Source organism: Balaenoptera musculus, chromosome 15 (assembly GCF_009873245.2).
Source record: "Balaenoptera musculus isolate JJ_BM4_2016_0621 chromosome 15, mBalMus1.pri.v3, whole genome shotgun sequence".
NCBI classification, from domain to species: domain Eukaryota; kingdom Metazoa; phylum Chordata; class Mammalia; order Artiodactyla; family Balaenopteridae; genus Balaenoptera; species Balaenoptera musculus.
The window spans coordinates 22,981,211-23,208,001 of NC_045799.1; the positions used below are offsets into that span (position 1 = coordinate 22,981,211).

Below are 226,791 nucleotides of genomic sequence, written 5' to 3' on the forward strand. Positions count from 1 at the left end.
GAATTGTTGGCATGTATTATAGTTGTTAACAATATGGATAAATTCTTGGTCTTGGTTCATTAATTCTTCTTTGCCTCGGTGTTAGTCTTAGCTCCACCCTGGCACAGTTCTTTTTCAAGTGCTGTCTTCTTCATGGGAACAAGAGGAAAGCCTAGGGACTTGGGTGGTCTCCAGTCTTTGTCCCAAAGTTACCCTGACGCTTGGGATAAATGGTGGAGGCAAAAAAATCGCAGCCCAGAGACTTCCACCCCTCCCAGAATCCCCGTTCTGCTTTGGGCTGCTGTTTACCCTTCTTCTCTTACACATCCCCACCTCATCCATTGCGGCCCAACCATGGTCCCAGAGGACTCTTTGTTTTGGGGTGGTGTTGACAGTTAACCTCCCTCTGGCTTGCTTAGAGTCTCTGGGTTGGTGGTGAAGGGAGCCACAGCTTGGCTCTTTCTCCTTGTTCTGCGCTAGAGGCCCTTTAGCTGTGACCTCAGCCTTCTGCATCAGTGGTTTCCTCTGCCTGAGGGAACCTGGCCTGATTTATGCCTCACTGCTCACCTTCTCCTGGATCCTTGTTGCCTCCTTTCCCACCAGAGGGCATCCCTGTTCTGTGATCCTGTCACACTGAACTACTCAGTGCTCTCTGGTTTCTGGACAGTCTCCCCATGACCCTGTGAACTCCTTTAATATCAGAACTGTGATTTGTCCATTTTGAGAGCTCCAGTGCTTATTATGTGCCTGGCACATAGTAGGTGCTCTACATATATTAAAAACCTAATCAACACCCATGTTCATAGCAGCATCATTCACAATAGCCAGAAGGTGGAAACAACCCAAACATCCATGGGCAGGTGAATGGATAAGCAAGATGTGGTATATACACACAATGGAATATTATTCACCCTTAAAAAGGAAGGGCATTCTGACATGCTACTACGTGGATGAACCTTGAGGACATTATTATGCTAAGTGAAGTAAGCCAGGCACACAAGGACAGATACTCTATGATTCCACTTAAATGAGGTGCCTAGAGTAGTCAAAGTCATAGAGACAGGCAGTAGACTGGTGGTTGCCAGGACCTGAGGGGACGGGGAATGTGGACTCAGTGTTTAATGGGAATAGCGTGTCAGTTGGGGAAGATGAAAAAGTTCTGGAGATGGTGGTGATGGTTACACAATAATGTGAATATACTTGACATGTAAAAATGGCTGAGATGGCAAATTCTACATTGTGTGTATTTTATCACAATTAAAAACTTTTTTAATTAAGAAAAAACTAATAAAAAAAAAAGTAATACAATCATGTGAGTTGTCTGAGGTCACACAACTTTTTCCAGATAGAACTATTGTTCCTGGGAATATAATTGTCAAAACCCCAGGCACTTTCATCAAAGATCTAAGTATAAGAATTAAAACTAGAAAAAACTAGGAAAAATGAATATTTTTACAATTATATGATGGTATTGAACACTTAAAAAATGCTTATTTAAAAAAAAAAAAAGAAAAAAAGGGAGTTCCCTGGTGGCCTAGTGTTTAGGATTCTAGCCTTTCACTGCCATGGCCTGGGTTCAATCCCTGGTCAGGGAACTGAGATCCCACAAGCCGTGTGGCATGGCCAAAAAATAAAATAAATAAAATAAAATAAAACATGTTTATTAAGTGTTTGTATTTCTTCTGAGATTCTCTTTTCATATTATTTGCCCATTTTTTCCTACCATTGTCTTTTCTTTTTTGGCTGCCCTGACCAGGTCCTAACCACTGGACTGCCAGGGAACTCCCTGTCTTTTTCGTATTGAATGGTTGAAGCTCTTTTTATAGGATAGTGTCATTGACATTTTTTATTAATCACGCTACAAATATTTTCTCCCAATCTGTATTTGGTTTTAACTTTGCTTATGGTTTCTTTAGCCCTACAGAAGCATTTAGTCTTCATGCATTTAAATCTACTGGGGTGTGTGTGTGTGTGTGTGTGTGTGTGTGTGTGTGTGTGTGTGTCTGTCTGTCTGTCTGTCTGTCTGTCTGTCTGTCTTCTGAGTTTTGTGCCAGACTTTGAAAGTTCTGGGGGTGCTTCACTGTTACCTCTAAATGTTGCCTGTGAGAAATAAAACATTAGCTGCTGCTGCTTCTTTTCTAAAAAGCTGCTGTGAGATGTTAATAAATTAATGAGTGAAAAATTGCCTTCCCCCTGGCTCCTGAGTATGTACCACATGCACTCCTGCTCCCAGACTTTTGTTCAGGCCATTTCCATTCCCTGCAACACCCTTTCCCTCTTAGCGGCTCCTGCAGATTCCCCCTGGCCTGCTGGCCTGCCCTTCCACACAGAACACTTCCCTTTTCCCATCCCCTGGGTCCCGTGAGCCCCAGGCCAGCTCTGAAACCAGTGAGGCTGCACTGGTTCTGTCCCACCCACACCTGGGTGTGAAGCCTTCTCTCTCTGGGGTAGAGGGGGAGGGAGTAGGCTTGTGACAAAACTGGGGGTTGGGATCGAGGAGGTTTGTTCCTGACCGCATGTCCCTGCCTTCTTCCAGGAAGGCCTTTGGTGCCACAGTGGCTCCGCCGAGTGATCTTTGACCCTGGTGTCGGGCATGCGTGGCCAGTGCTCTGGGAGTCCTGGGACCTGGCTGCAGTGAGTGGGTGGCCAGGCTCAGCGTGGGGTTGGGGCGAGGGTCGCTCGGGGCCCACAGTCTGGGGTCAGGGTCAAGGGTGCAGTGTGGTTGGGACTGAGTCTGGGGAGTGTTTGGGCCTGGTTGGGACTCATTTGGGGCTGGCTCCATCTAAAGTTGCGATCAGGGACTTGTGGGGCTCAATTTGGAGGCAAGAGGAGGGGTTTCATGGGGCTCTGACCAGGGCTCGGCTGGAAGCGGCCTGGCGCCCCGATAGGGGCAGAGGCCTGTGGGAGGTTAGGCCTCCTGGGCCAGTGCAGGGTCCCCTTAGCGCTCAGTGCTCCCTTGGCTCTGATCTCAGACCTTTGTCGTGCACTGTGGCTGGCTGGCTCTGGGTGACCCTTAGGGAAGGCAGCAGGACCAAGCGGGGCCCAGCACCTGCTCCCTGCTGGGGTCAGGTGGGATGTGTCCAGCCCAGGCCTGAGCCCCATGGAAGGTCCAGAGGCCAAGGTCCAGCTCTCTTTCTGCCCCAGACCCACTGGGTGACCTCAGGCAGTCTCTGTCCCTATTGACTCTCTGTTCATTCAACCGTTAGTTCCCCTCCTCTTATGCTCCAGGCACCGTGGTCAGTGTCCCCATCGTTCAAATGTAACAGGGACCCCCGTCCTGCCTGTCTCTTGCACGTGTGGGATGTGAAAAGCTGTGGCTTGCTGTGCTGCTGGTCGTGGCTGAACTGACCCTCCAGCTGTGGCGGGTGCAGCTCAGAACACAGCTGGTAGCTGCCTGGAGCTGCCCACACAAGGAATCCATTCATTCTCATCTCCATCCCTAAGCTAATGGGATGAGCCCTTCTCACTGTTCCCAAAGCCTCCCTGTTCTTCCAGGACCACCTGACTTTCCAGGAGCATTGAGGTGACCCTGGAGATCCAGGCTGTAGTCCTGAAAGCTGTGACCTTGACCCCTGCCCCCTCAGAGGCCCAGACCCCCCACTGGGATTTGCTGTGGTGACTCCTGTGGGTCCTCCGCACTCTGCCCTCTCCCTCCCAGGAGGGCTTTTCACCTCTGTCTGCTCCCCACTGCTGGTCTGGTCTCAGCTGAGCCTTCCCTGGGCCAGGGGCCGGGTTGGAGAGGATCGGGGCAGCCCCAGGGGATGGAAGGAGAGGGTGGGAGGGTGTTTGGGGCATAGGGGCTCCTTTACTTCACCCCAGTCACAGACACACAGACCCAAGGCAGTGCTCAGCCTTCTATTAGACATTCTGCCTCGCCGAGACAAACACCCACCCGACATGCATCTCCTGGAGCGCGCTCCCGGCGGGTGGCGCGTGTTCTGGTGGCTGGGCAGGGTGTAGGGGACAGGACTGGCATCCTGTCCTCTGAGAGGGGGCCTGGGTGAGGCTCGTGTGCTTGTGGCGGTGGCTGGGGAAGGGCTTTCATGCCCTGCACAGGGTTGCACGTGAAGTGGTGCCCCAGACCAGGACGCAGGGCCCTGCCCGTGGGGAGCAGCCTGGGAGTGGGCGGGCAACAGCCGAGGCCTGGGCTCTCTTGAGGGGCCTTCCCCTGGGGCCTCCAGGTCCAGCCTCTGGCCCAGTTCCCAAGAAGATGGGGTTTCCTTGGAGGGTCACGGGGGGAACACCCGCCTCACGTTGGCTGTGCCCCTTGCCTGGCACTGCACTCTCTCAGCCCGTTTCCTCCACTGGGAGCTGGGACCCTAACCCCTCAGGGGGAGGATCCTCCGAGAGGGGCCTGTGGGCTCGCGGGTTTGTGGGCAGAGCCGGTGCGGACAGTGTCTGAGGGAGCAGGTGACCGGGACGCGGGCCTGGGCACGGGGGCGCTGCGCTGGCCTAGTCGTCTTTGTCCTTGGCGCCATGTTTGAGGATGCGGGTGAACTCCACGTAGTTGAAGTTGCCTTTCTTATCAATGGGCGCCTCGCGGTACATCTCATCCACTTCCTCATCTGTGAAGCGGTCGCCCATGGTGGTGAGCAGCTCCCGAAGGTGGTCCTCGTGGATGAAACCTGGGGGACAGGGCCAGGGCCATGAGACAGGGACTCGGGCCAGGACACACCTAACACCCTCTACCCCTGGGGCCCCCACCAGTCCTTTCAGACCCGGGAGGGGCCAGGAAAAGCCACAGCCCTGGTCTCTGTTCAGTTCAAGGTCGCTAGGGCCAGAGGGAAGAGTTCCGCCGTGGGACTGTCGGCGAGGTGTTTCTGCAGGGGACCTGGGGCTGGCGGCGGGGGGGTGGTGGTTGCTGGCTGTGTCCTGCTTTAAGAGCCTGAGCCCCAGAGTTCCACTGCCTGAGTTTGAATGCTGATCCCCCCCCTTCTTTCTAGCTGTGTGACCTTGGGCAAGTTACTTAACCTCTCTTTGCCTGTTTGATCTGGAAAATAGGGATGAAAATATGCCAGCCTGGTAGGGGCTGTGACGGCAGTCAGGAAAATGTTCGAACACGCTTAGGCCAGTGGTGTGCCTGTGGCCCCTGAGAAACTGCTGAAACAACTACTGCCAGCGTCGCTCTGGCCTGTCCCTGGGAGAAACCAGCGGTGAGATAGAAGCCCTTTGGAAGATTTGAGGATGGGGGCTGGTTTCTGTGCCTCGTTGGCCAGAGGGCCTGAAATGGTTTGGTGTCTGGAAGGGTAGAAAGCAGAGGCCTAGTGCGTTGGGCCAACAGGTGAACTAGGAAATGGGAAAGCTTGGTGGATGTGGGCTGTTTTAGTCTCGCATCTGGGGGAGAAAACAAGAAAGGAGCATAGCTTTTATAGTTGTGGCAACATAAATGGGTGATTTCTGTTCTGGCCTTTGGGAGCAAGGGGCCCTGAAGTCCCAGCGTGGCCAGGTCCCCCCGGCATACGCGGGGGTGCCCTCAGGGAGGTGTGCAGGCCTAGCCCTGTCCAGGCCTCCATCCAGAGGCTGCCGACCTGAGGCCTCCTCGTCGAAGCAGGCGAAGGCGTTGCGGATCACGTCCTCGGGGTCCGTGCCGTTCAGCTTCTCCCCAAACATAGTGAGGAACATCGTGAAGTTGATGGGCCCCGGGGCCTCGCTCATCATGCCCTCCAGGTACTCGTCCGTGGGGTTCTTCCCTGTGGTGGGAGGGCCATTCGTGCCTGCTGTCACCTCCCGTCCCCTCCCTCCTCCCTGTCCCCTCCCTTCATGGCCCCACAGACAGGAGACAGTACGTTTGTAAACTGTAAAGCATCTCTCTGGGACGGCCGGCTCTCTGACTGCTCCCTCCCCGCTCTCCTGGCAGGTGGCCTTGACCACTTTCCTCCTCAGGTCTGGGGTCTGGATGTCCGCCATGGGTAACGCTCACTGAAGTATAAGGGCCCCCCATCTGCTGACCGCTCACTGCATCCCGTGCTCCATGTGCCTTATCGCTTTAACTTTCACCACCTGTGAGGTCAGCATTCTTATCCCCCTTCACAGGTGTGGGACCTGAGGCCCAGAGGTTAGGACTTGTCCTTAGTCACACAGCGAGTAAGGAGTAGAGCCAGCATTTGAAGCCAGGCAGCCAGACCCCAGGTCCCAGGCACAGTTTCGAAAGTAGTTAAACCAGTGACCTTTGGTGCCACACAGGCTAGGGTTTGAATCCCAGCTCTATGCCTGTTTTCCCTGCCTCTGAGGAGAACTGTGAAGGTGAAGAAGGCAATGGTTGTAAAATGGGCAGAACAATGATTGGCATTGGCCCTATGGATTTGAATCAACTGCTGGTTCAAATCCCAACTCTACCACTTAGTAGCTGTGTGACCTTGGGCAGATTACTTAACTTCTCTGAGTCAGTGCACCCCCAGGGTGTCTGGTGGGAGGAGCAAGCAATGTAGAGGGAGCCGGAGGGCTGACATCACACACTGCCCCCACCCTCGGCACCACACCTCTCCCAGCTTCAGGCCAGACTCACCTGAAGCCTCCCTCCCTGAGGAGGTCACTGGCAGGAAGGAGGACTGAGGCCTGGCGAGGGGAGGAGCTGTGAGTCCCCATGTCACAGCTCTTCGGGCCTCAGCCATCCCATGGGGACACAGCGGAGTGTGTGAGGCTCAGCTGTTTCCTAGCTGTTTCCTCATTTATAAAGTGGGAATGATAATCACACCTACCTAATAGGATTGCTTTGAGATTTAAGATAATACCTGCAGAGCTGCTGCTTGTTATTATTTTATTATTTGCTGCTCTTGTTTTTTAACCTGAGGATGATGTTCCTTTTTTTTTGTTTTTGGGCATGCCAGTGCGGCATGCAGGATCTGAGTTCCCCGACCAGGGATCCAACCCATGCCCCCTGCAGTGGAATTGTGGAGTCCTAACCACTGGACCACCAGGGGATTCCCAGAGGATGATGTTCTTAACCAGAGGCCACGACTGATCTGTGGACTCACTGACACGAGCTACAAACAGGAGTGAGGATTTTTCTGGGTAGATGCCCAGGACTGTCATCACGTCTCTGGGGTTGAGGGCCCTGGCTGCAGGCGCTGCCTCATAAATGGGAAGGAGTCTTTGTGTCCCTGTCTCCTCTGAGCCTCACACACTCTGCTGTGTCCCCATGGGATGGCTGAGGCCCGAAGAGCTGTGACATGGGGACTCACAGCTCCTCCCCTCGCCAGGCCTCAGTCCTCCTTCCTGCCAGTGACCTCCTCAGGGAGGGAGGCTTCAGGTGAGTCTGGCCTGAAGCTGGGAGAGGTGTGGTGCCGAGGGTGGGGGCAGTGTGTGATGTCAGCCCTCCGGCTCCCTCTACATTGCTTGCTCCTCCCACCAGACACCCTGGGGGTGCACACAAGGGCCACGGTCACCATTGCACAGGAGGGGAGACAGGCACAGAGCGGGACTGCCCAGCCGTGAGGGGCAGTGCCAGGGACTGACTCAGGCCTATCTGGCCATAGGCTGCAGCCTCTACTGCCAGAGACCACCCCCTCCCCCAGCCAGTGTCTGGCCCAGATGCTCTCACCTGGATGAAGGGGGCACCAGGAACTTGGGTTGAGGGTGGTTGTCTGTGGCTAGCACATGGGGAGGGATGTGGAAGCAGAGCCACAGGCTGCGGGCTGGCGTCTGGAGGCCTGGCCTCTGGGCCTCAGTTTCCCCATCTGAGCAATGGTGAGATGCACTAGATTCCTGAGACCTTTCAGCTCTGATTCTGATTCTGGGGAAATCACTGGAGTCAGCCTCTCGGAGCCTGACACAGGTGACCTCTAAAGGAGGGGGGCAGATACCCTGGCCTCCCTTCTAAGGCCTCAGTTTCCCCATTGTACAATGGAAAGTCCATGCAGTTCAAACTTTCTTGTAGTTGCTGATCCCTTTCTTTAAATGAAATGGTACTGGGCAGCCCAATCCACAAATCTGCCTGAGGCAGTCCTGCCCTGGAGTGGGCCTGTCTGGGTTCAAGTCCAGTGGTGAACTGCTCTGTGCCTCAGTTTCCCTACCTGCTAAATGGAGAAAGTGATGGCAGCTACTCTCCAGGGTGGGTGCCTCATGTCAGTAAACAGGAAGTGTTCCGTAAGGGATGAGCAGCCCCGCTGCCTGCTCCAGCTGCAGCCCTTGCTGGGCCCACTTGGACTCCCACACCCCGCCCCTGCTCACCCAGCGAGGCCAGCATGTCATGCAAGTCCTCCTTGTCAATGAAGCCATCTCGGTTCTGGTCAATCATGTTGAAGGCCTCCTTAAACTCCTGGATCTGGGACTGGTCAAACATCGCAAAGACGTTGGATGTGGCCCGCTGTGGCCGCTTCTTGGTGGTCTTGGCCTTGGCCCGTTTACTGGACATCTTGGCTGCGGGCGTGTGGGGCTTTCCTGTAGGCAGTGGGTGTAAGTGGGAGAGCCTGTGACCCCAGGCCAGAGAATCTTCTGGCCTACCCCTGCTCGGCTGTCAGTGCCTGGGCCGGTCTTCGTGCTCCCATAGGCCTGGGGCTCCTGCCACCCAGCTCATCACAAAAGCATACAGCGTTGGCCCTGTGTGATCTAAAACAACTTCCTCTACCTCTCTGAGTGAGTATACTCATCTGGGAATGGGATAGGAGTGCCCAGCAGAAGGGATTAATTGACTTAGTGCCCAAGAAGCCCCTGGCATGGTGCCCGGCACAGAGGAAGCTATTTTTGCTGTGACTGTTTGGGTAAGACACTTAGGATTGGGTTCGGTGCCAACCATTTCCGTGCTTTATCTCCTTTAAGCCTTAATAGCATTTACACTGTCCATCTCTCTCTCCGGCTTACAAGGTGGGTTGCCTCGTAAGAGGCTCTGAGGCTCCCTGCCCCCACCAGCAGGAAGGAGCTGGGTCAGCGGCCCTGCATTCCTGACATTCCTCATCCTCTCCTCCTCCCCGTCTCTCTGCCCTCCCTCCTCTGGAGGTTCTGGAAGGCCAGTGCTCTGGGCAGTCTCCCTTCCCCCCACCTGCCCACACTTGACCAGCCCCTTGGGGTGGGAGATAGACCTGATTTGTGCCTTACTCCTTGTTCTCACTCCTCAGTGTTTATAGGAGCATAAAGCTCCCCCCGGCTCAGAACCCCAGCTTCCTGTCACCCTTGTTTAGACCTGGCCTCCGAGCCTCCAGCCTGTCTCACCCATTGCATACAGACCCAGACACTTCACCTTGAAACCCTTGAGGGTTCCTGCCATCCCCTCTCCTCCCCCAGCAAGTCTTGGCCCCTCAGCCTGGCATCAAAGGCCCTGTGTGAACCCCTCCTGCCCTGCTCTCTGACTGGCCGCGGCACCCCTCATGGCATCCCTCCTGCCATCTATGTCTGCTCCCCAGACACCTCCCCCCCACCCCCCGACTTTCCTTCTTGGTCCCTCCCCCTGGAATGCCCTTCCTTCTCCAGCCCAGTTCTTCCGACAGCCCTTGGGGAGCAGTTCCCCCACCCTGGCTTTGACAGTAAGCACTTAAAGGTCTCTCTCCTTCACAATCAATCAGGGCTGGTGTTAAGTCCCCCGATTTAAACCTAAGCCCACGGTGGTGCTCATAGATGCTTGTTTAATGACTGTGAAGGCAACTGCAGCCAGTCTGCTGGCCCCACTGTACAGATGGGGAAACTGAGGCCCAGCAAGGGGCTCTTTCCCTGAACGCTTGTCATGGCTAGTGGGGACTGTGCCCCTGAAGACCTAGGGCCATGTGCCCCTCAGCTGGGGCAGTTGTGGGCCTGGCCGAGGCCCCAGGACTGCTGCCCTCCCTCTTTCCTCTGCCCTGAGTCCCTTTGTCGAGGATCTGCAGGAAGCCTTAAGTGCTCCTCGATCTGTCGCCAGGCCTTTATCCCATGACCCTGTTCAAGCCATTTGCCGTCTTTGGCCTTTGAGATCTTAAACCCTGAGCTGGGACACTGGCCAGCCCCAGCCCTTCCCCAGAGCCACAGCTGCCTATAGTTATAGACTGTCCCACTGGGTCCCACTGGACTGACACACCTGGCCCTCAGAGTTTCTCCTGTGGTTCAGGGTGGGTAGACAAAAGCCTTTCCCACCCTTGACCTGGGTGGGAGTGGGATGGTGCTGTCGCGGCAGGGAGTGCCACTGTGTCCTGTGGTTAGCGCTTCGAGGGGCCCACTCCTTCCCTGAGCCAGGTGTTCTCTGGGAACTTTGACTCATGGCACCCACAGAAGGCAGCCGAGGAGAAGTCCACTGTGCCCAGCAGAGGCTGTGACGGTTATCATCACTGTCACTCCCCCCCCTCCAGCCCCCCGTAAAGTTCTAGGGCAGACATGGCAGGATGAGAGAGGAAGCCACGACCAGAGGCGGGAGTGGCCAAGAGCTCACCCACTGCTCTGAGACTAGCTGGGCTCCCCTGCCTCCCTGGCCACCCCATCCCCGCCCTCTTCTGTTGAGGCGCCATGACAGGGCTTGGAGCACTGAACTGTACAGTTTGTCCATCCCAGCAGTCTTGGGAAGCAGGGTGGGGAGAGTGGGGTGCCCCTTACTGTGCGATTAAAAGAACTGAGGCCCGAGAAGTGGTGTATCCACGAGAGGGGTAGAGTCCAACTGGAAGCCAGGACCCCTGGGCTAGGGTTGGGTCTGGGGGTGGCAAATGGCCTTTCATGGTGGGCGGATGGCTACTGAGGGGCTGAGGACTCTTTGTGACCAGAGGCAGTTTCCAGTCTTGGTTGAGGGACAGGGGTCAGAGACAGGCTGGCCTCTTAGCCCCTGGAGCCATCCCCTCCTCCTCCTGGGGACCCTAACCACGGGGGGTCCGATATAGCGGGTACTTGGCCTGCTGCAGCTAGGTGCCACCTCCCCCTTTCTGGTGCCTGAAATCCCACCGTAACAGCAAAGACAAGGCCTGTGTCCCCCATTACCTCATGGTCCCTATGGCTGGCAGTGCCAGATGCCTTGCTGGTAAAGTCACCTCATCTGAGGCAGAGTTATCTGACCCTTTCCTGAGAGTAGCCAGAGTAGCTGGAGGGCTGGGGAGGAGCGGGGACCAGGTCCTGAAGCCCAGGTCCTTATCCAGCCGGGGGGTGGGGTGAGCCCGCAGAGGGCCCCTGGCGCGCCTTCCCCACCCAGCAGGCCCAGGTGGGCAGATGGCTCAGGGTGGGCAAGCCCCGGGGCGCGGCACACAGCCTCCATGTGTGTGTGTGTGTGGGGGGGGGGTTACTCCGGTCTCCATCCCTCTCTCCTGCCCCAGCAGATGGGGGATGGGACACGGACGCCCTGGAGGACACACATGGGTCCCCTAGGGCAGGGAACACCGGCAGCCACGACGTCCTCCCGTCCTCCCGGGCATCCCGAGTCCTGGGCTTGGCACCTCTAACCGCACAGCGAAGGGGCAGGGCCCATACAGTCTTCCCTGGCCATAGGCCCACTGGTTTCCAGAGCCGGGAACGGTCTCCCTGCTGCCCAGACCCAGCCAGAATCCCCGTCAGACCGAGCAACCTCGCAGCCCCAGCCAGGCCCACGAGCTGTCCCTGCCCAGAGGCCCTCCGACACCTCCCTGCGTCCCCAAGTTCGGGCCGCGGCCGTCACACCGCCCACACTAGACCACCCGGGCCGCCGGGCTCCCACCTGGTGCGGAGAAGGCGCTGGCTCGGTGCGCGGAGCGGGTGCGGAGACGGGGCTGGCGGGCCGTCGGTGGGGTCCGGGCTGGGCGCGGCGGGGGCGCGGGGCGGGGCGCGGCGCCGGGCCTTACAAGGCAGAAGAATGTGCGGCTGCGGCGGCGGCGGCGGGACGGGGGCGGGGCCGCGGCAGCCCAGCCTTATTTGGCCTCGACCCACGGGCCCGGGAGGTGGGGTGTTCCCGGGTGAACCCCCAGGCTGCCAGGGCCTTCCCCATCGTGGACCGGGGAGGTGACAGGGCTGAGTAGGGGGCCTGGACTGCCCGGGGAAGCGGGTTTATCTGGGCCGGCCCTTAGTCTCCTGCGAGGCCGGCAGAACATCCAGGGGCCTCTAGTCCTCAGACCCTACCCCCATCTTTCCCCCAAAGGCCAGCTGCCTGGCCCATTCCCGGGCGAGGGCCTCCTTCCACCAGGCCAAGTATGGCTTTTTTCCAGTCCCAGAGAAGAGGCGTGTCAGAGAGAACCCACTATCCTCATACAGAGCCAGCAGTCAGGCTCCTGGGGTGTGGGGCGCACGTGAAAGTTCGGTTAGGACCGCACTGGGGACAGCCCACCTCAGCCAAGTCATTCTCTCTAGGTGCCCTCAGTTTCCTCACCTGTAAAATGGGAGTGTGGTGGTGAGAATTCAGTGAAAGAGTGGCCAGAAAGACCCACGTAGACCCTGGGGAGCCAGCGAGAGGAGCAGGGGCTAGGGGACCCCCGGAGCATCCTTGCCAAAGGGGCTGCACCCCCTATCCCCCTCTTGTTGGCCTGAGTTGAAGGATGGAGTCTGGAAGGACAGACCCATCCCCTGTGCCATCGGGCATCAGGTCCATCATTTTGACCCGTGAAGGAGCACCTTACCCATCAGCCCCTACCTGGACTCCCGCCCCGCTCTCTCTCCCCTTTGATCCAACACGGACGTTCCCAAGGGAACTTATCAACGCCCAGTTACTTACTCTGTAAATATTAACTGACACCTGCTACCTGCCAGGCACTGTGCTTGGGTGCTGGGGCAAATACTCAAGTAATTGCACTCAGGAAGCATTTGTTCTTGTGGAGGGAGATACCATGAACAAGTAGCTCCATGGCTTGGAGGGTAGAAATAAATGCCTTGAAGGAGAATAAAACTAGGTGAGGGGAGAGAGAGTAACAGGAGGTGGGGCTGCCTCCCAGGAAGTGACATTTGGGCAGCGCTGAAGGATGTGAGGGAGTGGGCCAGCCCAGTGAGCCACAGAGGAAGAAGCCCTGTAGGGGGAGCTTGCCCAGCTCACGGTCAAGGAGCAGCGGGAGGTCAGTGTGACTGAGGGGAGGGGGGTGGGGGAGAGGAGGTCTGAGAAGCAGTAGGGACCTAGCCCGGGGATCCTTGTGTTACCCAAAAACTGGGTTTGCCTCTTGGTGGGTGTCAAGCCAGTAGACACTAACAAGCCAAAGATCAGGAGACGGAAGGATTTATTATTACTTGCAGCCAGTAAGGAGAATCTTACTGGTGATCTTTCCCAAAGCAGTGTTTCCCTGAACGGCAAAACTGGGGAAGTTTTAAGCTAAGGGTACATGCATATTCATGAAGGGGCTTGAGCAGAGGAGAAATCCACATGGAAATGGGGCCAAGGTCCAAGCTTTAGCTGAAGTCAGGAAGGTCAGCAGCATCATTCTGTCCTCCACCTGGGGTGGGGGTCTTAGTCCCTGCAGAACTCAAAAGACAAGTTATGCCTATCCCTTGAGGAGGAACTAGGACTCTGCTTTATCACTGCACTACTGTTTGACTGCCTTTTCTCTGTTCCTGCATTCCTTTGTTCTCTTAAGATCATTAATTACTGAGACCTGTTCAAGGGCAAGCATCGTGGCCAGACTTAGATCACAAAATGACTTAGGCCAAAATGGCTTCTCTTATGTCAAGAAAGCCATTCCTGGTTCTCTTTCTCCAGGGACCCCTTAACTTACCTGCTTACACTCGTAGGCCGCTGTAAGACATCAGAGAGTTCTGAGCAGAAGGGTGGCATGCTCTGGCTTACGTTCTAACTGGATCCCTTTTGGGGTTGGGGAGGGGGAAGCAGGGAGACCAGTGAGGAGCTATTCAACAGGATGAGGTGTCCAGACTAGTGCGGTGGCAGTGGGAGAAGTGATGGGATTCTGGACATATTCTTTTGGCTCGGGGGGGAGGGTGGCCATGCAGTGCGGCTTGTAGGATCTTATTTCCCCGACCAGGGATCAAACCTGGGCCCTCGGCAGTGAAAGCGTGGAGTCTTAACCACTGGATCACCAGGGAATTCCCATCTGGACATATTTTGAAGTTGCATCCAGTAGGATTTTCGCATGGATTGGTATGTGTGTGAGAGTCAAGGAAGACTTGAAGACTCCAAGGGTTCTGGTCTGAGCAGCTGGAAAGAAAGAGCTGCCATTTTCTAAGATGAGTCTCTTATGGAAGGAGCAGGTTTGGTGAGAGATCAGAAGTTCTGTTTTGGACATAGCAAATTTTAAAAACTTTACTTTGAAATAGTTTCAAACTTACAGTAAAGTTATAAGAACTGTACAAAGAGCTCCTGTATACCTTCACCCAGATTCTCTAATTGTTAACATTTGGCTTTATTATACTCTCTCCCGTGTGTGTGTGTATCCTTCTCCCCAACCATTTGAGAGTAAGTTGCACACATCAAGCCCTTTTACCCCGAAATACTTCAGTATCTCCTAAAAAGGAGATTATATTACATACCCATAATACAGTGATTAAAATCAGGAAAAAATTTTTTTATTGAAATATAGTTGATGTACAGTATTATAAGTTACAGGTGTACAATATAGTGATTCACAATTTTTAAAGGTTATACTCCACTTATAGTTACTGTAAAATATTGGCTATGTTCCCCATGTTGTACAATATATCCTTGTAAACATCAGGAAAATTTTAACATTGATTTAATTCTATGTTTTTTTAAAGATTTAATTTAATTTTTTTTTTTGGCTGCATTGGGTCTTCGTTGCTGCACGCAGGCTTTCTCTAGTTGCGGCGAGCAGGGGCTACTCTTTGTTGCGTTGCGTGGACTTTTCACTGCGGTGGCTTCTCTTGTTGTGGAGCACGGGGCTCTAAGCATGTGGGCTTCAGTAGCTGTGGCACGTGGGCTCAGTAGTTGTGGCTCGCGGGCTCTAGAGCGCAGGCTCAGTAGTTGTGGCGCACAGGCTTAGTTGCTCCGCAGCATGTGGGATCTTCCTGGACCAGGGCTCGAACCCGTGTCCCCTGCATTGGCAGGCGGATTCTTATTCTTTTGCCACCAGGGAAGTCCCGATTTAATACTGTTATCTAATTTACAATCCATATTCAAGTTTTGCCAATTATCCCAATAATGTCCTTTATAAAAAATTTCTTTCTGGTCCAATAGCCAATCCAAGGTTATCATATTTCTTTGATCGCCTTCTGTGTGTGTGTTTGCGTGTGTGTATGGTAAAATAACAAAATTAATCATTTTAACCAATTTTAAGTGTACAGTTCAGTGGCATTAAGTACATTCACATTGTTGTACAACTATCACTACCATCCATCTCCAGAACTATTGATAAATTCTGTAAACATTAAATAGTAACTCCCTATTCTTTTCCCTGAGCTGCTGGGTACCCACCATTCTACTTTCTGTCTCTATGAATTTGACTACTCTGGGTCCCCCATATAAGTGGAATCAAACAGTATTTGTCCTTTTGTGACCGGCTTATTTCACTTAGCATAATTTCTTCAAGGTTCATCCATTTTTTAGCATATGTCAGAATTGTTTTCCTTTTTAAGGCTAAATAATATTCCATTGTGTGGAGAGACCACATTTTGCTTATCCATTCATCTGTCACCAGACATGTGCTTCTTTCCACCTTTTGGCTGTTGTGAATAATGCTGCTATTAACATGGGTGTAGTACAAATATCTTTTCATGTCCCTGCTTTTGATTCTTTGGGGTTATATATCCAGAACCAAAATTGCAGGATTATATGGTAATTCTGTTTTTAATTTTTTTGAGGAACCACCATACCGTTTTCCACAGAAGCTGTACCATTTTACATTCCCACCAACAGTGCGCAAGGGTTGTAATTTCTCTACATCCTCGCCAACACTTGTTATTTTCTGTTCTTCTTTCTTCCTTCCTCCCTTCCTTCCTTCCTTCCATCCTTCTTTCCTTCCTTCCTTCCTTTCTTTCTTTTTAATAATAGTCATCCTAATGGGTGTGAAGTGATATCTCATTGTGGTTTTGATTTGTATTTCCATAATAACTAATGTTAAGTATCTTTTCATGTGTTTATTGACCATTTGTGTATCTTCTTTGGAAAAATGTCTGTTCAAATTCTTTGCCCATTTAAAAAATCAGGTTGTTGGACTTCCCTGGTGGTCCAGTGGTTAAGACTCCATGCTTCCACTGCAGGGGGCACGGGTTTGATCCGTGGTCAGGGAACTAGGATCCCACATGCCACATGACATGACCGCCCCCCCCCAAAAAAAAATCAGGTTTTTTTTGTTGTTGAGTTGTAAGAGTTTTTTTAATATATTCTGGATATTAATCCCTTATCAGATAATATGATTTGCAAAAATTTTCTTCCATTCTGTGGACTTCTCTGTTTAAAATAATTTTTTTAATTTATATAATTTTTATATACCATAAAATTCACCCTTTTCAAGTGTACAATTCAGTGGTTTTAGAATACTCACAGAGTTATACAACCATCACCACCATGTAATTCCAGAACATTTCATCATCCCCCAAGAATCAACATACTCATTAGCAGTCACTCCCCACTTCCCCTTCCCCTCATCCCCTGGCAAACACTAATCTACCTTCTGTCTCTGGATTTGTTTACTCTGGCAATTTAATGTAAATGGAATCATATAATATGTGGCCTTTTGTGACTGCCTTCTTTCACTTAGCATAATGTTTTCAAGGTCCATCTATGTTATAACATGTATCAGTACTTCATTCTTTTTATTGCTGAATAGTATTCCATTCTATTGCTATACCACATTTTGTTTACATATTTATCAGTTGATTGATACTTGGGTTATTTCCACTTTTTGGCTATTATAAATAATGCTACTATGAATATTGGCGTATAAGTTTATGTGTGAATGTATATATTCACTTTTTTGGATATATATCTAAGAGTGGAATTGCTGGGTCATCTGTTAACTCTACGTTTAAACTTTTGAGGGACTTCCAAACTGTTTTCCTCAGTGCTGCATTGTTTTACATTACCATCAAAAATGTGTGAGGGTTCCAGTTTCTCCACATGCTCACCAACACTAGTCTTCTAGTCATCCTATTGGGTGTGAAGTGGTATCTCATTGTGGTTTTGATTAGCATTGCCCTAAAGACTTGTTATCTTGAACATCTCTTCACGTGCTGATTGGACATTTGTATATCTTTGAAGAAATGATTATTCAGATATTTTGCCCATTTTAAAATTTGATTCTTTTTTTGTTGTTGGGTTGCAAAGTTGCTGTGTATAGTCTAGCTATTACACCCTTACCAGGTATATGATTTTCAAATCTTCTCTCCCATTCTGTGGGTTATCTTTTCATTTTTTGGTTTGTTTAAAGATGCATAAATGTTTTTAACTTTGATGAAGTTTATTTTTTCTTTGGTTTCTTGTGCCTTTTTTTAATCATATCCATGAAACCATTGCCTAATCCAAGGTTGTAAATATTTATACCTATGTTTTATCCTAAGAGTTTTGTAGTTTTAGCTCTTCAATTTAGGTCTCTAGTCCACTTTAAGTTAATTTTGTCTATGGTGTGAGGTAAGGGTCTAACTTCCTTCTTTTGCATGTGGATATCCAGTTGTCGGCAGCACCATTTGCTGAAAAGACTATTCTTTCTCCATTGAATTTTCTTGGCTCTCTTGTTGAAAGTCAGTTGTCCATAAATGTATGGGTTATTTCTGGACTCTCAGTTCTGCTTCATTGATATATATGTCTACCCTTATGGCAGTACCACACAATCTTGATTACTTTAGTTTTGTAATCAGGAAGTGTTTCATCCAACTTTGTTCTTCTTTTTCACGATTGCTTGGCTATTCAGAGTCTCTTGCATTTCCATATCAATTAAGATCAGCTTGTCAATTTCTACAGAAAAGGCAGCTGGGATTTTGACAGAGATTGTGCTGAACCTGTAGGTTAATTTGGGGGAGATTGCCGTCTTAACAATATTAAGTCTTCTGATCCATGAACATGAAGTGCCTTTCCTTTTACTTAGATCTTTTAAAATTTCTCTTAATGATGTTTTGTAGTTTTCAGTTTACAAGTCTTGTACTTCTTTTGTTAAACGTATTCCTAAGTGTTTTAATCTTTTTGATGCTACTGTAAATGGAATTGTTTTCTTAAACTCATTTTCAGTGTGTTCACCGGTAGTTGAACTGTTTTTACTCACGATACTTCTGACACCAAATATGTGGGTATTTTCCTCACACCAGTCAATTCTCCAACTCTCTGGACACCAATTGGATGTCCTACTATTTGGTTCAATTCTAACCCTAATTACCTGGAGTTAGTGTCAGACTCCACAGGTTTAAGGGCTCAGTCCCACAAGATTTCCCTCACATCAGACCCAGGATACCCACACTTTTGTCCAACTTGACTACAAATTGCGGATTACTACACATCCCTCCCCGCCACTGTTAGGGAACTGTTGACCAAAACCACCAGTCTTAGCCAGGCTCGCTTGCCTGAGTTGTCTCACAACAGGAAGTCCCGATAAGGACTGGAATCCATCTTGGCTGAGAGATGAGCATGCCACCAGGAAGGATCCCGAGTGAGACTATGGGCCAAGCAAGATGATTGGCCAGAGACAACCCGGAAACTAATCCCATTACCATAAACTCTGAGACTTTGAGCCACGTGGCAGAGCAGTTCTCCTGGGTTCCCTTACCCTACCGCTCTCTGCCTGGGCGCCCCTTCCCGATAAATTCTTTTGCTTTGTCAGCACGTGTGTCTCCTCGGACAGTTCATCTCTGAGTGTTAGACAAGAGCCCACTCTTGGGCCCTGGAAGGGGTCCCCCTTCCTGCAACACCAGGATAAATAATTTCTTAGAACTGCTCATAGAACTCAGGAAAGCAGTTGAATTACTATTATCAGTTTACTATAAAGGATACAACTCAGGAACAGCCAAATGGAAGAGATGCACAGGACAAAGTGGGGGCAGGGGAAGGAGGGAGCTTCCATGCCCTGTCCAGGGATGCCATCTTCTTAGCACCTTGAAGTGTTCACCAGCCTGGAAGCACTCCAAACTCTGTTGTGTAGGGGTTTTTATGGAGGTTTCATTACAGAGGCATGAGTAAATCTTTGGCCATTAGGACTGACTTAATCTCCAGCCCCTCTTCCCTCCCTGGAAGTTGGGGAATGAGGCTGAAATTTCTAACCCTCTAACCATGCCTTGGTCTTTCTAGCAACCAGCCCCCATCCTGAAGCTATCTAGGGGCCCCCAGCCACCAGTCCTGCCGTTAGCATACAAAAGATTCTCATCACTTCAGAGAGTCCAAGGGTTTCAGGAGCTGGGTACCAGGAACTAGGGACGAAGACCAAATATTTATTATTTATTATATCACAGTAGAGATACTATTGGTTTTTGTATATTGATCTTGCTTCCAGGAACACTGCTGAACTAATTTATTAGCTCTGATAATTTTTTTGTGGATACCTTAGGGTTTTCTATATGAAAGATCATGTTATCTGCAAATAGAGGTAGTTTAACTTCTTTCTTTCCAATTTAGATGCCATCCATTCATTCATTTATTCATTCTTGCCTAAAGGCCCTGGCTGGAACCTACAGTACAATATTGAATAGAAGTGGCAAGAGTGAACCTCTTCGTCTTGTTCCTTATCTTGAGGGGAAGGCTTTCAGTCTTTCACCATTAAACACGTTAGCTGTGGATTTTTTTTTTTGGATGTCCATTATCAGCTTGAGGATGTTCTAATTTGTTGAGCATTTTTATCATGAAAGGGTGTTGGGTTTTATCAAATGTTTATTCTGCATCTATTGAAATGTCTTTAATCTCTGTCCCTTAGAACTGTCCTTTAGCTTTTCTATGTCTTTCATGCACTGACATTTTTGGAGAGTCCCGGCCAGTTACTTGGTGCTCCCTCATGATTAGCTTCAGGTTATGGATTTTTGACAGGAATATCACAGAAGTGATGCTGTACTCTTCCCAGTGCATCTTATCAGGAAACACGTATGATGTTATTATTACCAGTGATGGGAAAAATTAACTTTGGCCATCTAGTGTCTGCCAGATTTATTCATCAGAAAATTACTATTTTTCCCCTTTATAATTAATATGTTCATTAATAGGTAATTTGTGGGGTGCGCTCCTTTGAGACTAAATATTCTGTTCCTCATCAAACTTTTACCCATGGCTTTTAACACGTACTGATGATCCAGTTGTTACTCTGATGGTTGTCAAATGGTGATTTTTCTAACCCTTCTCACTTCCTTTTACTGGTTGGTGAATGTGTTAACTTTGAGATTACCTGTTAGACGTCTAAGTGGAGGTGGTGAGTGGGAAGTGCAAAGTTCAAGGAAAGGTACATGTTGTAGATTTAGATGTAGGAGTTGTCAGTCTGTAGAAGGTTAAAGCCATTAGCAGTTGAGGGTCTCCAAGGGCCCATGTCCCCTGTTGGTCACAGGGCTTCACCAGGCCTGGGGTCCGCTGACATGTTTTAGAGACAAACCCTGGTGCTGACTGGGTCACAGAGTACCATGGCTCCATGGAGGCTGGGACTGGGGGCTCCTGTCTTATGGGAAGCTGGGTTCTGTGGAAGGAAGTGTCCTTGCTCTGTTCAAAGCTGGTAAAGGCCCTTACTACTTAACCTGGCATTCTAGGCTTGTCCAGCACCACCCCTTCCCTGAGCAGCAGCACAGTCTTACACTTCTGCCTCTGCTTGCTGTGCCCTTCACTGCCACAGCTTGGGGAACTCCTGCTCATCCTTCAAAGCCCAGCTCAAATATTACCTTCTCTGTGAAGTCCCACCTCTACTCCCTGCAACAAGGTCATTCATTTAGAAAACAGTTCTTGAGGCTCTCCTCTGTGCTAGGCACTGAGACTAGTGAAAAAAACTCTATTCCTGCCCTCAGGGAGCCCATGTTTCCTGATGGAGACAGATATTCATAAGTAATCTCACAGATCTAAGGGTCAGTGACAGCAACAAAGCAAGATAAGTGAAGTGACTGTCCAGCTCCAATAGTTAGAGCAGGGGGTTTGCACCAACCTGGCCTGGCTGAGGTGCTTTGGGAAGGTTTCACTGCAGAAATGGCAGCTGGCCTGAGAGCTGAGGAAAGAATAGGTGCATTGGTGGGGGAGCCATGGCTCCCTGTGCAAGGCCTGAGGTGAGGCTGGAAGGCAGAGAGCAGGGGATGGGCTCCCATGGGAGATGTACCTAGAAAGGTGGGCATAGGCCTCCAAGGCCAAGGTGAGGAGGCTAGATTTTCTCTTGCTGGTACTGGGAAGGCTTCAAAGGGTCCTGAGCAGAGGGGGATTTTCGAGGAGTCCCTCTGGCTGCCATGAGGAAGAGACAGTGGGGACCACATTGGTTTTTCAGATCAGCCAGATTCATATCGGTAGGAGACACAACTTCATTTTTGTGTTTAGATTTATTTTTATTTATTTATTTAGTGCCAGGTCTTAGATGTGGCATGGCATCTCTTAGTTGTGGCATGCAGACTTCTTAGTTGCGACATGCGTGTGGCACCTAGTTCCCCAACCAGGGATCGAACCTGGGTCCCCTGCATTGGGAGTGCAGAGTCTTACCCACTGGACCACCAGAGAAGTCCTGATACAGCTTCATTTTAAGTTTCTTTTATAAACCCCATTCCAGTGCTGGTGGTAGGAACTTCATCTCAGTTGGTCTGGGGGTCCTCATGGTCTCTGGATCTCAGGCCACTGGTGACAATGGCTTTGTCCTGCTGGCCTGGCCACAAGGCCCCTGAGCCCTGTGCTGCTCCTGGCTACGGCCGAGCCTTCTTCCTCTGCTCTCAGGCTATGGGGTGGGGACTCTGAAAGGCTTGGGGACCCACAAACTTTGGGGGAGCAGGAGGTTTACAGGGGAACCTGGGCCTCCCTGCTCTCTGACCTGCAGCCTCTGGGTGGTTCTCAGGGACCCAGGGACGGTGAACAGTCTCCTGCTCTGCTCCCTTTCCTCTTCCCCAGCACCCTGCAGCCTTCAGGAGGGTGCTTTCTGTCTCTGTTTGGCCCTGTTCCCTCAAGGATTGTGCTTTGGAAATGCAGAAACCGAGGACTCACTCCCAGCTTCTCTGGGAAGCTGCTGTCGGCCTTTCCCTGAAATGACAAATGCCTCCCTGATAGAACAGAGTACAGGAGTTGGGACATCATCTAAGCCATGTTCTTGTTCAGACTGTTTAATCTGAGTCATGAGAAAACAGAAATCCAAATTATGTAACATTCTCTAAGATGCTTGGATACTTAAAAAATGTCAATGTCATGGAAAAAAAAAGTGGGGAAACTGTTTCTGATTCAACGAGACTAAAGAGACATGATAACTGAAAGCAGTGAATGATCCTTCACTGGATCCTGGATGGATACAAAGGAAAATCCATGGAGGACATTGCTGGGGCACTTCGAGTATGGCCCTGCTTTAGCTGGTATTAATGTCTGGGCACCAAGTGCCCTCCTGGGTAAGGGAGGTGCTCGAGGGTCACTCGTTTGTTAAATTAGAGAGTAAGAGTGGTATTGTGCTCACGTAGGAATGTCCTTATTCTTAGGTGTCGCCTGGTGTATTTGGGGTGAAGCAGCGTGGTATGTGCAGCTTATTAAATGGCTCAAGGTGAGGGGATGTTTGTGTACGTCCTTGAGAGGAACAATGCAAATATGGCAAAATCTTGAGTGGGTGATTCTGGGTAAAGGACATTAAACTATTCTTTCAACTTGGGGAGGGTGGGCCTCTCGTCTGCTGCACCAGCAGGGCTGGCAGAGGGGGCCCAGGTACTCTGATACAGGGAGTGCAGGACCCTCCCTGAGACCCTGATCTAACCCTCAAGGCCCCTCCCCTGCTGCTGCGGAAACACTCAGGCTCTGAAGGGGTAAGGGTCCACCCAGTTCCCCGAGGCCCGTCAGGAGTAGAGCTGGGTGCTCGCTGGTCAAGTGCAGCGTGACCGCCTCCTGTGTTCACTCACACCTCTGAGTATCTGGCTCAGTGCCCAGGCAACCTGAAACCCGTTCACTTACCTTCGAGTCACCCTCAGCCATGTCTCAGGGCAGGGGTAGGTCCAGGAAGGTGCCAGCCCCAGGAGTTAATCTGAGCCATCCATGGTCACTGGACACTCAGCCACCACTACCAGGATCTAGATGTGAGGGCACAGCACTCCTAGCGCAGGGGGTCTGACCCACAGGCTTCAGATGAGCTCACGAGCGGCCCCTCTGGGGAAGGCAGGGCAGCCCGAACAAAGTTCCTGGGAAGGTAGTTCCCCTGGGCTTGAGGTCAGCAGCATCTCCGCTGCTTTGGGCCAAGGGAGGAGACCAGGTGCCTGCAGCTCGGCCGGGCCCAAGAACTTTCTAAAACGCACGTTCTTACCACCAGACATGGGCACTACTGTTCCTCCTGCTCTGCCCTGCATCCCATCCCCCTCTCCCGAAGCTGGTTAATACCCACTGTCCTTCAGCCTTGACCCGGGTTTGGCGGAGCTGTCATGGGTTCCCACAGCCTCACTGTGCTGCATCTCCTTTCCTACCATCTGCTGTAGACTGGAACTCACCTATGGCATGTTCCGTGTCTCCCCCACCGGGGCTTGAGCTCTACGAGCAGGGCAGGTGCTCAGGAAGTGCATCCAACGCATGTAACTGTCAGGGTGCAGGCAGCTGCTGGGGTACCGAGTGCCCCGTCCCGGGTGAAGCGCACGCAGTCGGGGTCTACGGAGGGGGCGTGAGTTGTCAGAGTGGGCAGCCCATCTCAGCTCCCATATAGCAACGATAAAGCATTTATTTCTCTGGAGGAAGCTGGTCAGGCAGATGTTACACACTCATCTTTCAGAGAAGGGAACCGAGAGCTTAGTTTTCTTGCCCGGGATCACAGAGCTGGTGCATGAGAGAGCTGGCGTTACAGTTTGCACTCCGGTCAGCCTGTCTCCAAGGAGCTGCCGTTTGGAAGGGGTCTGGCTGTCTCCTGGGGCGTCCACTCCACCCACCTCATCCCAGCCTGGCCCGTCCCGCTGCAATAACACCATGAGCCCGTGGTACACGTTACCTCATTTATTCTCACAACATGCCTGTGAGGTAGGGAGGGGCGGGGACTGTCCCCATTTTACAGAGGAGGAAGTTGAGGCACACAGAGGTCAAGTGACTTGCCCAAGGTCACAGACGGCGGCCAAGCTGGAATGGGCCCTAGAGCAGGCCTGCAGTTCACCCGGGGCCCCTGTGGCAGGTGCTGGACACGAGGACGTCTCCAGTGCCGCAGCCGTGGCCACAGGAGAGCAGCCCTCGTGCACGGAGCTTGCTGCGGGCCTGGCCTCGCCCTCTCCCTCCCTGCCCCCCACCTCACCCTGCAGGCCTGGGCCATTGCAGCTCAGGGCTCATGACACCCTGGGAGTGGGGCTGGGGGGCAGGGGAGAGAGAAGGATGACTGGGGTAAAAAAATAGAAAACTCAGAGGCCGGGCAGATGGGCCCATGGCCGGGGAGTGGGGGGCAGGTGAGAGACAAAAAAAGGGGGGGCTGCTTACACACAAGGTATATATTTTTACACACACTTGTACACACACCTAGATATAGTACATGTAAAAATATATGCTATTCACACACCCGCCTCCTGCCAGGTGCCCCCGAGAGCCAGCGGTGGCGCTGGTGGGCATGGGTGAGCAGAGGGGCGTTTGTTAAATATACACTCTAAGGTCTATGTGCATATGTACACATACGTACAGACACAGCCGCCCGCCCCTCGGGTACTGTACACAGGCTCGGCCAGGGACACATGACCCCTGGAAAATGGGGTCCCTCTCTTGAGTGGCCCCTGCAAGTCACTCTGAGTCATACATTTTGCTGAAGGAAGAAGGGGCTGGAGAGAAGAAAAAGGCGGGAGTCTGGAGTGTGGTAAGCTGTGGTTTTTATCTCATTCCCCTCCCCCGCCCAAAGACTTCAGCCCTCCTCATGGTCTCAGAGAGGCGAGTCACCCGCCTGACGCTGCCTAGGGCTGGCAGATCACAGTGGGAGGGCTGCTTCTGCTGAGAGGAACCTACATCTGCGTGTGTGAGCACTTGGTGGGGGAGGGGACGCGCGTCCATCTCTCTGTCCTCTGGGCTCACCCACAAAAAGGGCTGAGAACCAGAAAGCCAATAGTCAGGATGGTGACCCCTGTGTGAGCTCTTAAGGGAAAAGAGAAAAATGTAAGAATGAAAACTCCAAGGTCAGAGCTGGGGTAGCCAGGAAAAGGAGGAAGGACATGGCAGGTGCCCAAAGCTGCCCTTGGGCTGTCGTCATCTTGTAAACAAGCTAGTTTAAGTTCTCATTAGATAGAGCAAGTAAAAAGACCGTAGTCTGGAGGCTGGGCTGGGGCGTTGCCGAAGTCCATCTATCTAGTCCACCACGGCCAGCAAGAGGAAAAAAAGTTTTATAGTTTTGTGTTTCTGTTGATTTTTTTGTGTGAAGTCTTCATAACCTAAAGCTGGGAGGGACCCAAAAAAGCCAAATTGTGAGCCCTTGTATGCGTCAATTTGAAAGTTGGCTCAGGGTCTCTAGACAGAATAACCATACTAAAGGTTGAGAAAATTTTGTTCCTTTTGCATTTAGTTTGTAGGTTTCTTTTTTTAATGACTTAAAATTGTTTGCTTCCTGCTTCCTGGTCTCAGAGCCGGGTCTGGGCCTCAGGGACATAAATCTCGATGCTGTCCGCGCTCTCCGTGGCTGAGTTCTGCCGCACGGAAGCCGCCCGCTTGGCCGCCAGGAGTCTCTTGCGGGCCTCCTGACGCTGCTTGTCTCCAGCGTCAGAGGCCTTGTCGCGGCTCACTGCCGGCTTGGATTTGGCTGGCTTCTTTGGGACCGGAGGGGGTGGTTTCTTCTCTTCCTTTAGTGAGACAGTGAGGAGAGAAGAAAAATAAAATAAAGGTGCCACCTTTTGTGTGGCGCTACCACCCACCGTATGCTGGCAGCTGGAGCCTCCACCCCAGCTTCCCCGCATCGGGCACAAGCAACACACATTTGGAAGCAGGAAGCCACAAGAAGCGATGATGGTGGGAATAGCACAAGGCATAGGAGCAAAAAGCAAGCTTACAATCCTAGAATGTTCTAGTAGGAAGGGACAGACAGATCACCTCTTCCCACCCCTGCTTTGAACCCCTGAGAGCCTGAAATTCACGCAGGAATCATAGGGCCAGAGTTGGGATTTAAGTTCAGGACCTCTGACTCCCAGGTCACATTTCACATGCTGTTCTAGGCGATCAAAACTCAAAAGGGCCACAGTCCAGTAACCAATAACCAAAGGGGTCATTGGGTGCCACTGTTTTACAGATGGAAGCCTGAGCCTCAGGGAAGAGGCTGGCCCAGGAGGCAGAATCGGGTCCAGACCCCTGTAACTCCTGGGCAGCGTGGTCCTAGCAGAAGGACCATTTTTCTACCTCCAGGGTTCCAACGGCTGTGTCTACGCTAGTGCTCTGGGCTGTGGGCACGTGTCTCCCACTTTCTGAACATGCAGGGCAGGAAGGCATGCTTCGGGGGGGGCAGCCTCAACTACACAGAGCGAGTGGCATGCTGGACGAGCGCCGAGCATGGATCCCCGCACCCACTGATGGACGTGAGCCCCCAGCTCAAAGACGACACACAGAGAAGGGAGCCAAGCAGCACTGACCGATTGTGGCCAGCGTTATTGCCGACCAGGAATTTGTCCCTGGACTTCCCCTCCGCCACCTGCTCCATGCTCACCTTCCTCTTCTCGGGGGTCTCCACCCAGCTGCCAGCTGTTGGCCTGGAGGGGGTAGAGTTCATCAAAACTTCATGCTGATGTCCTCGATGGACAGCTGCAGCAGGTCCCAGAACCCTGCCAGGTCCTGGGCTGTTGGACGTGGGTTGGCATCAGGGTTCTGTGGGACAGATGGGGTTCAGTGGGGCAAGCAGGGCAGAGGCTGGTCCTGCACCCCATCCCAAGTACTGTCTCCTAGCTCTGCCAGCCCTGGTTGGGTTCTCTTGCAGGGCCTGTGTCTTACTCTCCTGTTCCCTGGGTCGGTTCAGTATCTGTATGAGCGAATGAAACCCAGTTCCCGATTACTGCTGGCCCTGATGGTGGAGAGCTTTGGGAGGGAGAGAGACCAGTCCTATCATGAGAGTGGGTCCTGCACACACATGGGGACTGAGGCCTTCGCCCACCACCGTAGGGCTACAGTGAGGAAAGCCCTCATGGCCTCAGCGTATGCCAGGCAGGCAACTCGTCTCATTTCACAGGGAGGAGGCAGGATCACTCCCCGGTGGGTGTGATTACAGAATCCGTTGTGGTTTCTAGCCAATCATTCTGTCTCTGAGAGCCATTCCTTATAAGGACTTCCCCGGTGAACGCCCCAAACCCCTACCGGTCCTAGAGACAAACACTCGCCACTGTCCTCCACCCCCTGGGAGTCTACACACCCCTGCCAGATGGAAAGAGGCTTCCACAGAAAAGCTGCTGGCCTAGCGGCGAGGGTGAAGGAGAGGGAAACCCACCAAGCCTCACGGTGGTTATTTCTTAGTTCTTACCTTGACTGTCTTCTTAGATATAGAGTATGTTGTATATAAATAAATCAGTGCTAACTGATTTTTAACTTTCATGTGGCTGTTTTGACACAGAGTTCACTTTTCTATTTCAGAAGGTAGTAGAGATCTGAAGGACCATTCCTGGCCCTTTTCCCTGGCTAGGCCACTGACATGCACCACTGTCATCTTTCCAATGCCATGAGGAAGCAGCACCTTCTCCATGTTAGAGAGGAGGTCACAGAGGCTTAGAGGCTAATCCAGCTGGGGGCTCTGGCTAGAAGACCCACTGTGGAGGAAGAAGAATCACACTCACCAAGTTTTGCTCACAGAGGCCCCGGAACTGCTGGAATTTCTGTGACATCAGTAGCTGGGCACTGCCCACAGCGCTGAGGACTTTCCCTAAGACTGAGAAAGAGAAGGTGGAAAAAGACTGAGCAGTGCACAAGGTCTGCTGGGGTGGAAGGCAGGATCAGGGTCATGGCTTTCACCTCCCCTCCCCGCCTTAGGATGCCAATCATTATTTGGTGATGGCAGTCAGTCTTCATTTTATTTACACATTAACCCACTGTCACTGTGAAAAATGCAAACCACACATAATAAAGTGAGCCCCATCCCCTAGTTGCTAAGGACATTTTATGGCAATAAATTTGAAAACTAAGTTTAAATGGAAAAAATTTTCAGGAAAACATAAATTACTATCATAGACTCAAGAAGAAATAGAGAATCTGATTAGGCCAATAACTGTTTTAAAAAACTGAAGCAGGAGTTAAAAATCTTCCCCAGAAAAAGGAACCAGGCCTATGTCGTTTTACAGGTGAGGTTTTACAAAACCTTCCAGGAATAGATAATCCCTGTTTTATACATTCAAATTCTTCCTGAGAGTAAATAAACAGAAAATGACACCACTAATTTCAGGAGCCCTGAGAGAACATAGGACATGCCAAGAATAGGGCACTTTCATTATGAACATAAAAGTCTTAAAGCAAAGAGAATCCAACAGAAGAGTTCACCATGAAGTGTTTAGCCCAGGAATACAAGGTTGAAATCTTTTAGTGTGATTTCCAGTTTTAAAGTGGTGGCAGGAAGACGGTACTACCTCCTAACCCCCTTAGAAATCACTGAAAAGCAAAACAGAGTAAACAAGAAATCAAAATGCAAACTGTCTCCTGACAGAACTCTGGAATGTAGTATAGGAAGGCTGCCACATGCACTGATAGCCACACGAGGAGGATTCTTTGGGTTGAAAGGCTCAGATAAAGGTGGCAGTTCTGAGTTCTCAAAAGCAGCATAACTTGAGAGGAGAAGCCAATAATCTCTTACTTGAAATAAAAAGGGGGTGTGGACTGCAGCAGGAGCGTTCCTGAACCTGGTTCAGCACCAGAGGTGGGGGGCAGGGGGACGAGGACAACACTGTATGGTAACCGCCCTCTCATCGCCTGGGGAGAAGACCAGGCTGAAGAACGCACCCTGCACCCATCACCATGCCTGAGGAATTCCTGCCAGCCTGGGACACAGTCCTGGCTCCCACAGTGGTCTACTTAACAGCAGCTCATGAAGGAAGAATTTCACCTCATTCAGAAATTAGTTATTAAAAAGAAACCAACACAGGAGCTAAACATGTTATAGGAGCAGTAAATGGCAGATGAACATTCACCAGAAAGTTGTTGCCAGAGAACAGATGAAAAGTGTGACATTTAGCCACAAATATTTAAACAGTAGTTCAAAGCAGAGATAAGGTGCTCTGAAAAGAGATGCAAGACAATGGAAGGGGATAAAACATGAGCTCTGGAACTAGTGCAAGAGAAAAATCAGGCATCACAGAAACAAGGGCCATGATGGACACAGCACAAAGAATAAACCCTGATGAAAACCAATAAGGACAAGGAGGACAGGAGTGAAAAAGCTCCTCGCTCAAAACACTTACACTGCTAGATTAACAAGACAAGATGTCTTAAATGAATAGCTAAGCTGCTGGGGGTAAAATGACCACCCCCACCCCCAGAAGGTAGTGGGTATATGTGCCTGGCTTGGTCTAAAGTAGGATGGGAGGGCTTCCCTGGTGGCTCAGTGGTTAAGTATCCACCTGCCAATGCAGGGGACACGGGTTCGAGCCCTGGTCCGGGAAGATCCCACATGCCGCGGAGCAACTAGGCCCGTGCGCCACAACTACTGAGCCTGTGCTCTAGAGCCCGTGAGCCACAACTACTGAAGCCCGTGTGCCACAACTACTGGAACCTGTGCACCTAGAGGCTGTGCTCTGCAACAAGAGAAGCCACAGCAATGAGAAGCCTGCGCACGGCAATGAAGACTAGCCTCTGCTCGCTGCAATTAGAGAAAAGCCCGCACACAGCAACAAAGACCCAACGCAGCCAAAAATAAAATAATTAAAAGAAAAAAAAAAAAAAAGGATGGGAATAAAAGGAAAAGTTTCTCCTGAGAATTCCTAACCATAAGACTGCACTTAGGTACCTTATTTTTTAAGAAATAAAAGAAACAACTAGATGTATTAAAAAGATGAGACTATTTTTTTTTTTTTTTTGGAGACTATTTTTAAAAAAGTGACTGAGAGACATGGAGGAGACAGGGAGACTTAAAATACATCTATCAGAGTTCTAAAAGGACAGAGAGAATGGAAGAAAAGAAATTTATTCAGAGAGATGATTTAGAATATGAATAAAGGAACCATCCCAAACTCATTTTATGAAGCTAGATAACCTTGATACTAAAACAGGACAAGGATGAGAAAGGAAAATTACCAGCCAAGTAATGCTGCCTTTGAAGAAAGGCAAAATTATTAAATCAGATATTAACAAAAGTACAACAATGTACTAAAATAACTCAGCTGGGTTTATTCTGGTAATACAAGACTGATTCAACATTAGAAAATTCTAATGACTTCTGATTCTGGCTATGAAAAACCAGTTACTATCAGACAAACTGAACCCTCCCACCAAGAAAAATTAAAAAAAAAAACTAAATAAAATACCAAAAACAAACAAACAAAAATCTTTCAAGGCATTAAAAAATTACCAAAGCAACCAGAATTTGAGAGGCTAAGATGTCAGTGAGAACGGAAACTATATTCAGCCAAGTCTGATATTCTGTACTGCCTTCTACCCCAAGGCATCTCCCAGCTTATAAGCAGCACAAGGCTGAGGTGCTAAGAAGCCAAGCAGAAAGTGGTGGTTCAGAGTCTGAGAAGCTAAGCAGAACTTGTGGCAGTTCCATGGGGAAAGGGAGACCAAAACTGGAATTCGGAGCTACCAGAGCAGACAGGACTTGGGGGAAAGCGCATCAAGCTGAGCAAAGCTTCCAGCAGTCTTAAGATGGGGGAGAAACAAAAATTGGAGCTCAGTGTCTGCCAAGGAGGAAGGGCTTGGAAATACCCCAGGCTGTCACAAAACCCAGCTCTGAATCAGCTCAATCCCATATTAGATTAAGTTGGTCTGGCCCTACTCTAATTGTCTACAAGAAGCAAAAGTAAATTCGTTCTCAAAGAATAGAAAATCGTCTTGAAAAAAAAAAACAAGAAAAGAAAATCATCCTGAGCTTCAAGTTATCTCTGTAGTTTTCGTATACAGTTTCTGGCATTGAATAAAAATTACCAAGCATGCCACGAGGTAGGACCAAATGACTGCACACCAAAAGAGAAAAATCAGCAAAAAGTAAAAGAACTATAGGGGATGTAGGTACTAGAGGTATTGGACCAGGGCTTTAAAATGACTGTGAATATGTCCCAGAAAATATATGACATGATGAGGAATTTCAGCAAAGAACCAGAAATCTATCAAAAAGAATCAAATGGAAATTCTAGAACTAAAAAATAGGGTAACTGAAATTAAGACTGCAATAGATGGGTTTAATAGATTGGTTACAGCTGAACTATAAAATAATCCAGTAGAAAATATCCAGACTGAGGTCCAGAGGAAGAAAAAAAAAAAGGGAAAATACAGAAGAGAGAATGAAGAAACATAAGATGTGGCAGTCTAAAATATGTGTAATTGGAGTCCACAAGTAGAGAAGAAATAACATGGAGCAGAAATTTGAGGAAATGATGGCCAAGACTTTTCTGAAAGTGATGAGAGTTATTAAGGCCGCAGATTCAAGAAACCCTGTAAGCATCAAGCTGGAAAAGTACAAAGAAAACCATACCTAGGTATCACAGTAAGATGGATAAAACTCAAACACAGGAGAAAAAGTCTTAAAAGCAGACAAAGGGGAGAAAACAAATTATTCTTCAAAGAAGCAGCAGGAAGACTGACAGTTGACTTTTCAATAGAAAGGCTGGAAACCAGGACATAAAAACATATTTATAAAGTGTTGAAAGAAGATCAATACGTACCTATAATTCTATACTTAGCAAAAATACTGTTCAGGGACTTCCCTGGCAGTCCAGTGGTTAAAGACTCCACACTTCCACTGCAGGGGGCACACGGGTTTGATCCCTGGTCGGGGAACTAAGATCCCGCATGCCGCGTGGCGCGGCCAAAAGAATAAATAAAATAAATTAAAAAATAATAACAAACAGAAGCCTGCCTCCTGGAGGACAGTTTTAAAAAAATACTGTTCAAAAAAAGAGGGAAAAATACAGACATTTTGAGACAAATACTACATTAAAATAAATACTAAAGGGAGTTCTTCAGGCAGAAGGAAAATGATCCTAACTAGAAGCAGAGAAATAAAGGAGTGAAGAGTACGAGAAAGAGTAAATATGTGGGTAAGTAAATACTGATTGTATAAAACAAAAATAATGTCTTGTGGCATTTAGAACATATATATAGAACTGAAATACTTAACAGCAATAGTACACAGGTTAGGAGGGGGATAAAAGTGATCTAAGGTCCTTGCGTCATCTGTGAAGTGGTAAAGGTACTAATTTAGTCTTTACAAAGTCAGGGATGCAACTTCCTTATCGCAGTGGCAACGCCATCCTTTCCGTCACTCAGACTCCAAACCATTTTGGACTCCTTTCACTCTTACTCCATATCCAATCCATCAGGAAATCCTGCTCTGCCTTCCAAGTATACCCAGAATCTGACCCCTCCCTTAAATGCTCCATGGCCACCACCATCTCCTCTTCCCCAGATTATGTTACTTCCTCCTAACTCATTTCCCAGCTTCCACTTGTGCCCCTCCGCCCACTCTCTTCTGAACAGAGAAACTAGATTAATCCTGTAAAAAAGAATGTCACATTGCACTCTCCAACACATTCTCTTTTGGGAGTCAAAGCCAAGCCTCTGACACCTCTGAGGCCCCACCACACGGACTCCACCCCCCACCTCTCTCTGCTCACTCCTGCAGCTACACTGGCCGCCTTCCCCAGCCCTAGAACACGTCAAGCGCTTGCCCACCACTGGAGTTCTCTGATCTCCAGAGCTCTGAGACTTCTTCTCTCTTCCTTCCTTCAGCTTTCTGCTCCAAGGTCACCTTATCTGGGAGGCCTTCGCTGACCACACTATGTGGGACAGCAACACTGCCCCCAGCCAGGCAGCTCTCTTCATCCTGCTCTTACTGTGCTTTGTTTTCTCTGTTGCATGTCTAACCATCTTGCATATTATATGTTTAGTTGGTTATTTTCTGTCTCTCCCCATGAGAATGTAAGCTCCACGAGGGCAGGGACCTTGTGTTGTTCTGCTACATCCCCAGAAGCTAGAATAGTGCCTGTATATGGTAGGAACTCACTAAATACTCACTGAGTGAATGAAGGTCAGGACCAAGGGAGGGATGCTGCTTTCTTCCCACTATCGCACAATGTCCTGACACTCTTGCAGTTAGACAAGATATGCATGAGACACAGTAAGATTAGAAAGAGAAACACAGGGCTTCCCTGGTGGTGCAGTGTTAAGAATCCACCTGTTAATGCAGGGGACATGGGTTCGAGCCCTGGTCCGGGAAGATCCCACATGCTGCGGAGCAACTAAGCCTGTGTGTCACAACTACTGAGCCTGCGCTCTAAAGCCCGCAAGCCACAACTGCTGAGCCCACGCACCACAACTACTGAAGCCCGCGCGCCTAGAGCCCACGCTCTGCAACAAGAGAGGCCACCGCAATGAGAAGCCCACGCACCGCAATGAAGAGTAGCCCCCGCTCGCCGCAACTAGACAAAGCCCACGCGCAGCAGCAAAGACCCAATGCAGCCAAAAAGAAAAGAAATAAAAATAAATCTTTAAAGAAAGACATAAAATTGCCACTAGAGCAAATAATATGATCATTTATGATGCGAATCTAAGAGGACTGAGAGTTGTACAAGGTTGCTGGATACAAGATCAATGTAGAAGTCTCAACATAACTAATTAGAGTATGCAAATATAAAAATTCATTTTACTATCAAAACAAAAACTAGAAAGTACCAAGGAATAAATCTAATAAAAATACATAAGGCCTTCCTAGATATATTAATCAAACTTGAATAGAAGGATATAAAATGGAGATCTGAATAAATGGAGAGATAAACTTCATTCATAGCTAAGAAGACTCAATATTTCTCAGGTATCAGTTTTTCCCAAAGTAATCTATAAACTCTATTTCTAGTCAGCGACCCAGGAAAATTTTTCTGAGGAACTTGATATACTAATTCTAAAATTGGTATTGGAAGAATGAAGATATAAATAGACTTTTTCTTTCTGAACAAAAAGAATAAGGAAGGGGATTCACCCTATCAGATGCCAAGGCATGTTAAAAAGCTATGGCAATTAAAAGCTGTATTAACACAGAAATAGACAAAAGGGCAGCAGAACAGAATAGAACTGAGAAACACACCCCTGTGCGTGTAGCAATCTGGCAGGGGTTATGACTGACTGGCATCACTAATCAGTGAGGAAAGCAGAGACTTCAAAATGTCTCTCCAGTGAGCCCTGGTCCGGGAGGATCCCACATGCCGCGGAGCAACTAGGTCCGTGCGCCACAACTGCTGATTCTGCGCTCTAGAGCCCGCGAGCTACTACTACTGAGCCTGCGTGCCACAACTACTGAAGCCCACGTATCTAGAGCCTGTGCTCAACAAAGAGAAGCCACCGCAATGAGAAGCCCACACACCACAACAAAGAGTAGCCCCTGCTAGCTGTAACTAGAGAAAGCCCATGCACAGCAATGAAGACCCAATGCAGCAAAAACAAACAAAAAAAAATTCAGCACTATGTACCCTTAAAAAAAAACAACTTAGGAAAGATCTCAAATCAACAACCTAACTTTATAACCTAAGAAACTAGAAAAAGAACAAACTATCCCAAAGCCAGCAGAAGGAAGGAAATAATAAAGATTAGAACAGAGCTAAATGAAACAGAGAATAGGGAAACAACAGAGAAAAATCAAAAAACCAAAAGTTGGTTCTTCAAAAAGATCAACAAAACTGACAAAACTTTAACTAGATAGACTAAGAAAAAAAGAAAAGACTCAAATACTAAAATAAAAAATGAAAGTGGGGACATTACTACCAATTCTACAGAAATAAAAAAGATTATGAGAGTACTAGAAAAACTGTACACCAACAAATTGGATAACCTAGATGAAATGGACAAATTCATAGAAACACAAAACCTACCAAGACTAAATCATGAAAAGATAGAAAATCTGAATAGTTTTGAACCAGTAATCAAAAATTTCCCAACAAAGAAAAGCTCTGGACCCAGTGGTTTCACTGCTGAATTCTACCAAACATTTAAAGATGACTAACACCACTCCTTCTCAAATTTTTCCAAAAAACTGAAGAGGAGGAAACACTTCCTAACTCATTATATGAATCCAGCATTACCTTGATACCAAAGCCAGACAAAAACACTACAAGAAAACTAGAGACCATTATCCCTTATGTATACTGATGCAAAAATCCTCAACAAAATATTAGCAAACACGATTCAGCAGTATGTTAAAAGGATTATACATATGACCAAGTGGGATTTATTACAAGGATGGTTCAACATATGGAAGCTGATCAGTGTAATATGCCACATCAACAAAATGAAGGGGAAAAACCACACAATCATCTCAATTGATGCAGGAAAAGTCTGACAAAATTCAACACTCTTTCATGAGAAAAACACTCAACAAACTAGGAACAGAATGAAACTACCTCAACAAAATAAAAGCCATACATGAAAAACCCACAGTGAACATCATACTCCAGGGTGTTTTCTCTAAGATCAAGGATAAGGCAAGGATGCCCACATTCATCACTTCACCTCAACATAGGACTGGAAGTTCTAGCCAGAGCAGTTAGTCAAGAAAAAGAAATAAAAGGCATCCAAATTGGAAAGGAAGAAGTAAAATTATCTCTGTTTGCAGATGATACGATCTTATACATAGGAAACCCAGAAGATTCCACCAAAAAAACCCCGATAGAACTAATAAATGAATTCAGCAAAGTAGGCAGAATACAAAGTCAACACACAAAAATCAGTTGCATTTCTAATACTAACAATAAACAACCTGAAAAGGAAATTACAAAAACGATTCCATTTACAATAGCATCAGAAAGAATAAAATATTTAGGAATTAACTAATTAAGGTGACAGACTTACACAATGAAAATTACAAAACACTGCTGTTTTGTAGTTATTAAGAAGATATGATAAATGGAAACAAGTCCCATGTTCATGAACATGTAAGACTTAATACTGTTAAAAAGTCAATACTACCCAAAGCAATCTTCAGATTCAATACAATTCCTATCAAAATTCCAATAATGTTTTTTGCAGAAATAGAAAAATCCATCTTAAAATTCATATGGAATCTCAGGGCATCCCAAACATTAAAAACAATCTTAAAAAAGAATAAAACAGGAGGATTCACACATCCTGGTTTCAGAACTTACTACAAAGCCACAATAATCAAATCAGTGTGGTACTGGCCTAAAGACAGACATATAGATCAATGGAATAAAATAGCAGCCCTGAAATAAACCTTTGCAAACATGATCAAATGATTTTTGACAAGGGTACCAAGCCCATTCAATGGGGAAAGAACAATATTTTCAACAAATGGTGTGGAGAAAACTGGATATCCACATGCAAAAAAGTGAAGTTACATTGTTATGTGATACCATAACTCAAAATGGATCAAGAACCTAAATTTAAAACCTAAAACAACAAAATTCTTATAAGAAAACGTAGGACAAAAGCTTCAGGACATTGGATTTGGCAACGATTTCTTAGCTCTAACACCAAAGGCACAGGGAAACAACGAAAAAAATAGAAAAACTGGACCTCGTGAAAATTTTAAAATTTTGTTCATTTAAAGTCATTACGTACAGAGTAAAAGGGTAACTCACAGAACGGAAGAAAATATTTGCAAATCATGTATCTGGATGAGGGATTAATATTCAGAATATATAGAGAACTCCTAAAACTTAAACAACCAAAAAAACCCCAACCTGATTCAAAAATGGACAAATGACGTCAACACACATTTCTCCAAAAAAAAAATCAAATGGCCAACAAACATATGACAAGATGCTCAACATGACTAATTATTAGAGAAATGCAAATCAAAACTACAATGAGGTATCACCTCACACCGGTCAGAATGGCTATCATCAAAAAATGTACCAACAATAAACGCTGGAGAGGGTGTGGACAAAAGGCAACCCTCCTACACTGTTGGTGGGAATGTAAATTTTTTCCTTAAAAAACTATAAATAGAGTTGCCCTTTGATTCAGCAATCCCACTCCTTGGGCATATATCTGGAGAAAACCATAATGCAGAAAGATACATGCACCCCAATGTTCATTACAGTGCTATTTACTATAGTCAAGATATGGAAACAACATAAATGTCCATTGACAGAGGAGTGGATAAAGAAGATGTGGTACATATATACAATGGAATATTACTCAGCCATAAAAAAGAATGAAATAATGCCATTTGCAGCAACATGGATGGACCTAGAGATTGTCACACTGAGTGAAGTAACTCAGACAGAGAAAGACAAATATCATATGTTATCACTTATATGTGGAATCTAAAAAAATGGTACAAATGAACTTATTTACGAAACAGAAATAGAGTCACAGATGTAGAAAACAAACCTATGGTTACCAGGGGGGAAAGAGGGGAAGGGATAAATTGGGAGATTGGGATTGACATACACACACAACTGTATATAAAATAGATAACTAATAAGGACCTACTGTATAGCACAGGGAACTCTACCCAATACTCTGTAATGACCTATATGGGAAAAGAATCTAAAAAAAAGTGGATATATGTATATGTATAACTGATTCACATTGCTGTACACCTGAAACAACATTGTAAATCAACTATACTCCAATAAAAATTAAAAATAAAATAAAACTACAATGAGATACTACCTCATATGCATTAGGAAGGCCACTATCAAAAAAAAACAAAACAGCAAGTGTTGGCAGGGATGTGGAGAAACTGGAATTCTTGTGCACTGTTGGCAGGAATGTAAAATAGCACAGCTGCTGTGGAAAACAGTATGGTGGTTCCTCAAAAAACTAAGAATAGAATTACCATATGATCCAGCAATTCCACTTCTGGGTACATACCCAAAAGAATTAAAAGCAGGGACTCGAAGAGATATTTGTGGACCATGTTCATTATTCACAGTAGTAGCTGAAATGTGGAAGCAACCCAAATGCCCACTGAAGGATGAAGGATAAGCAAAATGTGGTATATACATGCAATGGAATATTATTCAGCCATAAAAAGGAATAAAGTTCTGATATATGGTATAACATGGAATAACCTTGAGGACATTATACCAAGTAAAATAAACCAATCACAAAAAGACAAATATACTATTTTTATAAGTCAAAATCATAAAGACAAAGTATAATGGTGGTTGCCGGGGGTGGAGGGGAGAATAGGGAGTTATAGTGTATATAGTGTAGTGGGTATAGAGTTTCAGTTTTACAAGATGAAAGGAGTTATGGAGATGGATGGTGGTGATGGCTGTACAACAATGTGAATGCACTTAATACCACTGAACTGGACACTTAAAAATGGTTAAGATGATAAATTTTACCACAATAAAAAAATCAAAGGTGCAGAAGATTAAAAGATATGAACTTAAAATTAAAAATAATAGTGATAAAAACATCATTAATTTTGGGAATTCCCTGGTGGTCCACTGCAGGGGGCCAGGTTTTGATCCCTGGTCAGGGAACTAAGATCCCGCAAGCTGCGTGGCATGGCCCAAAAAACAAGCAAAAAAAAGTGATAAAGACATCATTAATTTTAGGAATTCCCTGATGGTCCAGTGGTTAGGACTCAGTGCTTTCACTGCAGGGGGCCCAGGTTCAATCCACGGTTGGGGAACTAAGATTCCACAAGCATGCATGTGTGTGTGTGTGTGTGTGTGTGTATATATATATATATATATATATATATATATATATAAAATAAAATACAATATATATATGACATAGTATTAAGTATCCACATATATAAAGAACTACAAATCAATTTTAAAAACACTGACAATGCAATAGAAAAATGAACTATCTGAGCAATTCACAGGAGAAAAAGTTGAAAGAGCCAATAAATTAATGAAAATATGCATAGCTTCTCTAATAACAAAGTAAATACAAAATAAATCAACCAGATATACTTTTCCACTTACCAAATAATTAATTTAAAGTCTGACAGGATCAAGCATCAGTGAGGATATCAGAGAGATGGAAATTTTCCAACACTGTTGGTGTAAGGATACACTGGTATAACCTCTTTGGAGAGCAATCAGGCAGAACTGATTAAAATATAAAATGTGTTTCCATCCATCCAGCAATTCTGTCCAAGGTAAATATCCTAGAGAGATTCTCTCACATGTGATGCCAAGAAAGACGTGTGCCAAGATGCTGATAAAACCCTGAAAACACCTAAACACCCATCATCAGGAACGTGGGCAAAGAAAATGCAGTACTTCATGTATCTCACTGAACACTTCACAGAATTTAACCAAACTGAAGCAGATCTGTATGTGTCAAACTAGACAGAACTTCACAACATACTGTTCAGTAGTAAAAGCGCTCTTTGTAACTGCACCATATTAGACTGAACTGGTTCTGTGTTGTGGCAGACTACTTTCCAAAGATGACCCCAGCAGTATCTCCTGTCTCTCGAGTTCTTCTAGAACCCTGACACTCCCCTATCAAGAGGCGGGGTCTAATTCTCCCCGTCCTTGAATCTGGGTGGGCTTGTGACTTCTTGTAGCCAGTAAAATACAGTGGTAGAGATCCCAGGTGACTTCTGAGGCGAGGTCATCAAAGGCAAGGCAGCCTTGTTAGCCTGGAGCCCGGAGCCAACAGGTAAGAGGTCCGACTGCCCCGAGGCTGCCTGTGAGGAAGCAAAGTCACGTGGAGAAGACATACACAGGGGCCCCGGCAAGCAGTCCCGGTCTTTAGGTCATTCTGGTCTAGGCACCAGGCATGTGAGTGAACTACCTTCAGGTAATTCCTTCCCTCAGATATCAGGCCCTGAGTCATCCCAGCTGAGGCCCCGGACATCTAGGAGTAGAGATGAGATGTGCTTGCCATGCTCCTGCTGAATTGCTGACCTACTGTTAGAGCCGTAACCATAATAAAATGCTGGTTGTTTTATGTCACTAAGTTTGAGATCACTTTTTATGCAACAAAGGTAACTGAACACTTAGTGATAGGCAGTGAGGGGCCTGCTTTATTACAAATAATACAGCAAAGACATCCTTGTATACGCCTCTACACACAAACCAGTTCTTTAGGGGAGGTCCTAAAAAGGAGACCTGCACTCAGAACTGCCCACTGGTGAAAGTGGAGGAGGCTACACTGCCCGTTTCTAGTAATATTAATATCAACATTAACAACGACAATTGTAATAAATGCTACCACCTCTTGGGTTCTTGCCAAGGGCTTTGTGTTTCTAATCTTACATTAATACACAGCCCTGTGGGGTTGGTATTGGTCCACCCAATTCACAGGTGAGGAAGTGGAGGCCTGGAGAACTGAGGTGACTCGCCCAAGGTCTCTTAGTTTCCTTCCTCGCCAGAGCTGGGGAAATGGGATGGCAGGCCCCTTCCCTCAGGCTGCTAGCTCTGTGTCTACCCTTGTTCACCTCTCATCTCCCAGCACTGAGGCTAGAGGTGTGGCCTCCTTTTCAGCTCCTGGCCTGGGCTGCGTCTATCCACAAGTTAGGGTGCCGGTGACAGCAGCTGCAGCAGGCATGGCTGCTGCCATTCACCATCAAGCACTCCGCATACACAGGGTCTCATCTTACCCCCACCATAGGCTGAGGGTGGGGTCATTATCGCCACTGAACAATGGGGCGAAGCAGGCTCAGATGTGCCCAAGGTCACACAGCTGTTGAGTGGCAGAGCACTTCACCTCCATGTTTGTTTCTTCTTCAAGACACGATTTTAATAGCTCCAACCTCACTGGATAGCCGGGAGTAAACAAGATGATGAATGCCGAGTGCTGGCTCATGGTAGGCTGCCCAGCGTTCAAGGCTCTCTGATTCTCCACTCACTCTGGAACGATCCTGATCAACCCCCTGGCCACAGGAGTTCCCACAGACTACGTTGAAGCGTTCATTTCATCCGCATCTCCTTCAACAGCAAGAAAGACATCTGCACAACTTGACCTCTGTAATCTTGCTTCCCCAAGAGCCCCTCCTTATCCAGCCAAGCACGCCCTGCCTCCGACTCCCTCTTTCAAGTTAATGACCTCTTCATCCACCTGTGGCCCAAACCAGGGAAGCTGGAGGGATCCACCTGACTCCAACCCTGTGCCCCTTTAGTCGGTCCATTCAGAACGTTCAGAAAATTTCTTCTGTTTATCCATTCCTTCCTCTTCCACCCCACCGCCCTGGTCTCCCTGTTTCCAAAGCTCTATCCACACAGCAATCAAGGGTGATCTTTCTAAAAAGAAAATCTGACCGTCTCACTGTTGCTTCAGATCCCCCAGCTGCTCTCCCCTGCCTGGAGGGTAATGCCCAATACTTTGATCTGATATTTGAGGCCCTTCTCAGTCAGCTTCCTACTCTTGTGACCCACCATCCCCCTCTTCCCACCCCTTTCTTTTCAGTTGTGATTCCTGGACCTGCCCTGCCCTTCCTGCTTCTGTGCCTTTGCACGTGCTACTCCCTCCATCTGGAATCCCTGTCCTCTCCCCCTTCCTGTAAATACCCTCCAAGCTTCTGCACGATATGAAGGTATCATGGTTTCCTTGAGGCACCTCCTTGGTGAAGCTCTTCCACATATGTAAGAACAGTGACATTAAAACTTGTGGCCATAAGTCAGACAGGGCCTTGGGTGGACGTACACAATTTGATCAGAAAGCATGGTGGTGTCAACGAAGAATTGTGGTCCTAAGAGATAGGAAATGTCATTATTCACAACAGACAAAAGATGGAAGCAACCCAAGGATCCACGGACACATGAATGGATAAGCAAAACGGGGTCTCTCCATACAACAGAATATTACTCAGCCTTAAAAAGGAACGAAATTCTGATACAAGCTGTAACATGAATGAATCTTGAGGACATTATGCTAAGTGAAATAAGCCAGTCACAAAAGGACAAAGACCGTATGATTCCACTTATATGAGGTACCCAGAGTAGTCAAATTCAGAGACAGAAAGTAGAATGGTGGTTGCCAGGGGCTGGGAGAGGGAGAATGGGGAGTTAGCATTTAACAGGTACAGAGTGTCAGTTTGGGAAGTTGAAAAGTTCTGGAGATGGATGGTGGTATAACACAAAATCCACCCAAGAGAGGCAGCCACCTCCATGGGCATTACTGATTTACCTGAGCAGTCAGAATATTTATCTTGTATCTAAGGGACAGAGCAACGTGACTACATCTATCTTTAAGTTATAGTCACTGATGTAGGGCTGTGAAAAGGGCTCCATCCAGAGGTTGGGTTCAACAGCAGGGGTTGAGGGCTGCTTATTAAAAAATGTCATCATGTTGAAAAAGCACCCCTCCCCCCATAATATTACAGGAAGGTAACACCAATACTGTTTGGCGTGACATAGGCTTAGCAAGTAAGCATCTTCTCAATCCAGAAAGAATTAGAATTAAGTGCAGTACAGAAAAGTTCAACCTGCTGCACCAACACTGAGTCACTAAGGTATCCGCGCACGCCCACCTAGGCTTATTCTCCTCATCTGCGCCGTCCAATACAACGGCCCCCGGCCATTTGCAGCAAGCGAGCACCGGCAATGTGGTTTGTCTGGATTGAGATGTACGATAAAGTAAAATATGCACTGGATTTTAAGTACTTAGTATGAAAAGGAATGTAACACCTCAATAATTCTGTATGTTGAAACACTACTATTTTGGACATACTGTGTAAGATAACTTAACAAAAATTAATTTCACCTATTTCTTTTTGCTTTTTAAATGCAGCTCCTAGAACATTTAAAGCACATGGCTCACATTATATTTTTACCAAACAGCGCTGCTCTAGATGCTCTGACCCTAGGCCACCAGGCAGGGTCAATGGCAGATGGCATGGAGTGAGTGATAGTCTGCGAGCTCCCTCCCTCTACCCTGCACCTGGAATGCCAGCAACCAGACACATGCCCCCAAAGAAACTAGAGGATTCTTTTCTGAAGAAGATTCTGAAGGATTCTAGAGAAAAGATACTGACATTTCAAGATCTTCTAAGGCAAAGGCCAGTTTGTCACCCAATCACCCTAAAGCAGGATGCCCTTAAACTTAAATGGGCAACAAACCACTTTAGTTCAATGTCAGCAGAACCTGTCACATTGTCACCAATAGAAATCAAAGATAATTTCATATCACATTACAGTGGTCACAGTTATCTTGAAATAATGTTTACTGTCATCATTACTTTAAAATTATAGTAGTTTTAGACTGACTGCTAGACTATTAATGCCTTAACAAAGAAGTATATATAGTATTATCATATCACAAATTTATTCACTTTTAGAAACTGTATTTTAACGTAATTGGTTTCCTTTGTTATCTTGATATAATTTTTTTTAATTAATTAATTAATTTATTTTTGGCTGCGTTGGGTCTTTGTTGCGGTGCGCGGGCTTCTTATTGTGGTGGCTTCTCTTGTTGCGCAGCACAGGGCTCTAGGTGCGCGGGCTTCAGCAGTTGTGGCACGTAGGTTCTAGAGCTCAGGTTCAGTAGTTGTGGTACATGGGCTTAGTTGCTCCGTGGCATGTGGGATCCTCCTGCCCCAGGGCTCGAACCCATGTCCCCTGCATTGGCAGGCGGATTCTTAACCACTGCGCCACCAGGGAAGCCCTGATATAATTTTTTTAAATTAATTAATTTATTTTTATTTTTGGCTGTGTTGGGTCTTTGTTGCTGCACGCGGGCTTTTCTCTAGTTGCGGCGAGTGGGGGCTACTCTTCATTACAGTGCGCGGGCTTCTTGTTGGGTGGCTTCTCTTGTTGCAGAGCACAGGCTCTAGGTGCGCAGGCTTCAGTAATTGTGGTGCGTGGGCTCAGTAGTTGTGGCTTGTGGGCTCTAGAGCACAGGCTCAGTTGCTCCGTGGCATGTGGGATCTTCCCGGACCAGGGCTCGAACCTGTGTCCCCTGCATTGGCAGGCAGATTCTTAACCACTGTGCCACCAGAGAAGCCCTGGATATAATTTTTACTGTATGTTATTTAAAACCAGTATTCTGAGAAGGTGTCTACAGAAGCCTACCTTTCAACGGGCCCTGCCCACAGAGCTGCCAGTTAGTCTCTCATTGCTTCAATTGTTTTTTTGTCCTAATTTTAATTTTTATTAAATTAATATATACTCATAGTTTTAAAAATAAATGGAAGCACAGCAATAAATGAAAAACAGATAAATTGGACTTTATCGAAATTAAAGACTTGCACATCAAAGGACACTATGAAGAAAGTGAAAAGACAACCTACAGAATGGGAGAAAATATTTACAAATCATATATCTGACAAGGGCCTATTATCCAGAATATGTAAAGAACTCCTAAACTCTACAACAAAAAGACAAACAACCCAATTAAATAGACTGAATAGATATTTCTCCGAAGATATACAAATGACCAATAAGAACATGAAAAGAGGCTCAGCATCAGTCATTAGGGAAATGCAAATCAAAATGACAGTGGGGACTTCCCTGGTGGTCCAGTGGTTAAGAATCCACCTTCCAATGTAGGGGATGTGGGTTCAATCCCTGGTCGGGGAACTAAGATCCCACATGCTGCAGGGCAACTAATCCCGTGCCACAACTACTGAGCTCCAGCACCTCAACTAGAGCCCACGTGCCACAAACCACAGAGCCCACACATCACAACTAGAGAAGAGAAAACCCGCAAGCCACAACTAGAGAGAAGCCCGCGCACCGCAATGAAGAGCCCATGCGCTGCAATGAAAGATCTCGCATGCCACAACTAAGACCCGACGCAGCCATAAAAAAATAATAATAATTAAAAAATAAATAAATAAAATATTTTTTTAAAAGGACAATGAGATACCATTTTATACCTACTAGGATGGCTATAATTTTTTTAAAAGATGGAAAATAACAAGTGTTAGCAAAGATATAGAGAAATGGGAACCCTTATGCATTGCTGGTGGGAATGTAAAATGGTGCAACTGCTGTGGAAGACATTGGCGATTCCTCAAAAAGCTAGACACAGAATTAATTACCATGTGACCCAGCAATTCCACTCTTAGGTTTAAACCCAAAAGAACTGAAAATAGGACTGAAACAGATTCTCATATCGTGTTCACTGTAGTATTCACAGTAGCTGAAAGGTGGAAATAACCCAAGTGTCCATCAACAGATGAATGGACCAAACAAATGTGGTATTTACATACAACGGAATATTATTCAGCTATAAAAAGGAATAAAGCTCTGATGTGCTACAACATGGATGAACCTTGAAAACATGCCAGACACAAAAGGACAAACAAACACTGTATCTTCCCACTTACACGAAAGATCTAGAATAGGGAAATTCATAGAGACAGAAAGTAGATTCGAGCTTACCAGGGACTGGGTGGAGAAGGGAATGGGGAATTATTGCTTAACGGGTACAGAATCTCTATTTGGGGTGATAAAAAAGTTTTGGAAATAGATGTTGGTAATATACAACATTGTAAATATAAGTAATGCCACTGAATTATGCACTTAAAAGTGGTTAGAATGGCAAATTTTATGTTATATGTATTTTACCACAATAAAAAAATGGAAAAAAGTTAAACATAGAATTACCACATGATCCAGCAATTCCACTCCTACGTATATACTCAAAAGACTTGAACAGAGGTATTCAAACAAAATCTTGTACATTACGAGTTTTATTCTATTAAAGAGTTTTTTTTTTTAAATAATGCTGTTCTTTTTTTTTCCTTATAAATTTTATTTATTTATTTATTTATTTATTTATTTATTTTTGGCTGTGCTGGGTCTTCATTGCTGCCCGCGGGCTTCCTCTAGTTGCGGTGAGCGGGGGGCTGCTCTTCGTTGCGGTGCGTGGACTTCTCATTGTGGTGGCTTCTCTTGTTGCGGAGCACAGACTCTAGGCGTGTGGGCTTCAGTAGTTGTGGCTCACGGGCTCTACAGCGCAGGCTCAGTAGTTGTGGCGCATGGGCTTAGTTGCTCTGCGGCACGTGGGATCTTCCCGGACCAGGGCTCGAACCCGTGTCCCCTGCATTAGCAGGCGGATTCTTAACCACTGCGCCACCAGGGAAGTCCCAAAGAGTTTTTATCCTGATAGTTAAATAATTATTTCTTCATCTTTGATGTTATTACCATATATTATCAACATACCAGTATATTACCATGACTTTCGCTATTTTTATATTATATAGTTTGCTTTTGCTAACTCTAAAATTGTTTTATTTTATTATATTTAATTTTTTTTAAAGAACATAACATGCAATTTATAAATTTATTTATTTATTTTTGGCTGCTTTGGGTCTTTGTTGCTGCACGTGGACTTTCTCTAGTTGCAGTGAGTGGGGATTACTCTTCGTTGCGGTGCATGGGCTTCTCATTGCAGTGGCTTCTCTTGTTGCAGAGCACGGGCTCCAGTAGTTGCGGCGTGTGGGCTCAGTAGTTGTGGCGCACGGGCTTAGCTGCTCCACAGCATGTGGGATCTTCCCAGACTAAGGCTCGAACCCGTGTCCCCTGCATCGGCAGGCGGATTCTTAACCACTGCGCCACCAGGGAAGCCCTTTATTTAATTTTAATTTTAATTTTTTGGCTGCGCCGCATGGCTTGCGGGATCTTAGTTCCCCAACCAGGGATTGAACCTGGGCCACAGCAGCGAAAGGGCCGAGTCCTAACCACTGGACTGCCAGGGAATTCCGAAGTTTTATTTTAAATTAAATCATAAAATTAAAAAACAGCAAGTGGAACTACTAGGCTTGCAACAAAAACAGAAATCTTCTACTCCATCCCTTCCTACCCCTGAGTTAGTTCCTCACTTTTAATATGAATAAACAACTAAAGATCACTGGACATTCCAGGAAAGACTCCAACCCAAAAAGACACATAGAAAAAAGGAGCCTAAAGGAAATAGAGACAACACAGAGACATGAAAACTTAAATATATATGTAAATCTTAGAAAGGTAGGAAAAGATACTCTATCCATAAAACAAGGACAAAATATTATGAAAAAAGGAACAGAGTAAGAAAGAGCTCTTACACAAATGGCTGTAGTAAACATTTGATATACAGAGTTTAGAGATAAAGTCAAGAAAACCTCCCAAACTCAACAGATTTCGCCAAAAAAAGATACACAAAGAGCACTTGCAAAGATGCTATACTTTATTAGCCACCATGGAAACTCAAATCAAAACCACAGTGAGGTACTACTATACCCACCATGATGGCTATAATCAAAAAGAGCAATAATTACAAGTGTTGGTGAGGATGTGGAGAAATTAGGACCCTCGTGTGCGGCTGGTGGGAATGTTAAATGGTGCAGCCACTGTGGAAAAGTTTAGCAGGTTCCTCAGAAAGTTAAACACAGAATTATCATATGACCCAGCAATTCCACTCCTACTTATATACCCAAAGGAAATGAACACAGATCCACACAAAAACTTGTACACAAATGTGCACAGCAGCATTATTCATACTAGCCCAAAAGTGGAAACAATTCAAATGTCCATCAACAGATAAACGTATAAATAAAATGTAGTATTATCCATAAAATGGAGTATTATTCCACAATAAGGAATAAAGAACTGATACATGCTACAACATGGATGAACCTTAAAAACATGCAGCAAAAGAAGCCAGACACAAAAGACCTGTCATACAACCATACTATATGACTCCATTTACATAAGTGTCCAGAATAGGCAAATCCACAGAAACAGAATTAGTGGTTGCTAAGAGCTAGTGGGGAGGAGGGGATGAGGAGTGACTGCTTATGGTCATGGGGTTTCTTTTTGGAGTGATGAAAATGTTCTGAATTTAGATAACAGTGATGGTTGCACAACATTATGAGTGTACTAACTGCCACTGAACTGTACACTTTGAAAGGGTAAATTTTATGGCATGTGAATTATATCTCAATAAAGTTGTTATAGCGTGCAAAAAAAAAGAAAAGAAAAAAAAAAAAGAAAGCCTTCCAGAAAGAGAGACAACAAAAAGATAAGAGAAAGGAAAGATCAGAGACAGGATCAACTCAGCAGATCCAACATGTGAGTGACAGGAATTTCAGAGAGAGAAAACAGAACAAGTGGAAGTGAGGAAATTATTTTAAAAAATTAGTACAAGACTATTTCTGCAAGAGACAAAAGACCTGAGTCCCACATAAAAGTGGCCTATTAACTACTGGCACAAAGACCCATTCCAGGGCACATCATTGAGAAATTTCATAAGAGAGGTAAAGTGAAGATCCTAACAGATCCTAACAGCTTCCAGAGATAAAATAATACAAAGGACTGAGAACTGGAATGGCCTCACACTTTTCAGCACAAGTAATGGAAGCTAAACATAATACGGCCTCTTTAAGATTCTGAGGGAAAGTTACTTTCAACTTTATTTTAATATTTATATATAAATTATATCTACATTTATATACAAAAATAATTTGTATTTACTATTTTCAACTTTACACCCAGCCAAACTATATGAGGTCTGAATAAAGACATACAGTTTCCAAAAATTTATCTCCAACTGAAGGTGTGCTCCCGTAAAGTGAGGGGCTAAAACCAGGAAAGCGGAAGACCATGTTGTCCAAAAAAGCAGGGTGTCCTTCACAGTAAAGTAGCCAAGGGCAGTCCCAGGTGACGAAAAGGGAAGTCTCTGGACAGCAGCCTGGCAGCAGGCCCAGAAAGCAAGCTGGCCAGATCAGGGCAGAGGACAGAGGGCAGCAGGAAAAATAGGAGATCATGAGATTATCTGATACGTTTGCACACCTGGAAAATAATATTGATGAGGGGCTGGCCGATCTGGTGGAGCATGTGAAAAAAATGACAAATAAGAGCTTAGAAAATAAAGTGTATAAAAAAAATGAGGCAACCATTCATTCTAGGAAAAACAAAATGTATAAGAAAATGAAATCATAATATACCACAAGGCTCTGCAGTGAACATCATTTACATGCTCATAGCAAACAGAAATATTGGTTGTTTTTTAACCCCAAACTGATGTAATATATGGAGGGTGGGGCACAGGAAGTGGAGGTGACAGAGCTAAATACTGAGCTATTACAGTAGAGATCAATACATAATGACGATTAATTTGAGAGGAAATAAAAGGTAATCCCATTTAAAAAGAAATATGAAGGTAAATACCAGAATACACAGTTGACGAGAGCTGAAAGTGGGGAAGGCTGAGGAAGGGCAGAGGGCTGGATGGTTTCTGTTAGAAGCCATTTAGTGCTCTCTCTGATCCTTGCCTCTGTTCTGATTGTGTAAACACTAGTATTATAAAAGGTTATTAGGTATATACCTCACAACAGTTCCCTGCACACCAGTGGGTGTGACATCAAAGCTGGGGACTGGCCTAGACAGAGTGAAAACAGGGCCTCTGAGCCATCAAGGGGTGGTTTCCTCAGGCCCTGCCCCACCAGGGGTCGGTGGGATGCTGGCTCCATCCCTTCTGGATACTCCGGAGAGCTGTCCTTCCGGCACGGTCTGTGAAGGGGAGCCATCTAGGGGCCGGAGCTTCCCAGGGGCCTGCCTCCAAACCACCCCTCCCCTGTATCAAACACCTGTGAATCTAGGCTCCCTACATATTTCTAGCTCTTTCTAGAACTATTTTCTAATTTCTTGGGCGAATTTTTGGAAACAGGCATGGTATAGACAGAAGCCTAAGTGGGAAAGTAGATGACTTCTGTCTAACCCATTCATAGTTCTTCACACCCTGCTGAGGTTCACAGTTAGATCCCTGGTGCTGAGGTCCAGTTAGATCCCTGGTGCTTGGCACGCAGTAGGTGCTCAATAAGGAGCCACCAAAGGCATAATTATGGTGCCAACTTTCTGTGTCCGGCACTTCGTCGGGCCCTGAACATGCACTGCTGCATCAGAGGGTAGGATTATCTCCATGTTATAGGTAAGGAAACTGAGGCTCAAGGAACCTGCCCAAGGTCACTTCACTAGTAAGGGAAGAGCTGGGATTCAAACCCGGGGGCTGCTGACCCCACAGCCGGTGCAACTAGCAGCTGCTGCCGTAAATCCTTTCTGGAAAAAGGTTTGGTTAGGTCGGTGGATGGATGGAAGAAAGGAAAGAATGAGAGTAAGGGGTGGAATCACAACCGACCCAGGAAGAGAACCTAAGAACCCCCCAGCCCCACCTCGGAGGCTGGGGCTGGCACCCGCACCCCTCCCGCCCCGCCCCCCCGGGCCGGCCTCACAGCGCCCACCTTCTTCAGAGAGGCTGTTCTCTTTGGTCTCCTTGTCCATCTGGCAGCACCAGCCTTCCAGCCGCTCCGTTTCTGCCTGAAGCAGCTTCAAGAACCAGTAGCCGTCCCGGCGGCAGGCCCCTGGCTGTGCTGGCTCCGCGGGGGAGCTGGAGGACGTCTCCAGCCAGGGGTCGGGCGGGGGCAGCGAGGATGCCTCTAAGGCAGGGTCGCTGTCGTCTCCATAGGAGAGGTTGCGCTTGATCTGGGCAATCCTGGGGGTCTGCCTGGGGCCGGCATCGATGCTGATGGAGTCGGGGTGTGGGGTGCAGTCCGGGAGGCTCCTCTCAGATGACTTACAGCTCGAGTCGTTGGCATCCTGGGTATCCGAGTCGGTGTCCCGTCGGGAGGACATGCTGTGAGAGGGGGCGCTGCTTCTGTGGGTGCGGGGTGGAGTGGGGTGGGGACAGGAAGGGGTGAGTCACCCAGAGGGCCAGAGACCAGAGGTCACCCCGACCCGGACACACGGGAGACAGAGAAACGGATGCATCGTCTGCTCACCATGCGCCTGAAGCGGGTCCCACAGCCCCTGTCTCATTCTCTGCTCAGCCCCCGCCCTGCCCCGCCCACACGCACACGCACACGCAGACAAGGTCATAAGGTTGCCTGTTCACTGCACTGGGGCCAGGACGCCCACCAACGCCGGGGTGCCGGGCCACGTCTCCGCCCGGCCTCGGCCCCCGTGGCTGATTAATCTCACAGAGCAAGCGCTCGTTGAGCACACCCGCCCGCCCAGCCTCCCACACCTGGGCCACCGCCCGCACCCCAAACCCAGCTCGGTTACTAGAAATCCAGCAAGGAGAAGTGGGTTAGGGAGAGCAGGAGGAGAAGGCGCAGGAGAGGGGAGAGCAGAGGGAGGGAGAGGAGAGGGGAGAGGCAGCCAACACCTCGGTGCCACTTACCGCCAGTCGTCCTCTACCTGAACCCCGATGGACTGGAATTTGGTAGCGGGACTGGGCTCCTCTTTTGGCACTGGCTGAATGCAGTCAACCTTATTGAAGGACAACGACAGCAACGGCACGGAGACAAAGACAAAAATAAAGAACAAACACCACACTTGCTGCTGAAATTCACATTAGTGGGACGACGCAAACGGACGTGTGGACAGACAGACACGAGGCATGCGGACACTGCACGTGGGCCTGAGGCCGGACCAGGTTAAGCCGGGCACTGCTCATTCGCGCGGAGGCGGGCGGGCAGGTGGGTGGGAGGTGGGATGGGGTGGAGATGACTGGCTTTCCCTACTCTGAGGAGGGTGCCATCACATCGATCGCTTTGGGTCCGTTGTCCTCCGAGAGGTGGGAATCGTTCCTTCTAGTCCTCTCCTTCACACGCATCAGAGAGAAGAAAAAAAAAAAGGACAACGAAAGAGAAAGAAAACACACACACACAAAGCCACAGCCGTTATCTGGTGTAGTTGAAGCGGGGCTGTCTCGAGGCAAAGATCACTCCCCCAACCCTGCAGCTGAAGGGCAGGCTGGAGGCGCCTGCACTAGGGGCAAACCTTGGACAGCAGTTCTGGATTTGAAAGCTGCCACCAAGGCAAGAGCCGGCCAAGTCGCTAGGCCCTATGGGATGCCAGCCCTGGGCCTCGATCACACTTCGCTGAGGTTACCTTCAGCACTGGGTGGGCCAGGGGAGCCACGTGCAAAGCTGGCACTCTTTCTCTATACCAGTGATGCCCTGGGCCTACCTTTTTTTCCAGGACAGAGGTACATGGCCACGGAGCAGCCAGGTCAGCCCCTCCGCCACCACTCATGAGTGAAGGAGAACACACACTTGACCCAGGGCTCGAGGCGCCAAGGGGTGGGACGAGAGTTGTAGGGGTGTCCTTGGAAATTGGAGACTCTCGTCTCCTGGCTTCACAGAGGCCAGGGAGGCTTTCCCGGGCAGGGGCTGAGCACCAGGCTTCTCCTTGCCATGGGGGTGCAGCTGCACTTCTCCTTCAGCCAGAGCCAGCTCAGAGGATGCAGCATCACCGGGTCTCAAGAAGCTGCCTGGAGAGCATGGAGTTGGGGGGGAGGTGAGCCCGGGGGAGAAGCCTGGATGGGCCCAAGAGCCAGAATACTCAGCTCTGCGTGAACTTCTGAGTGAAAGGATCAGGGTGAGTCTAACTCTCTTTCAGGTCTTCTGGAAAGATAAGAACATCCGGTTTGGCCAAGGAGAGGGTGGGGCTGCCCAAACAAAGACCCTGAGACTAGACTATTTTCTGTATTCCTTAGAATCTCTCCTGAGAGCTGTACAGGACAGGGGCTGGACCCCTTATGAAGGAGCCCAGAAAACAGAATAGTCTCCTGGCTGACTTTCTTCTTGTATATGTGCCAAAATTTTTCCTCTCCAAGAGGCAAGTGCAAGAAATCGGCCAGTGAGCCGTCTCTGGTCCATTCTGCCCCCCTTTGAGTCCCATGTTCCTTCTGTAATTTTGGTGCTTTGTCATCTACTTGGCCATGCCCAACTGTGCAGGGGTGGCTGGGGAAACGGAGATCCTGTCCAATCTAAGCCACAATGCTCACCACCTGGACCTCCTTGATCGCCCTCTGGGTTCGGAGGGGCTCTGCCTCCCCCAAGCTCTTAGCTCACTGTAGCTGTCCTCCCTCCCTGCCCTGAATGTGCTCCACTGTAGTCTGGATTTAGAGCAACTCTTGAAAGCTGCAAGGCAGGGCCCAAGTTTCCCCCGCTCAGCTAACAGCAGACAGATTACTGATGTCAGGTGCATGCAGGAGGTGCAATGAAGCAGTGGAGGGGAAGCTGGCGCACCCTGCCCTGCTGTGTGCCCTGGCCATGGGCGCACAGTGAGCCTGGCTTCCTGAAGGGTCTGCTGGCTTTGGCCACTTGGTCCCAGGGAATTATCTGCCTGGATCCTTTCTCACAGAGGAATGCATTGGGACCGACATCCCACTTCTCAATCTGACATGGGCCTGGCACCTCAAGCAACCTACCTGTCCCCAAGGCCCGAGAGGGCTCTGGGCAAAGTTCCCCTTGAGCAACACCCAAGGCTCCAGGGCCCTGAGTCCTGGGCCCCTGGCCCTCGGCGTCTACGCTCCACGCTGCTCCCACCGCCAGGCGGGGCTGTGGCCTCCGCACCAGAGCTGACCTTGGATCAGAGAACTGTTAGGCCAGTCCCGCCTCCCACGCTCGGCTGCCAGGGCAAAGGGTGGAGTGAACAGACAGACAGTGGACAGGCAAACAGTGGACAGGAGATGGCTGGCTGAGTGTAACTACATTCACTGGGACAACCCATCGCTGGAGCAGGGACACCTGCCCACAGCTGCAGAGCCTGCAGCGTGTTTGGGCGAACGTGAGGAAGACGTGGCTATGGGTGGAATTTGGTCTGGCCACTTGGGGCCGACCCCCCAAAATAGACAAACCACCTTTGCCAGGAGACCTAGTGGGCCTCCACCAGATGTAATTACACGCAGGCAGGTGCACGGCGTGGGCCGAGGACAGAGTGCGAAAGGGGCCCCTACTTGTATTCCTATAGATGACAGTTTCCTTTTGGGAATGGCCTCAGGGTGGGATTCGGAGCTGGTCAGCGTCCCTTGTTCGCTCTTCAAAGCTGCATGTTTTGGGGGTGGCTCAGGGGCCTCGGGGGCTGGGGTGACTCCGCCCCGTGTCACACTGGGCGGTCGGGTACTGCTGTCCAGGCTGTCCGACGAGTTGCTCAGGCCGGACTGGCTCGTCACTTCGCTCTTGTGGTCCTGGCTGTCCAGGTAGGTGTCCTGGGCAGACTCGGTGCTGCTCTGGACCGTGACGGAGATGAACGGCTTCGATGTGGTGCGTGGAGGGACCGGTGGCGGGGTCTTCTTATACGCCACTAGGCATGATGAACCTGCAGATGGGTGAGAGGAGGGCAGGGGAGAAGGTGAGGCCCCAGCCCTCTCGAGCCCCTTTCGGGGCTGAGGCCCTACCTGACCCGACCCTAGCTCTGGCCTCGGTGAGGATTTCTGGAGCAGGAGAATGGGGGTCAGACACAGCATTGACCAAGACAGACAGACACAGGCCCTGCCCACCTTCATGCTGAGCCAAGGCCAAGTCTAGTGGGGGAGGCCCACATGGACCAAACACACCCTCCACCTGAGTCCCACACAAAGGTCTTATCCATCCGGGGCATGGGCTGGATGGTGACAGCAGAGTGACGGTCAGGACAGCTAAGGAATGGTTAATCTCACTTGTCCTCAAGCTCACCGAGAGACCTACCACTCCCCTGCCCAGGTCTTTTCCTCCTACCCTACCTTCCCTCCACCCCTGTTTCCTCTGCCTGGATGCCCTCTCCCTGTCTGGTCAGAGACCAACACATCTTTCAGGGCTCAGATGTCCTTCCCCACATCCTGCCATTCCCACCCCACCCCTCACCTTGTTATATGAAAACCCCACACACCAGTCTACCTCCCCTAAGACTCCATCACGCCCGGTCAGACTCTCTGTTCTCCACCAAGATTCAGGGAACCAGGACCCGCCACGGGTGGGAGTTGGTGTCTCAGAGTCCCGTTCTGAATCTGGCCCAGGGCTGGCCCACAGCTGGCTTCATAAATGCTGAACTTTTTGTTCTGAAACAGGAGGTGCTTTTCAAACAGCAGTAGCTACTTGCTGTGAGGGGCTGGGTCACATCCAGCGGCTTTTCTCAGCATCTTAACTCCAACTGCCCTTTCCCCAGTGAGGACTGAAACGAGCCTCTCCCCAGGTGAGGCCCGGGCCGGAAGGGGAGCCAGAGGAGTGGCTTTAAGCCTTGCCTTCAAGGGACTGCCAATCACGGTGATGGTGATGGCTTAATGGAAACCCTCAAAATGAGGCCCAGTGCCACAGGGGCAGTGACAAGGCACAGCAGAATCCATTCATCTGCTCCCGTGAGATGTCACTACACAAACATCAGAATGACCAAAATAAAAACTGGTGACAACACCAAATGTTGGCGAGGATATGGAAAAATGGAATCACTCATTCACAGCTGGTGGGAATATACAATGATACAACCATGGAAAACTAAACGTGCAATTACCATACAACCCAACAAGTGCACCTTGGGCATTTATCCCATAGAAATGATAACACATTCACAAAAAACTTATACAGGAATGTTCATGGCAGCTTTATTTGATATAGGCCAAGAGTGGAAACAAGCTCACCGAGAGACCTACCACTCAATGGGTGAATGGCTGTGGTGCACCCAGACCACGGAACCCCACTCAGAAACAAAAAGAAATGAACCACTGATACAAGCAACTACTTGGATGAATCTCAAGTGAATTACGCTGAGGGAAAAAGCAATCTCAAAAAGTTACAAACCACATGATTCTACTTATAAAGCATTCTTGAAATGACCTAATTATAGAGATGGGAACAGATTAGTGGTTGGTGGGGAGACCAGGGGGACAGAGTGATGGGGAGGCTGGAGGGACTTGGTTATACAAGGGCGACAGGGAGGACCCCAGTGTGTACAAAGTGATGGGAGTCCTATATCTTGACTGTGGTGGTGGATTCATGAACCTACACATGCAATGAAACTGCATCAAACTAAATACACCACAGGTGATACAAGTGAAAATAGTGAAATCTGAGTAAGATTGGTGGGTTGTACCTATGTCAATATTCGGGTTATGATAATTAAACTACAGTTTTGCAAGATTTTACCATTGAGGGAAACTGGATAAAGGGTACACAGGATCCCTCTGTATTATTTCCTACAACTGTATGTAAATTATATACAATTACCTAACAATAAAAAAATGTAATATAAAAAAGCCCATCCATCTGTCTGTTCACCTGATAGACGTGTATTAAGCCAGGCCCTGTACTGGGGTCCAGGAAAGCTGGAGCCCCCATCAGCAGAGAAACAGCCATGACACAAGTGCTTCAACAGCAATAGAGGCCACAGCAGAAAAGCCCAGGAGCTGGGAGCCGTGTCTTGTGCTTGACCTAGTCTAGGTGACTAAGTGCTCTGGGAGCTCAGAGCCAAGAGCACTGTTCCTCCTCTGTTCAAAATTTCCCAGTTCTGCTCAGGGATCCCCCCAGACAGACACACCCACAGTCTCTGACTCCCCAACCCAAGAAGGGTGGTGCAGGGGCAGGAGGGGGGGCTTCAGTCTGCGGGAACACCCTCCAGGGCCCTGCCCTGTGGAAGGGGACAGGCCTACTCTGGAAGATGAGCTCCTGTGTTCAGCTGGTTGTGAGGCACAGGCTGACAGCCGGAAGCTGGGCCGCTTACTGAGCTGTGCTCAGCAGCTTTATGACTTTGTAATTTACACCTCACGGTGACTCTGTGAGGTGGGGATATGATTATGCCCACTTTCCAGATGTGGCACACGAGGCTCAGAAAGTTAGATAACTTGCCCAGAGTTGCCAGCAGCAAGTGGCAACCACAGCTGCACAGCCCACCACACTCCACTCCCCAGGCCTCAGGCTCCCCCCGCTTGCTGGGCTGGGGCTGCAAGTGTCTGAGGCTTTCACTGACCACTGTGCCCCTCAGCATCCTGCTGGACTCTGGAGCCAGTGTGCAGGGGCACACCCAAGCTGAGACCTGACTGCTGGAGTAGGAGGGGCCTAGACTAAAGGCAGAGGCCTGGCTTCCGGGCCCCGACAATGCCTCACCGAAGTCCCTGTCCCCCAGTGAACTTTTTAGTACCTTTATCTGTTCAGTGGGGGTGGAGGAGTTCTAACAGCACACCGTATTCACATAGCTCTTGACTAACTCAAAGCATTTTCCCATTTATGCTCTCATTTAAGGGTAAGTATGGAGGCTGCCCTCACTGTGACTGAAAGGGAGACTCCTGCTAGGAATCCCTCCATCCCCATTGCCTGAAATTCTACCATTTGAGAGTCATTCCTTTGGTAGTGAGGATCCAAAAGCCAGAAGGCAGCAGAGAACCAGACAAGCCTGAGTTCAGACCCCAGCTCTGTCATATACCAGTTGTGTGCCCACAGGGAGTGATTACAAAGGCTACATCACAGAGGTCAAGGCTCAGACAGCCCAGTGCTGGCATGGCTCTGACTAGTTTCTGGTACAGAGGGAGACAGGCCTGGAGGACAGGGGGTGAGCCAAAATTTTACCACTCCCCAGCCACTGGTGGGGAGGCTGGACTGGTTCTCTGACCAGCCAGGGGCAGTCTCCCCCAAGAGCTGGACACATAGAGCAGCCCATTGAAGGCCATGACCACCAGAGCCCAGCAGAGACACAACTCATTGGGGATTTCAGGATTTGTTTGTTTGGTTGGCCTAAATATCCCAAGGAAGCTTCAGTGGAGTCTTCTGCCCCAGATTAGAAAAGTGAAGCCCTAATCTCAAAATGTTTAAGGGGGGGAATATGCCCCTAACGGGGGTGGCAGTGAGCATGAGGACCCGGAACTGGGCTCTAAGCCTGGCGGAGGCCGTGTGACCCCAGTCAGGGTCCTTGTTCCCACCTGTGGTGGGGCTAACCCTGGCCTGGAGGAGTCAGTCTGTGCAGGGACCTACCCCACCCAGGAGATAATGGGACTGTCCAAGGGCCTGGACAGAGGACTGACCCTCCAGCCTCTCTCTCAGGGTTGTGTAGGCCAGAGTCCTGCTGACGCAGCCACTCATTAGAGAGAAAGTGAACTAGAGGGAGGCCAGGCCAGATGGCCTGTGAAAGAAGAAAAAGTGAACTCATCTTGGATTCTCTATGTCTCCTGGGGCACAGGTGACAGCCAGACAAGTGGTGTGACTAATGGAGAGGATCTCAGGGCATCTCTCAGCTGTGAGCACTGTCCCCCCCAGGGCAGGGGGATGGGGCCCGACTCTACAGGACAGCTCTCATTTCACAGGCGTGAAATGCCAAGAAATATAGGCCAACCCCCCCGCCCCCAGCCCCTTCCAACACAGCGATCCAGCCAGTCTGTGTTCCTCACGCCCACCACACTTCCTCCCACCTCGGGGCCTTTACGTAAGCTGTTCTTTCTGCCTGGAAGGCTTCTCTCAGCACCTCACATGTTTCAAGTGTCACTTCCTCTAGGAGGCCTTCCCTGACTGCTCCCTACTCTCCCATCACCCAGGATCTCCATCAGAGCGCCCATCACATTTGTCATCAGCTCAGCGAGGCATTTACTTGCTGATGGTTACAGGCCTGAGGCGGCTGGGGGCTCTGTCTGTCTTGGCACAGCAGGTCGTGTCCCGGGCCCAGGGTAATATCTCAAGCATAGAAAGCTCTCCATAAATATTTGTTGAATAAGAAGAAGAACCTCATCATCGCTACAAAAACCCCTCGGTTGCCAAAAATCAAGATTTAGCCATAGTGAAGGCTCCCAGCACTTCAGAACCCAAGGTTCTAGTCCCATCTCAAATCTGGAGCCCTTCCTGCTTGGTCCCACCCACCCATCCCTACAGCCTCACCTCCCACCCTCCCACCCGCTCAGCATGCCCCTTCCAGCTTCACAGAACCCACACACCCTTCCCAAACACACCACACTCTTCAGGCGCCAAAGCCTTTGCACATGCACCGTTCCTGCCAGAACCCCTCTGCGCATCCTTCATGCCACCCGTCCTCCGGCCAGTCCCTCCACTCTCAGCCCTTCCTGGCCCAGGCAGAGTCTGACCCTCTCCTCTGGAGCACTCAGGGCTGTGGCCAGGTCTCCGACTGAGCATGTGTCCCATGCGGGTCAGCAGCCGGTCCCCAGTCCAGAGGGTGCACAACCATCATTTGCCAACTAAACCTTAGAAGGAAGCAAGTGCCCCCGAGACCCAAGATGTTGGCCCGGCCAGGATGTAACTGCGGTCCTCCCTGCCCTGGGGAGACATTCTATGTGCCACAATTTACACCAAAATGGCATATGGGTCCAACTCTTTGTCCATTCACTCTTGGAAAACTTTCAGATTTGCCCAGGAAGCTTGGGGGTGAACATCACTCCAGGGTGACTGTCTCCTCCAGCTGGTCCTCGTGCATATTTTTAAAGATCCTGAGTGAAACATCGCTGAGACACAGCATCGTCTGCACACTGCACAGCTGTGCCCGGGGGCCGCGTGCTTCCCTGCCCTCACCTTGGCCATGCCGGCCCCTCACGCCAAGGCTCAGACAGAAGCTGGCTGTGTGATGCCACCTGCCCCCGGCCCCAGACATCCAGCCCAGCCTCCCTGCCCCACTGTGCACAAGTCCTTGCTTCTTCTAAGTAGAAGCTCCCTTTGTCTCATTTCCGCCTTCTGCCCTAGATTTTATCCTGCAAACTCTATTTTTCAGGTCAGAATGAATTTGTTTCCACATCTTGTTTTTTTAATGTCAAGGTGTACAAGATGGCCAATCAGAGCTTCAAGTGCTCAGAGTACTGGCTGTGGCTCCATTTCCGCAGCAGCCCCAGCATGCTAGCCTCCTGCAAGTGCCTTGGAGGCCCAGCCCAGTCCTCACGTCTGCTGGCTCCCAAGGGCCCGAGCTTGGCAGGGGTGCTGAAGGAGAAGTGGCCTAAACAGTGTAGGAGCCATGGCCGTAGTAGGCTTTACATAAGAGGCAGCGGACCCATGCAAGACCCCACGTGAATGGAGCTGGCCTCAGAGCCAGAGTCCTCTGCTGGCTCTGCCCGGCTTGTCGGAGGAAGGGCTGAGAGCCTATAAGATTCCTCCTTCTCTCACCCGACAAGTAACCTGTCAAACCACGCAGCTAAATTGGGGAGCTAACTTGTGTGCTACGGTTAAAGCAGAACTCACGGCTCCCGCCCACCTAGCCTCAAATTCCTCCCTCCTTCCCTGTTTCTTCCCCCAAAGCAGGGGAAGCTGGGAGAGAATTCTAAGCAGCTAAGTCAGGATCGGGGACAGACTGACCTCTTAGAGCCACTTTCCTGCTGACGGCCCATGTGCCCTCTACTTTCCCCCTATGCCAGCCTGGAAGCCACCTCCCTCACTGTACCTTAAGAGTAACAACATCAAACTTCAATTTCAAATGCCAGCAAGACAGACTGGCAGCACCTCTTACCCCAGCATCCTCCTGGGGCTCCTCCCCACTGCCCACAACCAGGGGCTCCCTACCTGCCTCCCCATCCTTCCCTTCTCCCCCCACCTTGAGCCAGCCTCCCCTAGACGCCGCACACCGCTGCTCCCTGGCCCCTCACCCTCCCATTTTGCCTTTCCTGTCCCTCTTCCACCCTGGCCAATGGGCCACTTGAGGAATCCAATCACGCCACTGCTTTGAAACCTTCCAATGGTGCCACCACCCACCCAGTGGAAGTAGAACAAGCCCTTCAGTGGGGGCACTCAGGGCTTCCAGAATCTGTACCTGCCTCGGACCCCAAAGTCCATAGGAGCCAAGAGGTTACAAAGATGTCTGGGAAAGACAAAGCCACAAAGCTCAGGGAGTCCGGCCACACCCTTGGAGCCCTGCCCAGAAGGGGTGCACTCAGGATGCCCTCCTGTTGGTATCAGTGCCAAAGTTAACAGTGCTACTGAGCAAGCACTCCATCTACACTCAGTCCTCATTCTTCATGATTCTGTATCTGCGAATTTGCCTACTTGCTAAGACTCATACTCGTGGGGCTTTTTTTGCGGCCACTTGCAGACATGAGCAGAACCTGAAAATCTGAGTTTCCCAACACACAGGTTCCCAGCTGAGGCTGAACAAAGCAACACTGCCTTCTTGTTTCAGCTCATACTGTAAACAAGCACCCTTTTCCTGGTCTATTTAGTGCTGTGCTTTCACATTTTTGTGTGTTTTTTTGTTGGTGGTGCTTTCTCTGCTTGAAATGGCCCCCAAGTATAGTGCTGAAGTGTTGTCCAGTGTTCCTAAGTGCAAGAAGGTTGTGATGTGCCTTATGGAGAAAACACGTGTGTCAGATAAGCTTTGCTCAGGCTTGAGTTACGGTGCTGTCGGCCTAGATCAGTGTTAATAAATCAACAATATTAAATAAGGTATCTTTAACAGAAACCTTGGTGGTTTGTGCTGGTAGCGGGTGGAAACGCAGGGACTCTGCATTTCCCATAGGAGCAATGGTTCAGTATTCGATAATTCAGTGTTTGTGAGACATTATGGATGTAAGCACCGTGAATAACGAGAATGGATTGTACTTTGGCCAAATGAACCCTCAGAACAGATATGTGAGGTAGGTTTGTCATTGCCCTGTTTTCCAGGTGAGACTCAGAGAGGTGGGGAGACTCGCCCAAGCTCACCTTCTAGCCAGGCAGTGTTGGGGCCAGGGCTTGAACCCAGGCTGCCTGAAGCCTGACCCCTACCCTATGCCCCGCCCACTGTGCCAACTCCGTAAGGGTCATGTAGAGGCAACAGCCTTGAACATGTCAACTGTTTCACCCAGAAAATGGGGTGTGACTCCCAATGTGCTCTGAGTAGAATTCAAAGACATGGCAGACATGAAGACGTTTGTAATCCTGGGGTGGCCCCTATGATTCCAGTTACCACGGTTTCTCGATGAAGGAGAGAGTGATCACCTTCTGGGGGACAGCTGGGGACCTTTCTGGAAGACATGAAGGTTGACTGGGTCTGGAAGGATGGGCCCGAGTCACTGAGGGGCAAGGAAATGCAGGGCTTTCAGGTGGAGGGATGCTCCGAGCAAAGGAGCGGGGCAGCACAGCCCAAGGCATGGGAAGACACATTTGAGCAGGGCATGGCTCGGCAAAGTGGCATTTAGGTAATTTAGCTGGTGAAGGGAAGCCAGGGAGGCCTGAGAGAGAGCTGCCTCCTCTCGGACAGGGTCCGTGGCTTCCTGGGGCTGCTTGGACACTGGGAACGGTGGTATCTTCTTCCTGCCCACAGCATCCCTCACAAAGTCCCTCCAAACTGGCCTGCAGTCAGAGGATTTACAGCACGCAGATCTGACTGCAGCTGGAAGGGCATATCGCCTCCTATCTCAATAGCCCGGCACACCAGGCAGCTCTGCGTGAGATGCCAAGGCCATCTCAAGCTGAGTGTGTCCAGAATGAATCTGAGCCTCTCCTCCCCGCCGTCGGCCTTGCTCTCCTAGAGAGGGGACCCCCATGCACTCCATTACACACTCCAGAAGCCTGGGGAGTCCTGCCCCCTGCTTCCCAGGCCTCCCCCATCTATAAGGCTTTGCCCCTCCCCCACAAAAGCGCATGTCACAGAGCTGGGCTTCTCTCTACCCCACCACCCTGGTCTAGGTTTCCACTTTCTACCCTCTGGCCTCCCTGCTTTGTCGGTGACCCAACTCACCCACAATCACTCTCCAGAAAGCAGCCTGAGGAGTTTTTTAAAAGTACAAATTGGATTAATGCTTCCCTTTTCTAAAGCTTTTCAAAGGCTCCCCACTCCATGAAGTTGCCCACCTTGGCCTACTACAGGCACTGTCCCCTTCTCCAGCCTCAGTTCCTGCACTTTCCCCTTGTTGATTCCATTCCAGTCACACTGCTATTCCTCAAACACTCCAAGCATGCGCCGACCTCAGGGCCTGTGAACCTGCTGTTCCCTGTCTGAGATGATCCCCACCCCCACCTCTGCACACCTACTCCTTCCCATCCTGCTCTCATCTCCGCTTCCCACGCAGGTCTCGGCTCAGGGGTCATGTCCTCAATGAGGGCCTCCCAGACCACCCTGTCTAAAGTTGCTGTTCTTCCTTTGACGATCCTGTTTATTTCATCGAGCACTGATCAACTTACTGGTTCACTTGTCTTTTGTCTCTCTCCCCTACCAGACAGAGATCCTGAGTATCTAATATAGATTCCTGAGGGTGGGGACCCTGAATACCTTATAGAATTAAGATGCTTTCCCAGCACCAGGCCTGATACATGGCTGGGCTCAGTAAGTATTTATTGAATGAATGAACAACCCCCTATTTGACAGTTGGGTAGACTGAAGCTCAGGGAAGACTGATTTACTCCTGACTCTGAGTCGGAATCTAACGGCCAGTGCGAGTGCTTTGAAAAGCTCCCTTCAGGTCAGCCCCCAACACACACACACACACACACACACACACACATACACACACACTATAGGAGCACAATCTGGTGGGAGGTAAAGCTTGGAGCAGCTCTGCTTGAAGTTCGGCAATGAAGCTGTGGGAACGAGAGCTCAATAAACCCTAAGCACTGGGCATCAGAAACAGTTTGAAAAATAACCATTTCTGAAAGGTGGCAGAGAAAGAAAGTAAGCAGTGCTTCCGGCAACATCTTCCAGGCAAGGCATATCATATGTACAGATTTAAAAGAATCATGACTGAGTGAGTCCTGGGCCAGGTACTACTTTATTCCAGACACAGGCCTGGGAGGGGAGATAATCATCACTGATGTTTTATAGATGAGAGAACAGGCTTTTAGCTTTTAACAGTGGCCGCGCTCTGTGAGGCTGTGGTCGACTGTGTACCTTGCACAGGGTCTAATCCTTTCTGGGCCTTAGTTTCCCCAGCTAAGTGGGTTGGCCTTGAATGGGCGTCACGAGTTTAAACGTCTACAGGAGACCATGCATTTAACCCCTCTGGCCCACAGCTGTCATGTGGAGACCTGGGTGAGAGAAGCCAGAAATCTGGACTTAAAAATAAGTAAATAAAACCTCTAAATTTAAAAGTGGAGTTAGTTAATTCTTTTAAAAATGGAGTTAGTTAATTCTAAGTTTTAAAGAACACTGGGCAGGTACATGCCTGCCTGCTAACGTGGCCCATGGCACACAGGTTTGTGACTGCTGGAACAGCTGTCCTCAGACCTCCTTGCTCCTTCTGGAGCTCCAGCCCCTCTCCCCCTGCTCCCCAGGAAGCCGGTCCACAAGAACCTCCCCCTTGGAAAGGCAGGAGACCCTTGGGAACCTTGAAATCGAGGCAGCAGGAGGCCCTTCTGGGGGTGTCTCAGGTCTGTTGGGCAAAAGCAGAGAAGCCCCTTCTGGTCGGCAGGGCAGTTCTGCTTGCAGGCTCTTGGCACCAGGGCGCAGGTGGCAGGAGAGCCCCATCCAGAGCACAGATGGCCGCCCCCCTTCATGGGCCTGGAGCAGAGCTGCCTGAGAGGGACCAGCTTGGTTGCTGGGACAACACCCTTCGCCCCCTCCAGAGAAAGCTGCTCCTTAGAAGCCCTGTCCACACACCAGTTGGGGTCAAAGGTATGAGGTGGTTCTGTCCTGACACGTTCCGGCCAGAGGTGCTGGAGGATGGGGTTAAGCAATGCCCTCCAGATGGACCCACAGTTCAGGTCAGCTGATTCTCTGAGGACGGGAAGCTGCCGGTCAGGAGACTTCACAAGCTCCCGGGCATCTCCCCTGACTGAGGGCTGGCCGTGAACTGGCCTAGCATGAAAAGCTCTAACTGTATTGGCTCATCAACTCTTCACCAGGCCTATCGCTCCCACTTCAAAGAGGAAAAAAGTGAGGCCCAGAGAGAAGTAAACAGCCCCAGGTCACACAGCCAGGATTTGAGCCCAGGCTTTCTGATTCCAGAGCCAGCACTTGTAGCTGCTGCTTCACCACGCTGACCAGGGCTGGAGTTAGGTGCACTTAGCAGGGCCTGGCTGAGATTCTGGCCAGGCCAGTTGCCCAGTCAGGACCCTAATCTTGGGTCCTCACACAGGGCTTGGCGATGGCGACATCCTCTGAGGGGGTTAGACGGTGGCTGCCTCTGGCTCTGCTGGCCATGGGGTCAGAGGCCTGGTGCCCCTGGACCAGAACCCCAGCACGTGGAAGAAAAAGGCGGCCCGCCCTGCCTGTGATCACTGCCACCCACCGCCCTCCCTCAGGCCCCTTCTCTTCTGGATGTGCAGTCCTGGACACTCTGACCCTCCACCAGAAACACCAGAACCCCTGACGTGGTTTCCCAGTCACTCAGGACTTCCCCAGCTTGGCTAAATCTCACTACAGCCTCAAGGCAGAGCCCAAAGAGGTGAGGCCACTTGTCCCAGGTCACACAGCTGGCTGATGGGGTACTGGGACTCGAATGAGGATGTGAAACCTCCAAATTCTAGGGTCCGAGGAGATAGTAATTCCAGTGACTTTCAAACCAGGTTCTGGGGGCCCTCAAGAGGGCCTGGGGAGGCTTTTGGACTCCCACCCCCTGCCAGGGCCCTCAGAGCACCTCCATTTTCTTTTTTTCCTCCATATGGTATTTTGGGATCCACCAGACTAATTCAACCTCCTCATAGTACAAATGAGGAAACTGAGGATCAGAAAGGCAAATGTACTCCCTGAGGATCAGGTGGCAGAGCAGGGACCTTGCCTGGGGCTCTGAGTGTGGGTGTGTTCCCTCTGCCCCCCTGACTCCCAGCCTGAAGACCACCAGCTCCAGGCATTCAGGGAGGCACCCACCTGTGGCTGAGCCCCACCTCCTCCAGCCCCTGACCAGGGGACCCCAGACGGCATGCTGTTTCTCAAAAAACATTTCCACGAATACTGTGACCGTATCCAGTAAGCAACCTGTCAGGCAACATTCACCCCTCGCCGCCCGTTCTGTGCTGGAATCTGCTGCAAATGTCCTTTTATTTATCCCCAGAGACCTGCTGGCAGAGTTGACTCTGCCGGCAGCTCTGCTGAGGCCCCTGCCCCACCCCTCAGGATACCTGATTACCACCACCTCTGGGAGTCCAAGCTTGAAAGAGACGCCAGCTTCCAAGCAGCAGTTACTGAATCATGATTTTCTCGTACATTAAAGCTATAAACACTAGTAGGGAGTGCTGACGAGGAGAAGATGGCCAGAGTTACAGGGCTGCTATGGTGGTTCCAATCCAACACAAAAACTTGACGTGTACAGCCCCTGTCTGGCCTGGTGGAGGAGTCGGGGGGTGGAGAATCCAAGATTTGGCTTTTCAAATACTATTTGACTTTTCAAATACTGGCTCTAGCACGTGGACCTTGTTGTGGTCTTTCCAAAGCCCTAAGGTCCCAGGAGCCCAGCCTGGGAAGTACTACTTAGAAGAGCGAGCCTCAAAAACCACCCTCACTTCTGGAGGACTGATGTCAAACCCTAGTAATGGGTCACAAAAGCCTGGCTTTTTACAAGCTGTCACAGGGGCCCACATCCAGTGTGCAAAGCCAGACACTGCCAGGCCCCGTGCACCTCGATTGCTGGCCTCTTTCATTGTTCTGAATGACCAAGCGGATCCCAGAATAGAAAGACGGTGTTAACAGGCTCATTCACTGTGCCTGCAGTGACAGGTGGCATATCGGGTGTCAGAACCCGGAGCCAAGAACCCTGGGCGGCCAAGAGATGGTTTGAAATGAACAGAGCAGAAGTGAATGGGGAAAACCGTGAGTTCAGCTCAGGTCAGCCCAGGCCAGGCCGCCTTCCCTAGTGCCAGGCCTGGGGACAGGGACAAGGGCCCAGTCCTCAGAGCTTATGTTAAGATTTTGAGTTCAGGATCCCAACTTGGACAATTACACAAGAAAACAGACATGTGGGAAAATGTCTTAGCGACTCTAGTTGATCACAGACACGGTCTGAGGCTATGCTGACAGAGGAGGTGCAGGACCAGGGAGGGGGCAGCCCCACTGAACTCTGGATAATGTTGTGGGTACTGTTGGCGATTCTGGACAAGGGACACTGCCAAACTGGAGCCCGATGAGAAGGGGGCAATGGCACAGGGAGAAGTCTCTAATCCATCCTCCCATTATGACAAGTAGGCCACGCACTGGGCTCTGGGTGGGCACTAGGGACCCAGTGTTAGTAGTCCTCAGACCTCAAGAAACTCACAATAAAGTAAAACTCCACCGCCTGGGCGTAGCCGCACGGACTACTGCAGGAGAAAGCCTGGGGCTGACTGAACAAGAGTGCTGTGACTGATTGGTGACGTCTGTCACAGATTTGCCACAGAAGGGGTGTGACACACGTGCGCCACGAGCCGTGCCTAGTCTAACACAAGGGAGGAGGTGCTTAGAGAGACTGGAGTAGTAGCCTGGAGAAGAGGGGATTCAGAAGGGCGTGGCTACTGTCTTCAAATACCTACGAGACTGTCACATACATTGTCCATGTGGTCCAGGTCATTACAGCACAACCAGAGGGGGGACAGGAAGGTGGCGGTTAAGGGGGAGGTTTTGCCTCATTATAAGGAGGCAGTTTCTAAGGGGCAGAGCTGCCTAGGAGGCGATCAGCCAGGCTAGACACGGGCACGATGGATGCAGGGAGGGACTCAAGCCCCCGCAGGGGACCTTTAAGATTCCTTCTAGGCCTGAGATGTTTGCTCTTTTTTTGCCTTCCTACTTCACGCTCAGTAATGGAGGTGACATCAGACATCATTTATGTGTGTGTGACATTCACAGTTCAATTTCTTTTTTTTTTTGCCTCCAGAGAATTGTTACCAACTAGCAGAGGAGAGGGAGGAGAAGGTTCAGACAGCCTAGCTACAGGGGAAACGACGGGGGGACTAACTCTAAGGTCTAAGGCAGCACAGTCAGGGCTTAACACACCTTCCTCTGGACAGTCGGGCAGCACAGAGCTCCTACCTGAGATGATAAACCCATCCTCCGAACAAAAGGCCAGCCGACACTGGCTGGCTACCCTTGCCCCCCCCCCGCCCCCGCCATACCTGCTGCTGAGTTACAGAAGTGGCCTGTAGGTCAGGAGGCCCTGAGTGTGAGCACTGTTCCTGCACTCACTCACTGTATGACTAAGGCTCCCCGGGCCTCACTCTCACCCATCTGTAAGATGGGAACAATACTGGCTCGCCCTGTTCACTGCCCTAGGGCTGCTGTGAGACTCTCTTGGGAAGACAGGCGGGAAAGGGCTTGGCAGGTGAGGAACTATCATTACAATCACTTGAGGGGCCCAAATATCTGAGCAACGGGTCCACAGAGCGGCTGCCTGATTCTAGGCCTTCCAAGGACTCCACGTGCCAGAATCTGGGGGTTTCTGGCCTGGGGCAGGTCAGGAAAGTTCAGTGCCCTGAGGACCGCAGCCGACCCCCACCCCATGCCACATCTGTATCACTATTCTAATATTTTAGGGTAGTGACCTCTGGTGTCCCTGCCTTGCCAAGCACCCTTCTAACTTCTCTCTGCCACCCTCTTCACGCCAACGCCCCATGTTCCCAGCGTCCGGGGTCTTTGCAAGGCTGCTCCCTGCCTGCAAAGCCCCTCCTCCTCCCTAATCCCACCGCCTCTTCCGGGTCTCCGTTCCAGCATCACTCCCTCCAAGCCTTCCCTGACTGTCCTTCCGCACCCGCCAGGCACCCCTCACTGGGTCACGCCCCAGGTTTAGAGGTGCCACAGGCCCCTGCCGTCACACTGTTTTACAGGCCTGTTTACTTTTCTCCTTCTCCGTTTAGACCCTGAGTCCCCTGAAGGCAGGGACTGCAAGGTTCCCATGCCTGTGGCACCCAGAAGGGGTGCCCAGGCAAATGCCTGCTGCCACTTACGAGGTGGGATCCTGTCTCTGACTTCACCCCAAAAGTGAGACAGGCCTGCAGGGCCTTCCCCCGGAAGACTTGAGAATGCAGCAGTAGGGAAGTCTATGAGTGGCGACTTGGCGAGCAAAAGACAGAGGTGCTGGGACAAGCTGGGACTGCAGGCCTCCCCCTCACGCCTCCATACCCTCCGTACTCGAGTTTTCTACCAACCACCTCTAAAAGCACAACATGGTGACATTTGGGAAGATCTTTTTAAATGAAGACCTCCCCAAGGGAAAGTCACCAGCACCCCGCAACTGTAAGGACTCGCTGAGTATTAGCGACTAATCGTCATAGTTACCGGCGTTTATTGCCTGCTCAGGCATCGCTGGCTACTGCCCTGGCCCAGTCACTGTCTGAGGTCCTTATATTTGATCCCCACAAGGAGATGTTTTCACCATCGCCCCTTGTGCTGCTGAGGAAATGGAGGCTCAGAGAGTTTGAGGCATTTGTTCAGCGTCACACGGTAAGTGTTCTATCTGCTAAGTGAGTGCAAACCTTCCAGGTTTCAGTCTCCAGAACCCAACCTGCACAGCATCTGGTCTCACAACAAAAATACAAGTTGGCTGACAAGGAGGCTGACACACACATTCCTACAAAGCTTAGAAATCACTGTAGAAAGACAAATTTGGTATCTCCCTTCTGCTGGCAGACTCTGACTAGAATACACTTTTACAAAGACCTCAAGCCCAAGCCAGCATCCCAAAGAGCATCTGAAGAAAGCGGACTTTACCTTGACAACTTCTAACCCTCTGGGAGCTGCTCTGCCCTGATGTTTTTACAAGCATACTAATCACTTCCCCAGGCTTCGGGCTGTCCTACCAGGCCCTTTTCCTCTCTCACAAAGAGACCTGTGACATCACTTGCCCCTCAAATGGTCCCTTCCCCTCCTAGGACTGACACCCATCTGTAAAAGTTGGGCACTGCACTAGGTTGTGGATGGCACAGGTTCCAACAGGTGTGCTACTTCTGGTTAATTGGTAGTACCTGCCTGTGTTAAGAAGGATCCTGAAGCTGTGTCCAGGCTCCACGCAGCCACCACGGGCACTGGAACCAATGCTGCCTCTGTGGGAAAAGCCCTCCTGGGAGATGAGCAGCCTTTTAAAAACTCTGCTGGAACACAGCCACATAAAGCTGAGAGTTGCAGTGTGCATTAACTTGGAGAGTTAACCAAGAGTTCATTATTTACAGATGAAACCTACTCTCCCTTTCAAATATACCTCCTTAAAATGGACTAATGAATGAGTTACCTGGAGTAGTGAAATTCATATAGACAGAAAGTAGAAGGGTGGTTTCCAGGGGGTGGGGGAGGAGGGAATGGGAAGTTGTTTAGTAGGTACAGAGTTTCAGTTTTGCAAGATGAAAAGAGTTCTGGAGATGGAGGGTGGTGATAGTTGTAAAACAATGCGAGTGTACTTAATACCACTGAACTGCACACTTAAAAATAGTATAAGTGGTGATTTTTTTTTGGCCGTGCCATGCAACACACGGGATCTTACTTCCCCAACCAGGGATCGAACCCTGCAGTGGAAAGCGGATTCTTTACTACTGGACAACCAGGGAAGTCCATGTGGTAAATTTTTATGTGCACTTTAACACAGTTTTTTAAAAAATGGGCTAGTGCGGAGTCTACTGCGGAACTCTCTACAAACGAGCCCCAGCTATCAAACCGATTTTTCACCCCAAATCCAGGAGTCACAAAATAAAATACTGAAAGCTACTTTAAGCATGAATTTTTTGATTTCTGGTTTGACTTAAATCTATTTGTGAGCAGGGGCTGATTTATAATCTGCTACAATCTCTTTCCTGAGATTCAGGGAATAGAAATAAAAGAAAAAGAAAGAATTCAAATAGAAAATCAAAAAGACTGGAGGTCTACAAGAGTAGAAATAGATGTGTTAGTATCAGAACCTTGGAAAGGAGTTGGATGGGAGATTGTGTGGAGGTTAAAAAAATTACAACTTAAAAAAGAACTATAAATATATCGTATAACATTATAGAAAACAGTTAAAAAGTGATTTTAATCCCACTGCCCTAACACAATTACTGTTACATCATTCTATACCCAAACTTTTAAACTGTGATCATTTTGGAATGGCAATTTGACTAAAAAGAAATAGCAACTTCTGCTTTGGCCTTCTTAAACAAAAGCAGTTGGTAGAACAGAAAGAGTAGTGAATCAGGACTTCAAATCTTGATTAAGCTGTGTGACCCTGGACAAGTCACTTTACCTCTCTGTTTCATCATTTCTAAAAACAGCAATAATAACTGCAACCCGCCTCCCTCAGCAACAGAAGCAACAGGGCTTTGTGAATTGTGAAGTAGTATGTGAAAGGGCATTAGCAATAAGTAGGGAGTGCTGAAGAAGCCTTTTCTTGATGACTAATGATCAGTATGAAAACCTGATAATGACGATGATAATAACAATAATGATGACGATGTAAGTATTCAGAAGCTCTGATGTTAATTTTAAAACAAAAATCACTTGTAATACTTTCGTCATCACACCTCTGGGTGAGCAAAGCTGTTGGCCTCAGACCTACCCAGGCTCGCCAAGCCCAGCCAGGCCCTGCCTGACCTTGCAGACCCTTCCAGACATAACCCAAACCTCTCCCAGTTCCCTAAATACACCAAACACTTCATACCCCAGGGTCTTGCCCCCTGCTGTTCCCAGTCTGCCTTAACTGCCTCCTTCCCATCCCCCACCCCACCTTCCCTGAGATGCCTTCCCCATCTTCTCTGAATAAGTCCCTCTCGGCAACTATGTTTCCTTCAGGACTCATCCCAATTAGACAGTATGCTGTGTGTCTGTACCTACTTGAATGGGGTCTCCAAGCTGGATGAGGTCTCCAAGCTCCATGAGGAAAGAGACCAGGTTTGTCTTGTTCCCTCTCCTCCCCTGGCTCAGCACCTGGGATGAATGGCTGATTGTTTGGGAAGAGAAGTGGAGGTGGGGTGGGGAGGAGCTGGCTGGGATGAACCCAAGTCCTCTTCCCCTGGACCGTTCCCACACACTGCTGCGTGCACCCCCTTTGAGAAGACTGCTGGGGCAGCAGCAGCAGTGGCAGCCCTGCCTTTATAGGTGCTGTCAGACAAGCCCCGCTCCCCCTACCCCACAGGCAAACACCTCCTGACTGCTACCATGCTCTGTGCAGGGCCAACAGGCACGTCATGAAGCGTGGGAAGCTTGGGAAGGCAAGAAAGTTCCAGGAGAGCCTTGAACTATTACTGTATTCACAACACACTCAAGAGCGGACCCTTCATTGCAGTCCCCAGAAGGATACTGCCCAACGGAGTGATGACCCTGCCGAGATAAACCCTGACTCTGAGTGCCTGGTGGACTCTGACGGCCCTGGGCAGGCTTCTCTAGCCTGATCTCAGCTCCCCAGGCCCCGGGACAACCAGCCCCTGCCTCCCCTCCCCTCCCCAGGGAAGCCTCCCCTAAAAACCTCCATCTACTTGGAGCCTACCCAGCTTTTGAGGTCCTGAAGGTCACCTCATCTCTAAAGCCTGCCTTGATTCGCTGCATCTTCCCCATCAGAGCCCCACACTCAACAAAGAGCCATCGAATGATTAACTCCTCTCCAAATACCAAGTGCACCTGCACCTTTCCAGACATGGGACATGCACAGTCTTTAAATATTTCAAGTCTTCTGTCTCCCCTTGGATATCAAGAAGAGCAGGGGCGAACATTTCTTAAGTGCTTCCTCTGTGCCCGGCACTGTCCTAAGTGCTTTACACACACACATTCTCTCTCTTGTCCTCGCGCAGTGACTCAGGTAATATCATCACCTCTATTTTGCAGGTGAAGAAACGGAGGCCCAGAGAGGTTAAGCAACTTGCCAAAGCCTCACAGCTCCAGGTGGCAGCTCAGGATCTGAACCCCAGCAGCATGACTCCAGGGCTATGCTCTTAACTACAGGGCTGCCCGACCATTGGTGTGTGGGCTTCCGTACACAGTCGGGCTTTCTAAGTGCCAGGTTCTGCCACCCAGGGGAGCAGCGTGGCTAGGTGTGGGTCATCAGTGCAGTCACTCAGCCACAACTTCCAGATCACCTACTGTGTGTTCAGCGTGTGCCGTCAGGGAGTGGACTTGAAAGAACACAGCTCTGTGCCTGGGGACCTTGGGATTATGCAGAGCAGAGGAGAGGAAGACGAAAATCCTATTCGTTGAAGCAACAAAATTGCTACCATTATCTGCTTTGGCAAGGCTGAGAATTTCCTTAGAAAAAGCACAGAGAATCAGGAACTTGAGACCCCAGCTAGTTAGGCAACGGCTAATCTTTGAAGTACAAAGGCGAACCAAACGTGTGTTATGATTTTGGTCTCACCGGGGGACCAAAATCTATTTGGCTGAACAGCAGAGCTAGAAGGAGCTAGAGCTCCTGCCAAGAAACAAATAGGGATTGAGATCCAGAGCCAGGAAGGGGCTTGTCGGAGGCCACCTATCAACTGGAGAAGCACGGCTCCGGTTCCCCTACGCCCTGTGCTCTCCAAGTCCCTGGGACTGCAACCAGGACAGAAGGCTTTCAGGCCATCTGCGTCCTTAAGAAGAAACCGCCGGGGGTGAGGTAAGTACCTACATGACCGAAAGTTTAAAAGTTTTCTCAGTGGAGACAGGACATTAGCTCTTACCTTCAGGGACAGTGGAACTGTTCTGTGAAAGCTGGATTCGGGAAGCCAGGGTTGATGTCCCAGGCCAACACAGGCCCACCTCCAGCCCAGCCCTGCCCCAGAAGGACGGGAGTTTCAAAGGCAGTAGCTCCCCACCTGGGGCCACACCCAGGTGAGGCTGACTTTACCGGGGAACCCGTGGAACTGGCCGTCTCCCACACAGGGGCAGGCCGGGCCAGAAGGCCACCGCCTGTCTGCAGCCTGGCGCCTCTCCCCGCGGGATCCCACCTGGCCCCCACCCCAGCCAGGCCTCCAGAACAAGGGTGGGAGCCGGTGGGGAAGAGGCCTCCTCCTCTCCTAGTGAGGCCTAGTGAGGTCCCCTGGGGCCCACCCCAGCCTGGGCTGGGTCTGAAGCGGCTGCTTCCTGCTTTACCTTTTTCTTTCACTTTGGTTTTTAACCCCAAAGTGAAACTAAAGACTGGGACGATGTGGGAAAGATGGTGAGAGTTAAGGCCTGAACCCCTGGCTTCTCATCCCAGTGAGGCTGCTGACTCGCTGGGAAACGTGGGAGGAGGCCCTCAACCCCCTGCCTCGGTCTCTCCGTTGATAAAACAGGAGGGAGGAACTCAGCTAGTGCTTTAAAGTGTCATTTTAAATTAGAAAAATGACGGAACGTCCCCTTCCTCATCCCTGCCACCACTGAGGACTAAAAAGGAGCCGCAGAAATGACCAGAGGGGGACCCAAAAGGGCCTTCCTGTTGGCTTGGAGGAGGAGGCAAACTCTGGCCGCTGTGTGGAGACCTTCCTGGTCTCTCTGACTACCTTTCCCCAACCTGTCAACAACTCCTTTATCCTGAGCAGCCCCTGGGGCAGAGCAAATTCAGGAAGACCCCAGGGACGAGCTTGACCTGGTCTTAGCACAGCAAGAGGAGCCACCAACAGCTGCCTGAAAACTCCCCGCCTGAGGGCCGACCAGGCCATCTGCTAAGACCCAGGACTAAGACAGCATCCCACCCGGGACTGGTCCAAACTTCACTCTCTGCTGACCCCAGGGTGCCTGGCACAGTCTAGCTAAGACCACTGTAATCTGTTTTACGGTGTTTTCCCACTGGCTGGTTTACCAAATCTCCCCTCTAGGCTGGTGACATGAGAGAGGCAGGGATGAGCCTCCCCACCTCTCAGATGAGGAAAACTGAGGCTCGGAAAGGCACAGGGACATTGTGGCCAAGCCAGCACTGGATTCAGGAGCTCAGTAAATATTTGCTGGATGAATGAGCTCAATGGCCCAGCCGTTGCCAAGCAGGTGCGGCACACACCAAAGAAGCACAGGAAGGAGGACACAGTGTATGTGTGTGTGTGGGGGGAGGCATCCCTCCCTGGAGACCAAGTCACAAACAGGTCCCCAGGTACCTGTAACAGAATCCCCTCCCCCCAGTCCTGGCTCCACTCCTGATGTCCCTCCAGCCCATTTCTTCCCTTCATTCCTCACTTCCTCCCATCTGCACCCTACTCTAGAGTGATCTCATTGGCTGAGGGCTTCTGAGCGAAGACTGGCCAGCCTCCTTCCCCTCTCTCAGCTGGATTAGAACTGTCAGTACTTAACCAAGGAAAGGAACTTGAATCCAGGGGTGGGGGCAAGGTGCTTTTAAAAATATATACACCTTGGGCTTCCCTGGTGGCACAGTGGTTAAGAATCTGCCTGCCGGGCTTCCCTGGTGGCGCAGTGGTTGAGAGTCTGCCTGCCAGTGCACGGGACGCGGGTTCGAGCCCTGGTCTGGGAGGATCCCACATGCCGCGGAGCAACTAGGCCTGTGTGCCACAATTACTGAGCCTGCGTGTCTGGAGCCTGTGCTCCGCAACAGGAGAGGCCGCGATAGTGAGAGGCCCACGCACCAGGATGAAGAGTGGCCCCCGCTTGCCGCAACTAGAGAAAGCCCTCGCACAGAAACGGAGACCCAACACAGCCATAAATAAATAAATAAATAAATAAAATTAAAATACCTTTACCTTAAAAAAAAGAATCCGCCTGCCAATACAGGGGACACGGGTTCGAGCCCTGGCCCGGGGAAGATCCCACATGCCACGGAGCAACTAAGCCCGTGCGCCACAACTACTGAGCCTGCGCTCTAGAGCTCGTGAGCCAAAACTACTGAGCCCGTGTGCCACAACTACTAAAGCCCGTACGCCTAGAGCCTGTGCTCTGCAACAAGAGAAGCCACTGCAATGAGAAGCCCACGCACTGCAACGAAGAGTAGTCCCCGCTCGCCACAACTAGAGAAAAGCCCTTGTGCAGCAATGAAGACCCAATGCAGCCAAAAATAAATAAATAAATACAATTTTTTAAAAATTAAAAAAAAAAATTCAGTAGCCCTGAAAAAAAAAATATACACCTTATTTTTGACAAAGGAGGCAAGAATATACAATGGAGAAAACACAGCCTCTTCAATAAGTGGTGCTGGGAAAACTGGACAGCTACATGTAAAAGAATGAAATTAGAACACTCCCTAACACCATACACAAAAATAAACTCAAAATGGATTAAAGACCTAAATGTAAGGCCAGACACTATTAAATTCTTAGAGGAAAACATAGGCAGAACACTCCATGACATAAATCACAGCAAGATCCTTTTTGACCCACCTCCTAGAGAAATGGAAATAAAAACAAAAATAAACAAATGGGACCTAATGAAACATAAAAGCTTTTGCACAGCAAAGGAAACCACAAACAAGACAAAACGACAGCCCTCAGAATGGGAGAAAATATTTGCAAATGAAGCAACTGACAAAGGATTAATCTCCAAAATTTACAAGCAGCTCATGCAGCTCAATATCAAAAGACCAACCCAATCCAAAAATGGGCAGAAGACCTAAATAGACATTTCTCCAAAGAAGATATACAGATTGCCAAGAAACACATGAAAGGATGCTCAATGTCACTAATCATTAGAGAAATGCAAATCAAAACTACAATGAGGTATCACCTCACACCAGTCAGAATGGCCATCATCAAAAAATCTACAAACAATAAATGCTGGAGAGGGTGTGGAGAAAAGGGAACCCTCTTGCACTGTTGGTGGGAATGTAAACTGATACAGCCACTATGGAGAACAGTATGGAGGTTCCTTAAAAAACTAAAAATACAACTACCATATGACCCAGCAATCCCACTACTGGGCATATACCCTGAGAAAACCATAATTCAAAAAGAGTCATGTACCACAATGTTCACTGCAGCTCTATTTACAATAGCCAGGACATGGAAGCAACCTAAGTGTCCATTGACACATGAATGGATAAAGAAGATGTGGCACATATATACAATGGAATATTACTCAGCCATAAAAAGAAACGAAATTGAGTTATTTGTAGTGAGGTGGATGGATCTAAAGTCTGTCATACAGAGTGAAGTAAGTCAGAAAGAGAAAAACAAATACCGTATGCTAACACATATATATGGAATCTAAAAAAAAAAAAAAAATGGTTCTTCAGAACCTAGGGGCAGGACAGGAATAAAGACGCAGACGTAGAGAATGGACTTGAGGACACAGGGAGGGGGAAGGGTAAGCTGGGACAAAGTGAGAGAGTGGCGTGGACACATATACACTACCAAATGTAAAATAGCTAGCTAGTGGGAAGCAGCTGCATAGCACAGGGAGATCAGCTCCGTGCTTTGTGACCACCTAGAGGGGTGGGATAGGGAGGGTGGGAGGGAGGGAGATGCAAGAGGGAAGAGATATGGGGATATATGTATATGTATAGCTGATTCACTTTGTTATAAAGCAGAAACTAACACACCATTGTAAAGCAATTATACTCCAATAAAGATGTTAAAAAAATATATATAGATTTTCAGAATGCAAAAGAAGGTAACAAACTTTTAGGTGCACAGATTCTTCAAAAGAGCAATTTCACTTGCAGGAAGGAATGGCTCCCACAGTGATGCTTGCCCACATGTATACAGCCAGGTGGGGAAGGGTGCTGGCTGCAGCGCTGCTCGTAGCAGCAAGGCTGGGAACGACCTAAATATCCCTGAGCAGAGGACTGGACAAACAACGGGTGGTCCATCCGTCAATGGACTGCCACACAGCCATGCGTGCGCCCATAGGGAATACCGACAACAGAGACAGCCTTGTGTGAAGAAGACAAGTACAGAACAGCAGGCAGTAGGTAATAAAAAGGGATGTACTGACACAGCTGCCTGTGTATGCAGAGTATTTCTGGAAGGAAACATCAAGACTGTTCACAGTCATTATCTAGGAGCCTAGGTGGGAGAGAGACTAATTTTTCACTGGACCCTTTTTTTCCCTACAAAGTTTGAAATGTTTAACCACATACATGTATTGCTTTCTCAATAAAAGCATAATTTTTGCACATAAAAAATAACTCCAGCAAAATGTACCCAAAGAAGCTTCCCTCTAGGTCTCAGGCATTGGACTCCCTGGGGACAGGGCCCAGACACCTGGATTTTGAAGTCTCCTCAAGGGCTGCTGGTCTAGCCTTGCAGAACAGGTGGTCAGCCTCTGACAGTAGATGGAGGCAGCCTGGACACCACAGGCCTCTGGGTAGGGCAGAAAGTAGCAGGGAAGACTCAGGAAAACCTGGCCTTACGGCATAAGAAGGATTTCAAGAGGGCTTTGAATGCTCAGTAGGTACAGCTGAGAGGAGAGGGTTCCTACAGGAAGGACTGGGGAAATTAAGTCAGGCTGGTAAGACAGGGGAAGGGGAAGAATAATGTCTCTCTCAATATGGGATCCTGTCCCCCCCAATACTTGGTTCCCACTCATGGGAATTGAGGGGGCTGGGAGAGTCCTTTCCAGACTGATAACCTAAGATATGCCTTTATTTCATCTCATTTAATATTAAAGGAGGCAAGGAGGGTCCCCAGCTTAGCACATGCCCACAGGGCTCCACACCTGTGCAGACTGTAATCAAATATTTGGAGGCTGCAGAAAATTCAGGCCAGGATCTTAGGTACAGCAGCCCTTGGGCGACTTCCTCCCCCCTGGGGAGGAGCAGATGGCCTTCTGTAGAGATGCCCTTCCTCACCTTCTCGTTAATAATTAAGTCATTACCGAAGACCTCTTCTGCCACTTCTGAAGTTCAGTTTGCAGAGACTTGTTGCCTTGGCTTGCTTTACCATGATGCTCCAGGCTGAAGGCTCACAGGCTACAACAGTCTAGATCTAAGCCTCAGGCCCAAACTCCAGGGGTCTGCAGTGGAAAGAGCCCGGGGTGGGGGGTGGGGTGTCAGGAGCGCTAGGGTGGATCCTGGCTAGACCCTGATGATTCTGTGGACTCTGGGAGGTCAGAAGCTAAGTCTCTAAGACGGCTCCGCTTGCCACTGTATCCTCAGGGCCAGCTCATCGCCTGGCACACAGCAGGCACTTAATAAATATTTGTTGAATAAGTGAACAACAGCTCAGCCAGTGAAGCCCAGAGTGACCGTGGGCAAGTCACTTTCTGGAAAATGACGATGACAAGAATAGCAATGACCTCTTAGGGTTGTATAAGAACCTACCAAGATAAAGTAGATGTAAGTGCTTTGAAATTAAAAAACAGGCTACACAAACATTAAGGATCCAGAAACAATGTGCTAAAAACGAAATGAAAAGCATGAATACATATAAGAATGATCACATTTACAAGAAAGCACCTGGCAAATGGTAACGCATTAATCAAGTGAATAACTACAATTGAAAGGGACAGCACAGGTCAGTCTAGTTCACTGTTCCAATATCTGAACATTTCTCAGGCTGTGTCTGTTACAAAGGAGCACAAAAATCCCCATCAAAACCTTTGTCCTGATTTTGGTATGAATTTGCCAAAGCAGACTGGCAGAAGGATCCTGGGGGTGTTTATTGGAGACAAGGGAGGAGTGGGGTGAGTGGAACACAGAGGCTGTGCCTGCCATGTGGCCTCATGACCCCAGGACAAGGCCCTGCTCAGGGCGGCACACGGAGAATGACTGGCCACCAGTTTCCTAGCTGCACACCGCCGCCAACCATTGCTGCCTCCCCTGCTAGCCGCTCTTAAGCACCAGTCCCCTTCCCCTTCCCTCTGCCCAGTGGCCATCCCTGGCTGCAGCCTGGGAAATGGGCTTCATCACCTTCATCACCTGGCTCTCCTGTGCGGAGAGCACCTCGGACAAGTCCCTCCCTGCCTCTGCGGCTGGGCCAGGGCCCACCCTCTCCGGTGGGGGCTGGCTGAGAATCCCAGTGGGCCCCGTCATGGACATGCCCACTGTTGCACCAGACACATACGAGGCCCAGCTCTGGAGGCTGCTCACAGCCTGGCGAGTAAAACTGCTGATGTGAAGGCCCCTCAATTCCCTGACTCCCCCACCTTGAAGAAATTCTGAGCTGGTACCCAGCCCCAATCTTCCAGGTCTTTAGAAAGTAGGGGGTTCTGGCCTTTAGCGGATGTATTAGGTGCCCCCAATTCAAGGGGCAAGAAGGCTCAGATTCCTGGGATCCTAACAGTAGGAGGTTCCTTTCCAAGAAGCAGAGCTGAACTGTGGGAAGAGCCAGCATTTGCAGTCAGCTTTGGGTCTGAGCCACATGTTCCTTATCTGTAAAATGGGGATGGTAAGTCCGCCTGCCTTGAGCTTGCTGTAAGGATTTCATGAGAGCATCTGTGGAGGCCCTGGCACAGAGCCTGGCATAGAGCAGGTGTGCGAGCAACGTGCTCACACTGTTACTTCCTGCTCCAAGTAGCAACACCCAACATCTTTCCTGCTGGCCCATCAGGCCCCCCAGTCAGGCTCTCCTCAGGGAACACAACATCCTCTGCTACCCCAACTTGCCCTTCCCACTCGCACGGGCTCCACCCGAACCCTGCCCTCTCCCTTCTCCGAGTTGCCTGCAAAGCTCCTCCCTGTTGTCACTTTCATTCATTCCAATTCACCCAGCCTGACTCATCCTGAAAAAATCCTCCAGCTGTGCCATCCCGGCTCTAAAACCTTCCATGGCTCTCCAAAGCCTCTGCTCTTCAGCTCATGTTCAATGCTGCCTACAATCTCCTGGCGCCTCCCAGAGCCCTGATGCATCAGCAAAACTAGTCTACTCACTGTTTCCATAATACGCACTTACCCTGTCTAGCCCCCACACCTGTGCCTCTGCAGAAATCATTCCCAGGAACGTCAGCCCCAATGTCGGTCTCTGCGAATCCAGCCCCCTTCATGAGGGCTCTTGCTTCCTCTGGCTCATGCTCACTTCTTCCTTCTCAGACGATGCTTTCCTTCAGCAGATGCTTAATTACAGACTGTCACACAGTCTCCCATAATTGTAGGCCTTGTCTCCCTTGTCAGATCCTAAGTTCCCAGGGGCAGAGGCCCTGTCTGTCTGGTCTCTCCCATCCTCTCGGAGCCTGGCCCAGGGCTGGGAGGGCAGGCCCCTGGTCAGAAAGTGTTTTCCAAGCCCAATTCAGCTCCAGGCTGAGCCAAGTCCAGCTCCAACCACTTGGGACCACTTTTCTTGCTTTTGTCCTATTCACTGGCCAAACCAGACCTCCATGCACCAGCTCTCCCCAGGGTGACCCAGGCCAGGGACAGAGAAATGAGGGAGACCTGGGTGGGGAGACAGTGCTATGGCTCTCACCTGGCCCTGACATGGTCTCGTTCTGGGATCCGAGGCACATTCCTGTCCCTTTTCCTCCCTTAGCACGCTTCTTATAGTGAGACAAGAAGCAATAATCTTTTAGCTCTAGAATATGGATTTCATTTGTCTTTAAGGTAGCCCTGGTTCCCAAGAGTGGGTGGGTGAGGAACCAGCTGATTCCAACACAGGCTGAGGGAGGCGAGGCAGCCACAGCCAGGACTGGGAAACCTGGGAACCTGAGAGGCACTCACACCGCACACCTCGATAACCTCATTAAATTCCTGCTGACGACTGGATTGCATTCCTGCCCAGATGTTCAATTCCACAGTCCTCACCCTGGCCAGGTCTGACAGTGTCTGCTGCCGGGACTGAGCAGGGGAAGGGTAATCTGCTTCTGGAAACAACCAATCCTGCCTGAAACAAAGACCATAATGAGGGGCCAGTCTCCTCACCTGGAAAATGGGGATAATATTGGGACCTGTATCACAGGATTGTTGCAATAATGCACTGGGATAATGCCAGAAAGTGCTTAGCACAGTCCCCGACACCCTGTGAACGGCAGTGTAGCCGACAAGTTCCCATTTCTTGAGGGGCCTTTACGACACGAGTTTGCACCCTCAGAGCAACCTGTGAGGAAGGCATTTCCATCCCAGTCTGACACGGAAGAAAACAGGCGCAGAAAGTCAATCAATCCAAGGTCACACAGTAGGGACAAGCCAAACTGTGACACCAACCCGAGAAACTCTCAGTTCAGCTTTACCCAGAGTGCGGCCCACAGGCTTTCAGCATCAGACTCCTCCAGAGGGCTGGTTTAAAAAGCTGATTCCTGCCCCCAGACCTGCCAAATGAGAATCTTTGGGGATAGAGCTCAGGAACCTTAACTTTGTAAAGATGAGGAGCCTAATTTTTATATATGAGGAAACTGAGGCACAGAGAGGTAAAGTGATCTCCAAGGTCACACTTTCAGCAAGTATGGACCTGGGACCGAATTCACAGTCTGACTCCAGAGGCAGCAATCAGAGACTTCCTGGAAGAGGTGGCATTTGACAATGTGGGCCTCAAAGGGAAGAGACAGCACCACGGGGGAGGGCACAGCACAAATAAAGGCTTGGCACAGGAGAGGCCAGGCAACAACAGCTCAGTGTGGCTTGTGCTTTCAGATCCCTGAGGTGAAGAAATACATATGGAGCCACCACTGCCGCCTTCCCCTGAGAGCCCAGAGAGAGACATTCCTGAGCCACCCGAGCTTCTGGGAGGAGAGCCTGCTGTGCGCAGGGTCTACAACCAGCAGGTCTACGGCAGTAGCCCCCTGGGTGTGTCTGGCTGCTGCTCAGGACGAGAAAGCCAGGGAAGGTGGTGACTCAGTCCCCACCCAACCTCAAGCTAGTCCCATTTAAATCTGAGATGAGCTCAGAGGCTGGGGAAATGCCAAACAAACCCTCCTTGCAGAACAGACGCCAGATCCAGAGAAGGCAGCCCGAGCGGTAGGCTACCGGGCAGCAGCAATAAATTTGGAGCAACGCTGTGGGTTGCAGGGGGGAGACAAGTCAAGCAAGCCCTCCCTGGGCCCCTCTTCTTCATTCACCCGTGAAACAGGGAGAACTCCACTGGCTTCTGACTTCCTCCCAGGACTGTTGTGAGGAACAATGGAAAGGAAAGAGCCTGGCAGATTACACAACGTCCCACACAGCAAGCGAGAGGTTAGAGGATCACTGCGGTTACATATTAGAACAGCCAGGAGGTGCTTTCCTTGCTACCTGAACCCCAGCCACTGTGGGTAGAGGGAGAGGCTGGGCCTCTGTCTTGTTCCCACAAAGCAAAAAGGGATCCAGATATTATCTGGAGGTGAAAGTTCACATTTATTAAACGCCTACTGTGTACTAGGTATTTTTTAATGTAGAATCTCACTTAATCCTCACCACAACCCTGCAGTGTAAATATGATTACCTTGCGTGCAGAGGAGGAAACTGAAGCTCAAAGAAAGTAACTAGCCCAAGATTACACAGGCAGCGAGTGATGCAGACCAACTAAGACCAGGTGTCTGCCGCCCGAAAACCCGCACTCTTTCTCTGGAACGGTTTGTATAAGAGGCAGAACATGTCTGGTATAGGGGCCCAGCTCAAGCACTGCCTCCTTCCGGAAGCCTTTTTGATCCCTTTGCCTAGACAAGATCTCTCTCCAATGAAACCCCACAGCACATTATCAGCACACATCTGGCAGCACTCAACACATTCTGCCTCTTATTTTGTGATCAAGCCACTTTTAACAGGTAAAATGAGATGTAGGTGCAAATAGGTGGCGTTTCAGTTACCTTAAAATCCTCAAATGTCAGGGCTGGAAGCACCTAAGAGAGCACAACAACCAGCTTCCTCACTTTTTCAAAGGAAAAATACAGACAGAGGAAGACACTTGTCTGAAGCCACACAGCATCTTAGCATCAGAGCCGAGAATAGAACCTTGGCATTCTGCCTCACAGAATTTCTTTAGGGATTCCATGATTTCAGAATCAGCCTTAGGACAAAGATTATCATTCCCACTTTACAGATAAGGAAGCTGAAGCCCAGGCGAAAGCAGCCTCCCTGAGAGGTGAGATGTGGGGACCACAACCCTGATTCCCTCCACTTTCAGGCCAGAGACCAAGCCCTTTCTCCTCCCTGCTGCAAGTAGTCTGTGTAGCGTGTCAAGCTCAGGGCCCACAGTAAAAGGTCAACGGATGTTGGAAATTGTCATTATACACCAGTGGGCAGGTGACACCAGCCAGACAGCGACCTCCTCAGAGGCAGTGCTATGGCAGAGGACACAGGAGTCCTGGCTGAAATCCTCTGTGGGTCCCTGGTCTCTCTGGACCCCGTCTGTAAGACGAGGGGGCTACAATAGCTGATCTTATCTCCTGCTCCAAAGTTCTGGGACATCGGAGGCTCCTTGACAGCAGACCCCAGCTGTCTGTGGAGCATCTCTCAGCTGGGGCCTTTGTTCCCCCACTCTACGGGAAGCTGGAAAAGCAGGTGGGGCTCACAGCCACAAACTGACAGACTTTATTCCTAAGTGCCACTGGCCAAGCAGGGCCCACCCTTAAACAACAATGGGATGGAACATGGAAAATCCAACTGTCTCCAGCACAGACATCCAGCTGGGCACACCCACCTATCTTTACTACCTGGCAAAGAGCAACCAGGAATGGGGGCATAAAAAGGGGCAGCCTGCCCCCTGCCCTATTGGAAGGGCAGGTGCATTTCTGAACAACCAGGTGGCAATGGAGTGGGAGGGGGGGTAAAGAACTCTGGGCTGGGGAGTCCCAGGCCTGGATCCCTGTCCCAACTCTGCCATGAACTAGCCTGTGTGCCCCGGGCAAGCTGCTTTCCCTCTGTGGGGCTCAGTTTAAAGACAGGCTGACAGTTCCCGAAGTGTCTTTACAGATGTTTCATTTGATTGTCATGACAACCCTGTGAGGCTGGCATAATTATTCCCTTTTTACAGATGGAGAAACTGAGACTTGGAAAGGTTGAAGGTCTCATTCAAGGTCACACAGCTTGAGGCTGGCCGCAGAGGTCTTAGACCACCAAACCTAATCCTCAAGGGTGGTCAGGTTAAGAACAACCCCTCTCTCCCCTCACCCTGATTGACAGTCTCAGCAAGACCAAGGCAGCACAGACCCTGGTTCTTGCAAAGTTCTGGCCACACACCACACAGCCCAGCTGCCTAGGAGGCCGCACCCCCCCCTGCAAAATTTGATTACTCAAGTTGGCAAGAACGCAGTCCCCACCCCCAATCGCGTCTAAATAAACGCCCAAGTGATATCACATCCTGCTGGCTCCAAAATAGCCCAGGCCTGCCCACAAGCAATCACAAAATGCCAGGCCATGCAGGGCCAAGCGGGCAGGGATGCCCAGCCCGTGGCACCGTCCACACACACAAGCAACTAAAGCAGAAGCCTCAGAGCAGGAAGGCTCCCCACTCCCACCTCTGCCAGACAGTCTGGCCCCTCCCTCCTTGCCCCCTTTGTGGGGAGGCCCCAGAGCCTCCTGCCCCAGCGCCAGCCCTCGCCCCAGCGCCAACCCCATGGAGCCTCGGCCGCGGCCAGCCTGCGGGCGGACTCCAGCCAGACCCGGACACCCCACCACTCACATTGCTTCAAGAGCTCCAGACACAAAGCCATGAGGGCCGGATGGGGGTCAGAGACCCAGAGACCGGCAAAGACAGAAAAGGGGAGAGGGAGAGACACAGGAGCAGAGAGAAGGGGAGACAGGGGACCGGGGCAGAGAAAGCAAGGGGGCGCGGCAAGAGCCCTGGCAAAGGAGTAGCCTTAAAAGGGGGTCTGCAGCGCAAGAGACATCGAGTGGTGACACCAGCAAGACAGATGCGGGGGCAGAGAGAGGCAGGGAGAGCAAAGCAGGGGGCCCCGACCCAGAGGAATGAGGAGCGCGGAGGCCCGAGAGAGAACAAGGAGAGACAGCGACAGCGGACAAACCAAGGGAAGGCAGGGAGGGGCGCTGAAGTCTGGGAGCTGGGGAGCTTTGGGGGTCCCAAGGAGAGACCCCAAGGGATCTAGAAGGTATCCGCGTATACGGGGGACATCAAAAGAGGGAAAACCCTGAAGAAATGAGGGCTAAGAGGAGGCAAGACCCCCGGGATTTGGGGGGACAGATGGAAGGGAGGACCCTCAAGGGATGTGCGGGAAGCTCAGAGGAGAGCCTTGGGGGAGTGTGGAAGGTGTTCTGAAAAAAGGACCCCCAAAGATGAGGGGCGCTCAGAGGGGGGAGGCTCTGAGGGATGAGACGAGCGCCTTGAGGGGGACCCGAGATCGGGGAGCGAGGGAGGGGCTGGGAGGCAGCGCGAGGGCAGAGACAAAGAGACAGCGAGCCAGGGAGAGACAAAGCAGGCGGAGCGGGGCTACGGGCCCGAGGGCTGGTGGCCGGACAGAAGGACGGAAGCGCGAGCGGGCGGGGTGACGGACGGACGGACGGACAGAAGGGGAGGAGGGCGGGGGCAGGGCAGGGCCGGGCGGGGGCGGCGCCCGTCTCCTCGCGGGGCCGCGGCTGCTCCGGGCGGCGCTGGGCGGGCCCCAGGCGTCCGGGCTGAGGAGGCGGCGACGACGACGTGGACCGGACAGACCGACGAAGTGACGGACGGGCTGGCGGCAGCTACGGCCAGCGGCGGGCACTCACCCTCCTCCCTCACGCGGCCCGGCCCGAGGCTCCGGTTTTGTACGCCCGAGAGGCGGGGCCTCTGGGTTAAAGCCCCGCGCCGGCCCCGCCCCGCCCCGCCCCCCGCGTCACGCGCGCGCGCGTCGCTCCGGACTCCCGGGATGGGCGGGGGCGCGCGCAGCCCTCTCGGCACGTGGCCGTAGCGCGCGCGCGGAGGGGCGGGTGCGCAAGCGCGCAGGACGCTCAGTCCAGCCCACGCCCAGGCCGTCCGACCCCGAGAGGGAGCGCGCGCCCACGTCAGCACGCGCATGCCTAAGCACGGGGGACTCCGCCCCTCCAGCCGCCCCCACCAAACCGGTTCCAGCTGGAACCAGACGCATGCTCCCTGACGAGAGAGGGGCCAGGAGACTCTGCACTAGTTTATCGTGGCGACACCTCGCTGTTCCCGGGGGAAACTGAGGCTCAGAGCAAGCAATCTGAGGTGGTCTTCTCATATCTGTGTGGTCAAATTAGCCCCCCAGGTGCTATCGACTGTACGTCCTAAGTGTTTCTAGTTGTCCCCTCTACTCCATCCTCGCTTTGCTATGCTCATCTGAGGTCCTCCAGGTTGGGTTAGAATCCCTGCTCAGCCTCCGGAGGGCTGTGTGACCTTGGACAAGATACTCATTCAACCTCCTAAGCCTTCGTTTCCTCCAGTAAAAACCATCACATCCAGGATGGCTTGGAGAGCCAAGTGCAGTAGGAGCTGCCCAAATTCATAAGTCACTCCCTTGACGGCTCATGGCCTTCCCAGTTCCCCACTTCTCCCCTGCGAGTCCCCCTACTCACAGTCCTGGTCCTTGGGGTCTCATCCCTCATCCGCACCTACCTGCAGATCCAGCTTCTGCTCCCCCACCTGCCTTGCTGGGTGACCCAGGCAAGTCCCTTCCCTTCTCTGTGCATCTCTTTTCCAAATGTAAAGTGGAGAAAAGAATCTCACTCAAGGGACTTCCCCAGTGGCGCAGTGGTTAACGATCTGCCTGCCAATGCAGGGGACACAGGTTCAATCCCTGGTTGGGGAAGATCCCACATGCCGCGGAGCAACTACGCCCATGTGCAACAACTACTGAGCCTGCGTGCCACATCTACTGAAGCCCATGCTCCTAGAGCCCGTGCTCCACAACAAGAGAAGCCACCACAATGAGAAGCCCGCACACCGCAACAAAGAGTAGCCCCCGCTCCCCACAACTGGTTTCTCTAGCCCACGCGCGGCAACGAAGACGAACGCAACCAAAAATATAAATTAATTAATTAATTTTTTTAAAAAAGCATCTTATTCAAGAAGATGATACAGTCTTTCCAATACCACTGTCTTGCATAAAGGTATAATAGTAACAAAAGCAACTGAGGGCTATTGAGCCTTTTTTGATGCCAGGCACTGTACTAAGCACTGCGAAAATATTAGCTTACTTTGCCCTTCTCACAGTCACTATGCTACACCTATACCATTCACTTAGTCTTATCTTTAGATTGATTACTTAGGAAAATTCAGGAAGCCCCAAAGCACATGCCTGACTCTATCTTGCTCCATCCCAACCACACCAGTCCTGCTCCTCCTCCAATGCACTAGGCACCCTCCTGCCTCAGGGCCTTTGTACCACTCTTCTCCCTGCCTGGAGTACCTCCCCAGCACTACTCCTTCCCTCACTTCCTTCAAGTGCTTGCTCAAACATCTGTCTCAATGAGTTCTATCCTGGTACCCTGTTTATGCTGCAATACCCCTCCCCTCCTGCTGCCGGCACTCCCAGTACTCCTTGCCCTACACTACTTGCCAATAAACCATATACTTATTTGAGTTATTTATGCTTATTGTTGTGTCTGCCTCCCCCTATCTGCCCCCCCCCAAAGTATGTAGTCTCTATGAAGGCAGAGGTTTCCCTTTTGTTCACTGATGTGTCCCTGGTGCCTAGAGCAGAGCCTGGCCCATTGAGGTGATCAGTAAGCATCTATTCAATGAAAGGGCTGCCTCATTGCAAGGCTCTTGCCCTTAACCATGGCCTCAGGGCCTCCGAGGTTCAACTTAAGCCTTTTAGTCTCTCCTCCTTTGGCCTGACCTCTCTACCCCTGAGGGAGTAAGGAATTATTCTTGTTCAAGAATCTCAAAGCTGGGACTTCCCTGGTGGCGCAGTGGTTAAGAATCCGCTTGACAATGCAGGAGACATGGGTTCAATCCCTGGTCCGGGAAGATCCCACATGCGGAGCAACTAAGCCCGTGCGCCACAACTACTGAAGCCTGTGCGCCTATAGCCTGTGCTCCACAACAAGAGAAGCCACTGCAATGAGAAGCCTGTGCACCACAACGAAGAGTAACCCCCACTCGCCGCAACTAGAGAAAGCCTGTGTGCAGCAACGAAGACCCAACGCAGCCAAAAATAAAAAAATAAAAAATAAAAATAATCCACAAAAATAAAAAAAAAGTTTGTTAAAAAAAAAAGAATCTCAAAGCTGTGGTTCCCAGCCTGCCCACCAGTCCTTAAGCCCAATCACTATTTCCCCCAGAAGGCTCAATGGATCTGTCTAAAAATGGAACTTAGGAGAGTGACTCAGTTAACCAGGAACTTCCTGGTCCAAGGCTGGGTGGGACTGTGGGAGGAAGCCCACCTTCTGCCCAGTGCCCTCTGTGGAGAGGTGCCTATTTCGGGAGGTGGGAATTCTGGCTCCTCATCACTCACTCTAGGAAGGCCTCCTGGACCCTCCCGTTACTCTCTGACTCTATGGCCCCTGCCCAGGCCTCACTGTGCCTTGCCTGGACCACTGCACAGCTTCCAATCCATCCTGCCCATGTGGCCAGATAATTCTCCCTGAAACTCCTGTGACCACACTGCATCTCTTTACCAGGACCTCGGATGGCCCCCCCAACACAGGATAATGGGGAACTCAAGTCAGGCAGACCGAGGTGGGAAACAGCTCCTTGACCTTCTAACTGGGTGACCCTGACTTGACACTCACCTCCTCTAGGCTACAGTTTCTTTGTAAAATATCTGTAAACGGGCTTCCCTGGTGGTGCAGTGGTTGAGAGTCCGCCTGCCAATGCAGGGGACACGGGTTCGAGCCCTGGTCTGGGAAGATCCCCCATGCCACGGAGCAACTGGGCCCGTGAGCCACAACTACTGAGCCTGCGTGCCTGGAGCCTGTGCTCTGCAACAGGAGAGGCCGCGATAGTGAGAGGCCCACGCACCACGATGAAGAGTGGCCCCCGCTTGCCACAACTAGAGAAAGCCCTTGCACAGAAACGAAGACCCAACACAGCCAAAAATAAATAAATAAATTAATTAATTAAAAAAAAATCTGTAAACGTGTATGTGCGTGTGTGTGTGTGTGTGTGTGTGTGTGTGTGTGTGTGTGTGTGGTTAACTGGGCTAAACAAGGAATTTCAGATAAATGCAACATTCCTGGACAAAGCAGCCATCACTAATCGATGGTGGCACATTTCTCTGCTTAACCCAATCTCAGTCCTGAGCTCCAGGGATCAGAGATGACATGTTGAAGTCTATTTGCATCTCTGGACATGATGGTCTTTCAGGTTCCTCTCAGCCCTGATATTCTGGGGATTGGAGTGTCCAACCTGATAGGAGCCTGTAGTGTAATAACCGGAGACTGTTAGGGTTAGGCCTGGGAGAGGGCTTGGGGGACAAGGCTGCCTGGAAGGTTGGCTGCTTACTGGAATTTTGTCAGCCTCCCTTCCTGTGTCTATGGAGGAGAGAGTAAATCAGAGAAGAAACTGGGAGAGTTCTGGGGGAGGGGAGAGGGGACAAAGAAGGGAGGACAGAGCATTCTGTGACTCAGATAGGAGGTGTTTGTGGGTCCCCAAACCCAAACCTCACAACATAGATGGAGAACTTGAAGGCACAGGGAGGGGTCAGGACTCACCCAGAGTGACACAGCACAGCTGAAACTAGAACTCAGGTCCCCTGAGCAAGGAGCAAGGGTGTTTCCCAGTCCAGGAACCTATCACAAGCACTGTCAGAGAGTGACTCCATGTGTGTGCACATGTGTACGTGTACACACGTGTACCCAGGTGCAGGTGCGGGGAATGCGGTAGGTGCGGGGCAGGGGCAGGTGGCAGGTACCACCCAGCAGCCACCGCTCCTAGGTGTTATCACAGCCTCCCTTGTGATTCAGAGGGAGTGGGAGAGACACAGAAAGGGAGGCTGGGGAGGGAGAAGGGCCAGAAATTGAGAAGAAAGAAAGGGAGAAAGGCTGGTGGGGAGAAACAGGGCTGAGGGAGACAGGCAGACAGAAGGCGAAGATGATGGAGGGGAGGGGAAGCTGGAAGAAAGGGATGGAGGAAGGGAGGGAGAAGAGGAGAATGAGCGCTAATGGGGGATGGGCAGCGTCAGGGAAGGGAGGAGTGGCACAGAGCGCGTTCTCTGTTCTTTCTTTTCTTTCTCAGAAGTGGAGAGAGAGGGGGCAGGATGGGGCAGACTGAGGGGGTAATGGCACACCCGTGGGCCCTCCCAGGTAGGTCCTTTGGCTGGGGAGGGGCATGTGTATGTAGCGAAGCTTCTGTTTCCCCCACCATCCCGGCTGGGGCCGACCCTGCCTGCCAGTCACCTGCCAGAGCTATTTCTGGAATGTGGAATCTGGGTCAGAGAAGGGGAGGGACAGAGGGGGTGCCGGCAGCTGGGAAGCTGGCCAGCCCCCAGCCAGCAGGTGGGGGGTGGTGGGCAGCTCCATGCCCTGCCCAGGGCCACTCCGGAGGGGCCCACCCCTCCCAGGCTCTCACCATCTCAGTAAGTGGCCTCCCCATCCACCCACCTGCCGGCATATGGCCTGAGAGCATATGTGCCCATGTGAGGGTGACAAAGAGCTTTCATGCCCCTCAGCGACTGGGGGCTCAGAACAGCCCTAGGTGGGGGACAGGCCCCGGACTGCTCACTTCTTGGAGACATATGCTGAGGACAGGGGGCAGCCTTCTGAGTAGGGGTGACCCCTGCAGGGAGACAGTGTCTGAGGGAGGGTGTACCTGTGGGTGGTGGGGTGTGTCTGTGAGGAGGGAGGTGGTTACGGGCCAGAATGCCATGGATGGTGGTGCAAGTTTTACACTGATGAAGGGTGCCACGTATAAGGGGGGTGCTGTTCACAACACAGACATAATCGAATTATATATTTATTATGACACATCTGCGGCAGATGGCAGTAAAGGACCTTATTCTAATAAAAATTGTGCATCATGATAATTTTCCAATAGATGACAGTTAAGTGTCTTTCTTAACCCAGCACTAAGCTACTGTAGGGACCAACTGCAGCTCTGGGCACAGGTCTGAAAAATCTGGTGGCTTTGGTTTTCCCTGCAAGGCAGGTGAGTTTACCTGCCGAGCATGAGGGGATCAGGGGTTGGAGGAGAGAGAAGCAAGTATGTAGTGGTCACTATGGAGACCTGGAGGGAGGGCTGAGTGGGGAAACACGGGGTAGGGGGGATTTTTTTGGTGGCTCCAATCTGTTAGGGGCATGATCTCCTCACAGGTGTGGAGGTGGCATGAGCCTTGAAGGAGACACACACATATGTGAGAGCATGTGCAACTGTATGTAGAGATTAGGTGTATGTTTGTGCATGTGAGAATATCAGTGTGCATGTGTTTTTATATGTTTCAGAGAGAGAGGTCTAAGGGTACAGAACCTTATATATATCCATAAGTAGGTATATATGTGCACACATGTCTGGGTAGGTGTCAGATGTTGCTACCAGTACTTTCTTGAGTATCTTGGTTTGGGCTTAAGCCCCCAAACTGAGAATAATTGGAGCCCCACATCCCTACATTTAAAGCCAGAAATGCTGGATTATTCATACGGGATGTGCTGAAGGGGCCGTGATTGAATTTTTGGCCTCAATTCTCAACCCTTCGCTGTGTTCATGCCCTTTGCAATGTAACTGCAGTTTCTCCCACAAAAGGTTGAGTGTATTTCCCTGGACCTTGGCTTTGGGCTCATGTGACTTGCTTTGACCAACCAGATGTTCATAGGTGTGACACAGAGACTTGAAATGAGCTTGTACCGTGGGATTTGCCCTCTTATACTTCTGCCACCACCATGAGAAGTACATGCCTTGGCTAGGGCACTGATTCCAGGAGTGCGCTTTGGTTCCAGGAGGAGAATATAGGACACGCAGAGCAGAACCAGCCAACCAAAAAACTCATGAATGAGAACAAATGCGCATTATTGTGTGCCTCTGAAATTAGATGTGCTTGTTTGTTACACGGCATTATTGTGATAATAGTTGATAGATACAGAAATTGGTACCAAGAGTGGGGTGTATAAGCAACAAAAACAAAAATATGTAGCATTGGCTCTGGGACCAAGTGGTGAGCAGTGAGCAAACTGTTAGAGGAGGCTTGAAAAAAGGTTACCCATACTCTGCAGAGACAAAATGCTTGGTAAAACTGTCAATCTACAGTAACTTGAAGAGAACCAATGGATTTGGGCAAGAGAGTTTCCAGGTAAAATGTTGAAAGCAAGAGCTGGCTCCTTTGGGCTGAATTTGGTAAGGACTTAGAAGAAAGAGGAATTCATAAAAGAAACAGGGAGTGTCACAGGGAGTGTTTAGAGGGAATACAGAGAGCCCAGAACTTGCTGAGTTGGACAAGAGATCAGTCAACTCCAGCTTCTCCAGCCAGTAAATCAGTTTCAAATTAATATACAGCCTGGGGACAAAGATCAGACCAAGGTCATGGCCTTAAGATACAGCATGTGGGCCAGATCAAATCGAGGATGTGGTTACAACATCTTTTATTAATACTCTAAAATAATAAGGTACCATTCAGTAGATGCTCTTAGCTGCTCAAAAGAGCTTCTAGAAAGCTTAAGAGCATGGCCCCACAGAAGCCTGATGCACCCAAAGTCATCATAATTGAGTTGAGAGAGACTGACATGACTCAAAAATAATTGTGGGTGTGCTTTTTGGTACATGGGGTTAAGTGGAATCAAATACATAGAAAACCCATAAAGTGTTTGAGGGAGGTGTGTGGCCAAAACTATGATCAGCTTAGTATATGTGCTGCCGAAGCGAGCACCTATGATCAGCTTAGGCTCAAAGGACTGAGACCACTCAAGATGTAAAAAGACATCTGGGTCCCTAACGTTCTTCAGGCAGGAAGCAGACAAAGAAGGCTCTTTGGTTGCCCAAAGGCCTATTCTCCAATGCTTTCTTTAGACATGGCCAACAAGGCTAATGGAAAAGGAAGGGCTTTCAGAGAGCAGAGCCAAGAGCTACGGAAAACCATGGCTTAGGGAATCAACCCCAGGGCATAGAGCTTGGGCCTAGTCAAGAGACATTCCCTTTCTCAGAGTATTTGCCCAACATCTGCCCAGAAGGACTTCAGAATGGCCATGGATCAGTAAGTCTCTGAACCCCTTCTCCCTCTTTCTGAACAGGAGTGTAGACTGCAGTCATCCTGCCCCTATTTTACCAATGTATGCTGGGTGTGTGTGGGGGGGGGGTTGGGAGGTAGGAGGTAGATATCTTTTTTTTTTTTAATTTTAGATTTTAGGTTGCTTGATCAAGAGGAGCCACATCCAGATCTGACACAGATCATGAGATGTTTTTTCCTTTTTAAAAAATTTATGTATGTATGTATGCATGTATTTATGTATTTATTTATTACTCAAGGAGAGTTGATTTACAATATTATATTAGTTTCAGGTGTACCATGAGATCCTGATGTTATGATTGGATGAGACTTCTCAGGATCTTTGGGATAAGGGTATTTTCTGTGAGAGGGACACAAATAAATGTGGCCAAGAAAGTGGGCCACAGTAAATTGAATTACTGACCCTGGTTCTTCACCCCTTCCTCTGTCCACACGGTGGGAGGATAGTTCTCCATCCCTTGTTTTTGAGCTATGACTTCCTCTAACTAATAAGATTTTAGCAGATATTATGCAAGCAGGGACCTTGAAATGTGCCTGTGTAGTTAGGCTTGCTCTCTGTGCTTCTGCCATCAACATGAGAACATGCCCTGCTAAAGCCACTGTTCCCAGGAGGACCCTTTGGTCCCAGGAAGAGAGTGAGAAACATGTGGAGCAGAGCCATTCCAGCTGACCCACAAACTTGGGAGCAAGAAATAAATGTTACTTGTTGTATTACACTGATTTTGTAGTTGTTTGCTTTGCAGCACTATTGTAGCAATAGCTGACCAATACAGGGACCCAGACAGCTCTGGGACATGTAGCCCATCACCCATCTTCAGTCCATTCATGAGTGATTGGGGTCGGGGGAGATTGGTGAGTGAAGGTTTATTTGAAGAAAATTGTTGACATGCTATCTGATTCCCCAGGCCCACCTCCTGCTTAGAGAACTTTCCTTGGGCCTGATGATGTGGGGAATCTGATCCTTTACCTGAGACTCCTATAAGACTGTAACAGAGTGCCTGGGAGAGCCTGGCAGGGATACCCTGGATTTGGAGGCCAAAGAAACTGGACCCCGACACCTGCTTTGGAGACTTCTAACGTGGAGAGGCTGGCAGGCTTAGCTGTGACAGCAGGTCTAGAAGGAAGGCTGTAGCAGACAAGCCTATACTTTCAGAGTTCTGCAAGGCACAGGCCTCATTTTCACATGGGTTAAGTGGGAGCTGAGGGAGACAGTAGGGCTGGAGTTGTCATCAGAGGAGTCTGCCCAAGATGCCTGCCTGGCAGGGCCAGGTCCCTTGGCAAAAAGAGGCTGAGTATGGAGGAGGGGGACCACTGGTTGGAGAAACTGAGGCAGAATAAGCAGCAGTGGCCTGGAGGGGGATTGCCCATGCTAGGAAAGAAGACACCACAAGGGCCCTGCAGGATAGGAGAAACTCTGAAAGCACCACCTAAGAGAAAGAGCTAGCAAGTGGCATCTGTCACACAGATACTCCTGATGCCAGACAACATCTGCACTAGCGACCTTCCCCTCCCACTGGAGGAACCAGAAATTGCCACTGATGAACAAGGAACAGAGAAGACACTGACCACCACGCCCAGCTCCCCACTGTGGGCTTCTGAGCCCAGTCAGGCCCTAGTTGCAGGTGCATGAGGTCTGAAGTAGATGAGACTGATGTTTTGAAATGAGACCAGACTCTCAATACCTGAAAATGAGACTGTTCCTTAAGGTCTAAAAATGACTGGAAAAGCTCGGGGATCTGCCCAGATATCAGCCCCGATTTGAAAGGCAATAGTGAAACAAAGTGATTTCTTGCTCTGCCCCCTGCCTTTGCAGTTCATTCAGTCAATAAGCTGGTTTCTTGTGTATAGAATATCCATAAGATTCAGGCTCATTTATTTATATCAAACACCAACTGAGCGCTTGAAACATGTGTCTTTTCCTACAATAATCCAACCCCAATGCCTTTGATTGTCAGGAGGCTCAGAGTCAAGTCTGAGAACCAGTAATAAGAGCTACACTTGTCAGCTCCTACCATGTGCAAGGGCCCACCTAAACCTCTCCAGGCACAGCCTTATTTCATCTCCCCCGAGAGCTCTCTGGGGTCTGGCTTATGCCTCAGTTTATACCTGGGGAAACTGAGGCTCAGGGAGGAAAACTCTCTAGTCAGAGTGAGATCAAAGTTCTCTCTACTAAGCCAGAAATTGTGGTATGATCTTGCTGGGTCTTGATGGTCATGGCTTGCTCTGGGACACAGGGTCCCCGTTTTCTCTGATCGTGCCTGGGTTATTGTCAGAGAACTTAGAACAAATATCAGGAAGGATAGGTTGTCTCTGACTGTGAATATGAGAGAAACCTGCAAACCCACCCCTTTGAGAAGGCTCAATGCAGATCCCATCCTCTTCCCTGCAGGGGCCCACCCTCCCCACAGGTTTGCCTACCTGAACTAATCCAAACAGGTAAGTAGGGCTTCAGTAAGAGCCAGGGTCTAGAGAGCCAGGGGCAACCAAGTATCTCACAATCTCCAGCCCTCACGACCCCCTCACCCCACCCCCAGTGTTGACATCTGCCTCTGTGACAGCACCCCCCGCGCCCCCCACCCCGCCCCGCTGCTGCCATTTGAGCTCCAGTTCACCAGTCGGTGGGAAGTTCGGCCCCAAGGTCTCCTGCTTTTGCTAGCCATCCCTCCAATCCTGGCTCACCAAGCATGGATTCCTCCCCACCTCCGGTCCACCAGGAACGGTCCCAGGGGTCCCCCGTCTCGGTACTCACTCGGAAGCGTGCGACTATTGCTGAGGCTGCCGGTGCTGGGAGGGGGGGGAAAGGGACTGCAGGGAAACACTGTCCTCCTCCTGCGAGCAGCCCGCCTGGATGGCGCGCAGGTAGCTGTGGCTGCGGGAGCGGAAGTAGCTGGGCAGCGGCAAGTCTAGAGCCTCCGCCGTGGTCGACTCTGCTTCACTGCAGGCCGACTCGCAGGCTGCCTCATACTGGTCGCTCAGATCTGCCTCCCGTACCTGTCAGGGCAAAAGCAGGCATCAGGGGCCGGCTGTGCCCACTGGGGAGGGATGGGGTGCTTGGCGGTCGGCTCAGCTGCAGAGCTGGAGTCTGTGGGGCCTCAGCTCGGCCCACCCTCCTGCTCCCGTCTCACTCAGGACACGGGATGGGCAGATGGAGCCCTTAAGAAATATACAGACTCTCTCACCTCTTTGGGCCTCAATTTTCCCATCTCTACAATGGAGGAGAAACTATTAAACATACTTTCTAGGATGTTAGCTAGGTTATATCTTGTGTGTCCAGACTGATTAATTAATAGATTTTGAGGTCATATCTGAATTCAGCCAGAAGGAAGGCTATAATCAGTAATGTCTGCCCTGAATGTTGGAATGGGGAGGTGGCAGTAGGTGTGCTAGATAATTACCATCTTATGGTCCAATTCCTTCATTTTTATAAGCAAAGAAACTGAGGGCTACTGAGGGGAAGATACTTGCCAGTTGTACCCAGTGAGGAAGTAGCAGAATCAATACTCCAAATGTATATTTAAGGAAGATTAATCTAGCCCTGTTGTACAGAATGGATGTTGGATATAGGGTCTGGAATGGAGGCAGAGGCCAGAGATGAAGCTGATGCAATAGTCTGGTGAGAGAAAATAATACTGGAATGAGGGTAGTGGCAGTGAGGATTGATTAGTCACATCTGCCATGGGCAGTATGGCGAATGGAGGTATATATGCTATTTGCCAACTCACATCTAGTTCAACCTCACCTGGATGGTTTCTAAGTGTCCCTCTAGAGACAAGATCCTACAAATCTGCAGCTGGGGGTGTGAGCATAGAGGGGGGCTCACCATACATACACTCTCCAAGGGTTCTGGAAGGGTCTGTCTGACCCATGTCTCAGGCCATCTTGGTACCTGGGGATCACAGAATATAAGCTGAGGAGTCGGCTGGCTAAAGATGGACACTGGGTGGGGGTCTGGGAAGACACCTGGGCTACACGGGAGGGGGCAAAAGTTGACTGAGCACCATGTGGAGGAAAAGATGAAGCTGGATATGGGGCCGCTGTGCCCGGGACCTGGCTGTGTGACCTCAGGCAGGCCAGCACTATCCTCTGGATCAGTTTTTCCCTATCTAAATGGAATAGAATGCCCGTGGACTCGTCTGGCACTGCAGCAGGTAAAACGACTGGATGGATCATCACCCAATTTTTTTTTTTTTTTTTTCTGGCTGCACCGAGCGGCTTGTGGTATCTCAGTTCCCCGACCAGGGATTGAACCCGGGCCCTCGGCAGTGAGAGCGCGGAGTCCTAAACACTGGACTGCCAGGGAATTCCTGATCATCACCCAGTTTGGAGTATATGTTTGGAAAGGTCTACATTTGCTCTGTTCAATATGGTAGCAACTAACCATGCGTGGCTATTTAGGTTTAAATTAATTAAAATAAACAAAATTCAGTTCCTTAGTCACACTAGCCACATTTCACTTGCTCATGTTACCTTACTGGACAGCATGGATTATAGAACACTTCCAATCATCACAGAAAATTCTATCAGACAGCACTGATAAATTAAAATGTAGGCCATGTGACACACCCAAAATTCACTTGGAGAGGATATTAAAGAGATAGGTGTTTATCCTCCAAAGCTGCAACCTGAGGTATACTGAGAGGCCCCTGTGATTGCCAAGGGTGATGAGGTCTTGATTAGGGATTGCATGGTAATGGCCCACCTCTGGAGCTAGACTGCCAGAGTTTCATTCCCGGCTCCATCATTTTCTCACAAGAGGAATATGGGCAAGTCACTTAACTGCTCTGTGCCTCAGTTTCCCCATCTATAAAATGGGGGCTAATTAGAGACCAGATTTCACAGGATTGTGGTCAAGATGAAATGAGATCATTCATAATCACATGCTTCGAATAGAGTTGGGAAAACTAAGCACCTGATAACCTGTACCTGTTATTACAGGCAACTTTGTGGGGCGAGGGCAAAGATTTGTCAGTGTCGGTTAAGATGCTCCCAAGCTCCCAGGGAGAGGCCAGCTGGTTAGTGCTGTTGGTATGTATATCACTGAGGACGTACTATGTGCAGGGAACTGCCCTGGGGCTTTTATATGTGAACACATCACACCCTTATCATGAGGCTGTTGAAGGAAGGAAGAGTTCACCTGGCCCACTGTGGGCTCCCCAAAGACCCTCTGCAACAATGTGCTCAAGAAGAATTATGATATGAAGGTGGGAGGCACATGAGGCATTCGTGGCTGGAATGAGGAGATGTGGGGCCAGTCACAGTTCTGCCCTGTAGGCCGTGTGGCCTTGGATCAGTCCCTTGCCACTCCTGGCCGCGATGAGGACTTGGGCCCAGAGCACCTTCCCTGCCTCTCTATCTGACCTTGGGGCTGAGGCCTGGGAGGGAGGAGAGGACCACCTCCAGGGGCAGGATGGGTGTGCGTGGGATGGGGCACCCTTAGGACAGGCAGACAGTGCCAGGACTGGCGTCGTCTTCACCACCTTTGGTAAGCTTGAAAAGTCTCTGCATTCATTTCAGAACCTTAACATCCTGAAAGGTCTTGTTGGAACCCAAGAAAGGAGATAAGTCAGGGGATCTGCGGCTGGGATGTGAAGGCCAATGCCCCCAGCCCCTGATCTGTCCAAATGGAACAGTCTCCCCAGGCCTTTCCCAGGCTTTGGGGGATGAGAGGAAGGAGGGAGCTAGAAGCTCTCAGGGTACACCTTCCTTTATCTTGGGGTTACTATTTAAAAAAAACATTTTTTTAATTCAAGTATAGTTGATTTACAATGTTATGCCAATATCCTGGGGTTATTCTTGCCCCATCCATAGATCCTAGCCCATTCTTTTCCATTTTTGAGAAGAGGAAACTGAGGCACAGAGAAGTGAAGCGATAGGGCCAAAGAGTGGAAGGTCCAGGCACCAACGTGATCCCTGACACCACCTTCACTGGAGGGGGCTTTCCTGGTTCTGGCTCTGCTTGCACCTGCCCGGCTCAGGGGCCAGGACCACTGAGGTGCCTGAGACCCAGCCCTGGCCTCTGGGATTGGGGGACGAGAGAATGGCAAACATACTGACCTGCTGCTCGTGGCCAAACAACTGGGGGATCAGGGAGGCCTGTCCAAAAATCTGCAGGAAAGAGACGGGGAGGGTTATGGGGAGACCGAGGCTGGGGGCTAGGGTGGGGTATTCAGGCCCGGCTGCAAGAGAACTTGTGGCTGGCTGGTCTAACCTCCCCAGACTGGCTGAGGTGCAGCTGCTGGGAGGTCTTGGCTTCCTCCAGGGATGGGAGGCTCACTCCTTCTGGGGCTGGGTGTTGTTGAAGACTTGTAATCTGCTGTTTATAAGTCTTTCTCCTGGGTTGGCTTCTGGGACCATGGATGTCCTGTCTGCTGTCTCTCACCTGGGCAGGCAGCCCCCAGGATGTACAGATTAGGGACAGAGCCCAGAGACTTCTCTTCCCTGGTCAGGGCTTACACAGTCCAGTGCCTGGTGGGAGCGGGGCTTCTTCTGGCAGGAGTTGAGGCCTCAGAGACACAGACAGAACTGGACATCTCTGACTTTGGGGCGACATATGTGGCTCAGGTCACTCAAGCTTCACGGGATGAGGGTTTGGGGGTTCAGAGGACCCTGGGCTAGGGGAGAGCTGGAGCTGGGCAGGGGGTAGTGGGAGAGACCTGCTGGGGTCCCCAGCCTGGCTGATTCTGTGTACCTTTTCGTGTAGCCAAAGGACAAAATTGTTCCAGGTGCCAGGGCCAGGCAGGGGATGGAGACGGTGGGTGTGAGAGAGACAGACAGACCCAGAGAGAAACATGGAAATGAGACACACTGGAGAGAATCAGAGAAAAATGTGAATGAGGGGAGAGAAAAACAGAGGGAGACAGACACAGACCGACAGGGAGACTGAGGGATGAGAGAACAGGCAGGATGGGAGAGACAAGGAGGGATGCCGTCCATTCAGCAGACCTACGTGCCCTGTGCCATGTGCTGGGGACTCTGTGGGGACAAGACAGCAAGGTCCCCGTCTGTAGGGAACTCCCAGTCTTAAGAGTGAGACAGACATCAACTAACAAGTATAATTCCAGATAGTGAGAAGTGCTGTCAAGAAAATTAAGCAGAGTAAGGAAACAGGGCCTCGGGGACCCCCTGAGGCAAGTGATAGGGCAGGTCCCTCTTGAGGTGATATTTGAGCCAAGACCTGGGACACGGAGAAGAACCAGCTGTGCAAAGATCTGAGAGAAGATGCTCTTGGGAGAGGGATGAGTGAATGCAGGGGGCCTGGGGCAGGAATGGGGTGTGTGAGGAGCAAAAGGAGGCCAGAATGGCTGGAGCAGAGTGAGTGACAGAGCAAGTCGGGGATCACATCTGAGAGGGAGGCCGGGCTTCACAGGTCTGGCTTTCACTAGGGTGAGGCGGGAGCCATGGGAGGCTTCGGGGCAGGTGACGTGATTTGACTTCTGTCTTTTACAAGCTCCCTCTGGCCGCTGAGAATAGATTGGGGGTGGCAGGCACAGAGGCCAGGACAACGGTGCAGGTGAGACTTGGTGGCGCCTGGATGAGGATGGTGGGGCGGAGGGTCCCCTGGCCGGCGGTGGGGGGCTCTCCCTCTCCGCACATCTGATGTCAGTCTCCTTGGAGCGTGGGAACGACAGTGCTGAGGATGGGGGCTGGGGCGGGCTTGGCCGGGCCAGGAATATGGGGTGGTGAGGAGCTGGGATCCGAAAGTTTTAAGCAGTCCGTTAGCCCAGGCCGTGGGGCTGCACACCGTGGGACCTGGGGCCTGTTCCTGCCCAGAGAGGTGGCTGGGTCTGCACCTGGCTGCCTCCACTGCCTCACTGTGCTACTACTGGCAGATGTCTGCCCTCTCTGGGCCTCGTCTCCCCATCCACACCATGGGGGGAGCCCTCAAGCCTTGACTGGTCGTCCCTTTGCAAACTGTAAAGTACTGTGCACAACACGGTAGGGGCTGAGGTCCAGGTCTGGGTCTGACAGCCCTAGATCTCTGCCCAGCTTTGCCTCTTCCTAGCTGTTGTGATCCCACCTATCTGGGCCTCAGTTTCCTCATCTATGAAATGGGGATATGGATGATAAGGCCCCCTCTGGGGGTGGCTGTGAGGGATCAAGGAGCTAGCTGATGGTTGAGAGAATTAATAGTATAGCACAGCATGTTTACCACTGTTAGTGGCAGAGCTGGCTGGACCCTGGAAGTCCAACTATCCACTGATCAGGTGGGACATGGAGGTCCAGAGTGGAGAAGCAACTTGCCCGAAGTCACACAGCAAGATGAAAACGCTAACCATCAAGGGAGCCACCCTTTGCTGAGCACATTATGTTTGTTATCTCATTGATTCCTCACAACCCTTTGAAATAGGAATTATCACCCTCTGGTGGTAAATCAGGAAACTGAGGATCAGGGAGGGAGTGCTTTGTCCTGGGTTCATACTGTCAGTGACAAGACTGGGACTCAAACCCAGGTCTCCAGTCCCCTATCCTCGGGGCTCCTGGGTCTAAGGCAGTGGTATGGCCCCTTCCTCTGGGCCCACAGCTTAGGCCATCAATGTGAGGCCCTGTGACTGCTCTCCAGCCACAGGACAGTCAGTGGGGAAGAGACACACACAGGCAGCTTCAGGCACAGAGACCGAACAGAAGCACGGGGCAGACATTCAGGGACCACTCAGCAGAGGCTGGACCTGGACGTCTGTCCTTTTGCTGGGTGGGAGTTGGGGCTCTCCCAAGCCCACTGACCTTCTGGCTGCCTGCCACCCTCACCTGGCTGATGCAACTGGAGTCGTTGAGGCTGTCGCTGACGGCATTGTAGTCCTCCTCCCAGCTCGGACACTTGGAGGGCAGCAGCATGTCCACTGAATCCAGGCGGTCCAGACTCCTGGTGGGGATGGGGAGCAGATGGGGCTCAGCCCACCCTTTGTTCAGCATGGGAAACTGAGGCCCAGAGGGGGAAAAATGGGCCAAGGTTATCCAGTGGCAGAGGGTAAAATGGAAGTCACTGCCATCTCGGGTAGTATGGGGGATGATGAGCAAGGGGAGAGCTGCTCCCAGCTTTTGGAGGCCTTGTGAGTCTGGAGGGTGCAGGTGGCCCTCACCTGTTATGTCCACTGCAACCGCGAGGTGGCAGCACAAGCTTGCTCTTGACTGTTTCAAACCAGGGGTGGGCCACACCAGCTCAATTCTACAGCCCCCTCCTCTGCAGGCCTGGGGCAATTCCAGGGGCTGGACAGAGGAGATGGGTCAAGGCCCACAGCCTTGACCTCTGGCCAGGACTGCCCAAAGGTCATCAGTTTTGACACAATGTCCAGGTAGCCTCCACCAGGCCCCTGAAGACTCACCACTTCTCCCCATAGCCCTGGCTCTTCAATCTTTCTCACATCTACCTGACTCTGGGCCTCCCCCTCCCCAACTCCCCCACTCTGGAAATAAGGTCCAAGCTGCCAACAGCTCAGGGCCTTGACATAGACAAACTTGGATTGGAATCCAGCTTCCTCACTGGGTGACCCTGGGCAAGTCATCACCCCTTAAGTCTCAGTTTCCTCACCTATAAAGTGGGGGATGTCATTGTGCCTGCCTGCTGGGGCTGTAAGGAGGTTTCAGTGATGCAGATTAAAGGGCACTGGGGCAGGCATAGAGCCCAGAGCGCAGCAAGTGCTAACAGATGGCCCCCGTTACTGTTACTACAGGAATACTCCTTTTATTGCACTTCACTTTACTGCCTTCTGCAGATATTCCTTTTTTTGTGTTTTTCTTTTCTCTTCTTTTCTTTTTAACAAATTGAAGGTTTGTGGCAACCCTGAGTTGTCAGGTGATGGTTAGCATTTTTCAGCAATAAAGCATTTTAAAATTAAGGTATGTACTTTTTAAAAGACATCATGTTATTGCACACTTAGACTATAGTGTAAACATAACTTTTACATGCACTGGAAAACAAAAAAATTTCGTGTGACTCACTTTATTGCCATATCCACTTTATTGCGGTGGTCTGAGGTATGCCTGTACTACTATTATCAATTCCCTCTCATTCAAGGCCTGGGCCCTGGTCCTGCCCACCTCTCCCACCTCCATGCCCACAGGTCATTCAAGGAATTGCAGGATCTCAGGAGTACAAGGGGTCTTAGAGATCATCTAGCTCAGCCCCGTTCACTTAAAGCTAGGGAAACTGAGGCTCAGAGAGGGTGAGACCTAGGAATGGCTGGTGGTGTCCATTCCCTGCCTCTGGAGGCCATTCCCTGCCTCTGTCCCAGCCAATGAGACTCCCTGCCTCAGTCTACTGTCACCTGCCCTGCTCTATTCCCTCTGCTGCAGTCCTCCCAGGCTACCTCCTCCAGTGAAGCTTTGGCTCTTGCCCCCAGGAGTAGAAGAACTAGGACTAAGCTTGTTTCCTTTAACTCTTCCAAGTCCTTTGTCTGTTTCTGACTTGCTTTTGTTTCTCTTCCTCAGTGGGTTCTGAATCACCTATACCGACTTTCACCTGTTTTGCACTCATTCTTTTCTGTTCTAATCCCCACGGTGACTTCTGCATGTGAAAGGCTCACTCTCTCTCTAACATGTTAATTGTTGCTTCCTGTGTGCACGTGTTTCATTTTCCACACTTTCACTAACTCTTCCCAGTCTTAAAGCAACAGGATGGGGCTCCATTGGTGGAATGCCAGGCCGGGTGATGGGACAGGTGAAGGCTGTCTATCTCCCTTTGACTTCTGGATCCTCCCTCATCCCCAGTCTCGGAGCTCAACTCAGGGGTCAATTACAGGGGCACTGACAGAGGGGGCTCTGGCCTTCCCTGGTCAGTGCTGGCACAAGGGGTGGGCTCACTAAGGGCAGGGTTCTCTAACCTGAAGAAGAGGGTCTCCTGGGGCAGTTCCCCTGTACGAGTGGAAATCATCTGGGGATGTAGCTCCCGTGGGCAGGGTTTACCTGGGCCAATCACTCTGGAGAGACTCCCCTTAAGATTTACCAAAGGATAAAGCTCACCTGTGGCCAGGACTTAACTGTGGGGGGCTTATGGGGTGGTTCACCAAATGGCGGGGCTCTCCGGAGTCAACTCATCAAAGTGCAGGGGCCAAGCTAAGGACCAAGATCTCAGGAAGGGGGCTAACCGGAAGGAGGGTTCACCTAGGGGGCCTGGCTCATTGGGGGCGGGGCTTCACCTGGGTCTGAGGCTGGAGGGCAGGATTCATCTGTGGGGCTGGGATCTCCGGGCGGGGCGGCTGAAGAGGAGGAAGGCGAGGTTCCCAGGGGTGGGGCATACCTGTGAGGGGCTCACCTAGAGGGCAAAGCTTGCCTGTGAGCCAGGGTTGTACGAGTGTAAAGAGGCTTTCCCAGAGGAGCGCTCACAAGTGGGCGGGGCCCCAGTGGAGCAGGGTAAGCCTGCGGGCGTGGCTCGCTTTAAGGGCGTGGTCCCCTTAGGGAGCAGAACTCACAGGTGGCCAGGGCTTCTGGTGCGGGGTTCCCAGGGGGCCGGACTCGCTGGTGAGCAGAGGCTTCCTGGGGCGGGACTTGGACTTGGGAGAGGCTCTCCCAGGGTGGGGCTTCTGGGGGCAGGGCTGGCCTGCGGGCGCGACCCTAGGGGGCGGGACTGTGCGCTCACCTGCGGGGATTGCTCTGCTCTCCCAGCGACTGCTGCGTGGCCCTCAGGTAGCTCTGGCGCCGCGCCGCCGTCTTGGGGGAGGGCTTGGGGCTGCCGCCGGACTCGTCACTGTCCTCGTCGCCCATGGCCTTGATGTAGCTGCCGCTGCGCATTCGCCGGCACGGGATGGGGCCCTCGCCCGTGGAGTCCGCCTCGCGCGGGGACAGCAGCGAGGTGGTCCATTCGCCGCCGCCTCCGGGCACCTGGGGATGGGCGGGCAGCCCTCAGCAAGGGTGGCTGGTGGGGGGGGGGGCGGGCAGCGCACACCCCCAGCGCGCCGCCGGCCACCCAGCCTCGGGCTCATCACCTGGGGAGTGAGCTGCACGCTAGAACCCCCATCTCCAGGACCTTGAAGCTCCCTCGCTGCCCACCTCGGGGAATTCGGCCTTCGGTGCTGGGTACTGCCACTAAAGGCACCCATGAGCAGGGCAGAGCCGGGGCTCGGAAGGGTACCTGGGTTCCAGAGCCAGTTCTGCCGCAGCTTCACTATGTGGCCTTCTCCAGCCCCAGATCTCCGTGGATCCCAGGCTGAGTGTGCCCCAGCAAAACCGCCCAGACAGAATGATCACGATGGCTTCCACTGCAGCCACCCTTCTGAGCAACCCCTGTGTTCCCATTACTTCCCCTGCTATCTCAGTGGATGGCTTATGATTCCACTGCCCAGATAAGAACAGCAGGCTTGAGAGAGGTCCCTGCACCCTAGGATGGTGGGGGAGGATGAGTCAGGGGACCCTAGCACATCAGTACAGGGGTGAGGTCTTTGGGGCCAAACAACATTCCTCATCCTATAGGTGGGTAAACTGAGGTACAGAGAGCACAAGGGCTTTGTGGGGTCTGGCAGCCATGTGGTGAGCTGGAAAAAGGGCCCAGTGTTCCCATCTGAACTCCAGGGACCCCATCTGTGGAAGGGGGCTGTGATAAGGGTAAGTAAGGTCACAGCTGTGAGGGCAGCCCTGGTCCTCAGTGGTTACAGTGGCAGAAACCAACTGAGGGGACCTCCCATGCCCTTCTGAGGCCAGGCTCTGCCAGCTGCTCTGGGGCAGCACACACTGTCTACACCCTTGTTCACTTGATACCCACCGATGTGTCCACACAGTGGACGTTCACCTCGTTATGGAGTACGCTCATCTCAGCACTCACACGTACCTCAGCCCGAGCACAGGGTGAGCACGCCGTGCCATGTACATGCACCTCAGAGAGCAAGCATGCCCCTTCCCCGCACACCCCTCTCCCCAAGGACGCACCCTTCTCCCCAAGGACACACCCCTCTCCCCGAGGACGCACCCCTCTCCCCAAGGACGCACCCCAGCCACTTCATCATGTGCCCGCCCCTCAGTGAGCGCACGATGTGGACACAGAGAGCACACACCTCCTCACGTGCACACCAGCCACCACTGCGCCGCAGACACATCTCAACTTGCCCCTCCTCACCGTGTCCCCGCCTCAACACATACAGAGCACACACCTTCCCTGGGTCTATACGTCACCACGGACACCCAGGCACACATGTTTCTCAGTGTGCACAGCACACCCATTCTTCGCCATGCCCACAAGTGCACACCACACTCCCCACATCACCATGCCTGCACAGAGACCACGTTCTTCTCAGTTCCCACATTGCCAGTGGCTGATTCTTGGCTGAGGGAGGGTCCCTGCCTGGGATTGCCATCCCAGGTCCCCCCCACCCTGCAGCTTTCCCATTAACACCTTCCTCCCCAACTGACTGCCCAGCCAGTCACCAGGACCTGCACATTCTACCCCAAACCATTTGCTAGTCCATCCTTCCTACCTCCACCTGTCCCCTGGGAAGGTGGCTTTGTATATCCCTGCTCCACACCTGTGGCTTCCCCAGCCCTTACCCACCTACTTCCTGTTGAGCAAGCAGGCAGCACCACTCCAGGGCCTGCAGGGCCACCGTTTCACGGTGTTTCTGAAGCATTTTCACGTGATCAGACCAAACCATATCATTTGAGAGGGAGCTAGGTCACACACCACCCCCTCTGATGTTTCTAAGCTAAGGAAGTAGATTGAGAGCCACAAAAGCCTTAAATATATAAAATATTGCCTAGATTTCATTTCCCTCCTATTGAAAAAAATAGCCTCCTCCCCCCACAGTCTCACTGTCTTTGGAATTTTATATGGAATGACAAGAACTCAGGTCAGACTTGATGTTCATCCGGTTCAAAATGCATCTAATGTGTTCCCAAAGGCTGGCCAGGCCTGTGCTGACACGCCCTCCAGGATGAGGTACTCACTACCTACTGAAGCAGCCCCTTCCATCTGCAGGTGAACCGAAATCTACTTCCTGTAACTTTCACCCACAGCTTGGGCTCCGGTCCCGGGAGTCAGCCAGTTCTCAGCCACTCACGCTGCCCTTGAGAGACCCAGCACGAGTGTAGCAGCAGAGATGTCTCTGAGCCTTCTGCCACTTTCCAGGAGTGCAGCCTTGGTGCATAATAAGTGCCTCAATAAACATTAGTGTTTGAAAGAAAAAAGCTAGTCCCCCAAACTGATTTAGGGCCTCGGGGCTCCTGCAGTCGCCCTGCTCATCTCCATCACATTCTGCTCATGCTGACAGGAATGTCTGTTCATGTGTCTTTCTCTCCCAGCATCCTGATAATCGGGACTATGTCTTATTTATTTCTCACTCTATTCATTCAAGTGTCCATCTGTTCATCTACCCCTCTCTCCTCTCATGTTTCTTGAGCACTTCCTGTATGACAGACCCTGTCTTGGGCCCTGGGGACACAGAGCTGCACCAGATCTGGTCCCTGTCCTCAAGGAGCCCCCAGTCTGGGGGCAGTACCAGGCAGGAGGCTGGCAAGCAGAATGCCATGCAATTGGTCCTAGGAGGGGATAGAAGGCACAGCTTCCATATTTTTCTTCTAAAGGGAAGGGACATGTTTTGGTCCCTACTCAGGGCCGGTCTCAAAAGGGTCCTAATCAATGTCTGCTGAGGGCATGACCAGTGGAAGGAGTCCTCTTACTAGCAAGATACCACCAGCCACCCATTTCCTAGGCGAGTCAACAGAGGCCTGAGTGAAACAACTTTCCAAGTCAATCTGTGACAGAGCTGGGCCTCAAACTGGTGCCTTCCCCACAATCCTTCACCCTACCCTGACCCTGGCAGGGACCCACCTGCAGGTAATGGTAGGCAAGACCTTGGTGGCAGGATTTGGACTTTAGCAGGCTCTTATCCAAGGTGGCTGAGGTCTTCTGGCAGACCTCATGGGCGTGGCTGAGGGTCAGGGTGGACCAGGAGCCCCGCTTGACATAGTTGGTGTCAGCGCCCACCCCAAGGCTGGGGCAGGTGGCCGGGGGTGCCGGCGGAGGTGGCGGGGCGGTCAGCTCGGCGGTGTTGTTCTTGGAGGCTCGGAGCATGTGCCCACTGATGGTGTTGTAGGCGTGCGTGAAGTAGCGTGGCTGGCTGCGTTCTGCCTGGCGGCCTAGTGTCATCAGTCCAGAGGCTGGGCCACCGCTGCGGAAGGCGCCAGCCTCACCATCCAAGTTGTCGTCGGAGCTCCACCAGCCCGAGATGTTGGAACGGCTGCGCCGCTTGGGCTCCCCAGCCTTGGCCCGCTCCTTGCTCTTGGCCCTCCGGCCCTTGCCGTCCTCCAGGCCACCTTTCTTGCCGCCATTGCCGCCGACCTTGCCTGCCGTGCCCTCCAGGGAGGGCGCCTTGGTGAAGAAGAGCCGCTGGACTGAGTGGACCAGGTGGCGGATGCGGCCAGGACTCTCGCCCCGGGCCTTGGCCTCCCCGCGGGGGAATTGGAGAGTGCTGAAGCCATCGCGGTGGATAGGCAGCTGCTTCTCAAACTGGTCCAGGAGGTTGGCGGGCAGCCGGTTGATCTTGGTGGCCTGGGCGTGGCTGGGGAAGGGGCTCTCCTCTGGCACCTCGAAGTGGGAGTTGTAGTGGATGCGGGGGAAGGTGCTGCTCGGTGGTGGCAGCTGGTTGTTGAGCGGGAAGAGCCCGTCCCCCGGCAGAGCATTCTGCCCGGGGAAGCGCGCCTCGCGGGCAAAGGCCTCCGTGGGCGACAGCAGGTAGGGGTTGCGATCAGGCCCTGCGAACAGGGGCTCGTGTGGTGGGTCCAGGCTGTCGGACAGGTGGCGGGGGCGGCTGTCACCGAGGCCTTTCATGATCCCGGCCCTCGGGGCAGGGGCCGTCGCCCTAGCGGGTTGCCCGGGTCTTCTCTCCCGGGCAGCAGCTAATCTGGGGAGAGAAGACAGACAGGTGTCAGCTGGATTTGGAGGGGATACGATGCAGGGAAGGTCAGCCAGACCCCTGCAGATCTCAAGGTTGGAAGGATTTCTGAAGACTCCTGGCCTGCCCTTAACATTGTGGGTCGGGAATCACAAGTACAAATGGAGACCCACATACCATACGGATAAATAAAAGCGACATCTCAGGCTAGCAAAACGTTAAACAATATATGTTCTACTCTCCTACCTTGACGAACATATTTTCACAATAACTTGGAAAGCCAGGTTCGAACTCAGACTTCTTGGTCTTCTCTGAATTCCATGGCAGCATGTGGTCAGGAGGAAGCTGCCTGCCCTCCATTTTCCTCCTGTCTCTGACTCTGTTCCTCACCACGAGGAGCCCCCCACATGCGTGCACCCCCAGCTCACTCCACATGCCCCCCAAACAGCCACCACTCAGCCCTAGGGCTGGTCCCACAGGCAGAGTAGGCCACCATGGGAGGATCTGTGCTGGCCTTGGAAGCAGGCCTGGGGTCTTTGGGGCAGGGAATTCCAGGCTGGGGTCTGCCCAGGGTGCAGAGTGTGGTCGAAAGGGGGATGTAGGCTCTGGGTGGGCATGTTCCCTTGGCCTCTGAACATTCCTTGCCTCGTGGGGAACAACAAGGTTGAGAGAGGGCCAGAGAGGCCTTCTAAAGAGTGGGGCCTGGGGCCGGGGCCCCTCTTACCCAGGTCTGAGGGCAGTACTGTCCAACTCTATTTTAGCAGAAGAATCCTTATGTCAAATGTAAACCCTCTGTAAAAACCCACTCTGTCCTCAACAAAAGTCTACTGAGTGTGACCCCTGGGCTAGAGGCTGGGGGCTGCAGCCATCAGAGAGGCCAACAAGCCCATCAGCCCACCCTTTCCTACTGGGATGAATCAATGACACTTGGCCTGGGACAGAGTTCCCAGCAAGTCAATAGCAGGAGCATATCCTCAGGGTGGCGTGTAGGTGGAGCCATTGTGCCTCAGTTTCTCTATTGTAAAATGGGCCTTCCAGCCAGAATCATCCTGGAAATGCCAGTCTCAAACTTAGGCAAGTCCCTTTCCTTTCTGGGCCTCAGTCTTCCCATCTGTACCATGGGGCGGGGGTGGGGGTGGTCAGCAAGCTTTCTTAGCCCTGGACCCCACTAGCCATGCTTGGAGGAATCCCAAGGCTTGGTCTGGCCTGTGTGCCCGGTGTGCTGAGGATCTGCAAGGAGTTGGTACGGCTGGAACAGAGCAAGTGAAGCCAAGGGCACTGGGGACAGAGGATATCTCAGAGGGGCTGGGCCAGAGTGGACAGGCTCTGGCTGAAGCCAGGTACGGGAGGCAGAATGATGGTTCCCAAGATGCCCAGTCCTAATCCTCAGAACCTGTGATTATGATACTTTACATGTTAAACGGGACACTGCAGATATGGTTAAGGATCTTGAGATGGGGAGATTTCCTGGATTATCTGGAGGGGTACAACCTAATCACATGGGTCCTCGTCAGAGGGAGGCATGAGGGTCAGAGTCAAAGAGGGAGATGTGATGACGGAAGCAGAGGTCAGAGTGATGTGGGGTCATGAGCCGAGGAATGCGGGCAGCCTTTAGAAGCTGGAAGAGGCAAGGAGTCAGATTCTCCCCTAGAGCCTCCAGAAAGAATGCAGCCCTGCGACCCATTTCAGACTTCTGATCTCTAGAACTGTAAGATAATAAATCTGTGCGTTTTAAGCCACTAAGTTTGTGGTAATTTGTTACAGTAGCAATAGGAAACTCATACACCAAGCATAAGTTTAGGTGTCCGAGACACCCTCCCACCCCGCAGGGCAGCTCTTAAGGCAAAGCCCAGACCCCACCAAACACTGCATGAAAAACACTGGCCTAGGTGAAACCCCCATCTTATAGATGGGGAAACTGAGGCCCTCTGAGGGGAAGAACTTACCCAAGATCACATAGTGGGTTCAGTAGCTGAGGCAGGGCTGAGACCCACAGCTCTTCCTATCCCTCTGCACAGCTGCCTTGCAACTGTCACCTGGAGCTTGCTGGCCCTAAGACCCTCAGGGATCTGAGAATTACTTCCTGGAACCTAGCCATTTTCATGACCAAACGTGCCCCAAGGCTTCCTAAGCCCTGAGACTTCTGCAGAGTCCACTGGCTGGAATTCTACCCCTTCTCTGCCAGAGCCTCTCCCTGCCCCTGGGAGCCTGATGGACCCCACTCCTGAAGTCCAGAGCATTTTAGCAATGGTCCTTGTGGCTAAACAGCCACCTCGGAAGCATCTCTGCTTCCACCAGGCGACTTGTCAGAGCATTTATCCCCAGCCTGGAGAGGGAGTCTGCCGACTCACATTTTTATCCTCATTACAACAGCCACACGTGGTGGGGGACCATTATCTCCATTTTACAGATGGGGAAACTGAGGCTGAGAGAAGCAGTTCTAGCCAAGGTGAAATAGGTAACTCAGACTGCAGCCACCCCGTCAGTGTCCCAGACTGTCAAGTATCCTCCTCCACTCCAGCCCGCAGCAGCTCCCTCTGGGCAAACCTCTTCTTGAAGACAATTTCAGGCAAATGCAAAACCACCCTCATATCCCCCTTGCTCCTGGCCTTTTCTTGGCCTCCTTGCATCCCCTCAGGGCTGCAGTGTCCCTGGACTCAGAGGCCAGCCTCCTTGGCTCTCCAGCTGGAGAACTGTGTGTGCAGCAATATGTCCTTGATGCTCACTCAAGTAAGGCCAATGATACTGAAAACTCAGAAGTTTGCAAACACAGCCCTCTGGCTCGCTGGCTTGGCAGGGGACTGACTCCCTAGAAATACCAGAGATGGAGAGGGCTGGTCGCCAGGAGCAGAAGATAGCTGCAGAGCCCTGCCCCAGAAGTGCACACAACACTTCTCCTCCAAGTCCAGGGCACCTTCTCCAGCCCTCCCAGGGAGAAGCTGGCTTCAATTTCATATGCCAGGCACTCCCGACCCCAGGAATCCAGAGTTGCCCCAGGAGGACCATGGGAACCTGGGCCCTGAGCCTCAGACTATGCATCTGCCAACTGGGGCCAAAGGAGGAAGCGAGGGAGGGTGTAGGAAAGTGCTTGGTGAACTGTGAAGTGCTGGCACATCCTCATTCCCTGGGGGACAAACCCTGCCCTCAGTCCTGGTGGTCTTGATGATGAGGTCCCTTGCCTGGCTTGTGGGGGGAGGAGTTAGACAGGTCCCTGCCTTGGAGGTGCCTCTGGGATTAAAGGAGGGTGAGTGGGGACTGCCAGCCTCAGGGAGACCTCTAGATACCAGCTAGAAACTTTAATGACCACAAGTGACCTCCCAACTGCTTTTCTTCCTGGGACTGGATCCTCATTGTTAAAATAGTCTCTGACTTCTGGGGCCCTGCGTGTCTATCCTTCTACCCCACCTTAAATGCCGGTGCATCCCAGGGCTCTGGGAAGGCCAATAGTATTCCTCCTATCAGTAAAATGCTTCAATGTCACCCAGTAGGGGCTCAAGCCAGACACCTTGGCACCTCCATGAATTCTTCCCTCTCCTGACCTTCCTTGTCTTTCCCCTTGTAACAGCTCCCACTGTGCCTGGAAAATGATTCAGGCTCAGTTCCTGTGGTCCAGGTGGAGCCAGTCCTATGCCAGAGCCCCAGGGGTAGACATATGACCCAGGCCTGGCCAATCAGAGCCCTGCATCCCTGAGTACTGACTGGCTCAGAGATGGGAAGAAGATCCTTGTTAGCCAATGAGAGTCGGCCCTGGGATTATGGCTGAACTCTTGGGAAAGAAGTGCCCTCCTTCCTGTTAGGGCTGCTACCTTTGTCCGAGTATCAGCCTTGAGTCCTTTGTCAAGATCTTGCCTGACATCTCCGACATGAGAGTTAAGAGACTTTTTGCTTAAGTCTGAGTTCGGTTTCTGTGTCTTTCAACAAGAGCCTGATACAGACCTCATGTCCAATTAGTCACTACAGCAGTGGCTGTGGGTACCCCACCCATATCTCCTGTGGCCTCATCACTGCTGTGCCCAACAGGCTGACTTCCAACTGTCAGCATCTGCATCCCTGCTGGAGGGAGGGGGTGCTTTCTGTAGCAGGTGGAGTGTGCTCTGCTCACACGTGGCTGGCAGGAACCGCCAGAGAATTACCCACCCTACCCACCTGCCCCATGCCATCAGGCTGCAGCTCTCAGCCGCTGACTGTTGGGGAGTTTGTGTATAAATACCCCAGGTCTTCCCCCCTTGGGTGGAACAACTGAGGAATGGGCTCCACAGTCCTCAGTGGGATGGAGCTCCAGTTGTGCACAGAGATCACTTGCCTGATAATGTTCCCTTCATTGGCCGCCTCCCTTCTCTGCCTTATCTCCCCCCTCCCACACTGTGCTGCCTGGTCCCAAATAAAGTACTTGCACTTGAATCTTTATCTTGGTCATGCTTCTGAGGAACCCCAACTATGACAGCCACAGCGATTCTGCCTCAGTTAATATTTTCTGATGCCATCCCCTCTCTGTATCCTCTGCCTATGTCACTCCCACCGCTCACCTGGAAAATCACACCAGCCTTCTCCCTGGTCTCTCTGCATCCACTCTAAGACCCTTACAATCCAGGTTGCAAATTGCAGCTGGAGTGATATTTCTAAAATGCCAAAGCAATAGTGTTCTTTCCCTTCAGTGGCTTTCCATGGCTCTTGGGACGAACGCTCGACACTGAGCCTGGCATTCAAGGCCATTGGGGAGCTAGTCTCTGCAGACCTCTAAACTTCAGCTCCAGCCACGTGGCCTACTGGAGCTAAAGGAACTGCGAGACAAAGAGTGTCATCCTGGGGAAGGGACAGCATGAGGCCTCACAGCAAGGTCGCTCCAGCCTGGAACCCAGGGCTCTTTACTCTGAACCCCACTGGCCCTCCTGAACTAGAGGGTGTGCAAAGGAAGGGGACCGTGTTGGGGCTGCATTGCAGCTGAGGAGTAGAGGGTGAGGAGGGTGGGGCAGCATGAGGAGGTGCCTCAGTGAAGAGTGGAGGTCCAAAAGACGCAGCGTGCTCTGGTTTCTGCCAGCTTCTCCAGCCTCAGCCTCGCTTCAGGCCTGAGACACTCACGTCTCCAGCTGCCAAGGGCACTGGCTGCTGACAGTTCACAGCTGGGTACCTGTTAAGACTTGCTCTCAGCCAAAGGGAGATGCCTCACCCAAGGTGACGCTTCTTCCCAGGGGCAGCCTGTGTCTAGGAATTGATTGATGTGCAGCCCCAAGGTCTGGCCTCCTTGTCCAATTCAGAACAAATGGGCCATCCCAGCTCCAGAGCTTCCCCTGGGATAAACTGAGGCCTTTGTTGTAACTGCATCTCCGTTCAGCTCCTCCCCCTGCCCGATCCTGCGCTCCTCACCTGTCACAGGTGTTCCCAAGAGACTTCCCATGCAAACCTCAGAGTCTGTTTCCTGGGGAATCTGACCCTAAGACAGGGTGTAACTGGGTTCTACTTCTTTCTCTCCTTACTGCGGGACATTCAGTGATTTAATTACTCCTCCTAAGCCTCAGTTTCTTCTTCTATAACATGGGTATGAGGATCTTTACTTTTCAAGATTATGATGAGGATTAATTGTGACGTCATACAGAAAGCCTCTAGGTGCTTGATAAATATCAGTCCTGCTCCAGTCCTCACCTCACTGTGCTTCTTGGGGGCAGGCCAAGGTGTCCAGTGTAGGATGCTGCACAGCTTAGTGGAAAGTGCATGCAACTGCACCCGGATTCAAACTCTGGCTCTGCTCTGTACTTGCTGTGACCTTGGACTGGTCCCTCTCTCTGGTCCCTCTCAGTTTCCACCTCTAGGTGGTAGAGGGTCTGCATGAGGGTGGTCTGGGCATCTGGCTACACAGATTCCCTCTGAGGTCTCTTGGTCAGGATTCCTGGAACCCTGGGTGCCAACCCCTCAGTCACCCGACACCCAGCGGTGGCAGGAGCCTCACCTTGGGGAAGTCTTAAAATAGGCAGGCCTCAGCCTTGCAGGGGAAGCAGCTGGCTGCCTTGCACTGCCTTTGTCTCTGAGCTATACTTAGGCCCATCCGGGTGCCCATAATTACCTCTCATTAATATAAGCCTCATTGCCCTCATGGAAACGTGGAGGAACCAGCAGAGCAGCTGCCTCCCCAGGAGCCCTCCCAGCTCCACGGAGCCTCTGTGTCTGCAGCCGCTACCCCCATCTGCACAGAGCGGGGCCTCCCTGCCCTACGCCAGCTCACCCTGGAGCCAGAGTTGGCCAGTGAGCATGGGAGAGCTAATCAGGGACAAGGTCAAGAACACAACCCAGCATGGCCCTTCCTGAAGCAAAACTCACTTGATTGAGCCATTTCCCTAATCTAGAACTTTCTCTGGATCCTCTTCCCTCCTCAGTCCAAACTCCTTGGTGTGGCAATCAAGACCCTTGCTGATCTAACCCGAAACCCCTTTTCAGACGTGACCAATCCCATTTCCCTTCTTCACAGCCCCTCCCTTTAACCAGCCCAGATCTCTTACTATTTCCTACCTATATCTGAATTTGGTGCTACCCAAAAGGCTGGTTTTGTCTAAGGTCGCATTAACAGAGAAAGAGTCTAAATGAAGGGAGGGGATAGTCCTGTTCAATGCTGAGCCCTGCTGTTAAGAGAGAGGGAGACAGCTAGAGTGGGACATGGGAGAGTGAGTGGAGTGATGAAAGGCTGGCAATGATGTGGGTGGTATGGCCGAACATTCTGGCCAAACAGAAGTCCATGGAGGATAGAGGCACTGCCTTAGGTCTCTGAAGGGATGACGTGTGGAAGGGAAGGATGGGCTCTGTGGGGCCTCCAGGACCTTGATGCTACCTGGGGTAGGGGTGGAGGTAGAGAGAGGCAGGCTGTGTTACACTGTGACTTCATCTCTGGGTACCCCTCCCATTCTCCTCCCACCTCTCTTGCCACACATGCTCTATCTCTTGCTGGCTTCCCTTCCTCTGACCTCTAAATGCTAGAGGAGCTGGGTGCTCCTTGCTTCTCTCTACACACCCTCTCCTGCTGATCGCATCCAGACTCGTGGCTTTAAACACCACCTATATCTGACAACTCCAAAATTTACATCTTCTGCCCAATCTCTCTCTCAAACACCAGACTCATATCTCTAACTGCCTCCTTGACATCTCGCCCTGGATGTCTGATGGGTCCAAAATCGAATGTCTAATCTCCCACCCACGCTGATCCGTTCCTCTGACAGTCTGGCCCACTTCAGCTTGTGACAACTCCATCCTCCTGCTTGCTCAGGTCAGAAACCTTGGAATCGGGACTTCCCTGGTGGTCCAGTGGTTGAGACCCCGCGCTTCCACTGCAGGGGGTACAGGTCTGATCCCAGGTCGGGGACCTAGGATCCCACATGCTGTGTGGCACGGCCAAAAAAAAAAAAAAAAAGAGAGAAACCTTGGAATCATACTTGACTCCTCTTTCTCTCACCCCACCCCCTCATCCCATTCAACAGCAAATCCTTCAAAAACAACTCCACCTTCAAGATATCCCGCAATCTCACCACTTCTCCCCACCTCCACTGCCCTGCCCGGGGCCAGGCCCCCATTGGATCTCACCTAGATGATTTAAACTCCCATGGCCCTTAGACTCAAAGCCAATCTTTTTACGCTTCTTACTTCTTGCTTTCCCGACCTCATTTCCTGCCCCTACTCCCTTGGGCCTCCCTTCTGTTCCTTGAACACGGATCATTAACTCCCATCTTGGGGCTTTTGCCCTTACTGGTGCATCTGCCTGAAATGTTCTGCCCGCCTCTGACCGTGTGTCTCCTCCTTCACTTCATCCAGATCTCAGCAACACAGGCTGCCTCCGCAGAGAAGCCGGCCCTGACCACCGTCCAAAACAGCCCCTTACCTGCCAGCCCTTTCTTCTGTATCACCCAGATTTATGTCCAGTGGAACCTGGGATAGCAGGGACAGGATCTGTCATTGTCACTGCTGTGTCAGTAGCACCCAGCAGAGGGCCTGGACTCAGTAGAGACTCATCAAGCTTTTGCTAAATGAAAGAGTGGCAGAAGGTCTTGGGGATGCCCAGAAACGATGAAGAAAGTGAGGCAGCGACGGGGTGGTTAGTTTTCAGCTCACCCTAATCCAAGTGACCCTTTCTTGAGTGCTTACTGGATACCAGGCACTTCCCATTTGTGAGCTCATTTAATCCTCACTGCAGCTCTTCCTGGTGGAGATGATGAGCCCACTGTGGTAGTCAGCCTCCAACATACACCCCAGTGATCCCACCTCCTGATATTCATGTTCTTATGTAGAGCCACCCCAGCATGAACAGGGTTGACTGTATAACCAACAGGATATTGTGGAAATGACCGAGTATAACTTGAGGTAGGTCAGAACAGACGCTGCAGCTTCCTTCTTGCTCTCTTGGATCATCGGCCCTGGGGGCAGTCAGCCGCCATGTTGTGAGGACACTCAAGCAGCCGTAAGGAGAGGTCCATGTGGGGAGGAACTGAGGCAGTCTGCTGACAGCCAGCATTCATTTACCAGCTGCATGAGTGAGCCACTTGGAAGTGGATCCTCCAGCCCCAGTTAGGACTTCAGATGGCTGCAGCCCCAGCTGACAACTTGACTGCAACCTCATGAGAGCCCCTGGGCCAGAACCACACACTGCGGCTGTTCCTGGGTTCCCGACTCTCAGAAACTGTGTGAGATAATACATGTTTGTTGTTTTAAGCCACTGCTAAGTTTCGGTATAATTTTTTTTATGCAGAAATAGGTAACGGATACATCCATGTTAGAGAGAAGCTCAAATGGCTAAAGTCACACGCTCTAGGCCTCACAGCTGGTAGGGGTCAGAGCCTGGTGCAAATCAATCTGACTCCTGAGCCCACACTCCAGGCTGAGGTTCCGGGATCCTTCCCATCTATGACACCTCCATTATCCTGATGGATTCAGGGTCTGAATTGTCTCCAGCCTAAGTCTGTGTCCATAGCAACTGTTTGAAAAGCACGACATTCAATCAACTGGTTGTTTGGTCAACAAGAGAGCAGGCAAGGGCTCCAGCAGACACCCCTGGATCAGGCTGCTCAGGACACGTGGCTGACACTGTCCCTACCTTGGGCCCCCTCCTCTGCTCAACGCCGAATTCCTGGGCTGCCCATGCTGTTGGTGAACTCTGGACACGGGGCCCAGGGTGCGGGTGCTGCAGCTCCTCTGGGGTAAGGGGCCCAGATTTCGGGCTGAGGGGCTCTGTGCGGACCGGGCTGCTTACCGGGCCTCTCTGAGACCACACCCCATTTAAACTGCCCGTCCTCAGCAGGGGCTTCGGAGGTCACAGGCACACCCTCCACTCAGCACGCACCTTTGTGTGGCAGACACAGAAAAGGTAGAAGGAAACAGACCCAGACCCTCAGAACAAAGGGACTACAGGGGCAGAATCACAGAGTCATCCTTTCAAAAACCCAGCTAGAATAGAATCACTTCACCCAGTTCCCTTAAACCCCTTCAAGGTCTCCCCTCGCCCTCAGGCAAAACCCCAGCCTCTCACCCTGACTCAGCCACACTGGCCCCCTCATTCATCTTTTCTCCGGCACCCCCAGCTCTTTCTTGCCACAGGGCATGACACATGCTGTTCCCTCTGACTGAACATGTTTCCTTTCAATTTTTCACATATCTGCCTACTTCTGTTGATTCGAATCTCTGCTCAGACATCACCTCCTCAGAGGCCTTCCCTGACCCCTGTGTCCAAGACGGTTCCTCTGTCCCACCCTCCTCTCTCTTGACCCTCTTCTTGATTTCCTTCAAAGCACTCACAGGGTTTCCGGTTATCCTGCTTGATTCCTTGTGCACTTGATTCATATCTGTCTCTCCATTCTCTCTGGGCTCTGAGACGTGGGTGGGCGACCACGCTTGTTTCATTTTCAACTGTATCCCCAGTACTAAGGGCAGAGTCATCACATAGCAGGTGCACAATAAGCAGTTGCTAAACGAATGAGGTAGCCGGACAGACAGAGCCTCAGAGGGAGAGCAGCTGGAGAGAGCTGGAGCTGCCCAATGGGAGAGAAGGGAGTTGATTATTGGGCTAACTCATTCCCCTTTCTTGCTTCTTCTCCATGTCTGGGTCCCAGATGGGCTGGTTTATTTCTATTCCCTAGAACCTTCCTGAAAAATGCTCTGTCCCTAGCCTCCTTCCCTAGTTAATATCCTCAAAGCTCAGAAGAGACACCTCCTCCTCCAGGAAGTCCTCCCTGACCTTGCAGGTGGGAGGTAAGGCCTCCTCTGGGTTCCCCAGTGATGGGAGCCACCACCCGAAGGAATCACAGGCCGTCCTGAGTGTTCCTCTGTACCAGAAGCAGGACCCCGCACAGAGCTGCCACTCATAAATGTTCATGCATGAACAGGGTGACATACAACGTGGTTTACTCGGATTCTAGCTGTTATTCTAAATCCCTGATGGCCAGTCCCTGTTTCATTCTCATAAGTGTCACGGTTTAAAGGATGAATCATATGCTTACCCCATGCAAGAGGGAACATGGGGACACAGGCGAAGGAAGAGGTGTCTGTGGCTGAGATGGAGTAAATGAGGTCTGATCTGAGCTTCTGCCCCAAATTTCCAAGCCAGGACCCCCTCAATCCTAGGGGAATTAATAGGTCAGCCCACCCTCACCTAGGAAAATCCTGAGTTGGGGAGAGGAGAGGGTGATGATCATGACTATCCCCTCCCCTCCACCTCCAGGCCTCACCGGGGGCTGCCACTTGGCACTCCAAGCCTCATTGCCTTGCTCCAGCCACTCCCTGCAGTGGCCCTAGGGAGGACTGAGTACAGCCCTCCCCCTGCATGCAGTGCAACATGGAGGCTGAGAATGTGGGCTCTGGAGGCAAGCTCCTTAAGTTTGAATCTTGGTGCTGTGTGACCTTGAGCTGGTTCCTGAACCTCCCTGAGTCCAGCATCCTAAAAGCGTTGTTGGGAGAGATAAGTGAGTTAATATAGTCAGATGGCTTGGCACTTCACCTGGCATGGTGAGTGTCCTACATGTATTCACTATTGCTATCCTTATCAACAGGACATACCCACAGGCAGACGGGCTGGACACCATCCATGTTTAGCTACTTAGAAGCTCAGAGAGGGAATGAGATTTGGCCTGGATCACACAGCATGTTGGTGGCAGCTGTGATATGAACCCAGGCCTCTGGACTCCTAGGCCAGTGCACTCTGGAGGTCGAGAACCAACAAGGGCTGGGTGTGTTCTGGGCTGTGGGCACTTTCTGAGTGGCCCTCTCCCTTCCTCGTGTCCCCAGAGCCCAACTGTCTAGACCAGCTCTAGTCATTTAATTAAACTTAAATAGAATTAAATAAAAACGAAAGCTCAGCTTCTCAGTCTCACTAGCTGCATTTCCACTGCTCAATGGCCACATTTCGCTAGTGGCTACCATATGCACAGTGCAGACAGAGACCATTTCCAGCAGCACAGACAGCTGGGACAGCACTGCCTGGAACTGGATCACTGCATGTGGTTGTTGCCCATGATGCTTACATGGGACGGGAGGGGGATAGGGATGGGGTCCCGCCCTCTGCAGTGCCCATGGAAGCCTCTCTAAAGCCTACTAGTCGTGGGAGGTTCAGCACTGAATCTGTCATATCTCGTCCAACCTCATCATGATACACTTTGCTGACTGGGTTCAGGCAGGGGCTGGGACTCACCCCAGGTCACACAGCAGGTGGAAGCTTCGAGGGGCTCAGGTCTCCTGACTCTGTACTTGCTGTGCCCCAGCACCCTGTTGCTCAGGCTGGACAGTCAGCAGTCTGACTGAGGTGCTGGTCAACAGAAATGATTTTTTTGCTGATGAACAAAAGCCGAAAAACCACTCAGGGATGGATGGCGGGGGACAGCTGGCCACAGCTGCAGAGAGGGTGCCCATCAGCACCACGGACAGCCCCCAAGGTCACACTGGGATGTCTATAGGGCTAAGAAGGGGGCAAAGGCAGGACTTCTCCCCTTCCCATTCCATCAGAGTCTGGAGGGACCTCAATAACCCCCTCAGCTGTCATGTCAAAGCATTACTTGTGCTCGTGGGGGCCAGGACCCTCAGTCCTGGCTGACTCACTGTGTGACCTCAGGCAAGTCACCTTCCTTCCCCACCTCGGTTTTCTCCTTTGGAAAATGGAGAGGATTATCCCAACTGTGTGGGGCCCTTGTGAAGGGCCAAATGCGACTAGTTGGATAGGAGAGCGTTTGTCCACCAGGAGGTGCTAAGAGAGGAAGAAAGCAAGTGTCGGATCCCATCTGACTTGAGTTTGAATCTGGCTCCACCTCTTCCCAGCAGTGTGACCTTATGCAGGTCAGCTGGCCTCTCCAAGCTTCAGTTTCTTCAGCTGGGAAGCATGGATAAGATACCTCACTTGCGGGACTTCCCTGGTGGTCCAGTGGTAAAGAATCCGCCTTCCAATGCAGGGGATGCGGGTTCAATCCCTGGTCAGGGAACTAAGATCCCACATGCCGCGGGGCAACATGCCACAACGTGCCCACGTGCCACAACTACTGAGCTCATGCACCTCAACTAGAGCCTGCGTGCTGCAAACTACAGAGCCCATGCACTCTGGAACCTGCGCGCCACAACTACAGAGCCCACGCGTCCTGGAGCCTGCAAGCCACAACTAGAGAAGAGAAAACCCGCCGCCACAACTAGAGAGAGGCCTGTGCACAACAACAAAGAGCCCACACGCCACAATGAAAGATCCCACATGCCTCAACGAAGATCCTGCGTGCCACAACTAAGACGTGACGCAGCCAAAAATAAATTAAATAAATAAATAAATAATTTTAAAAAAAAAGATACTTCACTTGCTATCCAATGGAATATTATTCAGCCACAAAAAGAACAAAGTACTGATACACGTTCCAGCACGGATGAACCTTGAAAACATTACACCAGATGAAAGGAGCAAGACACAAAAGCCCACATACTGTATGAATCCATTTATATGAAATATCCAGAATAGGTAAATTAATAGAGACAGAAAGTAGACTAGTGGTTGTCAGTGGCTAGGAAGAGGGGGGAGTGAGGAGTGACTGTTAAATGGTTGCAAGATGTTTCTTAGAGGTGATGAAAGAGTTTTAGAAATAGATAGTGGTGATGGCTGTACAACATGGTGGATGTACTTAATGTCACTGAATTGCACACTCTTAAATGGTTAAAATGGTAAATTTTATGTATATCCTACCACAATTCAAAATATTAAGATACTTCACTTGTAGGGTATGCGTGAGCTTCAGCAAGAGCGTGCCGCAGAGCACCCAGGAAAGTTTTTGGTAGGTGCTTGTTACAGGGAACCCCCCCAACCCCGCCCTGCCAAAGCCTTTCAAAACCTTTCTGAAGCTTATTTATCAAGTGCTTCCTACATATGTATAAGCACTTTATATGAATTTTCTCATTGGATCCTCAAGTAAGCCCTAGGAAGGGCATCCCATTGTTAGTCCCACTTCACAGAGGGCACGGAAAGAAGTGACTTGTCCAAGGTCACATAGGTAGGATGTGATGGAGCTGGGATCTGAACCCAGGCAGTTTAGCTCCAGAGCCTGTGCCTCCAGTCACCTCCCTGGGCTACCTCTCAGCTTTCAGGTGACAACGTCCTGTCTGCCACCAGCTCACAGAGCCCCAAGCTTGGATCAGGGGACACAACCTCTAATTGCCTGCTCACCATGGCCCTCCTGGGAGAGGTCTATCAGGGGAAGGTCATCCAAGGGACACACTGCCCTGTTCTCCAGCCTCAGAGGTCTGACTGTGGGCAGGTGGGCCCCAGAGATCACCTGCCTCAGCCTGTTTCATTTTGGGCCCTGCTGAGCGACCTTCCTTCAACATTTATGAAGCCTGCTCTGTGACTCAGACGGTTCCAGCCCTTACAGAGCATGTGGCCAAGTGCAGGAGGCATAAATCACACGGCAATCAGACAACACAAAAATAAATTCCAAGAAGCGTCAAAGCCAGAGTGTGCGGCCCAGTCAAAGGAGGGATTCATACTCACCGGGGCACCAGACGGCTCCCTGGAAGAGGTGGCATTTCAGCCAGATCTCTGAGGACCAGAAAGATTTCAACAGATGAAAGTGTAGGAAAGAGCATTTCATAGAAGGGAAAAGCATAGGCAAATCTTGGAGACAGCAAGTTGTCCGTGTGGTGGTGAGGCAGATGCCTGGAGCCAGATCATGGGGGGCCTTGGTGAACTGTAGACCATCCGCCATCAAAACAGAGCAGGTGTGGCCCATATATACAATGGAATATTATTCAGCCATAAAAAGGAACGAAACTGAGCTATTTGTAGTGATGTGGATGGACCTAGAGACTGTCATACAGAGTGAAGTAAGTCAGAAAGAGAAAAACAAATACCGTATGCTAACACATATATATGGAATCTAAAAAGAAAAGAAAAAAAAAGAAAAAAAAATGGTCAGAAGAACCTAGGGGCAAGACAGGAATAAAGATGCAGACCTACTAGAGAATGGACTTGAGGATACGGAGAGGGGGAAGGGTAAGCTGTGACAAAGTGAGAGAGTGGCATGGACATATATACACTACCAAACGTAAAATCGATAGCTAGTGGGAAGCAGCCGCATAGCACAGGGAGATCAGCTCGGTGCTTTGTGACCACCTAGAGGGGTGGGATAGGGAGGGTGGGAGGGAGGGAGATGCAAGAGGGAAGAGATATGGGGACATATGTATATGTATAACTGATTCACTTTGTTATAAAGCAGAAACTAACACACCATTGTAAAGCAATTATACTCCAATAAAGATGTTAAATAATAATTAAATTAAATTAAATTAAATTAAAAACAAACAAACAGAGCAGGGCCCCAAAGGCCACTGCCACCAGCAATTCCACTTCTAGGAATTATCCAGCAGCCTAGCCTTAGGCACAGGAAATGAGGGTGGTGCACAGGGTTCTTCTTCTTTTATTTTTTTGGTCACACCATGCGGCTTGCAGGATCTTAGTTCCCTGACCCGGGATTAAACCCAGGTCCTCGGCAGTGAAAGAGCAGAGCCCTAACCACTGGACCAACAGGGAATTCCCCACAGGGTTCTTCTTGAAACGTTGTTTGTACTAGCAAAAGCCTGAAAACAACTCAAATGTCCATTAGGAGACTGGATAAGCAAATTATGATCTAGCACACTATGTAATACTATGCAGAATGAGGCAGCTCTAAGTACTGACATGAAAATCTCTCTGAAATGCACCAGTAAGTGGAAACAGCAAGGGCCTGTCTCAGTTTGAGTTCTCTCAGAAGAAGACCCCTAGCCAAGGATTTGGGTCTATTTGGGAGGTGATTCTAGGAAGCACAGTGAAGGAGTGGGAAGCAAGGAAAGGCAATAAAGGATGCGTTCCTGAGCTGTGGGCAACTGAGCTCAGGCCCACGGGGGAACTCTGCGCGGCAGGGAGAACTCACATCTCAGAGTCTTCCCTCCAAGGGCCAAGGGAGCAGGGGTGTTTACTTTCCACCTCCTCCTGCACAGGCTGAGGGCTGCCTGGGGGCATGAACTCTCAGCACCTCCGCCCTCCCTGTGCAAGCTGAAAGAAATCCCTCAGCTGGAGAGGTGCAGGTGTTTCCAGGAGGAAGCAGTTGACGTGAACAAGACAGTGAGGTGAGGGAAGGGCCCCTATGGCACCTGCCACAGAAGGGTACCAATCATCTGAAAAAGGGGCAAAAGAATATTATTCATCTTTGCTTATCTGTGGAAGGGTAACCAAAACTCTAGGAATGAGGTGGATGGAAGAAAGTGTAGGAGGGGGACCTTTCTACTATGTTTTTTTAGAATTAAGAAAAAATAAGCCTGTTATTTTGGAATAATTTTAGATTATTCCAGGTTGCAAAGAGAGTACAGAGAGTTCCTGTATAACCTTCACCCAGTTTTCCCTAACGTTAGCATTTTACATAACAATAGTACATTTGTCAAAACTAAGAAATCAGCGTAGGTACATTACTAGTAATGAAACTCCAGACTTCTTTATTTGTAGTTCACCAACTCCATTAATGTCCTTTCTCTGTTTCAGGATCCAATCCAGGATATCACATTGCATTTAGTCTTTAGAATTTTGATCCAGGCGAGTATATTATCTATTCCAAAATTTTATAAAACAATAATAAACTGCAGCTCCTAGGAGTCATCTGAAAGCTTCTGAGCTGGCATGACCTGACCCGGGGTAAGCGGACAGAGCCTCAGCACCGGATGCCTGCGGGAAGGTGAGCTGGGGCTGTACAAGCAGCACACAGGGGCTGGGTTTCCCAGCACAGGGATCTGCTGGTCCCTTTTCCACAAAAGACAACGGAAGGATGAAACCTGTAGCAGATGCTGGCAGAGCCCTGCCCATATCCCCTGGACACTCACCTCCACCCACCAAAGGCTGCCTCCTGCAAAGACTGTGACTCTGTCTATAGGAGCAAGCTCAGCCCGGGCGCAAGGCAAGCAGGAAATATCTGGGAGCTGATGCCCCCAGAAGTAGCCCTCAACCCATGATGGACGGGGAGCTAGTGGATAACCCCGCCAGCCTCCTTAGCCCTTGGGTGCTGGTAACTGTGACTTGTGTGTTCTACTCCGTCTCCCAGGCTCCCCCGTTGTCCACAGCGGTACCTGCCTAGATAGCAATCCTTTACCTACTCCCTTTTCTTCCCTTCTCCACTCCCCAGTGAGGCTTTCCGGGGATCACCCCCCAAAAGATCTCCCTGCAATCCCTGTCTCTAGATCTCCAGGAAAACACCAACTGAGATAAAACCCAAGCCCCTCGGCCTGATTCCTAGGCTGTCCGTGCCCCAATCCGTGCCTCCTGCCCGGAAGCCACACACAAAGGGTCCTTTGGGGCTCCCCGAAGACGAGAGGTTCAGATGTCCATGACTTTGCACCTGCTGTTTCCTCTGCCTGGAGTGTCCCTCCGCTGCCCCTCATTGCCCAGGAAACTCCTGCTCATGCTAATGGCCCAGCCCGAATGCCATCTCCTCTGGGAGTATTTCTCTGACCCTCAGGGGGCACATGCTTTAGTCACCCCTCCAGCAAACCTGGACTCCTCTCTCCTACACCCTGTGAGCTCCTTGAGGGCAAAGATGCTCTTGAGTCTGACCTACCTCCCAGAGCCTGGTATACAGCAGGTGCGTAATAAACTGATAAATTCAGGAAGAAGTGCACAACCATTTAGGACCACATGTTAAGGGGTAACAGCGCTCACTGGGGGCCTGCTGTGCACCAGCCTCTTTAAAAAATTTTTTTTAAATATATGTATTTTTTATTGAAGTATAGTTGATTTACAATGTTGTGTTAGTTTCTGGTGTACAGCAGACTGATTCAGTTACGTGTGTGTGTGTGTGTGTGTGTGTGTGTGTATTCTTTTTCATATTCTTTGCCACTATAGTTTATTATAAGATATTGAATATAGTTCCATGTGCTATACTGTAGGACCTTGCTGTTATCACCAGCCTCTTTAAGACATGGTATCCTTGGGCCTCCCACAACCCTAAGGCTGAAGCATCATTAATTCTGATTGAAAGAGGACGACACTGGGGCTCAGAGGTGAGGGGCTTGTCTGGCATGTAGCAGAGCTGGGATTCGAACTGGGGTCTACTTGACTCCTGAAGGCTTTCCACTGTCCCCCCCTGCACTCCCCCCACCCCCCAACTCCAGCAAGCTGGAGCACGGAGCCTGCCACCTGGTCCTGGCTGGGCCCTTAACCCACGATGTGAGCTCAGGCTGGTCCCTGCTGGCCTCTGGGCCTCAGTTTTTCCATCTGCACAACACGGGGGTTGGCTGGAATAGGAAGTCTTCAAGGTCTCTACAGCTCACAGTCTGAGATTCTAGTGTCTGCCAGCTGACTGCCCTGGGTGAAGGGGACTCAGCCCTGTTCCCTCCTCTTGGAGGGATGGGAAGGGAGGGTCAGGTACAGGACTTGGTAATTACAAAGCTGTGTTCCAGGGTCAAGAACCATATGGGGTATCCAAACATCCTGCAATGAGCCATACTCCCCCCATAGGTGCCCCGTCACCCCTTCCAGCTCTGAGACCAAGACAAACAGGGCATGTGCACCCTGTAGAGCAGAGGTGACTCATCCAACATGACTTCAGTGGTGAACCTTTCACCCCCACCCAGCCCCTCGCCAAGGTGAGGGGCTGAACAGGTAGGACGAGGGGTGAGCTTCTCACTGTGGTTCCAGCTCCCAGCAGTGACCTCCGTGACCTGGGCCAGCGGCCCCAGCCTCCCCGTGGACACCCATAATTTGCTTTGGTCATTTTCTCAGCACCTTCGAGGAAGCATCCCTGGGCCCCATGGACTGTTCTTACCTTGGGCCCTTCTCTCAGGGACCAGCCTGGCATGGTTTCTTGGTCTCCCCTCCATGGAGGCCCCTGGTCTGGTGTCCATTTGGGTCTGGATGTTCCAACATGGCTGTGCCAACTTTGGGGTGCCCTCACTCTACCCTCTCCCTGTCTTCCACGTTTAACAGGTCATCAGGCCGTGCTAGGGTGGCAGCATCCAACACCCTAGTCTAGCCCTTGCATCCCTCCTCACATCCTCGGCATGACTAGACACTCATCAGCTCTGGTCCAACAAGTCCCCAGCCCCCTCCAGCCTCCCTGGCCCATCCACCATCACTATTAAAATAGCACATGCCCAGGATGTGTTCAAAAGTTAGGAAGTCTCCCTCCCACCTGAGCCCCCAAGGAATTTCTCATGCGGTCTTTCAGAAGTGGCCTGCGTCTCTCTCCCATGTGTATACAACACTTACAGTAACGAGCCCTTAAACAGCCCCACCATGTGTCAAGACTCTGTTTCAAGCACTTTAAGCACATATACTAACTCATTTTTACCTCTGACAGCCCCACGTGGCACTTAAGCTCTATAAGCATCTCTACTTTACAGATGAGAAGTTGCCCAAGGTCACAGAGCCTGTCTGTGGTAGGGCTGGGATTTGAACCCAGGCCATCTAAGTCCAGAATCCTTGCTCTTAATGACTCTACATGTCTTCCTGACTCCAATCACATCCTCCTTTACCAAAGAAAGACCCTTCCCTGCCTGCTCCCCTGGCATTCAAGGCCCTCTGCAATCCTGTCCCTGCCCACTTTTGCGGCAGTATCTCCATCCCACGCCATCCACACTTCCCAAGACACACTCCTTCCAGGCTGTTGTGTGTGCTGTTCCCTCAGCCTTGAATGCCCTTCCCTTCCCCTGGACCCGGAGCAAGGCCTGGCTCACACATCACCTCCTCCAGAGGCACTCCCTGATCTGCTCACCCACCGCTCCTCTCGCCTGCAGCCTGGTCAGCTGTCTCTCCCTCCAGGACCTCCTGCTCCAGGCTGCTGGAGCATCTTGCATGTGCTGGAATGAGCTGTCAGGGTCCTCACTGGACCAGGGGCTCCCCACAAGTTGGGGTGGCAGCGTACTCATTTTTGTATCTCATTCGTTCATTCAACAAACATTTGTAAACACCTCCTATGAGCTAGGCCAGTGCTTACCAGCAGAGCTGTCTCGTGGGGAGGCCAACGTCACACACAGAGCTCCATCTGTGTATGTCCATCCCCTCTGCATCCCTCACTCCACTCCACCCCCTCATATACCATCTCTCTGGAGAAGCTTTCAGAAAAAGAGCACTGGAAGAGGAGACGGATGATATAGGATCTGATCTATGAGGGATTTTTGGGGGAGCAGAGGGGTGCGCCAGTTGCAGCTTACCTGTCCCTAGGACTCCCGCTATGCCTCATAAGATGTGGCCTGATGCTTAGGGATGACGCCTTCTGGGGGAACATCTTGCAGCCTACCTTGGTGCCCCTCGGGGACTCTGGGGTAACCATGGGTCAGTAGGAGCAGTATGTGAATTAATGTAATGATGATGACAGCATAATAGCACCAACTATTTCATTCACTGGGCACATATGATCCACCAGACCCTTGACACATATTAGCCCATTTAACAGTCCTGCAGGGGAGGTGAGATCATGCCTCCTTTTTCAGAGGAAACTAAGCCCAGAGAAGTGAAGTAACTTGCCCAGATGGTAAGTGGTGGAGCTGAGATTTGAACCCCAAACAACTGCCCAGGTCGAGAGATATCCTGGGTAAGGGACAGTTTCTTTCTGCCAGCCTGTTCTCATCAGCAGAGCTCCAGCAGGGAACCTGGAACCCGAACCGCACTGACTCAGAGCTCTTCCCACTGGGGTGATGCGTGTCTTCCTGGCCCTGCTCATTCACAGTTGTGAACGGTTTCACAGTTCATCTGTTGAACAGAGATGTAGCATGACCCTGATACCTCTCTCTCCATTGCTCACTTGGCTCCAGCCACACTGGTTTTCCTGATCCTCAAACTCACCAAGGAGAGTTTCCCACCTCAGGGCCTTTGCACTTGCGGAGCCCTCTGTTGGGAATACTTTTCCCAATTCAGATCTTGGCCTCCAGGAGACCTGCCCTGACCCTTCAGTCTACAGTATGTGCTCCCTGTTTTTCTCCGACATAGCAGCCTATGTTCTTTGCAAAACTCATCTCCTTCAGAAGCGGTCTTTGTTTACATGTTGATTTCCTCCCTGATCATGAGCTCTGCAAAGGGTGAGGACTCGCCTGTCTTGTGTGTCCCTATACCAACCACGATGCTGGCCACAGCAGCTACTTAGTGACTATTTGATGATGAACATGAACTTCCAGTGTGCCTAGCACCTTGGTCAGCACTGCGTGGAGAGGAGAGAAGCAGGACAGGAGTTTTTGCAAACCCATTTTGCAAGTGAGGCTGTGCAATTCCCAGGAAGGAAAAGCAACCTGCTCAAGGTCACTTGAGGGCTAAAGCAGCAGCACACAGCACAGACTGAGGGCTCCGTCTCTCTGCTCAGAACCACCTCCTTGGCCAGGACTGTCTGGACCCACCAGGGAGGTGGCTAGATGCTGCTTGATATTCTGCCTGGGACCGCTTGGAATGGAATAAAATATTTATCTGTGGCTGGAGGTTTGCAGAGGCCATTTGAGATGGATCGCGTTTTCATGTGCCTGTGAAATCTAATTGAATTCACTGTAGGATATTTTATTTCTTGGAACAGACATCATTTTCCCAGGGAACGGAAGCCTCTGCCACCCAGGATTGGGTGCGAGCTGGTTTGGCCTCAGGATGCCTGACTGGCTGGACCCAGTTTGAGTCTCAGGTTGTTGTGGGCGTGGATGGCAGGAGATCTGTCTTGCCTCTCTGTGGGGTGGCCTGATTTCCTCTGATGTTCCCAGCCAGAGATGGCCAGCTTTTCCAGCAAAGGGAGGAATTCCTCAAGAAAGAACTAAAGGCACATGCCTCCTCCACCCCCCCACCCCCGCCCCCGCCCAGTGCCCTATGTCATAGGGCCTATGACACATGCCTGCCTGGCCTCCAAATCATCTCCCAACTCTGCACCGTCTTTTCATCCCCACTGCCCTAGCCAACCCCTCCTCTCACCCCCATTCTTCTGCCTCAGGCACTTCACTGATTTCCTGCCTCCATGCTCCCCCCATCGTAAAATGAGACAAATCTTCCTAAAACATAAGCTTCAAGTTCTGCCTCCCACTTGCCATATGAACAAAGGTGAGCCTTTTCCCTCCCTGGACCTCAGTTTCCCCATGAAAGGAAGGGGTTGGGCTCCAGCAGTAGTTCTCAACCCCGTCCAAACCCATCAGACCCCAATTCCCATTTTTTTGGCCACACCACGCGGCTGGTGGGATCTTAGTTCCCCGACCAGGGATTGAACCTGCGCCCTCAGCAGTGAATGCCCCGAGTCCTAGCCACTGGACCGCCAGGGAATTCCCTCCAATTCCCATTTTTATAGCAAATATTTAGTAATGTCCCGTTTTACTATCCCGAAATGAAATTCATAGATAATATTACCTACCTACACATAATTCTAAAAAAATACAATGCCCTAACTGAAATATAATGGAGAAGTGAAAGGCAAGTAATTTATAATAGAGTATATTATAAAGCATAAATGCTGGGCCACAGCTCCACTAGAAAGCATAATGAAGGAATCGGATGCTGGCCCCTACACACACATAGTCAGTGCCAGCTATGAATGCAGACAGCGATGTGCTGTTGAATCAGTTACTCAAATACCACAAGAAGCAAAAGTTAGAAGAGGGTGCGATTTTTCCAAAACGGCAACCAACACTTGGTAAAGTTCTGAACGAACGAGCAAAACATATCATTTCCTTTGTATATGTGATAGATATGCTCCTGGACAATTCAGGGTATGTTACAACTGTGCAGAAAATACTTCATGCATGTATATGAAATATACTGAGGGGACAGGCTCAGGGAGTTAGAAACAGATTTTTTTGTCTGCTGGAATGACTGGTAGGACATTTGAAAGTCATGTGGGAAGCACGTGGGACAATTCTTCACTGTGAGGGGCTCGCCACAGCATTCCCAGTTCTTTGCCCTCTATGTGCTTAGTAGTGTCTGCCCAATTACTGTGGTAACAAAAAAATGGTCCCTGAAGGGCAGTGCCATCCCGTTGAGAACCTCTGGACTACAGCCTGAATGGCAGATATAAAGCTTTGCCACCACTGCTGTTTCTCGCACCCGTGGCAGACGTGGCTAATCAAAAGCTCACTTCCTCACCGAAACCTCAGATTGGCACTCTGTGCAACCCACTGGAACTTGCTCATGAGCTGAAACTTGGCTCAGCGTAGAAATACCTTCAGCTCTTACAAATATTTACTGAATTGACAGAGCCGGATAGAGGATCTGAGAGGTTCTTTTCAGCTTCAGGCTCAGGATTCCCTGCCCAGCCCCAGCTCCAAGCCCACCCAAGGCTTCCCACCACTGACAGAAGACAGCCCTGCTCCCTTGGCCTGACATTCCAAGCTCTCCCTGAGTTGGTTCAACAATGACACCCATGTGCAGAGCACTTTAGAGATTACAAAGCACACAGGATCTTATTTGATCCTTACACATCACTGTGAGGCAGGCAGGGCAGGAGGGTAGGCCCATTTTATAGATAAGGAAACCAAGGCTCCTTGAGTGGAAGTGACTTGCCCAAGATCACAGAGCTGGGAAGTAGTCAGCAATGGAACCCCATTCTCACGAGTGTAAAACCCTCACCTTGTCCAGCCTGTGCTTTTCTCTCCGTCCTGTCTCAGGTAATCCAAGCCCAGTGACAGTGGGCCACAGGTCATTCCGCAACAGCCCCATCATACCTGGGAAACAGCAGTGTAGTGGCTAACAGCATGGGAGCTAGAGTCAGACTGTATCTGGCTGGCTTCAAATCCTGGCTCTACCACTTGGAGCTGAGTGACCTGGGGCAAGTTACTTAACCTCTCTGGCCTCTGTTTTCTAATCTGTAAAATGGAGATGATAATGGTGTCTATTTCACAGAGCTATTGAGAGGATTAAATGAGTGAATTTATATAGAACTTTTAGCATGGTGCTGGGCAAGTAGTAAGAGCTCAACAGATGTCAACTGGAATTAGTATTATTACTCTCACAGTTCCTGCCACCGGACATGCCCTTCTGCATGTCTCTGTTAGTTAAAACTGGACTCATCCCACCATTCTAGGATAAATATGTCCTCCAATAAACATCACTCCCTGACCCTGCCACCTCAACCAGATTCATCTTATCTCCCCTGGATTCCTAGCAAGTTCTATCAGTGTTTCCATGTTTTTCTGCAGGTTACTCCCTACCTCCATTCCTTTGCCCACACTGTTCCCTCTAGGTGGAATGCTCTTCCTGTCTTGCTTACCAGGCTAACACATCTTTACGTAGCATCTCCTCCAGGAGGCTTTCACTGAGACACACAGGCTGTGTCAGGAGTTTCCTCTTGGCTCCCACAACCCCCAGTTCTTCTCTCTAATGCATCAGAACTACTACTGAACCTTTAGAACACATGGAAAACTCTGACCCGAATAATTAGAAAATACATGTTCTTTTCAAACATGTATGAAACATTTACAAAAACTGGCCACGTTTTAGGCCATAAAGCAAGTCTCAACAAGTACCAAAGAAACAGTATCATACATACATTTTTTAAAAACCATAAAGCAATAACAAAAGATAACTTAAAATCACCCGTATGTTTGAAAATTTTTAAATACATACTTCTAAATAACTCGTGGGTTGAGGAAGAAACCAAAAGGGAAATGAGAAAATATTTAGAACCGAATGATAATGAAAATACAATATACCAAATTTGTGGGAGACAGCTAAAGCAGTACCTAGAGAGACGTGTATAGGCTTAAGTGCTTATATTAGAAAAGGAAAAAAAGACTGAAAAATAGTATGATGAACATCCAACTCGAGAAGTTGAGAAAGAACACCAGAATAAATCCAAAGAAGGTGGAAGTGAGGGAATGCTTGCTAGTGTCCACATCTGTGCCCCTGATCACACGGGGGGCACCTCTGGGTCCTCAGCACAGGCTGGCCCAGGGCTCAGTGTTGGAGGATTGTATTCAGTGTCAGTTGAATGCATGCTGTGGGTACAACAGTTTTAGTTTCTAACTATTCCATTTTCCGTGTCAGTATTTTTCAGGTTGGGTTCCCAACGTGAAAACTGCATCAGATCACCTGGGCCCACCCAAGTCTAAATGAGCTGAGACCCTAGAACCTGCATTTCCTAACAAGCTTTTGGGCAATCCCATGTGTATCGACCTTGAGCCCCAAGGTGAGGGAGAGCAGGGCAGCCTCAGGAAAAAGTGTGAGGTCCGGTGTGTCTGTCAAGGGGACCTGCTCTTCCCTTAAGGACCCTCCACCCAGTGATGTTTTCATAACCTGCTCTATACCACTTTAGAGAAAGCATGCCCCAAATCCAAGCCTTAGTTTACTTGTCTATAATAAGGGAATACGGATGGTTACTTCCCTACACTTCCAGAGCCTCAGGATTTTTCTTCCAAGCAAATCTTCCCTGGGGCACAGGTCAGCTTCCAAATACAGGGCAGTGGGGCAGGGATGGGCGTGGTTACTGCTGGTAAGTTGTCATTCTTCAAAAGGGCTCACAAAGGTCGTCCTCATCCCTCTGAATCATTTGAATACAACAGCCTGGGGAGGGCAGGCAGTGCTTATTAGGGTCCCTATTTTACAGATGAAGAAACCGAGGCTGATTAAGGCTGGCTTTGAGGTGCGTGGTCTTCAATGGGTCCCTGGAATTACCCCCAAAGGAGGTCAAACCTCCTCGTCCCTATTGCTCGTGGGGTCCTGGGGTGAGTGTGAGTGTGTGTGTGTGTGTGTGCGCGTGCACGTGTGTGTGCTGGAGGAGGGGATTAGGGCTGGGAGGCTCCTGGCCCCAGGCTTTCTGGTCATTCTCTTAGACTTGAAAGAGGTCTCGAGCTGGCCGAGTGACCTCCCGGGGTGCCGAGGGGCAGATGCTGGCCCAAGGTCACCTGGCAATGAGGAAGTCAACCTGGGATGGGAACTCGGGGTTCCCGTTTCTGGGGCCCACCTTTCTCCCCGACACGGAGCCGCTTCCTTCCTCAGTGGGCTGGAGTGCCCGCTGCCAGGATACTGTATCAGTGGGGCTCCCAAGATTTCTGCATTTGCAGGTGGTGATCTTGAAGCTGGCAGGAAGCACTGGCTTGGAGCTGGGACTAGGCAGGCCTGGGCTCCAACTCCATCAGCCTGGCCAGCCTCAGGGACCCCTGGCAACTCACGAAGCCTCATAGCCTCCTCTAGAAAGTGGGGATAATCATATCTGTGCCTGCCTCCCGGGACCGACTGTGAGGCTCACAGGCAGTAAGGTGTGTGGAAGTGCCCAGCACGGAGCTGACTAACATTCGCTCAGAGTGAAGAATGGCAGCAACCGTGAGAACTACAGTACCAATCACCAGGGGCCGGGCTCTGGCCTATGGGCTGTAGGTTCACTCATTCGTTCCCTTAACAGATATTGACTGAGCGCCTTCTGTGTGCCAGGCAATCAAGGCTCTGGGGTACAGAAGCACAGACCAAGTTCCTGTCCTCATAGAGCTTACATTCTGGGCGGGGGATAGGGAGCAGACAACAGAGAAATGTACATAATGTAACGTCAGGTAACGATACCTTCTTGGAAGCAGATTAGAGCAGGTGAAGAAGAACGGGTGTGATGGGTGGTCAGGACAGGCTTTCTGGAAAAGCAATGTTTGGGCAGCAGTGAGGGGTGAGCCCTGTGGATACTTGGGGAAAGAATATTCCAGGTAGAGGAATGGCAGGTGCCTAAGTGGGTATGCAGCTGGTGCTGTGAGTGTGAGAGAGCGTGTGAGCGTGTGCGAGACCATGAGTACTTGGGAGCGTGTCAGAACGTGAGTGTGTAAGAGAGTGGGTGTCAGAGCGCGTGAGTGCGTATTGGGTGAGGGGCTTACTGTGAGGCAGCCAGCGTGGCTGGAGCAGGAGCGAGGCGGAGTGTGCAAAGGAGGGCAGAGCCTGCAGGGTCCCGTGACTGGATCCCCCAGATGAGCCGTCATTATCTTCCAGCCGCACACCAGGGTGGAGGAAGCAGGTTCCGGCCCAGGCAGTCACAGGCCAGCGCCCACTCTCCACGTGGCCTCCACGAGCGTGGCTGGTCCTGAATGAGAGGCGTGTCTGGGGAAAGGTCCCTGAACCCCAAGCTCTCAGAAGCCAGAGCCCTGCGGATGTGGGAGGGTCGAATCTGGGTCATGGAGAAGCCAGGAGGGGAGCCGGCAGGGGTGGAGAGGCAACCCACCCTGGGCTGGGGTGGTGGCGGCGGCCTGTCCATGGAGACAGCATTTGGAAGCACCACTGGAATTACTCACGGAGGCCCGTGTGCACACGTATGTGCACCCAGGGCCACGTGCACACACGCGTACCACGGAACCCACGCAATCCCAGCACATCTCAGAAGCAATTAATGATTGACGTCACGCCCCAGAGGAGATGGGGGCCTGGAGTCTGTCTTAGGAGGAGGATGGGGGACAGGTGTCCAGGAGGACCAGCAGGGCCAGGGCTCCTCTGTATCCCTGCAGCCCCACACCCGCACAGGGCAGATGTGCTGGGCAACTCCCCCAGTCAGAGCTCCGGTGGCCCTGTTCTGCATTAGGCTCCGTGGAAACCAGGAGAAGCGTGGTCCCTACCCTTAGGGACAACCAGTCTTTCAGGGAAGAGAGGTCATAAACATAACTACACAGATGGATGAAAGTGACGGCAGTGACCAGAGCTTGGGAGAAGGGGCAGGTGGGTCAAGGAGAGCATTTAAAGAGAGAAAGTGAGACAAAGCTTTCTGGAGAAAGTGAGGTTTGATCTGAGGTCTGAAGGGTGAGTAAGAATTGACAGGATAAGGGGTGTGTGTGTGTGTGTGTGTGTGTGTGTGTGTGTGCGTGTGTGTGTGTGAGGCAGGGGACAGTGTGTGCAGAGGCCCTGGGGCTGGAAAAAGATTCACAGGTTTAGGGAAATAGAGAGAAGGCCAGTGTGGCATAGGGGACAGGGGTGTATGCCACCGAAGTCAACCTTCCCTGTGTGTGCAGTAGGGCCCAGGGCTGGCAGTCTAGGGTTGAAATGCACTACATTCACTGTGTAACTTTGGGCAGGTCACCTCCCTCTCTGAGCCTTGAACAGAGCCTCTAAGCCTCATCCGAACAATGGAGACTCCAAACTGTGCCGAAATTCAAGACAGCAGGTTTAAAGTGCCCCGAAGGACGCAGGCACGTGGTATTACTGGATCCATTATGGGATAAATGGAGCCTCCCTCCTGTTTCCTTCTCTCTCCTGGGCTGGCTTCCACCTTGGTCTCTCACTTTGTTCTCCAGATCCTTAAAGGGACTGGGGTCCTGTCTGAGGCTGGGGCTGGGACACGCTTAGCCTGGTCAGTGCCCACAGTGCCGGCCCACCCAGACTTGCCCCACCAGTCACACCAAGCTCGGCTCTCTCCCCAGTGCTCTCTGGGGTCGCCACCTCTGGAGACCTGGGAGTGCGGGGACAAGCCTAGAAATCCAGGCTAGCTCCGCCCTCCCCAGCCCAGCCGGAGGGGCTGGACTTCCAGGTCACCACAGCGTCTCCTAAATGCACAGCCCTTCACAGCTCAGCAGCCCCTTTCTCTGGGGACAGGGTTCAGTGCTACCACTTAACAGATAAGGAAGCTCAGCAAAGGGGAGACCCGTCGAGGCCAGGGGTCGGCGTTATAACTCCGGCCTCTCTGACCCCAGGGCCTGGGGGCACTTCCAGGCCTCCTCGGGCTGTCAGCCAGGCCAGCGTTCCCCATTCAACCCCCTCTCTCTGGTGCACCTGGTCCCCCTTGGGATTTTAATCACCCATTCTGCCCTGACGACTCCCAGCTCCCCAGTCCCACCGGACCCACGCCCCTGAGTTCCTGACTCCTCGGGGAGGCAGCACAACTCCTTCCTGCCCATCCCTGCCCCCAGCCCTCTGTACCCTCCATTCCTTCACCAGGAGTGCTCTCACGTGGCTGCTCCCTCCCTTCATTCGGGGCTCAGCCCAAATGTCACCTCCCTGCCTCCCTCCTCCCACTCCCATGTCACCCAGGTTTATTTTCTTCAGAGCATTTGTTCATTTATTTTGCATATTGTCTGTTTCTTCCACTATAGACAACCCCAGGAAAGCTGGGGCTGGGTCCCGTCCAGTGCAATATCCTGGGCCTCATACAGTGCTTAGTAAGTGATAGGAGGTGCTTAAAAAGTGTACGTTGAGTGGATGAATGCATAAATGAATCAGTGAATGAATGAATGAATGACCAGTAACCGTAGGATCCATCACCCCCTGGCCACCTCCCCTTACATGTCAGCGAGGCATCTGAGACTCAACACATTTGAACTGAATCCCGGATCTCCTCTGGCAAACCTGTTCCTTCCGTGTCCCCATCCTAGTGCCAGCCTCCAGCACCTGGGCTGGATGCTGCGGTGTCCCTGCTCCCCCTCTCTAACTCCAATAGCCTCCCTTCCCTGTAGCCCACTGGCCAGGTCTGGTGGTTCCATCTCTGAGCCAACTATCAAATTTGCCTGTTTCTTTCCACCCCTGCTGTCTCAGCCCTGGACCTGGCCACCATCACCTGTCAGGAGGGTCACAGCAGCCCGGCCCCTTCAATCCATGCCTCCCTGGCCAGGCCTCCTAACCACCCCACCGCCTCCATGGTGGCCACAGGGTGCAGCCCAAACTCTGTGGCCCAATAACAACACATGACATGTGCTACACGTGACATGACTCAGGCAGTTTCTCCAGCATCAACTGCCACTACACACCCAGGCTTCTGACACCATGACAGCCTGTGGGCGTCAAGCGTCCAGACCTGTACTCAGCAGTGCCCACTGCCAGGAGAGCCTTCCCCTCTGCCTGCCTGGCTGATCACATCCTGGCTTTGCCCCACCTTCTCAGAGCAGTTCTCCTGACCAAGAGTGGTCTGATTCTCCCTTCCCTGGGCCATGCTGCCCTCAGCCTGCTTCCTCCCACCCAACCATTCATCATTTTCCAAACACACGTCAGGCCCTGTCCTCAGAGCCTCACATGTATCGCCTCTTATCATCTGCACGGCAACCCATTTTACAGATGAGGACACAGGTTAAGTGACCTGCCCAAGATCACACAGCAAGTAACAAGTGGAGTTGGGATTAGGATACAAGTCCATCTGGCTCTAAAAGTGGATTGTGAAGACAGCAGAGATCATGTTAGGCTTTCTTCCTCTGGGTCTTTAGAGCCCAGCACACAGGACTGGGCTCAACAATCAATGTTCCAAGTGGAAGCATTGGGATAGGAGGGCAGAAGTTACAAGGAGAAAGATTTGGGCGCAATCTAAGAAAAATCCCAACAGTGCAAGGAGCTGCCCAAGAGATGGTGAACTTGAACGCAAGCAGAGGCCAGAGGAATGCTGGCAGAACTTAAGGAGGGGGTTCTGCCCCAGGAAGAGGTGGCCTGGGAGACCTCTGAGGTCTCTGACCTACTGGCGAAGGTGGTGTTAGTACAGGGGACCGTTCAGGGATATGATCCCAAGTCACTCCCTGCCTATCACCCAGGCCCTAAAGCCCACCATGGAGCCTTTGCAACTCATCGGAAGGACAGCCTTAAGCTGCCTCCTTCCCGGGGTGATCTGTATTGTAACTGAGATTTCTAGACAACCCAAATGGTGCACCTTCAGGCCCTGTGACAGGCTGTGGGAAAGGGATAGCAGGGCCTGCCCACTTGCTCACGTGCCACTGGTTATGGTGGGAACAGTTCTAACACCGAGAAGACCCCCTCTGTCAGGCCTGTGCCGAGCACTTTGCCCCTCACTGAATCGCACTCCCACACTGTGGGCTCACAGACTCAGGGGCCACTGTTCTATTTGCAAGACAAAGAGACCTGCGCTTAGAGATGGGTAGTGACTCACTGGCAGGTGCACCCGGGCCGAAGGGGAGTTGCTGCCTGCCTGCCTCCCGCGCCGCCCGGCCCCTTCTGCTCTACCAGGGTTGGCTGCTGCTGGGAATGGTCTTCTAAGCCTGGTAGGGCCCTAGAGAGGGGGCAGCTCCGAAATGCAGGAGCTCTGGCTTCAGGTGGACTGGATGAGGGCCCTCGCGGTGCATGTGGTTTGGAGTTTTGGGGGCTTCAGAGAATGAATAGAGTGGCTCTGGCCTTGGTCCCCGGGGCTGGCTTTGTCATGAAGGACACAGATTTTATAAATATCTCAGCCCTCACCATGGATCACATGGCATGGGGAATTAGCTTGGAGGCAAATTGGGGTGAGGGGGAGAGAGGGTTTCAGCTGTGCTGGCAGCGCATTTGGGGGTGCAGAGTTCACAGTCAGAGCAGGCGGGACTGCATGGCTTGTCCATTACCCATGGATACTGGTGCCCACGCCGCTGAGGCCAAGGCCAGGGAGTGGGAGCCAGGCCTCTGAGACAGAACCCGTAGGGCACAGTCTGAGTCAGGAACCACTAGCCTTCATTGGCGGGGGGTATCCTCAGCTGAGTTTCTGGCAGTTTCGGGGGGAAGGGCCAACCCCAGCTATTGATGGGCTCAGTCTGGAGAAGGGATCGGGATTCGTCTTGGAGTGAGGTCAGGGCCCAGCGTGGGGCTAGGGTCAGGATACAGACTGGGATCAAAGTTGGGGCTCAGTGTGTACCCAGGACTCCCCAGGTGGGTACTTCACCTCTGATACCTGAGTCTTACTTAGGGACAAGTCAGTTCTCCTGCAATGACACAGAGGCCCAGGAGCCAGGACTCTGCTCTGTCTTAGGGAAGGAGCTGTGACTGTGAGTAATTCAGTTAGACTAGAGGGGAGGGCAGCGGAGGTAGCCTCCCCTCTCTTGGGGCTGCTATTCCAGGCCTCTGTAAGTCACAGCGTGGGAGTTAAGTATAAGGGGACACCACGTGACAGGCAGTAGGTGGTTAATGACCCTGTAGGAGGTGAGCCAGAATCCAGAGAAGGCGCCATGGTGGGTAAGGGTGTGGGGAGGGGGAGAACTAGCCCTGGGCAGGGAGGCAGGACGCTCGGGTTTGAGGCCTGCGATGTCCCTGCCTCTTTGTGTGACTTCAGGCTCATCCCTGCCTTCTCTGGGCCTCAGGTTTCCCTTCGCGGAGAAGACAGTTGAACTCAGGTCTCTAAGTTCCCTTTATCTGTGAAATGCCATGAATAGATGCTCCTTCCCCAGGCAGGACCTGGTGGGGATCTCATGACCTCCACCTTCATCTCCAGTGGTCAAAGTCTGACCTGGCCTCTGAGGCCCCAGGGCAAATACCACTTCCTCCATGAAGTCTTCCCCCACTGAAATTCGCTGCCCCTTGGTCCAGTTTGCACACTTCTGAGCCCCCATTTCAGCCTGGAGCCCACTCTGCCATGCAGTAGGGTCGGAGTGGTCCCAGCTCTCTCCCCCACCAGACTGGGAGGCCAAGAGCTCAGGCTCCACCACCCATCCCTTGGTATCCTGACCTTCAGGGTCCCACAGTCACAGGCCTCACCCTCGGATCCTTCGGAGACTAAAGCTGTAGCAGCTCCCACTGTTACTGTACTTACTGTATGAATGGCACTGCAGACTTGGTGATTCTGCACACACCTGAGCAATTAATTGCCTTCTTTCCCTTTCAAGGGCACTGTGAGTCATGCTACTTCTTGTATTTCTCTTTTTTGTCTATTAAGAAGCTCAGAGGCAAATTTATAGTTTTGCTATAAAAATTATCCAAAATTATACTTTGGATATTTCCAAAGTATAACCTGGAATTATCTCATTTCTGTCTCTATTTACTCTTCATCTGATTTCTTATTTATTTCTTTTTCTTACTTATACAAGGGAATTTAAAAAAAAAAGAAGAGAGGAAGAAACAGCTTCCCTGTGAAAGGGAAAACAGCTCTTTTTTACAGCTTGACCCTGTGAAATGGAGGACCTATTATCACAAAGGAACAAAGGAATGAATCGGGGAAATCACGGCTTAGACTCATAGCTGTAAATAATAAATATTGAGTTCATACAGTAAGAGTGCTTTGCCCGTGACAGGCCTTAGTGAAGCCCATGACCTGGCATTCATTATCTCCTGCAATCCCCACTACTGCCATAAGGAAGGGGTAAAACCAGTCTGCTTAACCACTGTCTGCTTTCTTATCTCCCCAGCCACAGAACACTGGGATCTCTATGTTGGAGGGGTCCTCAGGTGTGTCCACAGCTGTGAATTCAGGCCCAGTTCAAGGCCTGACTCAATAAACATTTGCTTTCAAACTTTCCAAACTTTAAAAATAAACCGTTGGGGAGTGGCCAAATATTAAAAATGGGTAACCCTGGAGCTGCCATCAGCAGCTCCACAGCCCCGAGGCCAGCCAGAGCAATTCCACCCTTCCTGCACAAAGAGACCTCTGTGAGGCTGCTCACAGTACAGTGAGTGAGAAAAGAAGGCAGAAACACCCAGTGTCCAACAGTAGGAGACTGGGAACATAATTTCCATCGAGCCCTACTGTGGAATATTATGCAGCCATGAAAAAGGATAAGGTCCATTTCTATGTACTGACCTGAGAAGAAATCTCCAAACCATAGGATACCTGAGAAAAGCTGGCTGTAGATCAATTAAAGCATGGTTCCATTTATGAGAAAAGCACACAAAATAAAACATCTATGCAACTGCAGTGAAAAAGACCTAGGAAGGTCTTTTTACATCTCTAGCTTGGATCCCTCCCCTGAACTCTGGACTCATGTATCCAACTGTCCACTCAGCATCTCCACTTGGATGTCTAACTGGCATCTTTAACTTGACATGTCCAAACCTGCACTCCTGACCCCGCAAACCTGCTCTCCCCACAGTCTCCCTATCCCAGTTGCTGGTAGCTCCACCCTCCTAACTGATCAGACCCAAACCTTGGATTCAGCCTTGACTCCGCTTTGTTATCCTCACAATGAGCCCAGCAGCAAATCCTGCCATACCATTTCCCAGATAGAGGAAGCAATGGTGTTCTTTGCCCTGGCCAGAGCCCAGCTAGGTACTCCTTTCAGCTCTGGGCACCTCTCCTGATGGATGGGCATGAGACAGTGACTATCACGAGAGTCACAGAGAAGGAATAATCACAGGAACAATGTTAACAGTTATCACTTCTTGAGCAATCCCACCAGGCCCAGGACCTGTCATGCTTCTAATCATTTATATCTCTCTTGACCCTGTGAAATGGAGGACCTATTATCACCATTTAACAAATGGGGCACAGAGAGGTTAACTGACTTTCCCAGAGTCACACAGCTAATAGGTAGGAGGGCAGGAATTCTAACCCAGTGTGTCCAACAAAAATCCAGAGGTGCCTGACAGAATGTCATGTTATGGATTCCATTCTTGACAGCGAAGCAGAGTGGAAAGAGATCATGAAAAAGAAGAATCAAGAAGTGGGGGAGGGGCTTGTCCTATCAGATATCAAACCACATTAGACAGCTATTTGTGGTGGTTCTCAACAGCGGGTGGAACTGCCCTCTTAGGGCATATTTGGAAACGATCGGGGAATTTTCGGTTGTAACAATGACTGAGGGGGACGAGGGGAAGGTTTCTACTGGCATTGAGTACTGAGGATTGGATCAGGGATCCTAAAGAACCTATAATGAGCAGGATAGTCCAGCCCCCAAAAAGAATCGTTCTACCCCCAAATACCAACAAGTCCCTGTTGAAAAACAATGAGATACAGTAATTAGTGTAGAATTAAAATAGACAAAGGGGTAGACAAGGAGATCAATGGGACACAGCAGAGCTCCCAGAAATAGATCCATAAATACACGGGCACTTAAACATTAAACAGAGATGGTATTTCAAGTTAGCAAGAAAAGGATGGAGTATTTCACTAATGCTGCTGGGACAAGCTATCCATATAAACATGAAATTAGATTCTCTACCTCCTACCACATGCAAAGATAAAATTCCAGATAGATGAAAGACCTCAATGTGAAACATGAAAAGAAACCAACTTTAAAATTATTAGAAGGAAATATAGCATATCTTTATGACCTTCGGTGGGGAAGTTGTAAACAAAAGCAAATAAAGGGGAAAATGATGCTTTACTACATCAAAATTTTAAACTTCTGAATGAAAGACACAAAATTAAAAGAAAAGCAACACACTGGGAGAAAATATTTGCAACAAACATAACAAGGACTGAGATTCATATACATAAACCTCTTTAACAAATTAATGAGAAAAAGATAAGTGACGCGTAAAAAACTGGGCAAAGTATATGAAGAGGCATTTTGCAGAAGAGGAAATTCAGATGACCGTTAAACATATAATGAAGCTCAGCCTCTCTGATAGTCGGGTGATGCTAATGAAGATGAGATGTTTCCTCCCAGCAGATTGGCAAAATTGAAGAGTGATAAATCAACTGATGGGGAGGTGCTGAGGAAATGAGAACTCAGATACATCACTAGCAGGAGTGCAAAGTGGCATAACCACCTCGGAGGGCAATTTGCAGTGTTTGTTAAAACAGAAAATCCTGCTTCCAGAGAAACATTAACACACATCTACAAGGAAGTTCATGGCAACACTGCTTAAGGTGAAGAACTGGAAACATCGAAATGTCCACCAGAAGGAGGATGGACAAAATGTGGTATCAACATATAATGGAACACTGCTCAGCAGAAGAATGAATGAACTACAGATACACTTGAACTTGGATAGAGGTCAAAAACACGGACAGTGAAAAAAGCAAAATGCAAAGATAATTCACTTATTATGACATAATTTATATAAGAAAATCATTCAAATAACACCCATGAGTTTGGGTCCGTGAAAGTTCCCTCTAGTACCTGGAAAGACTTTCAGCATTTTCTCCCTCCCTCCCTCCCTTCCTTCCTTCCTCCTTCCTTCCTTCGCTCCCTCCCTCCCTCCCTTCTTCCCTTCCTTCCTTCCTTCCCTCCTTCTTTCCTTCTTTTATCCCTCCCTCCCTCCCTTCCCTTGACATGCTTGCCCTGTGCTGACAGGTGCTGGAGATGAGGACAAGGCCCCAGGTTGTATCCTTGCCATGATAAGCATCCCACCATGACCCCTGAGCCTGGCCCCAGACTAAACCCTCATCTCAGACCCCATGTCACATCATCTCTCGGGGGCTGTGACATGGACATGATCCTGCGTCTTGCTGGTTTCCCAGGCTGTTGAGAGCTTCACAGGAGCGTGTGGATGAGGCGGGCTTGTGTCTCATAAAGTGCACCAGCTGACACCAGAGTCACCGAGGAGAGTGGCTGGTGGTGCTAAGTTTCTTGCCTCCCTTCCTCCACCACCTCATCCTCCTCTGTTATCCCTGCATCTTTCCCTTCTTTCCTTCTTCATTTGCTTTAATGCCTTGAAGCCAGGGTAGGGTGTAGTGGGAGGGTGCAGCCAAATCTCTGGGCCCAGGAGCTAATGCCTCTTTGTCTGGGCTGGGGAATTAGATCCCTAAGGCCGTAGGCGGCCATAAGAGCAGGTGGGCACCTCTTCCCAAAAGCCAAACAGGTGCCAAGGACAGCAGCCATGGTCACATCCAGGGCCTCAGATGGCCACAATAGGGCCCTGGAGAGAGGGTGGTGGAGGACGGACTAATTGGGCATGACGGCAGCCCTGTGGGCGTATTAAGCTTGGAGCTGTTAGGGTGGCTGGTGGAGGAACAGCCAGAGCTGGCCCAGCCACGGATCCCCCCCAGGGACACTTGGCTCTGGGGCTCGAGTCTGCTTGCCTGAAGGAATGTCCATCAGCTGGGGCTGCCAGGTGCTGCCCCAGCCTGGCTGCCTGTCCCGCTGGGTAGTAGCACTGGTGGTTCAGGGTGGCAGTTCTAGGCCCTTCTCTGTGAGTATCTTCTGATACTTGCTGTGCTGCCTGGAGGGGGGGAGCTTCTCTCCTTTCTCTGGGTCTAATTTCTACTAACAACTAACCTGTCAGCCCTTTCCTACCCACTGTCTCTTCTGATTCTCAAAACCACCCTGTAGGGCAGTGATTACAGCACTGTTTTGCTCTGCTAAAAATGGAGAAACAGGCCCAGAGAGGGTAAATGACTTATCTGAAGCCACACAGCTCACAGATGGCAGATCCAGGACTTGAGTTCTGGGCCTCTTTGACATCTAGTCCCTGTTTGTGACACAATGCCCTCCCTGGAGCCTAGGCCAGTGGTGAGGGGAGGGTGGTGGTGCCATAGTCCTGGGAAAGGAAAGACACTAAAGGAAGCCAAATATCGTCTGAGTCCTGCTGCCGACCCTATGCCCCCAGCGGGTCACGTCCCTTCTCTGGGCTGGACCAGATGACACCCAGAATCCTTTCCAGCTTTGATGTTCAAGTGTGTGGTTTCTAGTCTTCAAGGCTTTTTTCAGCTCTTATCACTTTCTAGCTAAGTAACCTTGGGAAGTCTCTCCTCTCTGCTTATATAGCTGTAAAATAGAACCGGTGTGCTTGTGGGGGTTTGTTAAGTGCCCAGCACAGGGCCTGGCACGTAGTAGGTGCTCAGTAAATGGGCATCCCCTTCTTTTCCATACAATCCCTGAGCCTCACACCCTCTTTCAGATCTGGCTCAAATCTCACACCTTTAAGGAAACCCCATAAGATTCTAAAAGCATATACTTAACAATCCCTTCTTGCCTTCCTCTGTGTGTAAGACTAAGGTCACCCCATCCACTCATCAGTTTACAAAGCCCAACTCCACCCATTAGCTTGTGCAGTGCTACCGACAACCTTCCTATTATGACTGCGGAAACAGAGGCTGGAGACAGACAGAGTCCTCAGTTCACTTAAATTCTCTGGGATTCAGTTAGCTCACATCTAAAATGGGGATACATATTAGTACCTTTCCTGCAGTTTGATGTTTAGAAATAAAACAGCGTAATACATTTAAGTCCTTAAAAGAGCGCTTGGTAGACAGTAACATGGTCCCGAATCCTACCTCAGATATTGCTTGGATTTTATCAATGCCAAGGCCAAAGCCTCTGATGTCCCAACTGGGTTCCCAGAAAACCAGTCCTGGAAATGACTCATGAGAACTCTGTGAAGACAGAACCACGGACAGCATCCCCAAACACTGGGACAGGGCCAAACCCTCTGTCAGCACCACGGACAACACCCTGCCATCCACACCAGGGACAAGGCGACCGTATCGCATGCGCTCCAAACAGCCCAGTGCCAAGGTCAGTGACAAAATCCCCACCACCCATGCTGGGGTGGCAATGAAAGCCTCTGTTTTCCAGCTAGTTATCTGCTCCGGAATTTGTAAGGCCCAGAACAGGCTACTTCTTTTTCTATTTCCATTTGTAGTCATTTATGCCAATGGCCTGTTTTCCTGTTTCTCACCCAGTGATTGGGGTACCTCAGGAAGGCTTTCTAGAGGTATTCGACTGGGAAAATCCATCTCCCTAGGCCAGGAGAGCCTCCCAAGCCTTTCCTTTTTTTCACTCCTGGCCTCATTTCAGACACAAGTAGTGATGGCCACCAGGCAGAGTGTCATGGCCAAGGGTGGCAGCAAGGCCCAGGCCCATTGCCACCTCATCTCAAGGGCTGGGCTCGTTGCTCTGTTCTCAAGATACTGAATAAAGAGAAAAAGCACTTCTGAGTGGAATGGATCCCACTCCATCACTCATCTCTGAGGCCACCTTCTATTGGCTCCTTGTCCATTTGATGAGGGCTAGATTCCTGCCCTACCCGCCTCCATCTCTGACCTCACAGGCCACCTGCATGGTCTCAGAGCAAGCATCGTGAGCTGCCTTGGGCCCTTCTTCAAAGATCTGCAGGGTTTCAGTTCAGCAGGGACCCAAGAAAAGCCAGAAACTCAGTCCTTCTGAGAAAGCAGAAGGGGAAGATGAGGCCACAAAAGAATACCAGTGCCCTCCTCTGATAAACGGGAAGAAGGCCACCTTCTCAGAGTTGTGATAAAATGACGTGGTGTGTCCAACACTGAGCCTGGCGTACAATAGGGGCTTAGTAAATGTCCATTCCCCCTTCCCAAGAAGGAAAATATAATGATGGTAATGATGATCACTACCAATATTGAGTGCCTACTACATGCCGGGTGCTGGGTCAAGGTCATCAGAGGCAGGAAAGGCAAGGATTATTATATCTATTTTGTTGATAAGGAAACCAAGGCTCAAAGCAGTCAAGAAATCTGCCGAAGATCACATAACCAACCAAATGACAGAACCAGATCTCTACCCTCAAACTCCAGGCTGCTTCCCCCTACCTCCATGAGATCTCTGATAACTACAGTCATACTTCTCACCTGGGGGACCCAGCACAGCCCATTTGCTACTTGCCCACATACAATGTTGGAAGCTCCATGCCCAGCTACTTGGCTGTTGTCAAGCTGCTGGGCCCAGATACTGGAGCAGGTGAGGATGGAAGCAGAACCCGAACCCCTTGCCCTCTCAGGCCCCCAGGAGATTTCAAGGGGCTCAGATGCAGTCCCCTCCCCACCCTCTCCTAACATGGCAAGCTGGCACTAGCCCACCTGCCTATGTATTGCCTACATACCCAGCATCACTGAGATCCCACATAGGGCCCCTCACACTTGTCATACAGATGAGGACACTGAGGCCCAAGGAGGGGACGGGGCTTAACTCCAGGATACATGAACAGATGTGATCTCAGGACTCCAGACTCCTTCTCCAGTGCTCTTGACCCTAGACTGTGGGCTCAATGGGGGCAGGAGCCACAACACTCTTGTTCACTGCTAGGTCCCCAGCACCCACCTCAAGGCCTGGCCTGCAGCAATTTTCTTTCCCCACTTCTTCTGTGGGGAGGGGCAATGTGTCACCCACTTTCTCTATCCAACCCAAAGAACCTTGCACACAGTAGGCCCATAATGAGTATTTCTTAAATTATTTCATTCATTCAGCACTCTTTATTAAGTGCTTAATGTGTGTCAGGCACTGCTCTAGGTGGTGGGACCACAGCAGTAAGAAAAAACAGACGTAAGTAAATGGACATTCCAATCCTCCTGTGACACTGATTGGACTGGAGTGAATCTGCCTGTTTCCTTGCCTGTTTTCCCTACTCTTTGTGGAAAGGGCAGACACTGTCCCTGTCATGCCTCCAGGACTGTATACGGTGCCCAGAATACGATATATGCTTGCTGAATCAATGAATGAGTGAATGAATACAGTAGAGCAGTATAGTAAAGGAAGCCACCATATACTGAGAGGGTGCTCTATTCCAGGTGCTAAATATTTTATGCACATTATTAATCTCACAGAATCTTCCCAACAGCCTCTGTGAGGTGGGCACATTAAAGCGGATCCTGCTAGCTATCTTGCTAGCTGTTGTTTCTTTTTGCCTAATTAGCAGAAGTGTCCAGTTAGAAATACTCACTTCGGGCTTCCCTGGTGGCGCAGTGGTTGAGAGTCTGCCTGCCAATGCAAGGGACACGGGTTCGAGCCCTGGTCTGGGAAGATCCCACATGCCACGGAGCAACTAGGCCCATGAGCCACAATTACTGAGCCTGCGCATCTGGAGCTTGTGCTCCGCAACAAGAGAGGCCGTGATAGTGAGAGGCCGGCGCACTGCGATGAAGAGTGGTCCCCACTTGCCATAACTGGAGAGAGCCCTCGCACAGAAACGAAGACCCAACACAGCCATAAATAAATAAATAAATAAATAAATGGATTATCACGTTTAAAAAAAAAAGAAAAAAAAAAAAAAGAAATACTCACTTCACCAGCTGCCCTTGCAGCAAGGACGGCCATGTGACCACATCTGATAAATGAGATGTAGTCAAAAGTCCACTGAGTGGGGCTTCTAGGAAATCTATTGTTTTCCAGATTTTAAGAAGGGCAGATTCAGAAAGCATGCAGTCTTTATTTCCTTTGTTCCACCTGGAATTCAGATGCATCTGGAGATGGAGCAGCCACGAGAACAAAAGACACACACTAAGGATGACAGAGGCCTGGGCCCTTGATCACTTGCTTGACGTGCTGCACTGGCCCTGGCCTGCCTCTGGGATCCTTGTTACATGAGAATAATCTCCTGGGTGTTTGTATCACTGTTATTTTCTTTTTTTCTTCTGTTAAATGCAGCCAAATTCAATTCCAATTGATTCAGTATTATAACAAGTGAGGCTCAGAGAAGTCAAGTGATTTTCCTAAAGTCACACAGCAGGTAAACAGATCTGGAATTGGCCTCTAGGTCTAGTGCAGGTAAGTGCCTCAGCCTGTGCCCACTCCCTCACCTGTATGCTGTCAGTCCCAGGCCTGATACCCCACACCCAGCACTTGGCTCTCCTCTAAGATTCTTCCCCCATGTCTCCTCTCTCACCTGACTTCACCTCCCAAGTACACCCAGGTGCAGATCCTCCCTTGCAAACGTTCCTGTCTCAAGTCCCAGGATTCTGCTCATCTCCTGACCCCAGTGAAGTGCTCTCTCCCTCCTATCTGCTCACCCACCTCTACCTGGCCCAGAACAGTGTGCACAGCGGGCTGTCAATCAATCTTTGCAGACGTGTGTCCTGGTTCCCATCTCTTCCCCACCGGGCTCCTGCACCCGCCACCAGAATGACCGTCCACAAGAGCAGTTCTGACTGGACCTGGTATCCAAGGCCTCCAGGATCTAGCTCCTGCCTCCCTCCCAACATTCCCTCTGCCCCCTGTCTTTTTACCCTGACCAGCATTTGCAGGGTCAGCTCCAACTTCAGATCACAGAGAAGCCCCCTCTGCCCACCCTGCCTCGAGTAGGTACCCACCACCACCAGCCCATGCCACCTCCTCTCTCAGCCCCTTGGTCAATTTGAGCACAACCTACAATCTTGTTAGTTTGCTGTTTGCCATCTACAACCTCCCCCCATCCCCACGAGAACCAGAGCTTCTTGAGGGCAGGAAGCAGGCCCATCTTTTCCACCCGTTTCCCCATGTCTGGCATGAGGCCCAGTATTCAGGCTCAGTCAGGAGGTGCTGAATGGAGCTCAGACTTGCTTCCCACGCCTTCCCGCCTCCCCCCCTTCTACTCCAGCCGAACAGCACTACTCAGGCTTCCTGAACCCTCCTATTGCTGTCAATGCCCAGAGCTTCCCCCCAACTCCGCCTCCACCCAGGACTTCCTCTCCCTTCCGTCCATCAAAACCAAGCTGTTCTGTGTCTCATGTCCTCAGGATGTTGCTTGTATCTCAGCACCAACAGAATTCAAGCAGATGGGCATTCCAGACTCCAGCGGGGGTGAATGAAACTTTGGGACAGAGAGCGTGTGTGCGTGCGTGTGTGTTTGTGTGTGTATGTGCATACGTGCTGGAGTGTCTGGCCACCTACACTCTACCCTGGATGTGGCAGCCTCTGTATGTTCCTTTTCTTGCATTTCTGCCTCTGGTCACCACTATTGGAGCTCATTTTGAAATGCTCCGATATTCCCTAGGTAGCTGCCACTGTAAGAAAGAAGAAGAGAAAAATAGCAATATTTACTAAGCCTTTACTATGTGCCAGGCGTTGTTCTAGGCCAAATAATAATGATGACGACGATGATGATGATAACGATGATGATGATAGCAGTTAGTGTTTGTTGAGCGCTTAGCACGAGTCTGACCCCATCCTAAGGGCATTTACTCAGACAGATGCTATTATTATCCGCATTTTACAGATGAAGAAAAAGAGGTTCAGAGAGGTGGAGCCACCTGTCCAAGGTCACAGACACATAAGTAGTCTTCTTTTTCTTTCTTTCTTTCTTTTTTTTTTGGCCACGCCGCAAGGCATGCGGATCTTAGTTCCCCGATCAGGGATCAAACCCGTGCCCCCTGCAGCAGAAGCACAGAGTCTTAACCACTGGACCGCCAGGGAAGCCCCTAAGTAGTCTTGAGTTCGGTTCCCTCTAAACCAAAACCTGCTCCTCTGCGAGGCTGATCTGCCAACACCCAGGGGCCTTGGCGTAGGGGAGGACGTACTGCTTCCACTTGCAAACTATTGCTGCCTCTGAATGCAAAGCTGGAAGCCACCCTTCCTGACCTGGGGCTCTCCGGGGGGGAGAGCTGGGCTGGTAAGACTTACCCTAATCTGCAAAGCTGTAGAACAGTGCTCTAGCCCCCGCCAAGGGCCAGGCCTGAGGAGACGTGGGGTGGACGGAAGTCAGTGAGCCTGGGCTCCACCTCCCCGGTTAAGGCTGAAGATTCTCCCAACAGCCAGGGCCAAATTTATCTGCCAGTCCCCTGAAGAGCTGATTCCAGCGTCTGTCTGGAAATGTCAGCCCGTGTGGTTGCAGGAACGTGGGGAGCGTTTTCCTCTAAATAGCAGGAAGCATATGGGAGGCGGATGGCGCCCGCCGCCCCAACCTGCCAACTCTCGCTCAAGCAGGAACTAAAAGGGGCCCAGAAGGGTCTGGAATTCCTACCACCTCCAGGGGGGTGGGGGGAGGGGAGGAGCTGGAGACAGACAGTGGCAAGGAGAAGGCCAGAGACTGGGTCCTGAAGGGTGGGCGGGCGGGAGCATCTGACCCACATACAGCAAGTTGAGGTCCTCAGAGGGAAGTGACACACCCAGGAATTTAGTAAAACATCAACAACGATGAAAACCACTCACAGAGCACTTGCTCTGCCAAATCTGGGTTAGGCACTCTATTTGGATGATTTCACTTAAACTTTACAATCAACTCGAAGACAGGGGCTGCTATTTTCCCTATATTACAGATGAGAAAACTGAGGCTCAGAGAAGAAAAAACATGATGTCAAAGACTCTCTGGACTAGAAAGGACCTTCCAGATTCTCAGCAGAATTACAAATACTCTATAGACATTTTGGTCAAGTTGTGATGCAGCTGATGCTTGAATACTCCCAGTGATGGGGAGTTCATTATCACCAAGTTAGCCCATCTGCAGAGAATTCTTTGTATCCAAATGGTTTTCCTAACCTTAGCTGGAATCTCCTTCCCCGGAGCTTTTCCCCTGGGTCTGATTGCCAGACCCTGACCCTGCCTTCCCCCACAGAGAGAGAAAGGCAGGGAGCAAGGCCCCCTCAAGGTCTCTGGTTTCCCCTCTGCAGGTGACACACCCCAGTTCCCTTGCCCACCTCTGCACCCGTGACCGTGATAACCAGAGGAGCCCCCAGTCACCAGCACTTAATGTGTGCCAGGTTCTGTGCAAAGCCTGCCCCTCCCACATCCTCCTCTGACCCTTCCCACAATTCCTGGGGAGGTACTATCATCACCCCATTTTATGGAGAAGCAAAATGAGGCTCCATGGGGGGAAGGGACTTACCTCAGTCATTCAGCGGGGACATGGGGACCCTGGAGGCCTCACTGGGCTGCTGCTCTAAGTCTCATGAAAGCGGAAGAGGTCCCTGCTGGCCCCACCTGGGGACCCTCTCACTGACACTGAGCCAGCCTTTGCCAGGATTTCCCTCAAAACTGGTCCACAGGGCCCCCAAGCCCACACCACCCCTCTCTCAGGATCAAACTCAACCTTCCCTCTCCCCTTCTGCAGCACCCACTAAGTCCCCAAGTCCTGTTAAGCCTCCTTGCTAAGCACCCTTCTGAGCCATTCCCATGGTCCTGCCCTGCCTCTTGTCACCCCCAACTGTCACCAGCCCAATGTGCCGGTTTTTCTAACACCCAAACCTGCCCTGCCCTTGGCTCCCTTCTACTCCAAGGATCAAATGCAAACTCCCTGGCCCAACAGTTGAGGCCTTCTAAGCTTTGGCCTGGGCTGACCTCTCCAGCCCTTTCTCCCCCCAACCCCTCATGCCCGGTGGCCTAAACGCTTAGCAGGAAGCAGGCGAGATCTTTGTGTAGCCCAGTTCCTCTACCTGGTGTAACCTTCCCAGTTGTTTCTCATGAAGAACCCCTATTCATCCTTCAAGACTCTGCTCAGAGGGACAGAATCAATTGCTCTGGCCCCAGAGATCCCCAAGTGATCAGCACCTCCCTCTGATCTGCCATGTGTCACCTGCCATCTGTGATGGAGGCGCCTCTCTCCTCGGCTGAACTGTGAACTCCCCCCAGGCAGGGCTGCTCTAATGCATCTTTGTAGCCTGGTGTCTAGGACAGCGCCTGGCACATGGCAGGTGCTAATAAATATCTGTGGAGTGTGAGAATGAATGATTAAATGGGGACTGTGGGACGCAATGAAGTATTAGAGACGACCCATAAAACATGGCTCATGTGTATCACAGCTTTGATGTATCAGGAACAAAAAATGCTGCTGTCAAAATAAACAGACACAAAAATTTTGGTAAATGAAGACTTTGCTGGCTGCCTCCGAATTTAGAAGGGTATCAGGGGACGATCTGAGGTAGCTGGAGCTTCCAAGAAAAAAGCTGTCCAAGTAGATGAAGTAACCAGGGCTCACCTGAAGGATGGTAGGAGGGCCCTGGAGGGGGCAGGGGTGGAAGAGACTAGGTCCATGTCCCAGACCTGCCTCTAACTTGCTCTGTGTTTTTGTATAAGTGGCTTGGCCTCTCTGAGCTGAGTTTCTTGTTTGTAAAATGCAAAGGGCATTTGGAGAACTGCTGAGGCAGATGTGTGTCCAAAGGCCTAAACACTACTCTGCTGTCGGGCTGATGTGACACTTTCTGCCTGTCCCTCTTCAAGCTCCCAGCAGGCTGTGCAGACACTCAGGGCTCCATGGCTTTGGAACCCTCTGGCCTGAAAATGCAGGCCCCTGGCAGCCCTCCCAGCAGGTCATTCGGGAGAAAGACCTCAGTGGCAGGTGGGTGGGCAGTGTTCCGGGTGTGCCTCAGGCAATGGCAGGATTGTGGACTTCATCCTGTGCAGGGGTTTTCTAACTAGAGGTGGAGGGAACAGAGAGTGAGCTCCCCATCTCTGGGGGTATGCAAGCAGTGGCTGGATACATCGGGACAGGAATTCTGACCCAGGGTGGGTAGGAATTTAGACCGGTAGATATCTAAGGCCCCCTCTTAAGGGGCCACTGGGTCTCTTCTCTCCTTCCCTACATGGAGCCTCAACCTGATCCCTCCATGGTTGTACTCTCAGCACCAGCCATATTGAGCTTGCTGACACTTCCCTCCTTCCACAACATCCTTCAAAGACTCCCCACTGCCTTCAGGATCAAGGCCAAGCTCTTATCCTGGCACTCAAAGCCCCTGTGATCAAGGCCTGCTGCTGCTCATCCACTGGTTGTTCTCCCACCACATGTGCCTCTATGTGCCTCATTGTTTCTTCCACCTACAATGTTCTTCCTGTATTCTTGGCTACTCAGCTTAGGTGTCACCTCCTCCAGGAAGCCTTCTTTGCTCCCATGCTAGCCCTTGTGTTCCCTCAGCCCCGGTATGCACACCCACATTCCAGATGAATCATCCGTGGGCTCCTCCCACTCCTCCAAAGACTACAGGACCTTTGGAGGCCAGGAGGGCTCCCCTCTCCTGCCCCCCACTGGGCCCAGAGTAGACTCTGACACAGAGAGAGCCAATGTCTCCTGAGCTGAACTGGCACTTCAGAGATTCTGACATTCTGATTCCAAGAGAGTCTAAAGCTGCCTCAGGGAGCTTCTGATTGTAAGGTCTGGGATCAGGACTCCTTTCAATAGTTGTATTGTTTTTTTCTGATTATGAAAGTTACACATCTTGGGAAATTCAGATAAGTACAGGAGGGGGAATTTGCTGTGTTTGGCTATTGTTGGGTCTACTTTAGGCCACAGCCCTATATTTTCTCTGGGGAAGCTACTCTTCCCCACTCTCCACTGGTAAAGTTCTGGGTGTCAACTCCACCTCCAGCTGTGGGGTGGTACATAGGCCCAGGCTGCCAATCAGAGCACTTGATTAAGGAACGGGCGTGTCCATAAATTTGACCAATCAATGCCAAGACTCTGTTCTGGGACTTGTGTCTGAGCTATCTGGGAAGAAGTCTTGCATAGTCCTCTGGACAGGCATCTTATCACCTGTATGAGAAAGCCCTATGAGAACATAGGAACAACCCAGAGAAAGCAGAGTTGAGAAATGGTGACTAAAAATCAGGTCCTGGGGGGACTTCCCTGGTGGTCCGGTGGTTAAGAATCCTCCTTCCAATGCAGGGGACTCGGGTTCGATTCCTGGTCCGGGAACTAAGATCCCACATGCCATGCGTGGGGCAACTAAGCCCGTGCACCACAGTTACTGAGCCCGTGCGCCACAGCTACTGAGCCCGCATGCCTCAACTAGAGAGCCCGTGTGCCGCAAACTACAGAGCCCATGCGCCCTGGAGCCTGCACACCGCAATGAAAGATCCCGCGTGCCGCAACTAAGACCCGATGCAGCCAAAAATAAAATAAAATAAATAAATAAAAATAGAAAAAAAATAAAGTGTGTTTAAAAAAAATAGTAAAAATCAGGTCCTGGGGACTTCCCTGGCGGTCCAGTGGTTAACACTCCGTGCTTCCACTGCAGGGGGCATGGGTTTGATCCCTGGTCGGGGAACTAAGATCCTGCATGCCACATGGTGAGGCCAAAATAATACTAATACTAATACTAATACTACTACTAATAAATTTTTTAACAAAACAGTGGTAGAAAAAAAATCAGGTCCTGGTGACAAGGTCTGAGCCCCTGGACCCAGCTGAGCCTAAAGCTGGACTTGCCTCTGGATTTTACATTCACAAGCCAATAAATTCCATTTTTGTTTAAACGAGTCTGGGTTGGGTTTTCTGTCACTTGTACCTGAAAAGTACCTGAATGATACAAGCAAAAATAAAAATAGAGCTTGTCCATATCTCACCATCCAGAAGAAAATGCTACGAACAGTATAATGGGCAGGAGCATGCATGTATTTATATATACATTTCCTAACAAAAATGAGATCATACAACATACACCATTTTATAACCTCCTGTTTTTCCCTCAACAATGCACCACGGACATGTTTCCATGTCAACAAGAATAGATCTACAGCACTGTCTCCACTGCCGCTGAGAACACCATTGTCTGGCTGGACCGTAATTTATTTAACCATCTCTTGCTGATAGATAATTGGGTAGTTTCTAATTTATCACTGTCTTCAGGAAAGGTGCAGTGAACTTACTTGTAAAACGCGTATGTTTGCTCTTGCTGGATTATTTATGACTAAGATTCCGTGATTGCAAGAGTTTGACTTCACCAGTATAAGTTTCTCTGCTTGAGATTTAAGATTCTCTGAGTGTCTGTAAGGTAGCATCTGTCTTCCCAGGCAGGGTAAATGGTTATCAAAAAAAAGCAAATCCAGGGCTTCCCTGGTGGCGCAGTGGTTGAGAATCTGCCTGCCAATGCAGGGGACATGGGTTCGAGCCCTGGTCTGGGAAGATCCCACATGCCGCGGAGCAACTAGGCCCGTGAGCCACAACTACTGAGCCTGCGCGTCTGGAGCCTGTGCTCCGCAACAAGAGAGGCCGCGATAGTGAGAGTCCCGCACACCGCGATGAAGAGTGGCCCCCACTTGCCACAACTAGAGAAAGCCCTCACACAGAAACGAAGACCCAACACAGCCATAAATAAATAAATAAAAGGTTAAAAAAAAAAAAAAAAAAAAGCAAATCCAGGGTGTCTCCATAACAGTGTCTCTGGCGAGAGTGCTTATTGGAAGATGCAAGTGAGTTGGTGGGAATGTAGCTGGGGCTTGGGGACGGGGGCAGGGGGTGGTGCTGACCTGGGGTCCAGCCAGCCATGTGCACCCCATTAAGCTGCCCACCTCCCTGGGCCTCATCCCTGCTGGGTCTGACTCTCAGTAACGAGGGAAAGGCGAGTCGGGGGACCAGTTGGCACTGAGGGTCCTGGCAGGACGTGACAAGAGCACAGCAGGTAGGTGTCACCTCTGGAGGTCACAGTGGTGAAAGCAGCCGCCACCAGTGATGCAACAATGGGACTGTTCCAGCCCTCTACGTGTTTTAACTCAGTAAAGCACCACAACCACCCTCTGATGCTGTTCTGTGTCACTCAGGCCCCCTTCCCCCTTCATCTTTATCACGTCACCATTAATTTCCTTCGAAGCACTGATGAAGTCGCTGCGTATTCAGTTTATTTGCTGGGGTGTTTGTATAATATCTGTCCCTCCCTAAGGCTGTGTGCTCTGCAAGGGGCACAGACTAGCAGGGACTAGCACTCAATAAATGTCCCGGGAATGCAGGAATGCCTCTGGGGCTGGTGCCGTCTGCAGAGCAGGCGCCTCTGCTTTGGGGCTTGGAGATACCCTCTGCCGTGTCACCCTCCAGGCCATGTTCCCAGCACCAGTTTGGGGACCCACAGGTCTGCCTTAGAACTTGACTCCAGTCATGGGCTGCTTGGAGCTTCCGTGCCAGGTGTCTGCCGGGCTGGGACCCCAGCCCCGAGCAGTGCTTGCTGCACACACAGGACACAGGGCCCTGGAGACAGCAGAGCTGGTGGAGCAGCTCCACTCCTCACTGGCTGTGTGGACTTGGGCCAGTCATCTCCTCTCTGGAGGCCTCAGTCCCCTCATCTATAAAATGGGGCCAATACCATTGACCTCTCGGGGTTGTTCTAAAGACTAAGGAAGATAATGGACGTACTTAGCACACAGTGGGTCCTCAGGAAATGGCAGTTCGGCCCCACGTGCAGTTAATTCAGAGGTTGGGCCTGACCCTCTCTCACCTGGATGATCTCTTTTTACCTTGAGTGATCCCTGGCCTCCTCCCCTGGCCTGTCCCTAGGGAGGTCCCATTCCTATCCGTCAACACATTAGATGGCTAAATGCTCTGCTCTGACCCCTTGCCACACTCTCAGATGCTTCATGTATTGCCTACGGCCACAGATACCTGCCTGGCCTCCCAAGCCTTAAGAACGCAATGGCAGCGACACACATCGGAGGGACAAATGGAGGATCCCCTGCCCTTTGGGGGGAACTTCCTGGCCCCCAATCTCGAACATGGGACAGTGATGCCGGCCTGAGTCAGTCTGTCCTATTTCTCATCCCATCTCTCCCACCTGAGCACTCTTCGACAACATGATAAATAACTCTACCCCTCTAAGCCTCACTTTCCCCCTCTGTAAAATGGGTAGAATAATAGACTGTGAGAATTCAATGAAATAAGGTAAAATGTTTTGCAAAGAGCCTGGCATTTAGTAAGTGCTCAAGAAGTATTAACTATTACTGTTATCATTGCTCTTTAGCCTTTCTACTGTGAAACCTAATTCATAGAGAAAAGTAGACAAAACAAAAATGTTTACTGCAATAAATGATCACAAAACCACCTGGGTCAATGAATAGAACACCGCTTACCCCTCAGAAATCCCTCCTGCCCCACTCTCAATCCTTATATCCTCTTTTCTTCACAAAGGTAATCCTTTTCCAGACTTTTATGGTGCTGTTACCATTATTAATAATAAAAAGCAAATGAAAAGAAAGAATGTGTGGCTACTCTGTCCCTACCCAGCCAGGCTCCCGGACCCCTGGCTGCCTCTGCCCTGGGCACGGAGACTCCCCATCCAATTTCCCAACTTCGACTTTGGCTGTTCTTTAAATAACCAGCTCGTTAGCAAAATACCAGCAGTAACACCTCTCTCGCTGACGCCCGGTCCTCCATCTTTCGGCGCAGTGCTGACGGCTGTGCTCCCAGCTTGTGCCAAGGAATCCCGTTCTCCGTCACTGGGCCACACATGCCAGGGGCTGCCAGCTACGCTGTGTTCTTGGAGGCCACGATCCTGTCCCTCCGGCCAGGCCTGGCTGGTGCGGGGCGGGGCAGGGAGGTGGGCAGAGAGTGGCGGTAATTTTCTGGAAGGACTAGAGTGTTGCCGGGTGAGCCCTCTCCCCCAGGTCCATGCCTCGGTCTCCCCATCGACCTCCCACAGGGTCACTAGGAGCTTAACTGAGATGATGAAGAAAATGAAGCATTAGCACAGTGCCAGGCACATAGTAACTGCTCACGAAATGGCCACTGTCATTCAGGTTGCTCCTGTCACATACTTAGTCCCTAGGGAGGGCATGCAGGGCCTAGGGCACCACCAGGAGTATCTGCATATGATTAAATCCCACAGACACAGCTCTCAGACCAGGTGGCCTTATCACGTCTTTTCCTGCGACATCTCTTCCGCCAAATGTAACAGCTGTGTGTAGCCACTACAACAGCCCAGGCCAGATCGGGGGAGCTGGCCTGGGGGCATCTAATTAATAGGGCCCCTTTCACAGTTATTAGTACTAAGAAGGGGGCACCGGACGAGTATGCAGCTCTTGCTCCTGAAGAAGCACTTCTATATACATTATCTACAGCGAACTTCCCAGGTTTTTTATTATCCTATGACATTGGTATACTATCCATATTTACGAGTCTTTTCCCTTCTCATAACCATCCCATTAGGGAGTTGATCAGTTGTTGTCAAGACGAGGGAGAATGGGGACCAGAGGGGCTGGCCGCCTTGCTGAAGGCTTGAGTGGACTGCCAGCTCTCTGGGGTCAGCAGGGACCAGCGGCTGGCCCATAGGCCAGTGGGCTCTTGGGTCCTGCTAGTGTCTGGGTGGAGGGAGGTGAGAGTGCCTTCCTCCTCTCCCTTTCTCCTTCCTCCCACGTAGATTTACTGTATACCAACTACGTGCCAGGCACAGCTGCTGGCTGTCCGGTAGGGAACGAAGCAGTGTTTCCCGACCCTTGGGTTGCTGAGGCCAGACTAGGAGGTAGATCTTAAACCAACAACCCCATGTAGTGCTGAGTGGTGGTTGGGTGACCTTGGGCGAGCCCCTTGAACTCCTTTTTTTTTTTTTTTTGGCTGTGTCGGGTCCTAGTTGTGGCATGTGGGAACTTCGTTGGCGGCGCGTGGGCTTCTCTCTAGTTGTGATGTGTGGGTTCCAGAGCGCATGGGTTTTGTAGTTTGCAGCACGTGGGCTCTCTAGTTGAGGCATGACAGCTCAGTAGTTGTGGTGCGCAGGCTCAGTTGTCCCGCGGCATGTGGGATCTTACTTAGTTCCCCGACCAGGAACCTGCATCCCCTGCATTGGAAGGTGGATTCTTTACCACTGGACCACCAGGGAAGTCCTCCCATGAGCTCCTTTGAGCCTCGGTTTCCTCATCTGTGAACTAGTCACACCTGCACAACCTGGGGAGGTGGTAGGAGAATAAGATGCAGGAAAGTGGTGCCTGGTGCTGTGGCTGGAGCTGAGTGGGGGCACCCTGTTGGGATCATTGTTGTGGGAAGGATGATCAGGGATGCTGCAGGGCCGGGCCCCTCATCCATGTTGGGGTCAGGCATGGAGGGGACAGGAGGGTTGCCAGTGGAACAAGCTGGAGGGGTAGGAACAACAGGGCTCCCCAAGATTCAGGAACTCTGATGGCCTCACCTCAGCCCCCGCCCCCGGGGTCTCATAAGCTCCATGGCTTCCGGCCTGGCCCGACGTTCCCCTTCCCTTCCTGAGCCCGTGTCACCAACCCCCCAGCCCCTTGGGTGTGGTAAGAGCTGGCCTTTGAGATGGATAGAGCTGGGCTTTCTGTGCATCCTCAGGCAGGTGGTTTCTCCTCTCTGAGGCTCTTTCCTCTGTAAAATGGGCGCAGTCATTGTGCCCAACTTCTGGGTTGTCAGGAGGACTGGATGAGACACGTGGTTAAACTATAAATTGAGCCCAGACGTATAAAAGCTCTCACTGAGGTCCCTTCACCAGCATGTGGGTGCAGCTGGGTGGAAGGCTGGACATTTCCCACTGGGCCGAGCACGGGTCTGCGGATGAGCAGCCCCTGATTCCGTGTGCCCAGGCTGCAGACACAGTTACTTACCAACCCTGGAGCTATGTGCGGAGGGGAAATGGGAACCAGTCGGGAAGCAGCAGGCGTCACCCCTCGGGAGCGGGTGCTGGACCGAGGGCTGGCACACACATCCTCCGGGCGCTTGATCAGAGGTGCTGGAGGAAGCAACGTGGGACGGGGCCCTCCAGTACCTGGAATGACCAGGTTCTGGCCACCAGGCCCCTGGCAGTGGGGAGGCACGGGTGCCTGCAAGAATGAAGGAAAACGTCAATTAGGAGGTGGCCGGGGATAATCCCTCCACCCTGAGACCCCTGGACTGGCCCTGGGGACGCTGGGGAGGGGGACACCACGGAGCAATCATCATAGAAACCCAAGTGTTCGTACAACACTACATTTTCCAAAGCACTCTGGCATCCCGGCTCACGAGGGCCCCTACATTGTTTTTCAGAGGGGTATTTGCATGTCATGCATATTTACAATGATTTCCCCACCACCCACAGAATCCCCACAGCAGCTGGGAAGCTGGGGTTCCAAGGGCTCAGATCCTACCCATCTTGCTTCTCCCTCTTTTTCCCTGGATGGGGGCAGTCAGGAAAGGGGCCAGAGTCACATAGTCCCGAGTTCGAACCCCAGTTGAGCCCTCACTCTCCCGGCGACACTGGGCAGGCAGCTGCCCCTTTCTGAGCCTTAGTTTCCCTGCTTGTCAAATGGAAATAAGAGTACCACCTCTGAGGTCTCCTGTGAGAATTAAGAAGATAATGCAGGTAGAATACCTGGCACAGAGTATGTGCCTGAAAAAGACCCTTCAAAGAGGCTCGGTCCCTGTCCCCTGCACTCAGAGCAGGAGGCACTGCACATCACCACCCCCCGACCTCCTACATCACAGGGTCTCGTCTCGTCCGAGAGGCACAGGGAAGCCAGGTGTCCCTCTCCACCACCTCTGCTGAACAGGTGCTGCTGCTCCTGCTTGGATCTTTAAATCAGCAGGAACCAGGCCCTCCTGGGAGAAGAAAAAGGCCCCCCCATTCCACACCCCCACTCCCAGGAGCCTCTTGGTTGCTTTGGAGGCCTCAGTGGAAGCCCCCACCCTTGCTCTCTCATTCTACAGGTGGAGAAACGGAGACACAGGGGTCATCTAGCTGATTTGGGGACACACAATCCAAGTGGTTGGGCTGGGATCTGAACTCAGGCTTTCCCCCTCAGCCCCGGGAGAAGAAGTCCAGGGGTCAGTTCACAGTAGGAATACGGAGAAAGGGGCAGTGGATGATGGGGGAGGTTCATCTTTTTCTCCTGGTTACACCAGGGCCCTGGAAAGCCCTCATAATCTCTAACTTCTCTATATCTGCACCTCCTTTGACCTCATTGTCTCCTCACAGCGCTACAGTGTTATCTGTATTTTTCAAAAGGAGAAACTGAGGCTCAGAGAACTTCAGTAATTACCCACACCGAGGAAGAGTCAGGGCATCTGATTCCAAGACCTGGTACTTAACCCCAGTGTGGCCCTGCTTCCCCAGGTGGGGAAATCTTCAACCCAGAAAAACAGGCATAACCGTCTGGATGAAAAGTGTTTAAATAGAAGGAAAAGAAAACACTGACTTCCAAAACATTCTGAATTAGCAGACACAAATTCTTAAAAGATTCCAAGATGCACCATGGGGCGTGAAAATTGCCAGTACATGAAAATTCAGTGCTTGGGAGGATGCGTGCCTGACCAAGTTGTCACTTTTAGCCAAAATCAGTGGGAGCCCAAAGCGGAAGGAAGAGAGGTGACGGCAGAGGGAGGCATCCTGGGCAGGGCAGTGGGGCAAGGGGTCCCAAGACCTGCCCTGGAGTCTGCCCAACTTCCTTGTTGAGGGACCAGAGCAAGTCTCCTCCTGACTGCCCACTTTACAACAGGTGGGAGAAGCCTGCAAGACAGTCTCTTAGGTTCTTGTCAGCTCTGATGGTGATTAAGATTCGGGGACTTCCAACAGGGATGAGCCTCGAGAACATTATGTTAAGTGAAAGAAGCCAGTCACAAAGGACCACATAGGGTATGATTTCACTCATATGAAATGTCCAGAACAGGGAACTCTGTGGGGACAGGAAGTAGACGAGTGGTTGCCGGTGGGGGTTTGGGAGCGGGTGAAAGCTAAGGGGTTCGTGGTTTCTTTTTGGGATAATGAAAATATTCTAAAATGGATTGCAGTGATGGATGCACAGTTTTGTGAATATACTAAAAGCCATTGAATGGTACACTTTAAATGGGTACAGTATATGTACAGTATATGAATTCTATCTAGATTTGTACAGTCTATGAATTCTATCTCAATAAAGCTGTTAGAATAATCCAACACTAAAAGAAAGATTCTGCAACTTCCCAATGGACAGCTGTCCTCTGGGAGCCTGTGATTCCCTTGGGGTTCTTCCACTATGGCCTGGGAAATCAGGGAGTATTTTCGCAAGAATCCCCCAACACCCCTACAGACCCTCTGTCCCAGAGGCCTTTGCATTTGACATTTGCCTCCTCCAGGAAGCCCTCCCTGACCTTCCAGCTAGTCCAAGTCCCCAGTTACTGGCTCCTAGGGCTCCCTCAGTTTCTCGCCACTTATCATGCTGATGTGAGGAAATCATTTCCATGACCATTGGATGACACTGCCTTCTCCATCAGACTGGGAGCTCCATGAGGGCAGGGCCATCATCATTGGTCATCATTGTCAATGCTCAGCGCAGTGCCTACCACACAGAAGGTGCTCCAGAGATGTTTGCTGATTGAATGAATGGACCAAAATTCCAAACCCTATAATGCAACTTGGCTTCCCGTCCTGGCTTCACCTCATTCTGGCTGAGCGATCCTGAGCAAATCACATAACCTCCGAGAGTTTCAACACCTACTGCAGAGAGTAGCCAGGGCATTAAAAGGGATAACGGACACGGAAAGTACTTTATGAAGTGGCTTCCCCACAGCTGCCCCCATCGCAGTCAATGGAACCCCCTCCTACCAGCCACTCAGGCTCAAGCCCTGCAGTCATCCTTGATGCCTCTCTTTCCCTCACCCTCTACAGCCAAGCCATCAGCAGCTCCTACTGAAGCCACCTTCACGACGTATCAAGAAGCTGGTGCACCACCTGCATGTTACCACTGCTGTGGACTGAGCCATCATCACCTCTTGCCTGGATTAGTCACGTCCTCTCTTGTCTCCTGCTTCTGCCCTTGCTCCGGACACAGAAGCCAGAAGAATCGGACTAGAACACAAGTCAGAGCCTGCCCCTCCTCTGCTCTAAACCCTCCATGGCCTCACTTCACCTCAAGTAAAAGCTGACAGCCCTACAGATGCCATGGGTGGTCCCTCCACCACGTCCGATTCTCCCCTTTACTCTCTGCTCACTCCCTTTGCCCCAGCTACCCTGGCCTCTGCGTTGTTCCCCAAATATACCAGGTATGCTCCTGCCTCAGGGCCTTTCCACTTGCTCTTTCTCTGCCTGGAATGTCAGTCGCCCAGATGTCAGTGAGCCTTACCCCCTTGACCTTGTCAATGAGAGGCATTTCAGCACAATAGTTAAGACTCTTAACAGAAGAGCATGGGCTTGAGGTAGAAATCCAGGCTCTGCCAGTTACATAGCCGAGTGACTGTGGGCAAGTCTCTTAACCTCTCTGGGACTCAGCTGCTCATTTCTAAAATGGGAATATTTACAGCACCTTCCTCGTAAGGTTGTAAGGCTTAAATGCATTCAGTGAGCACACCCTTGTGCCTGCTCAGCCACTCCACCTGACATTCCCAGTGCCCGTCCCCCACCCCACCTTATTGTTCTCCTAGGCACGTACCACTTTATAAGAGGATATGCAAATGAGCGATTTATCCTGATTACACCCTGCCCCTCCCACTAAAATGTTGGCCCCACGAGGCTGAGAGTTTGTCTACTTGGTTTATTGCCAGGTCCCCAGTGCCCACCACAACACCTGGCACGCGGAGGTGCTCAGGGAAGGCGTTGCTCAACAAATGTTTTCAATGCTGAATAAATATTTATTGGCTAATTGTCACAAGCTCTGGGTTTTCTCTTCTTCCCTATCACAGACATTTATTTTTCTCTCCAGACCAGCCTGCCCCTTGGAGGGCCAGGTCCGCAAAGCCAAATTCCCACGGGCAGCTCTGCCCGCCACCCTGTGGACACCTCACACGCCACGTGTCCAGGGTCTCTTCTCCAGAGATCTTGTCTCTTACGGCATCATCTAACCAGGTACCTGGAACCAGCTCACGCTCTTCGGTAACCAAGATGCCAGGGGCTCCCATGCACCTTCCTCCTCTCTCAACATCTCTCAAATCCCCTTCTCTTTATCCCCAGAGTCACCCCCTGTCCAGGCCACCATGATCTCTCATTCAGACCACTGCACCAGCCCCCTCCCTGGGCGCTCTGCTGTCTCCCTCGGTCCCTCTTCTTACTGCAGCTGAGAGGAGCTTTTCAAAACACACAAGGAACAAATGAAAGCCTCCCTCTGCGAGCCTGAAAAGTCGAAACTCCAAAAACAAACCGACTGGGGCTTTTCAAAAGAATTCGACTCAGGGCTCTTCAAACAATGCACGGCCTCACCAACCTTGCCACCCCAGGTAAAATGGTATTTGTTGTACGAAAATTTAATTTACAAAATGGATTTACACCGAACCTTAGTTCCACAAATATTTGTGGAATTGAAATGAAAAAACAGTTTTTAAAAATAGCATTTATGGAGTTTCCTCATGCAACTAGGGGCTTCTCACACTCCCACATCTCATTCACTCCTCTCAGCAAACCAGGCAGGTGGCATTGATTCCAGTTTCCAAATGAGGCCCAGAGAGGGGAAGTGACTTGTCCCAAGTAGCACAGCACCCAGATTACCCCAGGGTCCTCCCGGACCCTGGAGGCTGTGGTCACAGGGTGCCAGATGGGGCAGAGAAAAGGTGTGGAGCCTCCTGTTTTTCAGTTGACTGGCTGCCTAGGCTCTGAGGCCCTCAGAGCACGTGGACATAACTTGCCTATTTCTGCTCCCTGCCTTGGCCTGTGCAGCTTCCCTGCTCAGGGTAACCCCTCCTGGGGCTGGTCAAAACCTCGCCACCCTTCACGGCCCATTTCCAGCACTGAGTCTCCTGCCCGCACCTCCCTTGGCACTGGCTGCCCACAGCACACCATCTGCAATGATTTATGGATGTTTGTGACATGGCAGTGCCCTCCCGCCTTGTGCTGTGTCCCTCCTGGCTCTTCTACCTCAGGGACCGTGGTTCCTCCGCCTTCCCTGATGCCTTGTGCTCTAGCCCTCGGTCCTGAAGCCACATGACCTTCCAAGTCTCTGTGAGGTCTGGCCTTGCCCCTGAACCTATCCAAGGCTCATCTCCCCAGCTGCTTCCCAGACCTTCCCTCCATGGGCCCCTCACGCTCCCACACGTGAAATGGACCTTATCACCATCTCCCCCAAGCCTGCTCCTCCCTGAAAATACCATGATCCTCCTAAGTCTCCGAGCTAGAAACTTGGCCATCGCTCTGGACCCCTCCCCGCCCCTCAGCCCCCTGTAAGCCCTGCTGATTCTGCCCCGAAATGTCTTCAAACTGCCGCTGCTCTCCACACCACTGCCCTGTGCTCAGCTCAGGCCCCATCTCCCCCTTGGCATTTGAGCATAGGCCACTGGTCCACCCATCCAGTTTCCCATCATCCACCAACTTTTACTCTCCCCTTGACTCACCATCCATCTACTCCATCCATCCTTCCACCCACTCACTCATCCCCCTCCAATCCACCACCCATAATTTACCAAGACCGCCAATGCGCCAAGCCATGTGCTGGACATTGTGACACAGAAATGACTTAGGCCCAGTCCTTGGCCTCAAGATGCTCACACTAGAACTGGGTCCTGAAGGATGAACAGGACTCTGTGGAGGGTTAAGGGGAAGAGGGGAGGATATCTAGGTCAAGGAATAAACAATGGCACAGGCATAGGAAGGAGACACCTGGGGTGTCTGAGGAACTTGACCAGACAGGTGGGGAGCGACCCGAGATGAAGGTGGAAGGGTGACCAAGCCCGTCTTTGCAGGGCTCTGCAGGGCCCTTCAAGACCAGGTAAGGAGTCTGTACTTTATCCAAAGCATAGACTCTGGAGCCTGGGGTCAGACCCCTGCTCCACCACCTCATAACTGTGTGACTTAGAACAAATGTCCTCAGTGTTCCCCATCTGTAAAATGGTAAGAACAATATACCTATTACACAGGCCTGTTGTGAGGAGGAGATGAGCTAATGCATATGTGTATTATGACTCCTAGCACAGTGCCTGGTAAATAGAAAATGCTCAGTAAATATTGTTGCTATTATGTTCATATTATTATTAATTACTATCCTCTAGCCAGCTGGTGGACAGCGGAGAGTTTTACACAGAGGAAGTGCATGCTAACGCGGACTGCAAAGCGTCCTCCTCCGCAGCTATGGGCTCAGGAGTGAGCTTCATTGCCCCTGCCCAGCCTCAGCCCCACCAGCTCCAGCCTCGCCCTCTCCTACCGACTGCCCCCAGCCAGGCACGCCCACCAGCCACTGCCCCAGACTGGCCCTCAGTGCCCGGAGGAGCTCCAGCCTGCCTTGCCCCTGGGCAGTTGAGCTCCAAGCTCCAGGACCCTGGAGGCCCCCTCTGAGAGCTGCCGTGTAGCTGGTTCACTCGCTCCTGCACAGGACACCGAGAAGCCCTTTACAAGCTTTCTTCTCTAACTGTCACGGCTCTGTGCAGGCATACGGTCACCCATTCTGCAGATGAGGACACTGAGCCTCAGGGAGGAGGCGGAAGTCCCTTTGCTTCAGGCTGCACAAGTCAATGGCTGAGCAGGGATCCAAACCCAGGTTGGTCAGGCTCCAGAGCCCCCAGTTCTCTCCCAGGAATCTTGGAGGCAAGCCCCCAAGATGATCAGGGCCTGAGATATCGCACGGACATGAATTTTCCTGGCACTGAGGAGTGCTGTCCAAGACAACTCTCTGCAGTAATGGAAATGCTCTCATCTGCACTGTCCTGTAGTGGCCAAGAGCCACGTGCAGCTACTGATCACCCAAAACGTGACGAGTACAACTAAGGAACGGAATTTTAAATTAAATTGAAATTGAAATAGCCACACGTGCTTTGTGGCTACCCTACTGGACAGCACAGGACCAGACAGCTTTTAGCATTCTCAACCCTGAGACTGCATTTCCAGACACTCACACTGCTTGAGCCACAACTTACGAAACATTTTGTCATTTTATTAGAAAGATCTCCACCACGTACCACCTGGTCCCTGTTTTTACAAACTGAGGCTACCCAGCACCCTCAATTTAACTGCTTCTCTACAACTCAAGGTCATTCATGAACTAGCTGCCAAACTCCTGCTCTGGGCCAGGCACCGAGCCAGATGTGGAAGAATGATGTGCTTGTCCCCGTCCTCAAGGATCTCAGTCTGGTGCGGGGACACGTCCTACCTTAGGGTCTGTGACGGAGGGGATAGGTGCAAGAGTGAGGTTTATACACAGTCTGGGGAGAACAGGGTGACTCGGTCAGCTGGGGGAGTCTCTGGGAAGGCTGTATCAAGGAGAGACACTGCCAGGGTGTGACAGCACTTTACAGTTTGCAAGGCACATTCACATCCATTGTCTCACCTGCTCCTCACTCTAGTCCCGTGAGGGAGTTCAGGCCTGGTCTGGTTTCTGGTGTTCTGTATACTGGATTCACATCAGCACCCGCTTCTGGAAGGAGCACTGAATGGGGCCACAGCCCTAAGCCCTGGCATGTGGAAGCCAAGACCTCCACAGTGGGTGAAGGCAGTGCTCCCCTGAATCCTCCACAGAAGCTTCTTGGGAAGGTTCACCCAGGACCCAGCCAGCTGGTGGCCAAATGTGTTTTTAGTCAAGGACTTAGAAATCAGATGTTCCCTAAATCCTCCAAAGGGCCAGTCTTGTAAATCCCTAAACTTTCCGGCAGCTCTGACGGGACCCGGTGGTCCCCTCACTGGCCATTTGGCCTCCTCTTGGCGCCCCGACTTTCAGAGGCCAGGGAAGATCTTTATTTTAATGACATTTCCTCGTAATCCCTTCATTTCTCTTACGCACTCTTAAGGGGCCGCCACAGTGGCCCGCTCTCTCCTGCCCTACTTTTCCTTCCTCTGAATCCTGGGAGGCATTTCTCTGCACTTCCTGGAGGCGCTCTTGCCTGGGAGGCCCAGGCAGTTCCAATCCTTCCATCACCTCTGTTAACACTGAGCCCAGATGGTCCCTCCTTCAAAGCCTCGTCCAGCCAGGAGACCCCTGATTCCTCACGGTGGCTTTGGAGCACAGGGCAGGGAACATTGTGTCCCACGAACATTTCTTGAGCCCTTAGTCTGTGTATGGCCCCGAGCTGGACCAAGCTAAGCGAGAAGACGAATTAGTCAGTGGGGGTAGCGAATGTGTGAACAGACATGAGAGTCCGATATGACTGCGCTGCCGTGGAAGGAAGCCCGGGTGTGGCCCACGGGAGCCCTGATCAGCCTGGGGGAATCAGAGGAATATCAAAAAACAGGTGAGGCTCTGGCTAGGCCTTGGAGGATGCACAGGAGTCCAGAGGTGGACAAAGTGGGGAAGAGTGTAAGGAAGAGGGACACAGCATGCCATGTTTGGGGAACTGGGAGGAATTATGCACAGGTGGGGAGCTGGTCTGTGTGCTCTGGGGAAGAGTGGGTGGAGGGGGAGGGGAGATAGGGCTGGAACTGCAGGTGGGGACTTGATCATGAGGGTCCTGCAGTGTCAATCAGGGAGTGTGGCCTTCACCCTGGGAGCAGTGGGGAGCCCAAGGGCTCATCAAGTTTGGGTGGGAGAAGGATCACCCAGCAGTTCTGTGGGGCCACCTGGAGGTGGGCGCTGTGACCCACGTGATTGCTGACAGTGGTCTACCTAGGGCAGGGGTACTGGGGCTGGGGGACAGCAGACAGATTCAGGAGATATTTAGACTATAAAATCCATCAGACTTGGGGCTGATTAGATGTAGAGGATGAAGTACAGAGAGGAGTCAGGGATGACTCCTAGGTTTCTATCCTGAGTAATTGGGGTACATATTGAATACTAAGCTTTGGGTTATAACAGGGGTTGACAAACTTTTTCTTAAAAGGTCAACGGTAAATATTTGAGGCTTGTGGACCATTCGGTGCTCCAAAGCTGCCATAGACAATATATAAATGAATGGGCATGGCTGTGTTCTAGCAAAATTTTTTTACAAGAACAGGCTGGCCATGGCCATACTTTGCCAACCCGAGCTATAAACAACAACAACAGCAAAACCCATTTTAGGCTGGCTTTAACATAAAGTGGAAAAACCCATATAATTGAAAAAGTCCAGAATTGGTGGACTTCAGGCACAGTTCAGTCAGAGTTCCAGTTCTGTCTCATTGATATTTTCTCAACCCAGTACTTCTCCATGTGTCAGCTCCATCCTAAGGCTGGCTTCCCATTTGAGTGCAAGACAGCCGCAGCTGTTCCAGACAAATCACATCATCAGGAGCATGAGGAGGGATTAATCTTCCAGCCAAGTCCTAAGTGTCACTCTTTTTTTTCTTTTAATATCTTTATTGGAGTATAATTGCTTTACAATGGTGTGTTAGTCTCTGCTTTATAACAAAGTGAATCAGCTATACATATACATATAGCCTCATATCCCCTCCCTCTTGCGTCTCCCTCCCACCCTCCCTATCCCACCCCTCTAGGTGGTCACAAAGCACCGAGCTGATCTCCCTGTGCTATGCGGCTGCTTCCCACTAGCTATCTGTTTTACATTTGGTAGTGTATATATGTCCATGCTACTCTCTCACTTCGTCCCAGCTTACCCTTCCCCCTCCCTGTGTCCTCAAGTCCATTCTCTACGTCTGCATCTTTATTCCTGTCCTGCTCCTAGGTTCTTCAGAACCTTTTTTTTTTTTTTTTTTAGATTCCATATATATGTGTTAGCATACGGTATTTGCTTTTCTCTTTCTGACTTACTTCACTCTGACAGACTAGGTCCATCCACCTCACTACAAATAACTCAATTTCGTTTCTTTTTATGGCTGAGTAATTTGTATTTAATTTTTGATAGTTTGATTAATACGTGTCTTGGAGTGTTTCTCCTTGGATTTATCCTGTATAGGACTCTCTGTGCTTCCTGGACTTGACTATTTCCTTTCCCATATTAGGGAAGTTTTCAACTATAATCTCTTCAAATATTTTCTCAGTCCCTTTCTTTTTCTCTTCTTCTTCTGGGACCCCTATAATTTGAATGTTGGTGCATTTAATGTTGTCCCAGAGGTCTCCGAGACTGTCCTCAGTTCTTTTCATTCTTTTTTCTTTATTCTGCTCTGCAGTAGTTATTTCCACTATTTTATCTTCCAGGTCACTTATCCATTCTTCTGTCTCAGTTATTCTGCTATTGATCCCTTCTAGAGAATTTTAAATTTCATTTATTGTGTTGTTCATCTCTGTTTGTTTGCTCTTTAGTTCTTCTAGGTCCTTGTTAAACGTTTCTTGTATTTTCTCCATTCTATTTACAAGATTTTGGATCACCTTTACTATCATTACTCTGAATTCTTTTTCAGGTAGACTGCCTATTTCCTCTTCATTTGTTTGGTCTGGTGGGTTTTTACCTTGCTCCTTCATCTGCTGTGTGTTTCTCTGTCTTCTCATTTTGCTTAACTTACTGTGTTTGGGGTCTCCTTTTCGCAGGCTGCAGGTTCGTAGTTCCCATTGTTTTTGGTGTCTGCCCCCCAGTGGCTAAGGATGGTTCAGTGGGTTGTGTAGGCTTCCTGGTGGAGGGGACTGGTGCCTGTGTTCTGGTGGGTGAGGCTGGATATCTTGTCTTTCTGGTGGGCAGGACACCCGACGCCGTCTGGGTGGTGTGTTTTGGGGTGTCTGTGACCTTATTATGATTTTAGGTAGCCTCTATGCTAATGGGTGCGGTTGTGTTCCTGTCTTGCTAGTTGTTTGGCATAGGGTGTCCATCACTATAGCTTGCTGGTCGTTGAGTGGAGCTGGGTCTTAGCGTTGAGATGGAGATCTCTGGGAGAGCTCTCGCCGATTGGTATTATGTGGAGCCGGGAGGTCTCTGGTGGACCAATGTCCTGAACTCGGCTCTCCCACCTCAGAGGCTCAGGCCTGACACCCGGCCGGAGCACCAAGACCCTGTCAGTCACATGGCTTTTTACTCCCTTTAACACAATGCTGACTTGACTCAGACTCAGATCCCCTCCTGGGGCCACACGCGCCTCTGGGCGACGCCAGGCGGCAGAGCTCCTGGTCTCCACGCTTCCTTCACAGTGGTCCTTCCGGATGCAGGCCAGCGAGGGTTGCCGTCAGCTCCTTTGTCCGAGGGAAACCGTTCATGCCAGAAGCTTACCGACTCTCGGGCCCTGTGTTTAGTGCGGGCAGCTGTTCCCGGAGGCCCATCTCGGGCTCGGAGGCACCGGGGTCCTAAGTGTCACTCTGATTGGACTTGCTTATGTCATATGTCCATCCAGGAACCAGTCATTGTGCCTGGGGGATGGGACACACTGATTGGCTTAGCCTGGGTCATGTGCTCTATCCCTGAGTGGGGGAGGTAGAGTCAGTTTCCGGGGAACCACGTGGCTTCCCAGTGAAAATCTGGGTCTGGCAGGATGGTGGAAAAAAGGGAGGAATGCAAGAAAAGCAAAAGTATATGCCCCTCCAAAGACTTGTACGTGAATATACATAGCAGCGTTATTCATAATAGCCCCAAATCCAAATTCCCATCAAGCAGTGAACAGATAAACAAAATGTCATATATCCATAAGATGGAATACCACTCAGCAGTAAAAGGGAAAGAAGTACTGATATGTGCAACAACATAGATGAACATAAAAAACAATACGCTGAGTGGAGGAAGTTAGACACAAAGACTACATGTTATATGTTTCCATTTATAGGAACTTTCTAGAAAAGGTAAAACTAGAAAGCAGATCAGTGGTTGCCTGGGGCCTGGGATGGGAGTGGGGATTGACTGCAAATGTGCACAAGGGGATTTGGGATTGTGGTTAACTGTTGCACACTATAAATTTATTAAATCTCATCCAAATGAATAAAATAAGTAAACCTAGGGTATGTAAATTATACCCCAATACAGCTGTTTTTAAAAAAGGCTGATGGGGGCAAAGAGGATGCTATGGTTATTAGGGTCCACGCAGAGAACGATGGTGCCACTCACGAATCAGGGGACAGAGAGGCAAGGGCAGGCTTGAGGGCAAATGCTGAGGTCCCTCTGGACAGGCTGAGCAGGAGGTGCTTCTGGGACATCGGGAGTGCCATCCAGCAGAGCTCCGGGTAAAGGCCAGGGATGGAGCTGGGGGTGTGGGGATGGTGGGTGCTCCGAAGGACACTGAAGCGGTGGCAGTGGATGAGTCCCCCCGAGAGGGTGTGGTCTGAGAAGAGAAGGCTGCCATGATAGAGCCCTGAGAAGCAGAAACGTCTAGTGGACCAACAGAGGAAGGGAAACCGGCCAAAGCATGAGATACTTTGATAGCCAGAGAAGCTAGCAGAGGTCCCAGTCAGGGCACGTGCCAATGCCCAGAGCCTGGGGCGCTGTGGACTGAGGTGTGGCCACCAGGTGAACCACAGGAGGTCCCGGTGGCCTTGGCGAGAACAGTGACCATGGAAGGGTGAGATGTGATCCAGGCTGCAGTGGGTGAGGAATACAAGGGGTCGGTGAGCATAGTCAACACCGCTGAGAAGCTCAGCTGGCGAGGGAAGGAGGAAGCGGGGTAGCTGGGGGCAGGGCGGAAACCAAAGGCAGAAGCAGTGGGCGTGGTCCACACTCTTGATAGGTGTGGCTGGGAAGAGGAGGAGACAGGCGGTGTGGGGCAGCTGCAGCCACTCCAAGCTCCATGACACTCCTGGAACCGGGCCACCTGCCCGTCGCCCATGCCGCCACGCCCCATCAAGCCACCCCAGCTACTCACACTGGGGAGACACGGCTCTTGCTGGGGCTGGCTCCCAACCTGCCCTGGCCACTGTCCGCTGACCAACACAGTCTGGTTGCATCTCAAGTGTGGCCAGGCTGGGCATGGAGGTGGCGGCATTTAATGGAGCATAGGACGGCTCTCGGGCATTGTTCTGACCTTTTCTCCAGACCCCACCCACAGGGTCCTGCCCCTCGGAGACAAATTCTGGGAGTGCTTTGTGTGACAGCTTTGTGTGAAATGTCAAGTGGGAGGGAATTCCCTGGCGGTCCAGTGGTTAGGACTCGGAGCTTCCACTGCCGTGGCCCGGGTTCAGTCCCTGGTCAGGGAACTAAGATTCCCACAAGCCGTGCTACAGCCAAATAAATAAATAAATAAATAAAAAGAGGGTTAAAAAAAAAAAAGAAATGTCAAGTGGGAGAACCTTCTCAGCACTACCTTCACTTTAGGTCTGGGCATCACCCCCCCCACCGGATAACCCAGATGCCCATCAGCCCGGGGGGCATGAGACTGGTACCGGTCAGCCTATTTTTCCAATTCTACACACAGCTATCAGTTGGCTCCTCCCCACAGCCCTGACAGGTTGTCATCATTACATCCATCTGGCTGACAAGGAGAATGAGACTCAGAGAGGTTGAGTGGCTCAGCTAAGGTCACACAGCAAGTGAGTAGCACAAGTGGGTTTGGCACCCAGGTCAACCTGCCTCAAGAGCCTGCTCCCTTTCCCCCACTGACCCTTGACAAAGGGTGTGGAAAACAAAAGAGGAGGGCAGGAGGAGTGGGGGAGGGGAGGACGGAGTTCTGAATGGCAAAGTGGTGAACCAGGTTGGAGCCCCAGTTCTGCCCCAGCTCCTGGGGCCAGGGTGAGTCACTCTCCCACACAAGGCCTCAGTTTCCCTAGCTGTACAATGAGCTCTTAGGTCCCTTGTGGCTGCCACATGCTGAGTTCTGTGACCAGGTGCTTATCGGAGACACTTCTGCCCTTTATGGTAGAAACAAAAAAACGTCCCTGGGAAGGTTAGCAGCAGGAAAAGGCCATGGTGGGGGGAAAAGGGTCTCCTCTACCAGGCCGGGCCCTGGAGGAGCTGCACCCAGGGAATATGGCCAAGCCCAGCCTATATGCTGGCTCAGCACTTCGCTGGGACAAAGGCCCAGCCTGATATCATTGTGCCTCTGCAGGAGCTGCCCCCCAGTCATCCCAGCAGGACCTGCCACGGCTTTGCATGAGTCTCTCCTCTTTCTCAGCTGTGGCCTCCCTGTCTGCAACCCTCCAGCGAAGGAGCTCTCCAGGCCAGCTTTCTCCCCACCCTCAGCTCCCCTGGCCACCCCTCCTCCCTGCTTCCACAACTGCAGGCCCTCTGGAGCCTCACGGCTGCCCTAGTGTCTCCATGGGAGATGCCTGAAGGCTGACCCATTAGGCAGAGAGTCAAGACCTTCCAAAAGGAATCAGAGTCCCAGAGAGGGTAGGTGCCTAAGCAAGGCCACACAGCAGACACGGGGGGCCAGCATGGAACCTGGGCCTCCTGACCACTCAGCTCATTTCTGTGGCCCCTTCCAATGGTTTTTATGACAGAAAATATTTTATTCTTCTTTATGTCTTTGTGTTATGTTTATAACTCAGACCCACATCCTAATTTTCAGTTCACCAGACATATTCACAGTCACTCAAATGTTGCTCCCTGAAGTGACCATGGCTCAGTCCCCTTTCTGCCCACACAGGTGACTCACGGCAGCCTTGTGGCTTTTAACACCCTCTCTCTCTCTGCCCCTCCCTCCTCCTCTTCCCTCCTCCTATTCCCTCTCTCCCCACATTCAATCCATCAGGAAATCGTGTTGTCCCTACCTCCAAAACATCTCCAGAATCCAACCACCCCTTGCCACCTCCACCTCTGCCACCTGGTCCCAGCCACCATCGTCTCTCTCCTGGATTAGAGCTGTAGCCTCCCCATGGCCTCCCTGCCTCCACTCTTGATCCCTTCAGCCTGGTCTCCACACAGTAGCCAGAGGATCCTGTTAAGATGCAAGTCTCGGAGATTAACCAAGATGGCGGAGTAGAAGGACGTGCTCTCACTCCCTCTTGCGAGAGCACCAGAATCACAACTGGCTGCTGGACAATCATCGACAGGAAGACACTGGACTTCACCAAGGAGGATACCCCACGTCCAAGGACAGAGGAGAAGCCACAGTGAGACAGCAGGAGGGGTGCAATCAGAGTAAAATCAAATCCCATAACTGCTGGGTGGGTGACTCACAGACTGGTGAACACTTATATCACAGAAGTCCACCCACTGGAGTGAAGGTTCTGAGCCCCACGTCAGGCTTCCCAACCTGGGGGTCCGGCAATGGGAGGAGGAATTCATAATCAGACTTTGAAGCCTAGTGGGAATTGATTGCAGGACTTCGACAGGACTGGGGGAAACAGAGACCCCACTCTTGGAGGGCGCACACGGAATAGTGTGCGCATTGGACCCGGGGGAAGGAGCAGTGACCCTGGGGGAGACTGAACCAGACCTACCTGCTAGTGTTGGAGGGTCTCCTGCAGAGGCGGGGGCTGGCTCTGTTTCACCGTGGGGACAAGGACACTGGCAGCGGAGGTTCTGGGAAGTACTCCTTGGCGTGAGCCCTCCCAGAGTCTGCCATTAGCCCCACCAAAGAGCCCAGGTAGGCTCCAGTGTTGGGTTGCCTCTGGCAAAACAACCAACAGGGAGGGAACCCAGCCCCACCCATCAACAGTCAAGGGGATTAAAGTTTTACGGAGCTCTGACCGCCACAGCAACAGTCAGATATCTACCCACCACCAGAGCTTCCCATCAAGCCTCTTAGATAGCCTCAACCACCAGAGGGCAGACAGCAGAAGCAAGAAAAACTACAATCCTGCAGCCTGTGGAACAAAAACCACATTTACAGAAAGATAGACAAGATGAAAAGGCAGAGGGCTATATACCAGATGAAGGAACAAGATAAAACCCCAGAAAAACAACTAAATGAAGTGGAGATAGGCAACCTTCCAGAAAAAGAATTCAGAATAATGATAGTGAAGATGATCCAGGACCTCGGAATAAGAATGGAGGCAAAGATTGAGAAGATGCAAGAAATGATTAACAAAGACCTAGAAGAATTAAAGAACAAACAAACAGAGATGACCAATACAATAACTGAAATGAAAACTACACTAGAAGGAATCAATAGCAGAATAACTGAGGCAGAAGAACGGATAAGTGACCTGGAAGACAGAATGGTAGAATTCACTGCTGCAGAACAGACTAAAGAAAAAAGAATGAAAAGAAATGAAGACAGCCTAGGAGACCTCTGGGACAACATTAAATGCAATAACATTCGCATTATAGGGGTCCCAGAAGGAGAACAGAGAGAGAAAGGACCAGAGAAAATATTTGAAGAGATTATAGTCGAAAACTTCCCTAACATGGGAAAGGAAATAGCCACCCAAGTCCAGGAAGCGCAGAGAGTCCCATACAGGATAAACCCAAGGAGAAACACACCGAGACACATAGTAATCAAAGTGGCAAAAATTAAAGGCAAAGCAAAAATTGAAAGCAGCAAGGGAAAAACGACAAATAACATACAAGGGAACTCCCATAACATTAACAACTGATTTCTCAGCAGAAACTCTACAAGCCAGAAGGGAGTGGCATGATATACTTAAAGTGATGAAAGGGAAGAACCTACAACCAAGATTACTCTACCCGGCAAGGATCTCATTTAGATTTGATGGAGAAATCAAAAGCTTTACAGACAAGCAAAAGCTAAGAGAATTCAGCACCACCAAACCAGCTCTACAACATATGCTAAAGGAACTTCTCTAAGTGGGAAACACAAGAGAAGGAAAGGACCTACAAAAACAAACCCAAAACAATTAAGAAAATGGTCATAGGAACATATATATCGATAATTACCTTAAACATGAATGGATTAAATGCTCCAACCAAAAGACACAGGCTTGCTGAATGGATACAAAAACAAGACCCATATATATGCTGTCTACAAGAGACCCACTTCAGACCTAGGGACACATACAGACTGAAAGTGACAGGGTGGAAAAAGATATTCCATGTAAATGGAAATCAAAAGAAAGCTGGAGTAGCTATACTCATATCAGATAAAATAGACTTTAAAATAAAGAATGTTACAAGAGACAAGGAAGGACACTACATAATGATCAAGGGATCAATCCAAGAAGAAGATATAACAATTATAAATATATATGCACCCAACATAGGAGCACCTCAATACATAAGGCAACTGCTAACAGCTATAAAAGAGGAAATCGACAGTAACACAATAATAGTGGGGGACTTTAACACGTCACTTACACCAATGGACAGATCATCCAAAATGAAAATAAATAAGGAAACAGAAGCTTTAAATGACACAATAGACCAGATAGATTTAATTGATATTTATAGGATATTCCATCCAAAAACAGCAGATTACACTTTCTTCTCAAGTGCGCACGGAACATTCTCCAGGATAGATCACATCTTGGGTCACAAATCAAGCCTCAGTAAATTTAAGAAAATTGAAATCATATCAAGCATCTTTTCTGACCACAACGCTATGAGATTAGAAATCAATTACAGGGAAAAAAACGTAAAAAACATAAACACATGGAGGCTAAACAATACGTTACTAAATAACCAAGAGATCACTAAAGAAATCAAAGAGGAAATCAAAAAATACCTAGAGACAAATGATAATGAAAACACGACGACCCAAAACCTATGGGATGCAGCAAAAGCAGTTCTAAGAGGGAAGTTTATAGCTATACAAGCCTACCTAAAGAAACAAGAAAAATCTCAAGTAAACAATCTAACCTTACACCTAAAGAAACTAGAGAAAGAAGAACAAACAAAACCCAAAGTTAGCAGAAGGAAAGAAATCATAAAGATCAGAGTGGAAATAAATGAAATAGAAACAAAGAAACCATAGCAAAGATCAATAAAACTAAAAGCTGGTTCTTTGAGAAGATAAACAAAATTGATAAGCCATTAGCCAGACTCATCAAGAAAAAGAGGGAGAGGACTCAAATCAATAAAATCAGAAATGAAAAAGGAGAAGTTATAACAGACACCGCAGAAATACAAAGCATCCTAAGAGACTACTACAAGCAACTCTATGTCAATAAAATGGACAACCTGGAAGAAATGGACAAATTCTTAGAAAGGTATAACCTTCCAAGACTGAACCAGGAAGAAATAGAAAATATGAACAGACCAATCACAAGTAATGAAATTGAAACTGTGATTAAAAATCTTCCAACAAACAAAAGTCCAGGACCAGATGGCTTCACAGGTGAAATCCATCAAACATTTAGAGAAGAGCTAACACCTATCCTTCTCAAACTCTTCCAAAAAATTGCAGAGGAAGGAACACTCCCAAACTCATTCTATGAGGCCACCATCACCCTGATACCAAAACCAGACAAAGACACTACAAAAAAAGAAAATTACAGACCAATATCACTGATGAATATAGATGTAAAAATCCTCAACAAAATACTAGCAAACAGAATCCAACAACACATTAAAAGGATCATACACCACGATCAAGTGGGATTTATCCCAGGGATGCAAGGATTCTTCAATATACGCAAATCAATCAATGTGATACACCATATTAACAAATTGAAGAATAAAAACCATATGATCATCTCAATAGATGCAGAAAAAGCTTTTGACAAAATTCAACACCCATTTATGATAAAAACTCTCCAGAAAGTGGGCAGAGAGGGAACCTACCTCAACATAATAAAGGCCATATATGACAAACCCACAGCAAACATCATTCTCAACGGTGAAAAACTGAAAGCATTTCCTCTAAGATCAGGAACGAGACAAGGATGTCCACTCTCACCACTGTTATTCAACATAGTTCTGGAAGTCCTAGCCACGGCAATCAGAGAAGAAAAAGAAATAAAAGGAATACAAATTGGAAAAGAAGAAGTAAAACTGTCACTGTTTGCAGATGACATGATACTATACATAGAGAATCCTAAAAATGCCACCAGAAAACTGCTAGAGCTAATTAATGAATTTGGTAAAGTTGCAGGATACAAAATTAATGCACAGACATCTCTTGCATTCCTATACACTAATGATGAAAAATCTGAAAGAGAAATTATGGAAACACTCCCATTTACCATTGCAACAAAAAGAATAAAATACCTAGGAATAAACCTACCTAGGGAGACAAAAGACCTGTATGCAGAAAACTATAAGACACTGATGAAAGAAATTAAAGATGATACCAACAGATGGAGAGATATACCATGTTCTTGGATTGGAAGAATCAACATTGTGAAAATGACTATACTACCCAAAGCAATCTACAGATTCAATGCAATCCCTATCAAATTACCAATGGCATTTTTTACGGAACTAGAATAAATCATCTTAAAATTTGTATGGAGACACAAAAGACCCCGAATAGCCAAAGCAGTCCTGAGGGAAAAAAACGGAGCTGGAGGAATCAGACTCCCTGACTTCAGACTATACTACAAAGCTACAGTAATCAAGACAATATGGTACTGGCACAAAAACAGAAACATAGATCAATGGAACAAGATAGAAAGCCCAGAGATAAACCCACACACCTATGGCCAACTAATCTATGACAAAGGAGGCAAAGATATACAGTGGAGAAAAGACAGTCTCTTCAATAAGTGGTGCTGGGAAAACTGGACAACTACATGTAAAAGAATGAAATTAGAACACTCCCTAACACCATACACAAAAATAAACTCAAAATGGTTTAGAGACCTAAATGTAAGACCGGACACTATAAAACTCTTAGAGGAAAACATAGGAAGAACACTCTTTGACATAAATCACAGCAAGACCTTTTTTGATCCACCTCCTACAGTAATGGAAATAAAAACAAAAATAAACAAATGGGACCTAATGAAACTTCAAAGCTTTTGCACAGCAAAGGAAACCATAAACAAGACGAAAAGACAACCCTCAGAATGGGAGAAAATATTTGCAAACGAATTAATGGACAAAGGATTAATCTCCAAAATATATAAACAGCTCATTCAGCCCAATATTAAAGAAACAAACAACCCAATCCAAAAATGGGCAGAAGACCTAAATAGACATTTCTCCAAAGAAGACATACAGACGGCCATGAAGCACATGAAAAGATGCTCAACATCACTAATTATTAGAGGAATGCAAATCAAAACTACAATGAGGTATCACCTCACACCAGTTAGAATGGGCATCATCAGAAAATCTACCAACAACAAATGCTGGAGAGGGTGTGGAGAAAAGGGAACCCTCTTGCACTGTTGGTGGGAATGTAAATTGATACAGCCACTATGGAGAAGAGTATGGAGGTTCCTTAAAAAACTAAAATAGAATACCATATGACCAGCAATCCCAGTACTGGGCATATACCCAGAGAAAACCATAATTCAAAAGACACATGCACCGAATGTTCATTGCAGCACTATTTACAATAAGCCAGGTCATGGAAGCACCTAAATGCCCATCAACAGACAAATGGATAAAGAAGTTGTGGTACATAATACAATGGAATATTACACAGCCATAAAAAGAAACGAAATTGAGTCATTTGTTGAGACATGGATGGATCTAGAGACTGTCATACAGAGTGAAGTAAGTCAGAAAGAGAAAAACAAATATCGTATATTAACGCATGTATGTGGAACCTAGAAAAATGGTACAGATGAACTGGGTTGCAGGGCAGAAGTTGAGACACAGATGTAGAGAACAAACGTATGGACACCAAAGGGGGAAAACTGCGGTGGGGTGGGGATGGTGGTGTGCTGAATTGGGCGTTTGGGATTGACATGTATAAAATGATGTGTATAAAATTGATGACTGATTAAAAAAACAAAAAAAGATGCAAGTCTCTGCTCAAAGCCCTCAGGGCTCTCACCTCACCAGTAGTGAAAAGACAAAGACCATGCCCCGGCTTATAGGGCCAAACACATCTGGCCTCCACGTGCCCTCTGACCTCACCTCCTACCACTCTCCCCATCAAGTACCCCCTGTTCCCCCTATACTGGCCTCCCAGCTGTTCTTCCGTCACAGTCCACTCCCACCCCAGGCCCTTTGCACTTGCTGTTTCCACCACCTGGAGCGCTCCTCCTTGGATATCCACATGACTCCCACCCTCCCTCATTTCTTTGAAGTCTCTGCCAAAAGTCACCTCCTCAGAGAGGCCATCCCAGACCTGGACCCCCCTGTCTAACCGTGCTCTCACTCTCTGTCCCTTTGCCCTGCTTTATAGTGTGCATCACCACCCAGATTCTAGTACATCGTACCTACTGGTTGGTTGGATGAGTCCCATCCCGAAAGTAAGCCCAGGAGGGAAGACACTATCTCTTTTCCTTACTGATGTATCTGGAGCCCCCAGCCCAGTGGCTGGGACATAGATGATGCTCAATAAATACTTATTGAGCAAATGACAGGATGAGCCCTAGCTCCTGCCCTAATGTCTTGTAGGGCATCTGCCATTTACAGCATCATTACAATGACATGCCAGGTCCTGCCAACTGGTAGAGCTGACATGAAGATAAGGGTAAACCCAGCAGCAGCAGGTGTTACTCGCTCCTCTGTGCCATGAAATCGGGTCCCCCTAACTCTGTGAACCCTCTTCCGTTATCCCCATTTTACAGAGGGAACTGTAGGCTCTGAGAGGCGAAATGACTTGCCTGAGGTCAGAGAGGCAGCATGCATTAGAGCTGGCATTAAAATCTAGATCTGTTGGGCCCACAGACACCCCACCACAACTCTAGCTTCCGTGGCCTGGCATCTGACGCCTCAGGTCTTCAGGGTTCCTGAGTTAGGGGCGCATGGTGGTGCCAGGTGACAGGCAGGGTGAAGTCACCCTGATGGGAAGAACAGTGTCCCCCGTCCCCCCGCCAGACCAGCCTCTGGGGGCAGCAGAGGTCTCACACCCAAAGTAGGAGGGGCCAGGCATCAGTGACTACATCCCTCCCTGGCCTCTCCAAAGGGGAGACAGAGCCCTCAGCACACGTCACCTCCCTGCCATCTGCTGCTGGGACGCACTGAGTAATCACCTACTGTGTGCAGAGGTCTGTGCTGACACCGTGGGAACAAAAGGTATCATCACCCACTCCCTCCCCACCTGCTGGTACTGTGGGCAAGCAAGCCCTTGTCAGCCAGCATGTCATCTGATCTCCCCATAGAAATAACAGCTGAGTAATATCAGGCCCATTTTACAGGCCAAGAAAGTGAGGCCCACATTTTTGTCAAGCACCTGCCAATCCAGGTATCTAAAGAAGCTGAATTCTGAGTCTCAGAAGGGTCAGGACGGGGCAGGTGCTGGCATGAGGAGAGAATGTCCCCAGGGCCAGGATGATGGATGAGATCACAGGAGGCCACCCCCACTGCCCTGCCCAGGAGGGACCGTCTTCACCACAACCCAGGCACTTGCTCAAGTCCCACAGCCCTGAGAAACTCATCCATTACCTCGTCTCTGCCCCCACATCCACAGGGGAACTGCCTCTCCAGCACATAAGAAACTGGTGCCAAGGGTGGGATGGAGCCAGCCAGGCCCAAGGTCAAATTGAGCAAGGGGGACAAACCAGGCTGGGCACATGCCAACCTCCTGCCTCCCTGTGCAGGTCACTTTCCTGTCCCCAGCCACCTCCTTCAGAGACACAGCTGGGGAAATCACGCAGCCACCCAGGACTCCCATGCTGAAAATGTGGCAACTGTGAGATGCTGCCACTCTTGTTCGCTTGGGGATGGGGGGCCGGCATGATCACCACTGTGCCCGCTGGGGCTGCTCCAGGGGCAGGAAGTGGGCAAGGTGGGAGGATGTCGGTATGAGGAAGGTGGCCATCTCCTGGGGATACCGGAGATGCTGGGGATGCTGCTCTCCCAGAAGCACCTTAGGGAATTAAGCTTCCCAAGAAATAGCGATTATTTAGATGCAATGACTGTATAATTTATCTTCCAAACCAGGAGCTTATAAATTGAAAGGAGGCCTGTTAATAATTACTCCAGAACTGACCTGGGAAAATCGTGACATGGGCACGTTAATTACTGAACACCTACTATGTGCCAGCATGAACGCTGGATACTTTGCGGGCATCATCAGTTTTTATCCTCATAATGACCCATGAAAAGGCACTGTAGCCACGCTGGCCTCCTCCCTGTTCCTCTGTCATGTCTGAGTTCCCACCACTAGAGCCCTTGTCTTGGGCTAAGGTACTGAAAGGTCCTGTTACAAGACACACCCCCTCACTGCCAGGACCCCATTCCCACCATAATCAACCCATTTTCAGCCATTGTGACCTCCCATTTCATGGGGAACAGATTTCAAGGTCAGGGTATGGATGAGAAAGAGGAGAAAGTGAATGGGGAAGACGTGGGGCTGGGAAGGAGGATAATTGGGGTCAGGGGGTGAATAAATGGGTCCTAAGACCTTGTAGTGATGGAAGGAAGACAGAGAAAGGAAGTGAAAGGACTTGTATAAGGTGTAGCATTCGAGGTCCTTGGTGAGCCACATAAACCCCACCCACTTCTCTGAATATATCATGTACTAGCTCATCCCACACCACACCAGGCACAACCTGTTTTTCCTGTCTCCACCACTTTGTGTGTGCTGCTCCCCCATCCACGATTCCATCTGCCAGTCTCAGCTGGGCAACATCCTCCCCACTCTTCAAGGCCTGCTTGAAACACCACTGCCTCCAGGAGGCCTTCCCTGATGGCTCCTCTTTAGGGTTTACCCCTCCCTCCCCTGGGCTCAGCACCTTGTTCAGGCTTCCAGTGTTTGTGGAGCGGGGCCCGAGGTCCCGCTAAGGGTGAACAGGGCTGCCTTAGCAGCCCGCCAGCCCGTGCTTGCAGGGCAGTTCATCACTGAACCCCTCTAGGCAGCCACAACAGTCTCCCACCAATGATGACAAGCGTGGGGTGCTCATAATGATGCAGACCCTGGACTCTGCCCACAGAGGTTCATATCCCAGGAATCTCGATGAGGCCAGGAATCTGAAGTGTCAAGTCTCTCCAAGGGATTTCAGTACGTGCTAAATTTCAAGGCCCTCTAACAAGGCAGGTGAGGAGTAAATATCTGCTGGAATGAAAAACGTCATAGAATCAGGAGGCGGCTGCCCCTGATGTCCTGAAGGAAAGCCCTCATGACGGGGCTCGCTCATTCATTCACCGTTTATCAAGTGCCCACAAACTAGTAACAAAGACAACAGCTGACATTGGCTGGCGCTTGCCACCCACAAGGCTCAGTGCTCCTACCAACTGAGCAAACATGCAAAGCAACCCCATGAGGCAGGTGCCATCATTCTCCCCATCTCACAGATGAGGAAACTGAGGCTCACAGAGAAGTGACCTGCCTGAGGTCTCAAACCTGGTAAGTGGCAGAGCTAGGATCTGAACCCAGGCCAACTGGCCCCAGAGTCTACACCACGGTGACCACTGTGGTGTGCACTGGCCCTGGGATATGGCCACGAACAAATGACCCTGGCCCCAGTTGGTCTGCCAGCAGGGAAGAAACACCAAACACACAAAAACACATACTTTTAAATTATGGCACATATGAGGAAGGAAAAGAATCAATGCTTCCAGGAGACAACTGCAAGAGGACTTATTGCAGATCTCCCTGATGATTGTCCCTTTGCCTCAATTTTCTCATCCATATAATGGAGCAGTGGGGCCAGCTGATCCCTGGAAACTTTCCAGCTAGCACATCCCAGGAATCCAGCTTTCCTTCCTCTGGGCCTTGGTTTCCCCATCTATACAGTGGGCTGGAGGGAGAGCTGAGTCAGTGGCAACCCCTTCAAACTCAGCTCCTGGGTTTCCCAAGGCCAAGTCAGCCTGAGTTTCCTAGAGCCAGGTCTTCAGGTGTGCAACCGCCGCCTGTTGCCATGGTAACGCTAGAGCCTAGGATGGGCATGTGGTGATGCTGGGACCTGGAAGTGGTGCCCTGGCTCTTACCCTTCTAGGAAGGCGAGCCTCTGTATCCAGTGGACTCATTGAGCCAGGGGAAGGGGTGGACCCTTGGCTTTGCTGGCTCACCCAGAGCCCTGCTATCTCCATATGGTGAGGATGAGGTGGAGGGTCCCACCGCCCTGAAGACGACCTGCCATCCAGGGCCCCAGCCACAGCTGAGAGCCATCTCGTTCTCCTCAGGGCCCGGTGGTCACTGGGCTCTATCCATGGTGCTGAAACCCCAGCAGCTCTCCTAAGACAGGGTTCCCGTTGGCAAACACTTGCAGGAGCTGACTCTGCTGGGGTTTGGGAATTCAAGAAGGAAGATTAGTACTTGGGGACAGGCAGGGAGCCATGGCCAGTCAGCCTCCACACTTCCCAGCAGTGTGATCTCAGGATGGCCCTTTGCCTCTCTGTGCCTCAGTTCCCTCAGTGTAACCTGGGGACAACAAGCATTCTGACCTCATGGGTCTGCAGTGAAGAGTGAATGCACAGGAAGTATGTGGTGCATGGAGGGGCCCAATGAATGCTAGCTATTATTGTTAGATTGTGTGCGTGTTATTATTCGTGAGGCTAACTATGATTGGGTGCCTGTTGTGTGCCTGGCCTTCCAAGAATTTTACCTGCGTCTACTCACATAAGTCCTGCAAAGTAAGTACTAAAATGAGGATAAGAATACAGACATTCTGGGACTTCCCTGGTGGCCTAGTGGTTAGGATTCCGGGCTTTCACCACCGTGGCCCGGGTTCTATCCCTGGTCAGGGAACTGAGAACCCTGTAAGACACTCAGTGCAGCCAAAAAAAAAAAAAAAAGACATTCTGAAGCTCAGAAGAGGTGAAGTTAGCTGCTCAAGATCACACAGCTAGTGAAGTGGGGAGCAGAGATTCAGACGAATGGGCCTTTAAAATCACCAAATCTATCCCACTCCACTTCAGCTGTTCAGATGGGAAAACTGTGGACCAGAACCAGAGAGGGACCTGACTTACCACAAGTCCCCAGGAAACCCAGTGCAGATCTCTTCCCACTGCTCCAAACCAAGGTCCCCGTGGCAAGGTGAACAGGACTCCCCCACGCCCACAGCAGCCAGAACTGCAGTCAGGCAGCTCCCTCCACGGTGATTCCCTTTGTTCTGCTGGAGGGTCCTCTGTTAAAAGCAGAGACGCGAAGTGGCCCAGAGACAACATGTGTCAGCTGCAGCCATGGGCCAGCGGCCACTCACTGCCCGCCAGTGCCCTTGCCAGCAGGCATCTAAGTGCCAGGAAAAGGGCGGGCCAGGGCAACACTGCTGGGGCCCCTCCAGCTCTGGCCTGGTTTTCCAGCAAAGAGGAGGTCCAGACATGCACCCAAGCTGCTCCCGTCCCAAATTTCCCGCTGAGTGTAGTGTGCGCACGCACATATGCACATGCAGATACAGTTCAAATCCACCCAATAGAGGGCTCCTGGCAGCCTCAAAACCCCAATTTTTTTCCTTTGAGGAGGCCCAGGCTTGACCTCTGGTGGGGGATGAGGGGCAGGGGAGGCATTAAAGAGTGGGGGGACCCAGAAACCTGGCTTCCTGTCCCAGCTCTGCTCCTTCCAAGCTGGGTGACCTTGAGCAAGTCAAAAAGTTGTCTGATGTGGTACTGCCTGTACAAAAGGGGGTTCCTTGGCCCTAGAGTAGGGCATCAAGGGGATCATGGATTGGAATGGGTTTTGAGACATTAGAAGTGGTTGCTGCCCACACAGTGGTGAGAGGCTTAAAGGAGAATCCCAGGGACAAATCCCAGCTCCACGGTTGGGTCCTCCTTGGTCGCCTTTGCCCCAAAGTCGGCAGCAGCCACCATCCCAGGCTCCCCATTTCCCCGTGTGCCCCTCCAATTCACTTTTCACATAGAGGCAGGAGGGGTCTTTGGAAAATGTAAAGCAGAGCTGTTCACATACCTCCAGAGCCTTCCCAGTGCACTTAGGAGGAGGCCTGAATGCCTGGCTGGGACTTGGAAGACCCCTGGGGGGTCTAATCAGCCCCCGCTCTTCTCACCAGCATCACTAACCCTGCCCCTCCCCCTCAGCCCCCGTGGCCACCCTGCCCTCCTCACTCTTCCCTGAACATACCAGCCTCTGTCTCACCTCTGAGCTCATGCCTGTGCTGGTCCCCTCACCCGGCTCACTCTCTTCCTACCTTCACACAACTGGCTCCCTCTCATCCCACAGGGCTTAGCCAAAATGTCACCTCCTCTGAGCGGCCTTCCCTGACGTCTAAAGTACCTCCCAGCACCGCACACCAGCTCTGGCTTTTGGTTTCTGCTGCCACTTAGAGGGAGAAGCCTCTTTGCTGGCAAACGACAAGGGTACAAAATGGGTGCGCCAGGCAGCTTGGGGCGTACAAGTGGCAGAGTAACAAGTCCTGACATTGAGGAATCCCTCTGCTGAGTGGCCCTGGGCATGTCACCTGCCCTCCGTGGGCCTCAGTTTCCCCACCAGGACCATGGGTCAGAGGAGTCGGTCTCTGAGCCCCTTCTAGTTGTCTGTGGTTGCCTCTATCCAGGCCCCACCCTGCTTGACCCATTTTTCTGAGGCTTCTCTGAGCTCATACAGTTGCTCCCTGAGGGGCCCAAACCCATAAATCACAGCTAATTCCACCAAGTGCAGCGGCTGCTGGCGCCCAGGCATCTCGTGGCCATTAATCAACATTGGCGGGACTGAGGCTATTGCAAGGCGGCTTTGGCCTTCAAGGTTAGGGTACTTGCCAAGCTAAGACTTCAGCCCCTAACAGACTCCCCTTGTCGTGACAGGTCCCCCGCCCAGCCGAACCCACATGCCCACCCTGCCTATCCCCTCCGCATTCAGTCAACAAATGTTCCCATGACTCCCTCTGGAGGCGCCCCCTCAGCTTCCCAGGTCCTCACAGTGAGCGGAGACTGGAGCCATCCTGCACCTGCCATTTATCAAAAAGAAGTCTGAGGCCCAGAGAGGAAGAGTGACTTGCCCAAGGTCACACAGCAAGTGTGTAAAGGCCCCTGGCCATAAAACTTCTGTTTTTGCCCCTTTCACCAGGGAGACCCCAGCCCAGGGAGAAGGCATGCAGGGCCACCGCCCAGCTCCATTCAACCCTGGGAAGGCCCCAACTGGCTGTTTTGCCTGTGTTCACAGCCCCCTCTCCGACCTCAGGGGTCTGCTCCAGCTGCCAGGGGCTCCTGGGAAATTAAACCTCTTGTCCCGACATCCGGATCCAACAGGCTGTCTCTGTTCCCACTCTTCAATCTGCTCAAAGTAATGAGGAGAAAGCCTAATGAGGTGTCCCTGGGGAGCTGAGCCTGTACTGCCAGGAGGCAGGAAGCAGGGAAACTGTCGTGGTGCCCACTGGGTGCTGAGGATGATGCCCCAGTAGCATCCGAAAACACTGGGAGGCGGAAGCTGGGGTGACAGGCTGGCTCTTCCCTCAAAGTCTGGGTGGCCCTGGGAGAAGACTGTCTTCCCATCCATTCACACAGCCAATATCTATCAAGCGCCTACTGTGTGCATTAGAGCAGAGGGAGTGACGGGGGAGAGCCCAGTGGCCTATATGGAAGTGCAGGCTCTGGGCAGACTGCCCAAGACCAAATCCCGTCTCCTTCCTGCAGGAGCGTTCCTCATCTCTAAAACGGGAGTGATGGAAATTGTGCCTCTCTCAAAGGGTTACTGAGGGATCAAGGCCTCTGGAGGGGTTTGCATTGTGCCTGGCATGGAGTACGAGCTCAGTAAATGCCGGGTATTTCTATTGTCATTGTTGTTCTACGGCAGGTGCTGGGTTAGAGCCCTGAACGAGGTGGATGTGGACTTGGAGCTCACAGAGCTTACCTTTTAGCAAAGGGGAGAGACAAAACTGGTAAAAAAAAAAACTGTTATAAATCGTGGTAAGTGTCCCAAAGGCATGGGACAGAGAAAACCAGGGGGCCAAGACAGGGTTACAGAAGGCCCCTCTGAAAAGGACAGCAAGCTGAGAATCTTGATGGATAAGAAGGAAAAGGGAAGGGTTTCAGGGACAGGAAAGAGCCAAGCAAGAGCCCTGGGGCAGGGAGTAGCTCGGTGTAGCGTTCAAGGACCTGAAAAGAGAGCTGTGTAGGCAGAGAGGACTGAGCAACGGGGCGTGTGTCCCCTCTCTGGGTCTCAGTTTCCCTCTCTACGCAAAGAGGGTGACGGAAATGCCCCAGGTTCTCCTCAGAGCTACCAAGGAGCAGAGGAATTGCTCCAGGAGGAGCCTGGGGGAGCAGTGGGAGGAGCTTGGGGAAGTCTGGCCCGAACTGCTCTCATGTGACCTTGACCGGTCCCCTTCCCCTTCACCCTCTGGGGCTGACTCAAAGCTGGGAGGGGTGCCTGACTCACTACTTCGGTGACAGCTAATAATGCCACCCCCTCCACCCACTGAATCGCAGCACCTGCATCAAAGCACTTTGGATCCTGACCCTCTCACCCATCTAGCCTCCTGACCGCCCCCCTGAGGGGCCAGACCTAGCCGCGAGGACCGCCTGGGGTCTCACGGGAGGCTGGAGGGGGGCGCTGTCTGGGAAGCAGCTTCTCCTCTCTCTTCTCACTTTTCTCAGCCCTGCCACCTGGGGACTCACAGTCAGGGGCCCGGGTGGGTGTGGCCACGGGGACCGAAGTGCCTCAAGACCAGCGGAAACCCCTCGCCTCAGCTGGGTGCACGTGTCCAAGGCACTGGGCCTGGGGCTGGTGACGTAGGGAGCCCTGGCTTCCTCCCTGAGCTCCCCCACCCCACCACGTGCCCCACGGAGCGTGAGTCACTGAAGTGAAGCCGGCCACGTGCAGGCGAGTCACAAGATGGGGCCTGGCCCTCAGCGTGTGTGCGGGTTGGTCCCAGGGACACCCCTCTCCCGTACCATCCCCGCTTCCTGAATAGCCGGGATTTCCTGAGAGAGGGAGCGTGTGCAGGGACTGGCGGGCCGCCAGAAGGGAGGAGCTGACCCTGGGGACGTGGGGAACCCCCACCCCTACTTGGGGCTCCATTTCCAGAAGGAGAGGGGGTTGGGATCTTAGGCCTCCCTCTACCACAGAGAGGAGAACCACCTCCCACCTTCCCCTCCCCGGAGTGATTAGCATATTCATGAGGGTTGGCGTGTTCATGAATATGCTAATAAGACACCACTGGCTACTCCCCATTCCTTGCCTTCCCTGCTCCTGCCTCCAGCTCTGCTGCGGCCACAGGCTCCCCCCTCAGCCTCATCCTTCTCGCTCTCACTCCCCTGGCTCACTGCGCGCCAGCCTCGTAGGCTTTTCCCGGGTTCAGATTTGGCCTGCCTGCTCCTGCCTCAGCACCTGTGACATACTGTTCCCCTTGCCCTTCCCTCCGTCTCCACGTGGGTAGCTGTCACTCATCAGAGCTTAGCTCAACTTCCCAACCCCCGACTAGGTTGGGACCCTCCACTTTATTGCACAGTTGCATTTATTTATTTTTGTGGTAATTTGATGACTGTCTCCCCCACTGGACTGGCTCCCTGAGGGCAGAGGCCAGTCTGCACAGGGCCTTGCACACAGGCGGTGCTCAATAAATGTTGACTAAATTGGTGATTTTTACTATTGCTCCAGCAGACTCCAGATGGGCCTCCCTGCCTCCCCCTTGCACTCGTGGCTGATTCTCCGCCAGCACCCAGCTCTGAGCAGACAATGCTTCCCACGGCACACACAGTCTAAGAAGTGGCCGCCTCACTCCTCTGACCCTCCCGCTTCCTGGACAGCTGAGGCCCCTGAGGCTCAGAGGCATAAACCACTGGCCTACACGATGCGGGCTGTGGAGCCCAGGGCAGGAACTCAGGCCTGCCAGGCCCCCAGTTCCTGGGCGCAGTAAGGGCCTCTGGGTGCCACACGGCGTCACCGGCTCCCCTCACCCCCTCACGCCTGAGCCCAGGTGGAAGGCAACACCAGCCTGGGCCTTCTTCCCCTGGGAGAGGCGCAGAGGGTAGAGGAGTGGGCCTACCTGTGGGCCCTCACGGGACACAGGGGGGAAGGGAAGGCTGGGCTTAAACATCCCTGCGTGGAAGCTCCTCCTTCAGAGGGGAGGGGTTATCACTACAACTCCTACCTCTGCCGCAGCAACCAACCCTTAGGATCCCAGAGCCAGGAAATGCCAGAGGAGCCCAAACCCCACCCTCCAGCTCCCAGTAGCCCCGAAACAGAAGGGGCTGCTGACCCACCTTCCCCTCAGGCGTCTCTGCTCACCGCTGAAAGGCTCAAGCCTCCCCTCTACCTGGACTTCCCTTCCCTGCTTCCTCAACTGCTAGGGGATGCCTGAGCATCCTTCAAGCCCCAAATCTGGACTTTCTCAGAGCCCACCCCTAGCAGTCCCAGCGGCCTCCACTGCACCTACAACTGCCCTCTGATCCCTCCCCACAGCATGGCGCTGGACCCAATAATGTCATTTGAATGAATTCTTGGGTGACTGGGCAGTTAACTCCTAAAACACTCCATGGGTTCTAGCTTTGCCCTCAGGCCTGGAACACGTCTGACCTCCCATGGGCGTGTGAATAATGTGGGGCTTGAATCTGGGCTCTGTCCATTGGGCAAGTAACTTAACCTTTCTGGGCCTTACTTTCTAATTTGCAAAATGGGTTTAGTCATCCTGATTGAGAATGTGGGTAACGCTGAAGCTACTGAGTCCTACCCACCTTCTCTCCCCCGTTTTCCCAGCTCCCCTTTTTTCCCCCAAGTCCAAAAGCTTCCAATGGATTAGCTATTAGGGGGAGGCAGGGGTGTGGGCACAGCAGGGAGAGGGCAGAGACAGAGACTAGGTGCTGGTGGGGTGTCTGTGTGGGGTCTGCCGGGCTCCAGCAGCCCCAGAAGGTCCAGCAGGTAGGAGCAAAGCTGGACCATTGTCCACTCTGGTTGGATTCAGGGCCACAGTCAGGTCAGGACACATGGAGGTAGCAAAGGAAACCAGTGCAGGGAGGAGATGCTGATGGTGCGGCCTCCTCTGGGGCACAGCTGGGCCTTCCAGTTCCCCTGCCCCTGGGATTGCGAACCCCAATGCCCGCCCCCCACCCCAGTCCCACTCACATGGAGAGTCTGCAAACCAGGAAAGTCACTCAGCCACAAACCTATTGGTACTGTATGCCAGCCACCATTCGGGGGATTGGAGATAAGAGGTGAGCAAAATGAACGTGGCTAGTGACCTTGAAGTCCACTGGGAGAGATGGAAATTAAACAAACAACTCTATAATATTTCAGGGTGTGACCTCTGTCATGAGGCCAAATAAAGCAGGATAAAAGGTGGAACAGGGCTCTTTGAGGAGGTGACATTTCAACTCAGGCCTGAATGAAGTGAGGGGTGGGGGGGAAGCTCTGCAGGTGTCTTGCAGGCAGAAAGTTCCAGGCAGAAGGAACAGCAAGTGCAAGGGCCCTGGGGCAGAAATTTGATTTTGATGCAGTTGCCAACATTGGTCGAGGGAGTGAGCACCAGATGGAGCATCAACAGTTGTCAATTGGGTGACCTTGGTGGTGAAAAACTTCAGCTCTGTAGCTTTTGTCTCCTTATCCATCAAATGAGCACAGAAAGATGTCTTAGGTGGTTACAAGGATGAAAATGGAGGAAGTCAGTGGAGGAAGTACCCTGTAGCTCAGGGCAACACAAAAATAGATGTTCAATAAGTGTGGACTGGATTGGCAAATGTAACTGGGGAGGTGGGCGGATGGCCACAGGATGGGAGCAGCCCTTAGAAACAAGAGTCTTACAAAAGGGCTGTAGTCCTTCCCTCCATAACATTCCTCTTGACCTGATCTGCTAGGTCATGCAGGCACCTGAGATTGCAACTCTTGGGAATAAACCAGCAATTAAAGGTAGAAGACCAGGCCCCTAAGAGGGGGCAGCTCTGAGAACCCAGGTCCCAGGGAGGGGGTGGGGAAGGCTTCCCAGGAAGGATAGGCAAGGGCGGAGGGAGGCACCAAAGATGGGGAAACAGCATGTGCAAAGGTAAAGGGCAGGTCCAGTCTCCTGCGTGTTCCGGGACAAGAGGAGGAAAAGAAAGAAAAGAGAAGAGTGACAACATCAGTGATAAAGGGCAGCTCATGTTTATAGAGCACATGCTGTGTGATCCTCACAGTCTTGACAATCACAACCACATAACCCTGAGCACTCACTGAGTGCTCAGTATGGGCCAGATGCTTGGATCTTCTCTGTTCTTCTTAACAATCTTACGTATGAGGCAAGAACTTGGCATTCCCATTTTACAGATGAGCAAACTGAGGCTGCGGGCCGTTAAGCAATTTGCCCAAGGGCCTGCAGCCAGTACGTGGCAAAGACAAGACTCAAACCCAGATGTGTCCCACAAGCTCTCCACCACCAGGCCCACAGCCTCCTGCAGGAGAGGGCACTGGGGAGCCACAGAAGGTTCTGAACAGTAAACGAAAGTCATGTGACCCGTCCTGGGACAATCTTCTGGTGGCATCACAGGAGGGCTGAAGCCCCACAGTGGCTGCTGCCATGGTCTCAATGGCAGGGCCTCCTGCCTTAGTATTCCTGCGGAAGGGACCCCAGAGCCCAGCACAGAAGCCCCCAGCTCTGTAAGGCAGGGAGCAAGTACTTAGCAAGGCCTCCTCCCACCCACCCCAGGGGCTTGGGCACCAGCTCCAACCTGTAGCTTTAATTAAAAGGCTTTTTCAAACCATTAGCAGCAATAATAATAAAACCCCAAATAGGAACAATAAAACAGTACGACAGTCGGAGAATTAAAATGGGCACCTGGCGTTCTGCCACCCCCAGGGGGCAATTTGGGGCGCAGGCGGGAGGCACAATTTTCACCTCCAATAGACACGTCAGTTCCAGACACAGGCTGGGAGGGGATGGATTCAGAGAAAGGGACCCCCCTGTGCCAGGGACTCAGCTGCCCCCGGGCCACTTTGGGGACCCTCACAAGGAGGGCTTCGGCTGCGTGTCCCAGCCCCCGTCTTGGGAGCCAGTGTCCCCTTCCTGTCCCCCTACACAACCCAACACAAAGCCAACACGCCCTGCCACTAAAATCTAATTGGCCCCTCACCTCCACATCCACAGCCCCTGTCCTGATTTGGTCCACTTTTATCTCCCCTGAAAAACACACCAGCCTCCTACCCGGGGTCTCCATGTTCATCTGGGTCCCTGCAACTAAGCTCAATCCAAATGCTGCCTCTACTGTCACCCCCTCAGATCTCGCCAGTGGCTCCCTACCTCCTCTGGCACCCCCGCCCCTGCCCTCAGGGACACCCCCCTCTCATTTGTCCCTGAGTGAGTGCAGACTTCCTCCACCGCAGAGCCTTTGCACAGTCCACCTGGGAGACCCTGCAGCCCATACCTCCCTGACAGGCTCCCTCACCTGGTAGAGCTCAGCCTCAACACCACCTCTTGAAAGCCTCTGATACTTGCCCCACTCCCCAGACCCCTCCCATCATTCTTTCCAGTGTTGTAGCATTTCTGTCAATTTCTTGACTGGCTACCCTCCGCCTCACATATGAGATCCCTGTGAGGGTACGGACTGGGTCCGGCTTGTTTGCAGCTTTGCCCCAGTGCCTAGCACTGTGCCTGGCACACAGTAAGTGCTCAATCAATGCTTGCTGAACGATCCAGCAACCACGACCTCCCTGCTGTCTACTAAACCCTGCCCTCCCTCCCTCCCTGCAGTCCAAGGAGCCACTGCTCCCCAAATATCTGGTCATCCTTGTGGGTAGCTGGGGGCGGTGGCTTTCTAGCCTCCCTGGGTTTCTTGCTCCTGAGGCCTCTACAGGTGGTTCCATGAAACTTCCAAGCCTTTGCTTTCACTCCATAATGGCCAGGACCAGGGAAAATGGTCTCCAAGATTTCGGATCTAGGTTTTCACCCATTTCGGATTTAGGTTTTCACTGGCCTCCCCGGTGCCAGCACTGAGCTGTGTACACAGGGTCCAGGGCCTGGGACCCACCCTTGGGCGGCTTACAGGCCAGCAGGGGCGATCAAGCCAGAAAGACCTGTGCTACAAAGTGCCATGGTGTGATACGCAGGGGGGAGTGGGGAGTGGTTTGGGGGCTGAGCCACGTAGCCACACATTCATTTGGATCCTCACCCCACTGCTCCCTTGCTGTGTGACTTTGGGCAAGTGACCTCACCTCTCTGAGCCTTAAGTTTCCTCATGAACATGTGGGACCACTGCATGAGGAATCAAAGCCATAGCCTGGGTAAAGAACAGAGCATAGTGCCTAAAGCACTGTTCGTGCACCGGTGGGGGCTGCTGGTGAGGGAAGATGAACAAGGGGCTCTGAGAGAGGCAGGTGTGACTGCCTGAAGGAATCAGGGAAGGCTTCAGAGAGGAGGTGACATGGGAAATATCTTGAAAAATGAACAGGAGTTCGTGAGGCCTGAGGGGAAAGCACGTGCAAAGGGTGGAGTGAAGAGGGAGTGTCAGGGAGCAGACCCTCGTTGTAGCCCCAGCACTAGAGAAGCCTGACTATGAAAGCCTGGGCTGCCACGCCCAGAAGGGGTGGCCCTCCCCCCAAAGGACATCCGCCTACAGAGTTGGGTTGTTTGTTTGTTTGGCTTTTGCTTTTAGTGTTTTTTTAAAAACTCCTTTATTAACTTCTTATGAAAACTTTCAAACATACACAAAGGCAGGGAGAAGAGCCACATTTATGTGGTGCATTTTAAGCTGGGTGAGTTGGTAACCCTGGCATGCGAGACCCCTCGGCACTCTGACCTCTGCTCTCTGTCACTCCAAAGAGAGACCAGATGGCCTTGGAGAGAGGACAGAGGATGCTACTCAGCCAGCAGCTCTGATGCCCTCCCAACTTCTAGAACCAACCAGGCAAAGTCTGAACCAACCATGTTCAGACGTCAGAGCTGGAGGTAGCAGTTTTCTTTTACCAACTCTGGTGAAAAAGGAAAAAGAAATAAAGTCTTTTCCCAGCCAGACTACATTTCCTGCATCTGAGAGGGTGAGAATTTGCTCTTGGAAGGAAAGAATAGAGCCTCCTGTCTGGAGCTTCCTCTTTGAACCTCCATGAATATACATGGCGGCAGGCAGAAGGTTCTTTGAGATGCTAACAAGATGCTTTACCTTGGGAAATTGAGGTCATTGGCTTTGAGGGGACCTTGACTGGTGGGGGGGGGCTGGGATGAGATAGCAGGTGCTGGAGAGACTGGAGACCCGGGTGGCCAGCTCTGACCTTGGACAACTCCTTTCCCTACTGAGCCTCCATTTTCTCACCTGTGAAATGGGGGCACTCCCTCCTGGGGCTGGCAGGGACAGAAGATGATGCTAAGTGACACACCCAACACGGCACCTGGTACACAGTAGGCGCCCAACACTTGCCAGTGCTTATTTCACTGAACCCAGAGCTGGGAGGGACCACTGGAACAGTTAATAATGGAGAAGGATGGGTTTGGCAATCCATCCGACCTGAGTTCAAATCCTTGCTCTGTTTGCCACTAGCTCTGTGCCCTTGGGCAAGAAACATCACCTCTTTGCACCTCAGTTTCCTCATCCGTAAAATGGGAAGACTTCTGTTTACCTACCATGGGTGCTGTGGGGATGAAAGGAGCTAAGATATATGCAAACTCTGGTCAACACTAACATACAAAGCCAATCTTATAGTCCTTGAGGTTCATGATCATGGCTTTGGCTCCTCGCTGTAGCCGAGGCCTGGGATGGGTGGGACAAGGCATGGGCCAGGCAGGGGAAAGGCTGCAGGCTGACAGAAGAGGGGCCTTGTAGATCAGCGCACTTCTCGGTGAAGAAGATGAGGCGCAGAGACTAGGAAGGACTCATTGGAAGGACATGAACCCTTTGCCCTGCCCAGCTCCTTGATCTGTCCTTCATCCCCATGGTAACCGCACTCCTCAACCCTCAACGCCTCCCTGGTCAGTCTCCACACTGCTGGGATGACTGGCCCAGCCAGCCTCCTCATGGCACCCCTTCTCCAGATGAAAAGTCTCATGAAATGCAAATCTGATCACGTCGCCTCCTTGCCCCAAGCTCTCCAATGACTCTGGCTTGACTCAGGGAAAAGGCCAAGTCCTTCCTACAGCTACATGCCCCCTTATTTCTATGACCTCATCTCCCGCTACTTGCCCCCCATTCTTCCCAGCCACATGGGAAGTATACGGAAGGTTCCGTCTCCTTGGCACACAGTAGGTGCTCTAGAAACAGCCTTTGAATGACTGTGAGTCAGTAAGTGAACAGAAGTCAAGGCTTCCATTTCTGCCTCCGTCTTTAGTGACGTAAGGAACTCGGCTGCTAGAGAAACCCCCTCCTCTAGCCCCTCTCCCTGGGGAGAGAGCAAGTACTGGGCAGAGGTTGGGCAGGCAGTGGGTCAGCAGTCTGGGTGACCCCTGCCCGGCTCCGACTGCCGCTCCGACTGCATGCAGGGCTAATAGCTACAACTCCAGAGCAAAGCGAGTTAATGAGGAAGATTAATGTTTCCATGTTGCTCCCGTTCCCTCCACGGCCATCAGGGAGCTGGAGGAGGGACATCTGGGGCTTTGGGGCACCGGCCTCTAGGTGGCTGGGGTGCCTGACCCCACCCAGCCTGGCCACATGGCCTCTCCTACTCTTCTCCCTGACACAGGTGTCATCCACGAAGGGAAGGGAACCAACAGTAGGTGCCGTTGGTGTGTAGCCATTGGACATGGGGGCCCGTTTATTATTCACATGTGGAAACAAGTGCCCCCACTGGTCAGAGGGGGAACCAGAGGCCCAGAGAGAAGGCCCAGAGAGATGGGGTGGCCTGCCCAAGGGTCTCCAGCTGGGTTGAGCTGTCTCTCTCACATCTCTCATCTTGTGAGGGAGATGGAGCCCCACTTTGGACTGACCAGTCCCCGCCCCTCACCACCTGCACTAGAGGCAATGGTGAATGACTATAATAAGAATAGTAATAATAACAATGACAACAGCTGACACTTACTGTTCACCGGGCACTGTGCTAAAAACTAAACAGTCACTAAAGTCTCAACAACCCTATGAGACAGAGCCTCTTATATGCCCATTTTACAGATGAGGAAACTGAGGCACAGAGCAGCAAAAATGCTTGACTGAGGCACACCGTAAGTGGACCTTGAATTCTATATGCTCCAGCACCTCCCTCCACAGCCTCCTTTCAGATTCCAACCCAGGCTCTGGCCTTGGAGGTGGAGGACTGGTCACCTGGCCCTTCTCCAGCCCTGCCGCTCCCACCTTTAGCCTGGCCCATTGGGTTTCTCACTCCTTTCAAAAGAAGTTTTGGAAGAATGACACACATTGTGTTTTAACTGCCATCTTTTTTTTCCTCCTCATTATAAAAGCAATATTTGTTCACTGTAGAAAACTAGAAGAAAACAGAAAAGCATTTAGAAAATAAAATGATTCCTCTCCCAGAGCTGACCATTTTTGATATTTTGGGCATGTTGTTCTAGTCTTTTTATTTTCCATATATAATCATTATCAAAACATTGCCCAGAAGCACAAGATTTGTTCTGTACTTGGCCCTATGCTGAGTATCTGGTACACATTACCTCATTTAACCCTCACATGATCTCATTTCATCCTCACTACAGCAAGATAATACAATGATTAAAATCTCTATCTTATAGATAAGCAAATGTAGGTTCAGAGAGGTAAAGTAATATGTCCAAGGTCACAAAGCTAATCACTGATCCAGCCACGTTCAAACTCACATCTTTTGGTTCTAATAATCTGAACTGTTTTCTTACGATAACTTCCTGGTGCTGGAACTGCCAGGTCAAGCATATGTAAAATTCTAAGCTTTTTAAATCCTAATTTAAAAAAATTCTATACCAACTTGTCCTAAAAAAAAGGGGGTCTCAATTTCTCAATTTGCACCCTTGTGGATCTGGGGCATGACTGGCCAGGGCCTAATGTCCTCCCAGCTGGAAGCCCCATGTCTCAACACAGAAGGAACCAGAAGAGACACTGAGTCAACAAGTTAAGGGTTGTACCCAGTTACCTGACACCTTAGCCATTCTGTCACTGTGTACTTTGATCTTAGAAGCAAGTCCTATAAGGAAAACAGAATGCCCCCAAATGCAGGTATCCCTCAGCCTACCTGACAGGGAAACTAAGTCAGAAGTGGCTTTCCCCAAGTTTTTCGGCTTGGTACTTCCTCTCTGTTCCTGAGTGTCACTCTATCATGTGAAAAATTGTAAACCTTCAGATCCAGTAAATTCAATAAATCCAAGGACAAGAAGTATGAAGAAAACTATACCAAGGTAAATCATAATTAAACTGTTCAAAACCAGTGACAAAGAGGAAATGTTAAAAGCAATCAGGTTAAGGGACTTCCCTGGTGGTCCAGGGTTAAGACTCCACGCTCCTAATGCAAGGGACCTGGTTCAATCCCTGGTCAGGGAACTAGATCCCGCATGCCGAAACGAAGAGCCCACATGCCGCAACTAAAGATCCTCCATGTCACAACAAAGATCCCGTGTGCTGCAACTAATACCTGGTGCAGCCAAATAAATAAATAAATAAATATTAAAAAAAAAAAAAAGCCATCGGGTTAAAAAGAAAAGTTACATACCGAGGAAAAAAGATGAGAATGACAGCAGATTTCTTGCCAAAGACAATGCAAGTGAGAAGGCAGGGAACAACGTCTTTAAAGTATTGAAAGAAATAAATCTGTCACCTTAGAATTCTATGCCTAGCAAAGATAACTTTCAAAAATGAAGGTTAAAAATAAAGACTTTTTCAGACAGAGAAGCTGAAAGAATTCATCACCAGCAGACCCACACTAAAAGAAAAGTCAACGTCCCTCAGGCTGAAGGAAAATGATACCAGAGAAAAATATGGATCTACATAAAGGAATGAAGAGCACTGGAAATGGTAACTACATAAATAATACATAGGATTATTTTTCTCATTATTTACATCTCTTTAGAAGATAACTTACTGTTTAGATAAAAATAATAATGTCATGTTGTATTTAAAATATATAAAAGTAAAATGCATAATATAATAGAATAAGAATGTAACAGTCTTATATTATACATGAAGTGATATAATATCACTTGAAAGTAGATGGTGATAAGTTAAAGATGTATACTATAAACCATACAGGAATAACTAAAATAACAAAGCAAAGAGTTATAGCTAATAATCAACAAGAGATAAATAGAATCATAAAAACATTTAATTAATCCTAAAAAAAAGGGCAGAAGAAGAGGAAAGGGGGAACAAAGAACAGACAGGACAAGTAGAAAACAAATAGCAAGATAAAAGATTTAAACCTAACCATATTAACAACCACATCAAATGTAAATGGTCTAAACACTCCAACTAAAAGGCAGAGATTTTCAGATTGGATAAAGAAATAGACCCAACTATATGCTGCTTATAAGAAATGCACTTCAAATATTAAAAAAACCAAGTGGGTTAAAAGTAAAAGGATGGAAAAATGTAGACCATTTTAACACTAATCAAAAGAAAATAGGAGGGGGACTTCTCTGGTGGTCCAGTGATTAAGAACCCATCTTGCAATGCAGGGATGCCAGTTCGATCCCTGGTCGGGGAACTAAGATCCCACATGCCGCGGGGCAACTAAGCCTGGGCACCACAACGAGAGAGAAGCCCATGTGCTGCAACGAAGAGCCCATGCACCGCAACGAAAGATCCCACGTGCCGCAACTAAGACCTCAGGCAGCAAATAAATAAATAAATAAATATTTTTTAAAAAATTAAAAGAAAGAAGAAAACTGGAGGGCTATATTTACATTAGAAAAAGTATGTTTAGAGGATAAAGAAAGTCATCTTATAATCATTAAGAGGTCAATCCATCAAGAGGAACAATAATCCTAAATATTTGTGTATTTAATAACAAAAGTGCAAAATACATGAAGCAAAAAGTGATAGAAATGCAGGGAAAAACAGACAATCCCCAGTTATAGTCAGGGATTTCAATATCACTCTCTCAATAATTGATAGAACAAGTAAACAGAAAATAAATAAGGATACAGAAGACTTGAATAACACCATCAACCAACTTGACCTGACATTTATAGAACACTCCACCCAATAACAGCAGAATACATATTCTTTTCATGGAACACTTACCAAAATAGACCATATTCTGGGCCATTAAAAAAGTCTCAATACATTTTAAAAGATTCAAGTCATCCAAAATACATTCTATGATCACAGTGGAATTAAAATAAAAACCAGTAACAGAAAAATCCCTGGAAAATCCCCAAATATTGGGAAACAGAATAATACACTTCTAAATAACCCATGGGTCAAAGGGATATCAACACGGAAATTAGAAAATTTTGAACTGAATGAAAATGAAAACAAAAACATCACATATCAGGCTTCCCTGGTGGTGCAGTGGTTGAGAATCTGCCTGCCAATGCGGGGGACACGGGTTCGAGCCCTGGTCTGGGAAGATCCCACATGCCGCGGAGCAACTAGGCCTGTGAGCCACAATTACTGAGCCTGCGCGTCTGGAGCCTGTGCTCCGCAACAAGAGAGGCCGCGATAATGAGAGGCCTGCGTACCGCGATGAAGAGTGGCCCCCACTTGCCGCAACTAGAGAGAGCCCTCGCACAAAAACCCAACTCGCACAGAAGACCCAACACAGCCAAAAATAAATAAATAAATATATTTTTTAAAAAAATCACATATCAAAATTTCTGGGATGCTACTAAAGCAGTACTTCGGGGAAACTTTACAGCACTAAAGGCCTATATTAGTGAAGAAGAAAGGTTTCAAACCAATGACTTCTGCTTTGACCTTAAGAAACTAGAAGAACAAATTAAACCAAACTAAGTAAGAACAAGGAAATAATAAAGATTAGATGGGAAATCAATAAAAAAGAAAACAGAAAAGTAATAGAGAAACATCAGATACACCAAAAGCTGGTTCTTTGAAAAGGTCAATAAAATTCAAAAATCTCTAACCAGATGGATCAAAGAAAGAATATATAAAACGAGAGGGAGAGAAGACACAAATTACCAATATCAGGAATGAAAGAGGTGACATCACTACAGATTACACAGATATTAAAAGGATAATAAGGTTCAAAACTCATTACAAAGCTATAGTAATAAAGTCAGGGTGGTACTGTCATAAGGATAGATCAGTGGAACAGAATTAGGAGTCCAGAAAAAAAATAACCCTCACATTTATGGTTAGCTGATTTCCAACAAGGGTGCCAAGACCATTCAATGGGGGAAAGAACAGCCTTTTCAACAAATGGAGATGGCACAACTGAATATCCACATGCAAAAAAAAAAAAAAACGAAGTTGGACTACCTCACACCATGTACAAAAAATTAACTCAAAATGGATCAAAGACCTAAATGTAAGAGCTAAAACTATAAGGCTCTTAGAAGAGAACACAAGTGTAAATCTTTACAACCTTGAACTAGGCAATGGTTTCTTATATATGACACCAAAAGCACATGCATCAGAAGAAAAAATAGATAAGTTGGACTTCAACAAAATTAAAAAGGACTACAAAGGACACTACCAAGAATGTGAAAAGACAACTCATAGAATGGGATAAATATGTGAAAATCGGGGACTTCCCTGGTGGTCCAGTGGGTAAGACTCCGCGCTCCCAATGCAGGGGGCCCGAGTTTGATCCCTGGTCAGAGAACTAGATCCCACATACAGGCCGCAACTAAGACCCGGCAGAGCCAAAATAAATAAGTATTTTTTAAAATGTGAAAATCATATATCTGATAGCAGACTTATATTCCAAAGTATATAAAGAACACTCACAGCTTAATAATATAGAGATAAGCAGCCCAATTTTAACATGGACAAAGGATTTGAATGGACATATCTCAAAAGAAGACACAAGTGGTCAATAAACACATGCTCAACATCCGTAGCCATCAAAGTAATGCAAATCAAAACCACAATGAGACACCACTTCACATCCACTAGGATGGCTATAATTAAAAAGACAGACAGTTACAAATGTTGGTGAAAATCTGGAAAAATTGGAACCCTCATACACTGCCGTGGAAATGAAAAATGGTGTAGTCACTTTGGAAAACATCCTGGAAGTTGCTCAAAAGCTTAAACGCAGATCATATGAATCAGTGATTCCACTCCTAGATATATAACCCCAATATGAAAACATATGTCCACACAAAAACCTATATACAGGGCTTCCTTTGTGGTGCAGTGGTTAAGACTCTGCCTGCCAATGCAAGGGACACAGGTTTGAGCCCTGGTCCAGGAAGATCGCACATGCCGCGGAGCAACTAAGCCCGTGTGCCATAACTACTGAGCCTGCGCTCTAGAGCCCGTGAGCCACAACTACTGAAGCCCGCGCGCCTGGAGCCTGTGCTCCGCAACAAGAGAAGCCACTGCAATGAGAAGCCTACGCATCACAACGAAGAGTAGCCCCTGCTCTCCGCAACTAGAGAAAAGCCTAGAGAAAAGCCCACACATAGCAACGAAGACCCAGCGCAGCCAAAAATAAATAAATTATTTTTTAAAAACCTATATGCAATGTTCATAGCACCATTATCTGTAATGGCTAAAAAGTGGATACAACATAAATGTCCATAAGTTGAAGAATGGATAGATAAAATGTAGTGTATCCATACAATAGAATACCATTCAGCAATAAAAATGAATGAGGTACTGTTACATGCTACAACTTGTATGAACCTTGAAAACATTATGGTAAATGAAAAAAGACAGTCACAAAAGGCCATATATTGTATGATTCCATTTACATGAAGTGTCCCAAGTAAGCAAATCAATAGAGATGGAAAGTAGGTTAGTGGTTTCCCAGGACTGAGGGTAGGGGAGTGGGTAGTGGGAAAAGGGTAGTGGCTGCTCATAAGGATACAGTTACTTTTGGGGGTGATGAAATGTTCTAAACTTGATGTGATGAACAGTGTACAACTGTGTACAATGGTATTAAAGCCACTGATTTTTACAATAAATGCTGGAGAGGGTGTGGAGAAAAGGGAACCCTCCTACACAGATGGTGGGAATGTAAACTGGTACAGCCACTATGGAGAACAGTATGGAGGTTCTTTAAAAAACTAAAAATAGAGCTACCATATGACCTAGCAATCCCACTTGTAGGCATATATCCAGAGAAAAACATGGTCCAAAAGGATACATGCACCCCAATGTTCATTGCAGCATTATCTACAATAGCCAGGACATGGAAGCAACCTAAATGTTCATCGACAGAGGAACAGATAAAGAAGATGCGGTACAATGGAATATTACTCAGCCATAAAAAGGAACAAAATAGTGACATCTGCAGAGAGATACGTGGCTGGACCTAGAGACAGAGTGAAGTAAGTCAAAGAGAAAAACAAATATCATATAATATCGCTTACATATGGAATCTAGAAAAATGGTAGAAATGAACTTATTTGCAAAGCAGAAATAGAGTCACAGAGGTAGAGAACAAACTTATGGTTACCAAGAGGGGAGGGGGGTGGGATGAACTGGGAGATTGGGACTGACATATGTACACTACTATGTATGAAATACACAAACTAATGAGAACCTACTGTATAGCACAGGGAACTCTACTCCATGCTCTGTGGCAACCTAAATGGGAAGGAAACCTAAAAAAGAGTGGATATATGTATATGAATGACTGATTCATTTTGCTGTACAGCAAGAAACTAACACAACATTGTAAAGCAATTTTACTCCAACAAAAATTTTCTAAAAACACTGATTTTTATACTTTAAATAGGTAAATTGTATGGTATATAAATTATATCTCAATAAAGCTGTTATTTTTTAAAAGGGATAACAAAGGAATATGATGAACAACTTTATGCCAATAAATTTGACAACTTAGATGAATGGACACATTTCACTGAAGATACAAATTACCAAAGCCCATGGAAGAAGCTATAGGTAAACTGAATAGCCCTATATTTATTAAAGAAGTTGAATTTTTAGATAAAACTTTCCCACCAAGAAAACTCACGGCTCAGATGGCTTCACTGGTGATTCTAAACAAACACTTGTATGCTAATTCTATACAAACTCTTGTAAAAGACTGAAGAGAGGGAAATACTTTCCACTGCACTTTATGGGGCCCTGATACCAAAACCAGACAAACTCAATACAATAAATGAAAACTACAGACCAATAGCCTTCATGAATATAGATGTCAAAATCCTAAACAGGGACTTTCCTGGTGGTCCAGTGGTAAAGAATCCGCCTTCCAATGAAGGGGGCTCGGGTTCCATCCCTGGTCAGGGAACTAAGATCCCACATGCTGTGGGGCAACTAAGCCTGGGCGCCACAACTACTGAGCTTGCATGCCTCAACTAGAGAGCCCGGGTGCCGCAAACTACAGAGCCCATGCACTCTGGAACCCACGTGCCACAACTACAGAGCCCACGCACCCTGGAGCCTGTGCACCACAACTAGAGAGAAGCCCGCGCGCCGCAAAGAAAGATCCCGCATGCCTCAACGAAGATCCCGTGTGCCGCAACTAAGACCCGATGCAGCCAAAAATAAATAAGATAAATAAATAAATAATAAATCTTTAAAAAAAAAACCAAAAAACCCCTCTGCTTTACAGTACTAAAATGCTGTGCAATGAATATGATGTATTTTTTTAAAAAGATCCTGGTACTTCCCTGGTGGCACAGTGGTTAAGAATCCGCCTGCCAGTGCAGGGGACACAGGTTCAATCCCTAGTCCAGGAAGATCCCACATGCCGTGGAGCAACCAAGCCCAAGCGCCACAACTACTGAGCCTGCGCTCTAGAACCCACGAGCCACAACTACTGAGCCCATGCACCACAACTATTGAAGCCTGCACGCTCTAGGGCCCGTGTGCCGCAACTACTGAGCCCGCATGCTGCAACTACTGAAGCCCACTCACCTAGAGCCCATGCTCCACAACCACAGAAGCCACCGCAATGAGAAGCCCACTCACCGCAACGAAGAGTAGCCCCACTCGCCACAACTAGAGAAAGCCCGCACGCAGCAATGAAGACCCAACGCAGCCAAAAAAAAAAAAAAAAAAATCCTAAACAAAATTTCAGCAAATCTAATTCAACAATATGTTAAAAGGCCAAGTGGGTCTCATCTTAGGAGTGTAGAGTTGGCTCAACATTTGAAAATTAATCAATCTACTTCATAACAGAGTAAAAGAGAAAAACCATGGAATCATCTCAAAAGACACAGAAAAAGCATTTCACAAAATCCAGTATCCATTCCTGGTTTTAAAATTCTCAGCAAACTGGGAATAGAAGGAAAATTCCTCAACCTGAAAAAGGCATCTACAAAAACCCCACAGCTAATATGATATTTAATGGTTAAAGACTGAAAGCTTCCTTCTAAGCTCAGGAACAAGACAAGGATGTCCACTCTCACCACTCCTATTCAACATTGCCCTGGAGTTTCCAGACAGGGCAATAAGGCAAGAAAATGAAACAAAAGGCATCCAGATGAGAAAGAAAGAAATAAAACTATCTTTATTTGCAGATAACATGCTCACCTATAAAGAAAATCCAATAGAAGCCACACACAAAAAAGCTATTATAACTAATAAGTCAGCTTACCAAGGTGCAGGATATAAGATCAATATACAAAAATCAATTTTTTCTATATACTAGCTACAAACAACCAGAAATTTAAAATTTTAAATACCATATACAATAGCATCAAAAATATGAAATAGGAATAAATATGGCAATAGATGTGAAAGACCTGGATACAGGAAACTAAATTATTGCTGAGATAAGTTTTTAAAAAACACCTAAATAAACTGAGATACCTTGCTCATGGATTAGGAGATTCAATATTGTTAAGATGTTCATTCTCAAATTGACTTTTGACAAAGGAGCAGAGATAATCAGCAGAGCCATAGAGTTTTTTCAACAAATGGTGCTGGAATGATAGAACATTTATGAGTAAAATGTGAAATTTAATCCATATCTCACACTATATAAATTAACTCAAAATGGATCATAGTTATAAACATAAAACTATAAAACTTCCAGAAGAAAACATAGACTAAACCTTTATGATCTTGGACGAGCTAAAGATTTCTTAGATATGACAACAACAAACACAGTCCATAAAAGAACAAATTGTTAAACTGGACTTCATCAAAAATTTTACATGCCTGTGCTTTGAAAAGACAATCCATAGACTGGAGGAAAATATTTGCAAAACATATATCCTTTATAGGACTTGTATCCAGAACACAAAAAGAACCCACAAAACTCACGAATAAGAAAACAGACAACCCCGTTTAAAAATGGGCAAGGAGGCTTCCCTGGTGGCGCAGTGGGTAAGACTCTATGCTCCCAATGCAGGGGGCCCGGGTTCAATCCCTGGTCGGGGAACTAGATCCCACATGCATGCCACAACTAAGACCTGGCACAGCCAAAATAAATAATAAATAAATATTAAAAATAAATAAATAAAAATGGGCAAAGATGTTGTACAAAGAGACACTTCACAAAGAAGATATACAGGTGGCAAAATAAGGATGTGAGAAGTTGCTCAACATCACTGGTCATTAAGGAATTGCAAATTAACACCACAATGAGATACTACAACTATTAGAATACTTAAAATTGGAAAGATTGACTCTGCAAAGTGTTGGTGAGGATGTGGAAGAACTGGAACTTCCACATGCTGCTAGTGTGAATTTTAAATGGTGCACCCATTTTGGAAAACACCTTGATAGGTTTCTTAAAAAATTAAACATACACCTACCATATCGTCCAGTCATTCCTCTCCTCGGTATCTAATCAAGAGGAATGAAAGCATAGGTTCATACAAAGATCTGTACACACAAATTCATAGAAGCTTTATTTCTAATAGCCCCAAACTGGAAAGAAGCCCAAATTTCCATCAACAAGTAAATGAATAAATAAACCGTGGCATATCCACACCATGGAATACTACTCAATACAATAAAAAAGAACAAACTACTGATATATGCTACAACATGGATGAATATCCAAATAATTATGCTGAGTGAAAGAAGCCAGACAAAAAGAGTATGTATGAGTGCATTTATATAGAATTCTAGGGAACACAAATGAATACTTGCCTGGGGATGGGGAGGGGCAAGAGTAGAGTGGGAGGGGGAAGGGGGGAAGAGATGCAAGAGGTAGGCTTACCTAGGGCCATGAGGAGACTTTTGGGAGGGATGGATATGTTCATTATTTTGATTATGGTGATGGTTTCAGGGTGTATACATCTGTCAAAACCTATCAATTTGAACACTTTAACTATGTGTGATTTATTGTATATCAGTTATACCTCAATAAAAGCTGATTTTTAAAAAGGAAAATAAAGTTACGGGGGGAAACGGGGGGAAAGGATTAAACTAGAATACTTTGACTGGTTTTTTTCAACTTAGAGGTTCTAACATTTTTTGAGTCTTGAAATGTTAAGTCTCATCCGTTCAAGGATTCATAATCATTTATTCCCATAGTATAAACATACCTCATTCTGTCATTTGAAGATAACTATACTGAGGTTCTGAGATGCACTGGTACCAAGTAAGAGGCTGTGATGCTAAATCATTTCTCCTAAAATGTAACACCCATAACCTGAGATCCCATGATTCCATTGCTTTCTCCATCTCCATTCTTTTCCTCAAACACGAATGGAGGAATAGAATGGCTCCTACTCCATCATTAGAATTTAAATCACCTCTCGCTTTAGGGAGCCACTGAACATGATGTTTAGGAAGAGTTTTAAGTAATACGGGGATGTGCTTCCACCACAGGCATGAGCAAGGAGAGGGAACAGAAGTGAAACACAGAGGTATTCTGGAGTGTCAGCCCACATGGAGCAGAAAAACGTCCCCGGACAGAACCACCAATGGGACATAGCTCCAAAGCTACTGCAGACACCACTAGTGATTTTTGTTTTCATCTTTTTCTTTTAAAAATTTTTTACATTTTAATTTAATTTTTCATTTTTAAATGAATAGGCTTTTTTAGAGCAATTTTAGGTTTACAGAAAAATTGAGCAGCAAGTACAGAGTTCCCATATATCCTTTCTCCTTCCCCCTTGTAGTTCCCCATGATGAATACCTTGCATCAGTGTGGTACCTTTGTTACAATGGATGAACCAATATTGATACATTATTATTAACTAAAGTCCATTGTTTAAACTAGGGTTCACTCTTTGTATTGTAAAGTTCTATGGGTTTTGACCAACGTATAGTGTCATGTATCCACCATCTCAGTATCATACAGAAGAGTTTCACTGTCCTAAAATCCTCTGTTCTCCACCTACTCATCCCTCCCTTCCTCCCCTCGAATCCTTGGCAACCACTGATCTTTTTACTTTCTCTACAGTTTTACCTTCTCCAGAATGTCATACAGTTGGAATCAGACAGTATGTAACCTTTTCGGACTAGATTCTTTCACTTAGTAATTGTGTTTAAAGCTCCTCCATGTCTTTTTGTGGCTTGATAGCTCATTTCTTGTTATTGCTAAATAATATTCCATTCAATGGATGTACCACAATTTGTTTATCCAGTCATCCATTGAAGGACATCTTGGTTACTTCAATTATTTTCCATTATATATACATATACACATGAATCAAGCCATACTATATATACATTAAGGTTAGTGTACTCTACCACACATATGTTACACCTCAATACAAAACTTTTAAATATAATAATACTCTGTAGTCATTGACTCAGAAAGATGGCCAGCATCAAGGGGAAAGGTAGCTATAGATAAGCAGGACTCATATGACCCTATTTATGCAAAATCGTCTACACATATGCATTTCACTGCAGATGACTTCAAAACTATATGAACTAAAATTTATGAGAGTACTTTGTGTACACCAAGCATTGGCCTAAGCACTTTTTCACATCATTTCATCCTCACAACCGTCTTATGAGGTTGGGACCATTACTGGCCCCACTTTACAGATGAGAAGACCGAGGCACAGAGAGATTAGGTAACTTGCTTGAAGTCAACTAACTAAGTGGCAGGGTGGGATTTGAACTTAGGCCTTATGGCACCAGCGCCCACGCTCTTACGTAAACCCTGACCACAGTCCCTGAGGCTGCACACGGTCTGGTCCCTGTCACCCCCCTCATGCTTTAACTCATCCTCCCTCCTCATCCCAACATTCCAGGATTCTCCTCTTCCTTTCTCTTCCCTGAAAACACCACTGCCCTCACACTGCAGGCTTTGCACATTTGCCGTTCTCTCCACCAGGAATGTCTTCTCATCCCTCCGGTCTCAGCCCAAGTGTCACCTCCTCCAGGCAGCCTTCCGGACCCCCAGCCTGGGCTGGGACCTCTCATTTGCATCCATCGTTCCCATGACTCTCCCCTGCGGACCTCATCACTGTTCTACCTGCTTTTTGAGTCCCCTGAGAATGAGGAAGTGTCTGTTTCACTCAGAGCCAGGTCCCCTCTGCCCACTGTAGGGCCTGGCGTGGATTGGGCACTCAACAAATATTTGCTGAAGGAATGAATAAGTGAATGAATGAATCCACCTGCCAGGTCAGATCGACTTGGAGGGGCCTCTGGACGGCTGACATCGAAATGTCGACGATGGTCACCACAGGGAGGTGGATTCCGGGGAATTTTTACTCTCATTTTTGTACTTTGGGGTTTATCTGGCTGGATAGTGTTCCTGGGGGCAGATATCATCTTCCAACCCCTCAGCACTTCTCCTGTCTGGGGGACCCCAGTCTGCCACCCTCCCTGCCCCCTACAAAGTTCTCCCAGCTCTGCCTGCAGCCCCAGTGGGCAGTGTATTAATAAACGGAGGGAGAAGGTCACCCAGCTTGCAAGCACCAGCTGAGCCGTCCTTGACCCAGGTGCAGATGAAATGCGCTGGGGGCGGGGGAGGTGGGGGGGTGGGTGGAGCCGCTTCACCGAGCGCTGAGCACGGGTGAGCTATTTCTGATTCTCACCTGGCCGGGCACAGCGCATCTGCCGCAGGAAGCCGCAGGAAACGGAGCCAGCCCGGCAGGTAGAACCGCTGGCCAGCTCCCCCCGCACGCTCATCACACCAGACCTGGCCACTGACCTGCTGAAAACCCTCCCTCAGCTCTCCAGCACCCAGGGTCGGGGTGGGGGGAGAAAGGGAAGGGCAAGCCCCTCCAACTGGCATTTGAGGCTCAGCAAGGTCCCCGCCCACCTTCCTGCTCTCCACTCTCCCAAGTGCAGCCAGGTCCTCACTCAACTCCTGGCCTTTGCACGTGCTGTTCCCCCTGCCAGGAATGCCTGCTCGGCCCCAGTAGTTGGCTCGCTCCCACTTAACCTGTGGGTCTCAGCTTGGAAAACTCCTCCAAGAAACCTTTGCTGATCATCCCCCCAGCCCTTGTCCCAGGGCTGCCTGCTATCACAACACAGATCCTGATGACCTGGTGGCCTGTGATCCCTCTCCCAGCCTGTGATGTGCCCACCTTGTGGGCCCTCATAGTCATCTCCGTGTCCCAGCGTCCAGCAAGGGAGTGGCCCATAGCAGACACGAATCCACGTTTGCCGACTGACTACAAGAGGGAGAAGGTGCTCCTGGTGCTGAGAGGGACAGAGGAAGTGGGGGGCAGGGGAGCGGAAGGGGAGCCAGTGATTGAGTGTGGCTGTGACCTGGAGGCCGAGGGTAGAGAGATGTGGTCCTGGGGGGTGGGGCAGCGTCCACAGTCAGCTGCAACCCTGTCTGATGGGCTTGCCCTCCTCTAGCCAGCCGGCCCCAGAGCTCCAGGTCCCAGGTGTGGCTGCCTGCAGGCCCTGCCGCCCCAGCCCCGACAGGCGCAGTGGACGTGGAATCTGTACAGCACAGAGCGTTCTGTCTAAATATATCTGCTCCCAACACAGGACACACAGGGAGGGAGTGGGGGGCACGGTGGGCCTGAGTGCTGGGAGAGCCTCTCAGGAGCACTCGCCCGGCTCACGGCCCCTGCCCTGGCAGGGGGAAATCCACCCTGCGGCCCAGGGTCAGGGGCGGGCCTGGGTGGGCTTTTCCAAGCAGGGTTCCCAATGCCTGACCTCCTACCCAAAAGCAGCTGCCTTGAATGTGGGCCACACACAAACCAGGCCAGCAGAGGAGGGAGGGGACACAGAGGTGGAACCTGGGGGAGGGGGACACGGAGCTGGGGGAAGAGGCCTTGGTCCTAGGCAGTCCAGACTCTCCCCACCACCTTGTAACAAAGGCACAGAGAGGGAGGCAACTCCAACAGTGTCACATGGGGGTCTGGGGGCAGTGAGGGGTGGAGAACCCAAGTGTCTTGGCTCCCAGCCACCCTGAGGGCTTCTAGAATTCTCTTCAGCCTCTCCCAAGGATCTCTCAGAGTGGGAGAGCAGAAAGCACTAGGTTCAGAGCCAAGAGGCTGTGGTTTGGGACTTCCCTGGCGGTCCAGTGGTTTAGGACTCCATGCTTCCACCGCAGGGAGCATGGGTTTGATCCCTGGTCGGGGAACTAAGATCCCGCATGCTGCATGGCACGGCCAAAAAATAAATAAATAAATAAATAAAAATTTTTTAAAAAGAGGCTGTGGTTCAGCCCCATCTCCACCACTGAGGCCCTCAGGCAAGTCCTCTCTGGGCCCCTGTTTCCTCATCTGTAAAATGGTCATAAGCACGCGTCCCTGTGTGTGCAGGCACTCTGCACGTAGGAGTGTCCACTTCTTGGCCCTCCCTTCCAAGCTGGTCTCATTGGGAGCCCGGGCCAACCTTCTGTGAGCTGGTCTGCACTGGGGTGTGGGGAAGGGACGCCAGAAGCCTCCAGGGTGTGTGTGTGCGTAGGGGTCAGGGAGTCATAAGAGAACACAACATCAGCTGCTTTTTCTTGAGCACCTGCTATGTGCCAGGCCCTGTCCTAGGTACTGGGTTGGCCAAAAAGTTTGTTTGGGTTTTTCCATAACATCTTGCGTCACCTCAACGTCACACCAAGCCTCCAAGGCAGGCAGTGACGTGTTATCCCATGGGGAAGAGATGGGGAAACTGAGGCTCAAAGAGGTTTCTGTGACCTGCTGAAGGTCACACAGCTGGTGAGGAGAGCCAGACTCGAACTCGAGCCAACCCTCAGAGTCGGCTCACTTCCTCCTGCGGGTGGACGAGCTCACTGGTGGCCACCCAGGGAGGTCCGCCCGTGGCTCCAAAAAGCCTCCCAGGGTCCTCAGGGCTGAGGCAGTGCCACCTTTCCACTCAGTTTTGCTCTTTCAATTAAAAACAAAAGCAGAAAAAAAAAAAAAAACCCCTGTTTACTGAAACAGCTGGACATAAACACTCGCTGCTTCATTTTTAAACAGGCACTAAGGCCCCATACAGCCGAGCCTACCTCCCGGCCCTCATCCACTCTCACCCTAGGCAGGATGGTGCAGAGCCTGGATGCTGAGGACAGCTGGTCTGGGTTCAAATCCTGGCTCTACCAGCTGCTGGCTGGGTGACCTTCGGATTGTCACCCTCCCTCTCTGTGCGTCATCTCCCCACCTGTGAGAGAACAGTGGGTCCCTTCACCCAGTGTCACTGGGTGTACTGGAGAGACGGCTGAGGCCAAGTTCTGGCCCACGTCCCACAGGAAGCAGCGAGCATCACTCTGGTTTAACCTATCACTGATGACAGGGTAAGATTCCCTAAAAATAGATGCCCAGATTCCCTCAGAGTGGCTCCTGGAGACAGAATGTGTGTGTGTATGTATGAGAGAGAAAGAGAGAGAGATCATAAATGTTTATTATCATTTTAAGTCATTAAGTTTTGGGATAATTTGTTATGCAGCACCAGATAACTTAACACAGAGGGTCAGCCTTGAGAGGGGGTAGAGGAAAGGGCAGAGAGCAACTGGGGGCTGGCTCCAGAGGGCGCAATTTATGTCTCCCAGGCTGGGCATGCGGGGGTGTCTTCCTCTCATGCCTCCCCCTGACCTCAGCCTTCCCTCTATGGCTGCTTCCTATGACTGTTTATAGACACAAGAACAGATCAGAAAGAACTCCTCTAACCCACAGAGACTACCATGCGCCAGCTCAATGCTAAAGGCTTTTGGACTTCCCTGGTGGCACAGTGGTTAAGAATCCCCTGCATTGGCAGGCAGGGTTTGAGCCCTGGTCCGGGAAGATCCCACATGCTGCGGAGCAACTAAGCTTGTGTGCCACAACTACTGAGCCTGCGCTCTAGAGCCCGCAAGCCACAACTACTGAGCCCACACTCCGCAACGAAGAGTAGCCCCCACTCGCCACAACTAGAGAAAGCCTGCGCACAGCAACGAAGACCCAACGCAGCCAAAAATAAAAATTAATTAATTAATTAATTAAATAAAATTTTAAAAGATAAAGGCTTTCACATATTAGTTTTCATTAAATTCTTTACTATGCCCAGTGCCTAGAATAATGCCTGGCACATAATAGGTGTTTGTATTACTCTGTATGGACTGGGCAGCAGTGATAAATAGACCCCAAATTTCAGGGGCTTAAAGAACAAGAACTGTACTCCTTTCAAACAGTTGGGCTTCTCCCCAGGTTGGCAAAAAACAGCCCTGGTGGGTCCCCAAGCTAAAAGAGGGAGACCAATCAGCCAGCTTCCCACTTGCTCAGCCCCTGGGCACCCCCATGGCGTCCCAGATGGGCTCATGCAGCCATCGTCCCCGCTCCTGGTTGGGGAGGAGAGGCGCGGGGGGCCACAGTGGGATATACGGGCTGGGCTCTGGTCTGAGGCACTTGCCATATGACCTGGGCTTGACCCAGACATCTCTGTGGGACAGGAGCCTGATGGGGCACAGTCTGCACCTGGTCACTGGGGCGCAACAGTGCTTGGCTGACACCTATGAGCTGTGCACCTACTGTGTGCCAGGCCTCAGGCTGGGCACGGCTAGGGGAACCAAGAGGCGCCAGCCTGGCTCCTGCCTGGAGGGCAGGAGTGACCCACGTGGGACGAGGGGGCCCGTCTCCTGGAAGGATGAGGCCTAAGCCGAGTGGTAAATAACGAATAGGAGTTCCTGAGCAAAGACTCTGGGGAAGGGTTTTCCAGGCAGAGGGAGGCTGGGGGCCAGGGGACATGGTGTGCTCTGGGAGTCCCAGGTCATTCAGCTGATCCGTAGGTGAGGGTGTGACAGGGGCAGGTGACAGAGGCGTGGACTGCTCAGGGCTCTGGACCATGACAGGGTGTAAGGGGCCGGGTGTGGTTCTGGATCCATCTCTTTGCCTGTGTGTGGAGGGTATATGGGCAGGAGACCTAGGAGAGGGCCGGGACAGTCATCTTGACGAGAGGCCATGACGTGCTGAAGTCAAAAGATGCTTGAGAAGGGGACATGGGGCAGGGAAGGGGCCCAACTTCTGCTTCGTAGCCGAACCCCTAGTCCCACCCCAAGGGCTCCATGCCTAAGGCTGCCTCCCCTCCCCCAGCCTCCAGGAATGGCCTTGTCATTTATCAAACCCAGCCTGGCAAATGGTTCCTGGAAGCCTCGGGGCTGCTGGCTGTGCGGTGGTGCCCCTGCCCAGCCCCGCACCCCAAAACAGGCTGCCGGCTGCCTCTGCCCCTGCCCCGTCCAGTGTCAGCAGAGGGTGGGGACACTCCGGGTCAGCAGAGTCAGTCGGCTTTGGCCTCAGCCTCAGCAGGCAGGCAGATGGCCAGCACTCCGTGCCAGTGCCGGGAAGGCCTGAGGCGTGGCCGGCCAGGAGAACACTGTGGGTCTGCCCTGCTCCGGAACCTTCTGTGGCTCCCCAGTTTCTCTCAGTGGGAAGCACCCTTGCAAGGGGAGCCCGAGAGGCTGGGAGGAGGGGCCCAGCTCCACTATGACTTGCTGCAGAACCTCAGGCAAGTCGCTCAAACGACCTGAGCTGGACTCAGTGAGAGCCAAAAGCTTTCCCCAGGGACCCCTCAGGGATCCAACCCACATCTGGCCAAGTTTCAAGCCCCACCTGGACAGGCTGCTTCACTTCTGTGAGCCTCAGTTTTGCTGTACATCAGCAGTGCACCGTGTGGTCCACCAGGCCTTGATTCCCCCTCACATCGAGCTCCTCCGAGCTCCCTCCAGGCTTGAGACCCTCATGCTCCCCATGCTGTCCCCAGGTCAGGGCCTTTGCACCAGCTAACTCCCACTTGCACGTCTCAGCTTGAGTGTCGCCTCCCTGGGGCAGCCCTCCCGGACCGCCCCAGTCTAGGGAAGATCTCCTTGTGCTTCTCTGCAGCAGCCGTGCCTGTCACTGATGTGCGTTTACATTCGTCTGGGAGGTTAGGTTATGACCGCTGGCCTCCCAAGAGGATCGTGGGCCCCAGAGGGGTGGGACCGGGGGCTCAGTTCACTGATATGTACCTGGCACCTGCTCTGGGCACAGAGCAGGCACCTTCCATGTTGTCTGCTGAATGAATACTTAGAAGAAGAAAGGGAGAAAGGGAAGGGAAGTCCAGAGGGAGGATAATATCTATCTCCCAGTGTTAGGAGGATCTGACAATACACAAAAGCCCTGGCCTGAGCGGAGGCAACGTCACACCAGCCCCACACACCCAAACATACACATATCGCACACAGGGGTGGGAAGGGGCCCACGGGCGGCCCTACCTCCCTGTCCACGCCCACACCCTCCCCGAGTCCCCTGATGAACCAGACAGACAAGGGTCAGATGCACAGACAGGCAGAGGTGGGTCTGGCCCCATGACTCGCCAAGACCACCAGGCTGCCCAGAGCCAACCAGCCTCCGTTCCCGCCCGCTCTGTCCCTGGAAGGCCCTGCACACTCCCAGTCCTCCAGGAATCTCTCACACCCCAAAGGTGGCAGGTTTCCCCCCACCACCCAGGAGAAGCATGAGACACTAACACCTTCTCCCTGCCATCTCACCTCAGCTTCGAGGACCGGAGCTGCAGCTCAGAAAATTCCCAGCACAGCCAGGTGGGGGCCCAAAGATGGGCCAGGGCAGCCTCAACCCCTCCTACCCCATCCCACTCCCACTGCACAGATGGAGAAACTGAGACCCAGAGAGGGCATTGCGGCGGGGTGGGGAGGGGGGTGGTCATGGTCACCAGGCTGGCCTCTTGCCTGGGACTTGCTTGCCTTCTCACCTGGATGCCTGAGTCACACAGACCTGGCTTCAGATCCTCGCTCTACCCACACCAGCTGCACAGCCTCAGTTTCCTCGGAGATAAGATGGGGATGATCACAGCACCTTGCCCCCTTCACTGCGGGCTGCACACATGGAGAACACAGGTGGCAGAGGGCCCTGTCCTCCCACAGCAGGCCGAGTCCAGCCAGGACACCTCCCGAGTTGCAGGTGACCCCCTCAGAGCCATCACTGCAAAGCTGCCTGCTCAGCTTCAGAATCCCAAAGCCCGGCCCTCACAGTGCACCCTGCCCAGAAAAGATAGGCAACCATGCCAGGGTCACACAGCAAGACCCCAGCATGCAGAGACTTGAACTTGGGCCCTGTTCAGCTGAAACTCCAGCCCCGAGCCTCCCACCCCAAAGTGGATCTGGCAGAGCCAAGGAGGTGCCAGGGCTTGGCGGCAGCCGGAGGAGGGAGGGAGGCAGGCAGGCAAGCAGCTGGAGGTGGTGGGAAGAACCTTTTCTTCCCCTGTCTTTAGCAAACTCGGGTCCCCGTTTCCAAGCTGCGCTCCAGAGCCCTCAGTTGCTGCGTCACTGCACGCAGTCAGCCCGCGGTGGGCGTAAGGGAAGGCTCCCTCCCTCTGGCAGGGGCTGGGGGGCAGGGGGGTGGTGGGGAGCCAGACAGAGGGTCAGGGGTGAGGACAGTGAGGGCTCCCTGACAGCTCCCAGAGGGAAGCCCAGCTGGGTTCACCCCTGGAATCACAGAGGGCTGAGCTGGGAGAGCCTCGGAGACTTAACCCCTAGTGCCTCACAAATAGATGGAGACCATGAGGCTCAGAGAGGTGCTGGGATTCAGTCGGTGACACACAGCAGCAAGCTAGCTCATCATTCGAATTCCAAGCCCCTATCTCCTAGCAACTGCAAAGCAAAAGCCTCCTGGACCCACCTCTGTCACCGCGGGCTCATCTGTCACTGCAGAAAAAAAAATGTCTGAACTAGAGGCCTAGTTCTCACTCCCGGGCCCTGGCACCTGGAAGCACAGAGACCCCCACCTGCACGATCACAAGCACCTCAGCGGGGTGTGGTTCTGAGCCCCTGTCGTGGGGCGCAGCACAGTGCTAGGTACACAGCAGGCGCTCAATAAGTGGTCTTGTGCTCCATTTATGTACCGGGATGCTGGCCCCATTTCTACATTGTCAAAGACAGAACCCGCCCACATCATGTGTTTTCTAAAGATGACCCCCTCGTGTACCAAATGTCGCTTTAGCCATTTTTGAAGTAAACTCCGGGAGATGGATCACCTGCACAGGCCTTCTTACGCTGAAGAGAGGAATACAAATGCCGTGTTTGCTTTGCCGCCTGCTCAGGAGCGCCTGCACCCCTGTGACTGGGCCCTGGGGGCTGCGGTGTTTGCGTGAGATGGATCTGCCCCCTCACTGGACGGCCCCAGGAACCAAGCGCTTTGTTCTCCCTCTGTTCTGCAGTCATGGTCACTTCTCAGGACCCGTGTCACCTCCCCGTCCCCCCGGAAGCCGGGGAGATGGGCCACCTACCGGAACTGTGTGTTAGTGGCAACTAAAGGAGCTGGGACAGGCCACGGCTCTCTTACTAACAGCACGCTTCCCCCGGGGCCTCCAGCAGGGCCTGGGAGGTGAGGCGCTGCTGAGTGACCAGTGACATCCACAGGCACTCTCAGACCAGGCTGAGCTCCACCTCCAGGGTGTGTCCAGGTGCCCTCAAACCAGGATCTGGGTCTGCCACCCACATTTGACTCCCACGGCCTAATACCCACCTTCCATGCCCTCCACCATCACTTCTGTTGAACAAATGGGAACTTTAGAATTTCCATAACACAGGGCTAAGAGTAGACTCTAAACTCTAACCCACCCGGATTCAAATCCTGGTGCCACCACTTCACCAGCTGTGGGGCATTGGACAACCTACTATAGCTCTCTTTGCCCCAGTTTCCTTGTCTGTAAAATGGGGAGAGTAATCTTAGGGTGGGACGGGACAAAAGGAGGGGTCGGATTTACGGTGCTCAGAGGCAGTGCTCACTCAACAGAGGGCCCAGCACCGTGCATGGCTCCTAGGCGATGGTCACTGATGCTCTGTGGCGTGAATGGGTGTTAGTCAATGATCCGTTGTCATTATTATTATATCATCAACATCAGCAGGGATCCCCAAGCCTGGTTTTGCAACTAGCCCTGGTATAGGGTGTAGCAAAATTTTCCAAACAAAATTTGCTTCCATTCATTTTGGGTTTTTGAAAAGGCCACGTCAGACAGCTCGGCGAGGAGGAGGCGGCATTGCGAAACCCAGCACAGAGAGATCTGGGTCCCGCTCCTCGGCTCGGGAAATGATGTGCGATCCATGAGCAAGGGGGGCCCTCGGAGCCGGCACCCCCAGGGCTCGGTCCAGGGGGCTCCTGGCCTCCTGGGTTTATCCCCACTCTCTGAGTGACCCTGAGCAGCCACCCAACTGCTCTGAGCCTCAGTTTCCTCATCTGTCAAATGGAGACAATTTCTGTTTTTATTTGTACCCCTCCCTGGGGGTGGTTAGAAGATGAGGGGATTAAATGTGTTCTGCAAACTGTAGAGTATCGCACACACCCTACAGGCCTCAGTCCTGGCCTGGGGCAACCACCAGGAGACACTGTGAAGTGGGTGTGGGAGCAGAACAGTCTTCACCCGCCTCCCCCCCCCACCCAGAGGCCACAACAAAAGAAAATCTAGTCACCTGAGTTTTAAAGGGTTCCCCCCACAAGAGTCTGATGAAGCGGGGAGTGGGCTTGTCTTTGGTGCAACACAGGAAGCCCCTCCTTAGTGAGAGCCTTTCTCAAAGAGGGTGGAGTGAAAGTTTGCACGGCAGGGGCCCCCTCCCAGCTAAGCCGGCCTCCACACTCCCTCAACCGTCAGGATCCTCCATTAGAAGGAACTTCGGAGCCTCACGCCCAGCCCCTCAAAGCCACCAAGCCCCAATGTGGGACAGCCCTCCCCACGCGCAAAGAAGAGGCAGGGCCCCTGAGGACTCCCTTCCCGGGCTGTCAGGATCACAGACTCCAGACTGTGGGTAGACACAAGGCCCCTCTGAGTTCACCAGGCCCTAGCTTTCACTTTACTCAGGCAGTCCAGAGAGGGGACATGTCTCATCCAAGAGCACACAGCAAGGCAGCAACAAGGCTCCTGGCACAGGCTGGACACCCACCATGACAGTACATTGCCCACCTCCATGGCCAGCCCGCTCAGGAGGCCACCTCCTCCTAGAAGGACACATACCCCCACCAACCCCAAGCCTACCCAGCACTTGGCTGCCTCCTTGCCTCTAACCATGCAGTTCTCTCAGCCAGCAGTGCCCTTCCCCGCCATTCTCCATCGACCCAAATCCTTCTAATCCTCCAAAATCCACCCCAGATCCAGTGTGTGTCCTCCAGGAAGCACTCCCTGCAGGTCCTAACTAGTGGCCCCTTCCCAGCACTCGAGCAGCCCCAGCCTCCATCACTGAGAGGGGCCTGGCAGGATGACTAGAGTTTACAGAGCAGGGCCCTGTGGGGGGCCTCTGGGTCCCCATGCCTGGCACAGGGCTGGGCACTCAGCAGGCCTCAGGAAGCAATGGTGGCCCAAAGACAGAATGGAGGATTAGGAACTGGAGAGGTGAAGGAGCTGGTGGCCTAGTGAAAGAAAGAAGGGATGAACCAGTAAATAGGTGATGATGTGAGCAGATGAACTGATTCAGGAATAAATGCCTGGCAAGATGGGCACAGACACACCACCGAAGATGTAGGGTCTTGCCCAAGTGCGGCCCCTCACCCTCTTGTAGAGCCTCTGGGGGCTCCTAGATGTACTGGGAATTTAGAGGCCACAGGCCTATCAGAGCCCAGCCAAATGCCTCTAGGTTTGCAGACCCAGCTGGAGGCCAGGAACCCACAGGGATGGTCAAGGTGGCGACTGGGACTGGCCAAGGGTCCCACCATGCCCTACCAACCAGTCCTTGACTGAGAATGGCCTAGACCTGTCCTCAGCCCCAGGGGAATGGCATGAAGAGGCAGGCATAACCCTGGCCCTCCCCACACCAACCACACTGAGCGACATCCAATAATAAGGCATGGTGACTGGGTCACTGAAGGCAGAGGCCCATGGGGCTGTAAAGGAGGTGACAGGGACACAACCTGGCCTGGGTACCAAGGAAAGCTTTTTTCTGGAGACCTGGATGATGAGTAGTAGTTAAGTAGGCAAATGAGGGGAAGGAAGGCAGGAGGTTCAGGCAGAGGAATCAGCATGTGCAAAGGCCCTGAGGCTGGAGGGAACCTGGCCTGTTCCAGGAACTGAAAGCAGGCTAGGGGGACCGGAGCCAAAAGGTGGGGGTGGGGGGCAGCGGTGCAAGATGTGGCTAGAGGAGTAGCGAGTTGGGGAAGGAGGCTGGGCTTCACCCTGGGAGCTGTGGGTATTTATTGAGTACTTACTGTGTGCTTAAAAAAAATCTGCATTCACGATTTTATGAATTCACATTCCAGAATGTTTAAGTGAAAGTGTTTAAATGCACTGTAATCAGACAATGCTATTTTTTAATGCTTTTTTGAATGAATGAATCTTTCAAGCAATCAATCACGGATGTATAGGAGGGTAGAGACCACCTGCCCCCATCACACAGAATGCCCTATACAATTCCTCAGGGCCTCCCCATCATGGAGAAACGCTGGCACTGATGAAGCCAGTGGCCCATAAACCACACAAGAACCTAACGAGATGCCAGTGGGTGCCCCCGGTACGTCCAATACGTCACTGAGTCTTCTGAAAGCTCCAAAGTACACAATCTATCCTTAGTTTCCAAGTGCTGCACAGACTGTCTTCAAAAACACCAACTCAGCTGCCAGGCAGCCTCGCGCTCGGGGCACAGCCCTCAAACCCACAGCTCCATTGCAAGGCTGGCACTAGCGGGATGCTGCCCTGGGTCCCACATGACAGCCATCCATCAGCCCGCTCCACCCCACACCTCCTCTCCAGTCTGGACCTTGCCTTCTGTCCCCAGTGCCCAGCACAGACCGTCTCCCCCTGACAAAACAGGGGCTCCTCGAGGGTGGGGACCACATCAGGCCATCACATGTCCCCAGCGCCTTGCACAGGCCTAGCCTGGCCTCTGATGGATGAATGAGGGGCGGGTGTCAGGGACACCACACACAAGCACACTCGCTTAAGTCCAGCGGCCGCCTCTCAGCTCCAGGAGGACCCAGGAGCCCTGGCGCACCCCTGCCACGGCACAGGCACGAGCACACACGCCTGCCCCACGTGCACAGCCAGTGTCTCCAGGAGCTGCTGGGAATACAATTGGCATCTGCCACTGACTGGCTGCCAACAGCCCAGTTCCGGGGCCTGGCGGTGGCTCCCAACACTCCAGCTACCAACGGGCTACCGGCTCTGCGGCCCCACCCAGTCCCGCTGCCCACAGGAGTCAGGCCCCTCAGGCCACCCTGGGGCCAGGCAGCCCACAGTCCCCCCTGTGGGACAGAAACTGGGCTCCTCCAACAGCCTCTCTGAGACGGTCCTGTACAATCTCGCTTCAGCACCTCTGGCCTGGCAGAAGACACAGCCCCCTCCCACCAGCGAAGGCCCAGAGGCAGAGGGAGCCAAGACCCCAGGGAACTGGGCTGGGCCGGGAGGTACAACCGGGTAGAGCCAGGCCAGCCCAGCCTCCCTTGAGGCTGGGGACTGCAGCCCCCTCCCCCTCTGATATTTCCACTTCCAGGCAGGTGTGGGTGCAGGAACCCTCCCCCCATTAGCCCTGCTTTCCAAGCTTGAGGCTTCCCATCCTAGGGGCACCTCCTCCGCCCCCTCAATCCCCAAGCCCTGCAACTGGCCTTCCCCATCCCATAAGCCCTTCCCCTATTTCATTTTTTCCCCACATCAACAGTCTCTGGCAGCCCCTCTGCAACACAGGCAGTGCCGAGGAAGACGGCAGAAGGAAGAGGGATGAGGGATAGAGGAATGGAAGGATGGAGGGGGATTGGAGGCGGTAGGTTTGGTCGAAAGAGGCCAGAGGCCATCACATGTCCAAGTAGCACATGTCCCCTCCCAGCAGGCCCGGCACATCTGGACCCAGCTGGCCTCTCGGGCCACCTGGTCCACCCGCCACCCGCTCTGAACGAGAACCCCTTTCACCGCGGGGCGCCGCACGTGGGGGCCTCCAGTAGCCATGTGAGCACCCCCCCAGCCCAGGTGCCGGGTCAGCCCGGCCCCTCCCGGGTACGCAAACAGGGAGGGGGCGCTATGCAGCGGGGGGGTTGGGGGTGCCCCTGCCCCCTCCCCAGATGCCAGGTCCGGGGAAAGAGCTCGGGAAGCGGGGAGCCGGCCGGGCAGGCTCCCCGGGCTACTGAGGCGGGATCGGAAGCAGCTGGGTTGAATGGAGGAATGCCCGGGCCGGCCGGCCGGCAGAGCCCTCCGTCTCCTTAGCTCCAAGGTTGGTGGGCAGGGAAGGGGTCTACCTGACCCCCCGTCCGCCCTGCTGATGGAGGGTCGGGCCGGAGGAGAGGCTTCCCAGCTTTGGCAACCGGTTGACAAGGGGGAGTCCGCGGGAAAAAGAGGTGGAATGGGGGCCCGGCCCCGGATAGAGGGTTCCGGGCCCAGCGCCACCGCCCCCCGGCTTGAGGGTCGGGGGAGACCTAGATTGGGGGATCCCACCCAGAGAAGGGGGCTTCCCAGCCGCAGAGCCGCCCCCTCGGATCAGGGGCTCGGAAGACAGAACTGGCAGGGGGAGGGGGCTTTTCTGCGCCAGCGCCGCCCCTCGGTTTAGGGAGGTCTGTCCGAGAGGAGACCCGGATTTCGGGGTCTTGCCGAGGGACGGGGCGCACCGGCCACGGAAAGGGGGTCCGGGCTACCGCGCGCCACCCCCGCGCCCTCACCTGCGCCCGGCGCCCCGGCCGCCTCCGGCCCGCTCGGCCGCTCCGCTGCGCTGCGCCGCCGCCGCCGCCGCTCAGGTCCGCTCGCAGGTCCGCTCGCCTAGGCCCCGGCCCCGGCCCCGGCCCCGGCCCGCGGGCGCCCCATGCCTCTCCTCTGGCCGGCGCGGCGCCCCAGATGCGGCTGCGGGAGGAGGAGCCGCGCGGCCCCGGCTCCCCGAGAGCGGCGGGGAGGGGGCGGGGGGCGGGGGGCGGGGAGAGGCGCGCGGGGGAGGGGGCCGCGCGGCTGCGCCCAAAACCAGGCGCGGATGCAGCCACCGGCCCGGGGCTGGGGGTGGGGGGGGCGCCGTTTCCAACGCCCACCCCCACTCACGCCCCCGCAACCCCGGGGGGGGAGGGGGAGGGTCTCCGCAGCCGGCGACGCTGGGTCGCGAGCCGGAAGGGCGCTTGGAGATCCCTGGTTGGCCGCTCAGAGAGTGCAGGCTACTGGCACAAGGTCACACAGCGCGGGCTGCGGTAGCGCGGGAACCTGGAACTCCAGGCTGCAGAGTGGGTCAGCGGGAACGTAGGTTGACGAGCGCCGGCCCCGTGGAGAAGAGAAACTGAGGCCCACAGAGGACGAGATTGGTCTGGGTCATACCGTGCGAGTCAGGAGGCCCTTGGGATTCGAACTTAGGGGTCCTGCCGCTGGGAACGTGTGCCCCCTCCTGGTGACCCGTTTCTTGCAGAAACCTCTCCCTGGTGTCTTCCTGCCAATGGCAGCACGGGGGTTAAAAACAATCCCTGAAGTCGGATGGACCGGGCAGAGTACCCATCCTACCTCTCCTGAGGCTCTGAGATCAGAGATGAGAGACTGTCCTTTTGGAGCCCCAGTTTCTCCACCTAAAATGGGAACAACACTAGTATAGTATCCCCAACTGGGATCGAGGAAACAAGGAGATAATGGATGTTAAGCTCCTTGCTGGTGCCTGGCATTCAGTAGGTGTCAAATGAATGTGCTCACTCTCCCTGGCTCCCACATCTCCCAAGAATGCCAGTTGAATGCGGAGTCAAAATGGTGTTAAAGGTTGGCATTCAAGGCTCCTTACAAGCTCTTTTTCCGGCTTCATCCACCACCCACCCACCCTGCCTCATCCTCATCCCAGAAACGTCTGTTCCAGTGCTTCTCTGCCTTTCCCTGTGTCTGCAATGCCTTCCCACCATCTCTACCTGGCAAACTCCTATTCATCCATCAAAGCCCTGAGCAATCAGTCACATATCCCAGTTTCTCACACTCCCTATCTGCCCATCCATGCCTCCCTTCTCCTTTCCCACTGTCTGGTCTAGGTTTGTCTCTGTCTTCATGGGCCCTGACAACTGTGGTGAGAGGATGTCACTCAGAGGAGGTGACACCATGAGGTCATGTTCCTTGGAGGAGGCAGCTTTAGTAGGGCCTGGAAGGAGAGGTGAGTCTGGAGTTCCAGGGGGAGGAAGGAGAGTGTGTGACAGGCAAAGAGGTGGTTTATGTTTGGGCAGAGTGTCAATAGGGCCACAGAGAATGCGCTGCCTGGAGCAGTTGGGAAGACTTTATTGTCTGAGCTGGGAGCCAGCAAGAGCCAAGAGCTGGGCAGTGACCTGGCAACATATGGTCAGGTTGAAGATGAGCAGGCTTTGCCCTGGAGAACACCTCACACAGGGGTCCCAGGAGACTCGTACAAGGATGTTCATAGCAGCATCATGTGTAATAGTGGAAAGCTGGACACAGCCTAGCTATCCATCAAGCAGAGATGGGGTAAATAGTGATGAATTCAGGCAGTGGGAAAGCTCTCCACACCATGATCTTCAAAATAGGTGAATGCAAGCCACATGCGTCCGTGAAAATAAGTCTCAGAAAAACACACTGTTGATGCAATTCGTGAAAATTCAGAGTTGTACACTTATGATTCGTGTACTCTTTGTATGAATTTTATACTTCAATACAATAAAAAAAAATTTTTTTAATACATCATTGGATGAAAAAAGCAAATTGAAGATGGAAGACACAGTTTGATGCCAGATATATAAAGTTTGAAAACCCACAACACAATACTATATATTGTTTAGGGACACATGCATATGTAATATAAGTGTATTACATAAAAACATAAAAACACGCATGGCAGTGATAAAGAGCAAATTCAAGAGAGTGGTGACCCGGAGGGAGAAAGGGAAGGGAATGTAATGGGGCTTCAATTACACTTGAAATGGTTTATTTCTTAAGGTGGGTGGTGGGTACATGGGTGTTTGTTATGCTGTTCTCTAGACTTTGTTGTGAACATGAAATATTCGTAATGTAATAATGCTTTTTTTAAATTAAAAATATTTATTTATTTGGCTGCACTGGGTCTTAGTTGTGGCATGCGGGATCTAGTTCCCTGACCAG

At 50.7% G+C, this 226,791-nt stretch overlaps 2 protein-coding genes across 2 annotated transcripts; both read right to left on the reverse strand.

Moving 5' to 3' along the window:
- Positions 1-3,819: 3,819 nt before the first annotated feature.
- On the reverse strand, positions 3,820-11,683 carry MYL9 (myosin light chain 9). The gene is made up of 4 exons (XM_036827064.1): positions 11,552-11,683; positions 8,149-8,358; positions 5,508-5,669; positions 3,820-4,604 (listed from the first exon to the last, which is right to left on the reverse strand). Exons 2-4 carry the CDS (start codon positions 8,330-8,332, stop codon positions 4,432-4,434), a joined length of 519 nt encoding a protein of 172 aa, XP_036682959.1. The 5' UTR covers positions 8,333-8,358; positions 11,552-11,683; the 3' UTR covers positions 3,820-4,431.
- A 12,105-nt stretch (positions 11,684-23,788) lies between these two features.
- Positions 23,789-224,424, reverse strand: DLGAP4 (DLG associated protein 4). Its single transcript, XM_036824561.1, is given in 16 exon segments — positions 23,789-25,608; positions 26,463-26,486; positions 26,488-26,529; positions 26,531-26,620; positions 27,577-27,668; positions 50,037-50,449; positions 50,975-51,063; positions 53,540-53,901; positions 95,828-95,873; positions 95,875-96,069; positions 99,133-99,183; positions 101,824-101,938; positions 104,651-104,892; positions 107,828-108,899; positions 160,761-160,976; positions 224,397-224,424. Coding segments are annotated over 14 exon segments (2,979 nt in total). The 5' UTR covers positions 108,827-108,899; positions 160,761-160,976; positions 224,397-224,424; the 3' UTR covers positions 23,789-25,389.
- Positions 224,425-226,791: the final 2,367 nt, after the last annotated feature.

Coding starts and splice junctions, on each gene's coding strand:
- MYL9 (XM_036827064.1), bottom strand. CDS start 8,332: ATGTCCAGTAAACGGGCCAAGGCCAAGACCACCAAGAAGCGGCCACAG. Junction 5,670..8,148: donor TGACATGCTGGCCTCGCTGG/GTGAGCAGGGGC, acceptor CTCCCACCACAG/GGAAGAACCCCACGGACGAG. Junction 4,605..5,507: donor CTTCGACGAGGAGGCCTCAG/GTCGGCAGCCTC, acceptor CCTGTCCCCCAG/GTTTCATCCACGAGGACCAC.